The sequence below is a fragment of the Sminthopsis crassicaudata genome, chromosome 2 (assembly GCF_048593235.1).
Source record: "Sminthopsis crassicaudata isolate SCR6 chromosome 2, ASM4859323v1, whole genome shotgun sequence".
NCBI lineage: Eukaryota > Metazoa > Chordata > Mammalia > Dasyuromorphia > Dasyuridae > Sminthopsis > Sminthopsis crassicaudata.
Genome location: NC_133618.1, coordinates 299,695,797 through 299,984,154, shown reverse-complemented (window position 1 = coordinate 299,984,154; position 288,358 = coordinate 299,695,797). Strand labels below are relative to the sequence as shown.

Sequence of the window (288,358 nt, the reverse complement as noted above, 5' to 3'; positions counted from 1 at the left end):
ATCATCTATTCTCATCATTATTTCTTTTATTGTACTATTTTGTCACTTTGACTTAAACGTCTAATTAGAGTTATGGTAATATAAGTAATAAATAACTTATTACTTGTGACATCAAGTAGTTTTATAACGTTACATTAATTTATATTATATTATAAGTAATATTTTACCACTAACAAGGCTAATTTTCTCTACTATGCAATTGTCTTTCTGATTAAAAGATATATGCTTGGACACATAAACAATTTTTGAGTTGGCACAATATTCTGGAGTGTAATTCATTACTGTGGAAGAAAAGCAATTAAATGAGGTTGTGAACTAAGTACTGGATTTGGAAGAAGACTTGAGTTTGAATTCAGCCTCATCTATATGATTTTAGATAAACCACTTATCATCTTATCATCTTTCAACCCCACTTATTTCATTTATAAAATGGAGAAAAGAATAACACTTACTTAATAGGACTATGAGGATCAAATGAAATAATATATGTAAAGCACTTTTTAAACCTTAAGTATTAAATAAATCTTAATAATTATCATCATATAAATATTAGTTATCATTTTTATTGTTACTATTGTTATATTACATTTATGCACCATCTTGAAATATACAGCACAAATGAAACATCATTTTGATATTGGCTTTCAAAAAAAGATTTCAAAACTATCTAATCTAACCTTTATTATTGTTGCTGTTGGTCAGTTATTTCAATCATGTCTGACTCTTCATGACCCCATCTACAGTTTTCTTGGCAAAGATACTGGAGTGTTCTAACATTTTATTTTCCAAATCTATCTTTTTTCTAAATACAAGCTTTTTTTTTCAAAACATGCTTGATTAGTAATTGTCCAAACTGCAGTTAAGGACCTCCAATCAGGAAGAATTCATTACCTCACAAAGTAATTATTCATCCTTAGTTAGCACTGATTTTTAGATTTGTTCTTATATCCCTGTCTTAATAGCAGATTTAATGTGAACAACTGATTGGATTTAGCGTTATTGTACCTTAGAACTCCCAAACTCAGTGAGCCATCAACTTCAGGCTCCAAAACAACAGAAGACTAAAGACTCATTTCACCATACTTTTTATCTGATTGCAAAGTAGTGAATATCAAAGAGATGCCCATTAATTGGGGCCAAACAGGTTGTATTATATGGTTGGAAGGGAATATTATTGTACTATTGGAAATGATGAATAGTATAGTTTTAGAGAAATCTGGAAAGACTTATATGAATTGATGCAGAGTGAATTGAGCAGTGCCAGGAGAACTTAGTTCATACTAATAGAAATATGGTAAAGATGATCAACTGTGAAAGGACCCATGGTGAAAAATGTTTTCCAACTTCCTAGAGAGAACTGATAAACTCTGAATATAGATGAAAATAAACTTTTTTACTTGATTTTTTCTTTAAATTTTTTTGATTTTTCCCAAATTTCCCCACCTTTTTTTTTTTTTTTTTTTTTTTCAAATTTTGAATGCCAGAGTTCTTGGGGTAGAGCCAAGATAACAGAGTAAAATCAGGAAGCTGCTCTAGTTCTCCAAGTTTCCTTCAAATATCACATGAAACCAAGACTCTGAACACATTGTGAGGGAATGAAACTGCTCTCCAACTCAAGACAGCCTGAAAAAAACTTCAAGAAAGGTCAATCTCACTAGAGTGAAAAGGGTATCCCAGGTCAGATAGACTCTGGAAAAGTTGGGAAGAGCGTTTTAATCACAGCAATTCAGTAACTGGGAGCTTCAGTACTGGCTGAGTAGAGGAGCAAATTAGTGGGGCAGCTTCCAGTCCCAATTCAGAAGGCAAACTCTTGGAAAACAGGCTATTTCTTGAACAGAGAATTCAAAACTGCTGTACTCAGAGCCAAGGGTCAGAGCTGCACAGGAAGTTTGACACAGTTTCCACTTTATCCTAAGAGTAGAGGTCCACCTTAAAAAAAAAATGCTAAAAGAAAAGGAAAGAAAATAAATAAGAAACAGAAAACAGCCTTGACAATAGAAAGCTACTATGGTGACAAGGCAGATCAAAGCACAAACTCATATGAGGACAGAATATCCACAGATTTCTTCTTCAAATAGTGAGATAAATTGGCCTCAAGCCTGTAATGTGCTGTTGTCTCCAAAAGCTGCCAATCCTTCTCTGGGAGAAGATCTGCTGTGTTAACTCAAATCTCTGGGACAGATTCTTCTTCCTGTGGAGAACCGTTGTCTCCAGATAGTTGCCATTAACTCTCGTCCAGAGTAGTGACTTCCCTTCCTGCAGAGAGCTGCCTCAAGCCTGGTCTAGAGCAGAGACTCTCTATCTCTGGAGTGCTGCCCTCTTTATCCTCCCTTTATCCTATCTGCCTTTATGGGCATGGGATAATGCAAGGGCTTCTGGGAAGAACCACTTCAAACAATGAACTTGCACACAAACTCTTCCCCAGGAATTCACAAGTCAAACTACCAGGAAAGGCCAGAATAGAGAATTGTCAAGTACCGACTTAGCACTTAGTAAAAACCCAATATCTCATTATCTCATTAGTACTTAGTAATAATCTAACACAAGCCCAAAGAGGCTTCTTGGAAATGCTCATAAAAGACTTCAAAAGGCAAAAAAGAGAGGCAGAAGAAAAAAAATGAAAAAAGAAATGAGAGGTATGCATGAGAGAGTCAACATTTTGGTAAAGGAAGGAAAAAATTGAAGAAAACAACTACTTAAACAGTAGAGTAAATCAAATGGGAAAAGAGATTAAAAAAGATAATTGAAGAAAATCACACATTAAAAACTAGAACAAGGCAAATGGAAGCTAATGACTTTGTGAGACAGCAAGAATCAGTCAAACTAAAAAGAATGAAAAATGGAAGAAAATGTGAAATATTTCATTGGCAAAACATCTGACCTGGAAAATAGAACCAGAAGAAACAGTTTAAAAATTATTGGCCTACTTGAGGGCCATGATAAAAAAAAAAAAAAAAAAAAAAAAAAAAAAAAAAAGAGCCTGGATAACATTTTTACAAGAGTTCATTAAGGAAAACTGCTCCCATATTCTAAAAACAGAGGGGGAAATACTCTGAAAGAATCCATCAATCCCCTCTGGAAAGAGACCCCACAAGGAAAACCACAAGGAACATTGTTGCAAAACTCCAAAATGATAATCTCAAGGAAAAATACTTCAAGCTGCCAGACAAAAACAATTCAAAAATCAAGGAGCAACAGGCAGTATTACTCAGGATGTGGCAGCTTCTACAATAAAAGGATCCAAGAACCTGGAACAACATATTCCAGAAAGCAAAGGATTTTCCAACCAAAAATTAATTACCAAGCAAGATTCAGCATTATCTTTCAGGGGAGAAGATGGAGCTTCAATGAAGTAAAAGACTTTTAATTATTTCTATTGAAAAACAAAACAAAACAAAACAGAATTAAACAGAAAATTTAACCTACAAACACCAAACTCAAGGAAGTCATAGAAAGATAAACAAGGGGAAATAAATATTTTAAAATTAAACTGTTTACATCCATAAATGGGAAAACAATATCTATAACTCTTAAAAACTGTGTCTGTCACTGGGGCAGATAAAGGGGGGCATCCCATGGACTGAGGATGTGGTAGTGAAAAGACTCTGATGTGATAACATCAAAGAAAAGGAGTAAGGAGTGAAGAAAGGTCTGTACTGGAAAAAGAGGAAAGGTCAGGTATAATGGGACACTTAGTTCACACCAAGAGGCTCAAAAGACCTATTATAATTGAGGAAAGGGGAGGAGGATGAGCATTGTTTGAAATCATATTTTGGCTCTAAAAGGAAATAACTTAATCATTCAGTTGGGTATAGAAATTTATCTAATCCTATAAACAACAAGTATAAGAAGAAAGAGGAAAAAGAAAAGGAGGGGCAGGATAGAAGGGAGAGCAAAAACACTAGGGAAAAGGGTATAAGAAAGGGGGAAGTGTTGATAGAAGAAAAGGCAGTGGGTGGAGTGGGTTAAAAAACACTACTAAGAGAAGGGGAGGGATGATAGAAGATAAGGTAATGTGTAGTGTGGGAGGAAAAAAAACATACACAAGATTAAGAACAGGATGGAAAGAGAGAGCAAAAATATATACAGAGAGAAAAATAGAATAAAGGAATAGAGGGAAATTCAAAGCTGGTAATGATATCTATGAATGGCAATGGGATCAACTCTCCCATAAAAGGGAAGCAAATAGCATAGTGGATTTAAAACAAAATCCTGCAATTTTTTTTTTTTTTTTTTTTTTTTTTACAAGAAACACATTTGACATAGAGATATATACAGAGACATGGTAAAAGGCTAGAAAAGATTTTATTATGCTTCAACTGAAGTGAAATAAAGCAGTGGTCTCAGATTCTGTGTTTCATATAAAGCAAAAATAAAAATAGATCTTATTAAGAAATAAGTACATCATGATAAAGAGTATAACAAATAATGAAGTAGTACTAATGCTAAAAGTGTATATACACCAAGTGGTAGAGCAGGCAAATTCCTAGAGAAGATTTTAAACCAGTTACAGGAAGAAATAGATAGCAAAACTATTCTAGTGGGGAACCTCAAAATTCCCCTCTCAAAAATCAGACAAATGTAACCACAAAATAAACAATAAATAAACTAAAGAGGTTAATAGGATCCTAGAAAACCTAGATATGATAGACTTCTGAAGAAAATTAAATAGGGCCAGAAAGGAATATACTTTTTTTTTTTTTTTTTTTTTTTTTTTTGGCAGTACATAGTATCTACACAAAAATTTACTATGTGTTAGGGCATAAAAGACTCACAATCAAATGAAAAATGGTAGAAATAGTTAAATGCTTCCTTTTCAAACCACAATGCAATAAAATTATATTTAATAAAGGGACAGGGAAAGATAGACTAAAAACCAATTGGAAATTAAATAAATTAATTCTAAAAAATGAGTGGATCAAACAACAAATAGCAGAAACAATTCATAAGAAGGTCAAGAATATCAGGGGAATTAATGGGAAAAAAAATGCAAAAGTTGATGGCTTAGCACTACCAAACTTAACTGTATTATAAAGCAGTAGTAATCACTTTGTACTAGCTAAGAAAAAGAGTGGTAGATCAGTGAAATAGATTAGATACACATGACACAATACTCTAGGCCTATAACAATCTAATATTTGATAAATCCCCAAATTCCAGCTTCTGGAATAAGAACTCAGCATTTGACTACATTTGCTGGGAAAACTGGAAAATAATATGCCAGAAATTTGGCATAGACCTACATCTCGCATCTGATATCAAAATAAGCTCAAAATAGATACATGATTTAAGCATAAAGATGATACTATAAACAAATTAGAAGAACAAAGGATAATTTACCTATAATATCTTTGGAGAAGGAAGGAATTTGTGGCCAAAGAAGAACTAGAGAACATTATGAAAGGCAAAATGAACAACTTTGGTTGTATTAAATAAATTTTTTTTTGCAAAAACAAAACCAACAGAAACACGAATAAAAGGAAGTACAAAGTTAGGGGGGAATCTTTACAGCCAGTTCTTTTAATAAAGGTTTCATTTCTAAAATATATAAAAAACTGACTCAAAATTATAAGAATACAAGTCATTCCCCAATAGGTAAATGGTCAAAAGATATGACCAGGCAATTTTCAGATGATGAAATTAAAGCCATTTATGAAAAAAAGCTCTCAATCACTATTGATTAGAGTAAGGTAAAACAAAGCAACTCTGAGGAACCACCCCCAACTCTGTGAAGCTGTCAAGCCATTCTTGAATATTAAAGAAAAATGACCTTTCTCAATTTGTACTTTTCTTGCATATATACCGCACAAAGAAGTCAAAGACAAAAATTAAAGTTCTAACGTTCACATTTTAGCATTCTTTATGATAACAAGCATTCCAAACAAAATGAGTGCCCATTTATTTTCAGAAGACTGACTAAAAATCTGTGATACATAGTGAAATAGAGCACTGTTGTACAACAGGAAATTTTGACTATAATAAATACTGAAAAACAGAAACAAACCAACATAAAGCCAGATAAGTACAATAAAGAGAAGAATATACAAAGTTAAGCATCACTAAAAGGAATTTGAAAACTGAGTAACTAAAAACCCAGTGAAAATCCAGGAAAAAGATATAATGAAATATGTTACTTAATTTATGGCAGAGAATCAGGGGAATATTAGGACAGAATGTCATATACAAGGTCAGATATGTTCATTACATGATAGAGATGCTTGATTGCTTTTTTATTCACTAGGAAAGATATAATTGGAAGGGTTAAGATTGAGATCACCAAATCATAGGTATACAGAATCACAAAATTTTATATTAGGAAGAAACATCTACAATCATCTAATATGAATCATACATTAACAGAATCCCCAAAACAACATGCCTGACAAATAGTCACCCAACCTCTGTTTGAAGGTCTCCAAAAAGGGGTAACTTACCATCTCCTGAAATAGTTCACTCTACTTTAAGATAGCTTTAACTGTTAAGCTTTTTCTGAAATCAAATTTAATAATCTTTTTATTTCAACTCATTATTTGTGGCTCTTTCTTCCTATGTCAAACAGAACTACTTCTTTCAGATGGATATAAGCTAATGAGGCTGTAAAAACATGAATACATGTGTGTGTATTTGTGAGCACACACACATACATACATACATACATATATATATATACACACACACACACACACACACACACACACACACACACACACACACATATAGATAAATAGATAGAGATAGAGATAGAGGAATTGTATCTTATATATTCCCCCCAAAAAACCACTTACTCTGGCTTCCCACATGATTTTTTTTTTAAGCTAAATATAGGCAACATTGGGGGGAAAAAATGACAAATAACAAGAAGTAGTACTCTTGCAAAAAGCAATTTTGAGCACTTTATGCAGAAAACACAAAAAAAGAAGTGTAAGAGATGGTCCCTACTTTCTAGAAGGCTATACTCTAACACAATATGATACACATGAATAACTGCTCATCATTTCTCATAGTGCAATATAATTTCATTATATTCATCTACCACAATTTGTTCAGCCATCTTCCAGCTGATTGATATGTTCTAAATTTTTAATTCCTTGCCACCACAAAAAGAGCTGTTGTAAATATTTTTGCACATTTGAGTTTATCCCTTTTTTTTTTTTTTTTTAATGAGAAAGATTCAGTTTTTAAGTTAAACCTAGAAGAGATTACAGCAAACCTTGAATTGAAGCCAGGTTCAGGACATGATACTGATTATCACCTTTATAGCTTGTAGTTCTGGATCACAATTCTAGGGAAAAGATGAGTGTTTATGGTCATTCAAAAGGAAGCAGAGACCTTGGTTGGACCCTAGTTCCAGGGTCCTGAAAAACACTAGTGGTTGTATCTGCAGGGGAGTAAAAGCATTTCCTCGGTAAAGACCAGAACACAGGCCAGGAGGTCAGTGACCACAATTCTTCCCAGATCTTGTCATATTGGAAGCACCAAAAATTTATAGACTCAAGGAATGACTTCTAAAAACAAAAGACAAATATGTCTGAAGCAGGACCTCCCCTCTCCCCAGGTAAGCATAGCAGAACTTTCACAAGTTCCATGTCCAAAAATAAGCTGAGAAAATGAATAAAAACATAAATAAACAAAGAATATGACCATTAAAAAATTGACCATATGGTGGTATAGATGATTTAAAAAAAAACTTCATAAGAAAACAATAATAGGAAAATAGCTACAGCCATAGTCTCAAAGAAAAATACTAATTAGTAATGAACAGAAGCCCAAAAAGAATTCCTGGAAAAGGTGAAGAAAGAGTTAAGAATGGTGGAGGAAAATTTGGAAAAAAATAATTAACAGTTAGGTAAGAAAATTATGAAAAGAGAACAGCTTAGTAAAAGAGACAAAAAAATACTGAAGAAAACAACATTTTTAAACAGAATTGACAACATAGTAAAAGAAGTACAAAAATCCACTAAAAACAACAATAATAAAACTCTTAAAATAGCAATACTGGTCAAATGTTGAGAAGGTTGGAGGTACAAGAGTTCACTGAAAATATAATTCCTCAAAATTAAAATTGGACAAGTGGAAGCTAATGATTTCATCAGACAACAAGAAACAAGAAAAAGTCAGAAGAATAAAACAATAAAAGAAACTGAAATAGCTCATTTGAAAAACAACAGACCAGGAGAATAAATTGAGGAAAGATAATTTGAAAAATTATTGGATTAATTGAAAACCATGATTTTAAAAAAATCTAGACATCATATTTCAAGAAATTATGAGCAAAATTGCTTCAATATCCTAGATCCAGAGGACAACACAGAATTTGAAAGAATCCATTGATCACTATAAGGATGCGGTTCCCGCAAAACAAGAGAAGGGAATTGTAAGGGCCCTTTAAATGGGCGGCGCCACAGTACAACAGGAGATTGAGTGCCCCAGGAAGTAATCTCTGTGGATATAGGACTGACCTGTGGGTGGGATCCTTGCCACATTGAGATAGCTTTGTAATGGGTGACAGCTCTCTCGCTGGTTGGCTGTGTGTGTGACCTCACAGGTCCTTTATAAGCCCACTGTAGACAGCAGTCGCTCTCTTTAACCTGGGTCCCTAACCTGGGGTAGTCAAGCCAAGCTGATGGATAGCCAAGAGGTAAGGAGTTTGGTAGTGAACACGTGGGTCTTCTGACCAGGTGTTCACTAGGGAACCAACAAGTCAGGGCAACAAGTCAGGACATTATGTGAGTAGGTATAATAAAGGCTTTTAAGATTACACATGGCTGTTCTTGAGTGCGCTACTGGTTATTAAACTACTATTCAAGAAATCGTGGCCAGAGACCTTTGAAGGCCTCAGAGGAGGCGAGCCAGGTAGAGTTGACACTGCAAAGGTCAGTGGTCAAAGGTACTCTGATGGGCAACTGTAACTGCCAGGGGGGCATGTTACAGATCACCTCCTTAAAGAGATTCAAAATGAAAACTTCCAGGAATATTGGAACTAAATTCCAAGCTCTTGGGTAAAAGAAAAAAATAATATAAGCAGCCCAGAAAGAAAGCTTTTCAAATATAATAGAGCCATAGTCAGGACCACAGATTTAGCAGTTTTCTCATTCAATAAGCAGAGAGCTTTGAATATGATATTCTGGAAGGTGAAGAAGTTAAGATTACAATGAGAAACCACCAGCCCAGCAAAATTGAATGCAGTAGTTCAAGGGGGGAAATGTCTGAATATATCACAAAATACAGTATTCTGAATAGAAAATTTGAGATTCAAACACAAGACTCAAGTGATGCATAAAAAGTAAACATTGAAAAAAATCATAAGGAATTCAGTAAAATCAAACTGCTAATATCTCTATATGAAGTGATGCATTTAATTCCTAAGAATATTATAATTTATTAGAGCAGATAGGCCTCTCTATAGACAAAGGGCATGGATGTAAATCAATTATGTTGGGATGATCTCAAAAAAAAAAAAAAATGAAGTGGTGAGAAAAAGATTTGCACTGGGAGAAGGGAAAAAAGAGAAAGAGAATGAAGAAATTTATCTCACATAAAAATGTCATGGAAGGAAGAATTTTTACAGTGGAGGGAAGAATGGAGGGGAGTGTTGCCAGGAAATGCTTGCTTACTCTAATTGGAATTGTTTTAAAGAGTTAAGAATGCATACACACACACACACACACACACACCCTCACAGTTATAGAAACTTATCTTATCCAACAGAGAAATAGGGGAGGAATGGGATAGAGGAATGGGAGGAAGAGTTAAAAATGAGAAAATGGATTAAGAGGTAGTGATCAGGAGCAAAACAAACTTTTGAGGAGGGACAGAGAAAAAAGAGAGAGAAATTAGAGGGGGGAGGGGAAATGGAAAGAAGTTGTATAGTTAGTAAACATAATATGTTTACATATTATTTGTTCACATAATATGTGAATATGAATGGGATGAACTCATCTATAAAACTGAATAGCAGAATGGATCAAAATCAGAAATCAGAACCCTAAATTATCTTATTTATAAGAAATATACTTGAAATGAAGTAGCACACATTAAGATGGTTAATTTATTAATAATTAATAATAATAAATAATTTATTAATAATAAGATAGTTAAAATAAGGAGCTAGAGTAGAATCTACTATGTATTAAAGGAGAACAAAAAAATTAAAAAGGAAAAAAAGCAGACCTAATTAAAAGAAATAATCAAGGAAATTACATTCTTGCTAAAAGATCTCATGGACCATAAAATGTGGCAAGTCTTCAAAGAGATAAGAACACCAGATTGTCTTACTTGTCTTTTGAGAAACTTGTATGCAGATCAAGAAGTACCAGTAGGATTCAAACATTGAACAACTATTTGGGTTAAGATTGGGAAAAGGGGCACATCAATGTTGTAAAGTATTTGCTTTATTTATTTAAATTATATGCAAAGTTCATTTTTCTTAATGGGTTGGATGCATCAAAACCTGGAATTAAAATAGCTAGGGTAAACAATCTCAGATATGCAGATGATACTACTTTAAGTGCAGAAAGTGAAGAAGAATTAAGAGGCCTCTTGATGAAGGTGAAAAAAGCTGGCTTGAAGCTTAACATAAAAATCAAAAACAAAAGCAGAAGAATCTCTAAGGTTTTGGCAACTGGTCCTATCAATTCCTGGTAAATAGAATTTCAGATTTTATATTATTGGATTAAAAGGTTACAGCAGAAAGTGACTGTGGCCATAAAATTTAAAAGCACTTTCTTCTTAGGTAGGAAGCTATGGCAAATCTGGAAAGCATAGAGAAAAGTAAAGCATCTTTTCAACAATGGTCTATATACTCAAAGCAATGTTTTTCAGTAGCATTGCATTGCCATGAGAGTTGAGCTATAAGGAAATTTAAGCATGACAGAATCTATACTTTGAATTGTGATGCTGCAAAAGACTTTTGAAAGTGCCTTGGACAGCAAAGATCAAATCAATTAATACTTAAAAGAAATTACTTACTACAAGGTCAAATGCTGAAATTAAAATGTTTTGGCTACATAATGAGAAGACAGATTCCATTGGAAAAGACTATTATGTTGGGGAAGATTGAAAGCAAAAAGAAAAGGAGATGGAAAAGAATGAAAGGAGAAATGTCATGGAAACAATAAACATGAAATTATACAGACTTCAAGAGGTAGTGAAGATAGAAATGCCTGACATGCTATGGTCCACACAGGGTCACAAAGAGTTGTCTGTTAAAGGTCTTGTTTCTCTATCATATAGAGAACTGTCATTTTTTTTAAATTAAAATAAAAGCTATTGATAAGAAGAGGCAGCTTTTAGAAGAACAAATCAAACTTATCTAGTTATATTTTTAAAAACTTTTCTAACACTACTGATTAGAGAAATAACAATTAAAACATCTCTGAAATACCATATCACACATATCTGATTCATTAACATATCAGAAAGGGAAAATGGCAAATGCTGATGGAAATATGGGAAACAGAAACTCAAATGCACTATTAGTGGAGTTGTGAAATGAGCCAATCATGATCAGACTATTTTCAAATGGCTACAAAACTATACACATCCTTGGCTCTCTTCAACAATGAGATGATTCAGACCAGTTCCAATGGTCTTGTGATGAAGAGAGCTGTCTACACCCAGGGAGAGAACTGTGGGAACTGATTGTGGATCCCAACGTAGCATTTTCACTCTTTTGTTGTTGTTCGCTTGCATTTTATTTTCCTTCTCATTTTTTTTTTCTGGCTTGATTTGATTTTTTTGTGAAGCAAGATAATTATATAAATGTGTATGCATATATTGAATTTAACATATATATCTACTATGTTTAACATATATTAGACAAGTTGCCATCTGGGGGAGGAAGAGGGAAGAAGGGGAAATTAGAACACAAGGTACTGCAAAGGTTAATGTTGAAGAATTATCCATGCATATGTTTTGTTTTGTTTTGTTTTTTAAATAAAAAGCTTTAATAAAGGAAAAAAATACTATGCACATCCTTTGATTAAGTAATACTGTTACTAGGTCTGTATTCCAAGGAGAGCAAAGAAAAAGAAAAATTATTTATATGTACAAAAAATGATAAAGCAGTTCTTTTTTGTGGTGACTGAATGAATGTCTGAGGCCAGGTGGAAGTTAGACTTTGCAATCTCTAGTTATTAATCTGAGCATCAAGTTTTACATTCTTTTTAAACTAGTGTTACATTAATACTAGATACCTCCAGGTGATGCTACATACCTTCCAAGGTTAATGTATAAACCACACTTTGACTTTTCAATTTCACCTTAATTAGAAACAACAAAATATCTATTATAACAGTGTTGTCAATAACAGAACTATTAATAAGAACTCTTAAAACAGTCGTAAATAGTATAGTTGTAAATATAGTCACCTGTATTCTTCATCAAGATTATCCTTAATTTATCTAGAATATGTCTTTCATTAATTGTTAAGGAGATAGTAAGCCAATGCCTCGAGCAGAGCCCTTCCAGAGAGCAGGTCCCAAGCAGTACCTGTACCGGACTCTTTCCATTCATGGACCCACTCAATATCAGCCCTGGACAGATGACAAAGAATTGGAAATTAAGGATATAGGAAATGGTTGTCATCAGTTAGGGAATGATTGAACAAGTTGTGGTATATGACTGTGTTGGCATACCATTATGCTATAAGAAACAATGATGAGAATGATTTAAGAAAAACCTAAAAAAAACCTATATAATTTGATGGAAAGTGAAGTGAGCAGAACCAAGAGATCTTTGTAAAAAGTAACAGTAATATTTCAAGGATGATCAACCATGAAAGACTTAGCTATTCTGGCCAATAAAACAATTTGAGACAATTTCAAAGTATTCATGATGAAAAATGCTATGCAACTAGAAAGAGAAGAATTGAACTCTAAGTGCAAATGGAAGAAAATTTAAAAAAAAAAATTATCTTGATTGCACATGCTTAACCTATATCATATTGCTTGCTCTTGTGGGGAGGGGGTGGAGGGGAAAAGAGAGAGAAAAATTTGAAACACAAGATTTTTCAAAGGTGAGTGCTGAAAAACTATCTATGCATTTATTTGAAAAAATGAAATGTAATTAAAAATTAATCTTTTTTTGCTTTTTTGCAAATTCCTAATATGGAAATATGTCATATAAATTAACATAAAATGCATATCATATTGCTTGCTTTATCAATAAGTAGGATGAATCTTCTGGATGAAGAAAACATATTTGGGCCCCAAAGATTTTAAAGAAATAATCATAAAATAAGTAGACAAATTGATTTTTGAACAATAAAATGTTTAAAAACTTACAAAATAAAAGAGCTTTGAAACATTTTCCCCCCCCTGAGGCTGGGGTTAAGTGACTTGCCCAGGGTCACACAGCTAGGAAGGCTTTGTAACATATTTAAAGCATATCAAATCACTGTCATCCTCCTGCTTACTTTTGACTCTAATTTGTTGTTCATCTGTAATGTCTTTTGAAGATACTAGAACTAGATATGAAAAGATAGATAAAAACAATATAACCCTTGTCCTCAAAAAACTTACATTTTATTAAGTTGTGTATCACATTCTGTTCAAAACTTTAATGAAAGAAAAAAATAAGAACATTGGACCAACCACAATAAAAGCCAATTGTCAAGAGCCAATTGAATTAATAAATGTACTGAAAAAAATTTTTTTTTATAATGGTCAGGGTGCAAACATTGATTGAATATATTATTATCTCATTGTAAAAAAATCAAACATTCCATTAAGGGGTTAGAAAGATGGCCAATTGTGATGATCACATTTTATGGTTTTCACAAAGAATTCAGTATGTGACTCTCAGTAGATTGTACAAGAAACTAATGAATTTTAGTGAGAAATGCTCTGGATATAAATTGGTGGTAGTAACAGAGTAGTACAGAGAAAGTGACTCTCTTTCCCATTACAATCTCTTCATTAATTAGCTTCTTCTGGATGCAAAATTTCTCACCAATGGACCAAAAACTAGCTTCCACTTAACAAACTTCAATATTTTCCACTAATATTTGTTTCAACTATTTCCTGGTTATATGTTTTATAAGAGTCACCTCTCAGATCAAATAAATTAACTGGAAACATATCCCTAATTTCTCTTGACCCATAATATATTTGGACTCATTTTCCGTCCCACAGTTTGCCCAGCTCAAGGGATTTCTTGAAGATTTTCTGATTTGTTCTGTACTTAATCCATTCAGGCATGAGCTAACTAGTATAGAAGAGAGGAGTTTCTTAAAAGTCTTTTGGCATTAGATTTTATTTGTATTTTATGGAGAACTAAAGCCTGCTTCATTGTGTTAAGACCAGTTACTCTACAGTATCGGCCTGCTGGATCACTTATAATGTTTTCTAGTGTTGGCTGAGTTTTTATTTACAATGTTTGAATCATTTCTTTGGTTACTTGTTGCCAAGCATAATATTAAGTCTTTAGTTTCTCTCAACACAATGATAGTGTAGCAATAATATGTGAGAATGTGTAAGACTATAGATTAAATTTAATGGTAGAAATCTTGATTTCTAAAAATAAATAAATAAGACAAATATATATGAGAAAAGTAGCAGAGCAAATAGCTTAAGACTCCTAAATCATTGGTAATCTTTGTATGTATTGAGAAATTGCATATGTATCTTACTGAGAAGTCCTTAACTAGAGGCTTTGAAAGTTTCTTCTAACATTAAAATTTATGATTCTCTGCTCTTAGAAGAGAACAATAAGTGACCTAATTTGGTTATTTAGAGGGAGAAATATTGTAGTAACTCTCAGAAACAACTACTGAAGTATGAGAAGAAGTTATTTGCATCAGTGGAGGGAAAATTCAAACCAATAAAATCAAAGCTATTTTATATTATTGAACAAGAAAGTTGTATCTACAGAATTTCACTACCAAAATTACCTTGAGCAAAACACTTGTATTAACTCAGCCTCATTATCCTCATCAATAAAAATGAAAATATTGGGCTTTATGATATCTGCATTCTGTTTCAGTCTTAGAACTATGATTCTATAAACTATGGGGTAACGGAAGAAAAAAAAATCAGCTATCTTACTTTCCTGTAATAAAATAAGAGAATTATAGTTCTGGGAGTGGGAAGGTACATCATAACATGCTGGTCAAACTCCCTGCTTTAGGTACGTTCAACATATACATCTCTATTTTGTGGGGGTTTTAAAATAGACAATCTAGGGGCAGCTAGGTGGTGCAGTGGGTAGAGCACCAGCCTTGAAGGAAGGAAGGAAGGAAGGAAGGAAGGAAGGAAGGAAGGAAGGAAGGAAGGAAGGAAGGAAGGAAGGAAGGAAGGATGAAAGGAAGTTTTGAATAAGAAATGCTGATTGGACATCTAGTTTGAAATGTATAATAAGCAGTTGGCAATGTGAGATTAAAATTCAGGAAGGCAAATAGAATTGGATATACAGATCCAGAACTTTTCCACATGGAGATTGTAATTAAATCTATCAGAGCTGATAAAAGCACCAAATTAAAAAGTATTAAGAAAAGAAAAGAGGATATATTCCAAATCTCAGCATAATACATTTGGAGGGAGAGATGCCATGAATAATGAACCAAAAAGGAAACCTTAAAAGAAGTGGTTAAATATACAAAAGTAGAGCCAAAAGAGGAGTGTCAGAAAAATCAGAGAAGAGAGAATATTCAATAGAACAGCAATATCCAAATGTCACATAAGAAAAAAAAAAAAATCAAACAACAGTCATGACATTTGCCAACTAAGAATTTATCAGCAATATTGGAAAAGGTGGCTTCACTTGAGTGATTCCATTGATGGCAAGATTGAGACAGTATTATAGATAGAGAGTTTTAAGATAAGGGTCATCTGGTTCTTTGTATTATGAAGCATTTCACAGGGTTGAACATTTATAAAAATGTAATTTAAAAAGTCAGTATTTGTTTTGGAATTTAAATCTACATGCACATTTTCCATTTTGAAATTTTCAACATTTTCAATGAAGACATTAAAAGTTCCCACAAAAAACTAAAACTAGTCTTTAATAGAAGAATGACTGGGATGTTTGCCAGATTTGTGGTTCAATATATTAAGCAAGATTCTATTGCATATTCTGTTGCTTTACTTAAGCTAATTAATAACATTTGAGTATCTGTAATTTGTAATGTTCTTGTTGGTTTTCTGGAGGTCTTGGAGCAGCCTTCATTTCAGTAGTTTAATCACTACAAGAATAGCTTTGTGTTAAGGTCCAAATTCTTTACTGTCTCTTTCACAAGATAGTTTCCTTACCTGGGACCTGAGCTAGCTTTTTTAGAGGCCTTTCAGACCAGCTTTGGTCTCAATGGGGAAAGTGCAGGACAGGCCAGCCACCAAGGTGATATGAGATGGAGTGAATGTCTCTGAGTCCAAGGGCTTGTGCTTCAGCCTCCAGCTACCACAAAGTTGGACAATGAAATTAGTCTGTTTTTCTGTGCTTGCTGGCTGTTATATACTCTATTATGTTTACATCATTATAGGTGAGAATCTTGTAGAACTATATTAAATACTAAGTACATGTACTGAACTAGAGAACTATTAATCTCCATGCTAAACTAGATAACCATTGTTTTGTAATCCCGGAAAAACTGAGAAAGGATAGAGATTAGAGAACTATTTAATAATTTATTTAATGGGAAAGATTTACTGGGACCAAATGGATCCATGGTCTGGCCCCATAACAGTAATTGGTACTATTACTTAAGATCATGTACTTTTGTTTAATAAAACCTAAAATCAAGAGAGATTTTTTTAAACCATGAAAAAGACAATAGAAATGGAATGGTCTAGATCAGGGAATCTGAAAATTTAAATTTTAGACCAAAGTCCACAATTGATTAGCTATGCAATGTGAAACATTTATTATAATTCTTGCTTGCATTCAGTTCAAAGAATATTTATTAAGTTTACCTTGTCCTGATGGCAGAAACTAGGCATGAACCCACATTTAACACCACATACTAACATAAGATCAAAATGGGTCCAAGATTTAGGCATAAAGAATGAGATCATAAATAAATTGGAGGAACATAGAATAGTCTACTTCTCAGACTTGTGGAGGAGGAAGCAATTTGTGTCCAAAGGAGAACTAGAGATCATTATTGATCACAAAATAGAAAATTTTGATTACATCAAATTAAAAAGTTTTTCCACAAACAAAACTAATACAAACAAGATTAGAAGGGAAGTAACAAATTGGGAAAAAATTTTTACAGTTAAAAGGTCTGATAAAGGCCTCATCTCCAAAATATACAGAGATTTATCTTTAATTTATAAGAAATCAAGCCATTCTCTAATTGGAAAATGGTCAAAGGATATGAACAGACAATTTTCAGATGATGAAATTAAAACTATTTCCACTCATATGAAAGAGTGTTCCAAATCACTATTGATCAGAGAAATGCAAATTAAGACAACTCTGAGATACCACTACACACCTGTCAGATTGGCTAAGATGTCAGGAACAAATAATGATGAATGTTGGAGGGGATGTGGGAAAACTGGGACACTGATGCATTGTTGGTGGAGTTGTGAAAGAATCCAACCATTCTGGAGAGCAATCTGGAATTATGCCTCAAAATCAAAATGTGCATACCCTTTGATCCAGCAGTGCTACTGCTGGGCTTATATACCAAGGAAATACTAAAGAAGGGAAAGGGACCTGTGTGTGCCAAAATGTTTGTGGCAGCCCTTTTTGTAGTGGATAGAAACTGAAAAATGAATGGATGTACATCAATTGGAGAATGGTTGGGTAAATTATGGTATATGAAGGTTATGGAATATTATTGTTCTGTAAGAAATGACCAGCAGGAGGAATATAGAGAGGCTTGGAGAGACTTAAATCAACTGATGCTGAGTGAAACGAGCAGAACTAGGAGATCATTATACACTTCAACAATGATACTGTATGAGGATGTATTCTGATGGAAGTGGATATCTTCAACATAGAGAAGAGCTAATTCAATTCCAATTGATCAATGATGGACAGAATCAGCTACACCCAGAAAAGGAACACTGGGAAATGAGTGTAAACCTTCCGAATACAATTCTTCCTTTGCAACAACAACAACAAAATTTGGTTCTGCACATATATATTGTACCTAGGATATACTACAAGATATTTAATATGTATGGGAATGCTTGCCATCTAGGGGAGGGGGTGGAGGGAAGGAGGGAAAAAATTCGGAACAGAAGGGAGTACAAGGGATAATGTTGTAAAAAAAAAAAATCACCTATGCATATGTACTCTCAAAAAAATGTTATAATTATAAAAATTAATTTAAAAAAATATTTGTCCTTTGTTTCATAAGTTGCTATGATTAAATACATTATCTTGTGGTAAACTTAATGCTGATGATTTTCTGTGAAAATTTAAAAAACAATAAGACAATCATATCTTTGTATAAATAAGTCATTCAAATTTCTCTATGTCTCTGTCTCTATATCTGTCTGTCTCTGTCTGTTGTCTAACTCTGACTCTCTGTCTCTTCTTGTCTCTGTGTCTCTTTCTTTTTCTCTCTCAATACCAGAGTTACTCACTAACAAATGCAAATGAGATGCTGGCTTTGAAAATATTAGCAATTACAAACTTCTCTTCCTTGGTTGGACTTTAGTGCAAAAGAAAATTCCATGCAAAAAATTTTTAAAAGAATTCTATCCCAATTTTGTGATAGGAAACACCAACTTAAATGTAAAGGCAACCAAACTGGAAGAAAAAAAAAATCACTTCAAAGTAGATACTAGAACTAGGATATAGTTTGAATGTGTGTTAAAAGGAACATGAGAAATCATTTATTTTAAATCCACAACCTACAAAGAAAGATTGTCATTGCACAGAGCTTGTGGTCATTTAGCTTTAATGGAAACAATTGGTACTCCACAAGAAGAAAGCTCACAGGATAGCTCCTGAACTACACTAGCAATTGCCTGAATTTTCTCATAGAAAATTTCTTCAAGAGCCCTGATAATTATGTTTTCTTGGATATGAAGAGAGGATCTGTTTTGCCAGCCCCTAGGACTCAGCCAGAAAGCCCTTCTGCCAGGGTAAAAATGTTTTGGCTAATTGTCCTTCTTTGCTATTGTTCTGCTATTTCTGAGTCTGTCAGATATGGAGGTGAGTAGACCAGCAAAGAAAAAAGCAAAACATGTATGGACACACACACAAATGTCAGTTCAATTTAAAATAGAAATGTAAATATATGTGTGTAGATTTAAACACACACACACATATATATATATATATATATGTCAGTTCAACTTAAGCACTTGTTAAATGCCTATTAAATGCAAAATACTGGGTTTGGCAACAAACAGGAAACAAAAGGGAAATAGTTATTGTCATAAAAAAGCTTATATAATTATGAGTGGAAGAAGATGTTATGCATGCTCATCCCCAAAATAAAAGCAATTTAATACAAAACACATATGAAGTAATATAGAGTAATTTCAAGTAGGTAAAAGTGTTAATAATTAGGCAGATTAGGAAATACCTCAAATATAATGAGGCACCAGAGCTGTGTTTTAAAAGAATCTAAGGAATTTAGGAGGCTAGGGTCAAAGATATATTAGAAAATGAGAACTAGTTGTAGTGTTCAAATACTATGTTAGAACTAATTAGATTTCCATGTAATACTACAGTTATCTATTATTCTTTGTCTCTCTTTTGTTATCTTTTCTCACATTTGCCCTTGTAACATTACTTAAAATCTATTGGTTTAATAATGTTCTTCAGCATTCATGAATTGACTTTATGAAAATGTAGTGAGCTGTGGACCTTCCTTTAGATAACAAATAATTAATGTCATATCTAATTAACCCGTGAAACTAGAAGTTATGGGATATTATCAAGACAGATTAGTAAGGTTCCTAAAACCTAAAAACAAAGAAAATTTACATAAAATAAGAATAGCTTCTACACTGATACTAGACATAGTAACCTCACTAAGGTTAAGTGGAAGATTTTTGGTAAAAAGATGAAATATGCAAGATTCTTTTGAATACGAACAGGCTTTGGAAGTAAAATGTAGGTTTCTGAATTGAATTATTGCCAAGTGTTAAAAATAATTCAGTATTTACTGTTGGCCTTTCAGAAAAGTAGCTAAGGGCTTATTTTATGTGTTGAGTTGTTAATATTACATGAAACAACAAATTGGCATCATAACTAAATACAGATATTGGATGGTTATCATAAAAAGAATATTGAAATTCTGAGCATGTGGGTTAGGTTTTCACTGACAAATGTGTTATATGCAGGATGTTATATTAGTCTTTACCATTTTCTGGTCTATGACTCCTTAGTCTCAATTTGAAATGTCATCATTACACTAATCTTATTTATTATAATTTGAGGGAAGATTCAATTTACTTGAATGAGATACCATTGAGGGAGTGTTTGTTTGTTGTTTAACTATAGATATTTCACTACTGATCCCAAGGAAACTAATGGTTACAGTCTTTCATAGAATGCAGAACTTTTTCAACATTTTTCAACTTTTATACTCAAGGCAAGCAAGATGCTGGATATCTGTTTCCCATCTTTTAAACTCTTCTTTTTGATTGACCAAAGGGAAAAAATGATTAAGTACTTATTGTCTTAGAAGTATGAAACTTTGAGGTGCAGTCTGGTTGTCAATAACAAAGGAAAATTGGCATCACTAAGAACAAAATGCCAATAGGAAAGGGTCTCCCAGTGCCAATTAATTTGACTTCAGGGTAGCCATTGTCTGAGCAGTTTGACATTAATTTTGATGATTTCCAAAGACTATAATGTAATATTCTTCTCTAAAGTGTAATGTTCTCTGAGAGCAGGTTTCTTGGGGGGCTTCTGGAGGCAGCCTTAGTTTTAGTTCAGGGTAATCACCCCAAATGCAGCCAGGTATTAAAGTCCAGATCCTATTAAAGTCTCCTTCAAAGTCTTGTCTCCTTCCTTGGGCCTAGTTGGCTTTCTTAGAGGCCTATCTCTCTCCTTAGTTCCTGCCGCTCGTCCTTTGCCTCTGCCAGCTTCTGCCTCTAGCTCCCTCTGAATGTCTCCAGCCAGCACAAAGGTGGAAGATGGAATGAATCTGTCTCCTCCTCCAAGAATGGGCTTGTCCTTCCTGACCTTGAGACCTCCTCCTTATATGCCAATCATTATATCATTAGGAAACCATTATTTATTGCAGGATTAAATCAATGCTAAACTAGATTTAACTACTGTCTCCTCAATTCCACTTAGCACCTTCTAAGAATCCTAACACTATAATCCTGTCATTCTGCCCAATTTTCTATATCCCAATTTGAAAGTTTAAAAGTTGTATAGTAAAAGAAAAGCAAACCAGCTGAGTCTCATAGGATAGCTTGAAATTAAAGGTTCAGAGTTGGGAACTCAGTTTAACAATCTCACAAATTCAATTTTGTCATTTCACCTAGTGTAAACCAACTCCCAAGACATACTGTGTGTTAAACAGGAATGTCAATTTATTAATTTATCACTGGGTAGTAAAAGAAAGCTTTCCTTTTTAATGATACAGAATACTTGTATTGACTACCCATCCTTCACCTTCTGATCAAAGTTCTTGGGAAATCAAACAGGTAATCAGAAGTTTACTTAGTGAAAACAAAATCAAAGTAAGGAGAGTTGGACATCAGAAGTTATTTAATCCCAATTATGATAAAGGTTGGAGACTAGAGATAATAGAAGTTAGGGACTAGAGAGGCAAGATAGTCAACTAGGATGCAATCTAAATATCAGCACATCAAGAAGACAAAATTTTAAGATTGCTATCTTAGAGATACACACACTTTTAACAATTCTGCTTTCCTTGGCACCTGGGTATTTATTTTCTGATAAGATAAGTTTCACATTTTAACAGTGAAGGTTAAACGTTCCAGTAAACAGAAAGACTGGGATTCAAACTATCCAACCTTGCTTGGGGCCCACAATGTCTTATTCAGGCTCTGTTTGTAAAATGCAGTATCAGCCTCCGTGGACAATACTAGATACTGACAAGGTCTCATTCCCTTTTCCTTTTTCAGTATTCTTTATCAGTCCATTCACCAAATCCTCTGTCCTTACTGCATTCCCACACAGGGCTCCTCTTTTGAGGATTATAGCTTATTTGATATTAGTTACATTTTAAACTGATGCCTTCCTTTTTGAGAGAACAACCAATTTCTGAGATTTAGGAAACTGAAAAGTTTTATCAACCACTTATCCCTGGAGAAGGCTACTTCTCCAAGTGACCAAGTTCAATAATTTTATATTAATGCTTTGTTGTATTCCATTTCAAAAAGTGTCATTTCCTGACATTATCACCAAATAATGGAGAGTCACTATTTTGGAAAATGTTGCTCCATATTCTTTCACCATACCCTCCTTGTTATATCTCTTTCCACCTTTTTCAAGTCTCAGGAAATAGCATCACACCATAACAATAATTGCATAAATCAAAGGACATTCCTTATTTAATCACATTTGAACCTGAGAACAGCCTCTGCATGAGACAAAATTAAACACATCATTATCCCAGTTTTACAGATGAAGAGACTGAGGCTCAGAAAACTTAAGTGACTTGTTCATGGTCATTCAGCTATTGTCAGACTCAGAAATTGAATTCAGCTGGTATTTCTGATTTCAAGCCCTTTATCTGCTGTGTGACAGATATTTTCTAATTGTAAATAGTGATGTGTACATACACATACCTATGTCTGCATGTATTTATGAGAATTTCAATGTGTTCTAGTCCATAGCCTGAATCCTTGGAGTACCCTAAGCTATGTGTAACCCAAATATATGCATATATGTGGAAGAATTATCATTATATGTTAAATTGCATATCACTGTAATTCATAAAATTTTCACATATATTCTTTTGACTTACCCCTCAAAACAATCTTATGAAAACAAATACTATCATCTCCATTTTAGATATTAGGAAACAAACTCCAGAAAAGATGAGATGTAGATATTCACATACAACTAGAAAATGAAGTTTATAGGATATAAACCTACTTTTTCTAATTACAATAGATAATATTAACATGTTGTTAGCAGGAGAAAGTTAATGAAACTTCCAAGTGAATCTATCTTAAACCCAGAAAGAAGCTTAGGGATTGTATGTTGTCTGAATATCCTCTAGTACTTGGCACTCTGTAAAGTTGAACACAAATTTCAGTAAGTGGACAAGTTATGCTACTCCCTAGGAACCAAAACTCCCCAGTTCTAAGAAGTTTAAATGTTATGCTTCTGCTTTTCCCATTATTATTCAGGAAGATTGTAAATGGATATGAATATCAGTATAGGAAAACTATCAAAAAACTATATCTTGTTTTATCTATATGGTATGTTCCTGGAAATTGGAGTGTAAATTAAGTCACATTTCAAATGCACTAGGGGACTGAGTAGTTTAAGAAATCTTCTGGAGGAGACTTTTCTAAGATAAGTATTTCTGTTTTGTAAATTCTTGTTTTCATGAATTAGATTTATTTAAACCTAGTTGTACTAATATCATCTTTTGAGAAACAAGTGAGACAGAAGTGAACATATTTTCAGTCTTTTTTAAAGGCTTCTATAGCTTTATTTTAACTTGTCAGTGGCTAAATATGTAACTAATGCTAATATTTTTGATGATGCTTACTTAAAAACTATCATAACACTTATTTATTTATAATTACATATTAGAGTTTTGAAAGAATTTTTTTTTTCTTTTTCCCCCAATGATATTTTATTTTTTCAAATACATGTAAAGATAGTTTTCAACATTCACTTTGTATGATTTTTCGTTCCAATTTTTTTCTCCCTCTCTTCCTTATCTCCCCAGTGCCCAAGACAGAAAGAAATCTGAAGAAATAGGTTAAATATGCACAATAGTTTTAAACATATTTCCATATTTGTCATGTTTGCAAGAAAAATCAGATCAAGAGGTTAAAAAAAAATACAAGAAAAAAAACAAACAAAAATGGTAACAAATACTATGGTCCAATCCATATTTAGTCTCCATAGCTTTCTTTCTGGATGCTGATTACATTTTCCATCCCAAGTCTTTTAGAATTGTCTTGGCTCACTGCAATGCTGAGAAGATCTAAGTTTATCATAGTTCATTATCACATAATCTTATTGTTGTTTTGTACAATATTCTCTTGGTTTTGCTCACTTTACTCAACATTACTTCATGTAAATCTTTCTAGGCTCAAAGCAATTTTTCTAACAAAAATAATTCATACTTCACCAGAAGAAAGAAGCATCACTCTATTTTATACAAAATCCAAAATAACAAATAAGAGAAGCAAATCAATGAAGGTCAAAAAACTTTGATTTGTTTTTCTCTTTGTAAATATAATATCTCTATAATGTATTCCTATCTTAACTCCACTGTACCTATTTTGAAGTAAACTAAACTGGTATTTACTGTGATAGAAATAATATTTGTAACTAAGCCAGTATACCTTTAAGGGAACAATGAAGCCACATATGAGATTTGTTTCCCTGGGAGGCTTCCTAGTCACCTGAGGCAGAAAAAAATTTAAACTATGGGTGAGCTGGTATTCCTGAAATTTCATAGAATTCTCAACATCCTACAAAGAGTCTTTCTATGATCTTTTGGCAAATGTAAAAATATCGGGAAATAGTGTATATATATATATAAATTATATATATTTTGTCCTGAATTTTATGGTTTATGAGTTTATCAAAGCCTGAGTCTTTGGACCAGCCTACGAAGATCTAAACCAAAATCTCCGCAGATGTTTATTATATTTTAATTACTCAATAAGGGGTTTGTTTCCTTCTCACCCTTTCTCTCCTCTTCCATTGCCTCTAAAATAAAGTGCAAATTCATTATATCTGCCTTGAAGGACACTTGTAATCTGTCCTCAAAGTACCATTGCAAGCCTTATCTTTAGTGATAACATGAAATTTTATGTTTGAGACAAATATATTTACTTGCTTGGGCCAAAACACTGTTGTTTTTTTTTTTGTTTGTTTTGTTTTGTTTTGTTTTAATTTATGCTGCTCTCTAGCTTGAAATTGTTTTCCTCACATCTTTATTTGTGGAAATATTACTAACTCATCAGGCCCCAGCTCAAATTCTACCTCTTTAATTCATTGAAATTCAACAAGACTTCAGTGTGCACTTCAGTAGGTGCTAAGGTGCCTTGTTAAAATAAAGCATTTAGTTTCTATCATCAAGGAGAAGAGATATATCTAGCAGAAGAGATATATGAGGACATCTCTATAGAACAAAGCAAAATAAGAATAATTGTTCAAGATCAGTTACATATATATATATATAAGAATATATATACATATACATATATATATATACACATATATATATATAAGATTACAACAATCTGACTAGTTGATCTGTACAGGTTTTTTGGAGGAAAATATATCTGAATAATGTTTGAAAGATCTTTAAGGTTTTCAGGGGAAAGGAGTTGTGGGAAGAGTGAAGGGAAAGGAGAAGAGAACTGGGTCAACAGGTATTGCACAAATAGAATTGTGCGAGTCAAAACAAGGAGGTTAGAATTCATAAAAGCTAAGAATGAATGAATAGAAAAAAGTTTATAAAGCTTTTAATATGTGTACAACTTTATGCTGGTTCTACAAATAGAGGAGCAAGATAGTCCTACTCTGAAGAAACTCACATTAAAATACAAAAACAAAATACACAAACAAGATTTTGATAATACATAAAATGCATTAGTGAAAAGTTTTTTTTTTTTTCTTCAAGGAAAGTCATTTAGTGAAAGGGAATAGAAAATAGATAATGTTGCCTACAAGTATACAGCACACTCTCTCACAAGTCTAGATTACCAACATGAAAGTGTATGTGAATTGAGATTAGGAAAGAATGGGGATCAAGAGATGAATGAAAGGGATGAAAAGGGGGCATGGGAGGATTGAGTGAGAAGATAAAGTAGCAGAAATAGGGTAAAAAAGAGAGTCTGGGGGTGTGTGTGGAACCAAGATGGTGAAGAATAGACACTCCTCTAGCTGACCTCCTCTGAGCTTCCCTCAAATCAACAACAGATTAATCTTCTGAACTGGTTTTGAAGTGAAAGAACTCACAAATATTTCAAGTACAACAAATTTTCAGGGAAAAAAAAAAAGATAGTTTGGAAGAACTTCTGAAGAGGTCTGTTTCAATTTGGCAGAGGGAGAGGCTACTGAGCCCAGAATGCAGTCCAGGGAGCCAGGGGCAAGGAGCTGGGGCAGGAGCCAGAGTGTTGTAGCATCTGAACACCAGGAATCTTGTGTGATGTTCTTAGGATATCCATGTTGCAAGCTGGTGATTTAGCAGATTTGCTGTGAGACACCCAAAAGAAAATACAAAAGGTAAATTGTAAGACACTGAGCCCAGGAAGAACAGAAGAATGTGGTATTACCCAGCACTGGAAGTCAGTCAGCAGAACTGCCCCCAGGTCATTCTAAAGCGTCTGTTACCCTTTTGCCCAAAGAGTGGATCTCAACCCTTAAAAATAAGCAGAAAAGCAAAAAGAACTCTAATTGTAGACAGCTTTTATGGAGGGAGAGAAAAAAATGACCTCAAACCCTGAGGCTCCTAAAGGCAAATCAGCTCCAGATGAAGCCCTAAATGGTGATGAGCTGATCCACCTTTCATAAGGCCCTTTTGGAAGAATTCAAAAAGGATCTTAAAGAGAATTAGAAGAAAAATGGAAAAAGGAAATGAAATCTTTGCAAGAGGGTATGAAAAAGGAAAAGCAGAAATCATCTGAAGAAAACTGCTTAAAAATAGATATGAAGTAATGGAAAAAGCATAAAACTTCCTACAAAATAGAGTCGATGAAATGGAAAAGGCAAATAACTCCTTATAAAATAGATATGAAAAAGAAACAGAATTTGTGAAATAGGAAAAAAAGCAATGAACAAAACAACTCATTTAAAAATTCAATTGACCAAATACAAAATAAGCTAAATAAGGTAATTGAAGAAAATAATACTCTAAAAATTAGAATTAAACAAATGAAAGGGAATGACATAATGAGACTTCAATTATAACTCAAACAAAACCCAAAAAATGAACAAAAGTAGAAGAAAATGTAAAATATCTCACTGGAAAAAAACTGACTTGGAAAATAGATTAGGAGAAACAATCTAAGACTTATTGGACTTCCTGAAAACCATGATAAAAAAGAAGCCTAGACATCATCTTTCAGTAAATCATCAAGGAAAACTGCCAGAAGTAACCATTGGAAGAATTTCATCGATCACTTCCAGAAAGAGAGCCCAAAGTGAAAATTCCAAGGATCATCATAGATTAATTTCAGAATAATTGGATCAAGGAAAATATATTGCAAGCAGCCAGAAAGAAGCAATGGAAATATTGAGGGGACACAATCTCAGGATTTACACAGGATTACTCAGGATTAGCAGCTCCCACCTTAAAGGATTGAAGGGTATGGAATCTACTTTTTGGAAAGGCAAAGATAAAGGAAAGGAAAGAGAAAGGATAATAGAAGGGAAAAAAGAAGTAGTAGGGGAAAGGAATAAAAAGGAGGGAGGGGCTGTATGTAAAAGGGGAAGGCTGTTTGAAGGAGATGGTGGTCAGAAGCAAAATACTGGAGAAGAGGAAAAAGGGAAAAGGAAAGAGTAAAGTATAACATGGGGCAAATAAAATGGCAGGAAATACAGAATTAGTTGTTTTAACTGGAAGGTATAAAAATAAAGGGAGCTTTCCTTAAAATGATCTGTAGCATCTACTTAAAATCATCAGCAAGCATTCTATGTAATGGGGACAAATTAGAACCATTCCCAATAAGGTCAAGGGTAAAACAAAGTTGCCTACTGTCCTCATTACTATTCAATATTGTATTAAAATGTTAGCTTTGGCAATAAGAGAAGAAAAATTATTTAAAGGAATTAGAGGAGGTAATAGGAAACCAAATTATCACTCTTTGCAGAAGATATGATGGTATACAAAGACCCTAGAGAATCAACTAAAAATCTACTAGAAATAGTTCACAACTTTAGCAAACTTGCAGGATACAAAATAAATCCATATAAATCATCAGCATTTTTATAGACTACCAACAAAGTCCAGCAGCAAGAGATACAAAAAGAAATCCCATTTAAAATAACTGTTGATAACATAAAATATTTGGGAGTCTATCTGCTAAGCCAAAGTCAGGATCTATATGAACACAACTACAAAACACTTTCCATACAAATAAAGTAAAAAAAAAAATAAAAAAAAAAAAAAAATCAATTGGAAAAGTCTCAAGTAAGTGCTCATGGGTAGGCCGAGCGAATATAATCAAAATGACAATACTACCCAAATTAATCTACATTTTTAGTGCCATACTAATCTAACTCCTAAGAAATTATTTTACAGATTTAGATAAAATAATAACACAGTTCATCTGGAAGAACAAAAGGTCAAGAATTTCAAGAGAATTAATGAAAAAAATGAAAATGAAGATGGCCTAGCTATCACAGACCTAAAACTATATTACAAAGCAGCATCAAAAACCATTTGGTACTGGCTAAGAACTAGAGTAATTGATCAGTGGAATAGGACAAAATACTCAATGACTATAGTAATCTAGTGTTTGACAAACCCAAAAATCCCAGCTTTAGGGATAAAAACTCAGTATTTGACAAAAATTGGGAAAATTGGAAACTAGTATGGCAGAAATTAGGCATGGACCCACACTTAACTCAGTATACCAGGATAAGGTCAAAATGGGTTCATGATCTAGACATAAAGAGTGATATTATAATCAAATTAGAAGAACATTGGATAGTTTGCCTCAAATCTGTGGAGAAGGAAGGAATTGGTGACCAAAAAAGAATAGGAGATCATTTTAGACACAAAATAGATAATTTTGATTATATCAATTTAAAATTTTTTGTACAAACAAAACTAATGCAGACAAAATTAGAAGGGAAGCAATAAACTGCAAAAACATTTTTATATTCAAGACTTCTGATAAAGGCCTCCTTTCTAAAATATATAGAGAACTGACTCAAATATATAAGAATTCAAGCCATTTTCCTATTGAAAATGGTCAAAAGGATATGAATATTTTCAGATAAAGAAATTGAAACCACTTCTAGTCATATGAAAAAGTGCTCTAAATCATTATTGACCAGAGAAATACAAATTAAGACAACTCTGAGATATCACTACATACCTCTCAGATTGGCTAAGATGACAGGAAAAAATAATGATGAATGTTGAAGGGGATGTGGGAAAACTGGGACACTAATACATTGTTGATTTAATTGTGAACAGATACAACCATTCTGGAGAGCAATTTGGAACTATATCTAAAGGTTTATCAAACTATGATAACAGTGGTGTTTGATCCAGCAGTGTTTCTACTGGGCTTATATGCCAAAGAGACCTTAAAGGAGAGAAAGGAATCCATATGTGCAAAAATATTAGTGGCAACCCTTTTTTATAGTGGAAAGAAACTGGAAACTGAGTAGATGCTCATCTACTCAGGAGAAAGGCTGAATAAGTTAGGGTATATGAATGTTATAGAATATTATTCTTCTATAAGAAACATTTAGCAGGATGATTTCAGAGAGATCTGAAGAGACAGACTTGAATGAACTTATGCTAAGTAAAAAGATCAAAACAAAGAGATCATTGTACACGGCAAAAACAAGATCATATAAAGATCAATTCTGATGTATATGGCTTTTTTAAAATTTTTATATTCTTTTTTTATGAATTTTATAATTATATTTTTGACAGTACATATGCATGAGTAATTTTTTTTTTATAACATTATCCCTTGTATTCATTTTTCCAAATTTTCCCCTCCCTCCATCTACTCCCTCCCCTAGATGACAGGCAATCTCATACATATTAAATGTGTTACAGTATAACCTAGATACAATATATGTGTGTAAATCCAATTTTCTTGTTGCACGTTAAGAATTGGATTCCAAAGGTATAAGTAACCTGGGTAGAAAGACAGTAGTACTAACAGTTTACATTCAATTCCCAGTGTTCCTTCTCTGGGTGTAGTTGTTTCTGCCATCACTGATCAACTGGAAGTGAATTGGATCTTTTTTATGCTGAAGATATCCACTTCCATCAGAATATATCTTCATACACTATTGTTGTTGAAGTGTATAGTGATCTTCTGGTTCTGCTCATTTCACTCAGCATCAGTTCATGTAAATCTCTCCAAACCTCTCTGTATTCATTCTGCTGGTCATTTCTTACAGAACAATAATATTCCATAACCTTCATATACCACAATTTACCCAACCATTCTCCAATTGATGGACATCCATTCAACTTCCAGTTTGTAGCTACAACAAAAAGAGCTGCCACAAACATTTTGGCACATACAGGTCCCTTTCCCTTCTTTAGTATTTCCTTGGGATATAAGCCCAGTAGTAGCACTGCTGGATCAAAGGGTATGCACAGTTCAATAACTTTTTGGGCATAATTCCAAATTGCTCTCCAGAATGGCCAGATTCTTTCACAACTCCACCAATAATGCATCAGTGTCCCAGTTTTCCCACATCCCCTCCAACATTTATCATTTGTTCCTGTCATCTTAGCTAATCTGACAGGTGTGTAATGGTATCTCAGAGTTGTCTTAATTTGCATTTCTCTGATCAGTAGTGATTTTTAACACTCTTTCATATGAGTGGATATAGTTTAAATTTCAACATCTGAGAATTATCTGTTCATATTCTTTGACCATTTATCAATTGGAGAATGGTTTCATTTCTTATAAATTAGGGTCACTTCTCTATATATTTTGGAAATGAGGCCTTTATTGGAACCTTTAACTGTAAAAATATTTTCCCAATTTGTTATTTCCCTTCTAATCTTGTTTGCATTAGTATTGTTTGTACAGAAACTTTTTAGTTTGATGTAATCAAAAGCTTCTATTTTGGGATCAATAATGATCTCTAGCTCTCCTCTGGTCATAAATTCCTTCCTCCTCCACAGGTCTGAGAAGTAAACTATCCTCTGTTCCTCTAATCTATTTATGATCTCATTCTTTATGCCTAAATCATGGACCCATTTTAATCTTATCTTGGTATATGGTGTTGTGTGAGTCTGATATGGCTCTTTTCAACAATGAAATTGATTCAGACAAATTCTATACACTTGTGATGGAGAGAGCCATCTATATACAGAGAGAGGACTGTGTGAACTGTATGTGGATCACAATATAGCATTTTCATTCTTTTTTTTGTGGTTTGCTTGATTTTTTTTCTTTTTTTTTAACTTTTTGATATGTTTTTTCTTGTGCAGAAAGGTAATTGTATAAATTTGTATGGCTGTATTGTATTTAACATATATTTTACCATGTTAACATATATTAGATTACATGCCATTTAGGGGAGAGAGTGGGGAGAAGGGAGGGAAATTGGAATACAAGGTTTTTCAAGGGTCATTGTTGAAAAATTATCCTTGCATGTATTCTGAAATTAAAAAAAAAAACAATAAAAAAGACACTGAAAAAGAAAATATTGAATAAAATTAATATGAAGGAAAATTCACAAACAGTAATTATAAGTTTGAGAGTGAATGGGAGGTTTACAGCAGCTCTCTTTGTGATAGTAAAGAACTGAAAATGGTAAGGATCCTCATCAATTGGGAAAATGGGCTCAACAAGTTGTGGTAAGTGGTATTGTGTTTAAAAATAATGATAACCAATGATCTTTAGAGTACAACAACAATAGTAAAACAAGAAATAATGTATTTACTTTCAGGTGGTGCCCCCTAATAAAACCATATCTATTTCTGATGTTGAATTACTTGATTGTACCAAAGACTTTTTGTAATAAGAATTTCCTTTTCTGGGTATTCTGTGACTGTGAGTATGCAATAGGAAGAGTGTAGCTTAAATTAACAAGGTGTATGTCCACAAGGTCTGATTCCCTGGATGTTGGCTTTGATAGCAAGATTGGTAGCCCGAGGTCAATGTTATTCCTAAGGTTTTTGAACTCATTTATTTATTTGTTCATTTGTTTGTTTATTCCCTTGAATGATGGCTGTGGAAATTGGAAACAGAACTGTTGGCAAAAATCTTGCCATTTCCATCTCCATGACATTCCTTTGTATGTATCCTATCCTTTCTACTTACATAGCAACCACTTTAGCTCAAGTCTCTCACTTTAGTCAGACTGGTCTTTTTTTTTCAAGGCTCTCAAACCTTAAACAATGTACTGTTTTCCAGAGACTGAGGAGAGATAACAGTTAAGTTAGCGATCATGGTTTGACCCACCTGGCACAGGAACCTTTCTACCTCTCTCTCAGGATATCTTAGTATCTGTTATATTCAAACTCTTATCCAATTTGGGTAAGGTACAAAGCATATAAAAGGTAACGTAAGACTAGAAGATTGCATAAAATGAGACTGGAAAAAAAAGTTTGAGGTCATATTGTAGAGATTAAATTTATAGAGCAATGGTGTTTGAATAGTATATCTTTACTTTATGTGTGTGTATGTCTATGTTCATTAAAAAGGGAGATAAGCACTTGAAAATTATGCCAAGCACTGCCATGTGTCCCTGAGCACATTGTCTTGAACTTATGAGTCACTCTATGACTATATTTTGAATGGGCTTTTTCCTTGTTAAATAACTAAAAGCAATCATCTACGATTTTCAATAACATCCTCTCTAGAAACTCTGGTATAGTCAAGCTGAATCTTTAGCAGTGCTACAATGATGACCTCATTCATTTTTACTTTTTTTGTTGTTGTTGAATCATCTGACTCTATGACCTAATTTGGGATTTTCTTGGCTAAAAGACTAGAGTGTTTGCCATTTTCTTCTCCAGCTCATTTTACTGATGAGGAACTCACCCTTTAAACAAATAAAGAGAAAGTAACCTAAGATTACACAGGTAGTGAGTATAGGAGGCCAAATTTGAATTCAGTACCTCCTGAATCTAGGGCCAGCCCTTTATGTACTACCTGACCTAGCATTTTTATGCTTTTCAGATGGCTAAATACTTTCATAGACTTTAAACCTATATGACAATATCTAGTGGTAAGCACCATTGGATAAAGATTGCTCAGAAGCCATTTTTACTTCTTGGATATTTACTTTAACTTTGTATCATTGAGATTACCAAATGATTTTCCTCTATATTCTTGAAGTAAGTTTCTGTAATTTTTATAATTGTTTCTGTCACTTGGAAACCAGTATGTTATTTCTTCCTTAAAATTTTAATATTGTTATCAAGAAATTAGGGAATTACATAGTTTATAATTATATATACAATTATATTATAAAAATACAATTGTATAATTATATAATGTATAATTAGAAACATAATTCTACAAATATTTGCATATTCATTTATTTGTTTAAAGCTTAAGCAGACTACCTGTGATATATCCAAATAGGACTCAACTCATTACCCCCAGGTCTATCACTATTCTTAACTTCATTATTTCCTCATTACATTATCTTCACTGTCTACCTGCTTTATAAACTATGCTATCCTCAACTTTTCATTTTCTCACCCCACTTATCTACTTAATCAGTTGTCAAATCTTGCCATTTACATCTCCATGACATTCCTTTGCATGTATCTTATCCTCTCTACTTACACAGCCACCATTTTAGTTCAAGTATCTCACTTTAGTCAGATTGATCTTCTTATATTATGTCATACATTGCATACCATCTCCTATTTTTATGAGACTTTGTGATATCTACTCCTCATGCTTTGAATATTTTCCTTTCTTCTCTCTGTCTTATGAAATACCTAAGTTTCTTCAAAAATCAGCAAAAGTGTAGCCTTTATATAAATCCTTATCCACCCAACTGAAAGCAATTGCTTAAAGACAGAAATCATGTTCCTCTAACTTTTTCCCCCTTCAGGCTAAAGGTAACCACCATTACAAGGAGATTTTTTAGAAGATTCATACTTCTTTCATTCTAATTCTATAAGATGATTGTCTCAAATATATTATGCTTGGATATCATAGATTGTATAAACACACTTAGGTTCCTGTTTGATTCTATGTAATATGTATTCATTTTCTCTGTTGACAAAGGCCATATTTATTTTTGTTTTTTTAATTTTATAATTATAATTTTTTGACAGTACATATGCATGAGTATTTTTTGCAGCATTATCCCTTGTACTCACTTCTTTTCCGAATTTTCCCCTCCCTCCTTCTACCTCCTCCCCTAGATGACAGGCAATCCCATATATCCTAGATACAATATATGTGTGTGAAACCGAATTTCTTGTTGCATGGTAACAATTGGATTCAAAAGGTAAAAGTAACCTGGGTAGAAAGACAATAGTGCAAACAGTTTACACTCAATTCCCAGTGTTCCTTCTCTGGGTGTAGCTGATTCTGTCCATCATTGATAAATTGGAACTGAATTAGATCTTCTCTATGTTGAAGATATCTATTTCAATCAGAATTCATCTTCATACAGTATCGTTGTTGAAGTGTGTAATGATCTCCTGATTCTGCTCATTTCACTCAGCATCAGTTGATGTAAGTCTCTCCAAGCCTCTCTGTATTCATCCTGCTGGTCATTTCTTACAGAACAATAATATTCCATGACATTCAAATACCATAATTTATCCAACCATTCTTCAATTGATGGGCATCCATTCATTTTCCAGTTTCTAGCCACTACAAAAAGGGCTGCCACAAACATTTTGGTGCAAACAGGTCCCTTTCCCTTCTTTGAGTATTTCTTTGATAACTTTTTGGGCATAGTTCCAAATTGCCCTTCAGAATGATTGGATTCTTTCACAACTCCACCAACAATGCATCAGTGTCCCAGTTTTCCCACATCCCCTTCCACATTCATCATTATTTTTTCCTGTCATCTTAGCCAATCTGACAGGTGTGTAGTGGTATCTCAGAGTTGTCTTAATTTGCATTTCTCTGATCAATAGTGATTTGGAACACTCATATGAGTGGAAATAGTTTCAATCTTCATCATCTGAAAATTGTCTGTTCATATTCTTTTGCCATTTATCAATTGGAGTATGGTTTGATTTCTTATAAATTAGAGTCAATCCTCTATATATTTTGGAAATGAAGCCTTTATCAAAACCTTTAACTGTAAAAATATTTTCCCAATTTGTTACTTTCCTTCTAATCTTGTTTATATTAGTTTTGTTTGTATAAAAGCTTTTTAATTTGATGTAATCAAAATCCTCTATTTTGTGATCAATAATGATCTCTAGTTCTCCTTTGGTGACAAATTCCAAAGGCCATATTTTTAAAGTGTATACAGTAAGATCAAAGCATATTAAAAGCAACTAGGCCAAACATACTTTTTTTATATACTTTTTATATTTTATTTTATACTTTATTTACTAAGATATGAAATACTCTCTCATTTTCAGATCATTATTCACAGTATTACTGATCCTTTAAGCAAACTTGGAGAGGTGGCCTCACAGCTAAAGAGAAGTAGTAACAGGACCAGGTATAATTTTTAAATTCTGAGTTTCTATGGTTTTCATTCTTTTGAGATATGATTAGATCATTAATTGCTTCAGCATCAAGAAAATAGTCTGGCTTATGGCCAGAGCAAAAATGGCTACTATTTACATTCAATTGGAATCAATCAGGACCCACATAGTAACCAAATGAGACTTGACCTAGGACTTATTGGTGTTCAATTAGAATTAGATTCATTTTGGTTTAAGGCTTGGTCTTTAAGAAAGAAATCAGGACGGAAGGAAGGAAGGAAGGAAGGAAGGAAGGAAGGAAGGAAGGAAGGAAGGAAGAAAGGAAGGAAGGAAGGAAGGAAGGAAGGAAGGAAGGAAGGAAGGAAGGAAGGAAGGAAGGAAGGAAGGAAGGAAGGAAGGAAGGAAGGAAGGAAGAAAGGAAGGAAGGAAGGAAAGAAGGAAGGAAGGGATGGAATGAGGACAGAAGGAAGGAGTCTTCTAAGTGACCAGGCTACCTTTACCCACAGAAATAGTAGTTTGTCCTGTGTTCTAGAAGAGGCCCATGATACAGGGAGGTGATGCCATCACGTGAAAGTGAATTGGATTTAATTGAGGGAGAGCTTACCTTCCCAGATTCATTCATTCATTCATTCATTTAAATTGGTTTTTGACTAGGTGAAAGAGATTCTTTGCCTCAATTACTACTGAGCTTTTATCACTGAATAGGTGTGGCCCCAGTCAAATTGAGCCCTGTTAAAGACTTTTGCTTAAAAAGGCTTTGGTGTTCCATTGCATTCAGGGCCTTCTCCAGTTGGCCTAATCTATAATTTGCCACTGGACTCAGAAGGGGAAAGTGAATAAGGGAAATGTAATTTTGTGCAGCTCTCCCTCAATTAAATTAAATCCAATTCATTTGCGGATCACAGCATCACTTCCCTCCTGTAACAAAGGACAAACTACAACCTCTGTGAGTAAAATTAGCCTGGAATTGGTCACTTGGAAGACTCCTTCCTTCCTTCCTTCCTTCCTTCCTTCCTTCCTTCCTTCCTTCCTTCCTTCCTTCCTTCCTTCCTTCCTTCCTTCCTTCCTTCCTTCCTTCCTTCCTTCCTTCCTTCCTTCCTTCCTTCCTTCCTTCCTTCCTTCCTTCCTTCCTTCCTTCCTTCCTTCCTTCCTTCCTTCCTTCCTTCCTTCCTTCCTTCCTTCCTTCCTTCCTTCCTTCCTTCCTTCCTTCCTTCCTTCCTTCCTTCCTTCCTTCCTTCCTTCCTTCCTTCCTTCCTTCCTTCCTTCCTTCCTTCCTTCCTTCCTTCCTTCCTTCCTTCCTTCCTTCCTTCCTTCCTTCCTTCCTTCCTTCCTTCCTTCCTTCCTTCCTTCCTTCCTTCCTTCCTTCCTTCCTTCCTTCCTTCCTTCCTTCCTTCCTTCCTTCCTTCCTTCCTTTTGTAATGCTGGAGAATTTATTTAATGGAGAGATTTACTGGGACCAAATGGATCCATGGTTTGGTTGCAGGGCTGAATGAAACTATAGTCTCAAAGAATCCAGCTGCGAATGTCAGATACAAGATTCTTTTTTAGGGTAACAAGAACAATGACATAATGGGGGAGATACCTGGCTGAGGCTGATCTTATGGGGGAGGCACCTAGGATGACATAATGGGAGGTACTGGAGAGGGTTCTGATATTCTAATGACATCTAAAATGGATAAAGACCTTTATCCCATCAAACATTAAGAGGGATTAAGTATAGCCCAAGGTCTAAAATATAAAATCTTTGTCCTAAATTAAAAGGGAATGGTTATAACCTGAGGCAGAGTAACTGAATAGGACAATTAGGGAAACTGGGTCAGTACATTAAAAGAGAACTGTGGCACACTTTCTTCCTTCCTTCTTTCCTTTCTTTTATTCCTTCCCATGTGGGACTGGTGCTAGACCCTCCCCCTTACCTAATCTTACCCCTCAGAAGTATCTTCAGTTACAAAGAGGAAGCATTTATTCAATTCTTGCAAGAAGAGGCCCAAGCATGCCAACTGAGTAGATATAGAGTCTTTCAGCTCTCATCTCCTAGCATTGTTGCCTAGCCTAGCAAGCTGGAAATAGTGAATTTGGTTAAATAGCAAAAGACTCAAATCTTTTCATTAGATGGACTGAAAAGTTGCTGACCAATGGCCAGCAATGCTACTTCCTATGGGTCACATAACTTCCTGAAGCTTAGTTAGGGCCTGACCTTTTCTGCCTTACTGACCTCTGAGAATAGGGATCATGTTATAAGCCTTGCAGGCTTAGGGGCTGACCTACTCCATCCCATAGAATTTTTAAGAAATCTTCATCTGGTCCCATTCATTCCTTTTCTCCCTCCTTTCTCCTTCCACTCCTCTCCCTTCTTCTTTTCCTCTTTCCTCCTTCTGTTCATGTAGGATATTATACCCTTATCTACAGATGCTCTTAAAAGCATTTTTTTTTCTGTTTTGTCTTCTCTGAACCCTCCCAAAATATTATTTATTTATTTATTTATTTATTTGTTTGTTTGTTTATTTATTTTATTTTTTTATTCATTTTTCCAAATTATCCCCTCCCTCCCTCCACTCCCTCCCCCCGATGGCAGGTAATCCCATACATTTTACATGTGTTACAATATAACCTAGATACAATATATGTGTGTAAATACCATTTTCTTTTTGCACATTAATTATTAGCTTCTGAAGGTATAAGTAACCTGGGTAGATAGACAGTAGTGCTAACAATTTACATTCGCTTCCCAGTGTTCCTCTGGGTGTAGTTATTTCTGTCCATCATTGATCAACTGGAAGTGAGTTGGATCTTCTTTATGTTGAAGATTTCCACTTCCATCAGAATACATCCTCATACAGCATTGTTGTTGAAGTGTACAGAGATCTTCTGGTTCTGTTCATTTCACTCAGCAACAGTTGATCTAAGTCTCTCCAAGCCTCTCTGTATTCCTCCTGCTGGTCATTTCTTACAGAGCAACAATATTCCATAACCTTCATATACCACAATTTACCCAACCATTCTCCAATTGATGGACATCCATTCAGCTTCCAGTTTCTAGCTACAACAAAAAGAGCTGCCACAAACATTTTGGCACATACAGGTCCCTTTCCACTCTTTAGTATTTCTTTGGGATATAATCCCAATAACAGCAATGCTGGGTCAAAGGGTATGCACAGTTTGACAACTTTTTGGGCATAGTTCCAAATTGCTCTCCAGAATGGTGAACCCTCCCAAAATATCTTGAAGTCTATTGGCTAAATTTCTTTCTTAAGGACTATGCCTAAAACCAAAACTAATCTGATTCTAATTGAATACCAACCAGACCTAGGCCAAGCCCCATTTGACTATACTTTGGGTCCTAATTGCCTTAGATTGAATGTAAATAGCAGCCATTACTGCTTAGACCAGAAACCCTGTAGATCTTCCCTTCCCAGATTCATTCATTCATTTATTTATATATTTATATTTTTTTGGACTTGGCTTTAGAGAAAATTCTTTGCTTCAATTGCTACCTAGCCTTAATTATTCAATGGGTGTGGCCTTAGTCAAAATGAGGCCTGTTGAAGACCTTGGCTTAAAAAGCCTCCTATTTCATTTAGGGTCATCTCCAGTCATCCTGATCTATATCTAGCCAATAGATCTAGAAAGCTCTGGAAGGGAAAGTGAGGCAGGTGACCTTTCACATTTCTCCCTCACTTAAATCCAATTAATTTGCATGTCCTGGCATCACCTCCCTGATGATATGGTCATCTTCAAGAAGGAAGGACAAACAACAACAGTTCTGATTTATAAATGTTGTGCCACAGTTCTCTTTTAAAGTCCTGACACAGTTTCCCTAATTGTCCTATTCAGGTACTCTGCCTCAGGTATAACCATTCCTTCTTAATGTTAGGATAAATATCTCATATAATACACCTTAGGCTATAGTCATTCCCTATTAATGTTTAATGGTATAAAGGTCTTTATCCATTTTAAACATGATTAGAATATCAGGAGCCTCTCCAGTACCTCCCTCCATTATGCCTGCCTCAATTATGTCATCCTCATCCTGGGTTCCTCTCCCCATTAGATTATCCCCATCCAGGTACCTCCCCCATTATGTCATTGTTCTTGTTACCCTCTAAAAGAATCTTGTTATTGGACGGACATTCAGGGCTGGATGCTTTGAGATGATAGTCTCGTTCAGCCCTTGGACCAAACCATGGATACATTTGGTACCAGTAAATCTCTCCACTTAATAAATTGTTAAATTGTTCTCTAATCTTTATCTTGCTCACTTTCTCCAGCATTACATAAATAGCCTACATTCATGAAAGATAGCTTCATGTTCATCTCACAGTTTCTTATCAATATAACTTGGACAATAAATGTTTAATCAGATCTATAATATCATTGTATTCTATGTAACTATTTGAGGCTGAACTTTAATTTTCAAATGTGGTTTCTTTCCTCTATTCCCTCAGATGGACACTTACCTAACCTTGTGTACTATTTTAATTTGTCAATGGCAATTGTAGCCTCTGCATCTATCGATTCTTAGATGGTGTTATATCATACCTCTCAAACTAAGATAGTGTCCATATAATTTATTTATAGCAGTTGAGTCAAACATAAGAAAGGTATTATTAAACAGATGGTGCCTTTTTTGAGAACTGGAAAGAACTTAAAGAGATTACTTAGGTTAATTCTCTCATTTTACAGGAAAGGAAACAAATCCAGAGACATTAGGATGGTCAGTTGACATAGCTAGTAAGTGACAGAAACAGAATTTGAACACAATCCTTGTCACTCCAAAAGTATAGGAGAAATTAAGACATGGTAATAATTTAAATTTCCATAGAGGTATGTTACTATTCCCTTAGTGCTAAAGGCAGCATATATCAGTCAGAAGTGCCAGTTAACACATAAGCAAAGCAACATATGAATCATATAAACTATAATTTTGATGAGATTAGTGGCAGGACAGAAAGTTGTCTTCTGGTTGATGCAGGTCCAACATGAACCCAAAAAGTTAGACTGGCAAAAAGAAGTTTATTGGCACTAAGAGGTCAGCTTTTGCAAAGAGACTGACTTCCTCAGTGGCAAGGTCCTGGCAGAGAGATACACAAGGTGTGTAGGGAAATCCTGGCAGAAAAAAAAAAAAAAAACAAGGGGTGTATTAATGCTGAGAAGAGGGTATCACAGCGAGCAGGGTCCTAGCAGGCCAAGGAGAGAGAGGTTCCTTGGCATGGCATGGTCCTGCTTTGAGCCTCTGCAAATAGATGAGCCCCAAAGTTGCCCTTTAAAAGAGATCTGAATTGAATGAGATTACTGCCCCTAGACCTAGATTTCCACTAAAATCAGGACCACTTACTGAGAGTGGTCCTGAGACAATTTTCAGCTCAATAGAGATATCAGGTCCAGATTTTGAGCTCTGACTAACTAGGAGTGGTCCTGGATTCAACTCAATAGAGGGAGTAGCTAGTCCCACCAAGATAATAGAATGAAACCACTTTATCTTGTTTCCCTGTGGTGTGCCTACCCCAGAGGAGAATTTCTCCAGAATTCAAGGAGAGCTCCTCAAGAGCTCCCCCCAAAGTCAGAGGACAGCTTCAAGGAGGATAGTTTCAGGGTTCATTTTGTTTAAGTATTAAATGAGTTTTAAAGTAATAAATTCCTTGTACTTATGAGGAAGATAGATGATTGTTTTTCATGAATCATAGATTTAAAGTTGAGATGAATATAGAAGATATTCTTGTCCTACTTCTTCATTCTGAAAACAATGAAATTGAAGTATAAAATATCGCCCAAAGTTGCATTGCCCAAATTCATATGGTAAGTGGAAAAGTCAAGATTTGAACTCCAGTGTTCTGACTGCAAATCCATCTTCTTTCCACTAAAACACCATACTTTCTTGCAACATGAATTTCATAAAGTATATTTATATATGGATGACAAGTTGGCCTAGAAAAGTCTTCCATTTCTATGTTTGAAACATAGACATCATTGGGGTTTAAAAAAAAGGGAGGAAAGACTTTATGGAAGAGAAGAAAAAATTAAAAATGCATCATAGGAATCCAATTAAATTCCACTTAACATATATTTCTAAGCTTGCTACTATATATAAGGCATTAGAAGTTCAAAAAGAATGATGAAAAAAGAGAGAGAGAAGAAAGGAAGAAAAAAAGGAAATATTTCTTTCCAACAAAGAGCTCAGCACTTTTGTAGTAAATGATTTGTTTTTATTGTTGTTACTGAGAGATTATCAGGGTTCCAATTATATATATATATTTATAGGATATGTGAATATGAGGGCTGTGGGAGTGTTATTGGAATGCATGTGGAAAATAGTTGAGAATATACTGAATGGGTCTCTGAAAATATCCCCTTTTAAATTAACTAGTCACTTTTGTTGTGTATTCTTGTTATTCAGTTCTTTTTAGTCATGTCCAATTCAATCATGATCCCATTTGGCATTTTCTTGGTAAAGACTTTGAAGTGCTATTTCCTTTTCCAGTTCATTTTAAAGATACAGAACTAAAACAGTCATTTAACTGCCCAGGTCACTCAACTAGTATGTGTCAGGAATCAAATCTGAATTCAGGAAGATGAGTCTTCCTGATTTCAGACCCAGATTCTGACCATTGTGCCACCTCTCTGTCTCTTAGGTACAGGAAGGTAACAAAAATGATTTCACTTAGCACACAATGCAAAAAATCCCATTTTCTCTAGGTTAGAAGATACTACTATATTCTCTAATTCTCTTCATCTGTAGCTGTAATAGCATTTTAGTAGTAAACCATACACATGTGTTGTCTTGAACTTTCTAAAGTGGGTTATAAATCTTACAAAGGAACATTTGTATTGGGAAGTTTTAACAAAAAAAAAAAAAAAAATCATTTCAATCTTAAAGTGATCAGCAAAGATTTTCAAAAGAAATTTTAAAGGAAACCTGAACATTTATGTTTTAGTTTACATATAAGTTGAAGTCGGGCAGATTTCCCCCTGTAGTTGAGAAGAGATAGCCAATATTTTTCTAGAACAAAGATAAATGGTAAGAAAGGTACAAAAAGACTTTTTTTTTTTTTTTTTTTTTTTTAAATAACCATGGATAAAACCTGACGATTTTATCTGTTGTTTCATACTAGAGTCTACTCCAATTCTTGTAGGATTACCTTGTAACAGTTGGAAAAGTGATCAAATGTGGACAAAAATATTTATAGCACTTCTTTTTGTGCTATCAAAGAATTGGAAACTAAGGGAGTATTTATCAATTGGGAAATAGCTGAAAAATTATGATATATGAATATAATGAAATAATATTCTTTTAAAACTGATGAAAGTAATAGCTTCAGAGAAAAATGGGTGCTGAGTGATGATAATTCACTTTTAGTCAAGAAAATAAAGTTGAAAAGGTTGATTAAAAGGAACTCTTTTCACAGTTTGTAAAATGTAGTTGTTGAAAAACATTGTTTTAGTTTTCTTAATTTTTTGACTAATAAAAATGTCTTTTTTTGATTAAGTATTTGATATGTCTTTAAAATAATAAATGAAATTACCTGTGTGCTCATTTTACTTAAAGTCAACTTGTTTCATAAAGATTATGATGATTCTCCTCTCTTGAGACTAAATATTTGAAAGCCTATGTAACTGTAATACAGCATTATCACCCTCTCTGAGGATAGTCTAGGAACTTTCGATACTCCATTACTGTCCCAAGTATCTCTTAAACAAAAAGAATACTGTTTGAGAGCGGTCAGAGCCAAGATGGTTGAGAGGACACACATTTCTTTCAGAACTCTTCCCACAGTCTTCAAACTAATTAGCAAATTCAGCCTTTGAATTAGTTCTGGACTGCCAGGACCCACAAATATTGGGAGTGTAACAAATTACCAGCAGAAGGTAATTTTGAAGATCACCAGAAAAGGTCTGTTTCAATTGGGCATGGAGAGAGGTGGGCCAAGTGCAAGCAGGCTGAGCACAGACACCAGGGAGTACAGGCAGAACAGAGTCCTGGGGTGGTGTGGGCTCTGCACACTGGAGAATCTACAGGGAGGAATCACAGCAGTGTTGGCTACTCTGCCCTGGTTGCAAGCCAGTAGATCAGCAGAGAAGTTATAAAACATCCAACACAAACACAAAAGGTAAATAGTGAACCCCCAAATGCCAAAATTTCAAGAGATATGGTCACTTCCACCCAGAAGCCAAAGTCAGTCAATGCTGATTCAGTGTAGCCATCAGTAACCCAGTGCAGCTACTGGTCCTTGTAGAGGAAGCTTAGACAATCTCCCTTGCCTATAAGCAGATCTTAACTTAAAAAAAAAAAAAAAAGAGTAAAAAGGCAAAAAGAATTCTGATCATAGACAGTTTTTATGGTGAAAGAAAAGAACAGATTTCAAAACCTGAGAAAACTAAAAGCAGATCATCACTGCATGAGGCACCAAAGCTTCATCAGCAAGGCTTTCCTAAGACAAAATTTAAAAGATCTTAAAAGAGAGCTAAAAGAAAAATGGGGAAAGGAAATGAAAACTTTGCAAGAAATTATCTGAAAAAAGTTCATTATAAAATAGACTTAGTGAAAAATATAAAAAGCATATAACTCCTTAAAAAGTAGATTGACAAAATAGAAAAAGAAAACAACTCCCTGAAAAACAGAATTTGTGAAATGGCAAAAGAAAATAACTCCTTAAAAGAAAAACAGAATTTATGAAATGGAAAAAAATCCATAGAACAAAACAACTCATTTAAAAATTCAATTGGAACGTGTATTGGTCAACCTGACATCTGGGGGAGGGGGTGGGGAAAGAAGGGGAAAAATTGGAAAAAAGCCTTGGCAATTGTCAGTGTTGTAAAATTACCCATGCATATATCTTGTAAATAAAAAAGCTATAATAAAACAAACAAACAAACAAATAAAAATAAATTCAATTGGAGAAAAATTTAAAAACTAAAAAAGTAAATGAAGAAAATAATTCACTAAAAATCAGAGCTGAACAAATGGAAATGAATGATTGAATGAGAGAATCAGTCAAGCAAAGCCAAAAAAAAATGAAAAAAATAGAAGAAAATGTAAAATACCTACTTGGGAAAACAATTGATCTGGAAAATAGATCTAGAAGAAACAATCTATTGAACTTCCTGAAAATCATGATGATAAAAAGAGCCTAGACATTATTTTTCAGGAAATCATCAAAGAGTATTGCTCTGATGTTATAGAATCAGAAGGTCACTGAAAGAATTCACCAAACACTTACTGAAAGAGACCCCAAAAATTAAAATAAGAAATATTGTGGCTAAATTTCAGAACTTCAGAAATATTGCAAGCAGCCAGAAAAAAAATAATTCAAATACTGAGGAGCCACAATAAGCATATTTAGGATTACCTGGGCCCTCGTAACTTCCACCTTAAAGGATGAAGGGCCTGGAATCTGATGTTCCAAAAGGCAAAGGAACTTAGAATGAGCCAAGAATAAACTACCCTGCTAAATTGAGCATTTTCTTTCAGGGAAGAAGATGGACATTCAACATAATGGGTGAATTCCATTTATTTCTGATGAAAAGATCAGAGCTGAACAAAAAATTTGATCTCCAAATATAAAGCTCAAGAGAAGCATAAAAAGATAAAAAGAAAAGAACTCTTGAGAACTGTATTTCTGTTATGGATATACATAGAGAGTGCATTATGCTTTGATTTTACTGTTATAATATAAAAAAGAAACTAGAAGTGGAAAGGAGATTGTACCAAAAAAAGGGGACAGTGGAGGTAAAATGAGGGAAATTACATCTCATGAAGAGGCAAAAACAAAACAAACAAACAAAAAAAAACTGTTTTAATTGAGGGAAAGAAGGGAAGAGGATAAACATTGTATGAATCTGACTCTCATCAGATTTGGCTCAAAGAGAGAGTATTAGACATATTTGGTTTTACAGAGGAACTTCTCTAACCTTATAGGAAATTGAGAAGGGAAAGGGGAAAAAGGAAGAAGTAGGCTAATAGAATGAAAACTAGAAATAGTAGGGGAGAGGTATAAGAAAGGGGGAGGGGCTCCAGAGGGAAAGACTGTGGTAGGCCAGTGATGCTTATAAGGAAAATACTAGGGAGGAGGGAATGGGGAAAAAGAAAGAAAAAAGTATAATTTGGGGTAAATAAGAAGGTAAGAAGTACAGATTTAATAGTTTTAACCATAATAGTGAATGAGGTGAACTCTTCCATAAGGCAAAAGCAGATAGCAGACTGGATTAAAAGCCAGAATCCTACAATATGTTGTTTACAAGAAATACATTTAAAGCAGAGTGATACATACAAAGTAAAGACAAAAGGCTGGAGCAGAAGCTAGTATGCTTCAGGTGAAGTTAAAAAAAAAAAAAAAAAAAAAACAGGGGAAGCCATTATGATCTTAGATCAAGCAAAAGCAAAAATTGATCTAATTAAAGGAGATAAAGAAGTAAACTATTATCTTGCTAAAGAGTACCATAGATAATGAAGCCACCTCAAAACTAAACAGATACACATATAGCATCTGAATTCCTAAAGGAAAAGTTGAGAGAGCTACAAGAAGAAATAAATGGCAAAACTATAATAGTGAGAGATCTCAACCTTGCTGTCTCAGAATTAGATAACTTGAACCACAAACTAAATGAAAGAAGTTAAGGAACTAAATAAAATACTAAAAAAAAGTTAGGTATGATAGATCTTTGGAGAAAATTGAATGAAGACAGAAAGGAGTACACTTTCTTCTCAGCAGTTGATGGAAGCTATACAAAAATTGACCACATATTAGGACATAAAGACCTCAAAATTAAATGCAGAAAGACAGAAACAGTAAATGCATTTTTTTCAGATCACAATGCAATAAAAATTACATTCAATAAAAGCCCAGGGGAAAATAGACCAAACAATAATTGGAAACTAAATAATCTCATCCTAAAGAATGAATATGAGAAAGAGCAAATCATAAACAAAATTAATAATTTCATCCAAGAGAATGACAATAATGAGACAACATTCCAAAATTTGTGGGATGCAACCAAAGCAGTAAGAAGGGGAAATTTTATATCTCTAGATGCTTACTTGAACAAAATAGAGAAAGATCAATGAATTGGGCTTTCAACTAAGAAAAAAAAAAAAAAAAAAAAAAAAAAAACCTAGAAAAAGAACAGATTAAAACCCTGTAATCAAATGCCAAACTTGAAATTCTAAAAATAAAAGGAGAGATGAATAAAATTGAAAGTTTAAAAAAAAACTATTGAATTAATAAATAAAATTGAGAGTTGGCTTTATGAAAAAAGCCAACAAAATAGATAAACCTTTAGCTAATTTGATTACAAAAATAAAAAAGGAAAATCAAAATGTTATTCTCAAAAATGAAAAGGGAGAACTTTTTACCAATGAAGAAGAAATTATAGCAATAATTAAGAGTTATTTTCCCCAACTTTATGCCAATAAATTTGATAACCTAAATAAAATGCAGGAATACCTACAAAAAAACTGTAGATTGCCAGAATAAGAGAAGAGGAAATAAATTACTTAAATAGTTCTATTTTAGAAAAATAAATAGAACAATCTATTAATCAACTCCCTAAGAAAAAAATCTCCAGGGCCAGATGGATTTACCTGTGAATTCTATCAAATATTTAAAGAACAATTAACTATATAAACTATTTGAAAAAATAGGGAAAGAAGGAGTCCTACCAAATTCCTTTTATGACACAGACATGATATTGATACCTAAACCAGGTAGGATGAAAATTGAGAAAGGACATTATAGATTAATTTCCCCAATGAATATTGATGCAAAAATCATAAATAAAATATTAGCAGATTACAGAAAATCATCCCCAGGATAATACACCATGACCAAGTAGGATTTATACCAGAAATGCAGGGCTGATTCAACATTAGGAAAACTATTAACATAATTGACTATATCAATAACCAAACTAATAAAAACCATATGATTATCTCAATAGATGCAGAAAAAGCATTTGATAAAATCCAACATCCATTCCTAGTAAAAGTATTAGAGAATATATGAATATATGAATAAATAGACTTTTCTTTAAAATAGTATCATCTATTTAAAACCATCAGCTTGTATCATATATAGTAGAGATAAACTGAAACCATTCCCAATAAGATCAGGGGTGAAACAATGTTGCTCACTATTATCATTACTATTCAATATTGTATTAGAAATGCTAGCTTTGGCAATATGAGAAGAAAAAGAGATTAAAGGATTTAGAGTAGGCAATGAGCAAACTGAATTTTATCAGTCTTTGCAGATGATTTGATGGTACACTTAGAGAACCTGCATAAGAAATTAAAATATTATTAGAAATAATCCACAATTTTAGCAAAGTTTCAGGATGCAAAATAAATCCATATAAATCATCAGCAATTTTATACATCACTAACAAAATTGAACAACAAGAGATAACAAAGAGAAATTCCATTTAAAATAACTGTCAATAGTATAAAATATTTGGGAATCTATATAAAATATTTGGGAATCTATCTGCTAAGGCAAAATCAGGAAGTATATGAACAATTTCCACACAAAGTCAGATCTAAACAATTGAAAAAATATCAAGTGCTCTTGGAAAGATTGAGTGAATATAATAAAGATGACAATAATATCTAAACTAATCTATTTATTTAGTGCTATACCAATCAACCTCCCAAGAAACTATTTTACTGACACAGAAAAAAAATAACAAAATTCATCTGGAAGAAAAAAGGGAATTAATGAAATTAAGGAAATTAATGAAAAAATGCTAATGAAGGTGACCTAGCTGTACCAGATCTAAAACTATATTAATAAACACCAGTCATAAAAACCATTTAGTACTGGCTAAGAAACACAGCAGTCAATCAGTGGAATAGGCTAGCTTCACAGGCAGAAATACTCAATGACTAAACCCAAAGACCCCAGCCTTTGGGATAACAATTCACTATTTGACAAGAACTGTTGGGAAAATTGGAAACTAGTATGGCAGAAACTAAGCATTGACCCACATCTAACACCATATACCAAGATAAGGTTGAAAGGAGTTCATGATCTAGACATAAAGAATGATAATATAAACAAATTAGAAGAACAAAAGATAATTTATCTCTCAGATCTGTGGAGGAGGAAGGAATTTGTGACCAAAGAAAAACTAGAGATTATTATTGATCACAAAACAGATAATTTTGATTATATTAAATTAAAGAGTTTTTGTTCAAACAAAACCAATGCAAACAAGATTAGAAGAGAAGCAATAAATTGAAAGAAAACATTTTTACATTTAAAGGTTCTAATAAAGGTCTCATTTCTAAACTATATAGAGAATTGACTCAAATGTATAAGAATTCAAGCCATTCTCCAAGTAATAAATGGTCAAAGGATAGGAACAAACAATTTTCAGATGAAGAAATTGAAACTTTTTTCTAATATAAAAAGGTGCTCTAAATCACTTGATCAGAGAAATGCAAATTAAGACAATTCTGAAATACCACCACACACTCTCAGATTGGCTACGATAACAGAAAAAGTTAATGACAAATGTTGTTGGTGGAACTGTGAACTAATCCAACCATTCTGGAGAGTAATTTGGAACTATGCTGAAAAAATTATCAAACTGTGCATACTCTTTGATCCAGCAGTGTTTCTACTGGGCTTATATTCCAAAGAGATCTTAAAGGAGAGAAAGGAACCTACATGTGCAAAAATGTTTGTGGTAGCTCTTTTTGTAGTGGTAAGAAACTGGAAACTGAATGGATGCCCATTGATTGGAGTTTGGCTGAATAAATTATGGTATATGAATGTTATAGAATATTATTGTTCTATAAGAAGTGACCAGCAGGATGATGTCAGAAAGGCCTGGAGAGACTTACATGAACTGATGCTGAGTGAAATGAGCAGAACTAGGAGATCATTGTACATGGCAACAACAAAATTATATGGTAATTAATTCTGATGGACATGACTCTCTTCAACAATGAGATTCAAACTGGTTCCAATTTGTTCAGTGATGAAGAGAGCCTTCTACTCATAGAGAAAGGACTGTGGGAACTGAATGTGATTCATAACATAGCATTTTCATTCTTTTTATTGTTGTTTGCTTACATTTTATTTACTTGTCTTTTTTTTTTTTACTGGTTTGATTTGATTTTTCTTGTGCAGCATGATAATTGTATAACTATGCATGCATATATTGGATTTAACATATATTTCTATCACATTTAATATATATTGGACTACTTGCCATCTAGGGGTGGGCATGGGGGAAGGGAGAGAAATTGGAACACAAAGTTTTGCAAGGGCTAATGTTGAAGAATTCTCCACTTAGATGTTTTTAAAAATAAAAGGTTTTAATAAAAAAAAAAAGAATGGCATTTCTGAGGTTGGAAGAAGAAAATGATCAGTTGATTCCTAGTGTAACTGTGCTAATGCATGGGTTTACTCTACCTTTCCCTTACTCCCCACCAATACCTATTGGTAAGAATCTGTTTTCTATCTTAATAAGAACAAGAAGGAAGGAAAGAAAGAAGAAAAAAAGGAAGGGAGCAAGGGAGGAAAGAAAAAAGAGAGAAACGATGGAGACATATATATATGCTTATATTTGTGTGTGTGTGTATATGTGTGTGTGCATACCTAGATGCATTTGTGTCTACTGGGGAAGGAAAGCCATCTTGGGGAAGAAAAATAGTTATACGTTTAAACAGAATAGCAATTTGTACATAAAAGATTTGTAGTTTCATGTGCAATTATCTTTTTTTTTTTAATTTTATGTTGTGAAAATGCCTTTTTATTTTATAAATTAAAAATAAAAGAATTTTTTTAAAAAGAAAAAAGAACTAAATCTGAAATTAATGGAACAAGAGGTTTTGTAAGGGTCAATGATGAAAAATTACCCAGGCATATATCTTGTAAATAAAAAGCTATAATAAAAAAATGATAAGCAGCAAGTATGATAAATGTGGAAATATGTTTAGAAGAATTGCACAGGTTTAACCTACATTGGATCATTTGCTATCTAGGGATGAATGCTGAAAATTATCTTTGCATATATTGAAAAATAAAGAGCTATTATTATCTAAAATAAATAAATATTATCTAAAATAAATAAATAAATAAATCTGCAATTAAAGTCTTTTTTATAGATCTCATACAAAAAGGTGACTCCTGACTCACAACACTACAAGCTAAACAATTCATGATCTTTAAATCTACACAGTCCAAACTAAGTAATCCAATCCCAGCCTATGCCACTTGAGATGCCTTTAAATTCCATTAATGTGCTTCACTCTCTTAACCAGAAGATATAATAAATGTCCAAAACCAGGATTCACCTTGCAGTTTGATTAGGGAATTTTCTTGATAAACCTCAAAGACCAATACACTGCCAAAAACATTGTCAATGTCAATTGAGTGTCTGATGCTGCTTAAGCCCCTTTATAAATCTTTATAATTATAAACCTTTATAAACCTGTGGACAGCTGTCCTAAGTTTACTGTTAGTAGTTACAGGACTATTTAAGCATTTCAAAACTGAGAAGGCAATGCACATTCCAATTATTACTGCTGCGATAGAATTAACCACCTTGACCCTAGACTAGAAGAAGCTGTTGAGTTCTTTAAGCGATTGAAATGTATTCACAAAGTTGTGAGGAAGATTATGACAGAAAATTTTCTCCATGGAAATCTCCTGAGGCTGCTAACATCTTTTGGTAACAGCGGAAAGGCAGCACAAAGAGTATAAAATAATTGGTCCCTGGAATGGTTTTGCTTTACTGAAACCCATCTGAAGATTACTGAGGCTGTCACAAATCTGGGATAAAAAGAACATAGGGATGGATAAGTTTTGCAAAAGTAAAATGTTAATGAAGTAGAATAAGGCAAAATGTATAAGGAAGAATATAATATAACATACATGATAGGTGGATATGGAGCCATTGCTGAAGTGGCAGCTTGGTACAGGAGGTAGAGTACTAAATTGAAGGGGTCAGAGGGTAAGGGTTCAAACCCCAGCTTTGCTACTCCCATGATTTTGGGGAAAGCAATCAATCCTCCTGAACCTTAGTTTTATCAATAAAATAGACTTGATGTTTCTTCCAGCTCTTAAATATATATGATGAAAATAGCATTGAGAATAGAAATGGAATATTTTAATAACAATAATGATAATACCTACTAATAATATAATACCTACTAAATGTCAGGCATTTGAAAAAATATGTATTCCATGGTTCACACAATTATACTGATAGATATGTGATATTATTCCCTTTTTACAGTTGATAGAACTGAGACAGATAGCATTCAAGTGATTTATTTAAAGTCACACAAGTAAGTTTCTGAAACTAGATTCAAACTCAGATCTTCCCAATTCCAGATCTGTAGTTTATATTATCTACTCTACCACCAGCTGTTTCTCAAACATTTTGGCAAAGGAGAGTTTACAAGATGAAGTTATTTCATATTTTGTTGTTGTTGTGTTGTTGTTTGCTTACAGGGTAGTTCCCATATATATATATTTTTTATTTTTGCTTATAGGGTAGTTCCCATATTTTTCCTTCATATGCTACTAGATGTCAGAGTTACACAGTCCCAATTCCACAACAAAGATTGAGACAGTTTCCCTAAGTTAACAGCTATGAGTCTCTGCTTATAACATTCAGATGAAAAGAGAAAAAATTGTTTCCATATAGCTGAAATGTGATGTTATTTAGATAAACATGAGGATAATTGAGTTATTAAAAAAAAAAAAAAAAAACTAATCTTCATTGATGTATTTGGGCAATAGACCATTCCTTTGTATTGCTGCTATTTCAGAGGCAAGATTTTTTTTTTAACTTCTAATTTATTTTTTATTTGTTTGTTTGTTTGTTTGTCATTGGCCATATCAATCTGAGGAAGATTTTTCTAATCCCAAGGCTTTTGGTCAAGTAACTAATGAGCTAGCTATGAAATAACATATAAATTCAGTAAAATGTAGTTGTCATTTTATGTGACTTCTCTTTTAAAAAAAACAAGGAATTATTTTAAAATATAAATATTCTGTCTTCTCCCAACTCCTAGTTTTCATCAGTGGAGCATACATGTATTGATTTTATTTCTTTACTAGAATAAACATTATTTAGGTCCTAAAAAGAATTTTCTAAAACATAATAAGATTTCAAAGTTTTTCTGTTAATGATGATCTCTGACTCATAGGGCATTTTCCAGTTATAACATGCCAGTTATCATGTGAACATATGCAGACATACTTCAATGATTTCAGTGAAGAACTGTAGTGAGATCATCATTACTTTCTTATAGGTTCCTTAGAAATATGGTAACATTTCCAAATATCCATATTTCTTATAATTTTCTAAAGTTTTCCTTCTCTTTCTCCCACTATAAATAGTCAAAAAAATACTGCCAAAAAATGCAGTAATAAAATTACTCAAAAATATCCAACATCTTTTGAAGAAGGAAATAATAGTGCTGCTCCATGCTCTAATCCAGAAAGGGAAAGGAGAAAACAATCTCCTTGAGGCTCAGTTTTTCATTGTTATTGACTTATGCAATTTTAGGAAATTCATTGATTTTCTGGATGACTCAATTATTTCCTTTAGGAAACCCAAACTACTACTAGTTAAGTGCACAGGACTTAAATCTGGTATTATTTCAGAGTCAAATCTGGAAATTTAGCAGATATCTATCTGGTTGCTTAGTAAAAGTGCTTAGAAAATAGAGAATTCTTGTGTTAGAAAGACCTTTTTTTCCTTCCTTCCTTCTTCCCTCCCTCCCTCTCTCCCTCCCTCCCTCCCTCCCTTCCTTCCTTCCTTCCTCCCTTCCTCCCTCCCTCCCTCTCTCCCTCCCTTCCTTCCTTCCTTCCTTCCTTCCTTCCTTCCTTCCTTCCTTCCTTCCTTCCTTCCTTCCTTCCTTCCTTCCTTCCTTCTTTTCTTTCTTTCTTTTTCTTTCTTTCCTTCCCTCCTTCCCTTCTTCCTTCCTTTTCTCCTTTTCTCCTTCCCTCCCTCCCTTTTTCCTTTCTTCCTTCATTTCCTCCTTCATTCCCTCTCTCCTTCCTTCTTTTCTTTACTAGGGAAAATCCAGGGGCCATAAATACTTTTGTAAAACACTTATACACTTTAAAATAATAATTTAAAAAACATTCTAATGAATATCTATTACCACAATGGCCAAATTAAAATAACTTTTTGTTTGGTTTTGTTTTTAACATTTAAAGCTCTTCACAACTTAACTCTAACCTGTATTTCCAGTCTTAGTATTTATTACTCTATTTGATGCATTTTAATGTTCAGCCAAACTGCTGTTTTTCCACATGGAACTTTATCCCCTGCCTCTATGCCTTTGCATAAGCTGTTCCTCCTGCTTGAAATGCCCTCTTCTTCTTTACATTTTAAGTTCCCTAGTTTCCTTTAAAGTTTAACCTTCCATAAGGTTATTCCAAATATGTACCTATATGATCATAGCTCTAGAGTTTGATGGGACATTAAAGGCCATTTAACACAACTCTTTCATTTTTTCCTTCTTTAAAAAAAAATTAATAATGCTATTTGTCAAAATATATGCAAAGAGAGTTCTTAACATCCACCCCTGCAAAACCTTATGTTCCAATTTTTTTCTCCCTCCCTTTCCCCATCCCTTCCTTTAGACAGCAAGTAATTCAATATTTGTTAAATGTGCAATTCTTACATACATATTTCCACATTTATCATGCAGCATAATAAAAATCAGGTCAAAAAGGAAAAAAATAGAAAGAAAACAAAAAACAAGCAAACAACAACAAAAAAACTGAAAATATTATGTTGTGATCAACATTCATTCCCCACAATCTTTTTTTTCTGGTTGCAGATGGCTCTTTCCATCACAAGGTTATTGGAATTGGCCTGAATCACCTCACTGTTAAAAAGAGCCAACTCCATCAGTCGATCATCACATATTCTTGTTGTTGTCATATACAATGTTTTCTTGGTTCTTTTCACTTCACTTAGCATCAGTTCATTCAAGTCTCTCCAGGGCTTTCTGAAATCATCCTGTTGATCATTTCTTATAGAAAAATAATATCCCGTAACATTCATATGCCATAACTTGTTCAGCCATTCCCCAACTGATGGACATCCACTCAGTTGCCCGTTCCTTGCCAATACAAAAAAGACTGCTACAAATATTTTTGCACATGTGGGTCCCTTTCCATTTTTTATGATCTTTTGGGGATACACATCCAGTAGAGACACTGCTGGACCAAAGGATATGCACAGTTTTATAGCCCTTTGGACATAGTTCCAAATTGTTCTTCAGAGTGGTGGATTAGCTTACAACATCAACAATGTATTAGTGTCCCAGTTTTCCCCCATTTCCTCCAACATTTGTCATTATCTTTTCCTGAAATCCCTCATTTTTAGATAAGAAACTGAAGCTGAGAAATTAAATCCCTTGACCAGAGTCACCCAGTCAGCAAATGTCTGAAGCAGACTTTGAACATGTCTTCCTGACTCCACCCACATTCAACATTCAATTTATTTTACCACCAAAATGGTACATGTACCACTATATACATGTTGTCTTCAAAGAGAGAATATGAGATTCTTGAAGGCAGGACTTGTTTTACAATTTTTTTCTTTGTATCCTCAAAGCCTAGCACATATCTGGGATATAATAATGTTTTTGACTGATGAAAGGGGTTTTAGTGAAAATGCTAATTATTCCTATTAGTAAAATTTATTACTGCTAGTACATTTTCCCCTTTTTTTTAAATGTTAAAAAAAAGTTGTTTTTTTTTTTTTTTATTTTTCCTAATGGGGAGTGACAGAGCAATATCTGGAAAGATCAATTGCATTACCTGAAGGGTTGATATAATAGGTAATTCATACATAACAGATGACTAATCAGAGTTATGATCTGAAAATAACAAAAAGTTTCCTGTCTCAATCTTACCAAGTGTCTGACTTCAAACACCTGTCTCAAGCAAAATATTTTAACTAATCCCCTTTCTGCTGTTCCCATTTGCATTTTGGCAAATTTTCCATTAGTACAAAAGGCTTGTTAATTCCCTTCTTCACTAGAACATGCACAGACAGGGTAGGGGAATGATTTTGTCTCTTGAAGCAGGAAAAGGCATTAATATACTATTTACAATATTTGAATAAAATCAGTAACACTGATGTGTTTGACACATTGGTAGTGAAGTATCTATGGAAAACCATTTGGGAATCTTTTTTTCCCTCTCGATAATAGGGCAATGTCAAAAAGAAACTTTAGAATGCAGAATCAGAAAAATCAGAAAATCAGAAAAAAAGTGTATTCTCCTTTTAACCCTTGTCTTTTGCTTTCATGAACAAATAATAGAATTTTCATTTGTTAAAAAAACAAAAACAAAAACACCTTTAATCTTTTAATTTCCTCTGGATGGTCACAGTAATAGCATCTTAAAACTGTTGAGACACAACTTAAAATAAAACTAATTTCAACATGAATAGTATCTCTTCTCTCTCTCTCTCTCTCTCTCTCTCTCTCTCTCTCTCTCTCTCTCTCTCTCTCTCTCTCTCTCTCTCTCTCTCTCTCTCCCCCCCCCCCCCAGTTCTAGGACAGGTTACTGGGGAATACAGATCAGTCTTAGCTGTGAGTTAGCCAGGTGGCTGCTGCTTTTACTCTATTAAGTAAACTGATGAATGAGACCTACTTCACATCAGAAAGGATTGGCTTGTTCAGCTCTGTAAAAGCTAAAGTATAGAGAAGCAGTGGATTTGTTCCCATTGAATGTTTACCTGAATTATTGATAGCTATGTGAGATACAAAACAGCTGGTCATTCTGGGTTGTGATACTTTCCCCCCCCTTTTAGTTACAAGAGCTGCACAATACATTTTAAGTTGGATAGGGGGTTTCTTTCATCTTTTATACTTCTGACAGGTGCCTCTTTGGCAGAACTGACCTTGGGTCACTTAAAATCAATTGCTAATAAATCTGTGTAATGTTCCATTCAAACATCCAGAGACTAAGTAGCATTTTGGAAATTATGTCCCCTTTGGCTTTGCTTTGACTAACTATGCATTTCTTTTATTTTCTATTTTGGTTTCATAAATTTCCTAGATGCAAAAAAGAAAAAAAGTCCTGGGATTGCAAACATATTAACATCCAATAAGTAAAACAAGTCATCTGTATGTTAACTACAGCTCTCATGCTTTTGCCTTAATGGCAGATGAAGTGTTTTGACTCATCAAATTCAAATGGAAGAGGAGTACAGGGCTTGCTTTGTAAAGTGTGTGTTTAAATGGGGGCAACATAGAGAGAATCAGCTGGGCTGAGAAAAAGCAGCAATCTCACAATGCTTGGACCACCCAAATGCAAAATTGGCTCCAAGTACAGGAAGAGTGGGTGTCTTCCTACATAGTGTGATTTGAAGGGAATTTAAAGTCTCATTGCCTCCCCCCAAAATTGTCTCCTCCTCTTTCAACTTATCCTGATGCCTATAACTCTGATTCCCACAATCATTCCTTTATTTAAGTCTAATTTAATTAATTTTCAGGAACCCTGGTTAAAATGCAGGTCACCAGCTCACAGATCTGAAAAGTGGAAAGCATGTGAGAGGGTATCTAGTCCAGTTCTCTCATTTACCAGGTGAAGAAACTGAGGTCCAAGGAAATATCCAAGGAGACACTGGTAATAACCATCAGAGGAAGCATTTTTATCCAATCCTCTGTTTCCTGAGATGTCACTTTCTACTGCTCTATACTGACTCTTCAAAACTTTTACAGTGGGATCATTCACTTTCCACTAACAATTTTTGCACACCCATAATTTTATTGGTCTAAGGAGTTTCTATCACCACCCCTATCATTCCCTCTTCCAATGCAGATAAACACAAACTTCTATAATTTAAAGAGTTGCCTAAGAGGTTAAATGACTCAATATCTAATTAATAGTAATATACGTCTCTTCTCCAGACATGTCTTCTCACCTGAAAAATAGGGAATTGAAGAAAATTTTGGATAAGGGGGTAATTTCCAAGTTTTCTGATATAGATAACTGACTGTAGTATAAAAGAACAAAAGCTAGTCCCCAATTGATAAATGTTCCCAGCATATGAACACACACACAGGTACAGAAAGAATTGCAAATAATTAACAACTATATGAAAGAATGTTCCAAGTAACTAACAGTAAAATAAATATAAATAAAAACAATTCAAGTTCCATTTCATGCCCACCAAATTGGCAAAGATAATAAAGACTGAGAATATCCAATTTTGGAAGAGTTGTGAAAAGATGGGTATACTAATTGGTCCAATTATTCCAAAAAGGCATTTGGAATGATGTGATAAAAGTGACTAAAATCTTAATACTCTAGAAGTCGGAAATTCTACTTTGAAATATACATTCCAAGGAACTCAGTGACAAAAAAGATCTCATATCCACTAAAATATTTATAAGAGAACCTTTTATAGCACAGAATTGGAAACAAGATACTCATTAGCTAGGGATTGGTTAAAAAAAAAAACAAAACACTATGGTATTCAAACATAATGAAATGTTACTGTGCTGCAATATATGATCAATATAATAAATATAGAAAAAACATCAGGAAAAGACAAGTTAATGCAGACAAAAAGTAAACAGTACCCATGAAAATAATGTAAGCAATGAGAATGATATAAATGAAGTTATTATTACACAGTTAGAATGACAAATAAACTTATTCCTATGGAAGAGATATTAGAAGAGATCTTTTTTCATTTCACAAGAAAAATGGAGGCTTTATGGATATGGAACACTAAATTTAATGTCACATTCTCACTATGTGGATTAGTTTTACTGAACTGTTTTTCCCCATCTTTTTTATTTATTGTAAAGAGTAATTGAGTGGGGGAGAAGAGAGAGATAATTGGGTGATGGTGCTATTATATAATGTATATCTGTGTGTGTATATAATTATTTTTGAGATGCTCCTCCGTTTCATGGTAAACAACAAGAAAACCTATTTTAGGGAAAATAAATAGAAACAACCTACAAATTAGAGACAGTATATGGCTAAGGTCCAATTACTATAAACAGTCAACTCCTAAGTCATCACATTATATAATTTGCATTGTATATTTCCAGTGGGTGTGATATTTCATATAATAATAACCTCACATAGTGCAAATTTGAATTTATTGCAACCAATTCATGGGATTCATTATTCTCATTCATCAGGACTTGGCAAGAAACCTTGTACTAGAAGTTTAAAAAACTCAATTCTAATCCAAACTTTGTTGTTGGGGATAAGATCTTGAACAAGTCCCTTCAAAATTTTGGATTTCCATTTTACTTTTCTATACAATGAGTAGGTCAAACTAGAGGAATTCTAAGGTTTGTTCCAGTTCTGTATGCATGAGATTAGAAAAAACATGGGATTTAGTGTTGAAAAAAAAAATGTGGTGTTGTTCAGTTGTTTCAGTTTAATTCTTTGTGACCCTATTTGAGGTTCTCTTGGCAAACCATTTTCTTCTCCAGTTCATTTTACCAATGAGGAAACTGAGACAAACAGGGTAAAATGATTTTACCAGGATCACAAAACTAATATGTCTGAGATTAAATTTGAACTCAGATTTTCCTGGCTCCAAGCTCTATCAACTGTACCACATAGCTGCCCAAAAGAAAACTTAGAAATCATTTAGTCTGAATGATTAATTTTATGATTGACTCCCCCCAAAAGAGATAAATTGATTAGTGCAAAGATATACATATAAATAATTAGCACGGTTGGAATTTGAACTCAGATCTTCTGACTCCAATTCCAAAGCTTTTTCTATCTACTATCCCATATTGACTCCAAGTCATCAGTAAAAGTGGCTAAAACAGAATATTGTTTGTGACATTTCTTATTTCATCATGTCCTAAAAGTTTATTATTGGGATAACCTCATCATCTTATACAACCTGATCATCCTTGGCATGATGGGTCTATGAATTCCAAACTTCCATTTAAGAAGAAAGCTTAGCTCAGATTTATTCTCATTTCTTACTTGGTTGTACCACTTTGGGATTTTTCTGGCTTCTTTCTCATTTTGCTCTCACTTTATGAGTCATCCTCTCTCATTAGATTAAAAGCATCTTTCTTTTCTAAGTTTGTAGCTTATATATATATATATATATATACATATATATATATATATGTATGTATATATGTATGTATATATATATGTATATATAAAACAGATGCATAATAAGTGCTTATTTTAATCCAATAAACATTTATTAAAAACCTATTATGTGCCAGGCACTGTGCCAAGTACTGGGGATATAATTTGCTGAAAATTTTTGTCATTTTAAAAAAATTTTGAATCTCAAATTTTCTTCTTCCCTTCCATCACTCCTCTACCTAGTAAATAAAAAGTTAAAAATGTGATATGAATTATACATATGATTTTAAGTAAAATATATCCATAGGAACCATATTTTTTCTTTTTTTAAAGCTCTTTATTTTCAAAATATATGCTTAGTTTTCAACATTCATACTTACAAAAAAAAACTTGTGTTCCATATTTTTTCTCCCTGTCTTCCTCTAACCCTCCCTCATTCAAGAAATAATGTAACATATGTCCAAAAATGTGTAATTCTTCTATACATATTTCCACATTTATCATGCTGGGAATCAGGGAAAAATCAATCAGGGAAAAAATGAGAAAGAAAAAAGCAAGCAAACAAAAAAAAGGTGAAAATATTATGTCCCCACAGTTCTCTTTCTAAATACAGATAGCTCTCTCCATCACATCTATTAGAATTGCTGAAAAGAACCACAAGTGTCAGAATTGATCATTACATAATCTTGTAGTTACTGTATATGATGATGTTTTCTTGGTTCTTCTCACTTCAATTAGCATCAGTTCATGTAAGTCTTTCTAGGCCTTTCTGAAATCATCCTGGTGATCACTTCTTATAGAACAATAATATTCCACAACATTCATATACTATCACTTATTCAGTGATTTCTTCCAACTTCTTCCAACTGATGTCATCCACTTGGTTTCTAGTTCTTTGCCACTACAAAAAGAGCTGTAGGCAGATCTGTGAAGAAGGAAGGAACTTGTGAACAAAGAAGAACAAGAGTACATTAATAATGCAAAATGATTCTACTCACTTCACTTAGCATCATTTCATGTAAATCTATAAAATCAGCTTGTTCATCATTTTTATAGAATAATACTATTTCATATCTTCATATACAACAACTATTTCAGCCATTCTCCAAATGACAGATATCTACTCATTTTCCATTTCGTTGCTCCCACAAAAAGAACTGCTACAAACATTTTTGCACATATGGATCTTTTTTTATTCTTTATGATTTCCTTGAAATACAGACCCAATAATGGCATGGATGAGTCAAGGGGTATGCACAGTTTTGTAGCCCTTTGGACAGAGCTGCAAATTGTTTTCCAGAATTGGTTGGATCAGTTCACAAACTACAAATAATGTTTTCGTTTCCCAATTTTCTCACATATCCTCCAACATTCATCATTATCTTTTCCTGTCATCTTAGCCAATCTGAGAAATGTCTAGAGGTACCTCAGAATTGTTTTAATTTGCATTTGTCTAATCAATAGTGATATACAGCAGTTTTTCATATAAACTTAAATGGCTTTAATTTTATCACCTGGAAATTATCTATTCATATTCTTTGACCATTTATCAGTAGGGGAGTGGCCTATATTCTTATGAATTTTACATGGTTCTTTATATATTTTAGAAATAAGATCTTTATCAGAAGCAATGACTATAATTTTTTCCCTAGCTTTGTACTTCCCTTTGAATCTTATTTTTGTTGGGTTTGGTTTTGCAAAACCTTTTTAATTTAATGTAATCAAAGTTATCCATTTTGCCTTTTATAATGTTCTCTAGCTCTTTGGTCATAAATTCCTTCTTTCTCCAAAGATCTCATGGGTAAATTATCCCTTGTTCTCCTAATCTGTTTATGGTATCATCTTTTATGCCCAAATCATGTACACATTTTGACCTTATTTTGGTATGGGATGTGATTTGTAGGTTTATGCCAACTTTCTGACATATTGCTTTCCAGTTTTCCTAGGAATTTTTTTTCAGATGGTGAGTTCTTATTCCAGAAGTTGGAGTATGAGGATTTATCAAATAATAGATTGCTATAGGGTTCAGAATTTCTAATTTTGTATTTAATTGGGAGCTTTTAATTTGTTCTGTTTTAATTGAATGCCCAATTCACCAATGATATCTCAATGTCTCAATTTTTCCACATTCCCTCTCACATTTGTCCTCTTTGTTTTCTGTCATATTAGCCAATCTGATAGGTATAAGGTGGTACCTCATAGTTGCTTTTATTTGCATTTCTCCAATTAATAGTGACTTAGAGCATTTTACATATATATGCATATATATAGCTTTGATTTTTTTTCTTCTGAAAACTGCCTGTTATATCCTTTGACCACTTATCGATTGGGGAATGACTCAGTTTTCTATATACTTGAGAAATGAGGCCTTTATCAGAGAAACTCACTGTAATTTTTTTTTTTTTTGTCTTCATTTCCTATTTTCCTTCTAATGTTTGTTGCTTTGGTTTTGTTTATACAAAACCTTTTTAATTTAACATAATCAACATTATCTGTTTTGTACAATAAATTTTTGTTGATCAGTGACTTTTCCTTCTAGAATGAACCTTAAAAATCAAGGAGCCTACCGTTTTTGTTTTACTGATAGGGAAACTGAGACACAGGGAAAAGAGCAATGTAGCCAAGGTCACATATTCAGTAGAAGATCTAAAAAGTGCGATTTTATCTTTTCTAATGAAAGCTATTGGGGATAGAGTATAGGAGATGGACAGCTTTGAAACTTATTATCTGTTTATTTTCTAGATTATTACTCTTTTCTTACAATTTATAATTTCTTTGCTAGAGAAATAGTCCTGCTACTAACTCTCTCTCAATTGCAGATAAAAATTCCACTTCATTCTTTGAAGAAGAAAGCTCAAGTCCAAATGTTCATTCAGGTAGCTTCCTTAAGAGAGGCATATTAAAACAGCTGTATGTCAAACTGAAAAGGCAGGAAAAGTCTTTCTTTGTTAGCAAAGAGCATTTTAAAGAACCAGTCCCCAAATGTCATAACATTTCATACTTAATCTACACTCCAGAAGATGTACTATGAAGTTATCAACCTTATGAGGTTTTCAATCTTTTCCTCCCTCCCCCACCCCCTTGCTTCTCCTGAGTAGCTATAATCATCTCAGAAAAATAATGTGAGTTCCTATAACTTCTCTTGTGGATATGCTTTGTATAAGGGCATTTCATTACTATTTAAGATTCACTCTGTAATACTTACTACAAGCAGCAGTATTCAAAGAGTCTGACAGTATGAGTTTTAAACATAGATTTGCCTCAGATGTTTGACTTCTGAGGGTTTGGGGTGCATTTCATTAGTCCATAAGCTCATAAGAATGAGGTTCCCAGGAATACAATATGATTATGGGACAGCTTAAAGTCATGCCCAAGTGGCAATTAGTGATTTCAGAACTGACTATACTGCATATCACAGAATTTGTGTGATGATATTCTATAAGAATTATTTATGTTGCCAAAGAATTGGTGATTTTTTTTTTCAAATTTGCTCTCACTGTTACACATTTCCAGAGCTAGAAATCTCAAGGCTGTATTATTTAGTGTAAATAACTCAAATAGTTAGCTATATAATCTGTCTCCTAAATCCTATTTTGAGAAAAAGTAAATGGTATCAGAGGCAACCAGCACTGAATGGTAAGGGAAAAAATTAACTTAATTTCAGTATCAAATTTCATAATGTAGGGATTGTACTTAAGATCATAAATGAGACCTCATAGGTCATCTTGTTCAACCTCTTTGTTTTACAGAGGAGAAAACGTGAAATCTGCAGGGGGAAAGTAATTTGCCCAAGATCACATAAATAGTTTCAGAAGGGAGATTTGAACTTAAAGCATCTGACTCCAGTGTCAACGTTTTTTCTACTATACTATATATATACAATTTTTTCATTGTCTATCTTTTCATTTCCAGTAGAAGCCATTTATATCTTGTTTATTGGATCTAAATCCTACCTTACAGTTGTTGGTAAAAGTGTATACTGCACTTAAAACAAATAATCTATGGTTTCACTAATAGAGAGAGTGATCTTTCATGAATTATTTCTACAACTACATAACACTGCATAACATTTGAGAAGTGTTTGAGGCACTGAGAGTTAAGTGATTGGCATAAGGTAAGTGTAGAAAGCATGACTTGAACTCAGCTCTTCAAGGACAGCTCTGCATCTACTATGCCATAAATCCCATTTATTAGGGAAAATAATATGTTTTACATTATTATAGATAGCTTAGTTTGTCCAAAAAGAGTTTGGCAGCCTTTTCAAAGTTATAAAACAGTCAACAAAAGCATTAACAAAATTAGTCATTAACAATGGTCAGTGTTCATAAAGGAAGACACCTCCTTTCTATTAACAATAAACACCCAAACTTGTTGCAGGGGAAGAATTTTGTAGGAAGGGTTATTTGTTGAAAGTTGTCTGTACTATAAAAATAAAAGATAAGAGGGATAATACTTAACTATTTTAAAGTACTACAATAAGTTTAATTCTGATGTATTTTATTTGTGGCAAAAGCAAAAGTAGGTTTGTCCACAAGGTGACCACTAATTCCAGAACTTTGAGAGGGAGAAAGTTTAGCCAGGGCAATGATAATCAACCTGCTCTTTTGCATAAGAGGAATAAGGTATCAATTCTGGGTAAACAGACCAAGGACAAGCTACTCACCAGATACTATTGCTTTGTTCCATGTTTACAGACCACACCACTGAATTTGTTATAAATGTTTGCTGCTTGACACCTTGAGAAAAATGGTGGCTGAAGGGAGATAGTAGAAATAGTTCAGTTTAAAATTACCCCTTCAAGTAGAAAAAATAAAATAACAGAGACTAGCTTTTTTATTACCATTTTATAAGACTAACTTCTTTGTTACCAGTTAGTATATAGGACCATGGATATTATAACATCACAGATTGGAAGGATCCTTAGAGATTATTTTATTTACCACCCTCAGTGTCTTACATTATATTATAGATGATGACACCAGGGTTTGAAAAAGTGCAGTGACTTGCACAGAGTCACAAGTGACATGTGCAAAATTTGACACCTCCCATTATCTGACATAATAGAAAGAGTATAACTTTTGAATTTCAGAGAAGCTGGATTTATATTCCACCTCTTAAGCATACTATGTGGGTACAAGTAATTTAAATTCCTTGGACCCCAATTTCTCTGTAAAATGAAAGGGAATGGACAAGAAAACAGCTTCCAACTCAATATTTATGGCACTATAACTCCAAATCCATTATGTCATTGGTCTTCTTTGAAAAACCAGGGGTTCTCAAACTACGGCCCCGGGCCAGATGCGCTGGCTGAGGACGTTTATGCGGCCCACCGGGTTAAGGCTGAGGGGCAGAGACAGAGTGTGAGCTTTTGTTTTTACTATAGTCTGGCCCTCCAACAGTCTGAGGAACAGTGAACTGGCCCTTATTTTAAAAGTTTGAGGACCCCTGCGTCTACACATTCAAGGACAATCAAATGATAGAGAAGTGGAATAGAATTCTTAACATCTTAAAGAAAACTTAATGGCTAAAAAATAAAAACATTTTCAAATTGGGCTTGAAAAATAATTGATGAGTTGTGAACTTCAATCAGGAACATGAGCTCAGATTTCTTCCTATAGATTCCCTATACCCTGAAGTAGATCATGTGACAATCATAGGAGGTGATAAACTTGTTTGATTACACTTCACAGGTGCTGCTAGGTCCAATTATCTTGGTGCTAAAATACCCTCTAATTGGGTGTGAAATACACATCATAGTTAATTACACTGTACACCACTGTAAAGGCTTGAAATAATTAAGAATGTTTTCATTTCTCCTCTGGCCTAGAAAAAGTATATGCATTTCAAGTTCAAATCCTTAGAGGTTTCTTTGAAACTCATGAGATCAGCTAGATATGAATTTATGTAAATTTCTAACCCCAGAATTTTATTGAGACCATAAGCCTCTTATCATAACCTAGATATTTTGATCTAAGTATAGCTATCTATGTCTTATAAAAAACATGTGCCCTTTGAAACAGAAGGTACCAAGGTATTAATGAAGGTGCTAGTTTAAAAGATCACATAAGCCATTAAATATGACATATTTTCCCATCTCTAGCTTTGCAATTCATAGTTCCCTAATGATGGAATGTTGGTTATAGGGGTATAGGATCATGTGACCAAAAAGTAAGTTAGTCCTCCAAATCTAAGAAAAAAGTCAGACAATTTATTTCAGAACAGTCAGATAAATTTATTTCAGAAAACACTGCTCTCTGAAAGTGAACAGAAAGAGAAACTATAAATTATACTTGGATTAATGATTTATGCCTGACTTGTAAAAAAGTAATCTACTCTGCAGTGATATTTGAAGGCACATTTCTGATACAATAAAGATGACTTGCTATGTATCATCAGGAAGCAGGTTATCTAAAATTCAATCATCAAAGCAAAAAATAAACCAAAAAAAAAAAAAAAAAAAACCCTGGAAGCTTGAAATTATAACAAAAGTTTGTGATCTCACTTAAGTGAACACCCCACATCATAATCGAAAACTTCACTAATTATGATTTAAAAATAAAATGAAACCATCACATTCTGATGCAGACTAACATGTAGCTCCTAATGACAAACACAGTATTTGAGGGCCCCTTCTCCCTCCATCTTTCATCTTCCCTTCTCTCCTTTCTGACTCTGGACTTCAACACTTACCTTTTTTTTTTTCCCCCAGCCATTCCCACTCTACCCCTTCAACTGCTGTTTGTACATTATCTTTGCTAATTAAAGTGTAAATTCCTTTTAGATCAGGGATTATTTCTAATTTTCCTTGTATTTGCACCCAGCACTTATTACAGTGTCACACTATAATGCTCTCCCTTTAATACAAAACTTGTTGCCTTGCTTTGCTACCCCATTAATTTGAAAGTTATATTCTGACAGATCAGTTTCAGACCTTCAGAGCCTATCATATTTTAAATAATATGTTCCTCAAGATCATCCAATTTGTTTGGCTCTAATTCCAAGCAACCTCCTATTTATTCATTTGGCATTTCAGTGCTCAAAAACTGGGAAATTCTAAAACATTGCAACTTGCCTATATAATGGCACCAATCATTCTGTATACCTCAGTATCTTCTATTTCCTAATGCTGTTTGAAATCTGAAATTCATCTATCTAAAAGCTTAAAACCAATTTAGGTATTTCTTTGATTTCTTAGATTATTCCTAGATCAACCTGTTATTTTAATCTCATCTGCTTCCTAGTACCTCTTAACTCCTTCTTTTAGCCATGTTTATCTCTCTGGACTTAGACTAATCCCTCCATCCTAGGGAGACTCCAGGTCTTAGCTTCTCCAAACTGACTGTATCCCCACTTGTATTTTGATATAGCAATGTTTAATATATGTTAAATTATGTTCAATCAAGCACAGATTTATAGGTCTACTGTGAGCTACATAGACAGAAATGAAAAATACACTCCCAGGACTTAGGGAGTGTATTTATATTCTCTTAGGAGAAGCAACATATAGTTATTAGATTATGAGTTTCTTGAAGACAACTGTCTTTTCCCCTCTTTTTGTATTCCCAGCTCTCAGCACAGTGCTTGGCAAATAGGCATAAAATAAATGTTTGTTGATTGAACATATACATACACACATATATAATATAAGATAATATGGATATAATGTATTAATAATATGATATGTAATATATATAAGTTAATATAAATACAAGAAGATAATAAATATAAGGTAAAATATAAATTGATTTTGAAGGGAAAGGCACTAACAGCTGGTAGTCAGATAGTGCTTGAACTTAATTTTAAAGGAACAAGAAATTCTAAGAGGGAGAGGTAAGGAGGGAATTCATTTCAGGGAAGGGAATGATAAGCTATCTTCTAATATGAAGTACTATAAAGATACTAAACAATAATGTAATTAGGGAAACTTTGAGTCATCTGCATAGTTTCACCGGTCAAGACATTTTGGTGAGAGTTCTTCTAACTTATCTTTCTTTCCCAGAATAATTTGATTAAACTTAAATCTCAAGTGATACATTTTGTTGCCTCTATTACTGTAATAATATGAATTTCAGCCCCTGTTAGAATCTGATTTAACAGCTTTTCACTGAAGTTTCAAATGCACTGGTTCATTAAATTTAGCTATGATCTAGAACCAACTAATGTTCTTTTTTCTTTTGTTTTCTTTCTTTTTTTTTTTTTTTTTTAAAGATTTTTCTCCTGTCTCTGTCACTTTCCAGAATGAAAGTATTTACAGAGTGAGTGTCATGTTTGCTAAATAGATTCTTGACTCAATAACTAGGCAGTTTAGACACTATCAGCAGAGAAGGAACACACTTGTTCTTTGCCCAGAAGTTTGTAGTCAGAGATTACACAGTATTCAGGAGTGTTATTGACTTTTCCTTGCTACATACTTCAGTTATGCTCTGGCTGCTGTTTTGAAATTTCCTTCAACTACCTTGAGAAGGGAGAAAAAAAAATTGTGTAAAAGAAGAGTATGCTGTTATTCTTTTATTAATCCTGGAGAGTCAGACAATTAACCTTTTATAATGAAGAGAACAAGACTCACCTACTCTAACAGACTTTCACCTTATTAACTTGGTGAAGGCAGAGTACAGCTTTGAAAGTAAGGTAAAATAACATTTCCAGCATGAGAATGTATTCATTTTCTTGATATTTCCTTGCATGTGATCTTAAAATTTCTAAGTGAGCTGTGCAGCTTTCATATACGTAGAAAAATTACAGTAACAAATCCCTTGGACATTTGTTTTTATTCTCCTTCTTCCCCTATATGTAATTATTTCCAAATCTTGTTGACTCTACCCCTCACTGTACTTCTTGTATTGGTCTCCCTCTTGATTCTACCTTTCAGTGCTATTCTTATTTTTGTTCTCTTCTCTCTACTTAATATCATCACTCTAGTTCAGGACTTTATTACCTCTTGTCCACACTACTGTAAAAGCATCTTAATTGGTCTCTCTGCCTCCATTTTCTTTTTTTTTAATAGTATTTTATTTTTCCAAATACATGTAAAGATAGTTTTCAACATTCATTTTTGTAAAATTTAGTGTTCCAAATTTTTTTCCCTTTCACCCTTACCATCCCCTCCCCAAGATAGCAAGCAATCTGATATAGGTTAAATATGTACAATTCTTATAAATATATTTCCAAATTCGTCATGATATTATATTTCTATTTTCATTCCTCTTCAGTCTATTCTTTCTATCATTGTCAAAATAATCTTCCTAAAGAACAGATCTGATTATGTTATTCCCCAACACAAAAATTGTCATTAATTCCCTAGTACATGTAGAATAAAATAAAAACCTCCAGGCCTAATATTTAAAGCCTACAGTAATTCATCTCTGATATACCACTATAATTTCATGATGTTGTCCCTTCTTTCATACATGCTAGTCATGTATTTCACCTTCCATAGTGACTAACCCTCAGGGCCAACTAGATTATAGTCCCTCCTTCCACTTTCTTTGTACAGAGCTCAGTTTAGGTGCTACCTCCTGCATGAAGCCTTTCCTGATCTTCCCAGATAATAATGGGATTTCCCTCCTAAATATTCTTAAGCATTTTAAGATTCCTTTTATAATCTCACCTCATATTATGACATTTCACTTTATATTATGACAACCTTGTATTGATCTGTATACATAGTCTATCTCAACGATTTCCCTCATCAGCAGAATATATACTCCTTTAAAACACTTTCATTTTTGTTTTTGATTTCTACTTTCTCAAACAACCATTGCTTTCCCTCTTTTAAAATTTATTTTTCATATGTAGTTTGCTTTCTATATATTTGTTTGCATGTTGCCTCCTGTATTAGATTGTAAGTTCATTGAAGACTGTGATTGACTTCTTTTTGAAACTCTAGAATTTAATATAGTGTCTAGCCATAGTAGATATTTGATAAATGTTTAAAGAATGAATGAATGATCCTTAATGTCTAGGAAACAGTATAGTACCCTTTCCTCCTCGATAAATTAAACCCAAAATAGATGTTGTGGAGTTTGCTATTAATTTTTAAAATTAATCAACTAATATTTATTAAGAGCCAGATGTATGCCAGGTACTATATGTTTCATATAAAATATCTACTACATAGCTCTACAGAAATTCTTTTGAAAAGATATTGACTTATTCTTTGTATTTGTATTCCTAACATCTAGCACAGTACCTGGAACACTAGTGACTGCTTTGAAACCACACTTCAGGGATTTCTGCCACAACCAAGAGGTAGAATGAAGATGATCTAGGGGGATCATGAGATAATGCATAGGGGAAGTAGAGCAGCGAGAGAGAGTAGACTTCCCAATGGTATCTGTATAGCTGCATTTTGTGACTAACAGCCCTGAGATGTCCAAGGAACTTTCACAGAAGAGGGAAGAGATAGTATAGACAAGTGAGACCAAAGAGTAGGTGATTTGTGTTAGAAAGTACTTTGCCTATCAAGAATAGAATATAACTCACCTTACACTGAGCCCATTTTCTTAGAATTCATAGAATTTAGAGTGAGAAAGGGCATGGCAGATCATCTGATTTAAATCTCTAAATTTTTATATAAGGATATTAATCCAAGAGGATCAGTGATTTATCTTAGATCAAAAAGGAAGTAAGTGGCAGACTCATGATTTGAATACAGGTATTTTGACTAAAAGGACTGTTAATTTTACAAAATATTTGGTTTTGAACTTGTATCTTCCAATAGTAAAATAATTGTTATTATTAAGAACAATAATTCTTATATAGCATTGTCAGGTTTGAAAAGCAATGGGCTGTTTCATCATTTGATCCTCACAACAACCTTAGGAGGTAGGTGCCATTTTTATTACTATTTTACAAGTAGGAAAACTGAGGCAGATAGAAGTTAACTAACTTAACTATAGGCACACTAGTAATTGTCTACATCTGTATTTGATTTCCATTCTTCCTGATTTCAGGTCCTGTAATCTAATCATCATGCAAGCTCACTACATATAGAGCAGCACAAATGTAGACAAGTTATTTTATACTTCTGGCCCTCAGTTTTCTCATTTGTATAGAATTAGGGGCCTAGATAATCTCCTGACAACCCTAAGATTCATTGAGTCACTCATTTTCTCAAAATCTATAGGGGCCATTTTGTAAACAGCATGATTAGTGATAGCACATTACTTTTTAATGAAGTCTGCTTTGAAAAGATAATTTAACATAAAAATTTGAGGTCCAGAACACATCAGCATCTTGCCAAATTTTGTGCTGTGGCAGATTATGTTATTGCTGGTCTTTGATATGTTGTCATCTAATCAGAATAATTTCAAAATGAAGACTAGTTTTTGTCAAGAAAAATGTTTGAAGAATTGCATTTAAAATGCTTCAAATTTTCAAATCAATGCGATAACAGTTAAAAGTGTATTTTTCCAGCCTTTAGTGTTTGTTTATATCATTTGGAGGTTTCAAAGAACACTTTTCTTTTTTTTTTCTTTTTTTTTTTTTTACATAAGCAACCTCCTACACACAAAAGCTCTTAGGATTTTATCAATAAATAGTTCCTGAGATGTAGTAAAAATACATAATCCAGAGAAGAGGTCAAAAAGTATTTTTCATAAACTAATTAAGCATGCTTCCTATTTCAGGAATTCTTCTCCAGGTCAAAGTTTAGAGTGAGCCTGTAAAGAACTATGGCCTGATATCTGTCACATCTGTAAAAAGTCCACTTACCTCTGACAATGATTTTTTAAAAATAGAGGGAATCTGAAATCGTTCATCAATAAGCATGCTTGGAAAATTAGCTGTGTGACCATAGGAAAGGCATTAAGCCTTTCTAATGTGGAGATAATAAAAGCTGTATTGTCTATCTCATATTGTTATTATGAGAATCAAATGAGATCCTGAATATAAAACTTTGCTACCTTAAACTTTTCTTTTTCTATCACTTCATCTTTTTGCATTCAATGTGACTTGACTCCCTCGTGATGCAAGACATCCTCCTTACTGCCTTCTAGAATCAATTACACTTCCACTTATAACCAGGCAAATCATTGGTTATGGCAAGGAGTTGGAATGGTCATTACCACTTCTGAGCATTCTTACTTCTATCACTCAAGATTTTCTTTTTTGAAGTGTATTAAATCCATATATGTCAAATCAATCAAAGTTCTGATGGCTATTGTCCATAGACTTCCAGAATAATCTCCTTCCTTTCTCAATGAGTTTAGTACCTGACTCATAATCTTTATCTTTTGTCCAACTCCTGCCCATGTATTAGGGGCTTTCAACATATATTATTTGTTGTACATCTTTCATTGTCAAAGGGGACCAATGACATCAAGATGTATCATGATACTCCCTTAAGCACCTAATTCCTAATTCCTCAACTAACTCACCTCAACTAACTCATTCTCCAAAACCTACTCCTCCACTCCCCATCAGCTAAATGCAGAAATAGCCTTGTCATGTCCCTTCCTTATTCATTCCACTCCAGTGGTCACCTGCAAGACCAAATATATGAAATTCTCTCCTGTTTCATTTCTGCTTCTTCATTTCCTTTACTTTCTTCAAGACTCAATTAGAAGGGGCAGCTAGGTGGCGAAGTGGATAGAGCACCAGCTCTGAATTCAGAAGGACACGAGTTCAAATCTGGTCTCAGACACTTAATACTTCCTAGCTGTGTGACCCTGGGCAAGTCACTTAACCCCAGCCTCAGAAAAGAAAAAAAAATAAATAAAAAGACTTAATTAGAACCTCACCTTATATCAAGAAGCCATTCCCATTCTTCCTTAATCTTAGTTCTTTCCCCCAATTGTTCATAGAAAAGAAATGAATGATAGATAGATATGTAGCATATATAAAGAAATGAGTATCTATCATCTATGTATATATGTATTATGTAGTGTTTGCACATTGTCATTTGTGTTTTTCCTACTCTGTTACATCATGAACTCATCAAAAGCAGAGATTGTTTTCTTCTTGATGTTTATTATTATCTTTTTTTTTTTTTTACCTTTTTTGATATCATGAGTATCTTGCACAGGGCTTGGCACAAAGTAATTCCTAATATTAGTTGAATGACTGAATGATAAAAATGTCAAATATTATTAATATAATTTATATGTATTATAATTAATAATATATTAAGATTATTATAACATTTTAGTAATATAACAACAATTCATTGTTGATAGTATAGCATTATTTTGTTAATATCATATTACTATTAATAATATAACAGTACTGATAACTCATTCTGCCCTCATTTTTTAAAAAAAGGCAAATTTTAGAGCCAGTATGGGGGATCTTACTTATCCTTTTGACCCAGATCATCTACATCTACATCAGCACTAAAAGAATATCAAAGTGGGGTAGCTGGTTGGTACAGTGAATAGAGCATCAGCACTGAAGTCAAGGGGACCTGAGTTCAAATCTGATCTTAGACACTTAACACTTCCTAGTTGTGTGACTCTGGGCAAGTCACTCAGCAAAAAAAAAAAAAAAAAAAGTATCAAAGTACTTAAGCTATTACTTATTATCCTAAGTTATCATTATCATTATGTTTGAATCAGGACATAAAAATCAACTGTAAATAAGAATTAGGAATCTGAGGAAATGTATATTCTAAAATTATTTCCAGCACAATCTGTAACCTAAAATAAATTGAAAGTATAGCTTTCATATACTTCGGAAGTATATATTATATACATTTTAAGAAAACATTTTCATACTTCCTTCCCATAATGACTTTCTGAATTTGTTTAAGCTGGTCCTGCATTAAAAATCATTAGGCCCAGTCAAAGTCTTTCCAGACTGCTAATATCTACTACATCCTGTGTGATACTGGCATAGCCCTGAAAACCCAAGTTCACTCACAGATCATGATGAGGAACTAAAGTTCCATAAAGAACTTTAGTGAGATTCTGTCACAAAACAATGAAAATTTAAAATTCTTTGCACTTTTAAGCTAAAGACTAATTCCAAGCTTACTAGGGAAATTCTACAAGTTGACTGTTTCATAAGGACAGGAACTATGTCTTATCTTAACTTTCTTCTCTTCCAACACCAAACAATAAAGAGGGGATATAATAAAGAGAGGGTAGGAAAGAAAAGACAGAAGGCTGGAAGGCAGACTGTACAGAGGGAAAGAAAAAGGAAGAGACAATGGAAAGGAGAGGAAAAGAAAAGAAATAAATAGAAAATAGTCAATCCTCCAAATAATAAAAGGATTTATAAAAGACTTCATGTATTTTTTATAGAACTGATTCTGATAGTATAGCTTATGCAAAGTTAGGGAATAGAATCTTGACAAGACAGACTTGGGCTATTATCCTGACCTACAATCAAATGGTAAATCTAAGAGAGGAAGACAGGCTAACCCAAACAGAGACAGACAAACATTTTGCTTATCTGGATCAGTTTCATATTACAGATGAATGTGGTCTATCCAGAAAGACCATGACCTTGAATGCCATGATTGAATGTGAATAAAGACCACCAAATACTCCATTTTGCCATCAGCTCAATTACCTCCACTCTTCCAGCGTCAGGTTCCCATTTTGGATTGGAAAGAGATTCAATCCTCTAACTCTCTGGTAGGTGAGAAAATAAATAACTTGAAAAATAGTAACTCCCTCCCCTGCACATACAAGGAAATTAGTGATTATTAATGGCTAAGAGTGAACATTATTCAATCTCATTGGAATAAGTCAGTTAGTGATTAGTGCTTTATTTTTAAAATCAATTATTAACAGCCACTGTGTCATATGTTTACAATCCAGGTGTCTGTTTTCTCAGGGCAAGTGAGAGGTTCACAGGGCTTCTTATCTCAATTCTGTGAGCAAACTCAAACATACCCAGACCTAATCTATACTACAGCAAGTCTGTTTGACTAATCACCGTGATGGATCATTCACATGATGGCTAGTGTTGTCACTGCACACAGCCTAGCATGAGATAGCACATGGTTAACCCTTGACCTCCCAGGTGCCCTGATTATACTGCTCCAACACTAAACCTCCTCCATCATCACTTCCTCTCTGTGGCAGTTATGGAAAGAGATCTGTTCCTAAGCAAATACCAAAGGCTCTGACCCCTTCATGAGTCACCAGTCTGTCTACCCACTTCTAAGATTCCCTCCCTGTATTTTTTCAGCTTGTCAGCGTTCCTAATATGGAGAGTAGTGATTGTGATATAAACTGGGTTCATGAAAAGTCAGGTAATTGTAGTTTCATAAATCTAGAAATGCTCAAATGGATTCTATCACTTAGGATCATCTGAACTCCTTTTAAAAAGATTTAGCTTCCCCTCAAGCAAAGTCATATCCTAGTAAAAACCTTAGGGGAAGTGAAATAAATAATTTCCAAGTCAAAGTTTTAAAAATATAGAGGAATACCTCAATTATTCTGACTTTGGTGACACTGACTTACAATTAATGATAAAAGCAAGTTAAATATAATCCAAATGTGTTTATATTTCACATTTAATTTGTCATTAATAGACAATGTGGCATAGTGAACAGAAAATTAGCCATGGAATCTGGAAGACTTGGGTTGTTGCCTTGCCTCTGACACATGTTAGCTTTGTAATCCTGGGCAAGTCATGTAACTTCTTAGAGTCCGAACAACTTTTTAGATTACTTTAGATTACATACATCTGGTATGGAAAGAATTCCCATACCAGGTGCACCCTACATTGAGAAGATCACAGATCTAGACTAAACAAAGCATTCTTCCCACATCTTAACAAAAGCTTTATTTTCATCAACTTTTAACAATAAGCAGTTTAGTATTAGAGATGAAGTCTATTAAATGAAATGAGTGCTTTGATTTATCTGTAGTCTCCTTACACATGCCATCTTCATTTACCATTAATGCTAGTAATCAATGAGATGTTTTAGTAAGTGCGTGCTTTTAATCAGTGTTCAAAAATCTCAGGCATTGATTGCTCATTTTACCAAACTTTTCTGGCAGGGCTTGTAGAAGAGAATTCAATGCAAAAACCAAATCATATTGACATAGTCTCCTAGAATGTAAAAAAAGAAAAAGATTCTTTGGTAAGTTCTCATTTTTTAAAGTTGTATTATTTGCAAATTTCTCTGAATATCTATCCCTCCCCAAACTTTTCCTCATAACAAAGGAAAACATTTATGCAAAGACAATCTATGTAATTTACCTGACAGAATATATCCCATTTCATACTTGCAGTCCCCACTTCTCAATTAAGAGGAAACTGTGTTTCCTTAGCTCTATTCCAGACTTAGGTTCATATCGAGGATAAATTATTTCTAAACATTATAATAGGGGTCAGCAATAAAATTCAATAAGAGATATATATTTCCATTATCTACAACCAAGATGAAGTGCTTTTTAGTCTCATTTGCCTGAACTGGAATTTAAGAATATCTAGAAGGACTGAGCTGTTATAAGTGGCATAGTGTATTTGCAAAAATTATAGATAGTAGGATGAAAATTTTTATTTCAAATCAAAACTGTAATATCTGCTTATATTCATTTGTATTTGAATGAAGTATAGTTGTCAGCTAGGAAAAAATAAATTTATCAAAAGAAAAAATAAAAAACCTTTTCATCATGCTCTATTGTTATAGGAAATACAAAATAAAGAAAAAATGATAAATAATAATTTAAGGCTTTAGAGGTTCTTTTCTGATAATTGCCTTTTAATAGCTTAAAATTTATTTTTTAAAATGAGTTTATATAAATCATAGCATGAAAAATAGAGACAATTATGAGTGTAGATTTTACTTATATTTTTACAGAACCATATATTTCAAAACCTGTAGATTCTAGTTTCCTGATACTTTAATGGTTCCTGTGAGCTTTAACCATCTTTAAACAAAAATGCACATTTGTTTTGTGAAGTACATTCTTGAACACTTAGGTCATTATTAATCATTACTATCCATCCAGGATAATAATCCCATGGAATTTCCCTCTGACCACTGAGGAAGTAAAGTTTTGACACTTTTAATTTTGCCTAGAGGGGCAAAGTGGCTGACACTCTTGAAAGGTGAAATTAGCTCTGAATATTCATAGTGATGTTCATATTTGCTTCTAAGCAAAAATGCTTTAGAAGAAAATCTAAGGAGGACAAATATGATATAGGCCAACAAGGAATCTTGGAAACTTTTTTATTGAAACCATAATATTTTTTCCCTCCTTTTCTACTCTTCTGAGCAATAGTTATAGACATTTATGAAGTAATTTAAATTTTACAAAACACTTTATACTTATCTGTGTATCATAACAGTCCCAAGAGTCAGTCAATCAATAAGTACCATATTAAGGGCCCACTAAGTAGCAGGGATTGTTCATTCTAAAGGCAGGGAATAGAATCCTCACTTTCAAAGATTTCATAGTTTCATTTAACAGCAACGGAAATTGAAGCATAAAGAAAGTCACCTTCCCACAATTACACAGCTAGAAAATGTCAGAGGCAGACTTTAAACCTGATTTTCTTCTGACTCTAGGCCTAGTACTTTTTCTTTTACACCCTACTCTTTGAAATAGGGACAATCTCTGCTTGCTCCACCATTTCCCCTGAATTGTTCCCCCACCCAGAATTACAAACCTCTCAGTAAAAGATTTAATATCAGCTAGCTCTTCGAAAATATGAAAGAATTTCCATCATTAATATCCTGCTATCAATATTCTTTGAAGTTCTTAAAGGTTCTATCACCAGAACTCTGACACTTTCAAATAAAATGGAAAAGCTTTGAGGAGGAAAGGGAGAGGGAAAGGAATAAGCATTTGTGTAGCACTTATTTCAATTATTCTAATTTGATCCTCACAGCAACCTGGCAAGTTAAGTGCTCTTAGCTCCCTTTTACAAATAAAGAAACTGAGGCATAGATTAAATCATTTGCTCAGGATTACCCAGAGTAAGTGTCTGAGGTCAAGTTTACACTCAGGTTTTCCTATCTTCAGACTAGGCACTCTATCAATTGAGTCACCTAAGCTGCTTTTATATGACCATGATAACTTAAAGTCTCCCTTCATAGGCATGCTCTTTAAATATTAAAGTATGTCAGAGAGTTTGGGATCCTGTATCCCCTCTGCATTGTAAATAGAGGGGGAGAGACTTCCTCATATTCCTGAAACTGTATCTCAAAAGTACCTTCTCTATCTTTAAGATTGGTTCCTTAAGGCAATAGTTCTCAAACTTCTTGGTCTCCTTTGTTATCTTAAAAATTACTGAGGACCTTCAAAACTTTGATTATTCAAAAATATAAATTAACATTTATTGTGTTATAAAAGTAAAATACATTAATATTATAGTGAAAATCATTTTGATGTAATGAATCTCTTGAAAGGTTTAAGGCTTCAGGGAGCCTTAAGGGATCTTAGGCCACACTTTAAAGACTTATGCCTTAGGAAAATATGCTCTAATCATTTCAGAAGATAGAGTGTTTGACTTCCTTTTCCCACTACCTCCAATGTTATGCTGATTCCCAGAGAACAGTGACTAAGCCACAGTTGGTTAGACTTAATCCAGTGAAGTTCTAGTCCAATGATTTTTAATAATACTCAAATTATATGGAATTTATGTTTGAAGGGATATGCATGTGAGCTAGTTTGCCATAATCTGTGTGGAATTTAAACTTGCAATTGGCATCTTAGAGGAATAGGCTCCCAATTCTCCTCACTTGCATTATTTGCCATGAACCATGATGGTTTGAGAACCACTGTTTTAGTCCCTGAAGCTGTCAGGATGAAGCATAAAGTCACTAAGAGTTTATTTCAAATACAAACACAAAATAGAAAGCTTGTATTGTTCATCCACCAGGCTCACATCCCCTCAAACATTGTCCCATCTCCTTTCCTATTCACATCTCCCATTTCTAGTACTATCTAGACTCTTCCTAACTCTCTCCTTTTTCTTTGCTGCTAGATTGTAGAACAGGAACAGAGAGACCCTGGACATACTTATTTCTGTTAAATATTTTATGATCTCTTAAATTTTAAGGGCATCCTTGATATACATATATATATGTGTGTGTGTACATATATATATATATATACACACTAATATATATGCGTATATATACATATATACATGTATATATATGTATATATGTGTATGTATATATATATATAAATATATATATATATATATATATATATATATATATATATATATATATATATATATATATATATATATATGGATTAAGAGGCATAATAAAAAAGTCACAGTCAGGACTCATAGGACCTGAGGTCACATTTTCCCTATGATGCCTCTACTTTATATGTATGACTTTGAGCAAGTCATTTAAATTCTCTGGGCCTTAGTTTCTTCATCTATAAAAGGAGAGTGTTTAATTAGATGGTTTCTGAAGTCCCAAATAGCTCTAGATCTGAGATCCAATTACCTGATAGGAGTAGTAAGAGTAGAGTTATGAAATGAAGTGAATCTCCTTCTCCTATTTTGCTGTGTGTGATGTGCACATATAATCTAACCATACTTCATTCAGATTCTTTACATTCCATGGGATTGGTTCCTTTAATTATGAATGGTTAGGATTTTGCTGAAGAGGATAAAGGGAAAACATTTCATCTTAAGGAAAGAATATAAGCAAATCTGAATGGACCAAGAAATAAAGTATGCCTCTAACTCACACAAAGTGGCTGAGATATAGGGAATGTGTTGCATATGAGATCCAACTCAGCAGCATTTAAAGCCCACCATAATCTAGCTTCAACTTATCTTTTTAGACTTTAGTATAAAATATTTTCTAAGTTAAAACAAAAACAACCCATTTGTTATTTTCTAAACTCAGCATTCTATTTTCCAATTCTGTCTTTGCAAGACTGTTGTTTGGCTATAATTTTCTTTCTCCTCATTTGCCTTTTAACATCTTTAATTTTTTTTTTCATAGCTCAGGTCAGGCATTACTAATAATGGGAAGCTTTCCCAGTTTCTCTTAGTTATGAGTGTTTTTTCCTCCTCAAATTATCTTATATTTACTTATCTGTGAAATTATTTTATTGCCTCATAGAATATAAACTCTTCAAAGGGAGAAATTATTTTTCCTTTAATATCTATTTCACCAAACCTTAATAGGATGCCTGGTATATATAAGGCATTTAATAATTGCTGGTTGCATTTTACTGCTTTTTTCCAGTCATTGTTCTAGGTTTATTTCACTTCCTTTTCAGCCCTGACTATTATATATATATATATATATATATATATATATATATATATATATATATATATATATATATATATATATATATATATACATATATTTTTTTTTAAACAAAGTAACATCCTATACCTTTGAATTCCGTTCTCATCTTATCTATACAGTTCTTCCACTTCTGCTAAACCATAACTCCAAGTCATCCCTGAAACAACTACCTTTTAGATTCCTGGCAGGTGAACAAAACCACAAAACAATGATAACTAATACCAATAGAAATTTGTACTCTCTCACCTCAATTTCTTGGCAATGCTGTAATTCACATCTGATTGACCCCTCCCACAATCTCCCTTAGCTGTTCTTAATCTTTTTTCCAGTTCCAAATTCACTCCATTTCAGTCCCAAAAGTAAACTTTTAAATATTTTATTTTGAAGTTTGAGGCTACATATTTTGAGTTTTGTCATTTCCTACATGCTCACTTCAAAACCTATGTTCTCTTTTTCTTTGTTGTCTCAGAAAATGAGATGGTCTATCTTGCCATACTTAACTTTTCCACTTATACAATAAGCACACTAAGTCTTTCTTCAATCTTTACCACATAAGAACAATATTTGTTCCCTCCCCACTTCTTCATACTTTTTCCATTGAACTGTCAGACTGTTTCTTCTTAATTTTTTTCTTTGTCACCATTTTCTTCTCATTTGCAATTTTGGGAGGTTATGTAAATTTTTAGTGCTTCCAAGGTGCTATGACCTAAGGAGAGGTGCAGTGACTGCTCTCATGATTTGTGCTTTCCTTTGACTCTGGAATGGACATTGTTCTCCTATAGTCACAAATTCTAGTGTTCCCCTTTACCCTAGAACTGTGTATGGCAAATGCAACAGAGTCCTGCAACCAGGATTAGCAAAGAATCCCCTGTAATTTCTTTCCAATACCCTTGCCATCTGTGGGCTGTGCTCTCAAAGCTGCTGCTGCCACTGTTCCAACAGTCATCAAGGCTTGATTTTGGCATTGGTACAGCATAGTCTACATTGCTCTCTGGCTTTATCACCACTCTAGTGTGACAGACCTTTCTTGCCAACTCTTGAGTTGTCTTGAGCTGAAATTTTATTTTATCCCACATTTTGTTGACTCTGCTGCTTCAGAAATCAGTTTGAGGAATTAATATCAAAGTTGCTTAGAGGGGAATGTTAGTATAGTCTGGATAATTCCCTGCCTCTACTCTGCCATCTTGGCTCCACCCAGTTCTACTTGACATATTTAAGTGCCATGTAAATGTTAGTTATCTGCTATTATATATTTTCCAAATTTATTTCCCACTACTATCATATCATTTTACATATTCTCCATTCTGCCCAACAGAGCTGCCAATGTCCATGGTCTTTTCCTACCATTCTCTGTATCCATGAATTCAAGAATGGTTTTCTTCCATTCCTAGAATATTCTGCTTATGTTCTGAAGGTTCAATGTACCTACCATAAAGCTTTCCTTGATGCCTCCAGTTCAAAATGATCTCATCAAATTTTCCTTAACCACTTTATCTTTTAAACTTTTTTATACATTTTATGTATAATCACACATTGTGTGATTATACAATGGATAGAACACAAGAGTTGAGTCAGGAAAACCTGAATTAAAAACCAGTAATCAAACTCTTATTAGTTGTATGACCCTTTTAAAAGTTTAATTATAGATAGGCAATTATACATGTACATATGTAATTATTGTTATAATTATTAACTCAGGAATATAGGGGTTGGCTTATAGCCCCTTATAGCATAGTTTGCTGACTCTTGGAATAAAGAGAGAAAAGAGGATGGAAGACAGAATTTGGAAAATGTCTCTATCTGAAAGGCAGCAGAAAGAAGAAAACCAAGGATAATTGGTGAAGAAAGCACAGAAACTGATAATACAATATCTCAGGAGCAAGTGATGTACTGCTAAATGAAATGTGCTCTCAAAAATAAATTATATATAGTATACTTTTAAGCTTAATCTAAATTAACTTTTTCCATCACTTTCTTATGTCTAAATAATCAACAAAACAACAAATCAAATATTGACTTTTTGTGTTTGATGATTTATGAGGTGTAAATACTTGCTCACAGTAGCTCTTTTAAGTTACCTACAGAATACCTCTCTCTGCAAAAGCCAGAAAAAGAAAAAAAGTATCAAGAAAGGTTAACAAAAAGATGTCAATAGTAACAAATGACTTCTATTCCCATTGGCCACAACATTTAGACACATCTTTAATATCAATTATAATACATTTTATATGTCTTGATTTTTCCCTATTTCTTTTTTAATTCTCCAGCCAATGTAACTCATTCAAGTTAACGTAAATAGAAGATCCATCTTTAGGATCAACTCCAGCATGGTAGATTAACATGAATAAATGTTTATTTATGATATACATACTGAAATCCTAAAATTAATCTTCTATTCCAACATTTGGAATGGTTGATATACTACATTGTGAAAAATAATTCACCAGATTTTCAATGAATTTGATTAAAGTTTGACAAACAATAGGAAAACTGGTTCCAAGACTCTTCCACACCTGGTGTCAATCTGTATTTGTATTGTTTGATGCTCTGACCAAAAGCCAGAACTTCGCAAATTTTTGTAGCTATTTAGTCTGCAATAAAGTAAACCTACAAAGAGGGAAAGGGATATGCTTTTAAGTTTTATGGCAAACTTTGGAATTCTCCTCAGTTTAAACATTCCAAAGAGAATGTAAGTGTTTTGTGAGATAGAAATATTTTAAATTATCAACGACTGATAGGCACTTTCTTGTTCAAATGAGAAATGGACTGTTGTTCCAGATACACCACCAGGGAAATGATGTTTTTATCCCCACACATTTCCAAAAAATTGATGCAAGTAATGAGATTTTCTTTGGAAGAGAAAAACACTGATAGTTGTGTTGGCAAAGTGATATAAATCTGAAAGTGGGAAAAAGAGGGCATAACAATAATTTATGCTCCAAAATGGAATGTTTCACAATTTTTGTTTAACTAAACATATTTTATACTACATACACTATAATCTACAGCACCCAACTGATTACAAGGTTGTAAATTGCGTGAAGGGCTCTGTAGAAAATCTTAAAGAGCAACTAGGAGCCTTATATTACAGTGTCACTGGATCTCTGAGATTCAACCAGACCTATGACATCCAGTTTAAATACAGTGATGTATGCTTATTAATAATGAATAGAGCCACTTATTTCAATTTCATGAGCCCAAAACCCTAAAGAGGGTGAAATTTTATTACCCATGACCTGGATATTAGTTCTTTGGCAAAAATTGTCCATTTTTCAAATGTTGCCCCAGTGTTAAAACAATGAAATACAACTTTTCCAACAATTTTGGCATGTTGAAATATGAAAGAAGAGTGCCCGGTCTTTTTTTTTCTGGAAGAACTATTAAAATGACTTTGTCTCCAGGAAATATTTTTTCCTCTTCAAGTATTAGGAGATATCTTCAGGAAACTGTGCTGATTAATTGTATGAGCCATTGCTCAACTTTATTTAAATACAAATCTTAGCACTCATCCAAAATGAGAAATCTCCCTCTTTCACACTCCTCCTTCCCCAACAACAGTTCAAAAAGATAGAAAACTGCACACTTATAAGCATAAGCATCCATTATGATAGATTCTTAGCAATGCAGAAAAATAATATAGTCCAGACACTTATTTGAACTAAGTAACCTTAATAACAGCTGCTGTAATCTAATAGACTTCAGGATACCAAAAAACATTGCTTACAGAGCTTTAAAGGAAAAACAGTATGTGACAATTTGTCCCTTTGAAAAATTTTTTCCATTAAAATATTTTTAATTTGATGAATACTTCCAAGAAGTATTTCAATACAAAATAGAACATAAAATTTTTATGTTTGAAAATATGAAACTATTTTAAATATAGCTTGCTTTTAAAATATATATGTAATTATGCAATAATGACATATAGTATATATATATATATACACATATTGTATATATATATATATAAAAACATATAGATATATATATGTAGAGTCATTATCTACTATATACACTTGTATGATAGTTGTTTTTTATTCACAATATCATAGTTACAGTATGAATTGTTTTCCTGGTTCTCTTCATTTCATTTTGCCTAAAGTCTATTAGTATCAGTATTTCCCCATAATATGGTTTAGACCTACCTTCCACTGTTCTTTGTACCACTTGAATTAGTCTTCTCTCAAAGGAGTCAAAATGGTCCCACAATCTAATTAGCCCCGGTTTCTCTGTAATAATTTTCTAATCACCTCTAAGGATATAAACATCTACCTATGAGTAATTGAGAACCCTCCAACTCAGTGGATTTATTTTTAAAGACAAGGCTTTATATTTAAGATTTCCTTATCATATTCTGACCTAATGACCAGATACTTTTTCATTTGGAAATAGGAGAATGGAGGAGGGAATAAAGAATCTAGAAAAATAAAATACCACTATATCCTTCTTGCATATCTTTATTGTATAAGAGAAAATTAAACCTTGTTTTGTTAACTATTCAATGACTTTCGAGTCTGTCAACATTATCTGAACATTTTATTTCAATATCACCACTGAACTAAGAGAGTTTTAACTCCAACATTTAAAGCCTCTAAAGCAATTCTCAGATTTATTTGAAACTTTTATTCTTATTTTCTTATGGTGCAATAGTATTATTATCTATATACCAGAATTTGTCATTCTCTAATTGATGGACACCCCATTTATTTCTAGTTCTTTGTTATAACAGAAAACTTGACTATAAGATATTCTAAACTATTTTATACATATGACACTTTTTTTTTATTTTCTAAATAAAACATATGTTATTCTTTGATTACATTTTACAGAAGTAATTTGGAAAAAATCTTGAGAATCTATCAAATTTATCTATTCACATCTAAGGCAGAACTGCACTGAAATCCAGGAAGAAGATAGCTGCAGAAATTCTCCAGTTAGCCTCTTCCCTTGGCTTATAACCCTGATAGACCTCAAATTCTTTCTGATATCTAATCTAAATCTTTTTTTTTCAAGAATCAAAGATCTTTGCCCTACCCTAGCATGAAAATAATTCCTTTGTTAACATCTGTTGAGCTACATATGTGGTGTACATGCATGCATAAATGGACAGGGGGAGAAATGGAAATAGAAGATGTAAAGTTAAAACTTCCCCTAGTACTTATTGGCTTATTAAATACGTATGCCCACTTACTTAACACTACATGTAAGTATGTTTTATCCAGTTCTTCAACACAAAATTTAAAACAAAAAGTTTCTGAAATTATTTTGCAATTATATTTAGCTTCGTTTTAGTTATTAGTTTCCTCTCATAGATGGCAATGAGATTACAGGAGAAGATAAACCATGTAATGAGAAAAAAACCTAAAGAGTGCTTCTTCTCGGTTATATTCTAGGACATTATCTTATTCACTTATGCAGGTACTGATTGGTTTTGATGGTCTCTGATGTTCCTAATTCTGCGTTTCTATGATTAACCCATGTAACATATTCTTGCCCCATTCTTTCAGGGCCAAAAGTGCTATATTTTACTTCTCACCCTACCTTCTGCAATGAAGTTGGGGAAATTGTCTTTTGCTTAAATCCCACTAATTGTTTTTATGCATTTTAGTAGTCCAATAACAAACAACACAGTTCCATCTAACCACTTAACAACAGATTAGTTATTAGAAAGAGATATTTACTTCAGAGATATAACAAAAATAAAAAACTTATCCAATATCTTAGGGAAATAATTCTTTCTACACCACCTGGATTAGAGTGGGATGGATTAGATTCATAGTTTAGTTCAGTTCATATATAGCATTAATCCCTCCAAATCCAAGTCCCAAGTACCACTGGGTGTTGTCCTTGATTTTTACTTCTCAGAACTTGGTTGCTGGGCTGGCTGCAGAATTCAGCCTATATTTTCAAACTCCCAAATTCCCATTGCTTTAGCTCCTTTGTTAGAGATTTTTTTTCTCCACATTTAGGATCGAAGAGGAAGAATGGAAAAGGCCTGTGATATCACCTGCTATGAAGAAATGTTCACACATGAAAGAAGGAAAAGTCATTAGTACATTGAGTCAAAAATTTTAAAGATAAAGACATGGTTGGGCTGCTCCCAACCATGTGACAGACCAATATAGAATTACCACATATGTAATAATTCTCTTATGTCCCAGAAACAGTTCCCTTAGAGTCTTCTACATAGGTAATATTATATTAAGTGATGCTGATATTGCCATACCTCCATTATATTATGTGAAGCCCCTGAAGGGTACTTTTATGAAGCAATATATCAAAAAATATATTATGTTGTCTCCCTCCAATATAGTCCTAAATCATAGGACTCTGAAGTAAAAGGATTAGACAAAGTTAAGGTGGGTGAAACAGGAGTATTTTGGAAGGTATTAGTTGGAGACAGATTCTAAATAAAGCAAAGAAAAAAATGTTGTCTGATATTGCAAGGGGGTCAGAAATGAGGAATATATTTCTAGCAAAGATTATATAATATCTACAGTGTTTGGGGATAGAATTAAGCTTCAAGTGGTTTCCTCTGCCAAACTCTTCCAATTCAGATTTTTTTTTCATTTTTTCCCCTGAGGCAATTGGCATTAAGTGACTTGCCCAAGGTCACACAGCTAAGAAGTGTTAAGTGTCTGAGATCAGATTTAAACTCATATCTTCTTGACTTCATGGCTGGTGCTCAATGCATTGCACCATCTACCTGCCTTTTTTTCATCTTTTTCTTATTCTTTTCCCTGTTCTTTTTGCTCCTTGAGTTACATATATACATATTACATACATATCCACTCTGAGGGACAATTAAGCATGAAGACTATTATTATTATTAAATATAATTTATGCCTTGATAACTTCCCTTTCTTGGTTTGAAGAATTAAGAGTTAGCCATGTTGATTACATCAAACTAAAAGTGCAAACAAGATTAGAAAGGAAGTAACAAGTTGGGAAAATATTTTTACAGTTAAAGGTTCTGATAAAGGTCTCATTTCCAAAATATATAGAGAACTGACCCTAATTTATAAGAAATCAAACCATTCTCCAGTTGATAAATGGTCAAAGGATATGAACAGACAATTTTCAGATGATGAAATTGAAATTATATCCACTTATATGAAAGAGTGTTCCAAATCACTACTGATCAGGGAAATGCAAATTAAGACAACTCTGAGATACCACTACACATCTGTCAGATTGCCTAAGATGACAGGAACAAATAATGATGAATGTTGGAGGGGATATGGGAAAACTGGGACACTAATACGTTATTGGTGGAGTTGTGAAAGAATCCGGCCATTTTGGAGAGCAATTTGGAACTATGCCCAAAAAGTTATCAAACTGTGCATACCCTTTGATCCAGCATTGCTGCTATTGGGCTTATATCCCAAAGAATACTGAGGAGAGGAAAGAGACCTGTATGTGCCAAAATGTTTGTGGCAGCTCTTTTCATAGTGGCTAGAAACTGGAAGATGAATGGATGTCCATCAATTGGAGAATGGTTGGGTAAATTATGGTATGTGAAGGTTATGGAATATTATTGTTCTGTAAGAAATGACCAGCAGGATGAATACAGAGAGGCTTGGAGAGACTTACATCAACTGATGCTGAGTGAAATGACTAGAACCAGAAGATCGCTGTACACTTCAATGCTGTATGAAGATGTATTCTGATGGAAGTGGATATCTTCAACATAAAGAAGATCCAACTCACTTCCAGTTGATCAATGATGGACAGAAACAACTACACCCAGAGAAGGAACACTGGGAATTGAATGTAAATTATTAGCACTACTGTCTATCTACCCAGGTTACTTACACCTTTGGAATCTAATACTTAACGTGCAACAAGAAAATGGGATTTACACACATATATTGTATCTAGGTTATATTGTAACACATGTAAAATATATGGGATTGCCTGTCATCTAGGGGAGGGAGTAAAGGGAAGGAGGGGATAATTTGGAAAAATGAATACAAGGGATAATGTTATAAAAAATTACTCATGCATATATACTGTCAAAAAATTATAATTATAAAATTTAAAAAAAGAAAAATCAATTAATTAATTAATTATTATTATTATTATTTTTTAAAGAGTTAGCCATGTTTTTGAAAAGACTAAAGTACCATTTTTCTGACAACACTTTTAGAAAAGGCTTCTAGGATTCTCATATTTGAGAAATAATATCACAGTGTCTTGGAAGGAGAACTGGAGAAATTATCAATTTTATTTTCTCTCTGCCATGTATTTGATCTCTGAGTCTTAATTTGGTCTATACCATGAATTGACATTATGTCCTGGGCAAGTCCCAACCACTCAGGGTCTAAATTCCTTCATCTGCTATTTAATCTATTAAATGATAGGAATAAACTAGATGGTCTGTAGGGTCTCATTCTACTGGAACACTCTGTAATTTTGCTATTTAAGCATGTTAATATAGACATCCTGACGGGCCAGAGCCAAGATACTGGAAAACAGATGCAATTAACCAAGCTCTCCCTATATTCCCCTTCAAATAATTTTAAAAATAGTAGAGCCAACAAAAGGTAGGAGTGAAACATCCTTCCAACTCAAAATAAATAGGAGGTCATAGAGATCTGTGACACAAAGAAGGAAACTGTAGGATGCCATATGAATGAAATGCTGTCAAAGAACTTGGTTATGAGGAGAGAATCAGCAGCAGCTTTGGGAACTCTCAAGTCAGAGAAAATAAGGAGACTTATCAATTAGTAACAAAGAGATTATAAGGTATCATTCTGCTAGTGCTTGACAAAGAATCAGATACATAATAGTCAGAAAGTGCAGAAAGGAGCATTTTCACTCAAAAGGCAGTGGAAATCCTGAAGGACAATATCACTCCTGGTCCAAGGGAATTTAAGGAATAATATTGTTTCCAGTCCCAAAGGAGTGGTATCAATTGTAATCCCAAGGGTAAGGGACCCTTCTTTAATAAGTACCAGAGTCCAAACCAAGAGAGCAATGACACAACACTCTTCAGACCACATCACCTTGGAAGCACCTAAACTTTCAAACCCTTACACTACAGCATGCTCTGAAAACAATAGTAGACAGAGAAAACCCTTAACTTACAATGCCAGGAAGAGACCCAATATGATGATAAAATTCCAAATTAAGAAAATGGTGGAGAAATGAGCAAACAAGATGAAAAAAGAACTCCATTACAAAAAGATCCTCTGGTGAGAGAGAAATCCAATACACAAATTCAAAGAATGAATCAAAACAACTAAAAGCAAAGCCTCAAAAACAAATGTGATGTCTACCAAAAATTTCTGGAAGAGTTTAAAAATATTTTCAAAATCAGAGTGGGAAAGGAAAATTTAGGGGAGGAAATGAAATCATAGGAAGAATACTATGAAAATACAATTAACATCTTGGTAAAAGAGGCCCAAAAATGGGGAAAAAAATAAGACTTAAAAAGCAGACTTGAGGGGGCAGCTAGGTGGTGCAGTGGATAGAGCACCAGCCCTGAAGTCAGGAGGACCTGAGTTCAAATCAGACCTCAGACATTTAATTGTCCTAGCTGTGTAAGTCAGTTAACCCCAATTGCCTAAGGGGGGGGGGGGGGAAGCAGATTTGACCAATGGGGAAAAAAACACAAAAATTCACTGAATATAAACAAGATTATGTGATGATCAACTGTGATAAACTTGGCCCTTCTCAATAATGGGATAATTCAAAGTAATTCCAATAGACTTAGGATGGAAAATACCAATCATATCTGAGAGAGAACTATAGAGACTGAATGTGGATCAAAGCATAGTATTTTCACCTTATTGTTTGTTTCTTTTTTCTCATATTTTTTTCCCTTTTGGTCTGATTTTTCTGTCATAACATGATAACAGATATTTAATCTATTTTGAATTGCTTGCTATCATAATTGGGGGAATTCAGGAAGGGTGGGAGAAAAATTTGGAACACAAAGTTTTACAAAAATGAACATTGAAAATGTATTTGGAAAAATAAAATATTCTTGAAGAAAAAAAGTTCACTGAAGAAAACAATCCCTTAAAAATTGGAATCAGGCAAGTGGAAGCTCCAAGAGGCACTAAGAAACAACAAAACAAAGTCAAAAGGAAAAAAAAAATAAAAGAAAATGTAAAATATCAAAATGAAAAAAAACAACAACAAAACAACTCACCTGGAAAATAGAAGAGAGATTATTTTTAAAATTATTGCTTTACCTGAGAGTTGTTATAAAACAAAACAAAACAAAAAAAACTTTAGACATTTTATTTGTGAAATTATCAAGGAAAACTGCCCTGATATTCTAGAACCAAAGAAGAAAGTAGAAATTAAAAGAATACACCAATCACCATCCAAAAGAGATCGAAAATGAAAACTCCCAGAAATAATATAAATTCCAGAACTTCCAAGTTAAAAAACATTCAGAAGACAGTAGCCTGGTCATATCAGAAGTAACATTGCATTGTAAAGCAGCAGTCCTTAAAATCATTTGGTGCTGGCTAAGAAATAGAGTGATGGACACACTAGTCAATGACTCTAGTAATCTACTGTTTGACAAATCTAAAGGCTTCCTCTTCTGTGATAAGAACTTTCTATTTGATAAAAATAGCTGGAGAAACTAGCAAATAGTGTGGTAGAAACTAGGTATAGAACAATATCTCACACCTTATGCCAAAATAAGGTAAAAATGAGTTCATGATTTAGACATAAAGGATAATACTCTAAACAAATGAGAAGAGCAAGGAACAGTTTATCTGTCAGAGCTTCGGAGATTGGAGGAATCTATGATCAAACAAAAAATAAAAGGCATTATGAAATGCAAAATAGATAATTTTGATTGCATTAAATTAAAAAAGTTTTGAACAAACAAAACCAATGTAGCCAAGATTAGAAGGGGAACAGAAAGCTAAGAAACTTTTTTTACAGAGAGTGTTTCTGGTCAAGGCCTCATTTCTCAAACACATAGAGAATTGAGTCAACTTTACAAAATATAGGTCATTTCCTAATTGATAAAAGGTCAAATAATATAAACAGACAATTTATTAAAAATATCTAAAATTTATAATTTTTCCTATTTGTTTATTTTTTATTTTACATTGCTTTATGAATTATGTTTGGAGGGGAAAAAAAAAACAGAGCAAAAGGGAGAAACCATAAGAAACAGGAAAAAAAAAAAAAAGAAGTGACTATAGCATGATTTGATTTACATTTAGTCACCTTAGTTCTTTTTCTAGAGGTAGATGGTATTTTCTGTCCAAAGTTTATTGGGATTGCTTTGAATCACTGAGCCACTGAGAAGAAGCAAGTCTTTCATAATTGATCATTGCACATTCTTGCTCTTATTGTGTACAATGGTTCTGTGCTGGAACTCTTTCTTTCCAGAAATCAGCCAGAGTCAGGATCACTAAACGTCTTTATTCTTGATCTTTTATGGTCAAGGTCAGGGGGTTAGGTCTAGCAATCTCATACACGCCTTCCTCCCTCAAACACCAGGAGAGACTCACTCAGCATCAGCATCTCAATTCCTCTTCCTCCTCCTACTCCTCCCACACACCTCACTTCCCCCTCTTTGTCCAACCAATCAAGTCAGCACAGAATAGCTAGGGAGGGTCAACCTGCAAACAAGTTAATAGGGAACTGTCCAATTGGCAATTAGTCTCATGTGCTTCATTATCCAAGTGCATTGCTCAGTTCTAGTCCTTTACAATTCTGCTTGTTTCACTCAGCATCAATTTATGTAAATCTTTTCAGGTCTTTCTAAAATCAGCTTGTTCATCCTTTTTAAAGAACAATTATATCCCATTACCTTCATATACCACAACTTGTTCAGCCATTCCCCAACTGATGGGCATTCACTCATTTTCCAATTCTTTGTTATCACAAAAAAGCTGCTTTATAACAGATAATTTTCAAATGAAGAAATCAAAGCCATCTATAGTCATAAATAAAGCTTTAAATTACTATTTATTAGAGAAATGCAAATGAAAACAACTCTGAGGTATACTTTATACCTATCAGATTGGCTAAGATGATGGAAGGAAATGGAGGGAATGTAGGAAAATTAGGACACTAATGCCCTATTGGTGTAATTGTGGACTAATCTAACCATTCTGGAGAGCAATTTGGACCTCTGCCCAGAAGGCTATAAAACTGTGCATAGTCCTTAATCCAGAAGTGCCTGTGTCCCAAAGAGGTCACGAATAATGGAAAAGAACCCACATGTGCAAAAGTGTTTGCAGCAGTTTTTTTTGTTTTGTTTTTGTTTTTGTTTTGTAGTAGCAAGGAATTGGAAATTGAGTGGATGACCATCAATTGGGAAATGGCTGAGCAAGTTGTAGTACATGTAGGAATATAAAGGAATATTATGTTCTATGAGGAAATGGTATACAACCACATTGTGGTTCAAAACAATTCTAGTGTACTTGTGACAGAAAATGCCTTTCACATCCAGAGATTGAACTAGGAAGACTGAATGCTGATCAAAGCATATCTTGTAGTCTGGGGTCCTACAGAGCTAACAGTATATCTTAGACTTTTTAGAAACTTAATCAAAGTTGGAGTAGATAAAAGGAGAGAATGTGAAACTTTTTAGGAGAGGAATGAAGAGTGGAGTGTTCTTAAGCAGACGCTATGAAATCTAGGTATGATGGCATAGTCCTTCACAGAAAAGTAAAGAGTTATATTTCGCTGAGTCTTATTTGCAAGTCTAGTCCATTATTGCAATATTTATGTACAAAATCTCTCCTTTTAATTTTTGACTGCCTTCAGATCTGATATTTTTCTCTTTTCCTACAACTGCCATTTTGGTATTGTTATCCATCCTTTAATGGATATACTATTGCACTAGTTTTCTGGTTAGTCTGTCTCAATTCTCTCCTCCCTCCAGGCCATTCTTATTCAGCTGTCAAAGTGATTTTCCTTTAGCACAGGTCTGACCATGTTTTCTCTCTTTCCAATAAATCCCATTGTCTCCTATTATCTCCACAATCAAATTTGAGCTCCTCTACAGTTTCTTCCCAACTTTCTAGTCCTGTTACACTTTTGCACCCTCTCTTGCTTATGGTCCAGTAAAATCAACTTTCTTACTATTTCTTCCATATAATACTTTATCTCTTTACTACATGCCTTTTTGATGGTTGTGCCTCATATCTAGAATGCTTTCCTTCTTTATCCCTGTCTTTTGGTTTCCTTAGTTTCTTTCAAGACTTGGCTTAAATTCTAACTTCTTCAAGAAGACTTTCTCTCTTGGGTTGCTTCATCATTGATAGTGCCTTCCTCCTGACATTACCTTGTATGTTCTCTGTAGTTATCTTGCATGTATATAGCTACTTCCATGTTATCTCCCCTTCTAAAATGTAAGCCTCAAGAGGGCAGGACTGCTTTTGCCTTTTTTTCATATTTTCAACCTTAAGCAAAGTGTACAAAACACATAGTAAGTACTTAATAAATAACCAGCTGCCTGGGTTCAACTTCACACCAATCTTTATGCATATATGATTAGCTGAAATGATATGAGACTCTTTAAAACAAAGGACAAATGGATAGAAGTGATAATAATGAAATATTTTATTGGCTGATCTTCTCTGCCTTTTAATAAAGGTTGAGTGTGAGGGAAAAACCATAATTCTAATGTGTGAGGTTTCCTCTTATCCTTCTTCATTTGTCCTTTGTGGCAAAGCTTATTTCCAACTCCCTTAAGTTTAGGGAATATGTTAAAGATTGAAATAATTTAGAGAAAACTTACTCTGAATGATGAGTTCACAGAGATGAAATTATTTTAGTAGAATTACTTTTGTAACTATTAAAAAACTTTTTCAAATTAATAAGGATCATATAATACAAATATGCAATTTGTATTACTCAGGCTGTTATGTTACATAGTCACCAAACTACCTACAAGCATTGAATGCATTGAGAAACTTAAAAAGGTAACTTTTCAAATATAATGCTCCAAATACATTTATCTTCATGGGCAATTTGTAGCAAATATAGAATAGCTTTTTTTTTTTTTCTCTGCCAAATGAAACAGTGCAGTCAATGATTATTAAGAACAGGTTCTAGTCAGGAGATTATAAAAAGGTTCTAGTGAAGAAAAATTATCCACAGTCCGTTGGGCTACATAATCTTAGAAAAGGTCATGGATATTGGCTCCACAGTAGGCTGTCTTGTGCAGAGGAAATAGCAGCTCACTAAGGAAACCAGGGAGGAGTAAATTTTCAAAGCAATGGGCAAGATCAAGCTACAAGACTTCCCATTAGCACTGCCAGATTGTTTAGGTACTGAATTTACATTCCTCCAGAGAAAAAGAGAGCAGGCATAATCCAACAATAGTGTACACTCCCTAGAAAGTGCCTTTAAATAGGAAAAAAGTGATGGAAATTTATACTTATTTTCTAAATTGAACCTAGTGACAAAAAATAAATAGTGAAGTCCATATGTATAAAGTGGATGAAGCAAAGAGGAGAGAAAATCAGTTTCTTTTTTCCTTTTAAAAATAAACTGGTAAATAAAAATTGAAGTATGGTTGTTTAGGATAAGATATATATAAAAGTGAATTTTTTTCAATGACAGCTTTACTATAAAATGTGAGTTTATTGACATTCATCAAAAAATCAATGGTTCTTTTCACCTGAATCAGCAAGGAAAACACTGCCCTTTCATCTAACAGAAATAATGTTATTTGTAAGCAAGGTCTGAGAGGCAGTACAACATAGTGGATAAACTTCAGCTTCATAACTTAGTTCCAGTTCTGCCTCTGAAAAATTATATCTTATGTGACAAAGTTGAAAAGTCAATAAAACTGGAGTCAGATGTCTTTGTGTAAAATCCTGGCACTGCTCCATAATCCTGGCATATGTCACATTGAGCAAGTTACGTCCCAATCACAGCCTTGAATTTTCATCCATTATGAAGAATATAGACTAGGAAATCACTAAAGTCCCTTCTAGGTCCTAGGATCTAATGGATACCAAGGATCAAGAATCATTTAACAAATTTTACTTTGCCTTGTCTCTGCTTGACTGCAGCATAAGTAAACCCAAATTTTTGATGGAAATATAGAGATGCATAAATACACATATCTTTGTATATACATAGGCAAATATAGAGATTTCTTAGAGTATATGTATACACATACAAATATATATACACATAGGTATACATATATTTCATATGCATATATACACATATGTAAATTCTAGTTGACAGTGACTGTAGAATGGTGACATTTGGCATAGAGGGCACACTTGCTGCTTACCTGATTTTTTTACTTTTTAGGAAGAAAGAGGAAAAAGCATAATGGGGCCAATAGCAAGCACACCATAAATTCTAAGTACTACTGTCCTATAGCCACAGCCCAGAGGAATACAGGAGATAGGCTAAGAGCAGAACCTGATTCACCTCCTAAAATATAGACTATAAAGTGGAAAAAAAAAAAAAAAAAAAAAACTTTTTTTCTTTTCCTGGTTTTCTCTTCCCACAATTCTCAAAGTCAAGTTCAAAAAGTTGTCACCAAACTAATGAATCCAAGGAGAGAGATGATATGACCATTTTTTGATGTCTGGTATATCTTATGGCAACACTGCCTCCGTATATATGCTTTTCCTTCATGTTAGAAGATGGCATTGACAAAGTTGGTTTTCACTTTCAATAAGCACTTATTAAGTGCCTCCTATATACTAAGTCCTGGAGATACAAAGACAAGTTTCCCAAATCCTGAATATGTGGTCTATGTAGTACATTGATGTGCATTTGAGAAGCAACTTGGTGTAATGGTTCAAAGGCTGGCTTTGAAAGTAAGAAAACCTGAGTTCAAGGCATTCCTCTGTATATCAGATATCTGCATATCACTTGTAGCTCAGTGACCATAAGCAAATCACTTTATTCCTTAGTCCACCCTAGACAACTCTCTAAAGCTATAAATTAATAATGATGCAGATCTGGAGGGAATTTCTAAACCCAGAGTTCCTCATTTTGAGATACCTTGTTGGTGTAGTTTTGACCTGATCCAACCATTCTGGAGATCAATTTAGAACTATGTACAAAAGGTTGGTTATTCAACTGTTACCCAACTCTTTGATCCAGCAGTATCTCTACTAGGTCTAAATCCCAAAGAGATCATAAAAAAGGGAAAAGGACCCACATATGCAAAAATGTTTCTAGCAGATCTTTTTGTAGTGTGAAGGAAGTGGAAACTGAGTGGATGTCCATAACTTGGGAAATGGCTGAATAAGTTATGCCATATGAATGTTATGGAATATTATTCTTCTATATAGTCATCAGCAGGATGATTTCAGAGAGGCCTGGAGAAACTTACATGAACTGATGTTGGGTGAAATGAGTAGAAGCAAAAGAACATTGTACACAGTAATAGCAAGATTATGTAATGATCAACTCTGATGGACTTGACTATTTTCAGCAATGAGGTAATTCAGGTCAATTCCAATAGACGTGTGATGGAGAACACCATCTGCATTGAGAAGGAAGAACGTGGGTAAAGAATGTATTTGCTTGCTTTTTCTTTCTCATTTTTTTGTTGATCTTATTTTTCTTGAGTAACATGCTAAATATGGAAATATGTATGGAAGAATTGCACAAAACATAACTGTATAAATATGTATACATATATTGGCTCTAACATTTATTTCAACATATTTAACATGTATTGGACTACCTGCCAGCTAGGGGAAGGGGTAGAGGGCAGGAGGGGAAAATCTGGAACAAAAGGTTATCCAAGGGTCAATGTTGGAAAAAATTACCCACACATAAAGCTTTAATAATAATAATAATAATAAAGAATTGCACAAGTTTAACATATATTGGATCACTTGCTGCCTCAGGGAGGGTTTGAAGGAAGATAGGGAGAAAAAATTGGAACATAAGTTTTGCAAGGGTGAATGTTGAAAACTATCTTAGCATGTATTTTGAAAATTAAAAAAGCTATTATTTTAAAAAGTTATTAGGCTTATTCTTAAATAAATAAAGAGCTAAATAAACAAATAAACCTAGATTTTTTTAAGCTACTCAGTCAGACTCACTGCCAATATAGATGCATCATCAGTCTGACAACTTCAAAGGTGAGGTCTGGTGAGACTGGACTGAGAGAACCCATTTACCAAGACTTTTTATGCTATAATCTCTGGTGATGCAAATTTCACCACCATGGGAGGAAAACTTGATTAGATCTGCATGACTACACCAATAGCTGGACATGAGGGTTTAAATGAATGTAGGTATTTAGAAAGCAAACTATGTCACATTCTTTTATAATTAGGTTAATCCATCTCATGAAAAGCTCTTGCCATTTCAACTAGTTGTGTCTTAATTCAGACTTAATTCCACCCTGAGAAATCCTGCTCAGATTAGAAAGAAAACAATATAAACCAGATAGTTAAAATTTAACCTTGACAGATTAAATTCAAACTTGATGGTGTGGGGTCCCTGGAGAACCTGAAGACTGATTTGAAATAGGGAAAGAACTCTCTAGCATCTGGTAGGAGTTAGGTTACTGTCACTCATTTATCATTAACCCCATCTCCTGTGATAGAGAGCACCATAGGTTTGGTGTCTCAGAGCCCTAAGAACTACATAAATCTTTTGGCACCCACAGATAAGTGAGTGCTGTTTCTATTGCTTTTCCACTACTTACCGACAGCTGAGAAGAACAAAAGCTAATGTAAATAACATGCCTAATATCCAACACAGTAGGTATTTTGTATTTAGTGTCATCAGTGAGTTCCTTGGCTACTCATCTGAAACAGTACACTTGTTCATTCCTCATACCTTATCAACTTCTATGATCTGAGAAATGGTAGGACTCTTTTAATTTATGTCCCATGCATTATGTTCTAATGTTCTTTCATGACAATGAAAGGGCTAACTTTAAAGTATAATTATCCTTAGCATTATTACCCTTCCCCAGTCAAAAAGTAAATTACCTAAACCCTTGTTCTAACTATATTTGGAAATTCAATAATGTTTGGCTCTTTTCCCATTATTCTCCATTCACTGTATTTCTGTAGCAAAGTCAAAAGCTGTTTAGGGATGTCTGATCTATCAGACACTGAAGTTTTTACTTCATTCAGATCCTAGTAAAGACACGTGAAAATGCTGAGTAGGATGTCCAGGAATTTTTTATCTTGTGTAGCAATTTGTGTCTCTATACTTTTGAATTGTTTCCACATACAAATGTAGAAAAGGCACATGAGTATAAAGATACAACATTTCACTGTAAGTCAAGGAACCCAAGTTCTAGTCTTCAATCTAACCATTCACAAACTTGAACAAGTCATTTCTATTTAATTGTGCTGTATAGTCTCCTCATTATAAAAGGAATAGTCTGGGCCAATCATTACAGGCTCTTTCAATTCTGGTTTCTGTCACTTTCAGCTATCCTCTCACTGAATTGGCAAAGATAAAAGAAAAAAGTGTCTTCTCCCTTAAAATTACCAAAAAAAATTTGCCAATTTCCCCTCAAAATCATCAAAAGCTGAGTGTCTTCAGCCTGGTCTTCAAAAAAGCAGCCATTCTTGAAATCCCCAAAGACACTATTTTTCGTGGTGAGGAGATAAACACAAAGAGATAAATATAAGATAATGGGAGGGAACACTAAAAACAGATAGGAAAGGAGATAGGAAGATATCATCATGGCATCTAAACCAAGAGTTGGTGAAATATGAGAATTTTGGAATGTAGGGATGAAAAAGAATTTGTGTATATAAGCAAGAGATAGAATGTTGGGCTAGAAAAGGAAGGAATGGGTTACGTATATGCTTAATTGGCTCGGACATAGAACACAAAGAGAAATACAAAATGAGATTGGAAGAATATTTTGGATCCTGATTGAGGCAAGCCTTAAATACTAAATTAGGGTAAAATAACCAAAGAAAGAAGAGATGGAAGTATCCTTAGATACTTCCTCAAATACTTATAGATAGATAGATAGATAAAGTAACCTTAGATATTTAGATACAAACTCCCTCATGATAGTGATAAAGAAAGCATTTTTTTTCCCTAACTGGTAAACACTGAAGTTAAGACTTTAAAATATATCTTCTGAATGACCAATGATTCTAGTCCAGTCTAGTCTTGTCATCTGGGTATTTGTAGTGAATATAGAACTGTGCTTGAAGTCAGGAAATCTTAACTTCAAATACACCCTCAGACAAGTGAAGTGATACAGGGCAAGTCATTTAACTTCTGTCTGCTCCATCTTCCAAATATAAAATAAGAATAAGAATGCTACTACTTGATACGGCTGTTGTAAGAAACAAATTTGTAAAGTGCATAGCAGAATGTCTAGCACAGAGTAGTTACTTAATAAATTCTTGTTTCATTTCCCCTCTCTTAAATCAATTAGAATATTCAAATAATTTCACAAAAGATTATATGATCTGAATGTTATAGAAAGAATCTCTCAATAACAGTCTGGACAAGGGGGGAAATTTAAGCAGAATCTAATAACTTTCTTTAATCAGCATGTCTGGCACTTACACAAGCCATATTCTTGCTTTTGCTTTTCAATCTTTGTTCAGACTTCCTTCCCCTCTTCTTTTTCAAATGCCCCAAAGTTACTCAACTTTCAAGGTCCATTTCAAGTCTCATCTCCTAGATTATAATGAATACTGATCTCTTCTTTAACCTTCTGCACTATTTATGTATTTATTTGGATTTTTTTTTTTTTTTGCTACACAAGTTCATACTAAATCAGATAATATCTTATATCTTAAAGTTAGTTTTATCTTTCCATCTAATTTGTTGATAAGGGCAAGGATTGTGATTTCTGCTTCTGTCTTATCTCTTCCAGTACCTAAAACAATATTGGGCTCATGCAGATAACACAGTGGTTAAATTTCAATACTTCATTGCCAAGCAACAATAAGCCTTTAATAAATTAATTGGTTGAATGAATAAGTAACAAACATTTTTCTTCTATGACAAGATGCCACCTTTTTCCAGAAATAGAAACTTTCCCAATTAACTTTAATCCTAATCTGAGCCTAAATAATTTCCTTTGTTTCTTCTTTTCTTATAATGTATAATTTTCATTTGTTTTTGAATAGTTTTCACATGCTTCATGTGTGTTGGGTTTCCTATTAAATTCAACTTTCTCTAGGAAAAGGACTGGCCCACCACTTCACCCATATCCTCTCAATTGTGCCTTAGACTGTCCTGCTTATTTCTTCTAATAAAGGTTCTTTATGGACCAGTGTACTAGTTCTTTTTACATGTTCTTATCCAAAGCAAATATTGTAAATAATATGAACATTTTAGAATTCTCAAATATGTTGCATATAGTTTCAAGAACTCAGAATATTTAGGATCAATTTGATATCATGGCTATTTCCTTTTCCTTTAGCCCATTTAAAAAAAAAATAGACTTCTTTCTTTCTGACAATTATAATTTCTCTTTTCTGGCAGTATTATCTTCATGAATTCAAATTCATCATCAGTTAATCTAGAATAGGCTAGAAAGGTTTCTTTAAAAAAAATCATTTTGGAAGGTTATTGTGAAATGAAAGAAAGTGTTTTTCCCTTTTGGGGATACTAGCCCTTCCATGTGTCCTTGTTCTTGATTATAGTAAATTAATAAGTATTTATTAAACACCTACTATGTGCCAGACATTGTGCTACATCTCCTTTGTCTCAGTCCATCCTTCTAGTTACCACAATTTATCTTTCTTCTAGATTCTCTTAAGTCCATTAAGGATGTTACAATCCAGTGGTATACTTATCTATCTTTTATATCTAGCTTTATTCTCCTGTAAATATATTTCTTTTCTATTTAGAATAACAAAACTCTCCACACATAAACGATGATTTATCTTTCTATGAAGCACTTTCTCCAACAACATAGGTTACAATAAAGTAACATTGTTACCTCCATTTCAAAGGTGAGGAAACCAGAAAATTTAGGTGAATTATTCACTGCGCTAGTGATCATATCATAGATTTAGATTTGGAAGGGAACTTGGAGATTACCTGGTCTAAGCCCTTAATTTTAAAAACAAGAAAACTGGGGTCTTTCGGAATTAAATAATTTGTCCAAGGTCACTCATGGCTAGTAAATAAATCAGGATTTTAACAATTCTTATTCCAAAATCTATGCTTTTCCCCTTGTTTTTTTTTTGTTTGTTTGTTTGTTTGTTTTTTTTTTTTTTTTTTTTTCTGTTGGATTCAGGAGTAAAAATGAAGTGTTCTGAATAAAATAATTTCCTTTTTCCAGAACATATCATTTCTCATTTGATATTAGAAATACTCTGTCAAATATTATATAGTGTCATATTCCATAAATTGACAGTTAATTATATACTTAAGAAGTAGACATTGGAGGATTTTTGCACATCCCCACAAATTGCATTGTAATTCTTGGACAATTTCTTTTTTATCATGTTTAATTGTTTATTTGGGGCGGGGAGGATGGAGTTGCATGGTGGGATAGGGAAATGTGCAAATTTTTCCTTCTTATCTCTTTGGATTGTTCAGAGACTGATTATCTAGTCTGAAAAATATCAGTCCTTTATTCAAAGTCTTTTTTGGTTATTGTGCTATTTAGTGCCAACTCTTATCAGAAGAGGAAACTCTAATCAACTCAAATTCCTCTCTTAAATGAAGCCATGGCAAAGGAGAAAAGTGAAAAGATTGTCTAAATGATCAAATTTGGTGAAAAAGATGATTTCCCTTCTTCCCTCCACTAACCATGCTGTTGTTGAATGCCACTTTTGTGGACAATCAGGATTGGCCTAATTATCTAAATTAGAGAGTAAAAGGCTCTATCTCTTTAAGAAATCATGAGAGATGAAATTAAGCTAAAATAAAGAATTAGAGTCACTGTTAAATAAGTTACTGGTCTTGATAGGAGGCTCAGTTAATTGAGAGTCCAGGAAGAAAGTGAAGACATAATAATAATAAATAATAACAATATATTATTATATACGCATATATATGTATTATATATGTATAGGGAAATTGAGGGGGGAAGAGATAGGGAAACAGAGTGGGGAGGGAGAAGGGAAAGGATAGGGGAAAAAGGAAAATGAATAGAAGGAGAAGAAGTGGAAAAGAGAGGAAAAAGAAAAAGGAGACTAAGTGAAGTGGGAGGGAAAGAAGAAGGAGGAAGAGAAGGGAGAAAGAGAGGAGAAGAGGGAGGGAAAAGAGAGGAAGGGAAGGGGAAAGAAAACACCTTTTATAAGGAAAATAATCATTTCCATTTTCATATGGGAAAATTGATGCTCACGGAGGTAAAGAAATCAGCTCATGATTGCAACATATTGTTTAAGAACTAGAATTTTTATCCACTTCTCCCAATTCTAGTCCCCAAACATTCTCTGCTATAGCACATCATCTTTTTTTTTTTTTTTTTTTTTTTTTTTTTTTGTCTTTACTAGGCTTATGATATCAATGGCAAAGAGAATTTCCAGTGAAGACACTGCTTTGATCAATGAAAATCATCAAATTTTTGGCAGCTTACAGGTTTAGATAGTAGCCTGGAGCACTGAGAGATTTAATGAATTATTCAGGCTTACACTATCAGAATTTATCAAAGTTGAGACTTGAACTCAATTAATTCCAATAAACACCAACCCCTCAATGGGTTTAATAAATTTTATTATGAAATAAAGGATATAAAGATGAAAAAAAAAAAAGAAGAAGAACATGGAAAAAATAGTTCATACTTTTAAGTAGCCCATAGTGTAAAAGAATCATAGGAAGAGGTTTTAGAGAACATCTCAACTCTCTTTTCTGCTTTCCCAAATATAATCTGATTTTATCATTAGATAACAGATGAGAAAACTGAATGCAAAAAATATTAAATAATAATTTGAATGAGTGAGCAACAGTTCCAAGACTAGAATCTATTTATTCTAATTTCTAGTGTGTTTTCTTTTATTCCAATGGGAATAGATGCTTTGGGCATGTGATAAATGGGAAGGCTTTAAAAAGATGCGTTGAGTGGGTGGATACCTGGGATGTTTCCAAACAAGAGAAACCTTTATTTGGAAATCCCAGGAAAATAACATTCCTAACTGGACAACATTATGAACAAGAGTTCAGAGCTTTCTAGGTAATCAAAAGAGATTTGTGGTGTGCACACACAAAATAATTATTACAAACTACTTTATATTGATCAGTTACATTTGATGATAGAATGTGGGCACTAGAACATCAATGTTATTTTTCCCAAGATTGGCAGAGAATGGGATTAATAAATGGTGGAAGAAGACTGAAGGAGAAATAAGAACTAGAGAGAGGAGGCTTTACGGGGTTTAAAGGAGAAAAGAGATTTCTGGAGTTTGTGGCTCTTTCTTTTAAGGATAACAACAAAAAAATCAGAGACTTCAATAAATATCCTCTCACTGCCTGATGGAGAAACTGATGGGCCAGATGCCTATGATACAGAACTTGAGACCACTAAGAACAAAAAAAAGTTGGAGATAAAGAAGAAAGCCTACTCCTGCCTCTTTGTTGGTCATGAAGCAGAGAATAAAGAAAGAGTTTAGTATGAAGTGGTCACAGACCTCTGCCAGAAGATTTGAATGTTAGTGAGTAAAGATGAAAATTAATTGAAGTTACCCAGAGAAGGAACACTGGGAATTGAATATAAACTGTTAGCACTACTGTCTTTCTACCCAGCTTACTTATACTTTTGGAATCCAATTCTTAACGTGCAACAAGAAAATTGGATTTACACACATATATTGTATCTAGATTATACTGTAACACATGTAAAATGTATGGGATTGCCTGTCATCTAGGGGAGGGAGTTGAGGGAGGGAGGGGAAAATTCGGAAAAATGAATACAAGGGATAATGTTATAAAAAAAATTACTCATGCATATGTACTGTCAAAAAATTATAATTATAAATATAATTATAAAAAATTAATTGAAGTTAATTCAAGGGTTCCCTCTTTCATACACATGTATACTTTAAATTTTTTTTCTATGTTATTATCAACTATATGCTTAAAAGTAAGAAAGTATAATTATGCTAGGAATACTATAAATGAATTTTCCCTAGTTTGTTATATTGGGAACTCTCCAAATCAAAAGAGTAATTAGATCCTCTAAAGTGCAAATTCATATGAGTATTTTATGTAAGAATTACATTTATATAAATCATTCGAGAGGGGTGGATGTATATATCTTTGATTTTATCAGTACACAGATTTCCTGTTGTGAAAATTTCCTCTTCCACTGGTATAAATTGGTAACTCATCTGAATCTTATAATTTTAGAGTTGCCTGGAATTCTGTGAGTTGACATTGTTACATCACGAGTCAGAGGCAGGATTTAAATACAAATCCTCTTATTTCCAAGGCCAGCCCTTTATCTATTACACCATCTCATAAATCAATTAGCAAGATTACATGTTATATCAAATTTTAAATGATGCCATATAAGTAATTGTGGTTCCAGATAGTCAGGAAACCATTAGAAACATTCAACTCCTCTTAGTCCAGTTAAATCTCTCAGTACTTTCCATGGCTCAGCCAATTACACATGAATTTTATAATGACATTAAGAAGATAAATTTTGCAATTCCAGGCATCAAGATCACTTTGGGAGCAAACCTTAGGCCCAATCTATCCCAGTATATACAGCAAAGATCTCTTCCAAAACAGAGAGAAAGCAGATCATTTAACTTGGTTGAAGGGTAATATACCTTTTCATGGACTGGAGATAATTCAACTGAATACATTATCATCCTATTTACATTAACTATAGTACATGAAACAAAATCTTAGTATGCAGGTGTGTATATATGTGTTTCAGCAAATATTCATGAAGTAAGGCATTATTTAGCTGGGTCCGTACATATACATAATACAAGGGCAGCTAGATAGAGTGTCGGGCCTAGAGTTAGTAAGATTCATCTTTCTAAGTTCAAACCTGTCCTCAGACAATTACTACCGTGTTTCCCCGATAATAAGACACTGTCTTATTATTTTTTTGGGACTAAAAAACACCAGAGGGCTTATTTTCAGGGGAGGGCTTATTTTATCCTCCATCATGCCCCTTTTATCCTCCATCATGCCCATTTTAGCCTCCATCACGCCCCTTTTATCCTCCATCATGCCCATTTTAGCCTCCATCATGCCCCTTTTAGCCTCCATCATGCCCCCTGAGTGCTTATTTTATTCTCCATCGCTTACTGAACTTACCGAGTTTTTAGATGGTCCTGTCTCAGCTCTACTCCGCGGCGCTGCTCTCAGTAGCGCCAGCAAGCAAATCACCAGGGAAGAAGAGGATGACGCGCTCACTGCTGCAGCTCTGATTGGATGCAGCTCGGAGCGCGACGTGCGTTTCACCCGGGAGGGGAGGGCGGCGCTGCTTACTGAAGGTACCGCTACGCAGCATATAGCGCAGGGGATCACCATGATGACCGTTTTCATAGTAAGTTCGATAGGGCTTATTTTCGGGGGAGGGCTTATTTTAGCGGAATATTAAAGAGTATGTGGGTGTCTTATTTTCAGGATAGGTCTTATTATCGGGGAAACACGGTAGGTGGGTGACCCTGGGCAAATCATTTAACCTCATCTGCCTCAGTTTTCTCATCTGTAAAATGAATGGAGGAAAAAAAAAAAAAGAAAAACAAAACAAAACAAAACAAAAAAAAAACAAACAAACAAACAGGAAACCACTCCAGTATCTTTGACAAGAAAATCCCAAATGGGGTCACAAAGAGTTGGAGTCAACTGAACAATTATATAAAATCCTGAAATGGATCCGTGATATTACTGCTGCAGATGTTCTCCCTAATGATGCAGATGGTGACCCATGCATTGCTGCCCACCCTGTATATGTCTTTTTCCTTGTCCTCCCAAAAGTACAATGCAGATGATTCACTCAATATGCTGTAGGTCTTCCTCACTTTATCCTGACATTGAGAGGGTGCCAATAGAACATCTGGCCTGTCCATTAGTTTATTCATTATTCTCATATACATGTGGCTAACCCATCTCTTTTTTATTTTAAATCATATATTACTTTGAAAATATCCTTTACTCTAGTAATGTCTTTGTATTTCTTATTTGTTATATGTTGCACCATACTCATATCCACTGTGCACTTCTCTATTGCCCTCTGAATGATAATTCTTTTTAATTCTGTGGAGATTGAAGAATCATCCATGACTGGAAACCATACAGTAACACCAGATGCTACTGGTTAATGACAAAGAAGGAAGAGGACAATTGTGGCTATTAGCATTTTGGTAAGTGGTAGTTCATATGAATGTGCAAATTTGATGAACTTTTCTGTGTGAGGAGCTAGTTAATTCAAAATATACATATTGATAATTCTAAATTATGTAATAATTGGTTTCTCAAAAGCTACCTTTAAAAAAAAAAAACAGCAATTCCCTGATTATTTATACCTCCTTTAATTTGGAAACATCCTGAGTTAAGGATTAATGATAATAGAAGAAGATAGAAGGTTATTTTTATAAATAAATGAAAACTGAATTTTGTTTGATGGAGTTAGCATTTTTTCCATCCTTTTTGTTAAGGTGATAGAAAAAAAAATACTCTACAGTCTTTAGTTACACAAAGTCTGTCATTAAGGAGGGACGTACCCAACAATTTTGCCATCAAAATGCTATCCATAATCAGTAGAAAAGGGAATTGCATGGGTCTATGATTCTATCCCTAATGACTAATTAATTAGGTGCCAAGTACAAAGTACTACAGCCAAGGTATACAAAAGAGTTTTTTTTTTTTCTTTTAAAACAAAACAAAACAAAACAAAATGAACAAAGGCATTTGTCAATTATATGGGCTAATGCTGGTTTCTGCCAAACATTTTGTATTGGTTTTTAGTGGAATTATTTTCTTTTTTAATTTTAAGAGTGAAATTCCTAGAATATTCAAATTTGGAGAAATATACCACTTAGTAATAGATTTTTTTTTAACATGAAAATGATTATTTACCATGAGTTAGTATTAAAATATCATAGTACATAAGCTTGGATAAATGGGTACATATAGACAAAATTGCATATGTACATATCTGTGTGTATGTATTTCATCTGTATATGGTACATATATTGTTTATAGAGAAAAATTACTTATACATATTTTTACAAAGAGCAGGGAGAAATAAATTTTAAGTGTGCTAGTTCATTGCTAAAAATACATTGAAGTAAAGTAAAATTACTGAAAATGAATCTATCAGTAATATCACAAATTGTAAGGGCAGTGTGGGTTATTTTCTTCTGCTCACAAAGCCATTTTATGTTTCCTGTAGAGTAGCACCAGGGAGTAAAATGTGAAAAAGAAAGGGATAAAGAAGCTGCCTTTGACCATTATATTTTAACTCTAACAGAAGAAATTGGGAGTGGTGCTGACATTATTTTATGTGAATTGGTTTTTACATTCTTAGTTATTAACCAAATTAGAGTTATTAACTAAGGAACAGAGGTCCAAGAATAGATCTGGGGAAGACGCTACAGGCAGCATTCTTTATGTGTGAACTTGCAGTGTTTATAGCAACCTATCCATTTTTAGACAACCTCCCTATAATTGTGATTAACTTCAGAAAGGTTTTAGAATAAAGGATTAACATTTGTAGAGATTATGTAGCTCAGAAGGCAAAAATTAGATTGGAATTCAGAGAAACTTAATTCTCTTCCCCCAAAATAAACCATTTTATCAAAAGTTAAGGGTCCTGACTTGTAGATAAGAATCTACTTGGTGGCTCAAAATATCATGATTTTTAAGAAGTAATTCCATGCATGTAATAAGCAACAAATCCCAAAGAGGAAAATCCTCTTTGGAGGATAAAATGAATTTTATATATGATATTGATGAGATATCATTGATTGATGAGAATAGTGTTTTTAATCAAGAGAAACTAAAGAATTGATCCCTGAGGCAAACAGGCAAAAGGCTCTGATAAGAGATCAGGTTGGCTACTAGGTCTCACTTTTGGGGGAGGTGATCCAGTCTGAAATCTAAGTTATGTCAAACTCTTGAGACCATCCTCTATAGAAATCCTAGTCAGGTCACTAAGGTTAAATTTTCCCTATAAAACCTACATGTGGGCCATCCCATGGCTGCTATCCTCCTTTGGGTCATTCCACCATGGTCACTCTACCTCGTGATTTCTTTCTGCTTCCCTCTCCTCTCCAATGCTATGTGGTATCTTCCCTAACTCTACTATGCTTCCCAAATACCACTTCTCCTCCTTACAGTTAACTAACTCTTTTAGGGGGCTAAATGCCAGTTTAGGGCATGGCCAAACATCATGGATTATTCATTCCCTTTCTACTGGGTAATTGTGAGTTCCATTGAGGAACTTGTCTTTCATATGCTCTCCCACTCTTTCATATTTCCTACCATTCCTGATGTCTGTTTTCCTCTCTAAATAAATCTAACATTTGCCAATGAGAATAGCCATTGTGAATTCTTCACATAATCAAACACCATCATTTAGTGACAAACCCCACATCATAGTTCACATCAATATGACAATCAATCACTAACTATTTAATAAGCTTTTACTGTGTTACAGGCACTATATTAGGCTTCAGGGATGCAAAAATAGTGAATTAAATAATACCCCCTTGATGTGGGAAAACTGGTATATTAATACATTGTTGGTGGAGTTGTGAAAGAATCCGGCCATTCTGGAGAGCAATTTGGAACTATGCCCAAAAAGTTATCAAACTGCGCATACCCTTTGATCCAGCAGTGTCTCTACTGGACTTATATCCCAAAGAAATACTGAGGAGGGGAAAGGGATCTGTATGTGCCAAAATGTTTGTGGCAGCCCTTTTCGTAGTGGCTAGAAACTGGAAGATGAATGGATGTCCATCAGTTGGAGAATGGTTGGGTAAATTATGGTATATGAAGGTTATGGAATATTATTGCTCTGTAAGAAATGACCAACAGGATGAATTCAGAAAGGTTTGGAGAGACTTACATGAACTGATGCTGAGTGAAATGAGCAGAACCAGAAGATCACTGTACACTTCAACAACAATACTGTATGAAGATATATTCTGATGGAAGTGGATATCTTCAACATAAAGAAGATCCAACTCACTTCCAATTGATCAATGATGGACAGAAGAAGGAACACTGGGAAGTTAATGTAAATTGTTAGCACTACTGTCTTTCTACCCAGGTTACTTATACCTTTGGAATCCAATTCTTAACATGCAACAAGAAAATTGGATTTACACACATATATTGTATCTAGGTTACACTGTAACACATGTAAAATGTATGGGATTGCCTGTCATCTAGGGGAGGGAGGGGAAAATTTGGAAAAATGAATACAAGGGATGATAATGTTATAAAAAAAATTACTCATGCATATATACTGTCAAAAAATTTTATAATTATAAAACTAATTTAAAAAAAAGAAATAATACTCCCTTGTGAGCCAATTTTATTCACCACTAACAGCTTATTACTTTCTATATTTCCTTCAATCCTTTGATTGTTCATCCCTATATTTGTGTAAACATTGTCATTTCCTGAATCTCCCACCATGGCATAGAAGTAATTCTTTATTCTTGGAGGATTTGTCAGTGGAGTACTTGTCCTAGCAGATCCTGTTACATTGAAAAAGTCTTCAATTAATGGCCTGATCATGAACTATATGTCTCATGCCTAATGATCAGCTTATATTTGGAAAGGGTTTTTACCTGGTTGGTTGCAGTGAAATGTATTTTTAAAGAAAGTTTCAAAGACTATTTATTTTATCACAGAAGATTTACCATCTATATTATTATTTAAAAGCAGGCCTTATGTAGACTCACTGTTGGATGAAATGAGACACTCCTGGATAATTCAACAGTTAACTAACGGAAATTTACTTAGTTATGGAATAGAAAGGAGTGCAAACAAGGATACTTTAGTGTATAGTTTAGTTGTTGGCAATATAGTATAGCAGTTCATAATATCCAACAATAGGCATACTACAATAGACAAGTGTAGTCTGGCAAAACAAAACTCTCACTTAGTTCTCACATGTCACAATAATCGAATTTAGTTTGTATTAAATCAACTTAGATTCATTTTTTAAAATGCATATTAAATCTAATAGCAAATTCTTTGATTTTTTTTATTCTGACTTAGCTAAATTGAAATACAGATTAGTCAATTTGTTCATTGTTTTTATTGGTTCTTCATTTTGCATTCCTTCATACATTATATCACACTTCACCATATTCCTTCTTTATATTATTTTAAATGCTCTAAAATTTTATTCTATTAATACTCCATGTTTTAGTCAGTCCTACATCAACTAGTGGACATTTAGATAGTTTCAGATTTGCATTGATGAGTGGAATGTCCTCAAGTATGAGTTCCTTTTGCGAAGGAAACCACAGATTCAGTCCTACTCCCAATCTGGTATCTTCACAATAATAATTACATATTTTTGTAATATGCATATATATGTATACATATATCTTTATTTATTTCTAAGTCAAGCACTCTTTTTCCTTTCCAACACAAAATTGAGGTATATTATGAATGAGTCAAAATATATTATAATTTTTGTGAATTTTCTCCCCTCGCATCAAATGTTTCTCAAAAACAGTCTATCAATTTGCATTACCACTAAACATAATATAAATGGAATTATCTTTCTACGTTTCATTAGTATTATTCTGTTACTGTTATTCACTATGTGGGAATTAGTACCACAAAGTTACTTTAGTTTGTCATTTTCTGGTGATTAATTGGATTGAAAATTTCTTTATGTGATTAGACTAATCAGTGGTGATGATATTCTTCCTTAAATATTTGCATCACTTTCTTATACATATTAGATATCAGGTTTTATCTATTTGCTACAAACATTTTCTTGTGTCCATTTTTTTTAGAAATTTTAATTTGTATTTGCATGAAATTTGTAAAAAAAGTTTAATATAATCAAATTCATAGTCAAATTATCTAGCAATATACTGTCTAGTTTTGCAGAAGCAACCATTTATTTTGACAGAAGGGAAAACCACACTAATTATATCACAGATCTTAAAGCAACAAAGTGAAATAGATCAGATTTGGAGTAAAAGGAACCTTATATTTGAATCCTCACTCATATTCTCCCTTGTTATATAAACATAAACAGTCACCTAATCTCTTTGTACCCCAGTTTTCTCATTATTTAAAATGACCATAATAATGAGTAAACAGGTTTGTTGTATGGATCAAATGAAATAATATATGTTAAAAACCTTGTATAAGCTTTAAAGCAAAATCCTCTTAATCATCATCATCATCATCATTATCCACCTTTTCTGCTATTATTCCACCCACAGTTTATCTACTTTCCACAACAGAAATGTAATTATAGAATTTTAGAATATGAATACAGAGTATTTATGGACCAGATTATGTATTACATTGGACTATATATTATGCAGTAGAAAGATTCTGAAGCGTTATCTATGATGGTTGGAACTACCAAATCATTTTTCTGAGGTTTTCCAAGTTTTACCATAGAGCTGGGGTAGGGTATGGGTAGGGTTGAAGGAGGGTGAGCATAGCCAAATAGCTATGATGATATCAAGGTTCCTAGAAAATAAATAGTAGTTCCATTTAACAGAAGAAGTGTCACTTTCTCACAATAGGAAAGTATATTCAGCTGTCAGTGCTTCAGATCTAAACAATAATATTAATGTCTAGCATTTATATAGTTTAAATATTACTAAATGCATTATGAATATTATATAATTTTATCCTCACAGAAACCTTGGGAGGTTGGTGCTATTATAATTTCCATTTTATTTATTTTAAATTTTTTTTTTAATTTTTATTTTTTCCTGAGGCTGGGGTTAAGTGACTTGCCCAGGGTCACACAGCTAGGAAGTGTTAAGTGTCTGAGACAGATTTGAACTCAGATCCTTCTGAATTCAGGGCTGGTGCTCTATCAACTGCACCACCTAGCTGCCCCTATAATTTCCATTTTATAGATGAAGAAAATGAAGCAGGCAGAAGTTCAATGACTTTTCAGGTTTACGCTTCTAATAACTGCCTGAGATTAAATTTGGACCCAGATCTTCCTGACCCTAAGTACAGAATACTCTGAGCATTTTGCCACTTTGTTACTTACAGTTATAGAATAGTATATATCAAGCACTTACTTCAATACTATGTGCTGCCCATAGGGACATATAAAGGAATAGAATATATAGTCCCTAGCTTAAAAGGATAGCTATTATCTAGTCGGAAAGACAAAAACAGCATATTTTAAAATACTTATGTTTTACAGTTGTGTGCAAAACTTTCTGCTAGATTCTGCTAGATTTCTTGCCATCTTAATACTTTCTTCAATAATTAATTTCTAGCTGCTGAACAGATTGTTGCAATAATGAGATAAGGAATCCATGTCTGTATTTGAAGCTCCCTTTAGAAATTCCTTTAAAGAATCTTTGATCCATTTTTTTTTTTTTTTTAATAGTTGTTACATAAGGGCAGCTAGGTGGTGCAGTGGATAGAGCACCAGCCCTGATTTCAGGAGGACCCGAGTTCAAATCTGGTCTCAGACACTTAACACTTCCTAGCTGTGTGACCCTGGGCAAGTTACTTAACCCCAGCCTCAGGGGAGGAAAAAAAAAAAAAGGGAACTGTAACTGGGATTATAATTGTTGCCTAACAGGATAAGATCCCAGAATTGGCAAGGGGAAGGGAGGAAGTAGGGGGGCTGGGGTAGGAAGTGGAGGTTGGAGGGTGGAGAGGAGAGAAAAGAAAACATCTCATAGAATATCAGGTCCAACCCACATCAGATTAAGAATCTTCTCAACACTTAGGAAGAAAGTTCAAGCCCCTACCTGAAGACTTCTGGTGATAGGGGACATGCCATCTACAGAGTCAGCTCATTCTCATTTGAATATGTCAAATTCACAGGCATATTTACAACCATTTCATTAAGGTATTTACTCAGCGTGTACAGTTATTTTGTTTGAAGTTATTCATTTATTGAATATTCCTTCATAATAGACATAACTTATATTCATCAACTAAAGAAAGTAAAATAACAAACAAATATAATACTTATGCATAATACAACATATTTTAACTTAAAAGAGTACATCATGAGATTAAATTTAAAGACAATCATTTTCTCTAAGGTATATACTAAAATACAACTGTAATCAATTATTATTGGAATATTAAAAATTCATTTAAATTATTTATTTAAAATTATTATTTACCCTAATTTGGGGATTATTTTTTCTTCAATTCTGAGATCCAATCCAGTTATATAATTTCAAATATTTGACAAATCATGTAGAAATTGAAAGTTGTTAATTTTTTTTCCTTTATGTCAAACAGAAATTTTTTCACTAAGACTTTTATCTAATGTTTCTCCAGGGCCAAAAAAAAAAAAAAAAAGTAACTCCAGTTCTTCTTATACATTTCAACCCTGAAAATATATCAATTCAATAAAACTTATTTATGATGCTATAAGTCAAGTCAATTCAAAAAACAGGAATTAACCACCTAATTTTTCCTTCCCTCTCTTCTAATGTGCAAAGCACTCTGCTAGACTTTTTTCAGATAGTTGTTTCTTCTTCAGATCAAATATTCCTATTTAAAAAAAAAAAAATTATATATGGCACAGCTTTAAGTTTCTCCTCCCCCACATCTGAGCACTCCCCTCTGAAGATAAAGTCCAATTTACAAATTTCCTTTTCAAAATGAAGTGTCCAGAACAGAAAGGAATGTTTCAAATGGGATTTGGTCACAGCAAAAATTTAGCAAGATTCCCATGTTCTTAAACACTGTGCTTCTATTAGTGCAGTTCCCAAAACACAACATAGTAATGGTTAGAGTACCATTCTCAGAATCATGAAGATCTGAGTTAAAGACCTGCCTTCAGCATATATTGATTGTGTGACTCTGAGAAAACTATTTAATTTCTTATTGCTGCAGACAACAATGACTCTAGATTTTGGAGTAGGAAAAAACCTTCTAGGGAGTTCCCTTATGCCAGTGAAATACTCCAGGTTTAAAAAAAAAAAAAGAAAGAGAAAGGAGATAGGGACCCTATAATGACATTAATTGTTCTAACAAGTGGGTGGCATAGAGGATAAAGTTCTGGACAGGAAGACTGAGATCAGATTTAGCTTCAGACACTTACTTGCTATGTTACCCTGAACAAGTCACTTAACCCCTGCCTGCTTCAGTTTCAGCACTTATAAAATGAGGATAGTAACAGCATTTACCTTTCAGCATTGTTGCAAGGATCAAATGAGGTAATATTTGTAAAACGAAATATAAATGGTATTATTGTTCTAATTATCATTAATATAGTTGATTTATGCTAAGTTTTTATTTCACTAAAAGCACAAAATAAGATATATTCATTATAGAGAACTGGGATAATACAACCACAAATACCCACAAAAAGAAAAGACAAACAGGAAATTTTCAATTAGATTTGAAAAAAGTAGAACCCACACTAGTGAAATCATTGAAGATTCAAAGGATCAAAAGAATGTAATGAACTGAAATAAAAATGTAATATTCAATGTATTCTTGATTCGCCACCTTCTATAAATGGAAGTAATGTTAATTCTGTTTTAATTAAATGGTCATAAAAATAAAAGAGAACAAGCATACCTCAGAATTTTTATTCTTTTCCTCTGCTCAAATGTTTTGAAGACATCATCATATGGTACTCAGTGTTAAAAGTGACTGTTTTTAATAGGTTTAATTAAGAAATTTTTTTTCTTTTCTGCACAAATACGTAGAACCATCTTCAATACTTTGTAAAAGATACATATTTGTAGAAAGAATAGAACAGTATTTACTTATTAGAGCAGGTTCTTTGCAAATATGGGAATGCATTAGGTAAATTATTCATTTGGGTACTTAAACAACTTATTCTCCATATGCAGACAGCATTTATTTATACAACTTCCACATTGCCTGATTGAGAATACTACATTGTTCATCTTCTTGACATGATTATGAAGGTTTGCTGTTTTTGTTGTTGTTATTTAACTTAGGAGTGCATCACTTTGGTGATGTGTACTCTGTTCAGAGTTTGTCTTGAACATTTTAACATCTTCCCCCACAAAACAATATAAAAAAATATTAACATGGAGTCAGGAGAACTACTCCCTAATCCATACTCTGATAATATGTATTCTACTACTAAATACTACTAAACCTTATGTGCCTCAGTTTCTTCATTTGTAAAATGAAGATAATTATGATTGTCCTACCTATTTCATAGGAGAGGGGGGAAAAACAATTAGTTGTAGAAAAAAATTCATAATATAGAAACCATAGGATACAACCCTCAATGTTGTTGCCTCTTCCATGGTATAAGGTGAGGTCTAGCTTTACTATAATGGAACTTCTGGAGGTGTGGGTTATGATGCAGCAGGTCCCTGAAGACTTTCCATTTCCTCTAATTATCTGTTACATGGCTTCTTGACCCTTGTCAAATTGATGCCATGGCTTTCACCAAAGCAGCAGGAGAAAAATACATTACTAAGCTTGCAATATCCATTGTGCAGTTTTCTTTTTCCTTCCTGCTACAGGAACTATCCTGGACAGTGGTTGTATCAACCCTAACAGCAGGCCTTGTTGGAGATGCCCTCCTTTCCTGTTCTGGGGTCTGCAGTCAAAGGGAGAGAAGCTAGGGAGGCAGAGATGGCTGATGATCTTGTGAGGAAATGGGAGCAGGCAGCTGTATTCCTGTTGCTTCAGGGTGGGGGAGGCCCTTAAACCCAGATTCTATGTACAAAGACTAACATCATCCAAATATTCTTTTTTATGTATACCAAAGCTTTAATAAAAAAAATGAAAATATTTTGAATATAGTATAGTGAAAAGATTTATGGTTTTAGAAATCAAAGATCTAGATTTAAATACTGATATTATTACTTCCTGTAACCTTGAACAAGTGACTTCACTTTTGGCAACTGGGTAAGATGATCCAAAAGATTCCTCCCAGATCTAAATCTATGGTTCTTATGAAATGCACATTTAAAAAGGGAGGGAATATGCTTATAAAGAAAAAGCAACTGCTTTATAAATACACACACACACACACACACACACACACACACACACACACACACATATTCTGACATCCAAAATAATAAAATCATAGACTTTGATAAAAGGGTTTATAGCTAAAATAGTTTTAGTGTGAATTTCTGAATTTCTTGAGATCAGGGGTTTGTTTCTTTTTTGTCTTTGTAATCCTAGCCCCCAGCACAAACTAAATGATTAACAACTGTTTCATAAATTGAATTGAGAGAAAATGTTAGTCTGTGGTTGAGATCATCCTAGAATCAGTATGGTACTCAGATCATTAGGCTTAGAATCAAAAGATCTTGGTTTGATTCCTAATACTTCTCCTTCTTATCTGTGTAACTATAGGTAAGTCACTGTGGGTATATTTCCTCTTCTATAAAAATGGGGATAATGATACTTATCTTATTATTATGATAAAAGAAAATAAAAATACAAGAGAATAATTGAATGGAAAACAATAGGAGAGTAGTTGGTTGGTTTAGTGGATAGAGCAGTGGGTCTAGTAAAAACCTGAGTTCATAATCTGGTCTCAGACACTTAATAGCTATATGACCCTGGGCAAATCACTTAAACTTAATTTGCCTTCATCTATTGGAGAAAGAAAAAGTAAAACATTCTAATATCTTTGCCAAGAAAACCTAATATACAACATTGGAATTTAGTCAGAAATGACAATGACTGAACAATAATAACAGAGGAATTTTATAGAAAATTAATAGTAGTAATAATAATGATAAGCATCTAATGCTCATAACAACCCTGAGGTTGTTAGATGGTATTATTATCCTCATTTTAGAGATGAAGAAACTTAGGTAGACAGATATTAAGTGGCTTGCCCAAGGTGAAATAACTAGGAAGCATCTAAGACTAAGTTTAAAGCCATTGTATTGACTCTAGGTCCAGTGTTTTATATAGAAAAGATGACTCTAGTACTTTGTTAACTTCTGACTTTTCAGCCCCACCTTCTAGATCAACCAAGTGCATTAAAAACATGCAATCCTTATGGATTCAGGTTCTACTTATTTGGTGTTCTTCTGAAGATCATCTAGCACCTGCCATATTACCTTAAAGTATTTAATGTTGTATATGATCAGCCTCTAAATGATTTGATGCTTGAGTTACCAGTTTATATAGTTAATATGGGGACATCCTCAAAACAAAAGCAAGGATTGTCATTTTTGTTGTTGTTGTGTCCCTGGCAGCCATCATATCTGGCATATAGTCAGTACTTGATAAATGCTTGTTGTTTGGCAAGTTGGTGGTTGCTCTTGGGAAAGTATTCTTAAACTGAAGAGACAGAAAGTCACTGTAAAATAATTTTGCCCTACTTAAACTTTATAGCAATAACAGTCTTACTGATATACTTCAATGGCTCTTTCATGTCAAATGCTACTCATGCTTTTACCTCAAAATCTTATCCTGATACCTCCTCTTGATGTAGAATGTGTCCAGCATATTAGGGTCAGGTCCAATGTTGAGACAAAATGAGGCATTCACAACTCATTAAACAGGTCACAAAAAGAGAAGTTTACTCTATCCTAACACAGCAGCAAGGATATGCCCAAAAGACAGTAACATTTAATTATTCTCTATAGATCCTTATTATTTTCACACAGCCTAACTTGTCTTCATGGAAACATGTTTGGTCAGGAGGTGAAATACAGTGATGAGTATAATCTTCAGAAGTACATCAAATTAAAAGAATCTGAATCCTCTAATAAGGGTTGAATGTTTTTGATGCTCTTAGTTGACCAGTAAGGTGAATCAGCAAAGTCAGAGGCTAATAAAATACCAGGAACATCTTTGTTGCCTTTGAAGGAAAACTAAATCTTACTGGGGAAGAATTAAGGAACCTTTTTACTCCTATCACAAAGAGTATTCAAAGATTAAGGTCTAGCTAAGTACAGAGAAGCAGATTGTAAACCAAGATCAAGTCTTCAGTTATTGTGATAGTGCAAGGGTGAGGGAAAGCAAATGATTAATTATGCCCCTAATACTAATTGAACTTGAATATTTCAAGTTGAAGGATTCATGGACTTTTTAGCTTTCTCAAGATTGACCTTTACCTTTTCAACTGTAGCTGATAGTCTTAAAATGATCAAGTCACCAAATATATAAGCATTTAAGCCATTTTCCAATTGATAAATGATCAAAGGATATGAACAGAAAATTTTCAGATGAAGAAATTAAAAGAAAATTAAAGTCATTTTAATCATATGAAAAGATTCTCTAAATCACTATTGATTAGAGAAATGCAAATTAAGACAATTCTGATATATCACTACACAGCTCTCAGAATGGCTTAAGATGACAAGAAAATATAATGACAAATGTTGTAGGGGATGTGGGAAACCTGGGACACTAATACATTGTTGGTGGGAATATGAACGAATCAAATCATTCTGGATAGCAGTATGCTCAAAACTATGCTCAAAATGTATCAAATTGTACTACTCTTTGATCCAGCAGTGTTTCTACTGTGCTTATATCCCAAAGAGATCTTAAAGGAAGGAAAGGGACCCATATGTACAAAAATGTTTGTGGAAGCCCTTTTTGTACTGGCAAGAAACTGGAAATTGCGTGGATGTCCATCAGTTAGAGAATGGCTGAATAAGTTATGGGTATATGAATGTTATGGAAAATGATTTTTCTATAAGAAACAATCAGCAGGATGATTTCAGAAAGGTCTGGAGAGATTTACATGAACTGATGCTAAGTGAAATGAGCAGGACCAGGAGATCATTATACATGGCAACAACAATATTATAACATGATCATTTCTGATGGACTGACTCTTTTTATTAATGAAATGATTGAGGCCAGTTCCAATGATCTTGTGATGAAGAGCCATCTACACCTAGAGAAAGGACTGTGAGAACTGAGTGTGAACTGTGGTTCACATAGCAGTTTAAATTCTTTTCGTTTTTGTTCCCTTTCATTTTGTTTTCTTTTTCATTTTTTTTCCTTTCTGATCTGATTTTTCTTGTGCACTAAGATAATTGTATAAACATGTATACATATATTGGATTTAACATACATTTTAACATGTTTAACATATATTAGATTACTTGCCATCTAGGGGAGGGAAGGGGGAGGAAGAGGGAAATTTGCAACAGAAGATTTTGCAATGTTCAATGCTGTAGAATTATACGTGCATATGTTTTGAAAATAAAAAGCTTTAATAAAAAATTATCAAGTCACTTCCCTTTTTAGCCCCCTAATTCTTTCTCAGTAGAATGAGAAGGATGGAACAGATGTGTAGAAAAAGTGTTGGAAGTAGTATTGGAAAACCTTAATTTGAAGCTTATCTTTGCTATTTGTGCAAGTACTTAAAAACTCAAAAGAGATAATATTTGTTCTTTGTAAATCTAAAAGTACCATATACATTCTATTATTATTATTACTATTATTATTAATGGTGATGATGAAAATATTTGACATTTTTGATGTCCATTTTTGCTCTAAATCCATGATCTTGAGGGTTCTTTGACCATTAGGGGAAAAGTGAAATAAAAACACCTAAACCTATTTGGTAATTTAAGAAAGGTACACACTCTATAAAGACAGGGCTACTGAAAAAGTATATTTTATTTACCCATCAAAGGCTACCACTGGCACCTTCATTTCCTAGTTTTAAGAAGCCCTTAAAATGAATGGAAATGTATGCAGCAATACTCAGAATTAGCTAGTTTTCTTAAAAATAGGAAGCCTGGGGCAATAGCCTGAGCTCTAATATCCAATTCTGATATGACTCAGGAAGTTCAGATAAGGTTCAGATAATGACCCTATCATTTTACTACTTTGTGAACCTCCCTCCATCTTTTCCTTTTAGAGGACTGTATTTGTGAATTAAGCATCCAGCTTTTTGTTAAAGATTGGTTATGGTGATAAAAATCTGGGTTAATCTTAAATAATTACTTAACAAAAATAAAAAAAAATACAAAACAGCATTATCATGACCATAATTTTGGTTAAAGACAGTGAGGAGATTATATGTAGCATTAATATCTGGCCAGGAAAATGAAAAACAGAAAAGCAAAAGTAGCTGGAAATCAGTAATGCATCATTACTGAACAGTAAATAACAAGGAAAAAAGATCATCTTTGCAAAAGATGTATGACATCCCCAAAGTGCTTACACATGACAGACAGTTCAATACAGACAAATGAAACATAATTATGACTTTGATGAGTCTTCATGACATCAGGCAATTCTTTGTAAGAAATAAAATATGAGTTTTTAAAAAGGATAAAAAAAGAATCTGGAGACAAGTCTGTGTATCATTAATGAATGAGGAACAGAAAGAGAAATACAAATCAATGCAGTAAACGAGTCTTAATGGCTCAATTGTGTGTCCACATCACCAAATCTGTGTGTGCTTGAGCGATTCCCATACAAAAGAAAGCTTTTGAATGATAAAATCCTAGAAATGAACAATTCAGAAGAATAGCAAAGGTCTTGTGGTTAATCATTGAATGTGAAAAATTACTTCCTGTACCATTCCTTCTTTGTGTTTTGCCCATATGGGTTTTAAAGTATCCATAGTTATAGAGTTTCAGCATTCCCCAAAGGATAACATTTTATAATTTGTTTATTTTCACCAGACTTAAAATATACTTTGGATATAAGCCAGAAGACTTTATAATCACTAAAGAGTGTTAGAACAGAAACCCCCCAAGGTCAGGGGGACCCTCTTTAGTGCTGTCTCTCCTAGAAACTATACTCCTTCAGTTCTAAAATGCAATAGGGCTAAATTTGATCAGGTAGGTGCCTGCCTTAATTCTGGCAATAATATACCAGAAAATCCAAGAAAAAAAAGAACATGGTTAGCACATTTTACATATCATGATTTGTTCAAAGTGGCAAAAGAGGAAAAAATATCATAACTATTCATAGTACTCTGTAACCCCCAAGTGTAGAATATGGCTGAAAAATGAGGCCAGAGAATATATCATTCATTAAATCTAAAGGCTAATCTATTTTCTTTAACTGAGAATACTTGTCTTGTCAGAAAAGTTTAGAATCTATTTGGATTGCCCTTATTATATCAGTACATAGGAGAGAAATTCCAGGTATCCTTTGGAATAAGAAGCAGAAGAAATTTCCTGGACTTCTAAGGGAATCAATTATGGTACAGAGACCACCAGAAAAAAAAAATTGACATATAGTTGTATAGATAGCAACACTTACATTTTTTATCTAGTCCCTGCTTGTATGACTTGATGAAACTGAAGAAAGCACAGTATAGTTTGTACCCAGGACTTGATTTTTTATGAAAAGATGAATGAATGATTTCTAGTACATTCCAGCTCCTGAAGCCTTATGTAGAGAGCCTCAAAGATCCTAAAATTAGAGTAATGGTTTAGTTTCCCTCAGAAATGAAGATTTGTTTTATTTTATTTAGGAGTCATGCAGTGATTGAATTTGCCCTCTGAGAATGGTTCCTGAAAAAGAGGAATAAGGTGCTATAGTGAAACACAGAGAGGGTAAAGTACCTGAGTTTCTCCCTTTCTTCTTTCTCCTTAGTTAGAGCTGTTAACCAATGAGTCAGGTATTTGTTCAGTATTAAGCAAGCAATAATTATTGGTGAGCGTTATCAAATATTCCTTGTTTTTTTTCCTTTTTTTAATCTATAAGACATTGTATTTGGGATATAATTGTGATTTTGACTCTATATTTGGGACTGTATAAGATCATGCTACATTGAATGTGTATTTTTTTTCCATTCTTTCCCATATAGTACTGGAAAAGCAAGTAGAATACTCATACTTCCCAGAGATCTCAGAAGACTATTCTTAACTGGGAACATGGGGAATGTGTTCAAAGTGCATTCTTGTCTATTTGCTGAGGACATCAAACATTTTATACAGGGAAGATAATTTATTGAGGCTTTGGCACATATACAGATTCCATCAGCTTACCCAATTGAAACAGACTCTCCTTGTAGAGAGATTAGGGAGATGTTTTCCAGGAAAATCGCATTACTATATAAGAGAAATGAGACCACGTAAACATAGAATTCTATAATTGGCTCTTATTGGCTGGCGATCTAGTTGATAGCAGACTTTTTGATTGGTTTCATAGCCAAACTGTTAGTATTTTCAAAGAGGTCTGAGTCAACATTGGCCACCTAGATGCTGCTTTCATGTCTGAAGGAAGCTTTTACAATATGAGGCCTCATGGTAAAATAGGATGGTGTTAAGAGATTATGTCCTAAGATCATATGGCTCCCAAGAAACAGATCTGGATCATTTGGGGATTTTTGGCTTGTTTTGTTTTGTTCAGTCTTTTCTGTTTCAGACACAGAGAGTGATGAGAAAGCAAGCCACAGGAATGCAAAATGAGAATCCAGGCAAGGTTGACAGCCAGTATAGCCTTTTTGAGCACCCCATCTTTTGGGACCCCAGTCCAGCAGAAGAACCAATCTGTCATTCACACATTTTGCCATGACCTTGTTAGATTCAATGCTATGTAGTAACTGAACAAAGTCTTTAATCTATTCATCCAGATGAAAGTTGATATAGGGGACAACAGAGATACTGGAGGAGGGGGTGTTGAAGATATTTTTTTTTCTTGCTATATTGTTTAACTCAGTATCCCTTTGTTAAAACCAGTTGATATTACGTTAATAAGTATAACTCCAGTGTTAATTTCTGCTCACTAACAAAATGGAGGGCACATAGCCAGTGGAAGATCTAGCCATAGCAGAGAAAAAAAAATCTACTATTTCTACTGGGATAAGAGGAAAAGATATAACTAATAGGTTCCCCTGGTATAGCAGTTCAGAATGTACCTAGTTACATATCAATCGTTTACAAACTTTCTCTTATATGTAGAACACTATAATGGTACTGGGGAGATGTAAAACTTTGTTTAAAAATTATTTCTTATCCCATAGAATCTCTAGTCTACTAAAAGGATTTATGGCATACACGCAGGTAGATTTTTAAGATGAGATAACTTTAAAAGTTCATTAGAGGAATGAGAAACAATGTGCTATCTATATGAAGTCTGTATAGGAAGATTGTTACCAATATTGAGGAAAAGAGGCTTCTTGGAGGTATTATTCAGGTTGGGCTTTAACAAACAGATTATTTCATTAGGCAATAAAATGGCACAGTGAAGGTACTAAACCTGGAGTCAGTAAGACCTGAATTAAAATCAAGACTCAGCTTTGCTATTCTGACCAAATCCCTTGACTTTTATTTATCTAAGTTTCCTCAACTGTAAAATGAAAATAATCGTAGTACCTATCACTCATGTTAGAGTTAGGACAAAATAAGTTAATATTTGTAAAGTCTTTTTTTAAATCTTAAGTCACTATAAAAATGATAGCTATGATTATTATAAAGAAGAAATTCAACTAGAAAAGTCAACCAGTCAGTATATATATATATATATATATATATATATATATATATATATATATATATATATATATATATATATATATATATATATATATATATATATATATATATATATATATATATATATATATATATATATATGTTTATAGAAGCATCCTAGGCATAAGAAAATAAAAGACAGACAGGCTGAGGAGGACATGCTACCCTTGAGCATCAAAGAGTACACTAATTGAGGCAAAAAGCATGAGGAAGGTACAATCAGTCATCCTTTGAGTATGCTATTCTTTAGTAGCTTTTAATATTAGTTTTGTAAGGAAAAATTTAATAGGTTAAGAATCAAATGCCTAAGTGGCAACTTATTATACCTTATCTGTTGCAAAATTTTCTGCTGTATTTTCTCTGGGCCTCTATCAAAGAAAAGATGATGCTTTTCTGCAGAATTAAAGTTTCAGGAGCCACAATCACTTTGAATATACTCAACATTGTCTTAGTTTGAACAAAAAAACAAAAAGCCATTGTTTTGTGGTCAGTAATTCCATATGTAATTTATATAGAAATAATACCACATTCTATTCAAAAGTGGAATTTAATTATATATGGAATTAATTAGTTAAATCAGAAATGGGGTGTTATTTTCTTGTCCTTAACAAATGGAGTGCACTCTTGTCTATTAAAAAAAAGATAAAACCAATAGTGGTTTGGATAATTGTATGATGTAGAGAAGACATTAGTTTTAACTGATTAAAAGAAGGAAAATCATTTTTAAAGCTTTTTATTTTCAAAACATATGCATGAATAAAATTTTCAACATTAATCCTTGCAAAACTTTGTGCTCCAAATTTTCCCCCTCTTCTCCTACCCCTCCCCTAGATGGCAAGTGATTCAATATATGCTAAACATGATAAAAATATTTGTTAAGACCAATCTATATATACATATTTATACAACTGTGCTTCACAAGAAAAATTAGATCAAAAAGAAAAAATAAAGAAAGAAAGAAAATAAAATGCAAGCAAACAACAAAAACAGGGAAAATGAAATGCTGTGATCCACACAGTTCCCACAGTTCTCTCTCTGGGTGTAGATGGATCTCTTCATCACACGATCATTGGAACTGACCTCAATCATCTCATTGTTGAAAAGAGTTAGTGCATCAGAATTGATCTTTGTATAATATTGCTATTGCCATATTCAATGATCTCCTGTTCTCATTTCACTTAGCATCAGTTCATGTAAGTCTCTCTGGGCCTTTCTGAGCTCATCCTGCTGGTTTCTTATAGAACAATAATATTCCATAACATTCATATACCACAATTTATTCAGCCATTCTCCAACTGATGGGCACCCACTTAGTTTCCAGTTTCTTGCCACCAAGAAAAGGGCTGCCACAGACATTTTGCTCCTTTAAGGTCTCTTTGGGATAATAAGCCCAGTAGAAACACTGCTGGATCAAAGGATATACACATTTTGATAGACTTTTGGGCATAGTTTCAAATTGGTCTCCAGAATGATTGGATCTGTTCACATTTCCACCAATAATATATTAGTGTCCCTATTTTCCCACATCCTCTCCAACATCCATCATTATCTTTTTTTTTTTTTTGGTAGTGATCTGTGATTTTATTTATTTTTTATTTTTTTATTTTTAAAATTAATTTTATAATTATAACTTTTTTTTTTGACAGTACATATGCATGGGTAATTTTTTACAACATTAATCCTTGCACTCACTTCTATTACAATTTTCCCTTCTTCCCTCCAACCCCCTCCCCTAGATGGCAGGCAATCCCATACATGTTAAATGTGTTATAGTATATCCTAGATACAATATATGTGTGCAAAACTGAATTTATTGTTGCACAGGAAGAATTGGATTCAGAAGGTAAAAATAACCTGGGAAGAAAAACAAAAATGCAAACAGTTTACACTCATTTCCTAGTGTTCCTTCTCTGGGTGTAGCTGTTTCTGTCCATCAATTGGAACTGAGTTGGATCTTCTCTATGTTGAAAATATGTACTTCCATCAGAATACATCCTCATACAGTATTGTTGTTGAAATGTATAATGATCTCCTGGTTCTGCTCATTTCATTCAGCTTCAGTTCATGTCTCTCCAACCCTCTCTGTATTCATCCTGCTGGTCATTTCTTACAGAACAATAATATCCCATAAAATTCATATATCACAATTGATTCAGCCATTCTCCAATTGATGGGTATCTGTTCATTTTCCAATTTCTAGCCACTACAAAAAGAGCTGCCACAAACATTTTGGCACATACAGGACCCTTTCCCTTCTTTAGTATTTCTTTCATCCATCATTATCTTTTCCTGTCATCTTAGCCAATCTGAGAGCTGTGTAATGGTATTTCAGAGTTGTCTTAATTTGAATTTCTCTGATCAATAGTGATTTAGAGCATCTTTTCATATGACTAGAAATAGTTTCAATTTCTTCATTTGAAAATTGTCTGTTCATACCCTTTGACCATTTATCAATTGGAGAATGGCTTCAAAAGAAATCATCTTAACAAAAAACAAATAAAGAAACCATCAATATGTAAACTGGTCATGTTATACATGTTTCTTGAGGGTGGAGGGAAATTCACATCAATTTCATGATACTGATAATTTCACACTCAAAAGTCAATATAAATATATACACATGTCTGTACATACATGCATACACACATGTAACTGTGATTATGTATCATGGGCAAAAAAATGCTAGGTCAGATAGGGCACATATGCAATACTTTCCAAGACAATACTACTGTAAACAACTTGAGGGCTGCTAGCACTCTCTTTGAAATGGATTCGAACACAATGATTAGTTACAACTGTAAGAAGTAGACTCTATGTTTCTCATGATACTGAGATGTCATTGAGATTCCCTGTACACACAAGTCCCAGAATCCAGTTCATCTACACACAAATAATTACATTTTACAACAGTCTTCTGCTTTCTTTTCAAGCTCTAGGTATTTTTGTCATGGATCACTATATACCTACTCTTATGAGTAAAAGGAACCATATCAAGCTCTATGGATTGAAAATCAATAATGCCATTTCCACAGATGAAGATCAATACTTTATATGAATATAGAAAGCTACAGAAACATAACTCAATGTTATATACATTTTAATGAGAATTCAAAAGTGTAAAGGTATTCATGAGTATTGGTTGAACATGTGTCGTGGATTAAATCTATTTTGATTCATATCAAATCAGTTCTCAAATTAATATTTTAAACATATGTTGCTGTTAGAAACTTAATCTTGAGGTTATACAAAAAATATGTTCACTTTTCTGAAATTAGATGTAACCTATAGACCTCATAGGATAATTCAGCTTGTTTAATATAACCCTGTTAATATTCAAATTAACCATACCTTTGCTCACTCTAAGCCATGTCTTGCTTACCCTACGCTGGACCCAAATTGTCCCAATTTAATCATATTAGGCATTGGGACAGCTCTTGAAAATATGACTAGATTTCCAGAATAAGGTTTCACTGATTGGGAAACTGTCACTCCTGTCCCCAGGGTATACAAGAGCCTTAGTTCTTATAGGAGCTACACTGTTCCTCAGCCCCAGTAGAATAATCTTATCTTCTCTTCCTGGACATGTTTCCAGAGGTTATAAGAGATGAGTAGAATAATTTCTATTCTAATTTATATGTTATGTCCAAATTAAAACACTTATGTCATATCTGACTTAAATTCAGAATCCTGAAATCTATACCCTTGGATTGCTTTTGGATCCTTTTATGCAACTAAGTAAAATCTTTGAAAAAATTATTGGAAGTGATATGTTTGGTGGTCTCATTTATTACATATCTTAAATTTGGGAGACTGGTTCATTTAGAAGTGACCTAACATATATCTAATGATTTGTTCATTTAACTGTCCAGTTTCAAACTATGTACATTTTCTAAAATCTTTTTTAAAATTATAAGAATAATAGCATTAGAAAGAAAATATTAAATACAGTCAGATGCACTCATTTTGCTAGGTTTATCTGTACATATTGGATATACTGAAGACCCCTAGTTGAAGATGGACACTATTAGTTAAACAAAATAAAATCAAACAAAAGTATTTAGAGCACGTGTCAACCCAGGCATATGATCTATGAATTTGAGGATGGGTTTTCACTCTGATACATTCAAAGAACATTTCTACAAAAAATATTCAGTCTTATTTTGCAACAACAACATAGTAAAGAATGGGTAACTATGCAATGCCTCAAATGAAATTTTGGAGAAAGACAGTTTCATTCTTCTGAATACCTATATTAATTGATGACTAAAGCCACAGTTTATTCTATGGAGACCAAGGGATAGCTCTAGGAAATGAGTCTGCCAATGGGGAGTCTATCATCTGATAAATCAGTAAACCCTGAATTACTCTAACCTTTGTTCTATTGACATATAGTTTACATGCAACTTGCTGATATTAAAAAGGTACCATGTCTAATTAAATGATTGATTGGACAAGTAAATTTGGTGTTTTGCTGTTGGGTGTGAGGAGAGTTCCAGTATATATTCTCTATTGTATTATTATTATTAAGGAAAATAGTTAAACACTTTAGAAACCATAATTTGTATAGTTTCATTTGATCCTTATAGAAATCCCTGGAAATATTATTTTGATTATACAGATAAAGCCAAGTCAAACAAAACTTAAGTGACTTATCTAAATCACATGCTTTGTGAGTGTTCAAGACTGCATTTAAACTCAGGTTTTCCTGATTCAAAGTCCTTATTGCTTCCTTTTGGCCAAGTTTCTGGGTTGCATTCTTATTAATTACTTTGAGTATTTTTTCACATAGGTGTTACTAATTTTACCATTGTTCTTTAAAGCTTAACCACTTCTCTACCATAGAATGTTTTTTTGTCTATCATATTTGTTGATTTACTTTATCTTAGATATAAAATCCTTAAAGGACATGTTCGATATAAAGACTTTTTTCCCAAGTCTTATCTTATGTTAATTTCTTTGTACAAAAGTGTTTTGTTTGTTTTTTTTTTTTTACAATCAAAATTATCTACTTTATCTTTAATAATTGCTTCTATCCCTTATTTGGTAAAGTATTAATTCCCTATCCATAATTCTGAAAGATATCTGCAATCTATTCTGTTATAATTTTAATGGTATTACCTATACTATTTCAGTCATATCAATTTTGAATTTATTGTGACATACAAAATGTTAGTCTAAAATCCAATTCCCATGGATTATCTTCACATTTTTACATCAGTTCTTATCATTTAGTTACTTATTAATTTATGTTTTCTGGTTTGTTGAACACTGGATTACAGAATTCGAATTATTTCTGATTCTTCCTTTTGTAATTCATTCTCTGGTTTTGATGATTGCTATTTCATAATATATTTTGAAGTCTTGAAGTGCTATTGCTCTTGATTTCTAGTCCATGATAATTTCATTATTTACTTTTAATGTTTTGTTCCTCCAAATGAATTTTTACTTTTCTATCATGCCCTGTAAAGGGTCTCTTTGATAGTGTAATTAATATAGTATCAAATCTTTAAATTGGCTTTGATAACATTTTTTATTTTATTTTATTAGCATGACTTGGCCATGACAATTGAATATTCCTCTAGATATTTTACTTTTCCTTATTTCTTTAAAGAGTCTTTTTTCATAGTATTTATATATGTATTGAATATGCTTTGATAGTTTTGAATCACATAGTGTGTGTGTGTGTGTAACTTACTTTGAGTAGGACTTCTTTTTCTCTCATTCTCTTACTGCTTATATTTTATTATTATAAAGAAATATTACTAACTTTGATTTTGTGGCTTTATTTTGTAGCCTACAACTTTATTGAAACTAGAAATGTTTCAAGTTTTTACTTTGCTATTTTCTACGTAAACCATCATGTTATAAGTAGATAAGATATATTCATCTCCTCTATGTCTATCTTTATGACTTTAATTTCTTCTTCTAGTCTTATTTGCTAGCATTTCTAGAATTATGTGGAATAATATTGGGGAAATGAAGCATCCTTGATTTACTCTCACATTTATTGATAAAACCTGTCACTATACACAAAATTTTAAAATTTAGGTTTTTATTGATGCTTTATATCTTTATATAAGTTATTCAGTCCTCCAACTTCCAAGTGAATATCTTCAGAGATAGATATTCAGAGAAATAATAACACAAAAACATCTAATAAAGTAAAGACATTTAGCAAAGCATACAATATTTTGTCCAAGTCAGTCTAATGTCAGTCAAAATACATTTTGCAATGGGGAAAGAAGCACAATTTTTGTTGTTCACAATCTTCACTGCTTTTTTAATTACTGAAAAATAAAATTCCTTCTAGTCATCTTTTAAAATTTACATTATTGTAGTAATTATATACATTGTTTTCTTAATTCTTCTACTCTCACTATCAATTAATATAAATCTATTCCTCTGAATTTCTTGTATTTACTTGTTTTTATACTATATTTCACTATATTGATACATTCTATTTTTCTATCCTTTTTCAGGCAATATGTACCACTTTGTTTATAATCTGCAAAGACTGTTGATAAGACTTCATTATTATTATAAGATATTTTTTTTATTTCTGTCATTGAGTCCTTTTGGAATATAGTCCATTGCGTTGTGTTAATATAATAATAACTATAGAACACAGGACCAATTTCTTTATTTTTCCCCTTATTATTTTACTGGATTTTTTCTTATATAATATATAGCAAATTCTTTAAAATATTTAGACCTGGGATAAATATTTAGATCTGTAGTTTTGTCTTTAGATGTGTCCAAGAATATAATCATAGCAATAGATATGACTTCGCAAGCTTATTTGCTGGGACGAAAGTATTGATACTCAGCAAAAATTCTGCTAGATTTGTCAGGTCAATTATGTAGAATATGGACTCAGTAACCAAAGATAGTCTTAATCTAATCTTAGAGAATGAATCAAAGAACAAATCACAAAAATAATAATTCCATTAAAGAGAATGACAATAATGAGACAACATATTAAAATCTATGGGATACAGCAAAAGCAGTGAGCAGAGGACATTTTTCTCTAAAAGCTTACATCAATAAAAGAAAACAAAGAAAAAGTAGAACAATGAATTGGTTATACAATACTTTTTTTTTTTTAAACCTAGAAAAAAAGTTCAAACTAAAAATCCCCAACAAAACACTAAATTTGAAATCCTAAAAATTAAAGCTGCAATTAATGAAATTGCTATTAAAACACAGAATTAACAAATAAGACTAGTAATTGGTTTTATGAAAAAAAAAAACAAAAAACAAAATAGGTAAACATTGGTTAACTTGATTAAAAAAAAAAAAAAACAGAGATGAAAACCAAATCACTAGTATTCAAAATGAAAAGAATTAATATACCATTAATAAAGATGAAATTAAAGAAATTATAAGCAGTTATTTTGTCCAATTATATTCCAATAAATTTAACAATTTAAGCAAAATGAAATAATATTTATAAAAAGTATAGATTAGCAGAAAAGGAAATAGAATATCTAAACAGACCTATTTCAAATCAATAAGCTAAATAGGTCTTAAGTGAGCCTTTTTATGTGCCAGAATCAGATGAATTTACAACGGAATTCTATCAAATAATTCCAATAATACATAAATTATTTGGAATAATAGGCAAAGAAGGGATCCTAACCAAACTTTTTGTAGGAAACAAATATGATATTGATAGCTAAACAAAGAAGAGTAAAAACAGAAAAAGAAAATTATAAAACATTATTGATGACTTGTTAAGGAATATGGATGCAAAAATCCTAAATAATTAGCTGAAATATCACAACATTTTATTATAAAGATTGTACCAAAAATTATGATCATAATAATTTTTGTTTTCACATTGTATGTTTTAAATATTCTTCTTGTATTTAGATTCCAAATTTTGTTTTCTTATCTATTCCTTCATTCTTTTTGTTCTTCTTGGGAATTTAATTTATTCAAAATCCTTAGGGGACTGACTTACTTTCTTTTTTTTTTTTTTTTTTCCTGTGGAGAACTACTTGCTCACCAGGATGGCTTCCTTTTGAATGATTGTTCATTTCTTCACAATCAGCTTTTGTTTTCTTTAATCAGTCATTCTACTGAGTTTTCTATGATATCCTTCCAAAAATCCTTTCCCTTCTGAAAGTTTGGTATAGCTGTACCCAGTGCTTGCTGCCTACTCTCTTTTCTTTCAGGCCATCAGGATGGAAAGAGATCATTTTCCTTTAGAGGAAACTGCTGTAGGAAAACTATGAGTGGCCTTTGTAGTTCTGTTCTTGATCTTTATCACTTCAACTTGTGGATTCCTCTCTGCAACTGACATTTTTAAAAGTTAGACAGACATTCCTTCTCCTATGTCCCACTTCAATGTATGGCCTTGAAGGAATGGGGAATCTGTTAGCATTTGATTCTCTCAAATCTATCCTTCATTTCCTTGAACTGATTGCTTCTTTATTCTCAAGCTATCAAAAATAGCTATAACGACCATTGCATTTCTGGTTCTGCCTTAACTTTATTTGTTGTCCTCACAGTTTCACACTCTTCCACAGCAACTCCTCCATCCTACTTCCAGAGCCTTGTCATTTGTATAATTCATGATATTCAATTAGCTCGAGACTCTGCCAACTATTATCCTCATCCTAGCATAAGAGCATGGGAAAAGAAGTGTGGTAGGATCAGTATCTATCAAAGTAAACTATCAAGGGGTAAACCCTGAAAGTCATTGTTTACAATTGTCACAAGCACAAGAAGGCACAAAGCCATTCTTGGATTACAGGTGTGTGTGTGTGTGTGTGTGTGTGTGTGTGTGTGTGTGTGTGTGTGTGTGTGTGAGAGAGAGAGAGAGAGAGAGAGAGAGAGAGAGAGAGAGAGAGAGAGAGAGAGAGAGAGAGAGAAAGACAAAGAGACAGAGAGAGACAGAGACAGAAATAGAGAGAGACAGAAAGAGAGAGAGAAAGAAAGGGAGAGAGGGAGAAGGAGAAAGAGAAATGGGTTGGGGGAGGGGTTTTGAGGAAAGAAACAAGCATAGATGGGATTACCAAAATAATTTTAAGTTATTTTTGCTTTAAGAATTCCCTTTGTTGGGGAAGTTAGGTAGTGTAGTAGATAGAGCACCATCCTTGAAATCAGGAAGACCTGAGTTCAAATATGATCTCAGACACTTAACACGTCCTAGCTGTGTGACCCGAGAACAAGTCACTTAACCTCAATTGCCTCAGAAGAAAAAAAAAAATTCCCTTTGTGGATACCCAGCAGTTGGAGAATGGCTGAATAAGTTATGGTATATGAATAATATGAATATTACTTCTCTATTAAAATAAAACAATCAGCAGCATGATTTCAGAGAGGCTTGGAGAGATTTACATGTACTGATTGCTTAGTGAAATGAGTAGAACCAAGAAAACATTGTACACAGCAATGACAAGATTATAAGATGATCAATTCTGATAGCTGTGACTCTTCAAGAGCAAAGTGATTCAACCTAGTTCCAAAGGAGGTGATGAAGAGAGCCATTTGCACCCAAGAGAGAATATGGGGACTAAATGTGGACCACAACATAGTATTTTCACTTTTTTGTTGTATTTGCTTGCATTCCGTTTTCTTTCTCATTTTTTTCCCTTTTTGATCTGATTTTTCTTGTGCAGCATGATAATTTGTGGAAATATGTATAGAATTGCACATGTTTAACAGATATTGGCTATTTGTCATCTACTGGAGGCATGGGGGAAAAGAAGGGAGAAAAATTTGTAACACAGGGTTTTGCAGGGGTGAATGCTGAAAATCATCAATACATATATTTTGAAAATTAAAAAAAAACAAAAAAAAGAATTCTCTTTGTAGGAAAAAAAGCACTCACATGAACAAAAATGTTTGTTACAGCTCTTTTTATAGCAGTAAAGAATTGGAAACTGGGGGGGGGATCCCTATCAATTGGAGAATGGCTTAATAAGTTCTGATATGTCTATAACAGAATACTATTGTGCTATAAGAAATGATCAGATGGATTTTTTTTTTAATTCCAAAAACTTGGAAAGACTTACATAAACTGATGCTGAGTGAAATGAGCAGAATCAGGAGAACATTGTACATAGTAAGAGCAAGACTGCAATTATGATAGACTTAACTCTTCTTAGCAATACAATGATCCAAGACAGTTCCAAAAGACTCATGATGGAAAGTGCCATTCACATCTAGAGAAAAATCTGATGGAGTCTGAATACAGATCAAAGCAAAATAGTTTCATCTCTTTTTGTTTGTTTTTTTCTCCTGTTTTTTCCTTTTTGTTCGGATTCTTCTTTCACAACATGACTAATGTGGAAATATGTTTAATAGGATTGTAAATGTAGTTTAACAAGATTGTATAATGTATCTCAGATTGCTCTCTTCCCCTCTGGGGAGGGGGATGGAAAGGAAAGAGGGAGAAAAATGTGGCGTTCAAAATCTCACGAAAATGAATGTTGAAAACAATCTTTATCTATAGTTGGAAAAAGAATATTGTTAACTGTGGGAGAAAAAAAGAATTACATTTTTGCCAAAAATGGTGGCATACTCTTAATGTGCTTGATTTTGGAAAGGCTCAGGCTAAAGTATTGCTTGAGTCTGGGTATCTGAGTTGCAGTAGACTAAAGTTAAATGGATATCCACACTAAGTCCAGCACCAATACGATGAGCCCCCCGGAGCTGAGGGTCACCAAGGAAGAGTGTCCTATCATAAATTGGGAAAAAAAAAAAAAAAAAAAAAAAAAAAAAACAGGATTAAATTTCTGTGGCTTTCCTTATTGGGACTGGACTCAAGAATGACCAATGTACTTCAAGACTAGACAAGAAAAGGAGATTCTATCTCTATTTCCCTCCGGACCTCCCACCTCTTAAAAAAATTATCTTGTGCCTGGTCCTTTCATTTTTCTTTCTGTCATTATTGATTTTTGTTTGTTTGTTTGTTTTCATTTTGTAGCTCCTAACCTTTTTGTTTGTTTGTTTTTTGGTTCAGTCAGGGAGAACATCTTCTAGGGCATTATTGATTATATTCTTTTATCAGGACTCAAATCATCTTGATTACTAGATCATGAAATAATAGATTTATAGCTGAAGGGAATTTTGACATCATCTAATCCAATCATTAGATCATGAAATAATAGATTTAGAGCTGAAGGGAACTTTGACATCATCTAATCCAATCTTCTTATTTTATAGTAAAAAAAAAAAAATGAGACCCAGAAGTCTTAAATAATCTGCCTGGGGTCATACATGTAGTAAGTGAGATAGGTGACTCCTTAATCTAGATCAATTGATTCCAAATCCAGTGTTCTTTGTGCATACTATCATTCTGTAGAATATTTAGCATTAAGAGTGGTAAATGTCAAGGAAGAGAGCTAGATATCAGACATATAGTGTTTACTCATCTCCAACTCTTGGTTTCCCTGGCTTCCTTCAAGTTTCAGTTAAAATACCATCCTCAACAGGAAGCCTTTCCCAATACCCTTTAATTCCAGTGCTTTCCCTCTGTTGATCATCTTCAATTTATCCTTTCCATATTTTATCTTTACATAGTTGTTTATATACCTTCATTAGACTGTCAGCTCCTTGAAACAGGGATTTGTGTGTTTTTGTTTGCCATCCTTTGTATCCTTGTGCCTGGCACATAGTAGGTGCTTAATAAATGCTTACTGACTGATTGACCCATCTCTATCACTAGGCAGTGAAAACCATTGAATGTTAGAATCTAAAGAAAAATAGCATCTAGTTCAATTCTCTCATTGTACAGATAAGGAAGGTAAGGCTCAGAAGGGCCAAGTGACTTATTCACTTATTCAATACATGAGTGATACAGTCAATATGAGAATCCAGGTTCCCTGATTTTCGACCCCATGTTTAAGCAAACTGCTTCTACTTGTCAGACACCTGACAAATTTGTTTCACTTGTCTTATTAGATAAATTGGATCAACCTATTAAATTTAAAATTTATTAAATTAAAGCCAAAGCTATAGATCTATCCCTAGGATTCCACTTATTTTCAAATGACAGGGAAAAGGCAAGCAGAATTATCTTTTAAAAACTGGGGAAAGGGGTTTGTATTTTGTGGTCTGCTTTTTAGAAGACAGAACAGCTTTCATATAACATTTAGAACAATGGTTTTGCATTTCCTCTGGAAATATAAACCACACATCTGGCCAATGTGAGTGTAGCAAAGCTTTAAATGAGCAGCCTCCTACTATATGCTTCCAAGTTTGATTTTAGGCAGGCTAAATGAAACCTTCTCCATATACATCTGGACATGCTCAAGACTTGTCATTTTGGAATTACAGAATGCATGATGGCATAAGCCCTGCTGTCAATGATTTTTGACATCATTTCAATGTTCAACTTTTAACATTGGGGCATTTGGACAGCTCTTGGAGGGATCATCAAGATCTAAGAAACCCTGACATAGCTCAACATACATGAAAAGGAAATGTTTCATTGTTTGGTGGTGCTTCCCCTTGCCAAAAGTTTCCAGACTCAAAGACACTGACTATCAAGACAGAATGAGAATGGAATAATATTGTATGGGAGGGGGAAAGGGTATTTCTGAATGTTGGTTGCTTAAAATGATGCTGGATGAGAATGTGAAACTCCAAATTCTTTCTAAAAATCATTTAAAAGTAATATTTTCTCCCCTTGATGATGTCCTAGCTATGATGACCTAAAAGACATGCCAAAAAAAAAATATATATATATATACATATATATATATATGGAGATTTTTCTTTAGTTGTACTATATGCTATCTAAAAATACCATGAAGAATTCTATAGTGAAGCATTGTCAAAAGTATTTTGCCTTAAAAGTATGATTCAACCTCATTGACTTCATGTTTATCCACAATATTTGAAGGAGAATAAGAAGCAGTTTGGGCACAGAATCCACAGGGAGAGAAATTGCTAGGCAGCTATGTGACACAGTAGATAAAGTGCCAGGCCTGGAATCAGGAAGACCTGAGCTCAGATAAGTTCTCAAACATTTACTAGCTGTATGACCCTTGTAAGTCAAACCTCTGCTTGCACCAGTTTTTTTATTTTTTTATTTGTAAAATGGAGGTAATAATATCTCAAAACATTGTTTTAAGGATTAAATGAAATAATAATTGTAAAACACTCAACACAGTACCTGGCACCTAATAAATGGCAAATAAATATTAGTTATTGCTTCTTCAGAATGATAACAGTAGTCATAACTGGGCAATTGATAGCCTTCCTATCTGGAATGAGAAGGAATTATAAATTAAACCACTCCTACAAAGGATGGAATAAAATAACAATTATAAGTTATATACTTTTTCAAGGGGAAAAAGCATATTCTTAACTGTTCTTATCTCTAAAAATGAGATTATATAGCACCATCTGTCCCACAAACCACTTATTTTCCTTCTCTACTGTGGAGATCTCCTCCATCTTCTCCTTATATTTCTCTGTGTTTTCAGATTGGCAATCTTCTTATGAGTCACATCCTTCCTTTAAATGTTTCCATATTTTTCTCCCTTTCCCTTAAGTTTATGTATGAGTCTTTGTTAGACATTACAAAATATTACATATTGCTGTACAGTAATACTTAACTTGTATCTAGCCCCTTTGATTCATAGAACTGTGAGTTCTCAAACAATTCTATTTGAACTGGTGTGTTAAGAAATGCTTATTTAGTTAACACAGGTGTTAGATGGAGTAGGGGATATTAGCAACTGTTAATTTCTTCTTGCAAGTTGTTTTTATTCAGATTGTTATTTGAAGAAGCTTTCCCTTTAAATTCTGGCCAAAGAACTTTAAATCAATCTTAGATGAAGAAAATGTTCTGGAAGAGCATGAATTGCACTATCTTCAAGAGCACTTCAAGTGATTCTATTATTGGTTGGTCCCTTGTTGTTATATACAAGTTCCTTCTCTGAATAATATATAAAATATGACTACATCTTTATTAGACTGGATGTCTTGGGCAACAATTGCTCAATTCCAAAAGGAAGTTTAAAAGTAGAGACTAAAATCAAAGACACAGAAAAGAAATGGCTAGATACAATATGGCCAAAAGAAAGGACATGGGATAGCTCCCAAATTAAGCTAAAGGAACAAATTAATAATATAGACTAAATATAGCATGATTCTAAGTCACTGGAATATGAGTGTGCAATTTCTCAGTATACCTGATATTGGTCAGTACCTTGTTATAAGAATATGATGTTATCTTGTTCATAGTCTTAATTCCTCGAGGTTCCATGAATTCATTGATATGGCTACAGTCTCTGATACAGAGTACAATCCTTATATGCCTTAGAAGACAGTCTTCCAACTTCACCATTATTTTCATATACTTCCTTGAACTATATAAATAGTATTGAGAACTCTGAGTCAAAAGCTATGGGCATACTTCCAATTGCTTAGCTTCTTTTCCCTTTTATATTTATTCTCTTTTTATGAGTGACAGCTTTCTGGGTTTTAAAGAAATATATTGGGCATTTCAGGAGGTATATAAAAACAAGAGTATTAAAATGTTTTGTTTTTTTTTCTAAAAGAAGTAAAAATATAGTTGTTCTAAATTGCTACATGTACATTCATATATGTACATATAGGTACATATATACATACATAATACATAGGAGTATGAATTAAATTAGATTAGCTGATATGTATCTTTATAAAAATATCTAGATTGATATCTATATCTATATGTCACTCAGTTTGCATGTTTAGCTTCTTGTTCTCTCTCTCTCCTCTCTCCTCTCTCCTCTCCTCTTTCCCTCTCTCTCCCTCTCCCTCCCTCTCCCTCCCTCTCCCTCTCTCTCCCTCCTCTCCCTCTTCTTCCCTCTCTCTCCCTCTCTCTTCCCCTCTCTCTCTCTCTCTCTCTCTCTCTCTCTCTCTCTCTCTCTCTCTCTCTCTCTCTCTCTCTCTCTCTCTCTCTCTCTCTCTCTCTCTCTCTTTCCCTCTCTCTCTCTCTCTCTTTCTCCCTCTCTCTCTCTCTTTCTCCCTCTCTCTCTCTCTCTCCCTCCCTCTTCTTCCCTCTCTCTCCCTCTCTCTTCCTGTCTCTTCCTCTCTCTCTCTCCCTCTCTCCCTCTCTCTCCCTCTCTTTCTCTCTCTCTCTCTCTCCCCCCCTCCCTTTTTCTCTCTCCCCCCCCCCTCTCTTTCTCTCTCTCTCTCTCTCTGAATATACCCAAACCTGGCTCGATTATTCTGTTATTAGGAATTAGGGTAATGCATGTATTCTTTCCAATTTAATATTACTCTTCTAGAGCTTTGCTGTCTTGGAAAAAAACTCAGAAAACTCAGAATGACCTCTATGTGATAATGAGATACAGTACAGGAAAGTTTCATATTCTCTTGGGGGTTACTTATTAGTAAATTACATCAGCACACAGAAAATTGTAAAAATAAATCAGAAATTTTCTAGAAAGTATCAATAGATATTTTCCCCCCTTTTAGGGAAGCATCTTTTTTAAGGGAGCCCAGGAGAAACTTGATGAATCTGGAGAAGGTAATTTGCATAGGTATGAGAAGATAGAATGTACTGGGCCTTTTTATAATAGGTCCTATGTCTTGAGTAGTTTATTCAAAGAGGAGGGATGGCTTTTTATTCATCTATACTTTCCTGCCTGGTCTACCATTTGTATACATTTATGAAACATTTGCCTAGGATTCCCTATGAAGTCTGGGGCAATTAAAAGGAGTAAAGATTACTGATTCATTCAGTTAAGTGCAATCTTAGCCTCATTAGCATCTTATTCAGAGCATTATAAAAGAAGACTTAGCTACCAGATAAATATGGTAAGGAAAGAAAGGATGATAAGGAAAAGGTATTCAGCTGGTTTCCTTTGGCACTGTGTCACAATTATCATCACTGTCATTATCATCATAGATGATATTTATATAATATATTAAAGTGGCAAAAATGTTTTATGCATCTCACATTTAATCATCACAATAGACTATGATGCCATAAATATCTACATTTTACTGATAAGGAAACTGATACTTGTCCATGCTTACACAGTGTAGGAAAGAAGGAAAATTTGAAACCCAGTATTCCTGACCACAAGTCTGGTACTCTATTCACTATATAACCTATAAGTAAAACTTGAAAGAAGTATTGGTATCAACTCTTTTTACTAACAAAATTTGTGGATTATTTTAAATTTTAAACTATGTTCCTCTTATTGGAAATATGGCTACTATAATTAAAAGGAATTTGAAGGGATTATGGAGGAACCTAATCCACTCTCCTACCTCCAATGAATGAGTTCAAGCCAATAATCAGTCTTTTTTAAAAGAAACAAAACAAAACAAAAACTGAGGAGATGAAACAAAATTTGTAAGGCATTGAGACTAACAATATGGAAACTAGAACTGTTTTACTTAGTTTATGAAAAAAAAAATAGGACATACTTTGCTGGGTCAAAAATACATTCTTATTTGGATTCTCCTGGAATAAAAGCTTGGCTCTAGATATCCTCAGCATAGACCATATTTAACCTGCAAGGATTTTAATCATTTAGAAAATTTGGACAAATAAAATTTTAATCATGTCTAAACTATCATTTAGAAATCTAGGAACCTCTTTTTTGTGATGTCAGGTGACCAAAAGCCACCATTGAACTATAATGTATTCAATTCTTCTGCTGTTCTTCAGGGAACAGGATAATGTCCTAACCTCCTAACTCTGATTTTAAAGCACTATTTTGCCTGGGGCCTATAAGAACTTTTTTTTTTTTTTTTTTTTGCACAAATTAAATGCTTGTTTTACTTATAATGACAAAAGCCCAAACAGTTCTTTATAACTTTTTGTCTATGAACAAACTCTACTTGTAATATTGTAATATTTGAAGACAGGGTATGGGGGGGGGAGAGAGAGAGAGAGAGAGAGAGAGAGAGAGAGAGAGAGAGAGAGAGAGAGAGAGAGAGAGAGAGAGAGAGAGAGAGAGAGAGAGAGAGAGAAAGAGAGAGAGAGAGAGAGAGAGAGAGAGAGAGAGAGAGAGAGAGAGGAGGGGAAGAGAGAGAGGGGAGAGGAGGGAAGAGAGAGAGAAGGGGGGGAGAGGGACAGAGAAAGAAGGGGGAAGAGAGGGAGAAAGAGGGGGAGAAAGGGGGAGAGAGAGAAGGAAGGAGGGAAGGAGGAAGGGAGAGAGGGAGGAAGAGAGATTCTCTTCTCTCCCTGACTTTACATTCTAATGGAGAATAATATTAAAGGGAAATTAGAAATAGGTCCAGACAGGTACGTAGATGCATCTGAGGAATAAGACTTCTGGCAAAGAGAAGAAATCAGGAGATCAAGAAGTCAAGTCAGGTTTGAAATGAACATGGCCCATGTAATGAGGCCGGGGTTATGCATAGCCAGAGCAACACACATTTATGAAACACTTACAATGTGTTAGGATTCAAAAATAAGAGAGGGTCTCTGAGTGGAGGCACCCTTAGGGTAAGAAGATTGCTGTAGAGAAGTGATTAAGTCTAGAGAGTGAGAAGTGAAGCTGGAATGATATATATTCATTAGTTATTCCTAATAAAATTTACAGGTATCTTCTAGGTGGCATCTACTGAAAATGAAACAATTAAGGAATTTTCAAAGACATCATAGAGTTAAGTTTAAAAGAAAGTTTATGTTCAAGGAGTTTTCAATGTTTCTGTTGCCTATGAAACAATAGCGCATGCATGTATAATGCAGTCTTTAAGTTACTCTGAGTTACAGTGGCTAGGGTTTGGAGTTGTTGGATATCATCAAGAAAGCTAACTACTTGCTCTTATATGGTAAGTGTCTCCCAGAGACAAGACTATTTCTAGCTGCTCCGTTCAGATGTCTCTTCTGTATGACTCTCAGCTAACTCCTCCATTGTTCCTTATGGTAGGGGATTTTTTTTAACTTGTTAGGTGAAAACAATGAGGAAATGACAACAGCTCAAGATCAGGGGCTCTCAGGGGCTTAGAGAGAAAATGTAACATTATCAAGAATCTTTCTTCCCCCCTAATACCAATGCTTACTTAGCTCCTTTGTTCCAGGGAATCCATTACAATCCAGATTCATTTCAGAGATGTCTAGTAGTATGCTTTCAATTAAAAAATTAAAAAAAAAATCTCTGGCTCTCTAAGCCCCTAATTCATACCCCCATCAATTTATGAAGAAGTTTTCCTTCTGTCTTTTCTCTTTCACTGTCTCCAGAGCAACCATAACCTCCCACTTTGCTGCTTCTTTTCATTCCTACCAAGGACACACCCACACACCCTAAATGATATCTTAGAGAAACTAGCTCAATTTTAAGAACACGTGGCCAAAATAGAAAAGAAGAGAATTTCTTGAAAGAGTAAGCAGGAGGCATTACCACAGAGGTTAAAGTATGACTGAGGAGGACTTCTTCGCCTAATTGAAAAGAGATGGAGCTGATCCTTCATGGCCCTTGCTCAAACTGGCTCATGAGGGTCAGCTGTTAAATTTTTAATATGAGCATTTATACTACAGAAACTAGGAAACCCTACATACCTGGTCTGAATTTATTGTTTTGTTGATTATCTACATTTTAATAAAATAATGGGGAAAATATTAATAACATTAAACTTAAAAGGGCTATCTTGTGTATATTTTTTCATATTTTTCTAAAGATTAAGTTGTTAAATATTTACAACATACTCCTATTCTTAAAGTTTAATTATATCTTCCAGTCTGGTTTTAGGAGTGATCTTCCCTATAGACCCTAATTCTACTTTTTCTCCTTTACTCATGTCAAAGGAAACTTATTGGTGCTTCTTACATAAAAATGATCTTTTTTTTGGCTAGGAACAATGACACATTTAACCTAGGGGGAAGAAAAGATTTGGGACCAGTTTAAATTCAGATTTTCACAAAGTTTATAAAACTATGTAAGTTACTCATTTTTTAAATTACATAAAGCTCTCAAGACCCCAAGTAGGATGGATTCCTAAGAGCTGACCAGAGATTTAAATTTCTGATCTACTGAAATTCATGTATCTATTCTAGCTTATGTTTTACATGGTTCCTACCTCCCTCTTTACCCCACCCAAAATAACTAACAGAGAGATAACATAGCATACCACATTCATGCAGGTGCACACTCGAGTACTCACACACACACACACACACACACACACACACACACACACACACACTGAGAAAGTTGAGAATTCTTAAACCATTTCTCTATTTCACATTTCTTAAGAGTTGTTCAATTCTCAGTTGAATTCATTTAATAAGCAGAGCAACCTTCAGTTGCTAACTACCTATCATTAGTCCAATATAAAGTATTGTCCATCATCACTGTTGCCATTTTTGTGATAAATTCTCTATTTGTCTCCTTAGTCATTGTCTCTGTGTCTTCCCACGCTGATTCCAAACTCTTTTCCATCAGAAAGCTCTGTACTCTCATTCAGAGTCTGTAAGAACTCACTTTGCCCCCAAAAGGATTGATTACAAATTTCAGTATCTCTTGCAGAGAATCTGGGCCTTATACTACTTATAGTTTAAACTATCTTAAAGATTATTTCCAAATAATCATCATCATCACAATAAAAATAAGAAGAAAAGAGAAATAGGATCAATGAAAGAACCAGAAGAAAAAAAATGTACTATTTTGTAGTACTCTTTTACTATTATTTTACTCAGTACACAATGAAGTAATTACAATCTCTTACTTTTTCATCTCAGCATTTTCTTTCCTTCAAGTTCAAGGTCACTTCATTGGTCACAATAGCAATAATAGCTGCAGCACAGGGAATGGCCCACTTTTCCATCTTCTCCATTTCCTGTTTGTACCTTATTATGAAGCTTTCACATCCTACCCTCAAGTACATTGTTCATCTCTTGCCCCTCTCTAAATTTCAGGTCTTTCCTTCCTTTCAGAGGAAAGGAGAAAGAAACTGTTTTTATTTTGCAAAAACTCAGTCTGTTGTCTGTTGGCTCATATATTCCAGCAGATACTGTTCTCCAATGTTCTACTATATAGAATTTGATACTCCTAAAATTTGTCAAGTGCATCAAATAAGAATTCATTAAGCACCTACTATGTATCAGGTACTGGGACACAAAAGGTAAAAATGAAAACTTGGTTATATCTCAAAGAGCTTGCATTCTACTTTAAGAGAAAGAACCTATGTAAAGATTTTCTGGGAGAATGACTAATGGGAGCCCTGCACTCAGAGCTTGTATAATCCAGTAGTAGATTGACCCCTCAGCCAAATTTCCAGGTCCTACAAACAATGGATCAACTTTTCCTTTGTTAAGCCCACATGTGCAAATGAACTTGGTGGTGCAAATAATTTTGTACTGTTTTAATTTTGAACATTTTTCCCAGGCACAGAGCTTGTATAAAGGAGAGTACATTCCTAGATAGGAGACAGATATATTTTGTACTTTTGTTTCTTACCAAATCTTTTCAGTAAGCATTTCTTTATAAAAGTTAACTGATGTGTTAATTGGTTTAGTGATACTGACACAAATCAGAGGTGAATGATATTGGGAAATAATATATTAGAAGGGGGATTTGAGCTGATGGCACCAAAAGGAGAAAATCTTTACTATCTTGTTGGGGACATGTAACCGGTTCAAAGACTTGAAAAAAATTCCAGGAACATGAGTTCAAACTTAAAGCAGTTGCTACAAAATATTTACCCCAAGTTCACTTCCAAATCCAGAATGTCTAAAAATCAGTACATATTTTTGGTACATAGTTAATGCATTGTTGGACTGAATTCTGGTCTCTTTTGGAGCTCTGATTGAAGACTAAGTTTGGTTTGGCTAAAGTCTCTAATTCCTGGACTTCTGGTGGCCCTCTTGACCTTTCAAAGATCACAAGTCAGTCCATTCTATTTTCAAAATTTTCCCACCTAAAGCAGGAAAGGGAATTAAATAGTCACAGTAACAACAGCAAGCCTATATGTTGATGTCTTCATGTTGACCTTGGTTGGACGAGAATGCTGCTGGGACTAGGTCTCTCTCCCCACCTGGATGGAGGCTTATAGCAATTCTTGCCTCCTCACTCAAAAGCACCAGGCAGGAAAGAGGGAAAGCTAACTCTAGATAATTGTTATCTTTTAGAATGCACATCCATTTCTGGTTCAGTAGCCTAACACAATTTCTTTTCTTCATCATGTGGTAAGCAAATAGGAAATAGTTATAGAATAATTGCAATTGAACATGCTCTGAGATGGAGAGCAGGTACACCACACATTTCCCAAAAATGATTCAGCAAGTCTCGTCTCTCTCTCTCTCTCTCTCTCTCTCTCTCTCTCTCTCTCTCTCTCTCTCTCTCTCTCTGTGTCTCTCTCTCTCTGTCTCTGTCTCTCTCTGTGTGTCTCTCTCTCTGTCTCTGTGTCTCTCTCTGTCTCTCTCTGTCTCTCTCTCTCTCTCTCTCTCTCTCTCTCTCTCTCTCTCGGTCGTCGTCTCTCGTCGCTCCTCTCGTCTCTCTCGTAATTGGGGATAGGATCAGAAACAAACAACTTAGAAGACCATGAAAAAAAAAAATCAGCTCTCACCTTTTTGTGTGTGTGAGGCAATTGAGGGTAAGTGACTTGTCCAAGGTCACATAGTAAGTATTAAGTGTGTAAGGTCATATTTGAATTCAGATCCTCCTAATTCCAGGGCCAGTGTGCTAACTACTGTGCCATCTAGTTTTCATCTAACTGCCCCTCTTTTAATGTAGGAATATAAATAAGAAATTGATCATTCCCTGGAGGAAGGATTCTGATTTTTCTCAGAAAAGAAAATAGTGTTTGGGGTTGGAAGACCTGGATTCGATTCACAAGTCTGCTAATTTCCAGCTGTGGATATTTTAAACAAGTCATTTTTTCTCCTTATCCTTAGTTTCTTCCTCTATAAACTACTCCTTCCATCTTTAGATTTATGATCTTTTGATCTCTTTCCAATTTCAAGTCTTACTAAAATAAAGAGAAAAAGAGAGTAGTGCTTTCATGGATTCATAAAATATAATATTAATTAGTAACCTTACTTACAATTGTGTAATTTTGAATTTTTTAAGTGGATTGATATTTATTATTTCATTTGATTATCATAAAATAAATTCCATGCAATGGCAGGAAAGAAATAAAAACCTCCTTCTGACAGTTAAGAAAATTGTGTCAAAGAAGAGGAACAAGCTTAAGGACACAGAACTAGTAAATTGCAAAGCTTCGCTGTAATCCAGTTGTGCTTACCCTGAATCTTATGTATGCTATTCTTTTAAATTAAACTTTTTCACTCCTTTGTATCACAAAAAGAGGCAGAAAATAGTGGGACAAGGTGGAAAGAAGACAACTTGAATACATTATATGTAGGCTGATCCAAGTTCTAACTCATTTATTAGTTTAGTAAACATGGAAAATCTCTTAATTCTCAGTCTCTTCACTCTTTCCCTTATATGATAAAAATTTCCCACCTCAATGCTTTTTTTCTGGGGGGGAAACGGTCCTCCATGACTAAAATGCTTATCTCTGTCTACCTGCTTGTTGGTTACTCTCTTCTTTCATCCACCTCATGGAATCTCAATTCCAAATAAAGCTCAACTAAAATATATATATGAGGCTTTCCCCAATCTTCTTAATTATTACTGTTTTATAACCACCTCCAAAATTATTTTTCTTTTATTTAATTGCACGAATTCCACATTTATTTTTCTGTGTTTGTTTAACCTCACACCCACTCCAGGAAAATGTAACCCCCTTGAGGGTAGTAATTATTTTCATTTTTAAATTTGTATCCTCAAGGTCTGGCAGTGATTGACTAATGAGTGTTTCAATTGAAATAAATTGGAGAGAAAACATAGGAATTTGATCATCAGTAGATTTTATAAAATTCATCAAATCCAATGCCTTTATTATTACTAGCAATAATGTTAATTACAATGAGAGTAATGAGTACTCATGTTTCTTTAAGGCCAGGGCTTTTTAACTTGAGTTCCATGGATAAATTTAGAGGGTGAGAATTTGGATGGGAAAAAAAATTCTTGATTTTCACTAATCTCTAATTGAAAATAGCATTTCATCAATTATAAACATTAACTCCCCCTACACCATTATTCTCAAAAGGGATAACAACATTGACAAAGAGACCATGATGTACACCAAAAGATGAAGAGCCCTTGCAGAAAAGTTGACAATACATTTTTATCCTAAAACACTGAAGTGATGTTATGAAAAAAATGTGATTCACATTCATGGCAAAATATGCTTTATAATGTCATCACACAGATTCCCTTCAAACCTTTTTATAGTGAATTTTCACTTTTATTCATGCCTCAGAGTTCATTAAACTAGCTTTTCTCTATCTCTCTTCCATTTGGGAATATTTTTATTACTGATGAATGGCTCATTGGTTCAGTAGATCTCCTCAGAGTTCTAACCTTGTTCATTCTATCAACAGTTCCCCAAAGCCTAAAAATAAGGTCTTCCTGGTCTAAGCAAATAATTAGAATGGCATAAACTCTGTTTTACCCGATCTTTATGCAAATTTATGGCCAAGAGAAATTAATTCATTTTGTCAACCAGACCCTGAATTAAAGGGGCATCAAATGTATTGACTGTATTGGGGCCGCTTCATTCATTGTCCACAAACCTGTAGTCTGTGGTCTTTCCATTATTAAAGATGTAAACTAACAGTTTCCATTGCATATTTCCATTACCACTAGATCATGAAAATGTAATGTTAACTTAGAATGAAAAATAGCTACCATCTGTTTAGTTGAACTACCTACTTTTCCCCCTGAAATTTTCAGGGCATAGACCAACAAAGTGACATTTATCTGCTGCAAAAGTAATAAGTTCTAAAAGCAGAACTTTCTTGGGAGATACCATTGGTGGTGATTTTTTTTTCCTTTTCTTTTCCTTATTTATCTTCTGGCAGTACTCACACCCTGTGCTTTCATCATCTGAGAAAAGAAAGACTCTTGATGTAAGCACTTTGATGGACAAGATGTTGTCTTTCTGTCTTTTTCCTTTGGCAATTGATACTGTGTCTGATTAATTCATCTGTCTTTCACTTGCTTGATTCACAAAAGACCACGGGGTAATGGGGGAGGAGAGGGCAGAAAACCTTGATGCCTTACAAAATATTATTTTTATTTTCAAACTGGACAAACTCAAAGAAGGCTGAAATTGCTTTCAGTGTTTATTTTTTAAATGAAAAAAAGCATCATGAATTTATCAGAATAATGGGCTTTTGGTAAAACATGTATACTTCATATGCAGTAAGAATAAAGTATTTATATACCTTTGGCAGGGTAGTATTTAGTAAAAACAGAATCTACTTTAGGAGAACAAATAATTTTTTAAAATGTTCATTTATGGCCCACAGACTTAATTTATTTGGCTATGAAATCTAAGGTCTTTTGATCCAGAAAATATTTTCAGGGAGTGAATTGACAAAAGATTTTTGGTTTCCAAGAAGTAGAATAAAGCAAGATTACACCTTGATTTGTATGAATATCTTGTCTAGGGTGAAAGGTTGGAAGTAGTTAATTTGGGCCAAATGGGTATAAGTAAACAGGCTGTTTTGAATCAGTGAATACTGGAAAGAAAGACTAGTAGAAATGATAAGATTATTCACCCTGACTTTTATCAGGATTCATCACCCTTTTAAAATTAAAAAATAAGTTAAAACCCTATTGGTGTAATAATGTAGAGATGTAACAAAACCATTTTTACCATATTAAAATATTCATAGACATTAAAACACCTTTTCTTTAGAGCTATTAAGGCTTATTTCAGTAATATCTAAAGCAATCTACATGTGGCAGAGGTAGGAGAATATAAGATCATTAAATGCTTCTGTGTTTTAATTTATAGAAACATGGAAAAGTTTCACCTTGAACTCCTTTATGAACAAGGACAAATACTCTTGGTGACTGGTAGGTGGATAGATTTATTGTGATTTGGTGTAAAAGCACTGGAATAATTGTGTTGAGGTGAAAGGTACTCTGTAGAAGTTGTGGGGGGGGTATAAGAAGTCAGGAAGATATGAATTCAAATCTTAATGGCTTCAGACACTAGCTGTGTGGTTCTGGTCAAATCACTTAACCCTTATTTGCCTCGGTTTCTTACCAATAAAATTGGGACACACTAGAGTAGGAAATTGCAAATCACTCTAGTGGAGTTCAAGGAATAATGTCGAACTGGACACCATTGAACAACAACAATGGAATCCAGAGTCAGTCCTGAGATCAAATTCTATCTCCCATGTATACAATCTGATTGACCTTAGGCAAGTCACTAAAGTTTTAATGTTTGGTTTAATTAAGGTTTCAGGATCCTCATGTACAATTGAATGGGGATGGATTTTGAGCTCCAAATTTATGATCTTTTCACCTAAATTCTAAGAAACCTTACTTCAATGTACTTTTCAGTAACATGAGGGTAACATCTGTCTTACCCTCTTCATGGGTTGGTCTGACGATTGGTGGACTGGTTTCTTATCCTGTCACTTCTTTCTGAGTCTTAAGCCAAAAAGAATTTCAGATCTGCTACAGTATTTTCTACAAAGCTTCATATCTTGAGTCATATAGAAAAAAGGAAGACCACTGTCAGGTTATTTTGAAAACACAAACATTAAAAGCCTGTTCCTTTCCTATTAGCAAGAAAATGACCCACACATTAGAACTGATAGACTGAACATCTACAAAAAGCTTATAATTTCTTCCTATAATTTAAAGTGTATGAATTCTGATACCAAGTCACTTTGTTTTGTGAATAATTAAAGATTTCTTCATAAAGCCAAGGGAAATGGGAGGGGCTTTCAAAGCCAAGCTCTGTTTAATTACAGTGTCTGACTTCTTAGAGAAAGGAGCCTCTAGGCTTTTGTTAGGAACCTGTCTCAGCAAAGGCTTTCACATCAGAATGACAGGCCACATCATTCTTTCACTTCCTAGGAAGAGGAGTTTAATCCCACTTACTACAGAGCTGATAACGTATTTCTAACACTAGAAGAACAACTTTTCCTCTTAGTTAATACCTTTCATACCTTCTTGAAATGTTTTAAACCTGTTGAAATGTTCCTTTAAAAACTGATTCCTGGGGGTGGGAGGGTGCAAATTATTAACTTTAAAATTGCATTATTAAGTTTCCTTTTTAAATCTTTGTGACAATTCACTGCAGGAGGAAAGAAAGGAATGATTAGAATTTTTCTATTTGGACAAAGTGTTGAGAACTGGATGATAATTTAAACACACACACACACATACACAAAGACACACACACACACACACACATTACCTCTACCACCATAACCAACAAAAATACCAACTCTAGGAACAGAAACAAGAGTACATAAACAACAAACATAGAACTTCCTGGTTGCTCCTATGATCTGAAAAGAGAAAACGAGCAAGAAAAATGGATGACAAAAATCTAGGTATTATTTATGATCTTAATAGAATGGGAAACACAGAAATTCCCTTGGACTAGCAAACTGGCATTTTGTTAGGTCAGTACTCTGTAGAAAAGGGTAATATCTAAAGGTATTCAATTCTTGTAATATCTAAACAGTTCTGTACCATCAAAACCCAGAATGTTTCTTGTGGGATTAGAATAAATGGAAAAATAGAAATCCAAATATAGCCAAACCTCCATCACAGCATTGCTCATTGCTGCAATAATTCAGCTCTGCTTTGTATGAAATTGTCTTAAAAACATGCATAAACTTGTTACCATAACAACTACATACATTTTTAAAAGGCTAATAGAATACTTAACCTTTTCCAAAGGTACTTCTCTTTTCCTTAGACATCAACTTTATAAGGTCTGTATATAGTTATCTGTCTAAGAAACTAAAGGGCCCAGTAGATGGAATGCTGGGCCTGGACTCAGAAAGATTGAGGTTCAAATCCAGCCTCAGGTATTAGCTATATGATTCTAAGCAAGTTACCCTCTGTCTGCCTAAATTTCCTTAACTAAATATGAAGATAATAATAGCACCTATCTGGAAAGGTTATTGAAAGGATCAAAAAGAGAAAATGTTTGTAAAGCATTTAGTACAGTGTGTAGTCCATAATATAAATACTAGCTATTATTAATTATAACTAAAATGGGTAGAAAATTGTCTGAGGAAATTGGGAGTTTAAGTGACTTGCCCAAAGTTACATAAGGGTTATATGCCAGAGAGAGAACTTGGGCCCAGATCTTCCACTCTAAGTTTTTCCTTTTATCCTTTACCCCATGCTGTCTCACAGGAAAGGCTCCAATATCTATTTTTAAATATCTGAAGCACATTCATGTAGAACAAGATTTAGACTGATAAACTATTAAACTTTTTATGCCTTAAGACACACATATGTATATGTATATGTATATATGCGTATTTTAAAAACATATATAAGAAAAAGTAAAGCTATGTTTATATAGACAAATATGTATATTTTATTATATGAAAAATATGCACATACAAGTATATATGTATATATGTAAACATATATGTTTATATATGTTTTTCCTTAACTAATCTACAATTACATTGGCATAGGAAACTCCAGGGAAATACTTTCTTTATTAATACACAAATGCTCCTTCTCCAAACATAAGAAAGCATTTACCATTTTCCTGGGGGTACTGATAAGTTAAGTGAATTAAATTCTTAAAAACCAGAATATGGCAGATTCAGACCTGAACCTAGATTTTCCTAAGTCTGAGGTCAGTATTTTCCTCACTACAGACTGCATCACATACCATCATAAATCTCTATCTAAAGATGAATTATCCCATGGGTGGCTATGGAGAAGCATGTGAAAATGTGTATATGCCTTAATTCTAATTAAGACTCTCATAGAGAAAGTAACAAAAAACAAAACAAAACAAAACAACAACAAACCTTTACTTTTCAATTACTCTTCAACTCGAATGATAATCACTTAGATGTTGAAGGATTAGTAACATTTTCTGTATTGGTAGCTTCCAGGGCTGGATAAATGTTTGGATGAATCTTTCATCTCTTCTTAATGAAGATTTCACCCCTCCCTCTGTCCCCTCTCTATCCCAAAGCTCCTTCAAAAGAAGGGAGTTCCCCTCACTTATTCCTTTAGAACTCAATTGGAAAAGGTTTGCCTTTAGTTCCTGCCAGCTTCCCTTTGGAATAGAGAAAGTAGCTGCTTAACAAATGGCAGGTTTATGTAGAGGAAATCTCCAAGGTTTAAAGTGCTTTTGTTTCCTGTCAATATGTACCTTTCTTTTTGTTCATTCATAATCATCATGTAACCCTCACTGAAAGGTGAAGAAACTAAGGCTTTTGGAAAGATGGATAATCAAACAATCACTTCCACAGAACTCTTCCAGTTCTCTTGGGAGATATGGGAAACTATAAAAGTAAAATTCCAGAATGGGAATGTAAAATCACAGGTCATAGATTTACAGCTGGAAGGGTCTTCGGATACTAACTATTCCACTCCCCTCTTTCAAGGTTGAGGTATCAGAGACTATGAGAAGTTACATGAGGTGCCCAACATTACACAGGTAATAAATAAAAGGCAAAAAGTCTGATTTGAATCCAGGTCCCATGATACCAAATCAGGCAATCTTTACTTTTACCATCTCACATGAGAAAATGATACTGAATTCATTAAGAAAGACTTCTACAGTAGCATACGAGATCTTACATCAGCAAAACCTGATTATTTTCTCATTATTGAGAATAGATTTGTACAGACTTAACTAATGAGGATCAACTAATGCCCCTATTAACTAAAGATATGATTGGCTGAAAATAGTTGAATAGATTAGGAGTGGGTCCTCTGAGCAAACACTAAATATAACTGTGCCCAAATACCAAGAGGTTTCATCTAAATATGATGCTATTGATTTTTTCCCTAAAATTTTTAAAGTCAAGCCCAACAGATCATCTAGCACAAACCAATTCTTTATATAGGAGTCCAGTTCTCTCTACACTGTCCCTAACAAGTGATCATCCGGCTTCTATTGAAATACCTTTTTTTTTTTTTCTCAGCGAGAGGGAGTCTATCACTTCAAAAAGCAGTCCATTCATTCCATTTTAGGATAATTCAAAGATTTCTATATTGAGGAAAGTTATTTATATTGTGCTGAAATCTTCTACCTTGTAACTTCATATCATTGGTGCCATCTCTAACCTTTGGTGTGAACCAGATTAAAAACTAAACAAAACAAAAAATAAATCCTCTTTTTTTCTATATGACAGCTTTTCAAATATTTAATCATAGTATCCTATCCTTGAGAGGCTATATAGGAAAGTAGATAAAGATCTGACCTATGGCTATTGAGAAGTCAAGTTATTTAGTCATTCATTTCCATTTAAGACTATTCCATTCTTAAGACCTTAAATTTCAGATCCTGGTCCTCTGTAATCAGAAGAAGGAGATTCCATATTGGGAATTCTCTAAAGTAATGAAGTCATAAGTTTGGACTGAATCAAAGCAAAGCAAACCAAACATGTCCATTGCTACAAGGGAGAAATGAGAAGGAATTTTTATCTGAGTATAATATTAAAGCATCATAGTACATGGGAAACACTTTATTGCATTACTTAAGAGCTGTCTGACCATAGGCAAGTCAATTAACATTTATGTACTTCAGTTTTCTCATCTCTAAAATGGGGATAGGGCTACTTTAACTAATTACCTGACAAAATTTATATAAAAGAAAGTACTTTGTAAATCTAAAAGAACACTGTGAATATAAGCTATTGTTAGTGTTCATTTATTTATAACAATAAGTTTGGTAGTGACCTAAATTGAAAATTCCAATGGTCAACTTTGCTCCTTGCATTTTATAGGTTGTGACACAAGGATGATGTGCTGGTAACTGTCCAAAGTATTTTCCATTGTAGATATTAAATGGTCTAAGTGTAGTTTGGGAAAGGAATATTGAATGTGAAAAAAGGCAGGGGTGTGGGGAATTAAAGAGCTTAAGGTTGTAATAAAATTTTACCTTAAATCAAACTGAAAACACTTTTATTGCAGTTTTGAGAATTCTAATCCTTTCTGTAAGCAGTTTCTGAAAATCTGAAGATAACTTTAAATGTGCTGATTTTTTGTTATGATTTGAGGCTAACAATTGAATCTTCAAATACATTTTAAAATAAACACTGGCAGTTCACCCATTTGCTTTTTTCCCCAGTATTCCCTTCCCCTTTGTGAATTTTTTTTCTTTGTAAATATTGCTTGTGTCACAGTTTGGTGAATTGCTCATTCATTGGCACATCAAATTTCCTTTAAATCTGTGATTATTGCTTTGAATTCTCCAAATATCTGCTATTTCTCTACATCCCCTCCCCCTCAATCAGAAATAGAATTTAGGACTATTATGTTATCTAGTTTAACTCCTCATTTTATAAATGAATAAACTAAGCCACAGAGAGGATGAGTAATTTGCTTAAGGTCACAAAGTTAATAGGTATCTAAGTCAGAATTCAAACCTGAGTCTTCCTAAATCAAGTCCATAAGATTATGTACTCCACTGAAACAGTCACAATGTTCCCTGTGATTGAAAGATTTTTTTGTCAGAAAACATACACAGCAAATGCTTTTGTATGTATATATGTATCTTCTCCTGCTGTACCTGTTTCCTCATTTCATTTTTCTCCTCTTGCTATGACAAGTAATTGCATTAATGGCCTCTAATTGGGATCAGGGACACATAACATAGTGCTCTTAGCATTTAGGGGCATAGATAATCTACAACATAAATAGTGTGCATTTGGGTCCCCCTTTCAGTCTGATTTCTTTTATAGCAGTCTGCAGCCGCAAAGCAAATCCAGTGAACTTTATTCATTTATATTCCCTACCCAAACATAGTTAACGGTGAAAGAATCGGTGAATCATAGATTAAAATTTTAAACTTCTATATAAAATACAGACACATTCATGCACACATGCATGCATGCATACATATATACATACATATACATACATACAGTCCAAAAGGAATGATTTTTAAACGCGAGTAGGTTACTTCTCCGATGTTTTAAAACATGGTCTCCGGTGTTCATTCTGCTGCTTTTCCTCTTCCTCCTTCAAGAAGCCTAAACCTGTGTTTTGCTGCCACCTTGGCCAACTAAACGGATTTGCAACGGAATTTTGCAGCCAGCTTGCTCGATGCTCTGAATGCTCCAGTGGGCACTGCTTGGCGATTTGCAGATTTATAAAGCTTTCTCTTGGCATGAATCTTTGGGAGAGAATTTAGGATAATATATGAGTGAGCTCCGGGGAAATCACCGGATCTCTTCCTTTGTCGCCCAGTTTCCGCAAAAATCTGCCGAGTTCAAGCCTCAGACTTGTTTGCAAAGTCTTCTTTAAAAAAAATTTTTAAGGCTTTTTCTCTTTTTTAGTTGTAGGATAGAAGTCTGTTTGAAATGCCTGCGTTTAGACCAGAGCATAAGATGAAGGTAATCATCTTGTGTGTATTTAGGTGTGACCGTGTAATTAGGGGGCATTTCTTTTTCCTAAAGCTTTCTTCTAGTTGAAGATTTGCCGTAAAAACAAAGCTAACTTTTCCCGAGTCAAGACAGTATTTAGTGTACAGTTGTTTTCTAAATGCAAAACGCTTGGGATGCAGAAGCAAGAACCTCTTTGTGCTCTTTATTTAAACTGTTTCAGAAGACACCAGAGTGGGGTGGGGGTGGGGAAGGGAATGTCACTGATCAAAATCCCCAAGTGGAGCTAACTAGTTCCTTCCAATATTGTGACTCGATTATTTTTGTAGTCATTTCCGTTCGTGCTTCCACTCCCCTCCCTTATTAGCAATCTTTCTTTCCTCTCCCTTCTGCAACATCTACCCCTTTCTCCAGCTCCCAACTCCTATTCGCATTCTCCCCCTTTCCCTCCCTCCCTCTCCCTTTCTCCTTCTCCCTCTCCCTCTCCTTTCTTTCCATCTGTGTCTGTCTGTCTGTCTGTCTCTCTCTCACACACACACACACCACAAAAAAGGAAACAAAAACCCCTGCACTCCTCAGTCAGATCACTTCCTTTTGAAGGAAGGTTGACTGAAGGTGGGGGAAGGTTATTTGTATTTTTGATACCACACAAACTTGCGTGATCGATATAATTAGCGAGTAGGGGCATACAAAAACAGAATTTAAGAAGTTACAAAGAAGGACTTTTGGTAGATTTGAGCTTTCGGAGACTTTTCTGCTAATTACGCTCCACGCATTTACAAAACGGGGACAAAAGACCCTCCAGGGGACACCGAAGATTAGAAAAGGGGAATGCCAAGGCTTCCCTAGCAACTTTTGATAAATACAACCACAGAAGGTTTAAAGGATCCGGAAGATTGCCTTTTGTTTAGAAGTACAACCTAGAACTGAAACTAACTTTTGAAGTTATGCTACTATGAGTACATTTAAGGCTTTAAGTACCGAGTCAAACATTGAAAAAATGCACGTGGGCAAAGCGTATTTCTACGCCAGCCACCCGATGCGGTTTCCTGATGTGTTCCTGATTCCCGCTCCATTTCCCTCCCCCGGAGCACAAAGAGTTAAACTAGTTCCCTCCCTAGTTGGAGGGAAGGCCAGGGGGGCGGGAGGAGAAGCAAACTGTCTTAGGCTAGGTACCTTGTAGCTGCAAGTTCGAAATCTGTCATCCTCGCTTTAGACTTTGGCATCTCCCATTGCCACCAGTGAGTAATGATTACGGAGAGATAAGATCGCTCAGCAGGGTTGGGCGGAATCTGAGAAAAGACGTTTAACCACTTCAATCGTTCTCTTGCCGGAGCCCTCACTTTAGCGTCTGGGTTAAAGAAAGGAGCCACAAGATCCCTGCAGCTCGCTCGCTTCCGAACCTCCAAGCCTGATAAAACATCTGGGACGAGGGTGGCGATTGTCAACAATGGGAAAGGGAGACCTTGGTGGCGATCCTTAAAACAATACCATGCAGCAGGAGCCCAGCTACTACTGTACCAGCTTTTTCTCTTTTCACCTTCCTGACCCGGTGGGATTTGGATGAACTAACTCGGAGATTTCACCAACAGGTAAACAGAACTCTGGAGACTCAGGTGAAGTTGATGAGGTTCTGAAGCCAGCGCTTCCGAGGCACAAGTTACTATCAGTTTTTTTTTTTTTTTTTCTTTCTTTTTTTTTCTTTGTTTTTGTGTTTTGGGGATGGGTTATTTTCTGAACTGGCTGGCGAGGGAGACAAACTGCAGGTTTTAACTTTCTGTTTGGGAAGTGAGAAAGGTGCAAGCTTGCATTACATTGCAACCTTACCTAGTTTTAGGTGCAAGTTTCAACTAGCAAATCCACTACTTTAAAGTAGTTTAGCAACTGACATTTACCTTCTTTGCCCTATATTCTTAAATTAGGGTGTCGGAGTCCTGCGACTTGTCAGAGAAACAGCACCCAGTTTACAGTATGACTCGCTGTTACCTTACAGACATCAGTATCCCCCCCCCCCCCTCTTCCCACATCAATTACTATTATTATTGGTGTTCTTGTTGGTTGGTTCTAAAACCTCCAGTCTCCTACTCCTTTCCCCTCCCCCTTTTCTCCTCATGCAATCTGTTTTAGATTATTAGTCCTTTAAGAGGATCCAGCCGTGCCGGTTCTTTCTACTTTGACTTTAGTGATTTCCTAAAAACCTAATGTGATTATCTGGAGACGTACCACCTCCAACTGGCAGTCTGGACTCTCTGCTAGGAAAGGGCCTCAGTTTGGCGTGACTCGGGGGAGTTGTGCTGAGACCTACTGAATTCGTGGCTGCAGTGTTCTGGAGAAAAACAAACTAACAAACAAAAAGACCAAACAGCGCCTGGGTCAGTGTAAGGAGAGAAGAAGGTGAATGGTAGGGAATGGAACTGTGAATATGTCAAAGCCTGCTACTTGCTTCTTTTAGTACACATCTAGGCAAACTTCCCCCAGCACCTCCTTCTTTGCTGCTGGAGGCAGGGTGGAAAAAATCCCTTCTGTGATCGTGTGTGTGTGTGTGTGTGTGTGTGTGTGTGTGTGTGTGTGTGTGTGTGTGTGTTTTGGGGATAATTCATCATCTGGAAGAAAGATCAAGGTCGTGGGGAAGATCAAGTACTGGGTAGGAAATTCTAAGGGGAAGGAGTTGGGCGGGGAGACGGGGTGATTGGACTGGGCAAGATAGTAACTGCCCCCTCGGGTGCCAAAGAAACTATTCCAGGCAGGAGCGCTTTGAGCTGCCGGGTTCTCAGCAGGGTCTAGCGGCTAGGGTGGCGGCAGCTGCTGCTGCTGCTAATCAAGCTGTTAAATTGTACTGCTGGTGCTGCTGGAACCTCCCAGCAAGATGGCACTCTATGTCTGTCCTTCCTGGATCAGAACTTCTTACCTTCCTTTCCTATTTCTGTACGTTTAGTCACCATTCAACACGTTTTGAATCAAGTGGTATATATATATATATATATTTTTTTTTTTTTTCTCTTTCCGACCTTGCAGAAGTCAAGCTAAAGATCTTATGGCGTGCGCCATGCATACACGTGCAGCCATGTATGCTTGCATATAATTGAATTTTGCCCTTGCAAACAGATCAGACTTTTCTCTAAATTGCATTAGCATTTCTTAGATTCTCAGAAACATGAATTCTTTAGAGACCATTCGAATGAGGAGGAGGGAGAGAAAGGATTGGTAAAAGTACTCCCCAGTGACTCAGGCTTTGATCTGTGGTTAAGAGCAGCCTATTCCTCTTCAAGAAGGTGAGGGTTATCGTTCCTGACTACTTATTCTGCCTTTTAATCCGATCACATCTCTCTTGGTTTCCTCCTCTGAGTTTACAACTCTAGTGTACCGACTTCTAACGCAAATCAACTAACGTTTGCTTCTTTAGGAAGTCTGCGTTGTAGAACCAGAGCGCTCTCCCTCTTCTGTTCAGAATCAGCCTATCTCTTTCTTGACTTGTTAAAACATGACAGGAACTTACTGTAGGCAGAGATCTGCAATGAAACCAGAGTCGAAAATCAAGAATATCATTTGTTTGTTTGTTTTTAAACGCTGTTTCTTGTTTTCCGAGGCATCACTGTTAGATCTACCGAACAATAAAAAGGGGTAGTTGGCCATATAAAACTCTTTATTTCTTTAGCAGTTTGGAATCCGATCCTTAAGTTTTTCTTGTTGAATCTGCGTGCCCACCACAGTCTATTATCAAATTAAGTGGTCCTCCTAGGAGGAAGAATGAGGAGGAATGAAAGGGAAGGGGGTTGACAACAGTTCAGTGGAAAAGAAGGAGTCTTACAAAATTATCATAAATATTTGGTCATTTTTCCGATTAGAGTTCATTGAAGAAGTAAGGTGTCGGGAGAATAGAGAAACGGCCAGTGGGGGAATAAAAGGGGGTGGTAATCGTATCACAAAAATCCCCTCTATTTGAAATAACGCCATCTTTATTGAAAGATTTGATTTTCTTTCTAATGTCATCTTTTGGTCATTTCTCTAAGTAATAAATCCTTCTCATAGGAAACATCGAAGTGTCCAGACTATAAAAAGTGTCCTTCAGCGGTTTTTATTACCGGGGGTTTTTATTACTGGGGGATGAGAGGGTGTGGGGAAGAGGAGAAAAAAGGGGGGAAATGATCTCTACTTTGGTAGAGCTGGGTGATTATTAGCTGACTGAAGAAGCATAACCTTCTTTTTTTTAACCTTCCTTCAGGGAAGGACAGGGTTAAAAAACCTTAGTCTGACTTTGCCTCTTGGAAAGCCTGGAGTTGCAGCCCTGCCTTCCAAGCATTCTTTAAACTAGAAATGTGGGAGGGCCTCCAGGAGGGAGAGGGAGGGAGAGCGAAAGAGGGAGAGGGATAGAAGAGAGAGAGAGAGCTAGTGAGCAAGCCAGAGAGGAGCGAGATGGCTATCAGCTGAATTCATTACTGTAAACATCTCCCTGGGGTGTCAGGCTGGGGGGCGGGGGGCAAGGCACGACTTACATTAGCGGGGAACAGTCGGATCTGAGGCATCTAGATCAGCCTCGCAATCACCGTCTGAAGAAGGCGCAAGACTTGGAGCGAGATCCACGCGCGCGCGTGCACACACACACACACACACACACACACACACACGCTCCCGCTCCCACATACGTGTGTAGGGTATCTGGAGACTTGTCCGAGTCCCGAGGCTCGGTGCTTCCTCCTGTGATCCTTTCATCGCCTCTAAAAGAGACCTGCGAGAGAGCATCCTGCGGCTGCATTTTTCCCCTTCGGTTTCCCCCAGTTTTCTCTTTTTTGGGGGGGTAAGAGAAGGGGGCGTCATTTTTTTTTATTTGCGAAGAACACCAGTAGGGGAGCGGGGGCGCTGGGCAAAAGGAGGGGGTGGTGGTGGTGACAAGAAGGCAGGAGAGAAGAGAAAGTGGGATGCCAGAGCCCTGGGCTGCGCGTTGGAGGAGGAGGTGGAGGAGGAAGGGGGAGGACGATGCCGCTGCTTCGTAGGGGAGGAAGGCGAGAGCGAGGGGAAGGGAGCGCTCCGGTGAGCTGGCAGAGACGAGCCGCGGGGTGCGGAGAAGCGCGCCCGTCACAGCGGCTCAGGCTCGGGATCCAGCTCCGGCAGCCGCTGGCCCAACTGCTGGATACCCACCCAGGGCACCCGCAGCCTCCACCGCGATCCAGAGGCAGGAGCAAAAGTTTGGATCCCGGGGAGGGAAAAGCGCAAAGAGGGATTATGACCAGGGCTGGAAAAGGACTGCAAGAACCTTCGCAGGTAAAGTGACGCCCCCACCCCCATTCTTCTTTTCCCCTACTCTTCCTAAACCCCCCGAATCCCTTCTTTATCCCTAGCTTCTGCAGAGTCAAGAGGGAGGCAAAGTTAATGATCCAGGATCAGCTCCTAGGACCAAATCGTTCGTCACCTAATAGACAGGATTGGAGCCTTTCTCCATCTGCGATAACGTGGAGAGGTGGATCCTGTAGCTAGGGGATGGAACGTATGTCCAGCTGTTGCCCAGTATACCTATTTGTCGGTTTGGATGTGGATTTCGAGGGCTTTGGTATCTTTCAGTTGAGGCAGATGGTGCATAGATTTGAACAGTCCCAATTACAGCAAATGATTATAGCATCTGTCTTTTAGAAACCCTTAAAAATGACTGAATCTACCACCTTCATACCCCAATTTATTAGTACCTTGGAGGGGAACATTTAACAAAATCACAAAACCCAAGTTGAAATCGTGGGCGCCCCTCTCCATCTCCCATCACCTTCAGCCCTCATAAAATGGGAACTTTAGAAGTCGAGTTTTCATTGAAGGGAGAACTGGTTTGTATTAGTCATTGCTGACGCGAATTTGCGATGAAATAAAGGGTGGGGGGAAGACTTGTGCAGAGAATCAGATTCTCCATCAGTAGCTACATTCACTAGGGAAGCTCAGGAAGTATGAGTGCGCCTGTGTGCTCTGAGGTTGGGGGCAGTGGAGAGAAGACTGTCACGTCTCTCAAATTTCTTCCTCACTTAGGGAAACTGGGGGAAATTACTGGTGAGCTTTCTAGGGGAGAAAAATGGGAAATCCTCAAAGAGATGTTTAGAGCAAGCACATTTATTACTGCTATCATTGTTATTAGTAATTCACCTGGAAACTCAAGAAGGTGTCATCTCTTGTAAATGGAAATCAGTCACCTAGAGCCTTAATTAATTTTAGTGGAGGAAATCTGTTTTAAAGCTTGCAGTAAGCTAATAAAGTGCAAGACACAAATCCGTGTAAACGCCTTTATAGTGTGTAAGGCGCTGATTAGATGTGCTGCATTTGCCTTGCAAAAACCCTTTCTTTCAACAGCAGAGATTGCTTCCAACTCAACTGGGAGATTACTTAAATGAAATGGATTGTGGTGCAAGGGTGGGGGGTCATCCTCCTGCCCATTCCCCTCCACCTCCACACATTCAGAGGCTTATTGTTAAATTTATTACATCTAACTTCTTATGGCAAAAAGCTAATGAAGGCTAGTTTAAGATATAGAACCTAATATTGTCTATGGAATTAACCTAATGACCTTATTTTATTAAATCTTAAATGAAAAGAAAGACAAACTTTGGATCCACTAAGTGTTTTTTGAGGGGAATAAATTGAATGCTGGCATTTTCCCAGGCTGATATTAGATTGTTGTAGTATGGATGTCAGTTTTTAAGGCCAATATTGTTATTATTGGGAGAGGAGGGTTCATTTTTTTTTTTTTTTTTTAATTATCGATAAGCAAAATGTGCCAGATGCTTATGGGATCTAGAGGCCAAAATATTGGAGCATTCATATTTAGGTGATATATATATAGAAGTTAAAGTTACTGATTTTCTCAAAATGCATTTGCTTCTGAAAATCTATCCTCTCTCCCTTTTTTGGTTTTGTTTTGTTCTAAAGCCTCAAATAGTCCAAATCCCATAAGGATTTCCAAATAATTGAGAATGACAGTGTGGCCTTATGCTGTCAGGTTGGGCAAATTCACCTCAGTGGCTCTAGGAGTTCTGAAGATGAAATTTCAAACAGCATTCTAAATCTCAGATAGCAGGTACAAGCAATTCTTAAGTAGGAGCATGCTGGTTGCTCCATGGCAGAACACATTACAAGCCTAGTGTCAACGGAATGCTAGTAAAATGTCTGTACCCTGAAACACTTGAGTAGTTTCATTACAGTTTTCAATATTTCAGGTGATGTTTCAAATACCTAAAGCAGATTTCTAAATAACACCATGCTGAGTTGCTCACTATATCCAAAAGAAGTCCAGATTTTTCCTGTATACTTTATTTCAGATGATGTGAGCTTATCTCACTTTGACTTTGGCTTTCCAGATCTAATTTGAATCCTGTTGCCTGTTACAATTTATTCTGGTCCAATGGATAGTATGATTTAGCTGCTTTAGAGATATATCCCTAAAGCAAGTTTATCCTTCCCCAGTTGGAAACTACATTATTATAAAGTACAATTTCAAGGAAAAATCAAGAATATAAGCCTTGGAGGTCTTAAGTAGACAATAACCCATGTGAAAATCTGCTCAAGTTTGATTTATCAGTTTCTCTCTTTACAAAAGACCGTCTGTGATGGGTAGCATCCGAAATTTAAACATTAGAAGTCTGTTAAACTTCTCTTAGCTTTCAGTTTAGAAGGTTAGAGAAGGCAAACAGCATATTCTTTTCATTCAGGTAGTATTCTTAAGGGTCTAATCATCTCTTAGTATCTCTTCTTTAATCTCAATTCAAATTCATTTTTCACTAGATTACTTTTATAACTTCGTGGCTTCTTCCAGAGTGATTCAAAATCAGTCCATTAGTGACCTCTATCTGTGAAAAGTGAACAGTCATTGTTTTCCCCCATTTCCAAAGCCCAGAATTACACCGAAAGCAGACTATGCAATGCTTTGTCTCTATACATGCTTAGATTTCCTAACTTGCAGTTTTCCAAACAATCTGACGTGGGTAATGGCATTTAACAAAGGCATTAAAATGTTATATGATAAGAACTACTAAATGGTTATTTCATGTAGCATTCATAATATGTTCAACATAAATAAAACAGTGCTATCCAATTTTAATAAGACTTGTATGTCTGAATACAACTAATTTAAGGCATACAATCCTACTGAATATATGTGAAAATTTTATTACCTTTAAATACTTACATTACAGACCACACAACTTTGAGACATATATTGAGAACAGATAATTATTGCATGTGTCTGTGTGTCTCTGCATATGGATGGATGGATATACATCACAATATTTGTATGTATTTAATTTTGCTTCTATCTGCAGTAATAGATTTTAAGGAAAAGTTAAGAGGCTTCATGGGATGTCTTTAAAGAGAAGGTCTCTTTTAGAAAACTTTAAAAACATGTTTCTTAAAGTTTTGTCTTCTACTTGTATTCAGTTTCAAGTTATTTGATGATTCTGAATGGAAATGGAAGACAGTTACTTCATTTGTTAAGTGGGTGGATACCATTATCTGACATTTTCCAGATGGTTTATAATGCAGTGGTATTTGGGAACATGGAATTTTGGGAGAGTTCTCTTTTCCCATGAGTAGGTTGTACTCAGAAGAACCTTTGTAGAATAATTTAAAAAGAAAAATAAAATGGCTATCATTATGTTCTAACCTCCTCCTTCATCCCTCCCAAATTACATTTGCTTTGTAAAAATATCTTTTTCTTCTAAAAAATAAATGTTAGGTTATTATTTTTAAGAGTGGCACAGATGGAACTATTAGTTTCTTTCTTCTTTCTTCAGCAATGGGTGACCTCGTCCCTCCAATTAACTGTCTTCTTTTCATGGGGGGAAAAAAAAGCACCCCTAGAACCATTAGTAGACAGAGTGCCTTTTCAAGGTTTTAAATAAGGTTCATTTTTTTAAAGCAGCTATGACACAAATATTGTAATAAAAATATCCTCTGTTAAGCTGAATACAGAGACTTACTTCAGTTGCATGAAACAGTAAAAACACTGTATTAGAAAAATAATCTTTGGCATTTTCAGTAGATGGCCAAAATCTGTTAGAACCTTCATGACTCCTTTTCCTTGATGATTTTCACATCTACTGGTCTTTGGTTTTCTTTGATTCCTTCTGCTCTGATTCTTTGAAGTGAATCAAAACCAAACAGTGGCTACTTTCTTAAGGAAATTCATCATGTTATATTCAGGATCCCAGAAGAGTTAATGATGCAGAAAAAGTCCTGTAAGACATCCTTCTAAAAGGAGCCTTTTGGTTGCAGGCCTGCCACTCACTAACTTCTTGCACCTTTTGCAGCGAATTGGAACCACATTATTTATTTATTTTTCAAATACTGCCTCTAGCTTAATTTAATGGGGGTGGGGGGGTAGGATGGTGTTTATGCAGAAGTATGCAGAGCCATATGTCCTTTGCCTCATTCAAGAAAACAGTGTCATTGTTATAGAGGCCATGTGCAGGAAGGTCAAAGAAAATGTCCTTACATGATTTGAAAAGTCAAAAGGCCATATTCATAATTCTCAAACACTGGTCAGCTATTCTACTGATATACTATGAGAGTAATTATTTTCGACAGTTTTGGGTTAAAGGCCTCAGATATTGAAAAAAAAAAATCTAGTGATAGCCATTAGATATTCTTGTGACTAGCGTTATTCCTCCATGTTCCAAGGCACTGTCCTCCCCACTTCAATTTTTTCCATATTGTTTATATAGGAAAATGTAAAATGATACAGAGGGTTCATAAACCCTTGATTCACAGACCATTTAATGTATTTTAGTTCTGTTCATGGGTACTTTCAAGATATAGAGGAAAGAAATTCCCATTTAAACTAGAGAGCTTTATTTTTTAAAATTTTGAAATAAGTTTAACAGGTCAAAAAGGGAGTAGAAGCCATTAGTCCTTAGAGCAGTGAAATCTTCACCTTTATCAATCATTAAAACAAAGTATTCAGGTTCTTCTGAAAATAGCTTATAAATATATTGTCCATTACAAACAGCAAAGGTCACATGGCTAAATGGAAAGCATTAGAACCTTGTACCTCCTGAAATAGGTTCATTACCAAGTGTCATTTCCAGGGCCAGTTGGCTATTCATGTCACTTTCTTTTACAAGTAATGTCCCTGCTCACTGGAGTAAACAAATGGCACTTCAACCCAGTGCTTTGTGATTTAATCTATGTATTCATTATGTGTCTTTGATTATGAATAATAGAGCCAAATGATTTAGAAGTGGAAAATTGAAATATTTGCCTCATTTTAAGATAAAAGCACGTTGACAAACTTGAAGGAGTGGAGCAAATCTAATGATCCTTTGAGCTTCCTGTGATCCTCTGAGAAATAAATCAACTGGCCTTTATTAAGAGCCTTTCTAGGTGCCAGGAACTGTGCTAGGCTAAAGGGTTTAGAAAGCAACTACAGTATACTGAGGGTTGGGAGGGTTTAAAGAGTAGACAACCTCTAGGGGGTGTGGCTGGAAAAGGAGGTGGACTCATCTTATATTCAGAGAGACCAGGAACAGATGGAAATCCCTGTTATTGTACTATTATCCATGATACATGAAAATATCCAGAAGAAGGTGTTCTTTGTGTTAGATGGATCCTATACAGAAGATCAAAGGGAAAGGCCTAGATAAAAATCCTGTATAGGGGATACCCAGCAAGAGAGAAAATATGTACATAAACTCATTAACTCATTGTGGTCTAGATATGGGGTCTTCCATGTAATTAGCATCTTGTCTATTTCAAATAGATTCATCTAGTGTTCTTTCTGTATCAATCCTGTGAATTAGATATAGGGCAAATGCTTTTTCACTCCATTTTTCTGATGAGGAAACAGGTATAGGGGAGGCTAAATGAGAACCTAAAAAGTTCACAGTGACAAGGTGATACAAAATACCAGCATCAGACGGGATTTTAAGAAGTCAGTTTGGTTTTCTGACTCCTACTTGTATAGTGGCTTTTCCATTATGCTATATTTTTATATTTGGAAATATGGTGAAGTTGAATCTAAAATAAGTTTGCTGTTGAACTTTTCAATTTAAATTTTAGAAATTTTATACTTTACCATTCACCATAATCATTATCCCTATTTGAATAGAGACTACTTGAGAGCAGAGCAACAATATCTTTTAAAAATAAAGATACATTTCATTGACATATTTTGTTTCATCTATATTTCCTAGTATATTCCTTCCTCTTCCCTCCCTGAAAGAGATATTCTTATGACAAAGCGGGGAGGGAGGGAAGTCAAGTTCTATTAATATATCAAAAAGTTTGAGATATGTGAGTATCGTATTCTACAGCTATAGTACCCCACCTCTATAAAGAAGATGGAAGGTGTCTTTATCTTTATCTTCTTTGGGATAAAAGAGCATCTCTATCTTCCTCAGTTGAGGATATCCTACACAGCACAGTATGTTGATTTCTGGAGATGCTTAATAAATGTTTATTGTATCTGAAAGTATGAGATTTTAGGAAAAAGTAATAATATTATAACATTGTTTTAAAATGCTACTAAATCCTTCTAACTTCCAAATTACTTTGGATAAAGGGTTCTACTTTTCTAAATGATTTTTAAACATTCAAGAATTGTATTAGTAATGACAGGATAGAGTGGGGGGTAGAGAAGCAATGTGTATAAAATGAACATATATGAACATAATGAAAAAGGATCTAGGCCAATAACCTTATTTTTATAAATGAGAAGACAGAGGCCCAAAAAATGAAATAATTTTGCCAAGCTAACGTACTAAATAAGCAAAAGAACTTCAATGGTCTTCCAGTTGCAACTATTTACCACATCTTTGTTACCATACTCATATCTCCTCTGTGTATACGATTTTCTCACCCTGCCATATTCCTTTATCACCTGTCAGTACTCCTGGAATCTCCATTTTGAGGAAGGGACAGCTATGCTCACTTATTCACTCTTTTAGTTATCTTTTGATTCTCAAGATTTCTCCCTGATGTCCCCACATGGGTATCTCCTTTAATCTATCATCATTCTCGTCATTTTAGCTCTATATATGTGTTGTCTTTGCCCATTCAACTGTAAGCTTCTTGGAGATAAGGACTTTCTTTTTTGCTTATATTTGGTTTCCCAATGCTTAGTACAGTATCTGACATGTAATAAGTACTTAATACATTCTCACTGACTTATTTGACATAACATTTAAGTAATATAATTTAAAATGGTTATCATAAAACACATTTTTAGGATTACATCTATCCATTTACTGTGCAATTTTTGCTTTATAGCATAAGGTTTATATGTGTGTAAGGATCTGGGGAAGGGTTTGCAATTAGCTTCTTTCACAGAATGAAATTATTTTCACAGTTTGACTAAAGAAAGTTAGCACTACAGTGAACAAGTGTGACTGAGGCCAGCCCAGTATTTTTAGAGAGGGAACCTGGCATTGGTCATAGGGGAAGATAGTTCTTTTCCTTCTTGTGAATTTGGATCATTTTCAGGAATTGAGACTGATTTATTATGAGTGGATTCATAAAGCACTGCTGCCTGCATGGGCACTTCTTTAGATGAAATGCTCCAAGTTTCTTGAAAATGTGGACTGATTTTTGCCTTGCTATTAACATACTTTGTCTTTCCAAGATACTTTGTAAAAACATATTATATTGGGGAGTCTTCATTTTTAAAAATAATTTTGGAAAATACGATAGAGCTAAAAGATTCTTATAGATATTTTCATTTTTAGAGAGTCTAAAGTTTTACTATTCTGGCTACATATTCTGATTTAATACTGCCCCAGTCACAGAGGCTCTTATCTTGGAGATGTACTCACTGTTGGGCATAAATGTATTTCACAGTATACTTCCCCACATTTTATGCACTCCTGGAAAAGAAGATGACAAAGAAGAAGAAATCGCATAATGAATGGATTTGATATATTTTGACTCTTCTACAGGTGTTTTTTTTTCTTTCTTAAAAAAGCCTATAGTTGGGCCTCTGGAAAAATTTAATTCTTAGATGTTTCAAAATATTTCATCCACTCCACCATTTATTAAATACCAAATATATGCCTTACCTCATGCTTAACTTTTGAGAGGAAGAATAGGGCATTTACATCATGCAATTCATGAGAGTACACAATGTACACTATTGCACTTATATCAAATTGACATATATCCTTTCCAATAGCTCACACTGGTACTTGGTTGTGGTATAGTATGAAGTTGGACTTGACTAAAATCAACATTGCCACTACAACAAAAGTATTTCCAAGGGCATATAACATCATCAACTGAACCCCTTTGTAATGGATAATTGAATATAATATATTGAGTATGTATAAATAGACCAATTTGCTTGTGATTAAATATATGAGTTCATCCCAGAAAATGAGTTTTCATAGGCCAAGATTTTTTTCCAGACACTTACTAGAAAAGACATATTTGCCATGTTCATAGATTTAGATATGGAAAATATTTGTCTCTATTTCATAAAGCTTCACCTTAACTTCAGATGTGCACTGTTCTTGATTTTAAATTCACTTCCTTACAATTCCTTCTCTTTGAACCTTCTACTATTTTATTTATTCTTGTTTTCATGCATAAGAGTTTGAATTTCCAAGATGGAGAATGACCTAAATCTAAATTAAACAATCCCCCTCACCCCATTTTGGTTATTTCCTGCGGAAGTTCTCCTAAGGAAGTCTACATTAGCTTTTCTCCTAATTGCCAGACCTATATTTTCAATTTCTTGTTACACATAGGATTGTAACTCTAGACCTGGAAAAGTCCTCTGAAGCCACATATCAAAGTAGATGTCTCCTTGGCACTTCAGATTCACCATGATCAAAATTGCTCATTATGTCCAAAGCAAAACTTATTAACCTTTCTCAGGAAAATTTTCCCTCCTGGATTTTCCTTCTTCTATTAATGGTATCTTCCTCCTTCCATTTCCCCTCCACCCACCACCACTTTTCAAGATACTCAGTTTAGCATTTTTCTTTTTTTTTACCCCTCATTTCTCTACTTCTCCCTTTTTCTCCTCCCTTTCTTTTCTCTCTCACCTTTTCCTTCTCTCCCTCTCAAGAATCTTTCAGTGATTTCCCATCACATCCAACCAAAAATCTGAACTCCTTAGGCAGGAATTTAAAAATCTAGCTATATTTCCTTTTCCTTTTCCTTACCCTAATCCCTCTGTCACAATAATTATTTTCATGCCTGCTATATATTAGATATTATATGCTATGTGCTGGTGATAAAGAAGTACAACAAAACACTCCTTTCCATCAAGAAACTTATAGCTTATTGGGGTACACATATTGAGTATATATATATATATATATATATATATATATATATATATATATATATATATATATATATAAATATAAATAATTTTAGGGGCAGGAAAGCAATAATAGTTGTAAATGTTAAGCTCCCTCCCTCCCTACACTTATCACTCCTCACTGGACTGTGTATGCTGTTTGAGGGTCTAATTTAAACACGTTTGGAAGGACTAAACAATTTTTAGATCATCAGCTTTGTGAGGGTAGAGCCCCTGTTTCATTTATCCTTCTCATTCTTTCACTGCCTTGTAAATAGTAGATGCTTAATAAATGTTTGCTAAACTTAAATCCATTTGAAATTTGAAATTTTTCAAACTTAATTTTACACTTCAATTCATTTAAAAGCATAGAATTGTATAAACAAAGCACTGTGGGACAAAGGAAAGAGCATTCCTGGAAGGAGAGGACTTGGGTTCAGATACTGCCTATATTTATGCTTACAACTTGGGTGACTTTTGTCGATTTACTTAACCTCTCTGGGTCCAAGGGATTCTCAAATGTAAAATGAGTACTTCACACAGAATTAACTGGAATAAACCTTTGAGATTATCTAGTCCAACTTTTAAATTTTACAGAGGAGGAAAACTGAAACCTAGGGATTTAAGAGTGAGTGACTTGGTCAGTGTTGCAGTTGGTAATTGACAGAACCAGGGCTTAAAACTAGGCCCTTTCAATCCAAGTCTAAGTCTCTTTAAAAAAGTCACTACCACTATAGTTTTGTTTTTCAGTTAAAAAAAAATACTTAAAAAAAGCTCCTCCTTTTATATTCATAGAATTTAGAATTAGAAGGTCTTCTATACTAATTTTCTCATTTTACAAATGGCTAAATTAAAGTCTAGAGAGTAAATGGCTTTTCTGTAATTACAAAGCAGGTTAGACAAGAACAGTTTCCTAGTTATTGGTTCATTGTACACTCTACCCACTAAACCTCATTGCCTTTTCACATTCTTTAGTTATTCGTTTCTTGAGAAAAGCCTAGCAGGTTCATAAGCAAGTGTAGCCAGATTTCAATATAGCTCCTTGGATTGGCAGTGGAAGAAGAAAAAAATGGCTCAGAATAGGCACTTTATAAATGCTTTGTTGGTTAATTGGTGTCAGAAGAAGTGGTGTAGATTTTAGGCTTCTCTCTAAGTCAGGGGTTCTCTAACATGGCCCTGGGTCCAGATGCAGCCCCTGAGGACATTTATGAGGCCCATTGGGTTATGGCAAATGGGCTGAGGGGCAGAGACAGAGTGTGAGTTTTTGTTTTTACTATAGTCCAGCCCTCCCAGAGTCTGAGGCACAGTGAACTGGCCCCCTATTTAAAAAGTTTGAGGACCACTGCTCTAAGGAGTTGAGTCTTCAGCCTCAGTGTAGTCCATCTTTTTCAGGTCTGGTTACTCGTCTATCTCATCTTGCTCCCATGTCTCCTTTTAAAGGTCAAATCTAAGAACTCAGCTTAGGCAATTTCTGGGCCTTAAATATCCATGAATTTCAAAATCAAGGTGGGATTAATTTAATGATACCTAGGATGAGGTCATGCTTCATTAAAGAGATATTGTTGGTGACAGAAGGAGGACTTGTTTTGGGCTAACCTATTTAACAAGATGTTGATCTCAATAAAAAATTAAGCTTGTCAAGGGACTCTTACCTCCTTAAAAAGATATAGTAGCTTCAGAAAACTCTTACTGAGATTCGTTTGGGTCTACTCTTTATAAATTTACAAATACAGAGTCATAAAAACTGAAGAATCTGTCAATGGGTACAAAATGGTTTATAAAATTCTAGTGAGTAGAGTTATATCCAAATGGGAGAATATTCTCTATGCTTCTGTTTTGTGAAATTCTTCCATATAGATTTTGAAGAATTTTTCCCAAAAGAGCTTTAAGGGAAAAATAGTAAGAAGCCAAAAATGAATCAGATAAATTGATTAATTATAGACATCATGGTAGAAGCAAAGACATGAGAAATATTTCTTTTGGCAGTTATGTCCCCTAGTATTCTGTGTTCTCTATGGTCTATTCCTTATGTTTAACCTAAGGTCATCCAAAGTTGCCAAAAACGTTTTTTGTATCATATTACCCTTCAACCCACAAATTTATGTTCCTGGCACATACTGATTTCTGTGACTTGTTAAGAACTAAGTCTTAGTTTTTATTTCATCTCAAAGCAAGCCTCAGAATGTGAAAGGGAGAAGAGAAATTTACAAAACAAAAATTGTTAAAAGTATAGAAACAATACTACAGATTCAAGTCACATTATTGTTGTTTTCTTTAGCTATACATGATTCCTTTCTTTGAAAATTAGGGAATGGGTTACTGGGGGAAAGTGTCAGTTTCATTCAGTTAAGGTTATTAAAATCAAGAGATTATCATCTGGGGAATGATTTAAGAGAGTCTTGCCAAAGGAATGGGGCTAATCTAGCTGATTTTTCCAGCTCTCTTTAAGGTCTATCATTCTGATTTCAAAATCCAAGTTAGCAAACAATTAATTGATTGCTTTATATATGCAAAGCATAGTGAAAGAGGGACACTGAGAAGTATAATAATAAATGAGTGGTGCCTTTTGCCAATAAGAATTATTCAGTCAGTGGATCATAAAGATAGGAGACAACTTCAATCCTGAGAATTTGGCACTGAGGGTCCAAATGCAATGTTATTGGAGGCCCAAATAGTAACAAGATTCATAGAACTTTATTATAAGTTGAGCTACTATTGTAAGCTTTCAAAAAATCTAGGTGACACTGGCAGTCTCAATCATATATACAGGGGATATGTACTGTATGATCTAGGGGACTAATGACCCTAGGATTTCAGTAGAATAAATGAAGATATTTTTAAAGTATTGTGTTTGTGTAGTATAAAATATCATTATGAGATTGTGAGCTTCTTGAGAGCAGGTCTTAATTTAGAGTTGTAGAGTAGAAAAAGTAGTACACTTGATCAAGTGATTTCATTTCTGAGCTTCATTTTGTAAAATGAATAACTGGATAAAATAATCCCTAAGTCCCCTCCCAATTATACATTTTTATCAACTAATGCTTTTTTCTATAGCCTTCGTAACATGTACTTGTGTATACAGAGTAAAACTAATCAGTCTTTGTGAAATGAAATTCATTGCAATTTGAGAGATGTGATTTAGTGAAAAGTTCCTAAAAAAAGTGCCTAGGTACCAGGAGGACTTATTGTTAAGTCTAAGCATTGTCATGGGATAGCAGTGTAACTGTGGTCAAATGTTATGTCCCTATGAGGTCCTTGTTGGAAAATGTACATATCTATTCCTTTCTTTTCCCAAATATATAGATGACAAACCTGTTTTGTGATGATTGAGCATTTTTGACTAATTCTCCTTCAAGCCTTTCCATCCAAGCCATTTCCTTATTTTGTCCATGTGAACTTACTATCCTTTCATTCTTTCTGTAAGGCTTCCTTCAGGCTTTCAACACTTCTTAAATGGAATGCATTAATAAACTTCTAACTGGAATCTCCATAGCACCCTTTGCTCTATTTCAAACTCTCCTGTAGAATAGGGGTTCTTAATCATTTGGGAGTCTTGGATCTCTTTGATGATGTGGTGCAACCTATGCCTTTTGTCTCAGAATAGTATTTTAAATGCATAAAATAAAGATAGAGAAATTCAAAAGGAAACCAGTTATGTTGAAAAAGTTTTCAAAATATATTGGGGAAAAAAAAGCCAGATTAAGAACTTTGCTATAGAGTGTCATAACCGATATGGGGTTTTGTAGTTATGTGTGGAGGGCATGAAATTATAATTAATCGGAAAATGTTTTATTTGTATACCTATTTTATATATCTTTATGTCCGAGTCACATAAAAATTTCTGAGGTGAAAAGGGATTGAAAATGGAAAAAAAATTAAGAAGTCTTGCTATAGAGTAATGCCAGATTATTCTTTTTAAACTGTCTCTTATGATGTTGGCCCGTTATTCAGAAATAGTCAAACTTCTCACTGTCCCTGCCTTTTTGTTGCTTATTAAATGAACTTAGATTACTTATTCTAGGAGTTCCTCTACAATGTATTTTCAATTTATTTTTTCAGTTTTAACTATGTAATATTAGTTTGTTTTTTCTCTTTTAGAAGCCTTTCCTTTTCAGTTTTGACTGCTGTAATTCTAAATCATTCTTCATTGCCCAAATTAAACATTCTGTCTTTTCATTAAGATCTTTTATCCTCCCCTAAACTGAATAGGATTCCTTTCTCCTTTGTACTACTTTTATCCCTCTTGTGGTATTTAAAAGATTTCGATTCCTCTATATGTATGTTTTATATATATATATATATATATATATATACATTTATTTTTATTCTTTACCTATTAATCAGTGATCACCTTGAGCAGTGGTTTCAAACTCAAATAGAAATGGGGCCAACAAATAGTAAATAAGAATCCCTACAGACTTCATATTAATGTAGAAAGCACATTTTAATATTATCTATGTTCTGTTATGTTACAAAATAAATTGTAAAATATTTTCCAGTTACATTTTAATCTGGTTCAGGCAGCACTGTGGAGTGTCACAGATTATGTGTTTGACATTTTTGGCCTTGAGTTCAGGAACCCATGTCTTCATAATTTTTAATTATTGCACAAAACCTATTTTAATGCTAAAATTATACTAGATCTTGATCTAGATATTCTTAAACTAATCCACACTGATGATTATATTGGATAAGATCTAGGACCCCTGCAATGCAAGTATTCTATAATTTATATTATCTCCATGAATTGCTAGTCAATAATCAAATATTAAGTACTCAAGTTTATGCTCTAATGGAGAAGAGAGCATATCAATAATTAGATATATGGAAGAGATATACAGTATAAGTGGAAATTGTTAGTGGAATAAGGAAAAGCCTGTAGAAGGTGGAATTTATTCTGAGTATTGAAGGAAACCAGGACAACTTAAGAGAGGGGATGTGAAGAAGGAAATGCATTGGGAATGGAGAGAATGTGAGGCAAGGAGATCAATGAGGTTATAGTCCAGATAAGAGTGATGAGGATCCTTAAGTTATAATTCCATCTGGAATCATATGTTACAGAATTCTGATTAGGGAAGGCAAAAATGGACATGGGGAATGAGTAAGAGTGAAGAGTTGATGAGGATGATATGAGGTTGCAATTCTAGGTGACTAAGAGATAAGTACTGATAATACTCTCAGGGACTTGGGGCATCTATATCTCTAATTTAAACCAAGAGAAGTGATTACTTAAAAGGAGGAATTTCTGAATGTCGGATGTTGATCATATTCCTATATTAATATAATATGATAATGTTGCACAGAATATACTCAGAGAGAGCCCTGGTCTCTTTGGAATGAGGGCTAATAAGTCCGGCATGATGCCAGTAGTAATACTTGTAACATTATACAAGTTTAGAATGCCACAGAGAACATGTGCATGGAAACGTTGCGTTTTATAGCGGAATTTGGAGAGCTGATTTTGGAGTCTTTGAAGTAAATGGGCTGCTATTCCTGACATTTTTCAGACTCTTTTAAGCTGCTGTAGCTAATGAGTCATGTTACTCATATATCTGATGAGCCCAGGGTTGTAATAAGTCTCTGAAAATTTTGCCAGTCTAACCTTCAGCTCTTCATTTTTAGAAAACTGCAGGTGTAATGATTTTTATTGAGGCAATACTAGGAATTTGGTGCTTGGGTTAAATTTTAACTGTTGGATATTAGTGGCTTAAAGACTTTCATTCCCAACAGGAATGCTGAAAAAGGAAGGGAATGTCTTCATAAGACTTACTTTTCCACCTGTTGGCCATTGTCTCCTTTTGATTTAACCAAGGCTATGGGCAACTAAGTCAGTCAGTGATGTGGAAAGTATGTACCACTTTTCTTTTGTATTATCAAGACAAATATAAAGAATTCAGTGGCTGGTATAGTGATTAATATCCTCTGACTAAGGAAACTATCAATTTGGAATTTAGGGCAAGCTGCTCCTGTCTTACCTTCAAACAGCACAGGAGACAACTTTTAAATGTTGCAATAACATATGTACCAGTCTGCCTCTTTGGTGACTAGAGGTGAAAGCTGTTTTTCTGTTCTGGAACACAGCTCTTAAGTAAAAGATAGCATCCTTTGCAATAGTAAGGAAACCAGAGTAAATAAATGGACACTAGGATCACAATTATTTAGCTATATCAGCATATTTCACAATGATTCTCCCAATGACTATAGAAACACCATAATTTTAATTTTATGGCTAATAACCTATAGGTATAAAGACACTTGTTAAGTAGAATTTTTTTTTTTTTTTTTGCTAAATTTAAAAAATATTCTCATGAAATTTAAACCAAATCATTTCAATTACATTTGAAATGTATTTGTGTTATTTCTACTTTGTGCTAGGTTCTACATGAGAACTTTGGAGAGATACAAAAGCCTATAAAAAGTTGATTTTCTTTTTAGAGTGACAATATATACACAGACAAGTAAATACAAAATGTTTTTGATGAATACATTTAAAAATCGTTTCTGAGGAAAGAACATTAGCTATTGTAGGGGGACAGTTGAAGAGGCCTACATAAGTAGGAAATGAGATATTTAAGCTAACAGTTTGGGGACGTATAATATTAAAATTCTTAGCTTATAAGATGTATTTTGGAACTACAGGGTTCATAATTCATCTAAATTATAAAGATGTATTGCTCAATCAGTTCATCAGGATATCTTAAGCATCTTCTATGTATAAACATCTTCCTAGGTGAGAGTTTGGATGAAAAAATTTCCAGGTTGCCAAATATATGTGTGTATGTATATATAGATATAAATATTTCATATTTATAAATCATTTGTAACATGTTATAATATATAGCATTTATATAATGTACATTTTATATTTATATAATATGCACACATACACATACTGATTTATCATTAGTTTATTCCATACTATCATGATATATCTAACTTCACTCGGCATTAGATAGGCTAAAAATGTATAATACTAATATTATTGCTAATAGGTTTCCATTTCTACTAATGTTCTTCCCTGCTTAGAGGAACAGGTGTACATATTTTGATTAGAATCCATCTAAGGGCTTTAATGTTTAGGTTCAATGGCTCTGTATGGCTTTAAACAAGCCTCATTTCTTTCAACCTTAGTATCCTCAACTGTAAAATGAGGATGATAATAATAACAATAATAATAATTATTATTATTATTATAATAATAACAACAACACCCATCTTTCAGAGCCACACATATATATGCACACACATACTTGTCCCTTGGGTATTTACAACCTGCAAAATGCATTGATGTGAATTTAAGACTTACAAAATCATTTAATAATGCTTATCTCATGGAGATAGCTATCATCCTGATAATGTAATTTCTATCCTTGGAGAAACTAGAAATTTGATTTTACTCTGTAGGTAAAAGCTATTTTTATTGGGAGAGGGAAAGAGAGGAGGGGAAGAAAAAAGGAAGGAGATCAGGAGGAGAGGAGGGAGAAACAGAGGCAGAATTTCTGCAAAGAATTATGCAGGGGCACAGAGAGACACACCACAGAAAAACATACAGATAGCCCGAGGGAAATGCAAGAGAGACAACAAGAGAGGGAAAGAGAGAGAGAGAGAGAGAGGAAGAGAGAGAGGGAGAGAGAGAAGGGAGGAGAGGGAGAGGAAGAGAGAAGGAGAGGAGGAAGGAGGGGAGGAATAGGGAGAGAGAGGAGGGGGAAAGGGAGGGAGATGGGGAGAGAGAGACAGAGAAAAAAGCTAATATGGTTAGATATGTTATAAGGTTAGGATTTTACCTCCAATACTATGGTAAAGCCAAATCCTGCTTTATAAGGCACAGACAATTTTTCTGGTCTTGCCTCTACAAACAGAAATGAAGGAACTAGTTTATTAAAAATTCACCCAGATTTCTAACAGGCTTCAAAGATGAGCATAAAGACTATCTTCAAAGAGGGTGATTGGAGAGAATGAAAATTGGGAGAGCAGAGTCTGATGCAAGTCACTTTTAAGTCCTGGGAGAACATTGTAGCTGTCAAGTTGGAATGATTCTCCAAAGTTCCAGGATAATGGTGCTGGTATATTTCCATTATGTAATACTGTTTCTGGAGAAACCCTACAATTAACCAGGTAATGGTTGAATAGTTTTCTTTATTCTGTCCTAGAAATAGAAACATTTGTGTGGAATATGTGGGCGATTCTTAAAATTAATTCCAAGGAGAGTAGGATTAATGATCAAGTTCTGCTTAGATGTTTCAGAAGATATAATGCATTCTGGAAACAGGACATCAGCTTTATAAACATCATTCAACATTTGGTTAGCGCCCACTGGCATTACAGAATTGCTCAAAAAGCAAGTTTACAAGGTTAATTGCTATTGCCATGTGTATAGTACAATCATTTTGTTAGTAGCACAATATTTTTTCAAGTATTTATGGAAAAAGTGGTAAAGTGGATCATTTGCAATCACCGAAGACTTTACTGTGCCTGTAATTTAAAAGAGGTTCTCTCTCTTGTACCCATAATTTAAATAGGGCTTTCTCCTGGACACAGTTCTCAGAATTCTTTTTTTCTAAGCAAGTAGTAGGTTTTGCTATCACCCATCTACATACTCTTATACTTACTTACCTGCTCAAAAATTTTCAATGACTCTCTTGATTAATGAATAAAGTTTTATTCAACCTGGTAATCAAGATTCAATCTTTTCCTGTGGAAGCTAATGAGATGTGATGCCTTCTGAGCACACTACAAGCTATCCTTCCTTTATCCTTTCTTTATACTGCTCCCTAGGCCTACAATATGTTACCCATCCTCACTAAAACCTGTGACAGTTGCTAGAATTCCAGTGTTGGCATTTACAACTCAAAATTGATAAATGCTTCAAATCTGGGCTTAATTTTATTGTTTTGTTGATTATCCACATTTAGAAATAGAAAAATAATTTTAATAATGTATATTAAAATATGTCCCATGTACATTTAAAGATCCTGGTGTTGAACATTTACCAGGACAACCCTATTCTAAGACTTAAGTAGACTGTCAACTCTTTCATGAAGCTACCCTTACTTTCCTGGCAGGAAGTGATGTCTTTTTTTCTTTATTTTTATACTTTTTCTTAACTGTTTACTTTCTACATGGTACTACAGTTTCTCTACATTTCTTATTTTGTCTGTTAGATTATAAGTTTGTTGAAGGTAGGCAGTGTACTATATTTATTTTATTATCCTACCCAATTGTATTTGGGTTAGAAACTTTATTTTATTAGCCTAAGGAAATCTTGATATGGAAACTCTCTTCACTTCATTTATGATAGACCACCAGCAGCACTAAGAGGTTAAAGAATTTGATGTTTATATGTGTTAGAGGCAGTGTTGGAACCCAAATTTTATTTACCCTAGAATTATATAGTAATAGTTTTAGAGCTGACATGAACCTTAGTGATCATTGAGTCTAGTAATCCTTCATTTTGGATAAAACATAGTGGATAAAGTGCTAAATTTAGAATCTGGAAGTACTGAGTTCAAATTTTGCCTTAAGACACTATCTGTATGACCCTGAATAATCACTTAACCCCTCTGGGCTTACTGCTACATTTAAAAAAATGAGAATTATCATAGCATCTATTTCAAAGTACTTTGTAAAAGTGTTAGTTATCAGTATAATATATCATAACACACACATATCATTAAATTGTAGAAACTGAGTCACGGAGAGCTTGAGGGACTTGTTTAGTGTCACATATCTAGTAAGTGTTTGTGATCTGAATTGAATTACGTTAAAATATAGTGTCCTATCCACTGCCTCTCTCACATTAGGCACTTAATAAATTTTGAGTAATTTGCTAATTGATGCACTGCCTTCATTCCTCATGCTTTAACACATATCTGTGACACTTGTTGGCTTCTGAAAACATAACTCATATTGAACAAGTAGTGGTCAGATTCTGTATTAGAAACATTACTTTGTCCTTCAAAATAAAACCATATATAGCTTGCACTTCAGGAGCAACATAACAAGGATATTCTGGCAAGATGGTGTAGTAAGAGGGAATCTAAAAACAGCTCTCTCTTCTCCATCTTCATAATTCCAGGGTCCTCAAGTATAGAGAGCTCAACAATACATAAAGTGGAAAAATAATTCTTATAGGAAAAAAATAAAAGAATTGTGGAATTGCTCACCAGTCCATTGCTTCTTAAACTTCTTGTCCCAGTTTCTTTCCTAATATTACAAACTCTTGTCCAAGGTAGTCTTGGTGATCCTTGTGATTGCTTTGGGTTTAGAAAATAACTTTTTGAGTAAACTTATTAACAGTCTCTTGGGAGAGGTTTTCTTTTTCTTTTCTTTTTTTTTTTTTTAAATCAAAATGAATAGAGACTCCTTGGATTTGGAGGCTCTTATCCTGACTCCCTTCATCATTAGCAGTGGCAGAAGCAACCCTATAACCTTCCTGGCTTTTGCAGTTTGGAGAATTGACATTTGGTATTAACCCTTTAAGTATATGAGCGTGAGAGGAGGTGTGGACCGAGTATTTTTGGTGAAGTTTGTTGTTCAGTCATTTCAGTCATTTCTTGACTCTTGTGACCCCATTTGGGATTTTCCTGGCAAAGATACTGGAGTGCTTAGCCATTTCTTTCTCCAACTTTGGGTGAATTAAACCAGCCCAGAGGCACAAGAAGAAAGCAAAGGTATGACTGAAGAAGAAATATGGAACACATAGGAAAGTGAAGGAGGAAGGGGACAAGGAAGTCAAACCTAGCTAGAATTATCTAATTCAGTTCATCAGGATGAAGTGGCTAGTAGAATTGAGGAGGACTCAGAGACCTCAGTGCAAAACATTCTTGGACTACTCCAGTCCAATTTATTACCTTTATTCTCTGAAGGAAGCAAACTTTGTCCAACCCTGGATATCTGAGAGAAAAGAAAACAGGCCACAAGTTCTCTGGGCCTTCCAAAGAAAAATGAATTGGGTAATAATAAGCACATTATAATAAAGATATCATAGAAAAATCTACAGTTAATTGGATAGACAAAAATTGATGGGAGAAATTAACAACTATGCCTATACACATCTATTTTAAAGAACCATATAAATGCATATATACTTTACAACAAAGAGAACAGAGCCAAAATCTTATGAGGAAAGATGAAGATAGCATAACATGGTCTTGGACCCCTTTAAACAACAGTGCAGTAAAATGTTTCAGAATGTTTCAGAAAATCAAAGAAGTAAAATAATTTTTAAAAATACATGAAAAAATTAGGGCTGTTAAGGAAGAAAATAGCAAATGAAGGGATTTAGGATTTATGGAAGACAGACACTGCAATGTTAGGTTCCATGAAAAAGAAGGCAGCAGAAATGGAATGCAAAAATTGGAAATAAGAGAAATAATGAAACAAAGTTAAAAATTAAAATTGGAGAAGTCTGTGATAATAGTATAAAATATGAATGTTGAACTTGAGGTAATCTAATGCATTATAAAAAAGAAGTCCAAAATACCCATATCATACAGAATCAAATACAAAAATACCCCAGAAATATTAGAAGGCTAAGTAGGAATTCAGAGAAAATATTTCATAGCACAGTAAGAAACTCCAATTTTAACTTATAAAGAATCATTTTAGTAATTGCAAAATTACATAATTAGAAGAAAAAATATAGCCATCTAGGAAATAAACACTTCCAATTCTAAGATCCAGTTAAAATAGGATGGAATTATTCTTTGGTTATGAGAGATCCAAGGAAAAATTAGAATATGATATTATGAGGAAGAAAGATGATTTGTTCCAAAATAACATTTCTTGCAAAATAGATTTTAAAATAAAAGATTCACTAAAAAAAGAAGACTTTATTTTAAAAGGATAATTCAAATCCATAGGTGAGTAGGGTTTTAAAAATGTAATCTGATGAAACATCAAGAAGTTAAATCTTGCCAGATAATAATGAAAGAATGAAAAATGAAATGTTTGTTTTCATGTGGCTAGGGCTAGAGAAGGACATAAATATCAAATAAAGGAATCATTGGTTATTTCATTATTTTATAAAATTGTACAAATAGATCTACATAGAGTAACCTACACAAGGTGTCTGGAACCATGTCTGGAACTCCACTGGGGGCTTCTCACAATATTCCTTTACATGATTTATATTACATATCCTCAAGCCAAACCTAACTGTCTGGATGTGGTTGTTTTAGTTATTGAGGATAACTGAATATTTTGTGGTTTGGGCTGTTCTAGAGAGCTTACTAGAATGCTTACCTATGTAAATTTAATGCCAACAGGAGAAGGTTATATAAGGGGGTCATGCAGCAGCCATTTCCTCTAGAAACCCTCTTTAGCTGCTCCCTTCTCAATCTACCCTTTGGCCTGAGATTACCATTCATTGCTAATCCCAATTAGTATCTCTAGAAATTTTAATTTAATTTTTAATAATTAGTATTTTTATTAAAAGGGCACAGGGTAATTGTAATGATACATATTGGCATCTAGAAATGCTTTTGATGATTTCTCATGCTAATTTGCTAATTTAAATCACCCTCCAAACAAACTTGTTTTATAATCAGCAGTTTTAATGGTAAAGTATTAGATGAGGTCTCTAGGTATCTTAAAGGCACCTGTTATATCTAGAATAATGTCATTAATATTTTGATACATTAGAGCTATATAGGATATAGGTTAAAGAAAACCATGGTTTTGGGGGGAATATCATTGTCATACCAGTGGTTAAATCAAGTACTTTCTGGGCTTTATGAATTAGTCCAGCCTGGGAAATAGCTATAAAATGACCTGGTATATTTGTGAATTTTATTAAAATGAAAGAATGGATGAATGAATTAATAAATGAATAAAATAAGCATTTATTAAATATTCATTACATGTAAAGCACTGTGCTGAACACAAGGGATGCAACAGAATTTGCTTTTAAAGAATTCACATTCTAGCAGAGATAACACATTTGAAAGGTTTCAGATGTAAGTCAGATACAAAACTCCCATGATTCTTAGAATATAGTTGCAAAGTTTATTGGTAATGCCGCTTTCTTCATGCTATTTCCACTAATAAAACTGTATCAGTTTCTGATTTCAAACAATTTAATAGTATTTTGGTGACAAAAATGTTCTATACTCATTTTTTTCACAATAATAATTTCTCCTTTTTATATTACTTCATTTGTGGATTTGGGTTTGCATAGTGACCACAACAAATTCATCACAAAACATTGTATTCCACAATAATCAAAGGAATTAACTGTGAAAAATTGAGGAGAATATTATTTTAACAGCAGTGAATTGTTGTGTGATCCCTAGGTCTGAATGTTTACTGATTAACTTTTCATATATATGGCGTGCCAAAAGCTCCTGCTGCTCTGCTTCATTCTGGGTAAAGGTCTAATGTTTTGAAGACAGTCATTTGATGGATTATAAGTTTTCACTATTCAAGCCTGTTTGACCCATGGTCTGGGGTGGGAAATTTTCTTTTTTTCCAAGGGAAAAATGAGAGTAATGGGGAATGGATCGCAGATATTTTTCTTACTTTTTCAGGAAAATATGTCCACCAGAAACTCATTTAAAACTTTAATTTGCTTTGCAGAATAATGCAGTAGGTGGCCCTCTGGCATTTTCCCTATGCATGTTGGATTGCTGATTTCATCAGCATGAACCCACTTACCAGGATCAATGTGAGGTCATGAGCAATAAGCAAGGCATATTTATAGGCCCAGGTGGTTCTGTTCATACAGCAAGGTCCACTGCTTGCAATTAAGACAAGGTGCAAGTATTTTCAAGTTAAGTTGACTATCAGCAGGTATTGGAAGAGGTTTTCAGTTGTAGCACAATGCATGGAAGCTGTAAATAGGTTTTAATTGGAGGGTTTGTATTTCCAGGAGACAAATTACCAATGTGCAAAACCAATACGAAATTGGGAGAAGTATGGACATTTATTAGAGGCCTAATAAGGAGAGCAGTTAGTAAGAATGGAGAGGGCACATCACTCCAAAATATACTGGGGAGATTAAACATGTTATTCTCTTCTGGTGATTTCTGCCATTTGATTTTTGTTCCTGCATAAGAAAAGTACATAAATTCTGTTAAAAATCATTTACAATTGTATCTAGGATATGTGGTAACACATTTAACATGTATGGGATTGCCTATCATCTAGGGGAGGGAACAGAGGGAGGAAGGGGAAAATTTGGAAAAATGAATACAAGGGATAATGTTGTAAAAAAAAAAAATTACCCATGCATATGTACTATCAAAAAAATTATAAAATTAATTAAAAAATTTAAAAAATAATTTACAAAGATATATTAATCTTAAAGATGTAGCAGAAACTAACAAACAAATATTTCCCTCAATTCCTCAGGAAACATAATCTCCTCTACACTGCTTCATTGGAGAAAATAGCAGAAAAGAGCATTGGGTTCTTAGCTTTATTTCAATTGCTACATAGCATTTGTCTAAGTTCAACATTCAAAACTTGGAATCTCCTTAGAGCATCATTCTGGTCTGGCTGCAATATCTAGTCTGTATTCTTAGACTTTTAGATCACATGATATGTGTTCCCTGGCCAAACCAGAAATTTGACTCCTTTTAACTAAAACTGAAAAGAATGACTTAAAAGGACCTTTGTGGGGTGTGTGTGTGTGTGTGTGTGTGTGTGTGTGTGTGTGTATGTTCTATGTATTCTAAGGCAATGGTGAATGGAGTAGAAAGTGATCTTAAATCCTCCCTCACCTTACCTCATGGAGCCCTTTACCCTCAGACATGAATGCCTCAAAATAATAGTGACAATATAAATCATTTCTAGCAAAGAAATATCAGGATTAATAAAAGTATGAAAATCTAACCATATTATAGTATGTTCAGTATTCTTATTCTTGTTGGGATATTCTTTCCATACTGAGCTTCTGGAAGGAATGGTTTGGTAACAAAGGAAAGAAAAGGTCATTCTTTGAAAAAGTATTTTGATTTTACATATCTATGTAGTTTAAATATATAATAGTGATACAGTTGCCAATGCAGAAACAAATTATAGAGTTCTCTCAAGACAATCAATAGGTGAGAAGATAGCACTTAATTTTTAAACTGGAATAAAAGTTGACTCATTTTGTGCTATCACTGGAGTATATATTTTTTGATTGTATTGTGTTCACACAGAAACACTTTTACACTCAAAATTTAGACACCCCAATGTTTCTTCTACTTCTTTTCCAAAGCCAAATTAATTCTGATAAACTAGTATATAAAGGAATGATACAGCATTCCCTGGGGAAAACATATTACTTCAGTACAGATGTATTACTTAAATTCAGTGGGAGAGTTCAGGATTATGCCATTTATAAGAATATGCATAAAATCATTAAAATGTCCCTTTTCTGGTAATCTTATGTTGGTGTTGGTGGTGGTGGCAGGTAAGATTACTTCAATAGGAGTCTAATTTGGATTCATAGACATGGTTTCTAATATATTAATTACTGGAGAAAAAGCTCTTTAAGTAACCAAGGAATAGAAAACTGTTTCAACTTAGGTAACATATTATATAAAATGGACATCTCATCTAAGTAATATAGTAGAATGCTGGGCCTGGAGTCAGCAAGATCTGAGTTCAAATGCATTCTCAGATACTAGCTGAGTGACTCTAGGAAACCCACTTCATTCTGTTTGCCTCAGGTTCCTCATCTGTAAAATGAACTGGAGAAGGAAATGGCAAACAATCCCAGTATCTTTGCCAAGAAAACCCCAAAGGGGACATGATTGGAAAGAGCTCTTTCCATATATATATATATATGTATAATTCAGTTGAACTAATTGCATAAAGTATTTAACTTAAAGTAGCTTCTAACAATAATGATAGTTTTGCTTTGAGGGAGAGGGACAGGGATAGAAACAGGGAAAAGGTGAAGAAGAGCATAGTATACTTTGTCATTTCAAAAGCTCAAACTTCAGCACAGGGATATACTTCTAAGACAATGATGTTTTTCTGTCATGCAGAAGGTAAGTAATTATAGGGAGTAAAGGGTTTAAGGATAAACTCCAATGCTTAATGATCTCCATTCCTGTGCCAGGAGGTACTTATAGTATTGGGAGAGACACATATACATAAAGATAGATAAGGTACATGGGGGAACAAAATAATATTAGAATGTGCTTAAGAAAATGTTCTCCAGATGTTACAATATGAGTTTTTCAAAATACCAATCCCATCCAGGAAACTAAATTTGAACTAAATTTAGAATATAATTTAACAATATAAAATTATCTTGTTTTCATTTTAATTCACAATAAACCCATCAAGTTTTTTAAAATTAAAATCATGCCTTTTTCTTTTTTGATAGAGTCATAAACAAAACTTTTAAAAAGTAGAATCTCAGGAGGAGAAATCTCAGGAACAATAGAGATCTTGTTGGGTTTTTATCTATATTTATTTATATTGCTTTCTCTTCCTCTTCTTGATGGTCAGATCAAAAAAAAAAAAATCTCAAAATGAGCTGTTTCCAATTAAGTATGAGAACATTTCATTCTTGGAAAACTCCCCTTTTTTTATAAATACATTCTAATTTTAATAGAAGCTAAACAGATTTATCACATTTAAAAAGGAATACACACACACACACACACACACACACACACACACACAAAGCAAGAACAAAATAACTTTGCCATCATTTGTTCACACATAAAAAAAAGGACAAAATAATAGCTAAATTTCTTGGGATTTATTTTCTTACAATTTTCTCTACTCAGAAAGAAGCCACTCCTACCAAAAGCCAATTTTTTTTTTAATCTTTAATTCTATGTTCTTATTACTAAATTGGTGTGTGTGTGTGAGAGAGAGAGAGAGAGAGAGAGATTGAGAGAGAGAGAGAGAGAGAGAGAGAGAGAGAGAGAGAGAGAGAGAGAGAGAGAGAGAGAAACCCCAAACAAATAAAACATCTCTAAGGCATTTAAGTCTGTTTTTGTTGTGATGGTTTTGTTGATTAATCATGTCCAACTCTTCTTGACCCTATTTGGGGTTTTCTGGGCAAAGATACTGGATTAGTTTGCCATTTCCTTTTCCAGTTCATTTCAGAGATGAAGAAACTGAGGCAAAAAAAAAAAGATTAAATGACTTGCTCAGAGTCATGAAGTTAGTGTCTGAGACTAGATTTGAACTCAGATCCTTCTAACTCCAGGGCCGACCTCTACTTACTGCATCTATTTATTGGATATTACCAGTTTTTTTACATGCTTTCACTAACATTTTGGGCTTGCTACAAGCTATTTCTTCCTCTTAAGCACAGCTGTGGCTAAAAAAATGGAGGAGGCAATGTTAAAGTATTGTATGGGACAGAGAGTTTCAACATTTTAATTTGTTTCATAGGCACTTATTTTAACTGATTTGTGCTGTAACTTTATAGTTTAGCTTACTGCTCCTGTTTAGTTTAAAGCAGCTGAAGCACAGTGTGCCAGGGGGAATTATTCTTGTCAATCTGAATTTCCTTTTTAATCTAACAAGCTAAATCCTTGAACATCCTAGGGATGTCTTTGCTCCCCTGAGTGAAATGCCCAAGAAACATAAAGAATGAATTCTAGGGGTATGTATGTGTCTGTTCTGGAATTAGGGAGAAAGGATAGAACATATTGCTTCATTCTTATTTTTCTTCCAAATCTCAGTTGACATAATTTTAGGTTCCTATTGTTGCAATCAGTTATGCTGGGCTCTTTTTTGAATACTGAAACCATGAGATAGACATAGGACTTCTGATACACTATTGTCCAAGCCAGAGTATGGAGGTGGGCTTCATGATGGGCTTTCACTGCCTGATTATAATGCAGCTTTCAAGGTCCTCTTTAGACATACAGGTATATAAGCAAGCTTGATAAAGCAATAGTGGCTCCAAATATGAGAAGTCACATGGAGTTTCACACAATAATTGACCTGAAGCTGAGCATTATTGCCTTGATGCAGCCTATACATACATACATATATATATATATATATATATATATATATATATATATATATATATATATATATAATGTGAAAAAAGGAAAAAACAAAAACAAAAAACCAAAATGGTGTCATCCAGTTAGTGTTTCTTAGAATAATACTATGCTTGTTCCTTCTACAAAGATGGAAGAATGTGAATTTGTTTTCATCATGTTTTCTGTACCCAATTTTGAGCATCATAAAGGGACTTCATAGAGGTAAAGAGTATTGTAACAAATACGCTGTGAGGTATGGGCCGATCAGGAAGTCAGCTTCCACAAAAAGGTATCTTGTATCTCAATGTATAACTTTTCCTTTGAATAAAGAAGTGGTTGGGAAAGCATGCCTCTTAGAAGACTGAACAAGGGTCATAAGATCCAAAGGAAGAGATGTTATGATATCAAAAGGAATAAGTAATAAAGAGGAAGAGAAAATGAAGAACAAGATTCTTCCCTTTGCATCCTGCTGCATCTATTAAGAATTAATATTCCTGGGAATAGACTATACAGATTCTTAGAGGTAAAGCATAAAGAGAATGGAATAAAAAAGAACAATGTTTGGAAAGGGATATTACCAACTAAAGATACAAAAATAAAAGATGAAATGAGGTAGAAGAGTGAATGAGGTACTGAACTCTTATCTGACCTGGGAAAGGTCAAAACAAGTGAAAGAGAATAATGAATTCATGAAAGAGAATACATGAATTCAAAAAGGTTGAGAATAGGAAGGAATGGGAAGTGTTTAAACTGTGTTTAGAGTTAAGCAAATAAAACTGCAACAAATAACTACTGACTTAAAGAAGGTAAATTCATATATAAATCTACATTTACATTTCTACATATAAATTGCATACATTTAATGGAAGAAAACACCAATTAAAACTCAAAAGGTGGCTAGGTTAAGCTTCTCATGAAAAAAGAATAAAGGGATGGATAAAAAGACCAAAGATAAATTTTTGTTGCTTGTGAAATCCCACTTAAAACATATAAGATGCAGAGAAAAAGAAAGAGTTGATAGATCAAAATCTATTATGCTTCAGGCAACTTTGAAAGCAAAAGTTTCTAACATGTCAGGTAGGGAAATAATAAAAATTGCTAAAATCAAGAGAGTCAAACAGATAAATTGTTTTATAATTAAAGGAGTAATAGATGACAGTGATTGCTTTTACCATCATCTATTTTACTTACAGCATACATTGTCATAATCACCATGTTGTTGTTATTTTGTTATTAAATAATATTTACAACAAATAAATAATATTAAACAACAATAAATGTATATGCTACAGAATATGACAGCTAAATTCTTAATTAAGCCCAACGTGTTCCAAAAATATTCATAGGTTCACTGTAAGTTATATCATACAAATCTCCTGAAGTTAGGCACTGCAAACAGAATTATGTATTTTGTACATTTATTGTTATGAAAATTATTATAATGAAAATTAATTTTTAAAAGTCATCTGTATAAGTTGTGCCAAACTCAAAAAAGAAATGGAGCTCTGCAGGCCAAATATTGACTTGGAAAATCACAAATTAACATTAGCTATGTTGTATTACACATAAACACACAATTCTGTCAAACATTTTCCAATTACATTTTAATCTGGTTTGGGTTATACTTGAGAGATTTCTGGCCTCTGGTAGGAAAGTTGGCTTATTTCACCAGTAATTTATTTTCTTCAGTCTTTTCTGTACTATTTTCACTGAATATTGTAATTTCTCTTAAGTATTTGTTAAGTCGAGTAACTGAAAGGATTCAGTCAGACATTTTAAAGGCTAAAATGTGGTATACGAAGCACAATTAATAGTACTTTGTTTAAGAAAAAAAGGAATTTCATATAGGAGCTCCTTCTGACATTATAACAAGTTAATGTGATATCTCTTTCAATTCATTTCGTGTATAATGTCAGTCTTCATACTTTACAATTTGTGATTATGTGGAATTTTGTTTAAGGTCAGAATCCATCCAAGGAACTTTTAATTAGAAAAGGTATAATCATAGACAACTTCTTTAGTAAGATTTGAGACTCAAGAATGGTGTACTCCAGCAAGCTTGTTTTCAACTTTGTGCTTTTTTATCTTTTCAATTCAGTATATGTCAAATATGAACATATAATTCTGGAAGAGGTGAGAGGGAACCACATAACATCCTCTTAACCTGAAAAAGAAAATAGAGATGTATGTTCTCTTGGCAATCCTTTTTTAACTTGCCCCATTATATCTCTCAAAAATGAAGAAAAAGTGAGCAAAATTCAATAACCAAAAATGAGGGTAAAACAATCAGAGTCAAGAGAATGGGCAGCTGCTTGGATGTCTTAAAATGAGAAGCAATGCAGAAGCTGATCTCCCTGGATAAATGTCAATATGCATTATTAAATGAAACAGTGGTAAAATATAGACTGTCAAAGGCATTTTTCTTTTAGAGACATGGGAAGAATTGAAATGCAGTTTCAAAGGAGAAGTCTCTTTCAGTGTTTCTTCAATCATTTTCTGTTTGAAGCATTAATTATAGGGCACCCTACTATCTAATGCTTTCAGTTTAAAATCACCTCATAATAAAAAGGGGGAAGAAGCAATTTTTCATCTGAAAAGGAGCCAAAGCACCAGGGTGTTTATTCATCAGAGATTTCTTTCTCTTATATATGACTCATTAAATCAACATTTTGTTTTTCATATTCTTTCAGAACACACATATTAGGCATACTGCTCCTTTATCATGATGGCTGTGATATGACTTCTGACAGGTCAACTGTTCACTTTTTTATAAGTAACATAGCCAAAAATGTACTAACTGATTACTCTCTGAGAGTTAGATTAAGTAAATTTACATTTTTATAGCAATGTAGCAATAGTGGGTAGAAGATTGATCTCAGAATCAGGAAAATGGGATTTTAACATAAATTGACTGAAGAAACATTGTCCTTCCAGCGTCTCAGGAGACTCTCCAGGAAGATCTTTGTATTTTATAGTAGAAGAATCTCCAGACCTGGGTTCATAAATCTATCTACACATGTATAAGCATCCGTTCTTATAAAAATGTATATGTGTATTCATAGGCATGCATATCTGTTTATTGTGTAATGTATTGATCCTTGACAACAGTTTATTTGTGTAGAGGAGACAGCTGTTTCAGGTACTCAAAGAGAAAATTGAGGTTACATCTGCCTTTATAATACATGCACTTTGAAAATCTTAAAATATTATATAAATACTAGATATTTATATGAATAGCAACAACAACAATAATAATTTGACTGGGGCATACATATGTTTCACAATTCCAAGAGGAGAGAAATAATAGAGCTGATTCATTCAGTTCATTTCTGAGATATCAGTTGCTCATATGAGGACAAGCTCAAGAAAGTTAGCACAGATAGATAGTACTGTGTGCCTCAGTGAATTACATGTGAATAAATGAAGAATCAGATAGTCCTTTTTTGGTTAATAACAAGGAAAATAAATATGTATACTAGAACAATTCTATCATTGTGGTATAAAAGCACTTTACCTGACTTAGGCAAAAGATGAAGATAAAATTTCTAACTGAGAGTAGGGTCATTTGTAGATAAGACCCAGGTGCTAAACCAAGAAAGGCAGAAGATAATAGGAGAAAGAGGGGAAAGAGGTTTATGAAAGAGAGAGGTAATGCTCTTCAATGTCACTTGCCAGGCAAATTAGATGGCTAATGAGAATTTGTGTGTTTTCTAATGCTACCTATTGCTAAGAAAACAAGTACAAATAAGAAACAGAAATAACTGGACTCAGATTTGCTACTGAGAATAGGAAGAGTACAGAGAATATGTTGTTCTGCATAATGCTTTTCTGTCAAAAAGAACAGAAGTTAGAGATATTTCCCTGCCTTACTTTCAATTGTTGATGAGAGGTGGAAAAAAAATTCTATGAAAAAACTGAATTGTTGTTTTTATTAACTTTAGGGTAAAAATTTTCTTTTTGTAAAAGAGCATACTGCCACTTCAGGAGAAGGCATCAGCTAAACCCAAACCTAATTCTGCAGTAGACTGAATAGCTTGGAAGTAGAAATTAAGAAAAGCTACTCACTGGATTAACCAATCTGGTTTATAGCATTTTAAGGTTTGCAAAGTGCTTTATATATGTTATCTCATTTTATCCTCAGAACAACCCTAGAAGGTAAGTGTTATTATTTACTCATTTTAAAAATGAAAAAACTGAGACAGGCATGCCAAGTGCTTTGCCTAGGGTAATATAGCTAGTTAGTATTCAAGGGAAAATTTAAATTCAGATCTTACTGGTTCTCTTTAATACTTTGAATTCATAAGAACTTTGGCCTTCTTGATGTCCTTTATTGTTTTTGTCATCATTTTTATTTTTATAAAACCTTAATAATTGAGCAGATCAGATGGTCTTATCTTTATTATATGAGTAAAGAAATATATAGGTTAATATGTTTAAAGTCACCTAAGTGTAGTTAGTTTAAAAGATTGAGGCCTTAAATTCTTTTGGTTTTGAAGTCAGAGCTCTTATTAGATATGAGATGTGTAATTCAGAGAGAGAGGATGTGGGATTATTCACTAGGTTTAGCTAGAATAACAGAATACCTCTCCAAGGGATTATGAAATTATCTTTCTCATCAGTCTTTCTCAAAGCCCTAAAGGTCTTTTTAAGAAAGCTCAGTTGGGCAAAGATATTTCATTTTTCCTACTTTCAGCCACTGGATGCCAAAGCACCAATTCATTGGCTGGAATCAAGAAGCATATGGACCAAAAATGCTTCAATCCATCAAAATTAAAAGTAAAATAGCATAAGAAAGAATGACGGTAGGTGAAAGCAATTTCCATGGATAGAATTCAAGCTATATAATGAATTACTTGTAACATCCACAAATCAATTTTGATTATGAAAATTGAGAGGTGCCATGTGCGATTGCCACCAGCCTGCATGCTCAGAGGCCGTGTAATTCTTTGGGGGAATTAAAAATAAGAAGTGTTTTACTCTCTATACTTTTCTGCAATTAGAACTCTGTGACTAGGAAAAAAATGCAGAATACCAATTACTCTGTTACTTTAATTACTCTCCTAATTATAACGATAACCTTGTCACATTGAGCATAATTCCCCAAACAGGAAAAAAAATACAACCTCTACATTGCACTAATACTTGATCGTTTTTACCTTATTAACAGTTTACTGTCAATGCTTAGAGCTTTATTTTTCCTTCCATGGAATAGTTTTTTCTCTGTGAAAATACAACTTAGTCCCACTTAGTGCAAATAATGAATTTCCTGAAGTAGAAGTACTGAATTTACACTGCATATTTCCTTTGAGTTGGAACCAATGACTGTATTTTACATAATTATAATTTCAAATAGTATGAATTAAAATGTGGCTACTTTAACAGATTAATTATTCTGTTGGTGAATTGAGACCTGTTTGTAGTGTCAGTGGCATTACACATTTTCTGTCTCCCCAAAATTTGAATCCAAATTTGTAAAACCTTCTGCAAAGTTTCCATAGCTGATGACAAAGAAGTATATAATTTTTCTTTTGATACTGGATGGTAATAGGGGTGATACATGTATCCAGAGAAAGGAGAATGCAGCCTGCAATGAGAAGCTAGCTATTTATCAAGCTATCTCACAATCTCAGTTTATGTTGTTGTAAAACGTTAGTGTGAATGTTCTATAGGATTCTATCTGCTGGAGATTTGTCACTGGTTGTCAGTGTCCTGGAAGGAATAAGAATATAAGCTCCGTGTTTTATACCAGTCAACTTAATTTTATTCACAATTTCTTTGCTCTCATTTTCAGAGACTGACTACCAGGGACACTTTCTTAATGGTGCCATCTGTTAGATTATGAATTGCATGGAATGAACACTGAAAATATACTAAGATTGGTGCGATACTGTGTCAGGTAGACAGACAAGGCAACCTGATACATTGCTTCTGCCTCCATGAAAATACTATTTCCATTATAATAGCAAATGAAATCCTTGACAGTCAATAAAGTTTCAGAATGGCTGCTCTGGTATACAATGAAAAATAAGAATAAAATAAAATAGCAGCATACTAGAAACCATCTGAGTTAGTCTGGTATTATACTTCTTTTAAAATGTTCCTTAACATGGCTTTGCATATAATTTTCTAGATTCATTAGTCTTGCGAATAGCACCAGTCTTTGTCAGTATTGTAAAGAGGTGAAGCTTAAAGGCATTGATATTATCCATGTCAAATGGCTTTAAGTTTTTTCTTTCTTCATGACATCTCTGAAGCCACTTTTCTTTTATGTCCACTTTTCTTAGGCATCTAATAGCTTCTTCTTCTATCTCTGTAAAATTAAAAACAAACAAAAAACATTCCCAGTTATTATAAAGTAACTGAAATGCATAGATTCTAAGGTATAGTTGATTACCTGTGGTGGTAAAATTTTTATTCTAAGAATTTTCAAAGAAATGAACTCTTATGGTAGAATTTCAAGGATTGACAGGGTCATTGGAGTATAATTGGGAAACTTTCTCCTAACAAAGATAGCTGGTTCTATTTTACATCTACTCAATAGGCAAGACTACATTTGTGTACAGAATTTCTACATGGTCCATCTGATACTGGCCAAAAGACTATGTTTTTCCACAGTCTTCTAAAAATCAAAGATTAGTGGCAGAATGTGTAAATACTTATTATCCTATGGATTTTTTTAAAAGGATAAGTCCTATTTTCTTTTGGTTTCTTACCACTTGGCAACACTTTTCTTGTTGTTTGTTGGAGTGAAGGGGTTTGTTTTGTTTTTCATGACTTTTAATGGCTAAAATAGTTTCTAATGGAAGCACATGAATTCCCCATACTCATAAGGTAATAGTAGGCCCATAACAAGAAAGAATGCTATCATGCAATTGCATTACTATTTCTGAAATGAAATGTATTGATATTTGAATAGTATAAACAGCAAGGAGAGTAATTGCTCAGAGTGGCCCAAGGGAAGTAATTCAAGGGAATACAGCAAAGGGAATTTTAGACCAAGGGGAAAAATCAATTACATTGTAATAGAATCTCCCAAGAAGAGACATAGTTGAAGGGTGGTAAGAACTGAGAGCTATTGAACAGTAGTGCAGTATAAAGATAACTCTTCTTCCATCAGGAAATAGAGAATTTTGTATGTATAAAAATCATTTGTAGGCATCTAGAAAAATAATACCTGGAGAGAACTTGGATAACTCACTTTCTGTGGGCATCAGTGTAAAATGAAGATATTATACTAATTTACTTCCTGCTTGCTCTAAAGTTCTATGATGTATTTCTTTTTCCTTTAAAAATTTCCCCCTAATTATCAGACACTTATTTCTTTCTTCCCCTGTATGTAAGAAAATAGTGACTAAAGAAGAGAATTTTTGTTTGGACAATTATAAGGATAATAAATAGAGCCATGGAACAGTCAGTCTTTAGTTAAGCTTATTATAATCCAGAATTGGTGGTAGAATTGATTTAAATTTCATTTCCATAATAGAAAGATTGGAAGAGGGTGGAAGAAAAAGGGGAAGAAGGTTTGCGGATGTGGCCATGACTTAACTTGGAAAGGATTCCTCCACTAAATGTCCACAAACATGGAATCTTGGACAGTTTAACTTACTCTTGTATCTTTCTCCAGGGCAAATGGATATGAAATACATGGTATGAGGAAACCAGATATAATCATTTAATTTAGGTGGCACTCATGAATCATGCTCACCTCCACAGTGGATTTCCCTGCTGAATAGATTAACACATCAAAAAAAGGAGATCTGGTCTATGGAATGAATGGTGCTATTCTAGATGGAATGGCAGGGCATAAGGCAAAATATCTGTAGTAAGTAGACAGGAATAGATTAATTTGTTTCAATAAGCCATAGAATGAAAATCATAACTTGACCAATTTCTTGTTTGTCCTTCCTTCTTGAGAAGTACCAATGACATCAGGAAGGTAATGTCTTGGCTTGCAAGTGAACTGAACCAATTTATCAGTCAATAAGCATTTAATAAAGTACCTAATATGTGGTAGGTTCTGTGCAAGGCACTAATCAAAGATTAAGATTATGTGGTATTTTAATTTCAAAAGAGGTCCTATGATTTTTTAAAATGTGAATATTCTTTTACATAATGAATTTATTTTATGTCATGTCTGTTATATCAGTGCAAAAGAGATTTATAGATATAAATATAGATATTGGTCATTTCATAACATGATAAAGAACCAATTCAATATTTTCATTTTATTGTTTCATTTGACCATTTATTAGATTGTAAATTAGAGATCTTTAACTCTGGAATGAATGATCATTTAATTGAATGGAAGAGAAAACTGAAGCCCAGAGAGGCTCCCAACCCCTAGAACTCTGATGTTCTTAAATACTAGTTTAGTAGTAAACTGCTACATCTTTAGTGTATGTGTAGTTGTAGCTAGGCTGAAAACTTAGGCCTGAAAACCAGCAGATGTGATATATAACTATAAAGTTACAAAGCCATAGACAGATTTGTCTTGCCTCATTTTAACACTAAAATCCCAATTCTGTCGCCTGTTTCTCTATCCCTTATTCATAGCTCTTTGGGACTAGAATAAAACAAATCATTAAAACAGTTCTTGCTGGAGTAAAAGAAATACCTAAACTGATATAAATGGGTATACTGCTCAAAGACTATATTGCTATATATTGCTCTAAATACTCCAGGTGATACTAATAACCTCAATCTTTATGTAATCATAAATATACTGAGTGTCTTATATGCCATTACATTTCTTAAAATAAATCTTCTGTCACATTGATTTGAAAATAAAACAGATACAAGACAGGTGGAATTTTCAGTTATTTAAATGTGTTGTGTGTAAAAATGATCTTGATAAGAGCCTGCTACTTGGAGTTTATTCAGTATCTTTAAATTCAACGGCTCCTCAGCATTATTAATAGTGATAACATTGTCTCTACAATGCAAGCAATGTTAGTGTCCAAATTTAGCATCACCATTGGTGTCAATACATGTGTTAAAATATCTCAGGCTCTATTTCCTCAAGCTCAAGTCATTGGTGTAGATGTCAAATTAGGATAAGGGCAGGGGGAGGATAAAGGAGTTGCTATTTTGGGTAATCATACTTGAAAAGACACTTGGAAACATGGAGAGGAAAAAAAAATGGAGGGAGAATACTTTGGGGCAAATAAGTCTTGTAAGTTAATCATTAAGGGAAATTTATTCCAATTGATATGAATTTATATGCACTGTTTAGAATCTGTGGGGCCCTGGATAAGTTTAGGAAATTGTAATACATTTTGCTTCAAAACAGTTACTATTATCTTAAGGAAGAACATAAGTTACTTTAGCACTATTCTAAAAGGATTGCTTTAGTCTTGGGGGGAGAGAAGAAATTTGACAGGGTTGGAGAAAGGCCCTTGTTGTCCCAATTTCACCTCTCATAAGCATGCTGAGGAAAAACAAACAAAGAAACAAAATAAAATGAAATATTGTCAGGTGAATAAAGTCAGGTCTAAGAGTACACAACAAGTGTTGGTTTGGTGTCCTGCTGACAAGATTAATTCTACTGAATGAAATAGAAATGTGGGATGGAAAAAATATATATATAAATATAATAAAGCTGAATTTTTTTTTTTTTTTTTTTTTTTTTTTTTACTAGGACAAGTCAGATGGTACAGTAATGACAATTGGATAAAGACCTCAATTTGCCACTTTGCTTGTCTGAAAGTAATTAGATGGTATAATGGATAGAGCACTAGGATTGAAGTCAGGAAGATTTCAGTTCAAATAATAACTGTCATTTCCTAGCTTTGTGACCTTTTGTAAGTCACTTTAAGGGCTATTTAAGTATCCTCAACTATAAAATGGAGATAATCATTGCATTTACTTCCCAGGGTTGTTCTGAGTATCAAATGAGGTAATTTTTTTAAAAAGCTGATGCAAAGTAGGCAAGAAATAAATCTTCCCTTTCTCCTTTATTTCCTTCTTCCTTCCTTTTTTCTTTCTTCTTGCACATTTGATGCAGTTCTTTGTGAAATCAGGAATGGTCCATCATGAATGATCCAAAAGTATCACACTTATTTTCAGTAAAAATAAAAATAGTGTTTTGGTCCAAAGTAAGTATATTGACACTGATTTAGTCACTATATAATTGTTTAAATCTAATTGCAGTAACAACCTCAACAATGTTCTTTTTTTATTTTTAAATTTTTAAAATTAATTTTATAATTATAACTTTTTTTTTTGACAGTACATATGTATGGGTAATTTTTTGCAACATTATCCCTTGCACTCATTTCTGTTCTGAATTTTCCCCTCCTTCCCTCCATCCCCTCCCCTAGATGGCAGGCAGTCCCATACATGTTAAATATGTTATAGTATATTCTAGGTACAATATATGTGTGCAGAACCAACAATGTTCTTTCAGTAGATGAAAGAGTACTTAAGAACAATTTATTCTTCCCCAGGAGATTCCATGAGTTGGATTTTCAATAACTTTGCAACAGTATTGGCTCATAAAGTAGTATTTGGTATATTCTTTTGATTAATTTTTCTAATAATATCAATACTCTTTGAAAAAGTGAGTCAATTTCAATCTTCCATTTACTATACTTCTGCCCTTATCTTCACTCATTTACTTCTATTTCTATGAAATAAAACTATTTACTTACCTGATCAGATGGATTTTGGAAAATGTGCTGAGTAAACCTATTTAATTCATATCTGTATTTCAGAATGTTGCAGTTTTTGGTTTTTTTTTTTTTTTTCTTTTGCTATTTTTCTATTCTCATTCTCTGGATGTATAGAAAGAAAATATTATTTGTGAATAAAAAGAATTATTTAGCATTTTAGTTCCTTCCAAATTGTAGCATAAATGTGTGTGTATTATATTATGAATATGTATAAATATATATTTATAGATCTCCTTATTTTACCTCAGTTTACCCAACTATAAGCCAAGAATAAATATTTTCTAGAGTTATAGTTAAGTCTTTCAACAACTGAATACAGTTGTAATTAAGTCATCTAATCACATTCTTTTAGAGGAACTTTTAGAGAGCTAGTAGTTTTTAATAATGTGTTAATACACAAAAATGGTTCTATAAAATAAGGATTTTTTTTAGAATGGCCTGTGTGCTCTCCATATGTGTGTGCATTATGTAGACATCCAAACATATATTTCTCTCAAAAACATTAAGACAATAATAAATATTAATTTTATAAAGTCTAGTTAAAAGTACATTCTCTTTCCTTTAAATCAGCATCATCTTAGGATATGTGGGACCTTTAACTGACCTGTAAAAATTATGGATCACCTAAGAAAATCTTTATTATTGTTTTATGGTCATAAAAAATGTCCTTGAGAGTTTAAATTTATTTTTTTGTTTTTTTAATTTTTTGAGAGTTTAAATTTAAAAAAAAAGAGAGAGACTTGCAATATCCTTAAATTGAAAATACAAAAGTTATGGGGACAATTGTTGCCATGTATTTTTGTTGTAAATTATCTGAGGGTATTTTTAACTTGATAGTTGTTGGCTGACTTTTCAAGGACCAAGAAGGCAGTAGGAGTCACCTCAGGTTAACCCTGTTATTTGGAGAAGAAAAGTTTTAAGCTAGGTTAAGGAATTCAATTCACAATAACCATCTTTCTACCCTTCTTTGCCTAACTCCATGACATCCCCTCCCTTATGTTAGTGGTGCTATGACAATGCTCTGTGTATTTATTTGCATCTGCATCATCACTATGCCAAAACTCTCAGAGCAAATGAAACTTCCTATATACTGAGCCTGAGGCTACTCCAGGTGCCAAAAGCAACTTGTAGGATTTTTGGAATGGGTAGAATCTAAGGATCTTTTCTGGTATCACTTGAGTTGTATCTACTTCACCTTAGAAATGTAAGGCTTTACCCAAAATTCATTGCTCTAAGTGCTAGGTCCCTTAGAGAAGGGTTATTTTATTATTATTTTTCTTCCTTATAGAGTGTAATGGGATTTCCAATCTGGCATTCTAAAGTGACTGTTCTTGGATTTTCCACATGCAAATTCTGATGTGTGGGAGGACTTAAGATCTTAGCCCTAGCATTCACTCTGCAAGCACCCATAAATCAAGGAATTTCCCTAGAGGAAAATTCAATGTTACTGATACACTAAGATACCACCATAGACCATTTATACCAATTCCCAGTTGTATGATTTTTGTTTTTCCTGCTCTGAATCACACCTCTACTGTCAATGTCAACTCCATCACTCTGAAGATGTGTCAAATCTTTGACTGTCGTACTCCATTCTTTCAAATTCCAAGGGAGTAATTATTAACAATTAGAGGAAGCAGTGAACCTCCTTTACCCTTCCACATATAGCTCTCTGCCTTTTAAGTGAGACATCCTGAGATATCATTTGATATCTAAGAGAGTAGGACACTGTCCTGAACATGGAACTGTTATGAATACAAAAATCTGAAATTCTCCCTTTGAGTACCATTACTGAATGTGCTCTGGATAGTGTCAAAAGATAGGATGAGATTATAGGATCAAAGAATTAGAGCCAGTTAAGAAGAGCCTTAGAGGTTAACAGACCCTTCATTTTACAAATAATGTCCCTTTCACCTTACTACTAGTTCTTTGGATGATGTTTAGCAGCCAGTCTTCTTTCTTTCCATCATGGGAAAGGACCAAAGAAGACTATTGAGATCTTACTTCCTCTCCTGACCCAGAAATATGTGCTTTAGCATCCCTCATTAACATGCTGAGGAAAAACAATATAACTTGGGCATTCTTTTCATGACATTGTCTGAAAGATAGGGCAAAGACAACATGAGAAATCATTTTTGAGTGGTAAATCCGACATTGTATTCATTAGGTTCAGCCTTTAAAGATTAACATTAAAGACAGGAAATGTGCACATTGTAAGTTGGTTTTACAGTCCTAATAAAAATCTGAGGATAGTCAGAGTAAATAATGTTGTTTTCAAATCTTTAGTCTTGGTTTATCTAGTTAGACACTTAGTTGATGTTGTTTGCATCAATTCCATTATGACTGCTAAAGAAACTGAAGTTGACTTGTTAAATATAGTGATGGGGCAATGGCAGAACACCAATATTGCAGTATGCAATGATGTTTTCGAGGCATTTAGCCTGGCTCTCAGAGGGATTATGCATTGGCAGTAAAAATGAACCAAAGTGCTGTCATTACCAAGCCATTTTCCTTTAAAAGGTTTGGCCAGATTGAATTTTAGGATCATGCCAATTAACTGTGACAGTGAGCCTTAGTGGTATATTTATAATATGCTGGTATGTCCATTTTAGCCACAATGCTATGCTGCAGAACACCCCTTCCCAATATGGGCATATCATCTTTCAACTTTAAGAAAAGTTCAAGAACAAAAAGTGACAAGCTTTCACACCAAATCAGACTATGCATCTGCATTGTCCTTTTTCTATGGCTTCTGGTATTGACAGCCATTTCTGACAAGGGCGGAGCTGGCATTTTGACATATAAATTATGCCTTGTATTCTTTGGCAGACATTTTCTTGTTCCTGTGTCAAATTGGCATCAAGTTTGAAAGGTGAAAGGCTAAGTTATGAAAAGGTTTCCAATTCTAACTCTAGAATATGGTATGTGGATGTTGCATATTATTCATTAAATTATTTGAATACCAAACAGACAGCATGCATCTTCTATTTTACTTTTGACATGTGGATTGAAAATTCAGTTTCCTTTACAATCCTAAATAGAGTACTAAGAGCAGCTAAATAAATCCTTGTATTTGGTGCCCATATAAATATTGCATAGGCATGATTTAATTAGTACACTTAAAGGCAAAATGGAGCACAGGGCATCTGGTTTTTATAGTAAATGTATTTCTTTATGTTATATTTATTTACTAACTATCCTTTTATTTTTTTTTCAAATCATCATTGGCATTTTTATATATTCTACTATAGTTTTTTTCATAACATAAGGAGTAGAGTAATAAAAAAAAAGTTAAATATCAAAATATCTACTGTTTCAAGTGTTTGTAATACTTTTCTGTGATATGAACAAAGTATCTGTTTTAATTCAGCTGAGTGTTAAAATCAGATATTTTACAATGGCATCTATCTTACAAAGACAATATTCTATCTTTGTCCCTCATGACATCCTAAATATTCTAAACTAACAAAAATATTTGTCTGTTTTGCTCCAGGGTAAGGTGGTTTATAAATAGGTATAGTTTTCTTCAGACTAGGATGGTTCTTGGTTATTCAGTTTTATAGTGCAGCATGTCACTTTAAGAACTGCTATCATGTGGGTTTGAAGCCTTTTCTGGAATTACAGAATTGAAGTGGTTATATTTTTTCTATCCAAGTTGGCCTCAATAAATTTGATCAGAAAAAGAGAGGAATTTATTCATGATTCTTCTCAAATTTTTAGGTGGTTGAAAGAGTGCTGATTCTTAAATTTCTGCTTAACCCTTCATGGTTAGCAGCTGTGACCAATATAACTTAATATAGTAGTAGATCTCTTGAGAAAAGGGAGGGAGGGTAGATAGTCTATATCTTATATACTATATCTGACTCCTCCAATCTATGTCAATTTTCTTCTTCAGAGTTTTTGAGAACTGGAAGAAAAGTTCAAGGAACAAGTATTGAAGATTACTGCAGAAGATAGTTTCTTAGATTTCATGAAAAGATAAATATAATAGTTTATATTTTTTTTGGCATCTATACTTGATAATGGGCTGATCTCAACCAATAATGAGGGGATTGAAAGAGTAAATGGTTCTCTTATTCCTCTTGTATTTATTGTCAAGACAGCAGAGTTTACACTTTATTGAACTTAAATTTTCAATCTCTGAAATATCAAATGTTTCATGTCCTTTTCTGCTTTCAGAGTTCTTTCTATCTGATTCTTTTAAGAGGCATCAGGACCCAAGTAGATAGAGAGTTGCCCATGAAGCCAGAAGAACCTGTATTGAGTATTAAGTTACACATACTGGCTATATTGCTGTTCAGTTATTTTCAGTCATGTCTTCATGACCTCATGTGGGGTTTTCTTAGCAAAGATACTGGAATGATTTGCCATTTTTTTTCTTCATCATATATTTACAGATGAAGAAACTGAGGCAAATAGGGGTAAGTGACTTATCAGGGTCATACTGCTAGCAGTGAACTAAAAAAAGGGAATCTTTATGACTCCAGACCCAGACTCCCAGTACTCTATCTAACTATAATCTCATTGACTGTATAACCCCAGACAAAATCACTTTATCTCTCAATGCTCAGGACAATCCTATTGCACTATAATTCTAAAAACGATTTAGATTTGCATTGATAAGGAAAGTTCTGTATATATTCTCAATCACAGGTTTAGCCCCTACTTAAGTAGCATTAGTTGCTACCAAATAATTTAGGAAGGATAAGTAAGGACCCTTCCCTACAGATGCTCTTAAAATCATTTTTTTCTCTTTTGTCCCTCTGAACCCTCCCTAGACATCTTGAGGTTTACTGACTAGATTTCTTTCTTAAGGATTAGGCCTTAGACTAAATAAAACCATTGTGATTCTAATTGGCCACCAACAGGTTCTAGGTCAAGCTCCATTTGGTCATTATTTGGGTCCTGATTGACTCAGATTGAATGTAAATAGCAATCATTTCTGCTTTAGCCAGAAACTCTGAGGGTCTTCCCCCTCCCATATTATTTATTTATTTATTGGGGTTTTTGTTGTTGTTGTTGTTATTGACTAGTTGAAAGAAAAAATTTTCCTCCTTAATTGCTACCTAGCCTTAATCACTGAATGAATATGATCTCAGTCAAATTGAAGCCTGTGAAAGACTTAGCTTAAAAAGGCCAAGAGCTCCCATTCTCAGGGTTATTTCCAGTCATCTTGCTTTGTACCTTGTCACTGGACCTAGATGACACTGGAGGGGAAAGGGAGGCAAGTGATTTTGCACAGCCTTCCCTCACTATTCATGATACTCTTCAAAAATTAAGGACAAACAACAGTAGGAAGAATAAATAATAAACTCCCTATCTCCCAAAATAAAGCTCCAATTCATCTTTTTAATTCAATTCATTTCAAGTTACTGTGCACAAGGGACATTATATTGCATTAAATCCTAAAGATTATAGCATCCTTTAATCCAAACACTGACCTGTTGGGTCCCTTTAATAGACTTTAAGTATGAAAACTATACCCTCCTGCCTTGGCTTATATTAGTCCTCTTGACTATTTAAGCTATTGTTGCATGCAAATAATACATTAGGATTTTTTTTTCTTCACCTACTCCTATCCTAAAAATTTTCTAAGACCCAGCTCAAATCTTCCACCTTCCATGAAAAACCCCATAGTCCTCCAAAATTTAAAGTGATCTTTTATTCCTCTGGATTCATTAGCACTCATTTATAGTACTGCATATTTAGCAGTCATGCATGTACTGTCTTGTCATAACTCTTACATTTTCGTCATTTTTATTCCATAGTCTCTCTTTTAGTCTCTTCATTTCCTTCTTTTCTTTCTCCTTCTCTTTTCCTCTTTCCTTTTACTCTTCTTCCCCTCCTCTCCATCATTCTCTTTTACTCCCCTCTTTCCACTTTTCTTCTCCCTTTCCCTCTTCTCTTCTTCCTCTCCTCTCTCCCTTCCCTCCTCTCTCTCTTCTTCCTCTCCTCCTTTTTGTATCTTTCCTCTCCTTTCTTAAAAAAGGTACCCAAGCAGTTATCTACTGATATAAAGAAAAACATTGACAAGAGTTTTTTCTCTAGCTCAGGACAGAAAAACCTCTATGACTCCTTCTCGGGCCTCTGCTGAGAATCCCAGCAGCTGTTGGAGTAACAGAATGCAAGGGGGGATTGTTTGGTGGTTAGAACATAGGGGAAAATTCAGGCATCAAGTGTCTTTAGTTCTATTCTTGGCTTTACCACTTATCTTACTTATCTGCAGTAGTCCCCTTTACCTCTATTTCCTCATCTGAAGCAATGGTCATGAAGCAATAATGTTTTAGACAGTTTCCATGTGCAACAGGATAACTTTGCTGTATTTAAGCATTTGACCTCAGACAAAAAATATATATTGCAATTAGAAGCAGGCCAGTTCTGAGTGCTCTTTGGAATGAATTAAGTTTATATTATTTGTATCAATGAACTATATTGTCTTTTGTTGCTATGTATCATCCATGGTCTCCTGAGGGAGGGGTTGGAATAGTGCTATTCTGAGTGTGTGGTTAATGAGATTTTTGTAGGTGGGCCATAGGTTAGTTTCTGCTGGCATTAATACTTATAATGTGCCATTGCTACCCTTTTGATCTTTCTGGCATGAATTATATTTTATTTAGGATTGCCAGATATGGCCTCTTTGTCATCTGAGAAAGAACAGGGCTAGGCTTTCCATTACTTTTGGCAGATGTTCTAGTGGTAGATGAAAATGAATTTGACTAGGTGATCTTTGAAGATTTTTGCTCCCACCCATGGGATCTGTATATGTTCAAAACAACAAAGACCAGTGAAGAGAGAAAGCTAGAAGGGTTTTGTTTTTGTCTCTGAACTGCCTTGTATGCTTGAATTGTTCTCACTTTACTTCCCCAAATAAGTTGAAGCCTTTTCTTTTCAATCTAGAGGAATTTAACCACATGGCTCCTATTAAGCCATTATTCTATGCAGAAAAATGTTCCAAAAATTTCTTGTGTGGGCACAGTCACCTTATCCTAAATAGCAATTCATCTTGGTTTAAAAACTATGAGAATTTAGATAAAGCTTCTCTAACTGTGCTCTTCAGTCAAGCAATAAATGTTTCAAATGAAATGTTGTGTCAAAGGATGCTAGAAATTGGGAGGTACCTTAGAAATCCTCCAATCCAACTTCCTTATAACTAAGAATTCAAGTAAGTGCCCAGTGTGGATAAGTACTTTGTTCAATGTCAAAAGCTAGTTTGCTTTATAACTTTTATTTCCAGGCTTATTATGCTTTTCTCCTACATTTTCACTAAATCTAATCTTTCATTATTCCTTCCTTATCTTCTCCATTAAGCCCTTCCCTGGTTTTTTTAATTGCTAATGCCTCCCAACCCAAATTGCTGTTTATAATTAGACTTTTTGCTAGGACATGACCTTTGGAGAGCCACTGGCTAGAAATTGAGTTCCTCTTCTCCATAAAGGAGAGAAAAACAAAAGGAGACTTTGAATGTTGGAGAGAAAATGGAAGCTCATTGAGGATAGATAGGCCAGGAGGCTGAGAACAGAGATGATGATCCCTATTCTTGTCCTCTTTCTTTTCTGTCCCTGTTTCCCAAAGAAGAAAAAAAAAAATCTCCTCTTGCTTTTATCCTTATTTTTTAAGAATTTGCTTACTTTTTGTACATAGCAAGCATTTTCTTTTTTTTTTTTTCAATTAATCAAGCAGTTATTTTTTTCCTTCCAGTTTTCCCCAACTGAACAACTGAGCAAAACAACAAAAGAGATCTCAGAATAAATACATACTGTCTAATAAAGCAAATTCCTATATTGACCATGTCCAAAAATGTACATTTTATTTTACATATGGGGAGGAGATCAGTTCATTCCTCTGGGTTGTCAAGGTTTATAATTATACTGATTGGAATACTGGTCAGTTAAAGTTGATTTTCTTTATGATGTAACTATCATTGTATATATTTTCCTGCCTCTGCTCAGAGCATCATAGAAGTTTTCATACTTTTCTCTGAACCTGTCCATTTTATCAATTTTTTTTTAATGGCACAATTATATTCCATGTCATCCATATAGCATGATATTTATATACTTATGAGGTCTTTCCTGCTTTTTTTGATATGTTTGCTGTAGTGGTACTGATGAGGTTTTGGGATTTCTAGAGATCAGGGAGTCAAATGAAGAGGTTCAGGGTTGTATCCACCTAGGATTCCGTGCAGGCAGGGACTTGTGGGAACCCCCTTCTGGCAACGCAGAAGTCCTTCATAAAGGAATTTACGAACCCAAAAAGCTAGATTGGCAAAAAATTTATTATTGGCATTGGGAAGTCAGCCTTTGCTATGCATGAATAGAAAGACTGAATTCCTTGGTGGCAAGGTCCTGACAAAGAAGTAAAGTTTCTTACAGAGAAATCCCAACAGAGAGATATAAAATCTTGTTAGGGAAATAGGTGAGAAAGTGATAAAGAGGAGGTAATGCTGAAAGAGAATATCATTTCAGCAGGCAGAAGGTTGCTGCTATGCCAAGGGGAGAAAGAGGCTCCTTAGCATAGCATAGCATGGCATGTTAGATCCTCTGCAATGACTGAGGTTCAAGTTGTCTCTTTATAATTGAAACCTAGGTTAGAAGCTGGGTGCAGCTCTTGATGGTGGCTGGGTGCAGTTTAAACTGGACTCAGAATAGAAAATCTTGGAATTAAAGAGTGTCCCTGGGCTAATCTCCAATTCCCTAAAGATAGGGTTGGAATCTCCAGCTCTGGCTAAGTAGGAGTGGTACTCAACTGGTCCCACCTACATAACAGAATGAAACTACTTTCCCTGGGGTGGGTCTTTCACAGAGGCAGGGTTCAAGAAAAATCTCTCTTCAAGGAGCTTCTCAAGTGCTTTATTTACCTCATGGCTCACCCTCAAAGTCAGAGAGAGTGAGTTTCAGGGCTCCTTTCATCAGTACCACTGGGTGAAAGAGCATACACAGATTAGTGCTTTTTTTTTTTTTTTAAATTTAATTTTTTTTTTTTTAACATAGTCCCGAATTGCTTTTCTTAGTGTTTGGATCAGTTTACAGATCCAACAGTATATTAGTATGCCGTTCCCCAAGCCCTGCAACATTTCTGATTTTCATTTTTTATGTGTATATATATGCAAAAGAAACAGGTTTCTCAAAAATATTATTCTGTGTGTATATATGTGTTCTTGGAGAGAGATACTAGAAAGGGCAGGAATGTGCTTGTGATGGGACATAGAAAGAGGGAAACATTCTCATTCTAAATTCCTGGGAGATTTTGAAATGAAATAGATTTTCTTAATGAAACAGATTTTTTTTTTTGACAGCATTTAATTATATTCCATCAAAGTAGAGAAGACCAAGTGAATTTGTATTTAGAAAAATATTCCATTAGCTAAACGGGGTATTCTAACAGGACAGGTAATAATAAAAGTAGTCTGAGGATCAAAAGAAATAATGAGTATATTTTGCATGTTTAAAGTGTTAAATATGACACATTGGTGTTCAAAATATCATTTAAATATTATTATTATAATACGAGATGTCCCAAAGATGTCTCAAAACTATTTTAAGCCAGTAATACTTCCTCTCTAAATCATACCACTAGAGACTTCTCTAACTTGATATTTATCCATTGTTTATCATTTATTTATCCACATCAGAATCCACCCAACCATTCTATTATCTAGCCTATATCTTGTCATCTCGTTCATGGCATTTACTGAAGGATGTTGTCAAATAATTTGTTTAAATCCATGTATATTATGCCTAGCATCCCTTCCCCTACCTACCAGTCAAGTTGACCACAAAGGTAGTGAGGATAAAATAATTAGTATGATTTATTTTGGAAGATGTATGCTGGTTCAGAATATTCTCTTATTAAGGCCTCAAATTCCTTCAACAATGAATTTCCAGAGTTTTTTCTAAGCTCATCATCCTGTAGTTTGAACCCTTTCTCCCTTTGCACAGAAATAAAAAACCAAAAACAACCCCTCCCTCAAAAAAACAAAAAAACAAAAAACTAATCAAAACAATACAAAACCAAACCAAACCAAAACTCTGGGATGGAACATTTTTTGCATCCAAATGTATTTTTAGAAAAGATTTGCATATATTTATGGGTACACCCCCCCCCCCAATTGAATACAAGCTCCTTGAGGGCAGTGATTATTTTTTCCCTTGTATTTTCAGAACCTCCCTATAGTGTTTGACACATAACAGACACTTAAATGCTTGTTGATTGCTTATTTGCGTGATTGCTTGCTTAATGAATACTTCAGTTAAGTTGCCAAAGAAACCTGTTATTAGCTGAGGAGTTACCTCAGTCTCTAAACCTTTACAATAGGGCTTCACTGAAACCATGAAACCATCACTAGAATGTAAAAGAGTATACTCTCTTCCATCTCAGATCTCTCTGCATTGACACCATCTGCCGTCAAAACGGCAGCTGTCTGGGTTATACAAGACTTGGTAAGGATACTTCTGCTGGCAACCACAGATGATTTGCAAACTTGCTTATTTGCTAACTTGCTTGTCTTTCTTCTGACTAGGCAAACCATTGATTTCACCAGTGACTAATAATCACTGCACAATGATCTTCAGTCACTCCCAATCTGTGTTGTTCTTGAAATGCTATCTGGTGGGGGCAGCTTCTAAATGCCAGTTGCCAAACTCACTGGAAGCAACTTCATTTTCATTCATATTCAGGAGGATTAGTATTCTGTAGGTTTGCTTGTCTCCTATGAGGACAGGAACTCCTATCTTTTCTTTACTCTTATCAGCTGACTTTTCAAACTCTGACTAGCATGATTCTAATTTTCACAATTTCAAGCCTTCAGTAAGAAGCAAAGGCATTACAATTAACCTAAAATTATCCACTTCTCAACAGTAGACAAACTTGCATTTATGAAGTGCTAAAACATTGCTATTGTTATTGTTATTTTATTCATTGCTTGCAAACTAAAATCCTTTACATGTTTTTAAAAGCTTTCAACACTTTTTGTCTTCAAAAAAATAATAAGCATATTGTTTGCCTGAAATGTCCTTTCAAGGAGAGCTGAAGCTTATTTTTTGAAAATCTGATTCCTAAAATCTATCTAACCTTCATGCTTGAAGTGCTGTTCAAACAGAGCACTTCATATATGTTTGGGAGGTGGGGGTGGGGAATAGGAGGTATCTACTTAGTCATTTGTCCTTTTGTTTTTAAAACTTATTTCAGATTGCATGGTTGTCCCCATATTTAAAAGTAATTGCATGTTTGGCACACTCTGCATAAATCTTGCTCTCTATATTAAAACTGAGTGCATTGTTTTTGTTGCAGTGGTGAAAAGTCTTTGCAGACACACCCTGAAAGTATTTTAGTTATGTTGCCCAGGAGTCTTTGCATCATGCCCACAAGATGTTCGGTGGAAGGAAGGGAATGATTATGCTCTCAGTATATGTACATATTCTTAAATATTGTTATTCTTCTAAATATAGTTCAGGACATTTGTCCTAAATTATGAAGCACTCATCACAGCACTTAGAAGGACAAAGCCTGTCAGTTGACAGGGAAATCTATTTGATAATAGGTAATTTATTTCTCCTATCTCAGCAAATGCACTTTAAATATAAGTAATCATAAGCTGATAGTATAATCTTACTTTGAAATAAAAATGTTCATTTGATTCCCAGTTGACATAGTTTGTCTCTTGGAGATGTTCTTAAATTCCAGTTCTTCTGGTAAATAACATAATAAAAAAAAAAAAAAATGAAAACAAGTCTCAAAATAAGAGTTTTTGAAGTGCAGTGTTCTTTGGTGGATTCCCAAATGAAAAATTCAATCTTGAGAAATTCAGTAATCTATCCTGCTGACCCTATCTAAATAATTATTCAAAGGTTATTGAATTGCATCATCCTGGTGGCTATTTTTGCTTTGGGGCTGAAAACTACAAGGCTAAATTGATTTTTTAAATGTATTTTTATATACTGTCAATGTGTATAAAAATGAGAGGAAAGGCAGTAAAATGATTCATTTTAAATGACATACTGATCCATTTCCCCCTTCTGATTCAGCTACAAAACTCCTATTGACATTAGAGAGAGTTAAGTACATACATCAAGAGGAGAATTCCAATTGCAAGCTCTTGGTTGATGCCTTTAGAGAGAATGCATAGATTTTCATTAATTCCCTGCAGCTGAGTTTCCCTTTTGCTATTCTGCTTTCTAGGCAGGATGCTCTGTTTCATTCTCTTTATTAGCCTCTGAGGACTATATCCTGCCCTCAATATGCATGTGCAACTTCCATTACTGTCAATTGGAGTAAAGCAAGACGATTGAGAGAGAGATTCTGGCCCTTATTCAGCAAATGGCAAGGCTAGCAATACCTCAAAAGAATTTTTCATTGGAGAATTTGAGAAAGGGCCAGAAAAATGTATTTATTTGTATGATTGGTTTCTTTTTATCTTGACCCCTGAGGCCCCTTTGTATTGTTTCTTCATAAGAAGGACACTAAACTGTGTTGTTTTAAACAAATAAATTTCACATCAGTTGAGTATGGGATTATTCAAATACTCTTCAACATTTCAGAACAGAGTCTGTGAGTTTTGCTGAAATAAAACCTCTGGCACTACAGCCTCAACCATGAGGACTTAAAGAATATTACAAAGGTTATTATCAGACATGAGCATCTCATTTTGAGTAATAATGGTGGTGATAAAGAAGATGATTACTGATTGATGTTGAAATGAGAATGAATAGCTGAATGACAGTGGTCCTCATATCATCTTGTAAATCAGTGGCTCGGCACTTAAGAGAAGGCTTAGTCGTGACTTCCTGCAGTAATTCCAACCTGTTCTCTGAAAGTTAAAGTCAATGTCCAGAGAAGATATGCTGTGTCCCAGTGAAAAAACTGTATTTGAAGGAAGGTCTCTTTTATGAACTCTGTTATATTAACTTATTGATGGCAGGAAGGACATTTGCATCTTTTTTTTCCCCTCAAAAATGGGATAGAGGATAAGGAATGTCTAAAAGGATCTGAATTCCCTGAATCCCAATGTATAAAAGAATCGGTTGTATTTGAGAGTGAAATTCTGCCATTTTGCTATGTAAATTATTAATTGGATATAAATAAGATTTGCTTGACATCACTGTTATAGTGAATAGGGCATTGAACTTGGATTCAGGAAGATCTAAGTTTAAACTCTGTTGGAGATATGTATTAATGATATAATGTTAGGTAAGGCACTTAACTACTCTTCCTCAATTTATTGATCTGTGAGAAAAGGGGGGTGATATTATTTGGTCTCTAAGGTCCCTTTTAGGATTAAATTTCTGATCCTTTGATCTTTTGGTATCAAATCTAGTACATCAGGTTTCTGGATATATCTTCCATACTTGTAAAAATATCAGAGCAAGTTGAAAGAAGTCATTTTTAATTTGACTTTTACATCTTCTTATCAGATATATCCATGTATATAGACGATAGATTTTGGAGAGACAAGTTTGATTTATTTATTTATTTTTTTAAATTTATCTCATTGCAAGAGAATCTTAATTCTTCTTCACTAATACAAATATTAATGAATTTCTCATAGCCTAGAAAATTGCATGTTCTTCTAATATAGAAAAGTGTCTTTGAAGTCAGTGGGAGATTTCCAGTAGGGTATATGGATTTGTGGAATTGGTGGAAATCAAGCTGAAATTTATTAAAGGGTCCCATTTCCTGTGCCTGTCTTTGCATTGCAAAACTAAAAAGAATAATAGAAAGTATAATGTTTTATAGTCAATTTCCTCATTTTTTTAAACAATAGGGATGATAATATCATCCCTATCCCTATAATGTCTATCTCAAGAGACTGTTTTGGGGATCAAATAATATAATCCATTTAAGTGTTGTATAAATAATGGTAATATGCTTTTGTCAAATTACAAAAAGAAGTCATTTTATTCACTTGTGCAATAGTCCAAAGAACATTGATTCTAAAAGAATAAAAGAAGTGTTTCAATCTGTCCCAGGGTGGTTTTTTTCCTGGATTCCATTGAAAAATACAGGAGAAAGATGAGATTATATATTAGTAATGATAACTCTTTTATAATAATTCCTCTAGGTTTCAGCCTGGTCAGAACTCAATAGAACAGGCCTTCTAAGTTGGGAATTAAGTTTTAAAGCAAATAAGCAATTGTAAGGAGGAAAGCCCACTAAAATGTAGATAAGGGAAAAAACTGAATTAATATTTGTTTAGTAAGTTAGGTCAGGATATATTTTAATGCCATTGTGTTTCAATTATAATCTATAATGTGGTATATCTGCATTTATTCTAGAAATGACAGCAAGACTCTTTTGTACTTACCTTTTTGTTTCTAGATATTTAGACATCTCTTCCTTTCCCTTTCCCTCTCCAGGTATTTATGGCTGGAATTCGATTTGGACTCTAAGGCTGACATTCTACACGAGGTTTTGATTAGAATCCATAGAATGTCAAGGTGCCAGGCACATTCAGCTAAATAACAGGTGGGCGTCTGCTGAACAGAGTGCCTGATGTTCTCAGCAGTAGTGAATTTAGGCTGGAATTAATGAGCCAGGGAAGGGTCAATGTTGAAAGACTTTTTTTGTGGATTTTTCTCATTTTTGCTGTAAATAATTACTTCCCTCTACCTTTATCTGAGATCGTGATTTCTCAGAGTTTCATCCATTTATTTCCATGTTTATAATATTTTACTCCTGTTGGAAAACATTCAGATTTTTCTTAAGACAACCTGTTTCCCAAGCCCATGGAAATGTTTAGTTTAAATTAATGATGTATCTTAATCTCTGTAATGTTTATGAATAAGAAACATTTATTTTGAACCAATATGAGTCATCGAAGCTTTCTGCTTCCACCAATTAGAACATGCTTTTGATAGAAGCACACATTGCTAAAGTGAAATATGGCTTGAAGATTGAATTCAAAGGAACATTTATAACAGAAAATCTTATCCTTTTATTTTTAAAGGTATTCTTGAATTTTTCCTACAGACTTGTTGTAAAGAACTGTCACATAAGTTGTCAAATTCTATATAAATGCAAGATTATCATTATTCCTGCAATGAGATTTTTAATAATAACTTTAAAGAGCATTCTTCACAATCATCCTGTAATAAGTAGTATAATTATTATTATTATTCCTTTTTTCAAGGGTTTGCTGTTGTCAGCTCTTATTGACTGAGAAGTCAGTTGTTAAATTTTTCAATGTGAACATTTATATTTTGGAAATCAGCAAATGATACAAATGTGGGCTTAATTCATTCATTTGTTCATTGTCTAGACTTTAGAAAATGAAGAAAATTGTAACAGGCAGATTAAACTTACAAATGTGATGTAATAAAGTTTTAGAGAGCCAGTTGTTAAACATTTACCAACACATCTTTGCTCATTTTTATGATGAAGAAACTGGGACTCAGTTTAATTAACTTGCTCCCATGGTTGTCTAATTAAGTGCCAGAACTGGTCATCCACATTTAGCCTTGACCCTTCTGATCATTTCGCTCACTTTACTGAGCATGATATACTTAAAAGAAAGAACACTGAATTTAGAGTCAGAGGACCTCAGTTTGATTTATAAACTGGTATTAGTGACCAGCAGTATAATCTTGAGCAAATTAATTTGCTCATTTATGAATATTTAATAAGCACCCACTATCTACCAGGAATTATACTAAGTGCTAAGGATACAAAAAGAGACACTAGGTGTTATCTCCCCTCAAGTAGCTTTACTTTTCAGTTTCTCTACATTTACTGATCTATAAAATGAGAGAGTTTGGATTCTATGACTTCAAAGTTTCCTGCCTCTCCTTCCCAAGTCTATGGGGATACCTTGGTAATATAGTGAAAGAAACCTAAAGCTGGGAAGATCTGAATTAAAATCCAACTCCAGACACTTACTGGCTATATGGCGCTGCGCATATTTCTTCATTGTATTTACCTCAGTTTCCACATCTGTAAAATAACTTGGAAAAGGAAATGGCAAACAAATCCATTGTTTTTGTTTGTTTGTTTGTTTGTTTTTTTGTTTTTTTTTTTGCCAAGAAAACCTGGAATCTTGTCACAAAAAGTTGGCCATGATTGAAAGGATTGAAAAACAAATCTATTATTAATTGGTTGTAAGTCCAGTATTCTTTTTTATATGTGTTACTTCCGACAAACATGTATTCTAGCTTTTTTAAAGTGAAGTCCTCAATGTTATTTAAACCCTGGAAGCTATGCTCTTATTTTAACTACTTTCAAGTACTGCCACCTAGTGCAACAGGAAGATATTAAAGTGTGGGGATTAGATTTGGGTACATAATGGACTGAACTGAAATTTGAAAATGAATGTCAGACAACTTAAAATACACATAAAGGCAACCAAAGTCATAGAATTCTACACTGAATATTTCTAGGCTGAAAGATGAACCAGGTGTTATCCATGACTTCTAACAGTTGTCATTAGACAAGAATTGACTGCACCCAAAGTGACCAAAGAAAGGAAAGCAGTAAACTCCTTTTAGAAAAATGGGATTTTCTTTAACTTTTCCCTGGCTCCATAACTTTCCTCTTTTTGCTTCATGGTCATTCATATTCATAAGTAACTTTATTGTGTTAGTATGAGAAATTTGTTCCAAGATGGAATTTTTTCCATTTCATCCAAAAAAGGCAGTTTTTTTTTCTGTATAAAATGGGGAAATGATACAGTCGTAGGCACATACACACTATGTCCTCAGCATTTGATAAATATCAGTGTTTTCTTTTTTTTTTTTTCCTCCCAAATGTATAAAAAATGAAAAGCTTTTGTAAAAAATAGCCATTATCATGGCATTTCTTTTTCTTTTCTTTCTCATTCTGTTTCTTTCTTCTTCCTTTTTTCCCTTTCCTTTCCTTTCCTTTTTTCATCCTTTTTTTTGTTTTTTCTTTGTTTTCTCCCTCCCTTTATTTTCCTTTCTCTTTTTGTCTCTTTCTTCTTCCTTTCTTTTTTTAAACCAATGAGGTACGAGGAAGAAACAAAATAGAAAACAAATTGGACAGTCTAGAAATAACTTTTTCAAAATTCAAATGAGTTAAGGGTTAAAGATGGTATATTTTTCTTCCATAAATCTACAATCAGATGCTCTCTCCCTATCTTCCACCTAGACTTTGACACTTATGATCATCTTTTTTTTGTCAGCTCTGTTCCTTACCAGAAAAAAAAAGGTAACTGTTCTCTGAGTTACATATAAGAAATATGTACACATAAAAATGGATGGCAGGATAAGAAAGAGAATTTGATAAATATTGATTCTCAGGTCTGTGTTCTCCATTTTGTCATAGGTTTTGGCTATCGTTAACATAGCCTCTTAGGGCTTCTATTTCATTGCTTTGTTTACTCTTAGCTATCATTTCTGTGGATACTCTGAATCACTCTGAATCTGAATTTAAGAGTTGTTAGGAATCTCAGTGGCTATCTTTTGTTGTTCTATCCTTTTGGTCATCTTTGAGCTTTGTGACCTCATTTGCGATTTTTTCACAAAGGCCTTGAGTCATTTGACATTTTCTTCTCTAGCTCATTTTACAGACAAGGAAACTGAGACAAACAGTTTTAAGTGACTTGCTCAGTATCACAAAGCTATTAAGTGTCTGAATCCAGATTTGAACTCAGGAAGATGGGTCATCCGATTCCAGACCCAGCACCCCATTCATTGCATTACCTAGCTGCCCACAATGGCCATCTAGTGTACCCTATACATGAAAGCAGTATAGTCTTTTAGCCAACCTAACTAGTAAACATCCAAACTCTGCTCAAAGATCTCCAAGAAGAAAAAAACAAAAACAAAACAAAACAAAAAAAAAAAGGCCTTTTTAGATGGTTTATTTCACTTTTGAACAGCTCTAATTAATAGAAAGTATTTTCCTGACATTTTACATGAATTGACCCCTTTGCTAACATTTACCCATTGTCCAACTTCTTTAACCCCCTAAGTAGCACAATCTTCACAATTTTGGTTGCCCTTTTGGACCCTTCAGATTTTCCATATTCTTAAATTGTGGCAATACAAACATATGCACATATGCATGTATATATATATATATACATTTTAGAAGATTACATTAAGATATATTCCTTATGATATATGTGTATGTATGTGTGTGTGTGTGCGTGTGTGTGTTTGTCTATTCCTATTCTGGGATACTTAAAAGTTCCGTGTGGTTTTTAACATCCCATCTTAAATATGCTTTATGAATGATACAAATATTATCATTGGCTATATTTGAGTTTTGTATAAATTTAATGAATATATATGTGGGATTATAAAGTAAGGAAGAGTTTCCTCTGTATTTATTTCCATAATTTTTCCAATCTGGTGTTCTACTTCTCAATCTCTAGGATTTTAATTCATTCTGTTTTCTCTTACACCTAAAATATAAAAAACAAGCACAAAAGAAACTGACATCTTTCTGAATAAATGAAATCATATATATAGAAATAGGATTCAGAAAAGCAACATGCAGAAGAGTTAGTAGAAGGTAAACATATTAAGATGTTGGAAATGGAGTTACCTTTGAAGTAAATTTTTGCTTTTAATACTCCTTTAATTATAGCTATTATATTGATATTAGGGCCTTAAAAAGGTTTTAAAATTCCGAATGCCTACCATAAGGTTTTTCTTTTTTGAGGTAAATTTTATGCATTATTTTTAGTATCTTTAAGAAGCATAATTACATGGAGGTTGTAAGTAGGGAAGGGAATGCACTTATTTCACTAGAAAAAAAATTAGCAGAAGATTCAATCTCATCGAAAATTGTTGCTTCTGGTGAGTTATAGTCACTAACATTGTTGATCAATTGGGATAATCCATCTAGCTCTCAGATACTGATTGCTTCAAGCTCACAAACAAAATTTAGATGTATTTCAAGGATGAACTTTTAGAAAGAGAACTCTTTCATTCTTGAATCTCTAGGTGTTCCCTAGATTGGATTGACATTCTTTTTATCCTGGGGATGATTGCCCAGAGCATGTCCCAGGATACACATAGCTTGAATTCATGGTCACAGCTTTTAGTTATTTTCTTAGCTATCATAGGAAGAGGACAATCTGAAGTTCCCTGGAGATTATGGACAGTTGAGAGAGAAAAGTGCTGTATGCTGATTGGAACACCCCAGAGAGAGAAGAAGAAGGGAACCCTTAGGGAGCCAAGGGAGAAAAGGAAAAATGACTCTTTATTCAAGCTAATCAAAACCTGACAGTGGCTATATGGATGTTTCAAGAATGAGTGGTGATTTGAGTTAGTTCTTGGCTATTGATTGGATCTTGTAGACTGAAGGACTGTCATTATCTATGCAGTATGATTTATTTATTTATCCCTCAGGGAACATGATCATTTATTTTTCAAGGAATATCGTAGCAAAAGAACCATGGTTACTGTTAGAAATTGGTTATCAGAACTAATGAGGGCCCATCAAGCTAGACAATTAAATTGCTTTGTTGTCTTAACCCCTTTATTGAACAATAGTATATTTATAATTCATTTTTTATTTATCACAGCAGTTTAAAAAATGGGATGATGAATACTTGTGGAACACTTGAAGACACTTTTTTGAATGAGGGATGGGGAATATGAAGGTACAAAATTTTAAGGCTTTGGAAGGACTTAAGCAAGGTCTTAAGTACTTTGAGCTATACCTATTTTTAAAAAGTTAATCATTGGCAGGGTAAACATTGAAAACATAATGGAAATTTGTAAGTGTATATATATATATATATATATATATATATATATATATATATATACATAACATACATATATGATTTCAGAATGGGCTAAAGGTCTTCACTACAAGATATTTCTTATATTAACTTTGTCATTTGTATTAATTTTATGATTTTCAAGGTTACCATCATTATTTGGAGAGTGCTTACTATATGCAGTAAAGATTTTAGGTACATTCTTATAGAATATATCACTCATCTTTCTTTCCTTGCAGCTTTGCAGGATATAACAATATGCCCTCCAGAGCTGCAGAAGGGAGAAATTCCTCTTTCGGCACCTCTCCCAGATTCTCTGTTCAAACTGGGCTTCTGCCTGGTTTAAGCAGAGAATTACTTACTATGCAGTAGCTAGTGGCTTCTGCAGCTGCCAGCTAACACAGGCTCTGAAAGCAGCTTTATGAACCTTGTCAGAGTTGATGTGTTTGGTCTGCAGCTGCATATCCCAGGGAATACTAGAGTATAGGAACTATTATTGGCCCCACCCTAGTTACACCCTTGACATAGGGCTCTGCTGATGTTTGTACTCATGTTTAACACTGCTGTATTGTGTCCTTGCCCTGGGAACATGCAAGGTAAGGGAACGCTTGCTTTTTTTTTTTTTTTTTTTTTTTTTCCTTTCAAAACCTGTGAAGAACATCCCCTTTCATGTTTGTGTGAGCTCAGGCTCTTTCTGACCTTTGGGTTAGGGAGGTAGGTTTGTTCTCCAAACTGTTCTCCATTCATCATAATGCTATCTTCTCCCTCAGGTTTTTTCTATGGAAGATTATAATCTCTTTGGGCAGGATCTGTATTAATACTTTGTTTTTCCTGCCTGTCTTAGACAATGAGTGCTCACTGAAGTGTTAACTAGGAAAAGGGAATACTAAACTGTTCCTAAGCATTTTATAGTGGGAATATAGGCCACAGATTCCCCACTCCCCTTTAAAACAAAACAAAAACAAAAACTTTTGAAATTATTAAGCAAGTGAATGTGCTTTGAGTTACAAAACAAGTTGATAGCATGCTGGTATATGACGAGTGTTGCAAATTGGAACAATTAGTTATAGTGAAATACATTCCTCAAGTATTTGGGATTTTTGTTTTGGCAAAATAATTTGTTTAAAGAGATGCTGAATGATATGATTGATTCTTCACAGGTCCTAAATCAGGATGATTTCACTTGGATATTTGGAAGGCTCTGTGATTGGATATTTCCCCTCTTTTGTCCAAAGTGGTTTTTTATTCCACATAAATCATAAGATCAGAGCTGGAATGGACCTCAAATATCATCTATTCTAGCTTCTTCTATTTTATTTCCGTTTAGGCAGGTCCAGGTCATACAGGTAGGGAAAGAGGGAGAGCTGGAATTCAAACCCTATAACAGGAAATGCATTATCTTTTTCACTGCCTCTCACTGGTTGTCTGAATCTAGCACAGAGGGCCTCCACAAGAGACTAGAGACTCCATTCATTCTCTTACTGTTTTGGGAGTGCTTATAGATTGTTTGGGTTGTCTGTTTGATTTTGTTTTTACTATAGAACTGCCAAACTTCCTTTTGGTGATTGTAAAAAAAATAGCTGGAAAGGAGCTTTGAAGATGATTCTATCCAGTATCATGCTTTCACTTATACATATGACTTGCTCATCAAGGTCAAATAATTATGTGTACTTCTCATCTTGTGTGCTACTTCTTATGTGCTATTTTCTATCTTCTATCATGGAAAACTATAAAATCTTCTCACTGAAATCTACATTAAATGTAAAAAGGAGTAAGTATAACTAACTATACATGAAGACCAAGTTGAAATACAAACTGTACAAATAATTATCCAAATATCAAGTTAGTCTCTGTATATACATATATGCACATATAAATGCATGTATGTAGGTTGAAGCACTATAGAAAGTGAGGTAATAAGGAAGCCCCAGATTTCATCTACATAATATTTGGAAAATTTTGCCTTTTGATATCACAAACTGCTTACTGCTGGGAAAAGACCATTTTGGAAAAAAAAAATTTTTTTCATATTAAGTACCAGAAGTCCATCTCTGATGGAGAAGAAAATGTTCTTTTTTATTTCCATGGAGCATAAATTGAGGTTGGAGAGGGGTAGTATTGACTCAAGTTATTTAATACTATATGTTTTGTGTTGCTACAACCTAAGTCATTAAATTCTTCAATTAATTTGAAGTGACCAAGAGTATTGGCTGGGAACTTCAGGGACATCTGTTACAATCCTAGCTGGGTCAAAGTGATCCTATCTGAAAATGGTTAAGTCTCAACTAGCAGACTCCATTTAACTTTAAATGGTTTAATAACCTTTAAAATGGTTATTTAAAGGTAGCTGCTCAAATGTTTGGGCAATATCTGACCTCTTACATGGGTTCTGGCACCAAGAGAAGAAGTCTGGATTTTTGAAACTGAGCCATGTGATTCTGGTAAGAAGCAGATGAACAATAAGGCCTCAGACCTATACAGATTAGTATTTTTGCTCAAAGGATAATTATGAAATGCAGCTTTCCAGTTTTCTGAGTTCTGAGAAGAAGCACAGAAGCATTTCAGAAAACTAAGTTTTTGCTATTAAGTATCTCTGACAAGATGGAGATAAAATTGAGTCAATATGGAAATGTCCTGATTTTTATAGCTTAATTCTTTTTTGAAATTACAGGACTGTGAAAGCCTATACAACATACAAACCTAGTAGTTTGAGAGAACTTCTACCTTTATCTGCATATTTGAAAGCAAGATAAACTTGGACTTTTTAATATTCTTTCTAGTTCTTCAATAATACTCTTAAATTTGTAAGTTCATATTCATATTGCTGCCTTTGCAAGTTATTTTCTATGCTTCTTGTCTTCTATTTGGTCTGAGTTACCATCTAACTTTTCATTTTTATTCTGGACCCATGATATCACTATTGTAGAAAATTCCTTTTGTAAGATTTCCTGTTACCAGATGGCCATTAGTGACTCAGGTTTTCTTATTAACAAATTTAACAGATGAGGAAATTCAGACAAAGGTTAAGGGATTTGTCCAGGTTTACCACTGCCAGTATGTGTCCAAGGTAGCACTTGAATCCAGGTCTTTTTGATTCCAAGATAGACTCAGACTTGCTTCACACTCATGCTTCTGTTTTAGATTTGCTGATTTTTATCACCAAACAGGAAGTTCACTGGTTGACCTTGGTTTCAAAATGACATTGAAAAAAAGCCTTAGGTCACATTCCCTCTATGTGTCAGGAAATGGGCACATGCAGATTTCGGGCAGGAAACCTGCTTTGTCATCCAATTTCTGGCTGACTGGGGAAAAAAAAAAAAAAAAGTAGAACTTATCTTGGTCACTCTAATTGGCACTTAGAGCAGACACTGACGTGCAGGCATTTCCAAAAATGGCTATTGCAAAGATACTGCAGCTGTCAGAGGTTTTTCCTGATTAGTTTTGTTTGCTTGCTGGGGCATGGCTTCGCCAACTTTTACCCTGACCTTACCATACAGTAACCATGAAGATTTTACTTGGAAATCTCATTTTTTATGTATCCTTCAATTTCATTAAGTGAAAGCACATTAGCAGTGGTTTTATGCAGATAAATTTCTTTCTGTGATTATAGCCCCACTATACTAATATTAGATCCCTGTGTCAAGGCAAGTAACTCTTGTAAAGACCTATTTTGTTTTTATATTGCAACACAACAGACAGATGAAAATGCCAAAAGAACCAAATTGAAAACTTTAAATGAGAAACTAGACATAGAATGAGAGAGCTTCCATTTCAAAGATGATCTGGGTGATAAAAGATTTTAAAATATTTCTTTTTAGTCTGAACTTCATCTGATTGAACGCAGCTCAAGAAAGTTATTTTTGTCTTGTCCAAGGGTTTTTAGCATTGCCATAAGGAGGGAGCTGTTGACTGATCTGGAATTGTAATGGAGTAGGGGAGATATCTCACCTTTTGTGCTTGTCTGCTGTGCTACAGTTACTTTATGCCAAGATTTAGCCAATTCTGGCTCCTGGGATTATCATTTTATTGATTTAATACTCTCTTAGCCTCCCAAAGAAAATGCTTACTGACTGTATATCATGAATATGTGGCCCCTTGTATATTTTTTTACTCTTATTGTGTTAATAAGTAACCTGGGGCAGACTACATGTTTGTACAGTCTGTAGGAATAAATGTGAGCCAGCCCCACCTCTTCCTCTACTCCTTCCTTCTAAAAACAGTTTCATTGGGTGAGTCACCAGCTGCTATTTATTCATCTTTAGCATCACCTATGTAGCATTGGTATAAACCTTTCTATTTTTTTGTGGGAAAGATCAGTTAAATGATCATGTAAGAATTCATTGTGTAGGTCATATGATAGGTGTAGCTGAATATGTGAATAGTCATTTCTCGGCATGAGTTTTACATTGCTTAAATTCTTTAGAATTGTGAAATGGGTCAGTGACAGATCACAATTAAGTCATGCTTGTCTAATCTTTGCCTTGCCAGTAAATTGCTGACTAATTTTCAGTAAAGCAATTGGCAATTATGTTTTTTAGTTTTCCTGTTTAGAAAAATGTTATCTTTTTCATTGAAAAGGGACCATATACTAGAGGTAGTTGATGAGTTAATTTTGCTAAACTTTTTTTCTTTTTTTTTTAAATTCATTTTAAAAGGGATGAATGGGAAGGGAAAGGAGAACAATAAATTAGCACATATAGCTGATGTTAAAACAACAACAACAAAAAAACAATAAAAATATTTTTGAAAACAGGTACAAAAAAGAAAGAGGATAATAATTGTAGGAGAAATAGAATTCACTGGAGTTAATTTCTACAAAATAGCCACGCAAATGACGGGTGAAGTGGCTTAATAGACTTAAAAACAAGACTTAAACTAAAATCTTGAGCAAGTGCTGCAGCTTCTGACAAATCTCTTGACCTCTCAGTGCCCCCAGGCAACTCTCTAAGACTATATATTGCAGAATAGCTTTTGACAGGTAATAGCAAAGAATATTTCCTTACCAGAAAATTCCTATCACTAATGAAATTAAAAACAAAGACTCTTCTCCCACCCCCTTAGCCATAAAAAAGAGACCAAATTTCTGATCAGTGATCACCAGTGTATAAACACTGTTAAAAAAACTATCCAAAACGTTCTTGTCCACATGATTTAATAATCATCATCATCATTGATATATATATGTAGCACTTTATGGCTAAAAAATACTTCACATTTCCTTAGGAAGAAGGAGGCAGGGCTTTATATAGTCATCCTCCTTTTACAGATGTCAAAAATGATGCTCAAAGAGACCAAATCATATATTCAAAGACCTGTTAGGTAGTAAGAAAAAAGAAAGACTTAAATCTAGGCCTTCTTGGGCTTTGTTCTTCTTACATCTATTTCTCTTTGTTGTCCTGTGGAAGGAAAATTTGTAGGTAATACAAAAATAGCTCAGTTTTTGGAAACATTTGCATATTTGATCTTTCTGGAAGAAATTCAACTGGGCATACTAATTAGTGTTTTCTTGATACTGATACCACCAATCTGATTCCAAAAATTAAAATAGAAGATAGGTTTTAAAATATTATCTAATGTGATTTTTATTCTTGCCTAACCTCTTAATAATTAGAATTTGTAAGTCATCTATGATAGTGTTAATCATATGGAAGAGAAAAATTATATTCAATGGATTTTACCCAAGAGACCAGGATTTGGAGTTAGATAATCTGGGTTGAATTTTGGTTTGCTTGGAGCTCAGGCAAATTATTTTACCACCCTGGGTTTCAATATCCTCAGTGGTAAAATGAGAGTGAGAGATGATGGTTGGATTATGGGATCTCTAAGACTCAGGCTTAATTTTACCTGTTAGGTTGCTTGATGAAACACAATTATAGTGACTTTTATTGTTGGCACAAAATTATTTGTTGTTAGAAAATATAAATATAATCCTATTATGTTGGATCTGTATAAATATTTTTATTCTTCAGTTACATGAATAAGGAAGTGATTGTGTCCCAATAAAATAACTAGATTACAAGATTTTTTAAGGTGAAGACATTGTCTTTAATTTATTTTTTTCTTTTCCTAAGAAGTACCTGTTTCTTTATTATAAATGCTCAGGCAGCATGATATACTGAAATGAGTACTGGATTTGATATTGGAAGGCTTGAGTTCAAATGTTTCCTCTGTTACTTATTATATGAGTAAACAAAAGCAAGTTTCTCTCTCATGTTCTTTATAAAATGAGGTTTTACTAGATGTGACTCAAGTCTCTACAACTTTTAAATCTGTGATTCTAAATGCTTGCTAATTACTTAAATGGTTCCTCTGGTGATGTAATTGGTCTTGCCAATTAGTGTCTAGACTTTTCTAGCCTAGTTTCCCTGTAGGAGGTCTGTTGTTAGTGTGACTGGCACAAATAATCATGTGTCCTGAGTACCGGACAAGCAACTAACTATTTCATTCTTATTTGTTGCTTTTGCTTCTGGGAGTAATGGGGAGTGTGACTATACAAGATTTGTAAATTAAGTTATCATTTCTTTCAGGACAATATACAGGTCTTTATCTTGTTTTATTAAGAGAGATGATTAAAGGGTTAAAAAAAGAAGGAAAGAATAATATCATTAGCTTGATATGTTGTTTAATTTCACATTTGCATTCATGTTTTTATTAAAAATGTGCCTGACAGCTCAAGGTTATGGCTCTCTTCCCTAAATTGAAATAATACTGTCTATATGAAGAGATCAGAATTATTGAGTGCAAAAGGTAACATTTGCAAATATGATTCATCTACCTCAAGATTATGTTTCAATATTTTCCCTTTTGTAAGTTGTGAAGGTTCACACTAAGTGCTATTATTTTACTTCATGTTTCTATTTTAATAGATTTGACATTGGTTGCCATCAATAATATATCTTACATTTTGTGGAAACATTGCTTCTGAATTTGTTGTACATGTGGTTTTTATTATTTTGTTGTTTTTTTTCCCATCAAAGTTTTGTATTTGCATTTATTATAATAAAAAAAAAAGTTCTAAAAGTCAAAAAAAGAGAATTATTGAGTGCAAAATTGACTTTCACATAAGTGACCAGATCCACTCTTCCTGAATAGTGTCTTCTTCCACCACTTAATGGTATTTTATTTTTTTCAATTATATGTAAATATTGTATTCAACATTAATTTTTGTAAAATTTTGAATACAAACTTTTTGTCCCTTTCTCAGACATCAAGCAATCTGATACAGTTTATGCATGTACAATAATTTTAAACATTTCCTTATAGTGAGAGAAAAATCAGAAAAGAAAAAAAAAAACAAAAACAAAAAAAGTGAAAATAGGATGATTTGATCTGCACTCGGTCTCCTTAGTTCTTTCTCTGGATGATAATGACACTTTCTATCCCAAGTCTATTGGAATTATCTTGGATCACTGTATTGCTGAGAAGAATTAAATCAATCGTATTTGATCATTGCACAATCTTGCCGGTGCTGTGTACAATGCTTTCCTTGTTCGTTCACTTTACTCAACATCAATTCATGTAACACCCTGAGAAATGTTTTTAACCAGATTGTGATGAAGGATAGGGATGGGCACTGAACCTGTGATTCCTTTGGTACTAAGAACTCCTGAATGAGAAAACTTCCTGTAGCAAGGAAGATTAGGACTTGAGAATTACATCTTGGTTTCCCCTTTTTCATGATACTAAAATGACAACAATAACAAATGGAAGTGGAGGAGAAAAAGAGGAAGAGGAGGACAAAAAGGAACAAGGAGAAGGAAAATAGGAAGGAAAATATATAACCTACAATCTGTTTCTCAGTGACAGATTTTAAAGAAATAGAAGTATTCTTGAAACCAAGAGACCTGTACTACACTCTGCTACATTGCTGCTACTCTGATCTTAGGTAGATAATTTAGCCTCTCTCTACCTCTTTGTTTGTCTTTAAAATGGAGATGATATAAATGTAGTACCTGTTAATAGAATAATTATGAGATTTAATCAAGATAGTGTCACTAAGGAGAGGCAGGGGGGTATAGTGAAAAAAGAGTTGGCACAGTTAGGATGACTTAGACATCTGTCAGAATTTGGATTTGAATCTATGTGACCTTGTGCAAGATGCCTTATCTCTCAGTTTTAAGGTGCTAACCTGAAATGATAGTTTCCCCATCAAGAAATTCCATAGATCAATGAAATTATAGATTCAACTCCTATCATTAATGTAGATTTAAGATAGTTATTAGTGAATGAAGAACTTGTTATGTATAAAGCTGTAACTGAAAATACATGAAGATATCTTTGATTTTTATTCCTGTGTGATGCATTCCCTCTGTCTATGCACATTGAAACCTTCCTTTCATGTTTTAGTAGATAATTTTGTGAGTTACTATGGGATATTTTCCAATGGCCAAACTTCTAGTGATAAATTTCTCTGAATTTAAATAGACTATTTTTTGAAGACAGAGCTTCTAGTCTGGCCTGGAAACTTTTTTTAGTTTGGGAGGACCTCTAGCACTTGAATTCTCTTTGATATTGCTTTCAAGAATCCCATTGTGCAATGAAACATCCTAATAAGACTTTAGTTGACATGTAGCCACAAATTTTGTAGACATTTAAACTATTATTTATCCAATAAGCAAATATATGGAAGAATTGAAATCTGCCCTAATGGTGAAAGTATTCACATTGATGTTATTGAAATAATAATTAGGCAAGCTATATATAGATATATTGTAAGTCTACATTGAAAATTTTTTTCTGTAAATTATAATTCTTAACATCTCTCTGATTTAGTAAAGATATCTCCTTAATATTGTTCAATATAGAGTACTTTGTAATCCTTAACTCTTCATAAGAATTCCAGTTATGTTAAAGCAAAGGAAAAAAGAATGCCATAGAAATGAAATTAGAGAATTAGAGAAAAGGATATCATTCATAGTTTCATTGTTAACCTTATCACAATATCTTTACTTTCCTTGTGGATCTTAGTAGTAATAAGGCTGCAAATGATGGATGACTTTTTAACTCTTTACATACATCTGTCATCTTTTGTAGCAGATGTTATTGATATCACTGTTTACCTTAGATGACTAAAAAATAAAGGTAACATTATTTGGCAGGAGAAGTAGGGTTCCAGGTAGAAAAAGAAGATGTGATTGATGTCATTATTTACCTTGCATTAAATGATTTCATACATATAAACACACATTAATGTAAGAAAAAATACTATTAGGTCTCTTGCCCTCTTTAAAAGCAAGAAATATGAACCCTTATTCTTTTTTACATATTATATTAGCATTGAAGAGAATATCTTAGGAATTTTGACCTCTACTCAAATCAATATAAGCATAAACATATATAACTAGCATTTCCATCTGTATGTCAATGAGAAGAATGGAATGGCCTATTACTGAGTATTGTGCCTTTTTGCTTCTGATAGGAGCAACAAAGGTCATATGCAGTAAGGGGAATTAATGGAACTTATTCAGTGTAGTCAAGAATATCACTTACTATTCCTTAAGTCCCTTGTGTTTCTCATGGGAATGAGAATGTCAGTAGTAACTGATAACATTTTCAAATAAGTTGTGTACTTTAAAATCATTATCTCATTTAACTCTCACAACAACAATCTCTTGAGGATAACTGCAGTTATTATTAGAGACATCACTTTCTTTGCTAAGAAACCATGGGACTTTCCATGTGACTTGTTACTGAAACCTTCCAAATGTTTTGGTTTCTCAATTAGAATGGGAGCTCCTTGATCAGGAATCTTCTTTCCTTTTTTTTTTTTTTTTTTTTAATCCCTAGTGATTTAGTATAGTGTTTTACACATAGTAAGCATTTAAATTATATATATATATATATATGTAATATAATTTTATAAATTAGAATAATTTTATAAATTAGAAAAGTAAGACTCTTGAGAGTTTGTGACTTACTTATGATTTCTTGAATTAGGCAATAAGAGACTGAGGCAAGCTGAAGCCAAATTGTCTTGGTTCCCAAAATTAGCCATTTTGTTTACTATGCAAAGATCTTAGAGATGGATCCAAGGGAGAGTTACTTAGAGATCAGTGGAGGTTTGAGAAGGTTTCCATCATTTAGATGGAAAAGAGGCAATAGTAGCCAACATTGTACTAAATTGGGCATTGGAAATCCTATAACCTAGCTTTGGCTCTGCTCACTAATTACCTGTGGAACCTTTATCAAGTCACTTAACAACTCTTGGCCTCTGTTTCCACTTCTGGAGAGTGATAGAATTGTATTTAAATTAAATGATCTCTGAGGTACAGTACTGAATGATTTTTAAATAGAAATTCAGAATTCCTCACAAAAAGGTTATGCATTCATAGCCAAGTCATATTGACACATTTCAGGTCTTATGTTAATGACTTACAATTGGGGGGGGTGATGCTTGTTTCATTATAGAATAAAGCAAGTTGGTATACAGAGGAATAGAAAAGAGCCTTTGGCTTTATGTACATTTGCCCTTTTACATTTTCAAAATTTATCTAAAATCAACTTCAATTAACTAATGATTGTTTTTTCCTTCTAGATTATTTTTCCTTCGGTTTTTAATTTTTTTTTTTCTCTTCTCTATGCCCCTCCCTATTTTGCAGAAACCAAAGACTACAAAATTCCAGAAAGCATCTTGAATTTGCAGGGTGTTCCATTTCATTTTCATGGTATTTAAGCTATAGGATTAGGTTGCCTATTTAAAAACATCCTATACATTTAATGTACCTTTAGCTAAAATTCTATGATGGAAACAAACAGCATGATGGAAACACAGAAATAGCAGGTACTTTAAGCATGTCAGAAATTGTATGTGATGTCTGAGGCTTAGAACCAGGAATCAAGATGAAGGGTTTCAGTTCAGTTGAACAAATGTGGATTAAGCATCTCCTATGAAAAAGACACTTTGTGAAGTGCCAATCAAGGCTACAAAGTGAGATTTACAAATATCACTGAGCTTGTAATTGGATGTGGGGAAGTGGGAACACCTATATACAGATAATTATGATTCAGGTATATTCACCAGTTTAACGAACATTTATTAATTATTAGATAAACTTTACAATCATTCTTCCATGTAAAATGTTGAGCTTGGAGTCAATTAGACCTGGGTTCTAAAATTTATTACCTCTGGGACTAGCAGCAATCATTAAACTTCAGTATGCCTCAAGAAACTGCTTAGGACTTAACATACTAGTCATGGATAAGTTGCATGAAATCCTTATTTAGAATTCTGCTTGTTGATGAAATCGTGTATGTATATGTATGTGCACACATATATGTGACTTGTTAGATATTGGGTGTAGAAAGATGAAAAAAAGACACCTTTGCTCAAAGAACTTATAATCAAATTAAAAGAAAAAATAAGCATGATAAGGACAGCAAAGTGCCACAGTAGATGGAGAACTGTGCTTGAAGTCAGGAAGACATATCTCTTGAGTTCAAAATCGGCCTCAGGCACTTACTAACTGGGTGATTCTGAGCAAGTTGTGTAACTCTATTTGCTTCAATTCCTCATCTGTAAAATGATTTGGAGAAGAAAATAGCAAATCATTCCAATATCAGACATTTGGGAAGCAGTAGAATTTATCCCTTGACAACCAAATGAAACTTTCTTGAATGACTATTGATATAATGATGAATATTATATATCCTAGGTTAAACTGTGCTTAGATTGCCTATCTACCTGTTGTGACTATATTTAAATCTGCAACTGCAAATCTCTCACAGAAACATTTTCATTCAATTAATAAGTTTCAAGCACCTAGTATGTGCCAGTTATTATGCTAGATTTTGGAAAAATAAGATAATTTTTGTTCTGAAATAATCAACAAATATTTATTAAACCCTTATTATGAGTGTGGTACTTTATTTACAAAAAATAAAATCCAGATCCCAAGGAACTTACTTCCTACTGGAAGGATTCATCCTATTCATAGATAAGTAAATATAGCATATACATACATTAAATATAAAAACTAATTTTTTTCAGAGGTGAGACTAATAACAGGAGGAATTAAGATGGGGCCTATTTTAACTACATCTTGAAAATAATTGGGGGCTCCAAGAGATACTAGACTTTTTTTTTTTTTCCATATTTCAGGCCATTTGAAAAATGGACCTCAGGGTTCATTGGGTGGAAAATATTTCATCAGATTTTCAGGTAAAATTTCATAATTACTGGCTAGCCTTTTGATTTAATCAATGTAACTTGGTAATGAGAATGAGGAGAAAAGTATAATGGTAGGAAAGTGGACTGTATACAGAAACTGGGGGAGGAATTTCAAAGACAAATTTAAGCTACTTGACAGATTTGCCTATACCTAACCTTGCTCCCAAAATCTAAACCAATCTTAAAAGACAGAAGAGTTTGAATTATGTGAAAAAATCTGACAAAGTATGAAATATAGGCCATCCCAGTTTATAGTACAGACCAAGGAGAGAACATGAATTGTAATCAGGACTTATCGCTGTCCCTGTTTTACATTCAGTGCAGGAGAGAAGTTGGCAATGTGAATACAGACTGTGACCAACAGGGCAGAGAAGAGATGCCAGTTAATGCATATGTCAGGAAATGAGCCATACCAAAGGAACAAGTAAAATGAGAACTTTCCCCCAAGAGCTCTCTGGGGCCTTGGGGTAGGGGCAATTATCTAGGGGTGAGTTTGAGAAGTTCTCTGCCTAATGTTGGCTGATGTTAGTATTTGGAGCTTTTTCAAGAAATTAAATATTTTCTCTTTTTAAATTAGCATGTGCTTCCCAGAAGCCTTTGAGTTTCTTGGAATTTTTATGAAGAATGCCAGATACTCCAATAATAATTTTCAGACACCGTAAGTTCCATTAATAGAAGACTAGTTTGGTTTCTTATGAAAAGATGTGTGAAGGCTCTCTTTTGAAACCTGTGGGGAAAGTACCTTGAAATTTAGATTGTTATAGCAGTCTCTCCCTTTCTCTTTGCCTCTTTCTCTGTCTCTCAATTTAATATATTTTTTTTCAATTATATGTAAAAACAGTTTTCAACATTTGTTTTTAAATTTGAATTCCAAACTCTCTTCTGCCCTTCATACTCCTCTCATTGAAAAGGCAAGTAATTTGCTATAGATTATACATGTATAGTCATATAAAATGTTTCCATATTATATTATGAAAGAAAACATAGAGCAAAGTTAAGAAACCCAAGAAATACAAAGTAAAAACCACTATGCTTTTATTTGTATTCAGACTCCATCCATTCTTTCTCTGGGGTGGATAGTATTTTTTTAATAAGTACTTCAGAATTATTGTGGATCATTGTATTGCTAAGAATAGCTAAATGCTGTTATTGTGTACAATTTTCTCCTGGTTCTACTAATTTGTTTCATTCAGCATCAATTCATTTAAATCTTTCCAGGTTTTTCTAAGAGTATCTTGTTCATCATTTGTTACAGTCAGCAGTATTCCATCACAGTCATATACTACACCTTGTTCACCTGTTCTCCAGGAGATGGACATCCCATCAAATTTCAGATCTTTGTCATCAGAAAGGAGCTGATATAAATATTTTTGTACATATAGGTCCTTTTTCTTTTTGATTTTATTTCTTTGGGGATAGATCTACTAGTGGTATTACTAGGTCAACAATATATGTGGTTTTTATAGGTCTTTAGGCATAGTTCCATGATGAAGGATGTATTGACCTAAGCTTCAACAGTTTTGTGAGAAGTTTTCAGAGATATTTCGAGATACCTATAAGTTTTCACTTCTTCCAAGATGGTATCATCCAAGGAGAGGTATGTTTACTACCCTTCTAGCAAGTTCTCTAGTCTGTGAGTAACCACAAATACTCTTTTCTGTCCCGGAACTGAAATGAAGGTCCCTTTTCCCTTGTAGTCACAAAATTTGGTTTTCTAGTAATCATCCTTGCCTTGGGAACTGCCACTCAGGACTATGATACAGAGAACATAGGCAAAGCAATGGAGGCCTCCAATGCCAGCAAAGAGACTCCCATAATCTCTTCCTGACTAGTTGTTTGACCCTCTTGTCATGTGTAGGCAGAGAATTCTGAAGTGGTCCCTGCTGGTGATTCAGCCACCCCCAGACCTGCACATTGTTTGCTGGAGCCTGGTTTGTGTTGGTCTGGCCTGCATTGATTGGACTGTGCTTTTATCTTACCCCAGTGCAATAGACCTTTTCTGCAAAACTTCCAAATTGTTTTGGGCTGTTTTCACCCCATTCTTTTGTGGGTTCTGTAGTTTCAGAATTTGTTTTAGGGCATTATTTAAACATCTTTGGAGAGATTTGGGGAGACTTCAGACAAGTTCCTGCCTTCTCTCTGCCATTTTGGCTCTGTCCCTATTGTACCAGTCTCCTAATTGGTTTCACTGTTTCTAGCTTTTTCTTTCTCCAATACATCTTCCATATAATTTCCAAATTGATATTCCTAAGGCATAGGTGATCCCTTGTCCCCCAAATATTAAATATCTTCCTATTGCTTCTAGAGTAACATATAGAAATATCAGCCTTTCCACAATGTGGTTCTCCACTTATCTTTCCAGATAATTTATAGTCCTTCCCTAAACTAGTATCTATTCTAGCTTTTACTAATTATTGTTCATATATTATATTCCATCATCTCTTTATGACTTTGTGTCTTGGTGAAGACTTCTACCCCATCCATGGCTGTAATGAATTCCCTCCTAACCTCTAACTTGTGGAATCCTAGTTCATTGAAAACAATATAACAAAAACTGCAGGCTGAGGATAGTGGCACATACCTGTATTCCCAGGTACCAGGAAGGTAGAATCTAGTAGATCTCTTGAGCTCCAGAGGTATGAACATTAATTCATTATTAACATGGTGAGCTTCTGAGAGCAGCAGATGATGGGGAGGGAGAAAACATGTTTTCTAAGAAGTGATGAACTAGCCCAAATTGAAAACAAAGCTGAAGTACTTATGTCCTTAAGTAGTGGGATCAGCTAGAGTAGTTCCTATATTTTCAGTCTGGGCAAGATCAGAAGAACCAAGCGTTTAAAGATTTTTCACATGCACAAATACTCACATGAGCACACACATAGACACACAGAAACATACACACATATATATATATTACACACACACATATACATACAGATGTGTGCAGTATAGATACTGCTTGTATACTTATGCATATATATATGCATGTATGAATACATATCTTAGGTATGGCTTTCTATCCACCTTCCTTCTTCCCTCATGATTAAAGCTTACTTTTTCTTGAATTTACTTTCTACTTCATTGTGAATTTGTCATATTTCCCTAAGAGCATGTAGGTTCTTCTAGGGCATAGATTATTTCATTTCTTCTTTGTATACCTAGTACCTAATAGTACCTGGCACAATCTAGTGTTCACTAAATTCTTCTTTATTGACTGATTGATAATCATGCTTCTAATCTCTCTTTATAAATCATTTCTTCTCCAAGAAGTCTCAACCACTTTCACTTTTTTGTAAAATGAGGAGGCTGATCCTTTCATTACCTACCTCAAAGGGTGGTTGAGCTGATAACATGACATGTAAAGAACCTTGTTAAGCATCTTTTAGTTATTGCCTCTTCTTAAATCTGTCAGTGTTTGGGTATCAGCAAACACTATAAAATTACTGTTAGAGGCTCTTTGAGGTTCTTTAATAAAAGTCAACCAAATTTGAGATCCATTGACATCTCTGCAGAAAGTTGAAATGCTAAAAGCTCACATCTCAGATAAGAGGGAGAAAAGAGCAACTTTTCCAAATATTTAGGTTACTACCTATTGTTGGGATGTATGTTTTGTTTTTTTTATAGGAGAGAAATTCAAAAGAGAATACCTAAACTGATGTGATACACTAGTAATAGTTGTCTGTGATCTTCTTAAGAATAAGACAAGACTATTTCCTTTTGGAGACAGGATCTTGATCTCCCTTGGGGCATTCTTACAGAAGAAAAGCCTTTAAAGATGGCTACATTTAGGGTTGGGCTCATTTGTGTTTATATTTGGACCATTGGACTGTGTTTCTCCGGAAATGTATTGTTTTGGGTATTTATTTTTATTTATTTTTTTTGGTTGAAAAGACCAGAGAAGTGTTTTCAAATAATATTATACAATAAACAAACAGTGTGTTTTGTACTAGATAGGTCTCAATCTCACTCCAGGGGCCCAGGAAACTTGCTGTTCTGAACATTTGCAGTTGCTTTTTTTTCACACCTTATCTTATAATACAGGTTTAGAAATTTATTTGTTACCTATACTCGGCTACTTAGGAGAGGTCGGTTAAACATTTACCAAGCTCCAATCTTGACTGCAAAATGACAATAATCTTGAATTCAGCATTTTTTCCCTAAGCATTAAAAAGCTGGAACTCAGACTTTTTATGACAATTTAAAACACACACACACAGCCCTTTTATGTAAATTTCCCTTTGGTATTTTTGACTTTTCTGAGTTTTACAACTGTGTATCTAACACAGATTTAAAAGAAAAATCATAACATTAACCGATGTAAGGCTTTTTTTTTTTTTTTTTTCTTTTGGAGTAGAAATGGGAAGTTGTTGATACTTCATATAAAAACTTGTTTTTATAACATTGCTAATACAGATTTATAGATGCAAGAATTTTAGTTTACAGATCTTAAAAAATAGTAAGTGACTCTGCTAAAGAATGTGTACACTTTGTACTTTCCAGAGGTATCTATCCCCATGGTTCCTACATTTTTATTGGTAAGACAGATGTGATAACCATCCCTTTTTCTTTATATTTTATTTTTCACTGTACTTTAATAATGCAAAGTGAAACATAATTAAGCATTTATCTATTCTTCTCTTCTCTCTATTTTCATATCTTCTTTAAAAATCTCTTATCCACTTTTAGGCCCAGTTTCCTATCTTTAGGGTAATTGTGCTGATAAAATGAGAAGCTCATATGTAAAGAACATTGTTAAATGCTATATTAATTATTGTCAGATCTGTCAGTGTTTGATTATTACAGTAGGCATTATGAAAATTATCATTGGTGAGTCCCTTTGAGGTTTTTTAAATAAAAGTGGACCAAATGTGAGATCCATTGACAAAAAAGTTGCACTACAAAGAGATCAGATCTTAGGTAAGATGAGTTTTTTTTCTTTTTTTACACAGTCTTAGTCTAAGAAAAGTAAACAAACATTTAAAAAATATCTTGGGTTTCATTATTAAGAGGCTAGGTGAATTCTGGAAGATCTTATTGATTTTAACTTTTTTAGATGTACTTGGATGGATACATGATCTTAATGTGATTCTTCCTCTAATCACTCCCTTTTAGTGCAGATCATAACTTATTCATTTACACTCTCTTATTTTGTACAATTCTGTTGTGTAGATTTTTGTAAAAGTTCCTATCCAGTGCTTCAAATACCTTTCTCTAGTTCATTTACTATTTTGTGGATACCACAGAAAGACTCAGATTATCTATCAGCCTACTTCATTTTCTGATAATAAAGTCCTCAATTATGTTTTGTAGCCTACTTTCCAGAAATTATCATTCGTAGTAAACTATATAGCTACTATGGCTTATCTTTCATTGTTGTTGTTATGAAAAAGGAAAATCGTAATTTGTATTTATTTTAAATTTTTATTTTTAAAAATTGTTTTAAATTTTGATTAAATTGAATATTATGTAAAATATATTCAACAGTTATCACTTACTTGGAGCTTTTTAAGTCAAATTATGCTTTAATGCAACATTCAGCATGAAAAGTTTAAACAGTAATGAGAAAAATGCCCAAGGAATAAAAGAAGAAAAGAATATGTGTGAGGACAAGAACAAAAAGAGAAATAATAACCATTTAGATGTGAATGTTTATTTAGGCTGGAAGAGCAAGAAATATTAATAGGTGCAAACTCATGCCCTCCAACATCTTTTAATCAGTCCCTTAGTGTACTCCAACTCGGGGTCTAGTGCTCTTGTCTAAAAGACATGGAATAGTAGAAAGTCAAAATAGCTTAATTCCATAAAATTAAGGTGCAGTTTTGCTCGAAAGAAAGAAATACTTAATTAGGAGAATATGAGAGGTACATGGGAGAATTGGGAGAAATTAAAACTCATGAATTTTAAAGAAAATTATAAACTCAGCAGCAAATAGACAAACACAATGTAAGTAAAATGTAACAATCTCAAGCATTAGTACAATCTACAAATGTATGAGAAATGATTTATCACACACAAAATACATAATTTTTATAATTGCGTGTAATTAAACATGCAGGTATTTTGGAAAAATATTGTTAAGTGACACCTAATTTAGGGTCAGAAGGGTTACTTGGAAAAGATGGTATTACTACACTAATAAGTGTCTAGTAGTTCATCAGAAAAAGAATAGAAGCAGAACTGAAAGAGTAAGCACAAGAACAGAAACTTTGGTTCCCTTGCTCAATTGGAGGAAAGAAATTGAATGTGACTTCAGAAGACAAGTGTTTCCAAATCCCATTTGTCTCATGTCCGTCATTCAGATCTATCTTTGTTAGAATTCAGGCTTGCAAGCTTACCCTTCTAGAAGTTCGGGAATCAGGGTTACATTGTCTTTCCTACAATCCAAGATCTGTAGAAATCTGAAAATCAGAGATTTCTCCCACACCAAAGAAGAACTCAGTCTTGTGTCAAAGAGATTTTGTCCTAGATGCTAGAAATCCATTGGAAACCATTCTTTTTTTAGATCCATTATATTTGTTGGAGAGTAAAGTATTCTGTCTTACCATTTCAAAAGGTAAGTTGTGAAAAGTGACACTATATTGGCAAAGAGACAGAGTTTAACATGGCTCCCCTCAATAGTGGCTGATGATACAGTAAGCCCTAAAAACACATAATTTGTGTTGACATAGTAATATGGTAATAGTTGATATAGTTACTATCCTATGTGTTAACAGAGAGGCATGTTTGTGAATAAATAAGATATTTCATTTAAAGTTTTTTCATCCTCTCATGAGAAATATATTATTAAAATGCCTCCAAGATAAAGCTTTTAAAAATTGACTTCACTTTTCAAGATTTAATTTCTTTGTCATACTGGGGAAGAGCTAAATACTAATGTATTAATGAGCTTGAAATCCCATCTGAAGATTACAGACAATGCTAAGTTTCTGAAGGTCAGTATATGCATTTAGTGGTCTTTGACAACTCCAACATATTGCAGCAGTCAAGTATTCTGAGTTACCTAGCAATCAAAAGGTGTGTGGTGGTGAAATCACAGGCAAAATTTTGTGTCTATCAATTATGCAATCATAACATTTTAGAACTGAAAGGGTATTATTTAGAGTGCTAGAATGAGTTTTTTTTTTTTTTTTTTTTTTTAAATAGAATGAGAGATCTTAACATTTTCTTGGAATATGTGACCTTTTGCCATTTTGGTAAAACCTATATATTCCATCAGAATAATCTTTAAATATTTAAAATACATAGAATTGTTTTTGTTGTTTATCCTTCCTTCTTGAAAAATGACCATGACTCCAGGGAGGTTATGCTGTAACATGGGAGTGAATTGGATTTGAGTGAGGGAGGGCTGTACAAGTTCATCATCCTCACTTTCTCCTCCAGAAACATCAGAATGCAGTGGCCAGATTTAATTGAACAGCAGTGGAGATGGCCTTGAATGCAGAGGGAGACTTTGGCCTTTTTAAGCTAAGGTCTGGAACAATTCTCAGTTTGACTGAGGCAACTGCCCATTCAGTTATTAAGGGTAGGAAAGAAAGAAATGAGACTAAAAATAACCTTTTTTGACTAGTCAATTTAATAAATTAATGCATGAATAAATAAAAAGGAATCAATCTGAAGGGGGGAAAGACCCTCAGGAATTTTGACTAACCCAACAACAATTGCTATTTATATTCATTCTGAGGCAATCAGGGCCCAAATAATGAGCAAGTCAGGGTTGATCCAATCAGCCAGAGTGATTTGGATTGATTGCAAAGGAATGTCATTCTATTGGAATACAGTTATAATAACAATAATAATAGTAATAAATTCATGGACCCTGTTAGTACTGAAATAGAGCAGTCCCCTTATTTAAACACTGGGCAGTATACACTGAAGTAGAGAGAGGTCAGTGAGTAGCACAAGTTCATACCATTAATTAGTTTAGAGATTACCTGAGGTTTGGAAATCTATGTTCTAATCCTGGTGGGGAGTGAGGTAGTTAAGAACAAATTGTTTCTAAATCACATCTTCCTTCTCCCATTAGGTACCAGGCTTGTTCCTTTCTTTTCGCCCACACTCTACTCCTTTTTATCATAGACTGGAATTTCCCTTGAGTCCCTTCTGTTCTAAGTCACACCTGGCTCTTATTACAGAAGTGACTTATTTTCCTGCAAGATGAAATGGCTCTTCACATCTCTCTTGGCAATTTATGAACTTATAAAATTATTAATAATCAAAACTGGAAGATCCTTTACCCATTGGATTAATTACCAAAACAAAATTAATTATTGGTTACCTAGGAAAAAAAGACTATGACTTGTTTATTTCACTATCTTCTCCCTTCTATGTAATTCATATATATATATGCATTACAAAGCAAATACATCAATGGTAAGATGTTTTGCAATACATAGGTTAATTCAGGTGTTATAAGCAGACTTAAAGAATGGAGAAACATTGTAGGAATTGCCTGTCAATATAGATGGAACAGAATTCAGAAGAGAGCAGTAGAAATTGAAGCACATCATCATATTTTACTTAGTCTCTTAAAAAAATCAGCCACTTTTCTCAGTAGGGGAGGTTGAAATATGTAGAGGTGACTTAGACCTTGATGCTCTAGTCTCAGCCATTATGCAAAATGCATGTACTCTGCATATCTAGCTCACTGATTTTTTTCCCCTCCCCTATAAGTCTTCTTTTGTTTATCTCTTATATTGAAAGCAATAGCCTTCAAACTCTCATTGCTCATATTATTGCTGTCTTGCTCAGCCCCTTTTTCCTGGTATCCTAATACTCATTCTCAGGATCATAATACCAGTTTTTGTTCATCTCTCACAACTTCAGTATCCCTCTTACATTTCTGTGTACATTCTTACATTCCCATAGTAACTTGGATAATAGAAGTAACAGATTAAAAATGAAACAAATTTCAAGAAGAATGTGGTCACCAGAAGCATGCAACATTTATAATTTATTATTTCTCAAAGTACAAGTTCTTAATTGATAATCCTAGTTCCCTGACAAACCCAAGTCATGAGTTATTTTGGCTCAAAACTCTCATTGAGAGGAAACCCTTGATTCTTTCTAGATTACTTCTGGAATGGATGGCTTGATGGCCTTGCTGATTTCATTAAAGCACCCCTTAGCTCAGAGAACAAAGTGGAAAAATCAAGATTGATTACCTTCTTTGCTCACTCTTGCCTACTTCAGAATATGTTCAGAGCCAAGACTTTGCTTTCAGAGTCAGAAAAATCTAATGGAGCTCTATTCTTTATTCAGAGAATAATGATTTGGCAAAAGTTTCAGTAGTTATGAAGTATAATGAAAAATTGGGAATAATGTTTTTGTAGGAAATGTACATTCACCACACTGACTTTATGTGCTATATAGTTGAATTTAGTGCCTTAGTAAGGAAACAAGTTACAAGGTTATCATAAATTGATGGCATTGTTTTTTGATATAGAGGAATTTTGAATGGGACTCTTTAGTTGTGCTAGCAATGAAAGTAGTACAGTGTTGGTAAATAGGCTGAATTCTGAGACTCTCAGAACAAAAATTATTTCCAGTTTTTGGTTTTTACCTTTATTCAATTATTTACTTATTCATGTGGTCACACGCAGTTCCTTTCTTTCCTATTAGGTAGAGAGGGGAGAGGGAAGAAGAGGATGATCTTTAGAGGGAAAAAAAGGAATGAAACTATGTAACTCAGTGGACTGGATCTGTTATCTGTAGAGACAGAGTGAAGGGGTTAATTGAGCCAATGGGTGAGGGGGGATGACAATTCTTATTTCCTATATTGAGAAAATGAGGAGAGAGGGAAGAGAGGGAGAAGAGGAAGAAGGAGGGAAAGGGGGAGAGGGAGGGAGAAAGGGAAGGGGGGAGGAAGAGAGGGAGATTATTGGTATGAATCATAATGCTTTCTATAACCATTGAATTCCTTGGTAACTCCTCAGCTCTCCATTTTTTTTTTATTAGTATGTAAATGAACAAAATGTATTCTGGCCTACTTCTTGTTGCCATATAGTACCTAGTAATAGTCAATAGCTACCATTTATGTAGATTTTAAAGAATTTTACAAACATCACCCTATTTTTTTCCTCCCCAACACTGGGGAGGTAAGTATAAATTATTTTCTCCATTTTATAGATGAAGAAACTGAGAAAAGTGGAGGTTAAGTGGCATTTCAAGGTCACCCAATTAGTATGTCTTTGAGACCAGATTTGAAGTCAGGACTTTCTCATTGCCACTGAGGAACCTGGTAATCATAGGGAGATAAGCACAATGAAAAACAAAAAAGATTAAAATAAAGAGGGCCATTTTTAAAACCTTTCTTTGTGATTGCCCAAGTAGACCCTATATACAGAAAGTAAAATTAAAAATAAATAGGCAACTCAGTGTAATAGGAGCAAATGCTAAGGTTCCTTTTGTGAGTTTTAAGCAGGAAAATATTATTTCATATTCATTATCTCTGCCCCTCCCATGCAGAGAGATAATATTTTTCCTTCCTTATTTCATAGAAACAAAGAGTCAAAATTAGAAGAGGCCTCAAAAATTACCAACTTCAATTCATATTGATTGAAGTTCATACTACTTAGAAATAGTACTGGACTGAAACCAAATGTCTGGAATTTAGTCTCAACTATTCCATTAGTGTTATCTTGGACAGTTAACTGAACTTCTTGACTCACAATTTGGCATGTCTTTTAAAGCAAAAAGAGTGAGACTAGATGTAATTGTTGTACTGCAGAATGTTGAATTTGAACTTGGAAGAACTGGGTTTTTGTTTCCTCTGTGACTTTTGGCAAGTCAGTTAATCTCCCAAATTCTGATTTTCTTCATCTGTTTAATGTGTCTAATAAATGTCTACATTTATGTGTGTGTGTGTGAGTGTGTATGTCTCTTTTGTTTGAATGTAAGGTTTTTTTTGAGGAAAGGACTGTTTAGATTTTGTCGCTCTACCCCTATTACTATATCAGTATATGCTATGTACTTATTAAATACTTGCCTGCTTGATTGATATGGCAAATTTTGAAATAAAATGAAATTGATTAATGGATATGGCTACTTCACTCATTCTTCCAGTCCAATTTTGTTGCTTCTTTCAAAAATCTAACTCACAATTTGCTTAAGAAGCCATTCCAAGCTCATAAAGCCCCTAGATTCTTTAAGATTTAGAGCTAGAAAGGATATTATAATTCATATTATCTATCCCCCACATTTTATTGATGATAAGACTGAGATCCAGAGAAACTAAATGACTTTTTGAAGGTTACACATACAGCATGATTTCTATCCCAAGGTGTTTTCCATCATAAACTACCTAACTTGCACATATTATATATTGTCTTCAATTCCTTCTTATAGTTTCATATATGGGCCTTGTCTCTTTAGCAAGATGGCAGACCCCACAAGGAAGCAACATCAGTGCTGCACTTTGGGAAGAGAATTTATACATATCCAGAGAGAAATAATCAGATTGATGAGAGGACTTGTAGACTATTCCATATGAAGATAAATAGAAGGATCTAGTTGGATACATAATAACCTTTAATTATTTTGAAGAATTATTGTGTGGAAGAATATTAGATTACTTAGAATCACAGAATTTGTAATAAAATTCTGGAGAGAACCAAAACAGAAAAAGAATACAGACTCATACTATGACAAATATTGGCTAGTCTCTCTCCCTCCCTCCTCTCTCCTCTGGCTCTCTCTTCTCTCTCGCTCTCTCTTTTTTTTTTCCCTTGAGGCAATTGGAGCTAAGCCAATTGCCCAGGGTCACACAGCCAGGAAGTGTTAAGTGTCTGAAATCAATTTTGAACTCAGTTCTTCATGAATTCAGGGCTGGTGCTCTATCCACTGTACTACCTAGTTGCCCCCATGTCCAGTCTCTTATTAAACCCTTTCCCAAAAATGGTACCCCATCATCTTTAGAAGCATCCCATTTCTGTTTGGGGCAACTCTAATTGTTAGGAAGTTTTTCCTAACACCAAGATTCAATTTAACCCTTTTCAACTTTTAACTCCTTGTTCCAATTCCCTTTGGGACCAAACAGAACAAATTTATTATTCTTCCACATGAAAGCTCTTCAGATAGCTGAACAGCATTATATTTCCTCAGAGTCTTATCTCCTCAAAGGGTAAGATGTCTGGTTTTTTAATTGATTTTCATCTATTGTAGAACCAAGGATTTGCATTATCCTGGTTGCTTTCCTCTGGGTATTCAAATGAGGTAATTATTGTTAAGTTAACAGTTCCTGACACATAGTAAGTAATATATAAATGTCAGTTATTATTATTATTTTCTAGCTTATCAGGGTCTTATTAAATTTTATCACCCAGAACCAAACATGATACTCCACTTGGAACCTGAAAAGGACAGAGTACACTCAAATTATCATACCCCTGTTTTGCAAGCTATATGCCCTTTAATCTAGCCCCTGATCACATTAACTACCCCATTCACTGGAGCCAACTCTAATAATTTTCTTAAGAGATTGCTAAATTTTTCAGAATGAGCATTTGCACCTCAGAAATTAGCAATTGCCATGCCTCAGGGTTAGATTTATGGTTTTATGGATTGTCTAGATCTAAAAAGTGTTAATATTGCTAATTAAATTTAAAAGTGTGTGTGTGTGCATACTTTACAGATTTCCTTACAAACAGTTCATATGTTAAACATTTGCTAATATACACCCTTGTCATTCTTTATAAACATTGCTGGAGCTTAGCAGGAGAGCAACAGAATACCCACATTTAACACACATCTTGGAGGCTGATGATTGTAAACCATCACCACCAACAAGAATAAAAAAGTTTGCAATATACTTTACATCCAATATATCTCATTTGTATCTTACAACACCTGCAATGTCATATCAAACCATTGATTCATATTTTTCAGAAAAATTGCAGAGGTTAGAACTAGATTTAATAGGTGAATATAACAGAGAGGAAGAATAAGGTGTGATATAAAGGGAAGAAAAATCATTTTAATAAAGCTTTTTATTTTCAAAACACATGCATAAATAATTTTCAACATTTACCCTTGCAATACCTTCTGCTCCATTTTTTTCCCCTCATTTCCTTCCAACCCTTCCCCTAAATGGCAATCGATCCAATATATGTTAAACATTTGCAATTGGAAGAAAAATCTTAACAATTAGATATGTCTAAAAAGTGAATTGAGCTGCCTCCAAAGGATTTCCTTTAGTAAAAATCTTCAAGTGAAGGCTTGATTGGGGGGAAAGTGCCAGTGGCTTCTTATGACTTACTGAAAAAATAAATGCTAGTTATATAGTGGATAAAGTGCTGGCTTTGGAATAAAGAAGACCTAGTTTTGAATCCTGCTTCAGACACAAATTGTATGATCCTGAACAAGTACTCCTTGTGCCTCAGTTTCTTTATTTATAAATTGAAGAAGTTAGGCTCAGTGACCTTTAAAGTCCCTTCTTCTCTTAAAAGTGTGATCCTGTGATTCTTTCTGCTTAAGTCTTCGAAAAGTTCATATAAATAAACCCAAAGCAAGATAAACAAGTGTGGTATCCAGCCTCGGGGAGCTTTAGCATATTTGAGTGCATAAAAGAAGAAAGAGAACCCCTGATTTAGGGGTGACATTCTTCACCTTGGTCTCAGTGCTTGACCAGCAAAATTCTTTCCTTATCATGTTTTCTTTACTGACTGGCTCTAGCCATCTTCCTTGCTGTCTTTGTTCAGTTGTTTTTTCAATAATGTCTAAGTCTTAGTGACTCCTTTTGGGATTTTTTTGACAAGCTATTTTACATATGAGGGAATTGAGGCAAACAGGGTTAAGTAACTTGCCCAAGTTCACACACAGCTAGCATATGAGACCAGACTTGAACTCAGAAAGATGTCTTCCTGATTTCAAGGCCAGCTGTCTATCCATTGGGCCATCTAGCTGCCCCCTCAAACATAAACCATTTTAATTAATCTCCTCCCATCCTCGTGCTGTGTTTTCTGTGCTTTCTCTGAAAAAGTAATCAAACTAATATCAATTTTGCTTCTCTAAAGGATATGACAATCAATTGCCATAGGATACCACATACCATTCTTATGACTTCCTCTATAAAACTTTTCTTTCCAGGTCACTACTATTCTGTCTGTATTGTGTAGTCCAAAGAATGTTAATTGCTTGAAGTCAGGGGCTATCTCATTTTTCATATCTTCCAAATTTAACAGTATATGGCACATAGTGCTTAATAAATGCTTTTCTCCAATCACTCATTGTCCTCTGGACCATCTATATTTTATGTCTCCTGAGCTTGTGGTATTTCATAATTCAGGCTATCCAGTGTTATTAGAAGAAAGTTGGTCATAAATAAGTTTTTTTTAGTGAGAAGATATAGTTTGAAATTGTTGACAGGGCTGCATAATTTACTAAATAGGATTCTATCAACTTTCTTTTTCTTATTCAATTTCAGGCACAGCACATTAACCACACATAGTATGATTTTGAACTAACATATATAAAGTAAAATTGATTTAAATTTCAATTAAACAAAACAATTGCAACAAATGCTGTCAAGATGGGTTTGCTGTTGAAGGAATTAATTGGAAGGAATGCTTGACAACCACTATGATGCTTCAATACCTTCTTTTGATGGCTTTGCAGGAGTTGGTATTTCTATTTTGAATGTGGAGCTTCAGAATTATTGAAATGTTGCAAGAAAAAGCTAAATTAAGTATTAGCAGTCACCTTGGTGCCAAATTGCAGTGAGTGCATCTGATAAATAATTCAGTTAGTCAGAGGTGAGTGGATATTACAGACTTAACTGTTCATTTTTCACCTATCCCTTTAATATCTTTCCACAAGCTTCCCACATGATCTGATTAAAACCTCTGTTTCTTTCAGCAGTATTACATTTAGGTAGTTCAGAGACTATGTTCTGTGGAATCTAGTTAGGTTTTTGGTTTAGAAACTGTGATGCTATAGTTGCTAGTTTGCAAAAGAAAATTAAAGTATAGACAATGTTTTTAGTTTACTGAAGTAATTACAGCTTAAGCAGCATTACTCATAATAATACACTGTAGTGTTTTTGACATATAGGACAGCATTAAAGCTAAAAGAAAAATGATGATTTTTAAAAAAAATATGTAAATCATTCAATCAACAAGACTTTATTATCAGATTTCCATGCACCAGGCACTGCTTTAGGCACCAAAGATAACATTACAAAAAATGAAACAGTTCCTGAACTCAAGGAGCTTATGCTCTATTGAGAAGACATCTGTGACTTGAAGGAATTTCTGATGTGTGAAATTACATCCACTAATTCTGCAACCTTCAGATGAGAATCTTGTCTTTAATTTAAAGACTGAGAGGGTTGACTGGGGCATGGAGAGAATTAAATGACTTGTCTTTTGGTCACGCAGTTAGTAAATCTCAAAGGTAGAATTTGAGCTCAGGAATTCCTGCATGCAAAATGGGCATGGTATCTGTTACTTCATTCATGATTTCTTAGTAATAGGAAAAGGGTGGTCAGAGATGGGGAGAAGGGTGGGCTGTGGAGGGAAGAGGTCTTGTCCTAGTAACAAAAGAAGGGATTTTTGACTTAGAATACTAGTTGTATCTAGGTTTCTTTGCCTTCTTAGAAGCACAGCTTAATAGTGAAGGGAATGGTTAGGAATTTTGAGATATTTCATTCAATTTGAATGTCTTTCAAGCAAGCCCCCAAAGAATTTGGATTGAGTCTTAAACACCCACAATGGTAAAAAGTTGTCATTGTTTTGCCCTGCAATATCCATAGTCAGCTTTCCTTACACAGCCATCCATCAGTTCCCGAACCAACCACCCCATCTCCCCTTCTCTGCCCCCACTGACTTAGGCGACTAAGGTTCCTTTCTAGACTCCTGTTTTTACCATCTTTAATATCAGAAACGCTGGATTCTTCTGCTGAACTGAAAACTTGAAAGAAAAGCAGTGATCACTAAAAGCTAGGACAGTTTTAATAAGACCAGGCCATGACAGATTAACTTCATTTCCTTTTCCTTTTTCTGACTAGTTAACCAGGGAAATGATAGCATATTTAGCAAAGTGTTTGCTAGAGTTTCTTATATTCTTTAAATGCCTAAGATGAAAAGATTGCTCGGTGCATTTGGAACTACTTAGGTTACAGAACTCAAACTTATAATGGATCAATGTCTAGTGGAATGATCTAGGAATCTGTCATTGCTCTATAATATTTGTTATTTCTGTTAATGAAGTTGTTGAAGGCCTAGATGGCATGCTGGTTAATTATATAATCAACAAAACTTCAGGAGGGATAACAGGTTGAGAAGTTCAGGGTGCAAATAAAGGTTCTCAACAGACTAGAATTGTGGGCTAAATCTAAGATAAAAATTCATAAACATAAAACTCCTACACTTGGTTCAAAATATCTATTCTACAAGTACAAATTTGGACAGAATTAGTTTGGTGGGAAAGAGGGTATATGAAGATATTAATAAGGTACAAATTCTACTCTGTTTTCTTGCATTTTGCTTTCTTTCTAAGTTTTTCTTTTCTTTCCTTCTTGATCTGATTTTTCTTGTGAAGCAAGATAACTTTATAAATATATATATATACATATATTGGATTTAAAATATATTTCAACATATTTAACATGTATTAGACTACCTGCCAGCTAAGGGAGGGGGTAGGAGAAAGAAGGGGAAAATTTGGAGCAAAAGGTTTTGCAAGGGTCAGTGTTGGAAAAATTACCCATGCATATGTTTTGTAAATAAAATAAATAAACTATGAGTTCATCATGTATCAGCAGTGCAAGATGGCTCCCCAAAATGTTGTTGATGACTTAGACTGCATTAAGATAGTTGAAGTGCCCAGAACAGGAGAAGGATTATAGTTTTATCATAGAGCAGACCACAGTTTCTAGTTCTAGATCAGACACTGTTATTCAAACAATTGTAAATGAGCGTTAGAGAATTAGAAAGTTGAAGAAATTGGGAATATTTAAACTAAAGAAGAAAAGACTTAAGGCAAGGTACTTTAATATGGGGAAATATTATTAGAATTTTTTTTGCAGCTTCACCCCAGAAAGCAAAAGTTGGAGCTATAGATTTAGAAGTCACAGAGGATCAATTTTTTATCCTTAATTTAAGAAAAAATTTCACAGTGATTTGAACTGTCATTATAAAAGGATGGTTATTATGCTGGGTTGTCCCTGGAGGGGACTTTAATTTGTACATATTTTCATAATTCTCTGGATGATTGTTTATTGGGTATGTGTGGAAGGTTCAAATGTAGACTGGATTAGATTAGATTAAATGTAGATTGAACCTTGGAGTTCTTTACCAGTAGATTATGACACTCTCTCCAGGAGGTTTTTCTTTTTCTCCTGATTGTCTAAGATCTACAATCTTTCTTCTCTTTTCCCCCATCCTCCTTCCTTCCATTAATGAACCAATATGCAAGTTCTTTAAGGCCAAGGACTTCTTCGTTCACTATAATTTTCCTTCATTAGAAATCTTTATTTTGACCTATTGTGTTCTAAGCCGTGGAGAATTCAGGGTTGGGGGAGGCAACATCTCCCCTCTGCTGATGTGACAAGGCACAGCATCTCATCAATGATGCAAGACCCTGCAATATAGCTGGATGTGTCAAATTGTGGTCTCCAGTAGCAACTTTGTTGTTGCTTGGGTCACTAAAAGCCACTTTTCCAAATTATCTATGGATATTTTGCCAGGCTGCCCACTTCTCTTCAGATAAAAGGGAATTGTTTTCTTCACCATGTAGAATAATTTATGGGTAGAGACCAATTTACTTGCTAAAAAACAGCAGGTAGCCTTTTCTTTTCCCAGTAGAAAGTGTTTTATGCTAAACATAGCATAGGATTCTGATATTCATTGGTGGAGAAGAAAAAGGCAACTTTTAATTAATTAGGTAGTTTTTTTTTTTTTTTTTTTTAACACAATATTGGTATTATCATCAAAATTCATTTTCTTTTTAAGGAGTATTAGAGTCTTGTTTTTCCTTCTGCTTATTGAACAAGGTAAAATTTAAATTTTATTTCAGATGTACCTAAATCTTCCCTTAAGGAAACTTTTGTCCCTTCTATATTCCTCTTCACTTCCCCTTTCCACCATGGTTCACAACCTTTCTTCACCCTGTTTTTACTAGGTGAAAAAGTCTTTCTTAAGTAAGAAGTTAAACAACTGATTATCATTGCTTTGTCCTAAACTTTTGTCTTTAGTTAAAATAAAAATGTCCTGGGGATGAATTTCACATTATGGAATTTCAGATACATAAAAGTCATTAAGAATAGAAAGCTCTCTTGATAGCCATGAAGTCACAACATATAGCTGACAATCTATTCAAAGGCCATCCTTGCTATTAAAGGCATATTTCTTAGTCTTTTTACTGAACTCACTTATCTATTTTTTTTTTTTTTTTGTGATAGTATCATTGATGTGTTTTGGGTTTTTCTATATATATACTCCTCTTCATTGAACTCTGCCTTGTAATAAAGACAATTCAGCAAAACTCACTGACAAAATGAACATAGGTTATATCTTATGAAACATTTTAGACTCATTCTGTCTCAGAAGAGGAAAGATTTGTCCTACATCACTTGTTGTCTGGGACCAATTACTGTTCTTTAGTCCTTTCAAATATGACTATAGGACCAGGCTGGTCCCTGTAATTTAATCTAAATTTGTCTCTCTTTAATGTTATTTTTGTTGATATTATTGTGTTGTTCTCTTGTTTAATTCTGTCTACATAAGTTGAAAAAAATTTCTATGTTTTTTTCTGAATTCTTCTATTTGTTTTTTATGGCAATGATTGCATTATACAAATATGCCATAATTTATTTAATTATTTCCCAAGGACTTAGCATCCATTTTGATTCAGATTCTTTTTGTCTTGTAACCACTTTAACAAATGTTAAATAGAAAAATAATATCACTGTTTCTTAGATCCAGGCTGACTTAAATCTTGTGAGAATCACTGAGATTTCTAAGAAGGATCATACTCTCACTTGAAATAAGTATCCTTTTGTACATAAACTGTGAGAATATCAATGAATCTAACTTGCTCCTTTAATGAAGATTTTTGGAAAAGCATCTAAGTTCAAATATAATTGTTTATCCTCTGATTCGCCTGGTGAATTTTACACTGACTGTCATCCCAATCCTCATGCTATGTTTTCAGGTTTGACTTTTTTTTTTCTTTCAGTAAAAAGACCAGCATAGTGACATATTCAAGAGAGCACTAAATTTGGAGTCAGTGGACCTTTGAATTCTACCTCTGACAACTTAGTATCTATGTGTCCTTGGATAAATTACTTAACCTTCAGTTCCTCTATCAGTAAGTAATGAAAAAGGTGAATATATGATCTTCAAGGCTCCATCTAGTTGAGAATCTTATGATTTTCCTATTAGTATCAACTTTCTAGGCAATTTATGGTTAAGAGGGAAATAGGTTGAAAATGAATGAAACTATAAATGATTTTTCTTTTTTACATGCAGTGCATGTCTCATTTCCTTTGTTTTTTCTTTTTTGTTTTTGTCTCTTTTTTTTCTGTAATTTGTTTTTGCAATCGCATGTGTGTGCATGTGTATTTGGTTTCCATTTTCTTTTAATTTGGAGAGCTCTGCAATTATGTGATCACCCTCTAGTGGCACTGCAGAGTAAAATCAATTTGGTTTTCAAGAATGAGCTCACTAGTGGTTTATATGGTCATTTGTTATATTATATTAATAAAATAATAACTAAGGTATGATAAGTAAGAGTTTCTTGAGTTTTTTAATATGATGATTTTTTTTTTAGATAGAGAGTTGATTAACAATTACTAAATGAGAAAATAAAGGATATTTTGTTTGAGGAAAGATATGGTACCTATATTGAGACTCTGATGTCCAAATTTTTTTCTTTGTAAAAATAACAAACAAAACAAAAAACTTTCCCAGGTCTGCTTGATTCTTCCAGTGTCTCTATGAAGTCAACATCATCAAACTCATTCCTATTTGCTCACTGGACCAGGACAATCAGAATAGATATGGTAATAACATCTTCAATATAAATTGGTCAACAAATATATATTGTTACTACTAGGAGCCAGGCACTATGCTAGGTCTTGGGAATAAAAAGGCAAAAATAAAACATTCATTTCTCTCAAGGGGCTTGCCTTCAATTAATAGTAATACCTAGAATATGAAGAAAGGACTTTAAAAAGTTATCTTTTTTTCCAAGTGCTAAGTCATTTTAATCATTGAAATCTTGAAATCATTTAATTGTGTAATCCTTTTGCATTCCTTTAACCACTGCCTTACATGAGCTTTAAAGATGTTATTCTGAACATTTTCAAAATGTTTTTCATGTAGCTTATACCTATATCTTAGTTTTGTTCTTTGGGAGGAAAAACCTTTTGGGAATGTAGAATATCAAGGTTAGAACACAACAATAATCCTCTTCCTTTCCTTTCTTCTTCTCTTCCCAATTCCAAATATACACACTACCCACAGTCCAAGACTGCATGCAGTATGACAGGTGTTTGCAAAAATGAGTATTATAAAAGCTTATTTATTCAGAGAGGAAATTTCACACCATTTAAATTCATATCCATCCCTATAATACTGAAATAGGCTTAAGCAATGAATTTTTCATTTTTTAGACTCAAAACCAGATAACTCACCTGGAAATACATAGTGTAATAATTTCATTTCATGGTCCTAATCAATATAACAAAAAACAGTCTATATTCAACTTGTGGAGACTCAGCATTTTGTATTTGTACATATGTACATCCATATATATGTGTGTGTGTGTGTGTGTGTGTGTGTGTGTGTGTGTGTGTGTGTGTGTGTATGTGTGTACCTAGGATTTTTCAGTAGAATGTATGTACATACACACACAGGTATGTATATTATGTGTATGTGTGCATAAGATATACATATAAGGATATGTATATATGTAAATATAGACATAGGTAAGAGGATGTAATATGCAGAATGTCTATAGATGGTGTTTCTATTCAACTGATTATAACCATGAAATGAATTTACATTGTGTTCATGTACACACACATAAATTGTTCTTGTTCAGTTCTTTCAAATGTGTCTGACACTTCATGACTCCCATTTAGAGTTTTCAGGTGAAAAAACTGAGGCAAATGGGGTTATCACTAGTATCTGTCTGAGGTCAGATTTGAACTTGGGTCCTTTGACTTCACAGTCAGCATTCTTCCACTGTGTTACCTTATTGCCCTTACATATAGACATATACACATATGTACTCATACATGTACATGCATATTTATAGGTTCTCCATACATGAAGTAGTGTTTGTCTAGAAAAAAATACCATGTTTGTATTTCTGGATTCAATACGTTGTTTCTTTGGAATTTTATTTTATATGATAATTGCAGACCTATTTTCTTCAGATTTTCTTTCCATCAAAGCATTGGTCAATTAGACTTCAGTTAAATTATCATGGGGAATTTAGGTTAACTTTCAGGGGTTGTAGAAGGCACTTATATGATCAAAATCACTCACAGGTCTTTACTAGACAATTTAGACTCACCTGAATTCAGATCAAAAGAAGGCAGAACTGGGACGTTTTACCTTTCTGTCTATCTATCTGTTTGTTCAGACTTTCTAACACTCAACACAGGATTGAAATCCTGGGCCTAAATGGCCCCAATTTGAGCTTTGAAGCTCAATGGGAAACTTGAACTTTGATCATAGGTTGTAATACCAGTTTAGTGCCTGAGATAATGGAAGGTAGTTCCTCCCCTTTCTCAATTTTTTTTTTCATGTGTTCTAGATCTGTTGTATGGATGAATAAAGCACAGGTATCTTTGTGAGCAGGGATTTGATTCTTTTTCAAATAGAATGTTAGGATCGAGTACATAGCTAGAGACAGAAAACATTTATATTTAGTAGATTTTCTTTTTTATTGATTCCTTAGAGGCACATAAATCCAATAGGTAGTGAAAGAATGTCAAACATGTTTCATAACATGATAGATTTAAAGTTGCAAGAGGCCTTAGAGGTCATTTAAGTCCAGTGCCCTCATTTTTACTCATGAAGATGCCAAGCCTAAAGGGTATAAATAACTTAAATCTTGTTTACAAAGGCAGAATGTACAGAATAGGAATAAAATTCATTACTTCTATATCCAAAGCTCCATGCATTAAATAGGAACAAAAAAATCAATAACACATAATCATTTAGGACATCATTTGGAACTCTACAACATGCTTGAGCTTTTACCTTTCAGGTTAGCACCTCCTATTAGTGAGAAAATATTCCCTATCCATAACTCCAGTGGGCACCAGCGGAATATGCATGAGGATATTCCAGTTGAGAACTAAAGGCAAAGAAATAGAATTGAGCCTAATACATTATATGAGAATAGATCGAAATTTTTTTTTCTATGAATGTAGACATAGATTTCTATAGAGAATAAGAGAGTTTAATACACTGAATGGGTCTGATTATTATTAATGTTGGCTCCTTATTGGAAACAATTCACAGTTTTAGCAAAGTTGCAGGATATAAAATAAACCCACATATATCAAAAGCATTTCTATATATTATTGACAAAGCCAATCAGCAAGAGATAGAAAAATTCCATTTAAAATTACTGTAGACAAAATAAACTACTTGGGGGTCTACTGCTAAGATAAGCCCAAGACCTATATGAACAAAATAAAACACTTCTCATACAAATAAAGTCAGTTGTAAATAATTGGAAAATATCAATTATTCATGACTGGGCAGAGCTAATAAAATAAAAATGACAATTCTGCCTAAATTGGTCTACTTGTTCAGTGCCATACCAATCAAACTGCCAAAACCTTACTTTGTAGAACTAGAAAAAAATAATAACAAAATTCATCTAGAAACAAAAGGTCAAGAATATCAAGGAAATTAATGAAAAAAAAATACAAAGGATGGTGGCTTAATAGTATCAAACCTAAAACTATATTATAAAGCAGCAGTAATCAAAGCCATTTGGTACTGGTTAAGAAATGGAGTAGATCATTGAAGTAGATTAGATACATATGACACAATTATCAAGGACTACAGCAATATAGTATTTGATAATCCCCTAAACTCCAAAATTCCAGTATTTGACAAAGATTGCTGGGAAAACTGAAAAATTATGCATAAGAAACTCAGTATAGACCTACATCTCACACATATCAAAATAAGATCAAAATAGATACATGATTAGGGCATAAAGGATGATGCCATAAAAAATTAGGAGAACAAGGGATAATTTACCCATCAGATCTTTGGAGAAGGGAGGAATTTATGACCAAAGCAGAATTAGAGAACATTATGAAAGGTAAAATGGACAAATTTGATTACATTAAATTAAATTTAAAAGTTTCTAAATTTATATAAAATTTGTATAAATACAAGTCATTTTCTACTTGATAAATGATCAAAAGATATGAATAATTTTCAGATGACAAATCTATAATTATATGAAAAATTGCTTTAAATAACTATTGATTAGAAAAATGCAAATTAAAACAACTCTGAGATACCATGTTATACCTCTCAGATTGGCTAAGATGATGGGAAAAGATAATGATAAATGTTGCAAGGGATATGAGGAAACTGGGACACTAATATATCGTTGGTGGAGTTGTGAAATGATACAACCATTCTCTACAGCAATCTGGAACTATACCCAAAGGGCTATAAAGCTGTTCATACCCTTTGATGTAGCAGTGCCATTACTGGATCTGTATCCCAAGGAATCTTAAAGGAAGGAAAAGGACCCACATGTGCAAAAATGTTTGTAGCATCTCTTTTTGTGGTAGTAAATAAATAGAAAATGAATAGATGCCCATCAATTGGGGAATGACTGAACAAGTTGTGGTATATAAAGGTAATGGAATATTATTGCTCTATAAAAAATTATGAACAAGTTGATTTTAGAAAGACTTGGAAAAATTTATATGAACTAATGGTGAGTGAAACAAGCAGAATACATTGTACACAATAACAGCAAGAAAGTGTGATGATCAACTATGAAAGACTTGCTGCTTCTTTGTGGTTCAGTGATTCAAAGTAATCCCAATAGACTTTGGACAGAAAATGCCATCTACATCTAGAAAAAGAGCTAAGGAGACTGTAAATCAACACATGCTATGTTTACTTTTTGTTTCTGTTTTATTTTTAATCTCAATCTCTCTCTCTCTCTCTTTTTTTTTTTTTTTTTTGCTTTGATTTTCTCTCCCAGCATGATTGATAAAGCAATATGTGCTGAAAATTAAAAAAGAAAGTAAATACATTAATTAAAAAAAAAAAAATTCTGGATTCTTAGTCTTCTACTAAGAATTCTTGAATTGAGGAAGCAGATGTCAATGTAGATAATCCCATGCCTCAGGTGATATAACTTGAGTTTAGTTATGCAGGGTTTTAACTTTTAAGAAAGCCAATGTAATTGATAGCTAGGCAGCAACTTGAAGAAACAACCCTCAAGAGGAAAAGGAGGTGGTACGATTGGTGCCAAAAATATACCTGAAGCTTATATATTGGTTTCTTGCCTTTTTTCCTCATGTAACATTCTAAGTACAACCTCCTTACCTATCATCCACATCTGAAATGCCTTCTCTTCTTAATTCACTGTCTCAAATAATTCATCCCAAGCTTCCTTCATAGATCAACTCAAATGCTACTTTTTACTTGAATCCTTTTCTGCTTCTTGAATTTTTAGTGCTACCACAACCAAAATAAAATTATCTGTTATTTATGTTATATATAATAAGATATATACACATGGAATCTCTCAGTGAATTATGCCTCCTCAAGAGTAAAGATTTTGTGTTTCTTTTCTCTGTATCTCAAGGACAGTGCCTGACATATATTGAAATGATTAGTGATTGAAATTCACACAATCAGTCCATAAATTTCCTAATCTCAGAAGATAAATTAATGCCCACAACCCCAATATTTAACTAATTATTTGAATATTCATATAGTCAATACATATTTATTCTGTACTTCTTTGTACCTCTCCCTCTCCTTCCCCCCCCCCCCCATACACACAGTTTAAGTGGCTGGCAGACCCATCAAATGGCAATTCTTTTCTCAAAGAGTTTGATAGCTTATCATGGGAAAATGTTTCCAAGGGTCTTGACTGAATCACAAACTTACTGTTAACTAAAACTGTGATGTATTTTCTAATAAAACTTACTACAGTCTTGGGGTACATTAATAAAAAAGTATAGTATTCAGATCACAAGATATATTCATCCCATTGTAACCAGCACTGGTCAAACTACATCTGAGATTTCATATTTAGTTCTGGTATTACAGTTTTAAAAGAACATAAAATTTAGCACATTCATAAGGTGTTGACTGGAATATTTAGGGATCAGAAGACTATTTCATATGCAAAATTATTAGGGAAACTGCAAGAGATGTTTACCCTGGGAAAGATAAGACTAAAAGTGGGAGAGCATAATATGGTAGTAGTTTTCAAATATTTCAAGTAGCTTTATATGGAAGAAGGAATACACTAATTTTGTGTATTATCAGAGGGTACAGTGTGCCTAGATCTATGCCTTGCACAAAAATGAATATTTAGTTGATATTTGTTAGAATTTTTTGTTAGTTTTCAGCTCAAAAGATAAAAATAACATAATAACTGGAGCCACCTAAGGATGAACCAGGACTGCTGTACTGGGCAGATGGTTGATTGTTAATGAAGGAATTCAGAGCATTGATGATACTCTTTTAGGAATATCATTTATAATAAGAGGGACTTGGAAGAAATAGTCTTTCAGGTTCTTGATTCTAAGCTTCTTCATGCTACATTAGGAGGACTGAATGTCATATCTGAGGATATGAGCATGAATTTTGATTCTGCCAGTTTGGGCAAATTATTTAACCTCAATAGACCTGAATTTTCTTATCAATAAAATGAGGGTGTTTAACTAGATGATGCTAAAATCTCTTGCTCTAAATCTATATTTTTGTGATCTGGCCCATGTAATCAAAGGTAAGTCACCTCCTGTTTAGCCTTGTAGGTTCATTGTTTCAGAGCTTGGGAAGGGATATCAAAGGCCATCTAATCCAATTTTCCATGTTTAATTGTTTTTATTTTGTTAAATATTTTACAATTACATTATCATCTGGTTCAGATTGGAAATGTTGAGGTCCCATGTGGCCCTCAGAATTCATGTTTTGTAACTCCACTCTAAAGCCCATTAAAAACCTAAAAGCATTAAATAAAGAGATGGTGATGATAATGATGAGTCATGTTCATGGTGCTAATTATGATGAGGCATTTAGGAGCAGAAGATAGAAAAAAAAAAAAAAAACTTGTGTCAGAAAGACCTTAATTTGATTTTAGATACTAGCCATGCTACATGGAACAAATCACTTGGCATTCTATTTGTCTCATCTTTCTTCTTCTGTAAAATGGGGATTATAAAAATATCTACTTTCTAGAGTTCTTATAAGGAACAAATGAAATATGTCAAATACTTTGCTAGGTATGAAATGCCTTATAAAGGTTAGCTATTATTATTTGCTATAATAAGTAATAATAACTATCATTATCTTCTTTTGTTAAGCTTTTTTTTTTTTTTTTTTTTGCGGGGGGGTGGGGAGGGCAAGCAGGTTCCTTGCATCTATCTTCTGGCACAAACCATTTCTTCTTAAAATTTTCAGGATCATTTTCTATTCACTTCTGAAATTAAACATTTATGTTTTGTATGATATTATGGAATTATCTATTGGACCTCTATGTACCAGCTATGGGCAATATGTGGTACTATCAAATAAGCCCCTGAGACGAGTTCAATTTTATGTTTGTTCATGGCTGTAATGTCCTACAGCTTGCCCATGTTATCTGAACTAACTAGGTTGTAAACCACAAGAAGATTTTTTTTTTAAATATATATAAATTCAGCATTTTATGTTTGCCAGGAGAATGATCCTTTTGGTGGTATTTTAATATTACCAATTCTAGACTGGCTGGAGCCAGGAAGTTCTGAGGTGTTAAAAATATTCTTAGGAAAACAAACATCTAATCAGAATTTTCCAGAAATTACAGATTTTTCTGTAAAGGAATCATTTCAGTTTAGAAGCTAGTGGGTATTTTTTGTTTGCTTGTTTTTTGTTTTGCTTTGGCCACTAATGGGAGTTTGGTGACATGCAGACCCCAAGCAGCAATCTTGTGTCCTCTACACTACTTGATAAGGTCTTGGACTAGACCAACATTACATTTTATTTTATTTTTTCTAAATAATTTTGCTTTTTCTTTCTTATTAACTGGATAGTTCTAGATTATAGCTTTCAAATGCAAATTTTGGGGCTGTGCAAAAGGTTGATCACTTTTTGGTGTTTACAGATTTTAAAAATATTGAGTGTTGTATTTACTTCTATGCTTTTATACCTTCATGCTGTAATGAATAAAGTTTCCTTAACCTTCCTCAGTTTGCATTAAGACATATGTCTCTTGGAACCAAATGATCATAAGATTCTAGAAGCAGTGAAAATCTTATAATGCTGGGAAGACTTTTCAGGTCAGCTTTATTTGAACCCCTTGATAGTCTCTTATTGTCTCCAATCACCACCAAAACTGAAGCCATTAAGATTTTCTTTGTACTGATGTGTAATGCAGTCAGTAGCACTAGTGACAATTCCTGTTTTCTTAACCATGATTTTTATGGTCTTGCTTATTAAACACTCCTGGAATATGGTTTCCTGAAATTAATCGAACCCCTCAACTAACCCAACAATGCTAAGAGAGAGATTTTTCTTTGCAGAAAGCTTTTAAAAGCTTCATGTACTTATACCCCAGAATCTTTGAAAATAGTTAAATTAAAGCAGCCTTTCTGCTTTACTATTATCTGTAAGTTATTGAAGAGCATCTATTGTAGGGTGGTTTACTCTCAGGCTTTTTGAGTTTATGTCACCTCCTATAAATGCAAATTCTTATATTTTTTCAGTGCCTTCCATTCAATAATTCTCAATAAAATCCAAAGTTTCCTTGAAGAGAGGATGTAAAAGAACATGCTTACTATTTAAATAGACAAAGAAAACCTTAATCTCAACATATGAAAATCATTATGCAGGGGGAAGAAGCTAATAGCTGAAAAACATGGATTTGTTTATTGTCATCAGCGAGTCCCTGTAAAGTAAAATCTTTATTCTATCCACAAGCTGTCTTTCTATGCACTTTATTACTTCAGCTACATAGGCAATGCTGATCCTACCTTGGTATTGATTATTTAGCTAGTATTCTGCCATGTAGATTCAGCCTAGTACATTTTCTCTGATAGAATGTGATTGTCAGCTCTTATTTCTTAGAAGCTCTGGATTGAGCACAGCCTGACTTTGTTTTGTGCATTTAAGTTGATCTTAACATTGAGATATGATAAGGCATTTTCTGCCCTTATAATAGGAGTCGGAACTATTTTTGAAAAACAAAAAAGAGATATTTGAACCATTGATTTCCTATTTGGCTTTTTTTTTTTTTTTTTGGTTGGGAGGAATGATTATTTCTGAGGTGTTTTCAGAGTTTAGAGTTCACTTTATTTTAACGAAAATACTCCATAATGGCCCGTTCATTCAGATTTTTCTAATCACTAGATCATATCTAAACTATTTAGCAATATAATTTTGTGAAAATTCCCAACTAAAATCCAAAAATTCTTTTATTAAAAATTGAACTTGTCATGGCTGATAAACTTAGTGTGATCTAAATAGGACTTTTCTCATATTAAAGATGACAAACAGTGACAGTTTGAACTATGTAATCCTGTTAGGGATTTTCTTCAGTATCATGTCATCGTACATAATTATAAAAGAGCCACTCATGAGTGAAATAGGCCCACAAGAGAGCAAGGCCTAAAATCCTGGGTTGCCTGATTGAGTTTTTTTCTGAGTTACAGAAGACACCATCCAGCAAGTAGAAAATTTGCTATTTAGTTGCATAATGATAGGTTTCAGGGAATAATTCAGAGTTCTTTGTGAATTTCCAACTATGTTAGCTTTAGGGTCTGATACCTGATGAGCTTTCTAAGTAAATACAGTAATCTTTAAGTATAGAGTTTATTTTTTTTTTAAGGTTATAATATCTTGGTTCATAAATACAGTTACAGAATTTTTTTTTTTTTTTAAGCTTACCTATTTTGGAGTCCCAAAGGAAGACTTTTAGAAAAAACTGCACATAAGTTGTGCTACCACTGGCATGCATGACAAATCTTTCTACATTGCTAGAATATGCCTTGAACCTGCCTTTCCAATCTTGCTGATGGCTGAATGCAAACAGAACTAGAAATTATGTTTATTTGAAGAGAGGGGTTGAGGGGGTATATTTTATTAAAAAAATGGAATCTCTTTAGCATTTCTTTAGAAGGTAACTTACACTAATATTTTCTTAGCCTCATTGGATATCTGTATAAATTTCTTCTCTTATTGCATAGGTGTATATAACTTGACCTGCAATTTCATTGTAGGACATTCCCAGAGTATAGAGGTGTAACTCCTCTAACTAAAAGTCACCCAAGCCTCTTAGAACTGCTTTGACTACAAGGTCACATATGAACTAGTATGGACTTGAACCTTAAACTTCTTGACTTCACTGAGCTATTTTACCTCTTGTTAATACTCGAGATTGGGGATTAGAAAAAATAGATCATAACTCTTTCTCAAATGACCACTCTAACTCTTATTCTCTTTAAATTTAATACTTTAGAATATTGGAATAAATAAAGCAATTAGTCATTGTGTATGAAGGAACTCCTCAAATAACTTGACATAAATAAGTATTTCCTTATTGATAAAATAAAAAGAGAATGTTTTTATCAAAGGTGCTTCATATTTTTTGTCGTGCCTCCATTTGAAGATTCACCTTTTCTCTGATGCTGACCTGTGTAACCTTGGACAAGTCAATCTTCCTGGGTCTTAGTATCCTTATCTTTATAATGAGGGAAATGATATGACCTCCGAGGTTCATTCCACTTCAGGTTCTACGATCCTGTGACTGGCCTTTTTTTGTGGAGAGTAGTGATTATAGTTTAGTGACAGAGCAGTTGCTTGCAAATTTCAGTTTATATAAAGCTATTTTTTCCTTTGTTTTGATTTAAAAACAAGATGATCCTTTAATGCATACACATATTTGTCAATATGTATGCATATATACATATGCATGTACTCCTGTACACACATGTGTATCAATCTTTATGTATAATATAAAGCAAAAAATATGTGTAACTAGAAAGAATATAGATTTTTTGCATATAAATTTTTTTCCCTAAAGCAGAACTCCTATATAGCTCATCAGGCATTTAAATTATATGTTGCTCATATCATATTTGCTAGTTTCTTTCTTTTTAATAGAGTTTTTTCAGGTTGTTAAAGTAACTGTCTCAGATAATTCTTTTGTGCTTTTAGATTTCAGTGGCTTCAATTTCTTTATATTGGTGAGAATTAAGAGACACACATCTTACCGTGTCCTGACATGTTGGTTTTATAGGGAAATCAAAACTGGTACCTTTCAATTAACTCTTTTATTTCTTTCATCTCAAAATTGATAGCTTGAAATTGTGTGCAAGAAAGAATAATTGGTTTCTTAAAAGTATGTTAATTCCCCAAAATATTCCTTCAACCATAACAAAATGAGCTATAAACATTCTTCCTTTGGGGACACAAAGAAACCAGCTAACTCAATGGGATAAGAACTCATCTCTGGACATGGATACTGTAATTATGTTAATATTTTGTATATGGATCACTTGAGAGGGGGGCTTATTTGAGCCAGAATTATAAGAGCCTAGAGTTTATTTTACCCAGGAATTGGGATATTGTCCTCCTTTTTCACACAAAAGAAAGGAAACATTTTATAAGTTCACAAAATATTGCATGTCTAGGAAGGAGACAGGAATAAGGGGAAGAATTAAGCAGTTTCAATTAAATTGCTTGCTATTTCACATTTATTTCATGATAACTTTTTTACTTTTTTGTGTTTTATTAAACATTGTATTTATCCATAGTTGTTTTTTAATAGTATTTTATTTTTCCAATTACATGGAATGATAGCTTTCAGCATACATTTTTGTAAGATTTTGAGTTCCAAATTTTCTTTTCTTCCTCCCTCTCTTACCTCTCCCTTCTTAAAATAACAAGTAATCTGATACAGATTATGCATGTACAACAAAGCTATTTAGAAAGAGTTATTTGATTTTGACCAAATTTGGTGCATTGTTATTTATGTCTTGCTGCAATTTAAGTCTGACATGTGCTTTTGGCTACCTTCTAGAAATAAAACAAATTCACCAAAGAAAAATAAAAATAGCCAATAAAATTGCAAGTAAATATGTTTTAGTAATATTATATAATGTAATTTGGCATATGGATAGAGCTTAAAGAGATATGTGAAGAGGCAGAGAGATCTGTAGGTCATAAATTCAGTGGTGCTGGTTGAATACAAAAATGTGGTTTTTATTTTGCATTTCATCCTTTCCATCATTAAGTCCCTGCTGTATATACATATTTTTAAGCACAATTTTGCATCATTATCCAACATGTGTCTTTGATTAAGAGTAGATTTTCATGGTAATTATACCTATTTAACTATTTTTTTTTTCTTTTTGGAAAAAAAAAAGTAGAAAGGAAAATTATGATTATTATTCCTCTTGTCACCAGTTTTATTGACATCTTTCTTTTTATCCATAACAGATCAAGAATTGAGCTAAACTGAAGTGCTCACAGGCTGAACCACATTGACCTGAGCTACAAGAGAAGACAGAAGCCTTGCAAGTCCATTGCGGTTCCTGTGGTAGTGAGCACATTGATATTGCCTGTTACCTGTTAGAAAAAAAAAAAAAAAATCCATCTATTGCATTTTAGTGCACATGGAGGAAGGCAGTAAAGAAGGCAACCCAAAAAGGATAATAAGACTGGGACTTTCCTAGCTGATTATCAGAAAACAGCACCAGGAGGATTGTTTTACTGTTCTCCTTCAGGACTTTACTCTTGCTTGAGTGGTGGACACTAAAGGAACCAGTTTTCTGCCTTTTCAGTTTTGCCACCTGCCTTTATTACTTTCCACTCCCCAGCCCTCTGTATTTTGTTTCTTTACTTCAGAGATGGGCCTAAAGACTACAAAGTGGCCTAGCCACAGGGCTTTGCTTTTGAAATCTTGGGTTATCATTTCCCTGGGGCTCTCCATGCAGGTTTCTAAAAACATGGCGTGTCCTAGTGTGTGCCGCTGTGATCGGAACTTTGTCTACTGTAATGAGCGAAGCTTGACCTCAGTGCCTCTTGGGATACCGGAGGGCGTAACCGTACTCTACCTCCACAATAACCAAATTAATAATGCTGGATTTCCTGCAGAACTGCACAACGTACAGTCGGTGCACACAGTCTACCTGTATGGCAACCAACTGGATGAATTCCCCATGAACCTACCCAAGAATGTTAGGGTTTTACACCTGCAGGAAAATAACATTCAGACCATTTCTCGGGCAGCTCTTGCTCAACTTTTGAAGTTGGAAGAGCTACACTTGGATGACAACTCCATCTCTACAGTAGGTGTAGAAGATGGGGCATTCCGAGAAGCTGTAAGTCTCAAGCTGTTGTTTCTGTCTAAGAATCATCTGAGCAGTGTGCCTGTGGGCCTCCCTGTGGATTTACAAGAACTGAGGGTAGATGAAAATCGAATTGCTGTTATATCAGATATGGCCTTTCAGAATCTCACAAGTTTGGAGCGTCTGATTGTGGATGGTAATCTCCTTACCAATAAAGGCATTGCTGAGGGGACTTTCAGCCATCTCTCAAAGCTCAAGGAATTTTCTATTGTGCGGAATTCACTATCCCACCCTCCACCTGATCTCCCAGGTACGCATCTGGTCAAGCTTTACTTACAGGATAACCAGATAAACCATATCCCTTTGACAGCATTTTCCAATCTCCACAAGTTAGAACGGCTGGATATTTCCAATAATCAGCTGCGGATGCTGGCTCAAGGGGTCTTTGATAATCTTTCCAACCTGAAGCAGCTCACTGCACGGAATAATCCTTGGTTTTGTGACTGCGGTATTAAGTGGGTCACAGAATGGCTCAAATTCATTCCTTCATCTCTTAATGTACGTGGTTTTATGTGCCAGGGACCAGAACAGGTCAGAGGCATGGCTGTCAGGGAGCTGAATATGAATCTGTTGTCATGCCCTACCACTACACCTGGATTATCTCTCATTACCCCGCCTCCAAGTATTGTTCCTCCAACCACACAGATTCCCACTCAATCTCCAGCCACCCCTAGCAGAAATTATACTCCTCTGACATCCACTATCTCTAAACTCCTCCCCACTGTGCCTGACTGGGATGACAGAGAAAGAGCGACCCCTCCCATTTCCGAACGGATCCAACTCTCAGTCCATGCTGTGAATGACACTTCCATTCAAGTCAGTTGGCTTTCTCTCTTTACTGTGATGGCATATAAACTCACCTGGGTGAAAATGGGTCACAGCCTGGTAGGGGGCATCGTTCAAGAACGGATAGTCAGTGGTGAGAAACAACATCTGAGTCTGATCAATTTAGAGCCCAAATCTACCTATCGGGTTTGTTTAGTGCCATTGGATGCTTTTAATTACCGAGCTGGAGAAGATACCATTTGTTCTGAGGCTAGCACTCATGCCTCCCATTTAAACAATGGCAGTAACACAGCTTCCAGCCATGAACAGACAACTTCTCACAACATGGGTTCCCCCTTTCTTCTGGCAGGTTTGATTGGGGGTGCAGTGATATTTGTGCTGGTGGTTTTGCTCAGCATTTTTTGCTGGCACATGCACAAAAAGGGGCGCTACACCTCTCAGAAGTGGAAATATAATCGGGGCCGACGGAAAGATGACTACTGTGAGGCGGGCACCAAGAAGGACAACTCCATCCTGGAGATGACAGAAACCAGCTTTCAGATTGTCTCCTTAAATAATGATCAGCTCCTTAAAGGAGATTTCAGACTGCAGCCCATTTACACCCCAAATGGGGGCATTAATTATACAGACTGCCACATTCCCAACAACATGAGATACTGCAACAGCAGCGTTCCAGATTTGGAGCACTGCCACACGTGATATCGAGGGTGGGGGGGCTGGGAGATAACCAAGCGGACAGTGAAACTCTTGAGAACACATACACACACACACATGTGCGAGCATAGAGATACACACAAATTACATTTGATAAATGTTACACAGATGCATTTGTGCATTTGAATACTCTGTAATTTATACGGTGTACTATATAATGGGATTTAAAAAAATGCTATCTTTTCTATTTCAAGTTAATTGCAAACAGTTTTGTAACTCTTTGCTTTTTAAACCTTTAAAAAAAAGTTGCTGAAGTACTGTACAGAGTTGTACAATGAGAACCCAATGCCATGGCAAAGGAAAGAGTAATTCTTCCGTACAATGTACATTAACCATTTTGCTGTCAAAGCTGTCAAAAGAGATTTCCTTTTTCAGAGCCACTGGTCAAGGTCCAAGTACAAATTAGAAGGGATTCATTAAGACAGGATAATTAAATTTTTATTAAAAAAAATCTAACCAAGCAATTTTATGATATTTCCGCACTTCCCAAGTTTGTTTGTTTTGTTTTGTTTTTTGGAAGGGGAGTATGTGGGTAGAATTTACAAAATAAGAAATGGGCAAACTGTACCAAAATTTTGGTTTGATCTAGTGCAAGAAATAACTGCTAAATCACAAGGAAAGAACATTCTTGTGAGATAATTTGGCCCACTTGGCAAAGCCCAAGAGGATTAATTAAAATTTCAAAAAACCTGAAAACGTTGGATGTGGCTGGGCAAATTTTTTTTTTTTTAATCATCATAGTGTCCCAAACCTATATAATTTGACAAAATTGGAGACCAGAGTTATATTTAATTCAAACATGTTGAGAAGCTGATGAGTCAGAAAGAAAATAAAATCCTTTTAAAAAGTGTTTATGTTCAAATTAAGTATAAGGCTAAACCAAATTCAACTAAAAAAGTTTTCAATACATTGTTTTGAGAGAGAGAGACTAATGAAATAGGGTAAAAAGAAATACTGAATTAAATTATTTTTGATAAAGAAAATTATTTTGGGAAATTCAATAAGGCTGTGTCTACATGACTAACAAACCAACTGAGTGGAGGAAAAATATTCATTCAAGCTAGATTTTTTTTGTTGTTGTTGTTGTCATGTAGTTTAAAATATATATAGTTATTTTACTTATTTTTTTATTTTTAAGCTGGTTGTGTTGGTCTTATGTAGACAAAGCCCAAACTCATGCCTTTCCTTCTCTCAATTTCTTGTCTTCCATTCAGATACTTATTGGGAGGAAACTCGACAAAATTCTATTGATTATATTCTATTTGGTTCTTATCTTTCTTCAATTGTTCAGGAAACATTATTAATGACACTCTGGGATGCACAAAGACTCACCCAAGTGCACCTATGGCATATGAAAACTCGTGTCCATTATCACAGCTAACAGTAGATCATAGATCCTAGAATTAGAATTAGGAGGGACCTTAGAGGTCACTATTAAGGCCTAGCCAGTGTAGGCCCCAAACGTTATATATATTTATATAATATCCAACCACATCCTCATCAAACAATTCCCAGGTCCAACAGATACATCCACTTTCTTTCCATTTTGCGATTTACATTTAATTGATGAAAAAAATGAGCAAACTGGGTGTTTTGTAAATTTTTCTGCCTAATCCTTTCTGATCCCTGGAGAGGACAAAAAGGGGAGTAGAAGAGGAGTTGTCTACATTTTTGAAACATTTTGAAAGTTTTTGCTATGTTTTTGAAACTTTGCCCCTTCCATGGGATGCTTGGGAAGCTTAAATCCTTTTCTTCCTCAAGTTTTAGAAGGGCTGTGAATGGAGATGGTAGTCATTTATTTCAAAGTTTGCCTTCTTTTGAATTTCTAGTTAAAAAATCAAACTTATAAATCTCACTCTATACTATATGTTTTCTATTTCTCTTGCTATAACAGGTATTTTAGGGATCCATGTGGCAAGTGTCACAGAATTGTCTTTGTTTTTATTTTGTTTTGTTTTTAAAGGAAAAATAAGCTGTGATGTGTCTTCTCTGTATAATCTTAGGTATAAAATGCTATGCAAGTTTTTTCTTTATAGTAAAAGCCTTATTTCCTCAATACTTTCTCTCTCCCCAGTATGTTAACTACTCTGGCCCTTTGGGATAAAGAAAAAAGAAATATAACTAGCTATATATTGTTATAGACACCAGTGCACTAATGTGCATTCAGCCAAGGTGAAATTGGCTTTGTACAAATTCTAGAGTGGTTGAGATTTCCAGTTAAGTCTAGCAGTTCAACTCTTGGATTGCTTACTTAACACTATCTCTACAATTAAGGGTGAAAGGGATTATTAAGTTGAACAATGAAAACCCAGTCTAGAAATTTAACTAAATACTCAAGGGGATCTCACATAATTACTTAATCACTTCAAGTCTCCAACATACTTAGACTTGATAGACAACAGGATATGTTCAGAAAGGATGCTTTGGCTTCTTATTAAATATAGATTCACAATATTCATTTGTACTTATGTGATTTCACTACAAAAGGGCTTCCAGCCATCAAGACTCAAAAACTCAAGATGGATGGGTTTCCCATTTTCTTAAATTTTCCTGTGGCCTATACATTATGTGGAATTATTTGACATTAACAGGTGCAACAGAGTTCTTAGCCTGAAGAATGAGTTACAGTTGCCTGAATGGGTACCAAGCCTGCTATGCTAGAAGAGTTGTAAAAGTTTCATTTGCCATTAACCTTGCTCATTTTGATTTTCCATGTGACATAGCAATTGTTCTGTGAAAAACAGAATCCTTTTCAAATATGGTATATGGGAATTTCATCTCATTCTAAAAACATACAGGCTTTCATGTAATAGTGTTTTGTTCTACAATGTTGCCTCATCATAGAACTTGTGTTTGAAATATTTCAGGTGGTGGTTGTGCAAACCTGTGTGCATCCTAGCTTGGTCTCTCCTTTGGTTGAAATACACTAGAAGAAAGATGGTCAGGATTAAATGTGAAGCCAAATCCATAAAACAGAACGTTCACTTGTTCATATGTAAAGTAAGACCTGTGGTCTTGACTTTCATAGCATGATATTTTAGCCAACTGAGTTAATTTGCTTCATAATTTATACATTCAGAATTATGTGACTCTCTGCTGACAGAGAGAAAATACTAAAAGAACAGGAATAAATCAATATTTCATGACAATCATTATTCATTCCTATGTTGCCATTTAATAATGATGTTTGGAAAGAGATTTGATGATGGAGATGCTGGGTCCTTCCCTTCCTGCATCAACAACACTTGTCTATTAAATTTGCAACTTTGTTGCATGTGTTAGCAAGAAGACACACCTGGTGTTTCCCTGCCTTTACTTTCCCAGGGCTTCTGAACAAGAATACTGAAAGTGAAATTCATTCTCCCTTGTGAGCACTATTATACTTTCTAATTATCTGAATGTTTGTGGAAGATAAATTAGGAGTTTCCCCCAAGGTGAAAAAAATACAATATGACTGGTTTGAGAGGAAAAAACCCAATGAAGGAGCTAATATTACAGCTCCATTTTCTACTAGAGCAGATCATAATCTTTTTAGTCATTTCATGGGCGTTAGAAAATACCTCCCCACTGGGAGCAAACTTCTACATGTTGTGAGCAAAGCATCCATACAAATCACAAGGCAATTTTGTTGTAATCCATGGGGAGAACAAATAATGTATTTTATCTACCAATCTCTGCCACGGGTTCAGCCACAGCTATTGACAGTGAAGTGGTTAATTTCAATTTAATCTTATGTTCATAGCATTTCTTTATTCTAATTTATAACAAGGAGACATTAAAGTTTTACTTTAGAACATGAAAATAATGGTTTTACTCATTCCAGCCATACAAAAAGCAAAACAGAAATGAGTGCCCCAAAGAGAAAACAAAAATAACTTAAGTGCTAAGCCTCTTGTAGCCTTTCCTGATGCTTCTTTTAACACAAGGAAGCCAGAATTTTCATCTTTCTCCAATACTACAACAGAGTTCACTTTGGTCTCCATAGTTGCAAGGGGAAATAGATTGAATAAAGTTTGGCAAAACAGTGATACTGTATATATAATGGAATCAAAAGGTTTGTTATTATTTTCCTAGTAGCACATCCACCAGACTAGCACAAAGTAGGGTTATAGCAGTCATAGATTTTCCAGGTATTTAAAAATACCCCTGGGGCACAGGAAAGGTATTCCCTATGACTTAAAATGTGTATCAATTTAGAGGCAAAATTAGGCCAATGTGTGTCCCTGATATAAGGAAAATGGCATCAAGTATATTCATTAAAAGTTTATCATGATTTTGTTGTTACTGATTGAGCCATATGTTGATTTGATTCTTGTTTGCCTTGACATGGGACTTCAAGGGGCTGGAAAATCTGCATTATACATCTTCTGAGACATGTTGCACATGTTAACTTCAAGACTTCACTCTACACTATACAGTACCTTGTTGATATATTAAGTAAAGACTTATTTTAAAAAAAAAAACTGTGTTTATTTGAGCTGGTTTGTTGAAATACATTAATCTTAGTTGTTTTGAATAGGAGAAATGAAAAATGGTCCTGGGTAATATAAAATAATGATAGAAACAAATTAGCTAATAAGATTTTTATTTTCTTGTATCCATGATATATACTTTTATTTCAAAGGCCAGATGACCTTTTTCATGTTTGGTTTTGAGGTGCTTTTAAATTTCCTGACAAGGGTATGTGTATTTTTACATGTAGTTTTCCAATAACACAAATATATAGGGCATATTCTTTTATAAGGGGATAAAGTAATCTCATACAAATATCTTTCTCTCCCAAATCTTGAATATTCCATTTCCATATGCCAAATGACATATACATCATTTGTTCCACATGTATATGACTCTTAAAGTTTTCAAAGTATTTACCTCACAACAGCTTCATAGAGAAGTATAGACAGATGAATAAACTATCATTTGATTTCTTACCTTAGCTATTTTAAGGTTAGAACTAGTACTCAAATCCACACACTCTGATTCCATTATTCTCTATATTATGCTATGCTTCCTATCATAGTTCTAAATATGTGCTTGAAACACTTTATATTTAATTAAATTTTATCTTTTCAGTGGGTTGTCATATTATGTGTATTTATGTACACACAAATACATTTAAATATGACTATATATATATAATATATACTCGTACACATATGTGTGTGTGTATATATATATATGTACATATATATATATATACATATATGTACATATATATATATATACACACTCATATACCTCCCACATATATATCTAGATTTATATTATTAACTCAATTATTCAAAAACCAATTATTTACTTAATGGATTATTCATATTTCCTTTTTTTCTGAAGCATTTATAAAATGTCTAGGTGTCAAACTATACGAGACCTTGAGAATGCAATTCCTGTTCTAAAGTGGCTCCTACTCTGGGAAGGAGAAGAACTATAAGCTGCAGTGAGGAACCATGCTTTAAAAAGCTATATTCATAAGATTCTAGAGCACTCAGCCTGGTAGAATCAGGAAGCATTTTAATTCATGTCAACCTCTTTTGAAGGGCTTTATTGTAGAAGTCAGTAACATCTAGTGACTAAAATAAGATTTGGGGTCTAGGATGCTATCTTACTCCACTATGTTAAAAATGACTAGTCCTACAGGGAATATGGGGGCCAACTAGATCATTATTTTCCTATTTTCAGAAAGAACTAAGATTCTGTAATTTTAACTTCTCCAATGTTTCTCAATATGGCCATCTACTGGAAGTAAAAACAATAGCTACCATTTATATAGCACTTTGAAATTTGCAAAACAAATCAAAAAACTTTTCATATGTCATTACAACTGCTTTTTATAATTTTGTCAAATAGTTTCTATTTTCTGCATTTTACAGATGAAAAAAATGAAGTTGAGAGACTAAGGGACTAACCCTGGTCACACATCTAGTAAATATCTATTAGGATTTGAACTTAGATCTTCTTGAGTTCAAATCTTATCTTCAGCAAGAGACATAAGTTTTAGAAGCAGTTTTACCCTCCTAACTTCTTACTAAGCACATATAATTGAATAAGATACATAAAGAGTTCTTAGAAAATCATCAAGTCAAAGTACATCTTCCTGACCCTTATCCCGGTCTAGAGACAGATGAATAAAATTTTCAGAACAGATGGATTGACTATTCTTTTCTTAAAGAATTTTGGAATAATAACCTACAGCCTCGGGAAAGCTTATTTTATTATATGTTATGATTATGCTCACAGAAAACATTAAGATACTAGTTCCTCCATTTTTTTTTATCTTTACCTGTGATTTAATTGTCTAGAAAACTCTATCTCCCAAGTGAATTTATTATCTTTTCCCAAAAAGATCTCCTCCTTTTCTTAACTTCCCTACTTCCCAGTTGTACAGCTAGGCATTATCCTTAACTCTACTTTCCCCCCTAACCCCCATTCAATCCATTGTCAAGCTCTGTCAATTTTATCTTCTTGACATTTTTCTCATGTAACCTCTTCTCTTTTCTGATGCTTCCTTTGGTGATTCTTTTTACCCTTTGTCTGAAATATTGTAATAGCCTACTGGTTGGTTTCCCTTTTAAGTTTCTCCCTACTTAAGGCCGTTATCTACTCTGCTGTCAAAATAATCATCCTAAAGTACAAAGCAACTGGCTCATAATCCCCTTCCTCCCCACTCAAAGTCCAATTGTTACATTTTATCTAGGATAAAATAATAAAATCCTTTGGTAATCAAAGGCATTCATAATGTAATCCCCTTTTTCCCCCAATCTTTTTTTGCATTATTCCCCACTTACCCCAAGATCCATTAACTAGCCTCTTTAGTATCTCAAATAAGATACTCCATTACTCACTCCAGACATTTTCATCCACTATCCTCTGCTTGGAATACTCTTCCTCATCTGTACTTATTGACTTCAAACCCATGTTCTCCAGGAGGCCTTTCCTGATCCCTCTTAATTCTGTTGTCTTCCCTAGATTATTTCTATTAGATTGGAATCCTCTTGAGGATATTATTTTTTGCCTTTCTTTTCCCCCTGCACCACACATAGAGCATAGTTCACTTAATATTTCACTTTTTATTGATTTGAGAAAAATCCTCACTATAAAGAAAGATTGGCATAATTTTTTTCCAATTTCCCATGATTAGACAGTATACCTTTCAAAAATGAGGCTTAAGCCAAACTCTTCCTGATTCCATATATGGTTATTTCTATTGGATGTTGAGGAAGCACCCTTGATCATTATACTTTTATCCTACTTGAAACATAGTTTTAATTGAAATGAAATAATTTTACATTGGGTGTATTACTCAGGGTATTTGGATGGTATAGAAGTTATGAGAAGTTATGAAAAGAATGCCAGTTCTCTTTAGTAGGTAATCTACATCTGGAGCAAAGTTAGCAATCTCACTAAGGATTCACAAATTTTGAAATATAATAGGATCATGTCACATTGTCTTTGATTATTTTGAAACTTAAGATTTATGCTCACTATATTCCCTGAATATACATAATCTTTATGGAATGTAATTTAAGTTTTAAGTATCCTAAATTTTACAAATGAGGTCTATGTTGATAAAGCTAGACATAATTTTATCAAGTACAGCAGCCTATCATCCTAATTATTGATCAGTTTGGCTCTTGTTTCTCAAAGCAAATATAAAAGATAAAAGTCCTTATCCTTTTAAAGGACTGCTAAAATAATAACAGCTTTATAATGTTCACCATAATATCCATCAACACTGGCACCAAAGTATGCTAGGACTGTTCTTTTGAACATAGAGTCAAACCATTACATTCAACATATATTTATTTCTCGTCCTGGCAGATAAAAATAAAAAAGTAATAATAGCTAACATTTGTATAGTGACCACTATGTTCTATGCACTGGGCTAATTATTTTATAAATATCTCATTTGATTGTCAAAACAGGTCTTGGAAGTAGATGCTATTATTATCCTTATATGATGAAGAAAGTGAGATGGGTTAAGTGACTGCCCACGTTAATGTCACTAGCTAAATGTCACAACACTTAGCTAATAAATGTCTAAAGTCACATTTGAATTCAGGTCTTTCAGATATGAATTTAGGTCAAACAAGAAATAATTGAAAGAATCAAGATTTTTGACACTGATCTCAGGAATTCTAAAATCAGTCCTCATTTCCCCTGCATTAAAACATTGAAAGTAGTGTTCTGGGGGCAGCTTGGTGGTGCAGTGGAATAGAAGTCAGGAGGACCTGAGCTCAAATCTGGCCTCAGAAACAAGACTTCTTAGCTGTGTGATCCCGGGCAAGTTACTTAATCGTAATTGCCCCAGAAGAAAAAATTAATAAGAAGAAGAAGAAAAAGAAAAGAAAAAAAAAAAAAAACGAGTTTTGTTTGATGCCAATTCTTATTGGAATAAGCATATTGTCTCCCAATATAGCCTACATTCCAGTATTTATTGTCACATATTTCTCAATAGTCAAACATACATTATTATTTTACCTGGGAAACCATGAAAAATGAAACTATTAAGAGTATCAACCATATTATTTCATCTCTTTATGGTACAAAAAAGGCTTCAAATCTATACATAATTGGAAAATTTTGTGGCCCAAGGGGGCTGTGTGGGATATTCTTTCTCTTCTGCTTCATGGACAAGCATAGCATACAAATCATTTAGAAATGTGTCACTGTATATAATGTAATGACATTGTTATTCAGAATTACACTATGCCAACTGGATATTATTATACAACTTTTTTCTATATGCTATGGAAATTTAAAAAAAATCTTAGAATACTCTTTTTATTTAAAAAAAAAAAATCATTGGCTATCTTCATGGCAGCGACATTTTGTATTTCAAAAGTCCTGCCAGTCATAAATGCTATGGATGGCAGAGGACCAAACAAATTAATTGTTATACAAAACATATGATGTTTTGAGTTTTGATGCTAGCTTTGTATGGAAGACTGCAGATACCTGATTCTAGGACTAAAAATTTATAAACTAGTATGTCAGACATTCTCTTAATACTGAGATAGTGTTAAACTTATTTCTGTGTCTACTTTATGATTGAAGGAAAATATATACATGTGGCTATTGCTTATCAATGAGTAAAAAACATTAAGCATATACTGTGTGCCAAACATTGCTCTAAGCAGTAGACATGTAGAAGTCAAAGTGATACTGTTCCTACACTCAAGGAGTTTACATTCCAATAGGGGAGAAAATAACTTCAGAGGAAGGGGATACAGGACTTTCAAAGGTGATAATAGAACAATAATCCATAAAACCATAGCCTTTGACATCGAAAGAATATAGGAAACCCTAAATTCTCAAAGTTAAGAGACTACTCAGACTATCTAATATGGTCTGTATATAAATATGATTCCCTCCCATGAAATACCAAACAATACTGCCACATGTACCCTGAGTATTTTCTTTTCTAGGCTAAGTATTCCTAGTTCATCAGCTGATTAAAAATCGACATGACCCACGGTTCTTCATTATTATCTCTCCCCTTCTATTTGATATAGCCAGTTAATATAAATGTCTTGAAATGTGATAACCAAAAATAAAGAACATAGTTCCTATGTGGTCTCACCAGGCAGAGCACAGCAAGATAATCATTTCCTTAGCCCTACATGCCATATTGCTTTCCACAGCAATGTAACATCATTTTAGATTTTTTGGTTGTTTTTGTTTCTGCTACTAAAAGACATTATTAACATGTATTACTCTACTTATACCTCCAGAATCTTTTTTTTTTTTTAATAAGTGCTAGCTAGTCATAGTTCCTCCATTTTAAATTTATAAAGTAACATTTTTGTTTTCTTTATCCCCAACAGGACCTTGCATTTATCTTTATTATATTGCAACTTATTAGATTGTGCCTAATATTCCTGGCTACTTATCTCAGACTTTGGAGACCTCATATTTTGATTCTGTCATTTAATATATTAGAAATCCTTCCCAGCTTTGTGTCCTCTGAAAATCTGACAAGTAACGTCTCTACTCCTTTATCCAAGTCATTGATAAAAAATGGAAATTAGTACAAAGCAAACAGATCTGAAGCCCTCCACAAGAGATATTCAGAGTTGTTGTGTGTCTGGCTATTCAACCAGTTCTGAATCTATATTATTGTAGAGATTTTTTTTCCCAAGTGTTCATTAAAAACTAAGATAAACTATAGTTGCCTGTAGCGATATCCTGGGAGTCTCATAATCTTATCAAAAAGAGGAGATGAGATTAAGCTGTCATGACCTGCCCCTAATGAAATTATAATCATATATATCTATATGATCATGACTTCTGCTCACAAACGAACTCTTTCAGGGTGGAGAGCACTACTATAAATGGTATGAGCACTGAATCTATGGGGAAAAAAAGGGGAAATGGACCAGAAACTCATAGAAGCAGCAACAAGGATCTGGAAAGGACTTTAAAGGTGGTTGCTGGATAAAAAGTAGTAGAAGAATCTGAAAAAGGTAATGGTTAGGTGTAAACATGTCAACTTCTCTTGGCTCTGTGTGTGGATCTGAAAGAATTTCCCAGTTTTGGAGAAACATGTTACATCTTTAGAATGATACTAGATTTCAAAGAGAACCAGAAGATGGAATTAATGTGAAAAAAAATTATATGTGATATGAAAGTCATCATTTGGAGAGTAAATAGAACCTTAGAGATATTCTAGTTTAACTTCTTAATTTTACAGATGAAGAAAACTAGACTCCAAAAATTTATGTAGTTGCCTGTGGTCATACAAATAGCAAGTGACAAGTCTAAAATTTGAAGTGAGGACCTCATACTTGAAATTCTAAGATGTTTCCAGGGGACTACAATAGATGACTCTGGTCACACAGTAAAAAATAGAAGGTTGAAAAGGATTGGGACTGGAGAAGATTGGTTCTGATCTTACTGAGATGGTTAGTGTAACTAGAGAGGGCTCATTTTGGCTCTGAAACTCAAATTGATCCTGAGCAGGAAGGGTCACGAGATTAGTCTCCTTAAGGGATTCTGGGATGCAGTATGCCATCATTCTTCATACATGTCTGGAGGTGACAGCTGAGTGAAAAGGATAAAGAATATCTTAAGTATTCTGAATGCTGGGCCATGAAGCTAAGACCAATTAGTTCCAAAGTAGCTTCCTGATAGTTTCAACTGTGGTATATCTTAATAATTTTATTCTAGAATAACTGTGTATTATTGTTGTTGAAGTCTATTGTTGAATATTGTTTGCACCTAGCAATTCACATTTCTGTAGCACTTGAAGATGTACAAAATGCAAGAATCCTGTGATGTCAGCAGCACATTTTACTGAATGAGAGAAAGTGAGGTTTGGGAAAGAAGTTAAGTGCTTTGCCACAGTAACTGTAGCTAGTAAAAGGACTCCTTGCCTGGTATTCTCTCATTAAATCATCTTCCTTTGTATTTCAAGAGTGGGAAAAGGAGAAGAAAGGGACTAAACATTTATAAAACACCTATTACATGCCAAACATTGTGCTAAGAATTTGGAAATTTTATCTCATTAAATCCTCACAACAAAATGTGAGGGAGGAACTATTATCATGCTCATTTTCCAATTAAGAAAACTAAAGTATACAGCAGTCAAGTGCTATATCAATTAGAGGTGCATGGGAAAATATACCTGTCAGATCTGTGAATCAGGGAAAACTTTATGCCCAAACAGGATATGGAAATCATTACAGGAAGTTAAATATTTTTGATCATTGTTGTTCAATGGTTTCATATGGAATTGACTCTTCATGACTCCATTTTATGGTTTTCTTGGCAAAGAGAGAAATGGTTTGCCATTTCTTTCTCTAGCTCATTTTACAAATGAGGAACTGAGGCAAAGAAGGTTAAATGAATTGCCTAAGATCACACAGCTAATAAGTATCCGAGGCCATATTTGAATTTAGCAAGATGAGTCTTCTATACTTCAGACCTAGCACTCTATTTACTGTGCCAGAAATAATTTTGATTTTGTGACTTTAAAAAGCTTTTGCACAAACCAAAAAAATGAAGACAATGATAGAAGGAAAACAGGAAACTGCAAAAATATTTGTAGCAAGTTTATCTAACAAAACTCTCATTTCTCCAATATACAGGGAACTGAGCCAAAATTATAAAAATAAGAGCCTTTTCCCGATTGATAAACGGTCAAAGGATATGAAAAGGCAGTTTTCAGAAAAAAACAAAAGCTATCTACAATCATATAAAAATCCTCTAAGTCATTATTGATTTAAAAAAAAGAAATTTAAAAAAACCTTGAGATACCATTTTTCCATTTTGACCTTATCTTGGTACACAGTGCAAGTCTGTGTCTAATTTTTATAATGATGGCCTTCTAAAAATTCCATAAACATTGCACTGGAGCAAAGGGAAAAAAAGTTACAAAGCATGAAAAATTATTAAATAGCTTAGGAGATATCTTGAGAAAACACCTTTTCTGTGAACAAAAATGAAATAGGAAAGAGAAAATCTATTCCCCAACAGAAGTATATATTCTATATTTATAGAGTATTCACTTGGAGTGTGGATATGTGTGTAATGGGGGCAGGATACAGATTGTTTCAGAACAACTGACTAGCATATGGTTTCTTAATTTGTAGTTTGGAATATTTTTATATTAAGAGAAAGCATCTTTGTCCTGTATCAGCTTTGCTCATTAGAGGCAGTCTTGTATAACAGAAAATATTGGAGTCAGGAAAGATTTGAATGTAAATCCTATATTTGCCACTAACTGGTTGTGTGATCAAAGGGGAAATCAGTCAGCTTTATGGGGGAGTTGGTTTCTTTAAATATAAAATGAGGATGGATACTAATATCTATCACAGTATAGTCAAAGAGAAAAAATGTATTTAAAAACATTTTCTAAATGTCTAAAAACACTGTTATGATACCTTCAAGTACCATAACAAATGTATATTATTTTATAGTTTTGATAAAAAATAAATATAACAATTTGCAGTAAACAACAGAAAATTCTATAGCATATCAACAAAGACTTTGAATAGTAGAGCAGTATAGTGGTTTAGAATCCAATCATTGCCTCAGAGGTTTCCTAGCTATGCAAGCTAAATGATCACTTTTGGATTCAGTCTCCTCATTTGTAAAACTGAATAATAAGAGTTCCTACTTCACAGCATTGTGAGGAACACATGAAATAACACATGCAAAGTTGTTTGTGAAACTTTTAAATTATCACAAAAATGACACTATTATTCAACCCCAGCCTTCTAAATCATATATACGTCAAAGTATCTTTGTTGTTTTTCAGTCATGTTTGACTTTCCATGACCCTGTTTTTTCCTTGGAAAAGATATGGAAGTAGTTTGATATTTCCTTCTCTGGATCATTTACAGATAAGGAACTGAATCAGCAAATAGGATAAAATGACTTATCCACAGCTAGTAAGTATCTGAGGCCAGATTTGAACTCAAGAAGATGAGTTTTCCTAACTCCAACCCAGGTGCTCTATCCACTATGCCACTTAGCTGTCCCAGTTTATGTATATGCTTTGTCAAATCTTAATCTATTATATGTACAATCTATTATTGCTTTGCAAAACTTAAAGCACTATATATTAGATATATGTTACTTTACAATAATAATAACAATTCATACTTGGAGAAGTAATATGGCAAAATACATAGAAGACTGGTCTCACAATTGTGAAGATTTGAGTATAACTATCACATTTGATGTAAATTGGCTTTCCTGCTCTATAAATTTTAAAAAATATTGTTACTTTGCATTGATAGAGGAGTGTTGTCACTTAAGAACTCTCTTTACCAATTAAATTAGAGGTCCAAGCCATATTTTAATTCTTATTTCTATGTAATGTATGTATATGTATGATTATTATACATACACATAGATATACATAAATAGATGACCATAAATACACATAAACACACACATAAGTGTATGACCTTTTAGTATAAGTTTCATGCATACAAAATATACACATATATACACATACACATGCATACAAAACATACACATATTTACATGTATATATGTATGCAGAGAGATACTAGAGAGAGAGACAGAGAAAGCAAGAGACACACAGAGAGAAACAGAGAGAAAGATAGATTGACTGACTGCTCATCTTTGTAAGAACCATACTTTGTGAGACAATATCAGCACCTTACCAAAGGGGAAGTATTAGAAAGATCTAGGACTATAGTTGCTGTGTGATCTCTTCTAAAGTATTCTCTCTTTAGAGTATGAGGTAAAATGATATCTATTTTCCAATACTCAAATAACTCTAGCCTAAGAAAATGAATCTTGGTTCAGAATGGAAACACTTCTCTAAGTCTTCTTAAAAGGAATCTTTAGCTTATACTCACCATCAAACTTTAATAATAGGGAGAAAACCCTCACAAAGAGCTAGTAAACTTCTTTTAATAGAATTCATCAAACAAAAATTAGAAAAATTATATAGATGATAATATACCAAAGAATATCTAATAGTCAAAGAGGTCTTTGGATGGGATTGGGATAAAACATCTAACCAAGGAGAGAACAGAACAATCTCAATTAGATGGAATCCACTCTCAGCAAACTCTAAAACTTCAGGTATTGAAAGTCCAGAGACATAATGAGAGCCAGCTGTAATTACTGTGTTTGTACCTCTGGGATTCTCTATCTTTCAGTATTCTGTGCCGCATCTCACTTGTGACTCAGTTCTTTCAAGGGCCTATCTTTTTCAAACAAAATTGAAGAACTTCACAAACAGCTTTTTGAATGAGCATTCTCTTAGTAAATAAAGAGTCATAACCCATTACATATAATGAAGCACCAATCACAGGGCCTGAAGAAAATCACACACCTGTCCTAAGCAGGAGTGGGTGTTATTTAGAGCTTTAATGTTTAGTAACAATAATTTTAGCTCACAATTTCAAGATATTTTAAAGTTTTCAGCATCTTATTGAATCTAAAAAAAAAAAAAAAAAACACCAAAAAACAAACCCTAACCCCAAATAAATCCTGATACCAGTTCTATTATTATCTTCATTTTGTAGATGGAGAAATTGAGGCTCAGAGATGTTAAGTGATTTGCTGAAGAATAGTTAATTAGTAAATATCTGGTGTGGGGTAACTCTTGGACAGACAAATGTAGTATTCAAGCCCACACAGAATCTATAAGAGTTAAGAAATTCTTAGGGGAGAGCTTTAGCTGTAGCTGTGGAAAGTTTTTACTGAAATGTCTGTGTTTATAACTTATCTCACACTAAATTCATGTAGAAAAGAACAAAAACAAAGGGAACATCTGAGCCACTTATCCCCACCTGCAGCCTATCCCTTACCCCTTAGCATCTAGAAAATCAAGTCAAGGAGGATTTAATATAACTATATTATTTACAACAGCTGTAAATTTAGATGCTTAAATAAGTTCCATCATAATATTACACATTTGTATCAACATACATATCAACATAAAATTCATACAATTGTATTTTGGTGTGTTGAGAAATCATCTCCAGATATACATGATGCTGATGGAGCTATTAAAAAAAATATATATATATTAGAAATCCCATTCAATCATTCAATTCTATAAAAGTTGGAAGCTAAGTTCAAAGACAAAAGAGAAAGTGAATAAGATCAACTATTTGAATAAAGTAGGGATTATTAGTTCAATATAAAAAAAAAATATCTACTGGGATAATGCCAGTATAGCTAAATGGGGGCAAGCACTTTCTGTAACTATGAAATCATTGAGGTGAAAACAAGCTGCATATTTTCAAAACAGGATGCACTTTTTCTAGCTATTTTAGGTATTGATTAAATTATTTGTATTGTGGCAGTTAGGTCTCTCGGATTTTCTTGTTGGCATGATAAATATAAGGACTGTCTTTATCAGTCTGTTTCTCGTTTTCCTCACAAGAGTACTGATGAATTCATCAAATCAAAAGCCAATTAGCTTATTCTCTTTCCCTTTTCTTTTTTTCTTTTTTTCTTTAGAAAGCAGGCAAAATCTCAAGAAGGAAAAAAAAATAGAATTGGGCTCTGTTGTAGAAAAGGGGTGTGTGTGTGTTTGATCACAGTTAATAACAGAGTTGTGAGCACCGTCAAAGAAAAGTAGAGTTTATATAATCTAGGAACCAATAGAAGCAAATATTCCAAGTGAAGAAAAAAGTTTTAAGAACTACATGATTTCTGCCTTTAAGTATTTATAAGACTGCCACATAGAAGAGGGAAAAAAGCTTGTCCTGAATTGAGAGAGACTTCAGCTACATGTAAGGGGAAACTTCCTAACAATCATAATTGTCCCAAAGAATAATGAGCTTCTTTAAGAAGTAGTGTATTCTTCAATCAGGTGTACATGTGCAGAAGGATTATCATTCAATATGATACATTGTAGGAGAGTAGGGGAGATTGCAATTCAGGTCTTGGTTGAGCCAAATGACATGTAGGTACTTACAAATGTGATTCTATGATTTTCTTTTTAAAATTTTGTTTATTTTTTGTCCTTACATTTCTGTAATTTTAAAGATATCTTTCATCCCTCCATTCAATTCTGTGATTTATTTTTATGCTCATAGTTCAAGATAAGAGAAAATATTGTAAATAACAGAATTCTATTTTCTGTGTCATTTATGCTTCTTAATGAACTTCAAGGAAATAACAGTCAAAACCCCTTTAAAGAGATGTTGAATTTTGTCTAATCAAAACTATAATTACAAAATATTTTAAAAGCTATTTTGGTTAGTGTTCTTGGAAGGGGGGTGAAGAAGAGATGGCAAATTAGAGAAGCAGTCAGCTAAAGTCTCCCAAGATAATCCAACAAACGACTTTAAAATAACTTCTCAAATCAAAGTCTGGATTAGAAGAGCCAACAAAAGGCCAGAGTGAGACATCCTTTCAATTAAAGGTAACAAGACAGAGACAGAGACAAAGAAAGAGAAAGAGAAATCATCTCTCAGAGATGATATTAGAGATATCATCTCTTTAACTAAGAGCCCAATTGCATGAAATATCAGTGGTAGAACTAGATTGTGGTGACAGAAACCACATCTTTGGGGGCTCTAAAGCCATTGATGGTAAGGGAAACTGGAAAACAGACAGATATTAAGTTTCCTCTGTGCTAGCTTTGGGTGAAGAGCTAGATTCTGTTTGGCATCTCCATAGCTTATATTTTCTTCTGGATCAGAGTTCAAGGACAGAGAGGAGCATTTTCAGTAAAGAGAATATGGAAATCTTGAGGGGAAGAATTATTTCTGACCCCAAGAGATCAGGGACTCTAAATTTTAATTTTTGGTCCCAAGGGAGCAGGCCCCTTTTCAGGATAAGAAACAGTGCAGATCAAGGGAATAGAGACCATGCCTCTCCCCAGATAACACCCTCCTGGAAAGACTAAAAAACTTTCAAACTCCTTGAATTTGCTCTAAAAATATGAAGCTGAACACAAAATCTCTTTCAAACGCCCCTATACTGATGATAGAACTAAGATTAATATTATATTAAGTTACAAATCAAGAAATAGGGTGGAAAAATGAACAAATGGCAAAACAGTATCTGATCATAAAAAGCTACTATAGTTAGTAAGAAGAATAAGACACAAACTCAGATGACAATGAAGTTAAAATAACTAGAAACAAAGTTTCAAAGGAAAAAAAAAGATGTGACTTAGATACAAGCCTAAGTAGAATTTCTGGAAGAGCTAAAACAAAACAAAACAAAAAAACAATAAAAGAGATGCAAACATTCTAATGAAAATAACACTTTAAAATTGGCATAATAAAAAAAAGACATAAAAAATTCACTAATAAAAATAACTCTTTAAAAAGCATAATTGGACAACTGGAAAAGGGGGTACAAAATTCACTGAAGGAAAAATATTTCTTAAAAATTAGCATTGGGCAAGTGGAAACTACTGACTCTGAGAGACATTAAGAAAAAATAAATCAAAGTCAAATGAATGGAAACAAATGGAAGAAAATATGAAATATCTCATTGGTAAGAACAACTGATGTGGAAAATAGGTAGAGAGATAATTTAAGAATTATATGATTACAAGAAAGTACTGATTAAATAAGGAGTTTAAACATCATGTTTTAAGAAATTATCAATGAAAACTGCCTTAAAATTCTAAAACCATAGGGTAAAATAAAAATTGAAAGAATCTACTAATTACCATCTGAAAGAGATATCAAAATGAAATATGTTAGGAATAATATAGCCTGAGTTCTCAGGTCAAAAAGGAAATCATTCAAGCAGCAAGAAAGAAATTGTTCAAATGCCCTGGCACGAAGTTAGAATCTAACAAGATTTAGCAGGTACAGCATTAAAAGAGCTGTGATCTTAAAATATGATATTCTGGAAGGGAAAAAGGACTGGAATTACAACCATGAATAACTTAGTCAACAAAACAATATAATCTTTTAAGAGGAAAAAAGAATAGATATTTAATGAAATAAAGCACTCTCAAGCATTTCTGATGAAAAGACTGAATTTTAAAAAAAGTGATTTTCAAATACAAGATTCAAGAGAAACATGAAAAGATAAACATGAAAGAGAAATCATAGGCACTCAAAGATATTAAATTGTTTACCTTTCTATATGATCAAATATTATATAGATCTTCTAAAAATTATCAATAGAAAATTAGAAGATTTCTATAGAGAAAGAGAAGACAAAAGTGAATGATTATTTTGGAAAGATATAAAAAGATTGGTAGTGAAGAGGGATGTTTTGTGATAAGGGGGAGAGAGGAAGGATGGGAGAATTATTTTATTTAAAAGAGGCATGAAAAAATGAGATTTTACAATAAAATTAACAATCATGAGGGGGGTAGGCAATGCTTGAATCTCACATTTAAATTGGTTGAAAAGGGAAATAATTCACACATACATAATTGATAATAGCAATCTATTTTATACACTAGGAAAGTAGAAAGTGTAGAGTATAAATGAAAAGACAGGTGTAAAAGAGAAAGTAGATAAAGGAAGGCAATGGTCAGAAGCAAAACAGACATTAGAGAAAGAACAGGATAAAAAAAGAATGATAAATAAAAGAAAATATAATGGAGGGAAATGTATAGTTAATAATCATAATTATGAATGTGAATGAGATGAACTCACTTATAAAAGATAAAAGAGGATTAAATATCAAATTCCAACAATATGTGTTATTTTTTTTTTTAACAAGAGATAAAATAGAGAGACAAAGAGTTAAGGCCATAAGCAAAATCTATCATGTTTCATTTGATATCAAAAGGGGCAAGGGTAGCAAACAATAATAGACAAAGGAAAATCTAAAATAGAGCTAGTTAAAAGGGATAAGCAGAGAAGCTACATTTTGTTAAATGAGACCACAGAGCTTGTCCAAATTAAGAGGAAGAAGTAAATTGGTTAAACAGTCCCATTTTAGAAAAAGAAATAGAATAAACTATTAATCAACTCCCTAAGAAAAATTTCCTAGGACCAGATGAATTTATATATGAATTCTACCAAACATTTAAAGAACAATTAACTCCAATGCTATTTAAACTATTTGAAAAAATTGGGATTGAAGGAGTCCTACCAAATTCCTTTTATGACACAGACATGGTAGTGATAACTAAACTAGGTAGGTTGAAAACAGAGAAAGAAAATTATAGACCACTCTCCCTAATGAATATTGATGCAAAAATCTTAAATAAAATATTAGCAAAAAAGATTATAAAAAATCATCCCCAGGCTAATACACCATGACCAAATAGGATTTATACCAGGAATGCAGGGCTGGTTCAATATTAGGAAAACTATTAGCACAATTGACTATATCAATAACCAAATTTACAAAAACCACATGATCATTTCAATAGATGCAGAAAATAATTTGATAAAATCCAACATCCATTCCTAATAAAAATACTTGACAGTATAGGAATAAATGGACTTTAAAAAAAAAAATAAGTCAAGGAGGGGTGGAGCCAAGATGGCAGAGAAGCTAGACGGAACTTTCTAAGCTCTCTAATTCCCTTTCTACCAAGTATTTAATTCAGCCTCAAAAATAGCACTTGATGGGTAAAAGCCACAAAGATTGGAAATACAAAAACTCAAAAGCTGAAGAGAATCTGGAATATCCCCAGAAAAAGTTTGACCTGATGTGGTGGGAGCAGACCAGCACAGAGCAGGGAGAGAACCAGGAGTGGGGCATCCTCTGTAGTTGGAAGGTTTACACAAAGCTCTCTGCTGTAGCCTGACTGCTTTGCTTTGGTGGCAGAGTAGGGGACTAGCAGAGAAGTTGGAGCCTGGTGTAGTAGGTGCTCTGAGGGACGCTAGAGCCCAAGAGGATTTGACTGTGCTCACCCAGGATCAGAAGTGACCTAGCGCAGGCCATAACACAGCTTTTGGTGGCATTTGGCAGCGAGGAGCTCCTCCTGGTGGGGGGCAGTCACACACAACAGGGTCACAACCCAGGGCAGTCTTTCATCTGTATAGTGAGGGGCTCACCTGGGATAGTGGAATTTCCCCAGCCGGACTGCACTCCCCCAGACAGGGACACTTCCAGGTTGGTGAGAGGAACACCCTGAGAGGGACAGGGTGATCACAAATACTCAAAGCAGGCTTTTGTTGGGGGGGGGCAGTGATACCTTTGCTCCTTAACCACTAGCTCCAAGGCGGTCACTAATCCTCACAGCAGGACTCCTCAAAGGGCACTTACACAGTCCTGACAGTGATACCCAGGCATACTCACTTCCCCATGGAGCTCTTCCCAGAGCCCTTCCCCAGATGGACCATTCCTTTCAGCCCATTGAGAGGGCAAATACTGTCCTTAAACCCATCCTTGCTCTGCTGAGGAAGCTGGTAATCTCCTTGCCTGAGGGCAGACCCTGTAGGCTTTAAAAAAAAATGAAGAAAATGATTGAAAGCTTCTATGCAGGCTTCCAAACCTGAGGAGGCTAATAGCAGACAGCCTCCAGACAATTCCTCAAAAAACACTTTCTTAGAAGAAACTATTAAAAATCTGAAGAGAGAATTAGAAGAAAAATGGGGAAAGGAAAGAGAAGCTATGCTAGAGAATAACAATGTCCTGAAATGTGAATTAGAAAAGGTAAACAACTTCTTGAAATGTGAATTGGAAAAGGTAAAGAATTCACAGGAAGTGCAGGGAAACAGAATTAATGAGTTGGAAAAGGTAAAGAAATCACAGGAAAGTAGGATCTGTGAATTGGAAAAGATAAAGAACTCCCAAGAAAGTAAGATTTGTGAATTGGAAAAAGAAAATAACTCACTAAAAAACAAAATTAGTGAAATGGAAAAAAATTCCATGGAGCAAAACAACTCATTTAAAAACTCAATTGGTCACATACAAAAAGAAGTTAAAAAAGCTAATGAAGAAAATAACTCATTAAAAATCAGAACTGAACAAACAGAAATGAATGATTCACTGAGACACCAAGAATCAGTCAAGCAAAGCCAAAAAAAATGAAAATCTACAGAAAAATGTCAGGTATCTACTTGCCAAAATGACAGACCTGGAAAATAGATCTGGGAGAGACAACCTGAGGATTATTGGACTTCCCGAAAATTATGATGAAAAAAAAAAACAAAACCTAGATACTATTTTACAGGAAATAATCAAAGAGAACTGCCCAGAGTTAATAGAACCAGAAGGTAAAATAGACGTTGAAAGAATTCATTGAACACCTTCTGAAAGAGACCCTAAAAAAAAAAAAAAAAAAACCTCCATGGAACATCATGGCCAAATTTCAGAACTATCAGACTATGGAAAAAATATTACAAGCAGCCAGGAAAAAAACAATTCAAATACCAAGGTGCCACAATAAGGGTTACTCAAGATCTGGCTGCCTCTACATTAAAGGATCGAAGGGCCTGGAATCTGATATTCCGAAAGGCAAAAGAAAGTGGAATGCAAGCAAGAATAAATTACTCAGCTAAGTTAAGTATTTTCTTCCATGGAAGAAGATGGACATTTAATGAAACAGATGAATTCCATATATTTCTAAGTAAAAAAACAGATCTAAAGAAAAAAATTTGATCTTCAATTGTAGGACTCAAAAGAAGCAGAAAAAGGTAAAAGGGACTCTTGAGAACTGTATTTCTGTTGTGGAGATACATTAAGACTACATGTTTAATTTGATTTTAAGGATATAACAACAAAAACAGGGGGAAGTAGAAATGGAAAGGGGATAGTGTAAGAAAAAGAGGAAAGGGGAGATAAAAAGAGGGAAACTACATCCCACAAAGAGGAAAAGAAAACCTATCATATCTGAGGGAAGTTAGAGAGGGGGAGAAACTTTGTGAGAACCTTACTCCCATCAGACTTAGCTCAAAGAGAAAATAATTAACATATTAGTTTTACAGAAAATTCTTTCTCACCTCATTAAAAAGAGGAAAAGGAAAAAGGGAAAAGGAAAAGAGCAATAAGGAAAGGGAATAAGAAAGGGAAAGGGATTTAAAGGGAGGAGGGAGGGATATTAGAGAGGGAGGGCTGCATGATGCAAGTGGGGCTCATAAGTTTAATACTAAGGAAGAGGTTCAGGGGGGTAAGAGAAAAAAGCATAAATAGGGGATATTATGATGGCAGGAAATACAGAATTAGTAATTTTAACTATAAATGTGAACGGGATGAACTCTCCCATTAAGCAGAGATGGATAGCAGACTGGATCAAAAGTCAGAACCCTACAATATGTTGTTTACAGGAAACACATTTAAAGCAGGGAGATAAATACAGAATAAAGGTAAAAGGCTGCAGCAGAATCTATTATGCTTCAAGAGAAGTCAAAAAAGCAGGGGTAGCCATCTTTATCTCAGATCAAGCAAAAGCAAAAATTGACCTAATCAAAAGAGATAAAGTAGGAAACTATATCTTGCTAAAGGGTAGCATAGACAATGAAGCCATATCAATACTAAACATATATGCACCAAGTGGTATAGCATCTAACTTCCTAAAGGAGAAGTTAAGAGAGTTGCAAGAAGAAATAGACAGAAAAACTAAAATAATGGGAGATCTCAACCTTGTACTCTCAGAATTAGATAAATCAAACCACAAAACAAATAAGAAAGAAATTAAAGAGGTAAATTGAATATTAGGAAAATTAGGTATGATAGATCTTTGGAGAAAACTGAATGGTGACAGAAAGGAGTATACTTTCTTCTCAGCAGTTCATGGAACCTATACAAAAATTGACCATATATTAGGACATAAAGATCTCAAAATTAAATGCAGGAAGGCAGAAATAGTAAATGTTTTCTTTTCAGATCATGATGCAATAAAAACTACATTCACCAAAAAGTTAGGGGTAGATCAAAATAATTGGAAGCTAAATAATCTCATCTTAAAAAATGATTGGGTGATACAGCAAATTATAGACACAATTAATAATTTAACTCAAGATAATGACAATGATGAGACACCATACCAAAATTTGTGGGATGCAGCTAAAGTGGTAATAAGGGGAAATTTTATATCTTTCGAGGCTTACTTGAAGAAAATAGAGAAAGAGAAGATAAATGAATTGGGCTTGCAACTTAAAAAGCTAGAAAAAAAAACAAATTAAAAACCCCCAATCAAATACTAAACTTGAAATTTTAAAATTAAAAAGAGAAATTAATAATATTGAAAGTAAAAAAAAAACTATAAATAAAACTAGGAGTTGGTTTTATGAAAAAAAAAACAATAAAATAGATAAACCCTTGGTAAATCTGATTAGAAAAAGGAGAGAGGAAAATCAAATTGTAAGTCTTAAAAATGAAAACGGGGAACTGTCCACCAAATTAGAGAAATAATAAGGAATTACTTTGCCCAACTTTATGCCAATAAGTTAGATAACCTAAGTGAAATGATCTCCAAAAATATAGGCTTTCCAGATTGAGGAAGAAGTAACTTGCTTAAATAATCCCATTTCTGAAAAAAGAAATAGAGCAAGCTATTAATCAACTCTCTAAGAAGAAATCTCCAGGACCAGATGGATTCACAGGTGAATTCTACCAAACATTCAAAGAACAATTAACTCCAATGTTATATAAACTATTTGAAAAAATAGGGAATGAAGGAGTCTTACCAAATTCCTTTTATGACACACACATGGTACTGATACGCAAACCAGGTAGGTTGAAAACAGAGAAATAAAACTATAGACCAATCTCCCCAATGAATATTGATGCTAAAATCTTAAATAAGATATCAGCAAAAAGATTACAGAAAATCATCCCCAGGATAATACACCATGATCAAGTAGTATTTATACCAGGTATGCAAGGCTGGTTCAATATTAGGAAAACTATCAGTATAATTGGCCATATTAATAATCAAATTAACAAAAATCATATGATCATCTCAATAGATGCAGAAAAAGCATTTGATAAAATCCAACATCCATTCCTATTAAAAACACTTGAAAGTATAGGAATAAATGGATTTTTCCTTAAAATAATTAGTAGTATCTATTTAAAACCATCAATAAGCATTATATGTAATGGGCAAAGATTACAACCATTCCCATTAAGATCAGGGGTAAAACAAGGCTGTCCACTATCACCATTACTATTCAATATTGTATTAGAAACGTTAGCTCTGGCAATAAGAGTGGAGAAAGAGATTAAATGAATTAGTAATGAAGAAACCAAATTATCACTTTTTTTGAGGATGATATGATGGTATACATAGAGAACCCCAAAGATTCAATTAAAAAAGCTATTATAAATAATCCACAAATTAGCAAAGTTGCAGGATACAAAATAAACTCACATAAATCATCAGCATTCTTATATGTCACTAACAAAGTCCAACAGTTAGAGTTACAGAGAGAAATCCCATTTAAAGTACCTACTGATAGTATAAAATATTTAGGAATCTATCTGCCAAGGGAAAATCAGAAACTATATGAGCAAAACTACAAAACACTTTCCACACAAATTAAGTCCGATCTAACCAATTGAAAAAAATATTAAATGCTTTTGGATAGGGCGAGCAAATATAATAAAGATGACAATACTACATCAACTAATCTATTTATTTAGTGCTATACCAATCAGACTCCCCAAAAACTATTTTAGTGACCTAGAAAAAATAACAACAAAGTTCATATAAAAAAACAAAAGGTCAAGAATTTCAAGGGAATTAATGAAAAAAAAATCAGATGAAGGTGGCCTAGCTGTACCAGATCTAAAATTATATTATAAAGCAGTGGTTACCAAAACCATTTGGTATTGGCTAAGAAATAGACTAGTTGAGCAGTGGAATAGGTTAGGTCCA

The 288,358-nt window shown here is 33.9% G+C and overlaps 1 protein-coding gene and 1 long non-coding RNA gene across 10 annotated transcripts; one reads left to right on the top strand and one right to left on the bottom strand.

The window, feature by feature from the left end:
• Positions 1–59,796: 59,796 nt before the first annotated feature.
• LOC141556168 (uncharacterized) lies at positions 59,797–155,655 on the bottom strand. Of its 2 annotated transcripts, none has more exons than XR_012486450.1 (4): positions 155,546–155,655; positions 153,907–154,161; positions 64,112–64,201; positions 59,797–60,373 (listed from the first exon to the last, which is right to left on the bottom strand). It is a non-coding gene; the product is annotated as an uncharacterized LOC141556168 (long non-coding RNA). The 2 variants fall into 2 exon arrangements; XR_012486451.1 differs by having other exon boundaries at positions 153,911–154,161.
• On the top strand, positions 155,564–267,626 carry FLRT2 (fibronectin leucine rich transmembrane protein 2). 8 transcript variants are annotated; one of them, XM_074289821.1, is made up of 4 exons: positions 155,564–155,961; positions 211,605–211,713; positions 248,274–248,405; positions 260,753–267,626. In XM_074289821.1, the coding sequence occupies exon 4, from the start codon at positions 261,163–261,165 to the stop codon at positions 263,146–263,148; it is 1,986 nt and encodes a 661-aa protein (XP_074145922.1). In that variant the 5' UTR covers positions 155,564–155,961; positions 211,605–211,713; positions 248,274–248,405; positions 260,753–261,162; the 3' UTR covers positions 263,149–267,626. The 8 variants fall into 8 exon arrangements, with proteins under 8 accessions (XP_074145922.1, XP_074145926.1, XP_074145923.1 ...); XM_074289824.1 differs by lacking the exon at positions 155,564–155,961 and adding an exon at positions 159,337–159,628; XM_074289825.1 differs by lacking the exon at positions 211,605–211,713.
• Positions 267,627–288,358: the final 20,732 nt, after the last annotated feature.

Coding starts and splice junctions, on each gene's coding strand:
- FLRT2 (XM_074289819.1), top strand. CDS start 261,163: ATGGGCCTAAAGACTACAAAGTGGCCTAGCCACAGGGCTTTGCTTTTG.